We start from the raw sequence: 288358 nt of genomic DNA, 5'->3' as shown, positions 1-288358 counted from the left end.
AATGTACAATGTGATAGAAAGACAGGAAAACACAATAAGATGGATTTGAAAGGCATTATATGATAGATTGATGGATATGTAGATATTAAAAGGGCTATAATTATTGTTTTTCATAAATAATGATGCATTGCAGGGCGGCTGCCTCGCAGTTAGGAGACGCGGGTTCGCTTCCCGGGTCCTCCCTGCGTGGAGTTTGTATGTTCTCCCCGTGTCTGCGTGGGTTTCCTCCCACAGTCCGAAGACATGCAGGTTAGGTGGATTGCCGATTCTAAATTGGCCGTAGTGTGTGCTTGGTGTGTTTGTGTGTGTCCTGCGGTGGGTTGGCACCCTGCCCAGGATTGGTTCCTGCCTTGTGCCCTGTGTTGGCTAGGATTGGGTCCAGCAGACCCCCGTGACCCTGTGTTCGGATTCGGCGGGTTGGAAAATGGATGGATGATGTGTTGCATGTTGGTCACACATGCAAGTAATTATTTCACATTTCACTGTCATCTATACATTTGACAACACAATTAGTACTAGCACTACAACTACTATATAACAGATCATTTCTCCTCAGGGATAAATAAAGCTTATTGAATCAAAATCAAACTGATATGATAAGCAATATATACCAGTGATAAATATACATGTGAGAAAGGCACTACATGAAATAGACAGGTAGATATTGACTTATAATATAGTAGGCAGGATTAGATAGTCAGAAATGAAAGGTGCTAGAATTCTTGTTTATCATGGTGTCTGAGAATAATGACGTGTTGCACATGCGAGTAAGAATTTCATTGTATTCTGTGCACATGACAACACAGTAAGAACTACAACATAATATGTTACAAGATATGAAAAGGAGAGAAAAAATATATTTAGGAAAGGCAGAACATATGGCAGAAATATAGATTTTAGTGTAGTAGGCAGGATTAGATAGACAGATATTAAAGTCACTATATAATACATAGATAGATAGAAAGGGAATTGTCTCTTCAAGTCAGATTTTTACATTTTCTCTCACCCTTGCAAGACATTTTGCTATATTTTGGGACTTTCATTGTATTTGGAACTTTAAAAGCTAGATCCTCGTTTTAGGCCAGCTTAGGCTGAAGCCTGCATCTTTTCTTTAGATAGAGAGATAGATAGATAGGTGCTAGAATTCTTGTTTATCATGGTGTCGGAGAATAATTACATGTTGCATGTGAGAATTTCATTGTATTCTGTGCACGTGACAACCCAAATAGTACTTCAACTACTATATAATAAGTAAGTAGATAGTAATAAAGTTAGGAAAGGCAGAACATAATATGGTAGAAGGACAGATTTTAGTATAATAGACAGCATAAGCAGGAGACAGAGCTGGAAGGTGGCAGAGATGCTAAGATTTGCATTGGGTGTGACAAGGATGGACAGGATTAGAAATGAGGACATTAGAGGGTCCGCTCAGGTTTGGAGACAAAGTCAGAGAGGTGAGATTGCATTGGTTTTGACATGTGCAGAGGGGAGATGCTGGGTATACTGGGAAAAGGTGTTAAGGATAGAGCTGCCAGAGAAGAGGCAAAGAGGAAGGCCTAAGAGAAGGTTTATGGATGTGGTGAGAGAGGACATGCAGGTGATGGGTGTGACAGAGCAAGATGGAGAGGACAGGAAGATATGGAAGAAGATGATCTGCTGTGGAAACCCCTAACGGGAGCAGCCGAAAGAAGAAGACAAGATAAATATGGAATTGTCTCTTCAAGTACAATTTTTACGGTTTCTCTCACCCTTATAAGATATTTTGGTATATTTTGTGACTTTCATTGTATTTGAAACTTTAAAAGCTAGATCCTCATTTTAGGCCAGCTTAGCCTGAAGTCTGCAGGTTGTCATCATTTAGCTTTTCATCTTTTCTTGAGATAGAAAGAAAGAAAATGTGCTAGAATTCTTGTGTTCCATGGTGCCATGTTGGTTGCACATACTTTTTCATTTTTTTTGTTTCCTTTACCTGATTTAATTGCCACTTAAAAGGACCTTTTTAACAGTCTAGTGTAGTCTTGTTGATTCCTTAACGGAAATAAAAGTTTCAGTAGCTGTGTGTAAACTTTCAGTCTCTATATGATATTTGGATTTTCCTTGTTAATAAGGAAATAAGGCTTTCAAGGTTTTGGTATCCAAAAAAAGAGAGAATGGCTACTTGCTTATTTTGATAGAGTGTAATATACGTCCATGTCCATGCTGCAATATTGTGCTCAACAAGAACAAGTAATGGCGCACTGCATGTTATACACTTGACTTGAGCATTCCCAGTTTTCATCCTCTTTCTCTGCACATTTAGCATTTGTTTGCTCGGAGGTTGATGCGCTTGTTGCTTCCTAAACAGCTCTTCTCTTCTTCCGTTGGTATCTTTTCACATTAAAACTGAATAAGTCAGTGTTTGTATTGCAATTGCTTAGTATCCATCCATCCATTTTCTAACCCGCTGAATCCGAATACAGGGTCACGGGGGTCTGCTGGAGCCAATCCCAGCCAACACAGGGTACAAGGCAGGAACCAATCCTGGGCAGGGTGCCAACCCACTGCAGGACACACACAAACACAGCACACACAAACACACACTAGGGCCAATTTAGAATCGCCAATCCACCTAACCTGCATGTCTTTGGATTGTGGGAGGAAACCGGAGCGCCCGGAGGAAACCCACGCAGACACGGGGAGAACATGCAAACTCCATTGCTTAGTATGTTTTCCTTAATTTTTCCTTTAAGATGGCACTTAAGCTGGGCCTTCAATCTGCTTCAAGAATGATTTAAGATATGAAGAGGCAGAGGAAGTGACAGCGAAGGTGGTAGGGAATGAGAACGGTGCCCGTATGCTTGTGCCACACGGCCTCCCTGCTGCTGAGAGTTGATTCTACAATAAAATAAAATAAAAATTAAAAGAGGAATAACCTTAGAGGTCAATCATCACCCCGAAAGCGGACAGTAGATGCCAAGTAGTATATGTGTACCACATGTCAAAAGGTCAAACAGTGTGCCAGCTACAGGTGATTAAAAATCCTGGACAGGCAAGCGAAGAGCCACGGCAGCGTATTACAGTATATATACAGAAAGATTTGTGGTTTCATTATGAGGTCAGAAATGTTATGTGACAGTAACGCAGAGAAGAGAAAGAGGACAGTGAATCACAAAATGCCCAAATGATCAGCTCTCCAGCAGCCACTAAAGGTGTTTGGACAGGCAAGGAGGAATCCCCCTGTGCTTGGCACCAATGGCAGTGCTGTTACGGCTACAGTTACTAAAGGGTAAAGGGCTTCAGACTGAACTGTGAAGTAGAGAAGAGCAGGACATCCTGCACTTTTACAAGGCGGTTTATTTTGCAGCATACAGAAGAAGGACGCCTCACGCCTGGACAAACTGGTGAGGAAGGCAGGCTCTATTGTAGGCACGGAGCTGGACAGTTTGACATCCGTGGCAGAGCGACGAGCGCTGAGCAGACTCCTGTCAGTCATGGAGAATCCACTGAACAGGATCATCTCCAGACAGAGGAGCAGCTTCAGTGACAGACTGCTGTCACCGTCCTGCTCCAATGACAGACTGAGGAGACCCCACACTTTGCGACTCTTCAATTCCACCCAGGAGGGTAAACGTTAATATTACACAAAGTTATTGTCTGTTATACCTGCATTTTTATTACTTTTTAATTTAATATTGTTTTTTTTTTATCAGTATGCTGCTGCTGGAGTATGTGAATTTTCACTTGGGATTAATAAAGTATCTATCGATCGATTGATCGATCGGACTGCAGGATTCTAGACTTAATTCAAGGTTCTCACCAAAACATTTTGGTTCAAAATTCCTATACCTCATTCATTTTACTCTTTCATCAATTTTCTTAAACACATACCGTAGATCCCGGAATATAAGCCAAGAATTTCGTCCTAGATTTTTGGCTTGGAGTTTGGGGGTCGGTTTATACAACGAGTATCATTTCAGATTCAAGATTTCCAGTGCATTGCCGGTTTTGCCGATGAATACAGAAGTAAATAATGAAGAAACCACAGAGCCATCTTTCAGATGAAGAAGTAACTTTGCATGCTGGTACTTTAAAGTAAATAAAGAATTTATTCAAAAAAGTGTTTTAGTTGTTGATTTTATTGATAAAATTTATAATAAATTACCGGGAAGTTTAAAATAAAAATTTTTGTTTTAATTTACAACCAACATCTTGCGTTATGACCCGAATGCGGTCACGTGTATCTGCTTGTGCGATTGTAAACAAACAACCGAGAGCGTTAGTAGCGTCATTTGGAGCCCAGATACATGTGTTTGTGGACATAATTTCAGTCATTGCAGTGATTTACCTATATATATAATTCACTAAGACCATGAAAGCAAGATACATAATTGCTAAGGAAGTAAGAGAAGGTAAAGAAAGTGATCACAATCGAAACAAAGATGGAAATTGTGTGGAAATATGAGAGTGCTGTTCATGTGACTGATCTCGCTAATATGTACAGCATGTCGAAATCCACCATCTCGACAATTTTACAAAGAAAAGATTTGCATAAGGAGGCTCCTTCTAAACAATAACCACCTTCCGTTTCATTCTCCTCCTCCTCCCTTCCTGCAGCCCAAAGATGTCAAATTAAATGGTGAGTACAGTATGAAATTGTTGTTTTTAGAACAGAATAGAATAAATTGCCTTTTATTGTCACTATACACATCTACAATGAGATTAAAAGCAGCTCCTTCAGTGCAGAAAAAAAGTTCTGTATAGGCCTTGAATGGTTGTTTTTTTTAGCCTTAGCATAACGCCGGATCTGTGGCCCCGCTTCTGCTTTCTTTCCCTCCTCCGTCTGCGTCGTCTCCTAGACCCGACAACAATCCACGGAGAGCCCGCTGGTCTCGCTATGTTGTCTGGGATGTTGTGCGTGTGATGAAAAACACTCGAAACAGATGTCTGGCTCTGGACACCGATGTCTATAAGGTTCTGACGGGTGTAGCGGATGTTCGCCGAACCGATCGTGCACAAACAAGGACAAAAAAAAAAAAAGTGCACTGAAAAGGAGAGCTCTGAGCCGCTGCGACCATGCACGCCGCCATGCTCCTAGCTTAATCTAGCCTACTTCTGGTAGGCAAGGCACTTTTTATAACTTTTTGGTTAGTACATTAGATAAATTATTGGTGTTTTGGTAAATTGTGCACATTATACAACCCTTTTTATTATGAAAAGGTTAAGTAAGTGTTGCAGTGGGTGGTTCGGAACGCATTATGGGTTAGCCTTCGCAAACAAATTAAGTTCGGAAGTCAAGGGTCCACTGTATTGCGTATTTAAGTTAGTCAAATTTATAACGAGTCTCCGGAAATCCACCCGCCGATGTACCATATTTGCGTATATAGTTTCAACACAAAGGTTTCATTTTACCAAACTTCTCCGCAATCACTTCCTGGTTTCCATCAGAAATGCCGGCAATTTTAAATTCTCGCCGATAAACATGATCAATATACCTGAAGAGACACTTTTAAGGAAATTTAGAAAATTTTGCTTGGAGAAGGGGGTCGGCTTAAATACCGGTCATCAGCAAATACATGTAATTTAGTAGGTAGAGAAGGGGGTCGGCTAATATACCGAGTCGGCTTCTATTCCGGGATCTACGGTAAATAGCAATGTTTTGCATGGCAAGAAATAGTTAACATATCATCTGGCTGTTGTCATGTCCCAAAATTCAGTAACGTAACCTCAAGTGCCAATCTGTACTCCACCAGCTTCTAAAAACATGTAGCTTGCCAACTCTTTTGGGTCAGTTTTGACCCATCGTTGTGCAGCAGCGCTACTATAAAACCACATCTCCCAGTAGTCCCTGCAGAGGCTGTGACTGGTCTTCTATCTGGGAGGCAGGGGCTGTTGGGGTCAAAGATGGTCAGAGAGGCTCTTTAAAGGAGGGCAGAGAGAAGAAAAAGTGTGTTGTTTTTTTTTTGTAATCTGTGTTCCGTGTATCTGTCCGTCTGCCTTCTGTTGGATTATCCATACTTAGTTGTTATGTCCTGGATTGCTTCGTTGTTGGGGTCTGGATTGTCTTCTGTCTACCTGTGTTTCGAGGACTGTATGTGGATTCATGGCCTTCCAGCAAGAAAAGGAGGGCTCCTGAACTGCCCACCCATCTTCACCTTTTTCAGGGACTACCGGTAGGACTGTTTTTTCATTCCCTTTCAATATACAGATCTCTGGACTTACTATCCTCATCGTTTCATTACATCCGGTGCTGTTTTCAATGGACTTTGCTGTGGGGGGTTGTTTAATGGATTATCACCGTAGGGGTACAGGGGTGGTATTGTTTTAATTTATTTCATTTAATTTCATTGTGTGATAGATAGATACTTTATTAATCCCAAGAGGAAATTCCCATACTCCAGCAGCAGCATAGTGATAAAGAACAATATTAAATTAAAGAGTGATAACAATGCAGGTATAACAGACAATAACTTTGTATAATGTTAACGTGTGCATTATTTTGTCTCTGTTTGAGTGTGTGCGGGTTGGGCCAAGGCTGGTAGTGTCCATGGGATCTCCTCCATAAAAAATAAATAAATCACCATCTTCTTGACGGTGTGAATCTTAGTGGCACCGGACTGCTACAATTGGCTTTAATGGATGCTCTACTGCATTTAGGGCATAGCATTTGTTCACAACCCCTGAAACATCCTGAATGTCAGCTTTTCAGCTCAGAAATGTGAAGGTTTTTTTTAATTAATTTTATTACAATCCATACAAAGCAATCAAGTTTTTACAAAAAGAAAAATTGAGTTAAGAACAGATCGATCCCCACCCCGAGAGAAAGAGCAAGCCAAACGACGTTAAATTTAAGGCTTGTAAACATACCTACATTAATAAATTCTCTGTGCTTTATGAACTTATTTTAAAATATTACTGATTAGATCCTGCCATGTTTTGAAAAAAGTCTGTATGATTCCTCTAACTGAGTATTTGATTTTTTCCAACTTCAAATAATATAACACATCGGTTTCCCACTGACTTAAAAGAGGAGAGTTTGGGTTCTTCCAGTTTATCAGAATAAGTCTGCGTGCCAACAGTGTAGTGAATGCAATCACAATTTGTTTGTCCTTCTCCACTTTAAGCCCCTCTGGAAGACCCCCAAACACAGCTGTTAATGGGTCAGGAGGGATTGTGAGTCCAAGGCTATCTGAAAGGTAAGTAAAAATGTTTGTCCAGAATAATGTTCATTTGGAGCAGGCCCAGAACATGTGACCTAGTGAGGCTGGGGCTTGGTTGCAACGTTCGCAGGTTGGATCATGCCCTGGAAACATTTTGGAGAGTTTTAGTCGAGACAGATGTGCTCGATATATAATTTTAAGTTGTATAATTGTATGCTTTGCGCATATGGAGCTCGAGTGAATTCTCTGCATTGCTACTTTCCACTCCTTTTCTGATATATTAATTGAGAGGTCATTTTCCCAGTGTCCTCTTGGATCTCTGAAAGGAAGGGATTGTAAAATGATTTTATATATTGTAGAGATGGAGTCTAACTCCTTGAGATTGAGCAATATTTTTTCCAGCATGGATGAGGGTGCAAGATGAGGATAATCTGGAAGGTTCTGTTTAACAAAGTTCTTGATTTGAAGATAGTGAAAGAAATGTGTAGCTGGAATGTTAGATTTGGAATGTAATTGTTCATAGGATGCAAAGACGTTGTCTATATAAAGATCTCTAAGCAAGTTAATTCCAAATTTTTTCCAGATATTAAAAACTGCATATGTTTGTGAAGGTTGAAAGAGGTGGTTCTTTTGCAGGGGTGCCACAGAAAGAAGCTTCTCCGTCTTAAAATGCTTTCTACATTGGTTCCAGATTCTAAGTGAGTGGAGCACAATTGGGTTATTAGTGTATTGCCGATAACGTGTGTTTATTGGAGCACAGAGCAAGGAATACAAAGAAGTACTGCAGGATTTTACTTCTATTGCGGTCCAAGCCTGAGTATGTTCTTCTATTTGTGTCCAGGTTCTTATCGACTGTATATTTGCTGCCCAGTAATAAAACTGGAAGTTAGGTAGAGCCATGCCACCTTCTGCCTTTTGTCTTTGTAGGGTCGCTCTTTTGATGCGTGGATGTTTGTGAAGGTTTTTATTAATAATAATAAAAGTTTCCAAAATCACATTTTTGGATAGCTGCTACACATTTTGAGCACTGCCATGTTATTCGGGTCAGTTTTGACCCACAATTCACTTTCATAGATTTTACGCTTCATTTAGAGTAGCTTGTTTGTCCATCCATCCATTATCCAACCCACTATATCCTAACTATCGGGTCACGGGGGTCTGCTGGAGCCAATCCCAGCCAACACAGGGCTCAAAGCAGGAACAAATCCCCGGGCAGGGTGCCAACCCTCCACAGGGCACACATACCCACACACCAAGCACACACTAGGGACAATTTAGGACCACCAATGCACCTAACCTGCATGTCTTTGGACTGTGGGAGGAAACCCACGCAGACACGGGGAGAACATGCAGACTCCACACAGGGAGGACCCGGGAAGCGACCCCGGGTCTCCTTATTGCGAGGCAGCAGCGCTACCCACCCGCTAGTTTGTTTGTTTGTTCACTACCTATATAAAAAAAAAAACATTCTAACTGTAATCTTTTTAGCTCTAAAATATGAAGATGCTTAGTAAGGTGCACTAAATTCACAAAAATCAAAAGTTTTTCTAAATGTCACATTTTTGTATAGCTATTACACATTTTTCACAATGGCTAGGTCTTTGAGGTCAGTTTTGACCCACCATTGACTTCAATTGATTTTCTGCTGGATTTAAGATGATTTGTTTGCTCATAGCCCTTAAAAACATCCTTAATGTAATCGGCTCTAAAAGTTAGGATCCATCAGTATTACGTTGCACAAGGTTAAGGTGGTATATCAATATAAAGCAGGTTTGGTGTGAAAAATGTGTTGTCTAAGGCACCTAAAACAGTGTGTCAGAATCACATCGACAAAAAGACCTGTAAGGCACAGCATTGAGTGAGCATATGAAGACGTCGTAAGGGTTAAGTTCAGAACAATAAGTAAAAAAAAATCATCAGCAAAAATTAAAACTACAGAGGTTTGAAATTTTATAGCCACAGTAACAGGAGCCAGGAGAAAACGAATATCAAAAATGGAAAGGCTCAACAACAACTGGAGCCAGCCTTCAAGACAATATGGCTCCAGAGGGTACCTTTTAGCCACAACTCGAGCAGATGATAACCACAAAGTATTAATTTAGGGGATTCAGAGTGCCCTCCTCGGCAGACAGCCACAGTAAGGATCAACACACAGAATCCAGATTGGAAAAAAAAAAATAAAAAAGACAACAACGCCGTGAATGAAAAAGCCTATAGAGCTTTTACTGCCTTCAAGAATTCGTAGAAAAGAGCAAAATCAATGAAGTTTCCTGCCTCGAGTTCTGTAGCTTTAACAAGATGCTGCAAATGGATTTAAGTAGAGAAAATAACAAAGCATTCTGAAGGCTGCTTAATGCAGTGTTGTGAAGGAAAACACTATTTGGCTTCTCTTGAGGAACGGTATGTATACAAACAGTCGAATTAAGATGTCAGAAAGTTACTGTGCGTTTGCCTTGACATCCTGCACTAACTGATAACTGTAAAAGTGAAATATTAGTGTGTTACAAAGGATTAATTGATTGATTTTTAGAACTGTTTAAAACAGCAATAACATAATTTAAAAAAATCTTTATATACAATATAAATATATTGTAACAGTGGATAGCGCTGCTGCCTTGCAGTAAGAAGACCTCGGATCGCTTCCCGGGTCCTCCCTGCATGGAGTTTGCATGTTCTTCCCGTGTCTGCATAGGTTTCCTCCCACAGTCCAAAGACATGCAGGTCTGGTGCATTGGCGATCCTAAATTGTCCCTAGTGACACCTAGTGCTTGGTGTGGGGCGCCCAGCGGTGGGCTGGCACCCTGCCCAGGGTTTGTTTCCTGCCTTGCGCCCTGTGTTGGCTGGGATTGGCTCCAGCAGACCCCCGTGACCCTGTAGTTAGGATATAGCGGGTTGGATAATGGACGGATGGATATATATTGTAGCGACCCGTGGAGGAGTCTTTAAAGATTTCGAGCCGAACTCTGCCGTGCACCTCTCCGAAGCTGTCGGCTAGCGGATTGCCAGCGTTATGCACGCAACTGCACCCAGCTCTTTAAGAAAGAGAACACTCGTGCCCCATACACCGCACGACTCCGAGTGTCTCGGTAGTTTGCTTAGATTAAATCTTAGCAATAAAACAGCTCTGTCCTGTTGTATCTTTTTATTACAGAAGATAGTCAGAAACAAAAGCTCAACATTATTGCTCGGCCATTGCCAAGGTCACGCACGAAGACACATTTCAATAAATTGGTACTTTTTGCAAATAAATAACCCCCGGACGGCAATGACCCAAACCCACCCAAACAATTAAATACAGACACACCATTATTTACAACACAATTGACAATACGTGAATTTCGACATACAATAAGCTTTTTATAAATTACCCATAAATTCCCCACAAACTATTTACATAAATTACCCATGAGGCGTCACTCCGCCAGCGCTTGCTGCCGGGTTGTTACAATATATTGTAATAAAGGTGCTATATTGGCGCCGACCTGACACAGAGGCACGTATAAAATAAACACAAGACTTTTATTTACTTCAGCTGGAGGGCATCTTCCCGTGAACCCCCCCAGCCACAACACAGTCCCACAATAAACGCAACACAACCAAACCAAAACACGCCCTTCTGACGCCATCTCTCCTTTCGTTGAGTGGTAGTGGCTGACCCCTTTTATAGCCCACCCAGAAGTGTTTCAGGTGCTTGACCACCTGGCTCCAATTGTACTTCCGGGTGGGGCTGAAGACTTGTCCAGCAGGGCTCTGGGACCCATGCAGCTTCCCCTGGTGGCCACCCTCAATCCCAACCAGGTTGTGGAGGACTCCATCTCCCATGGAGCCCTGCAGGAAACTGAGACACCATCGTCAGCCAGGGAGGCTGCCACCAACATGTGTAGAAGGGCCATCCCGGCCCAGCATGAGACCCGGCCTCCCGCCACAAAAAAATATATATATATATATATGTGTGTGTGTGTGTGTGTATAGAAAATCCAACGTCTGTTTGTCTGTATGTCTGTCTGCTTTTTCATGAGAGAACTACTTAATGGATTTAGATCGGGCTTTTTTGTATAATTTGCTAGAACATTTGCGCTAAGTATCATAGTTCATTGCGGTACCGATTTTTTTTGTGTGAATTCAAAAGAGCGGCTTCAGGCCGAGATCACTCCTGCGTCAGCCTCCGTTTGAGTCGCTCTACCTCTTGACAAGTGTTGTAGTGTACCTTGCCTCTGCTTAGCTAGCGATACTTGTTTGTTCAACCGACATTATCATCTAGAGGTTGTTAAGGAGTAACGTTTAACATTTGTGAGAGAGAAATGTGTTTTAGAGGGTAGCTGCTGATTGCCAGAGATATCATGGCCACATGCTTTTTTCCCCCACGTGAGGGACCCTCTCCCATCAGAGGTGAAGATGATCAGATACAGCGCCAACGTTTGATGTGTTAATGTACCTACTTTCTGCTTGGACAGCAACTGTATATATGATAGACATTTAGATAAACCGATAGAGAGAGAGGGGTAGCAAAGCGTTTAGTGCTGCTCCATCATGGATCCAGCATCTTGGGTTCAAGTGCTACACCCTGCCATTATCCATGTTGAGTCTGCTTGATCTCCTTATAGCTTCTCTCTTTTAAGTGGATGTCACTTTTATCAACACAAATGGTTATGGGTGGACTAATGTTGACATTTAGGGGCAGAAGGCGAAAATAAGTTCTAAACGTCGATAAAACTCACGATTACATGTTAAGTAGACCCTCTTTGCTGGGAGAACTGTTAGACTCATTAAGTTGATGTCAAATCCCTGTGTGTGCGCGAGTAACAGAGTAAACAATGTCCGGAATGGCTTTGTCATATCCTTCCATATCCCCAAAGGTATTCATTGCTGATTCCTAATTTGCCTAGCAGGATAGTTTGGCTGTGGATTAGATCTGTTCCTCTGTGAATTGATTTCAGAGGGTTTTATAATAGTAATTGTACAGTGTCTTGAATACATTTGATTGAGGTGACACAGTAGCTTGTTGTTGCCTCACAGCTCCAGGAGACTGGTTTCAATCCCAGATTGAGTACATGACCTGGTGCTTTGTGTTTTTTTTTATTAGTTTTCCTCTCAGATTTCAAATATTTATACTGTTAATTGTCTGCTTTAAATTGGCCCTGTGTAAGTGTAAGTGTGTCCTTTACTGGCCTGATACTCGTTTCAAGAGCTACTTTCACCCTGTCAACTTATGTAGGAAAAATTTATTTCAGATGGTTTTCTCCAACCCTAAAACTGAATAAATGGGTACTATCTTGTTTACTGTGGAGGACATTGTAGTGCCCTTTATGGGCCAGCAGGTTCAGGTCCTCGGAAGAATGATTTGTTTAAGACACATGCAAGTACAGGACGTGGTGCATGCTCATCGTGATGCAGTGTCATCTCTGTCAAGGTCCTTCATGTATGCAGACCAATTTAGACTTCACATTATCTTGCCTTATACACCACAGTATGAAATTTAGCACTCATTACCTGGCAATCTATCATATAATAATCATTTCACAGACAATTTAATTTTTTGTTTCTCATTAAAGTGTATTATTGGCATTAATAAATCATACACTGTTTCTATATGAGAATATTTATGAAACACAGACTGATATGTAGGGCACTGTGTTATTGTGGTATTTCCCAATACTTACCCTTTACCTATTTTCTTCAGGGATAAGTGTACTCATCAGGTTCATTACCAGTTTGATCTACGGTTGCACCTTAAGAATAATGCACACACACACACACACACACACACACACACACACATACAGATATACACTTACACTCAGACCCTAACCACAACTGTGCAATGTGAATGACGCATACACAGCTGGTTAATCTCTAGCACTTTTAACCAAACAAGTGCCTTATGAATAACACATACACAACTTGTCACTCTCTTAGCACCTCAAGAGACTTACTTATTATCGGTATGAGCAGCATACGATGTTTTAAATATATCTCCAACCTACATATATTCTCTAGGAATATATCCAAACGTACAAAGGATCAACATCCTTGGTTATAAGCCATTTATTAACCAAGAATGCCTTACTTTATGTACTGTTCCCTACTATTGGATGGAGCTCTCACCCTCATCCTTAATCAACCTTGCAGAACGGAGCGTATGGCAAACTTCCGACTGCTGCAGGAGTTCTTAATATATTATCTCAATCACTCTAGATTTGAAGACAAAATAGAGAAAGTTAAAAGCAACGTAGTCTTTAATACATGAATAAAATACCAAATAGAACAAGGTGTATCAAAAAATAGTAGTAATAGTAAGGTCTGGTAATAGCCTTTATAATATATATATATTATAATAAAAAAATCCTATGATGAGACAAGACTTTTTGGAAGATTTTTTTCATGTCCCTTGAGTCGAGACTTTGGCCATGAGATGTTTTTAAGTCACGCCCTCCTCTCAACCATAGAAAACCACACACATGGTACTCTCACCTCTCTTTCATGTGAATGCTTTTGATTGACACAGTTCTTGCTCTGACAGTTCTTGACGAGACAAGACAGTTCATCACGTAGCGTTATCAACAGTAAAAATGAGTACATGGGCAATCCTAGCACCAAGAAACAATGAAATCAAACAAATTAATGCCATAAATGACAATTGGTTACACTGCAGATTGGTTAAATGTGTATCAATAGACTATGCTGAAACAGTTGGTGGTGATCGTGCGGAAAATGAAAACATCAACTTACAATATTCCGAAGAATATCTACAACCGCTAACACCGTCTGGTCTTCCTCCGAATGAATTACTGTAGAAAGAAGGATGTATCTAAGAAAGGTAATGTAGTACATCTTCAGGGGATAACATTAGACAACAAAGGAGAACTTAATATGCCATTCGTATTAAAATGTTAAACAAAGACAATCTACAAATCACAGACCCAAACATTTGAAAAAGTCGTTTTAGTTAATAGAGAGAAAGAAATGAAATTCAATCATGGGCATGATGAAAGTCCAAACATGAATCACAATTCAATGCGACATTGACGAAAATATAATTAAAAAAAGTTTTACAGTAAAAGTGTAAGTTTAAAAATTTTTCGCATGTTCTTTTCAAAGCTAAACAGAACAAAATTGTATTACACAACAAATAACTGTAACACAACATGAAATATAATTCACATTCAAACTATTAAGTTTTAATATTTTTTTAATTTGGTTAATTACTCACTGTAATGTAAAATTGTTAGTAAATTGTACATCTGCATCCCCATACATGAGCGGTAGAACTGCAAAGAGGCTAGCACGTAGTGCAAGCACAGGGGTTGGCAAGCGAAGCAAGCAGGGGCAAAGCCCCCTAGTATATATATACACATATATCTCAGGGGTCCCCAACTCCGGTCCTGGAGGGAAGCTACTTAGCAGCAAAATCAGCACACTAATTAAGAAAAGGGTTTAAATGGAAGCCTGCAGCCACTGCGGCCCTCCTGGACTAGAGTTGGGGACTCTTTTTTATATATATATATATATATATATATATAATGTGTGTGTATGTGTATATATATATATATATATATATATATATATATATATATATACATACACACACATTGTCTATATATATCAAAGATGAATGTCCAAGGGTGGAATTGATTTAGAAATGGATATTAATGAAATGTGATCAGATGAAAAGAGTGGCATATTACTGGTGCCCTCTCTTGACATTATTCTGCCTTTTTTTCTTGACGTTGCTGTGACCCTGCTCTGACGTTGCTCTGTCCTCTTCTAATGTTGCTCCCAGACAAGGCATACTTATTATAAAATTCCACAGAAGTTTCGCCACACGTGATTGTTACATACACCTGATTGGCTGGCTATCAATATGATGGATGAATTTGCTCAAACTCTTTAATCTGTTTGAGTACGTCTGTTTCCCGAACAATAAAGTTTTGGTTGTTTTCCTGTCCCAAGCTGTAAACTGGTTTGGCAATTTCTAGTCCCGCTACATCTCCTTCTGTTCACAGGTTGTAAAGTAATCGGATACAGCTTGAAGCATCAGCATTTTACCTTTCCCAAGCTGTAAACCAATTTAGTCCGAGGTGCAACACATGTTACTGTACTTTGATTACCAGTAAAATTCAGGACACCGGGATTCTTTGATGTTAAAACTGCCCCATGCAAGTGTCCTGTATTTAAATTCATCTTGTTTGGATTGAACAAAATACAATGGAAATACAGATGCAAAATAGCAGATTTTGCGCACCAGAACAGGCACTGTATAGCAAATAGGCCGACAGGTCTCACCTGTGACTGTTGATGCAGAAATGCCCCAGATTTTTCCTTTATTCCATTTCCCTTTGTGTACACCCAGACTGCTTTTAGCAACTCTGGTCTCAATTAGACGAAGATTTGCTCCAGGCACCCCAGAATTTACATGGTTATTGTCCAGAAGGGCAGATGAAAACCTGAGGTTAAACAACCCATAATGTATTTTAAAATATAGATACCAATACACAATACCCATTAAAAAAGAATTCACTTTTGCATTTTATTGTCTTACCACATTGACTCACAGTGGATTTAATTTGGCTTTTTCAACAGAAATGTGAAAGTGAAAAAAGATTTGTGGTCTAAATTAATGACAAATTTAAAATGCAAAATAGTTGTTTGCATAAGTATTCACCTTCCTCAAGTCAGCATTTAGTAGATGCACCCTTGGCAGCCATGACAGCCTTAAGTCTGTGTGCTCAGGTCTCTCGCCATCGGTTTTGCACATCTTCTTCTTCTTTGTTAAGCTGCTCCAGCTCTATCGGGTGTCCTGGGAATCACGAGTGAGCGGTCTTTATCAAGTTCATTCACTAATTCTCAATTGGATTGATATCTGGACCATGACTCGGCCCCTCCAGGACATTAACTTTGTCATTTGTAGGCCATTTCAAGTGAAAATAACAATCTTTGCCTCAGGGCTTATTTCATTGGTGCATGCTGTGTCAGTGAAATCAAAAAGCGAAGAAGTAATTAAAGAAATACATAAAGTCATAAGCAACAAATGTATATCTTGTGGCACATTTATTATTTATACTTAGACATTTCAAGTTATTATGTATTTATTGTCACATTATTTGTGCTTGTAATTTATTTAAATTGGGGCAGCATGGTGGCACTGCTGCCACACAATAAGGAGACCAGGGTTCATGCCCCAGGTCCTGCCTGTGTGGAGTTTGCATGTTCTCTCCGTGTCCGTGTGGGTTTCCTTCGGGTGCTCCAGTTTCCTCCCACAATCTAAAGGTGTACAGGTTTAGGCGGATTGGTGATGCTAAATTGGCCCTTTTGTGTGTATGTGTATGTGTATGTGTGTCTGCCCTGTGATGGACTGGCACCCTGTCCAGGGTTTGTTCCTGCCTTGCACCCCATGCCAGCTAAGACACCTTCCAGTCCAACCCTGGTCTGGATTAAGCAAGTTAGAAAATTACATGACATTTATTTAATTTTGTTGTGAGAATTCAAGAAAAATAACACCTTTTATTGGCTAAGTAAAAAGATTACAATATGCAGGCTTTCGAGGCAACTCAGGCCCCTTCCTCAGGCAAGATGTAATACAGAAACTGGAGTTCTCTGTGTTTATATAGACACCAGGACAGGTACAGCATTGGAAAACCTTTAAGTGAGACATCTTAGATGTAATAAAACATTAACAGACCTCTTCAGGCTAAGAGAGGAGAACAATGTCTAGTCAAGATCTTTGGATAATATAGATAACTGCCCAACAAAGTCTTTGGAAGTTGATACAATGTGGGTCTGTAGTTCGGTTGTCTGGGTCAGTCTGAGAGATGCAAACAATCCTCATATCTGGCCGTAGAACTCTTGTCTCTATTTACACCATGTTGTAATCTATGAAGTTTAACTTCCCGTTCGTTTCTCTCATGCTGTGTTCTGAAGTTGCCCATAAGCCCTGTGACTTTAAAGTCCCTCTCACTGTGTCCACGGCTGTTGAAGTGGGCCGCTACAGGAACATCTCTATTGACGTGCTTGATGTGGCACCTGTGTAAATTCATTCTTTGGCGGAGTTGTTGTCCCACATAGAGTGCAGTGTCAGGACATTTCATGCAGGGAATTAGGTATCACATTAGATGATCTGCAGGAAAATGTTGTAGTCGGCAGTGTGGTATAACTACACGGTCTGTATTATAAATGTGATCTTTTCAGTAGGCAGGGAGTTGTGCCATTTTCTGTTGGTTAACTTAGGGAGCAGGGCCGGATTAAGACCCTTGGATGCCCTAAGCACTAAGTAATTTTGGTGCCCCCTTACACTAGTAATTCAAAATCTTAAAACAATAACAAACTAGAAAATAAAAGTTTATTTTATTATTGAAAATTCGAAATTAAACAAAACATTTTGACATGAAATCCGTAGATTTACCATTTTGATTGTTTTATTTATTTATGACTTTTGTGTCAATTTAGCAAATCTATTTACACATGTTCTTAGCACAAGATTTAAACAATATTTTGTGAAAATTTTGTTAATAACTCTTTATTAGTAAAAAAAGTTATAAACAATTTTATCCAATAGTAATCAGCTGAACGATTTTCACTTTTACATAATGTAAATGAATTTAAAAATATCCAAGAATAGAATTAAATCGACTTACCAGAATATTTTTTCCTCAAACTGGGACGATTTTTTGTTTTTGCTTAAAACAGAAAATAACACTTTCTATGCACTAGAAATGTATTTTAAGTTAAATAACAGATAATTCACGAAACACAATTACGTGATAATAATTTTTAATTAACTATTATTTAAATATATAAAAACATATTGTTTTGAATTGAATTATTTTCACAATATTTTGACATAACATGGCGTTTAAGGGAATCACCCTGAAACGGGAATTCCCCATCGTAGATGGCACCAGTATGCAGAACGCACTGTGTAAGGCGCCATCTACGAACAGTGACGGCATAGGGAGGTACAGGGAGGCTTATTCATTTTTCATTCAATTTTGAAAATGGCTATAAATGTAATTAATTTAATAATTTATTGGTGCCCCCTTTACCCTTGATGCCCTAAGCATGTGCTTACTTTGCTTATATAGTTAATCCAGCACTGTTAGGGAGTTGTGTTTAATTTTGTCTAAATTATTCCTCCATGCTCTGATGGCTATCAAGTATAATTTGAATTCATAGCATTGCCTGCTCTGTCGCTATCGCCCATTATATCCAATGCTATTACTATGGTGTTTGCTCCTATTCTTAAGCCTTTTGCATATTCTTTCATTACTTGCTGTTCTTGTGTAGTTCCTATTAAAGTTAAGATGGCTCTTCAGCTTTTACATTACATACTAGTTCCCACGGACCACCTAGGTGGGGCCTGAACAATGATTAAATGACCCCATCGCTCCAAAATCCACCCTAAATACAGGAACCCTAAACTGAAAATAGATTTTTTATATTTTCATAATAAATATTATTTGGCGTTACTTAGTATACTATTTCTTTTTAGAAGCATTCATCCCACTTAGCTAGTTTTTCTAAACTGACTATGAAGTTCCAGGTGATAGGAGATCTCTGCCATGAACAGGGGGTGAAACACTGTCAGCTATTTAATGTTACAGTTTACAGCAGGGGGTTTCAATCTCGGTCCTGGAGGGCCCACTGTGACTTCAAGTTTTAGTTCCAGTCAGATTCATAATCGGTGACAAGTACAACTGATCACACTGATCTCATTTTAGTGGCTGGTATTTTTTCCTGTTCTCTTATTCTACATTGAGAAAAACACAGCAACGTAATTTTTACATTTATAAGACACTAGCTGTACCCTGTGGCTGTGCCCACATAGTAATGAAACAGAACAAACTTTAAAAATCAATAGACGTTGGCACTCTATCTGATAGTGTTGAGCTCTGACAGGAGAGCGTCCCCCGCATGGCGAGAAAGGCACATGGCTGTGATATCTCTGGCAATCAGCAGCTACTCTCTAAGACACATGGAGCTCTGATCTCTCTCTTAAAAATGTCAAGCGTTACTCCTTAACAATGTGTACATGATAACGTCTGTTGAACAAACAGGTACAGTGGTGTGAAAAACTATTTGCTCCCTTCCTGATTTCTTATTCTTTTGCATGTTTGTCACACAAAATGTTTCTGATCATCAAACACATTTAACCATTAGTCAAATATAACACAAGTAAACACAAAATGCAGTTTTTAAATGATGGTTTTTATTATTTAGGGAGAAACAAAAATCCAAACCTACATGGCCCTGTGTGAAAAAGTAATTGCCCCCTGAACCTAATAACTGGTTGGGCCACCCTTAGAATTAAAGGAATGGATGAATGAGAACTACTTGTCTTTAAATACAGATAAAACAGAGATGTTAATTGTTGGAGGGAATGACGCTGATCACAGCAATATTTTGTCGTCATTTAACTCAGTTGGAATCCCAATTAATTTTACTGAATCAGCCCACAATCTAGGAGTTATCTTTGACTCTAGCATGTCATTTAAAGCGCACATTACAAAGTCGTCCAAAACCTGTTTTTTCCATCTTAAAAATATTAGGAAATTAAGGCGCTTTCTAAATAAACAGGATTGTGAGAAATTAATTCATGCATTTATCTCTAGTAGGATTGACTACTGCAATGCGGTGTTCACTGGCTGTTCAAACTGTTCTCTATACAGCCTCCAGTTAATCCAAAATGCCGCTGCAAGAATTATTACAAGAACAAGAAAATATGAACACATAACCCCAGTTCTTAAATCTTTACACTGGCTCCCAGTTAAATTTAGGGCAGATTTCAAAATCCTCCTTTTAACATATAAAGCATTAAACGGCCAAGGTCCAGCTTACTTGTCTGAACTTATCATGACTTACAAACCTTAGCGCACATTAAGATCTCAAGATGCCGGTCTGCTTAGGATTCCAAGGATTAATAAAATAACAGTGGGAGGTCGAGCTTTTTGTTACAGGGCCCCTAAACTGTGGAATGGTCTTCCTGCTTCCATAAGAGATGCCCCCTCGGTCTCAGCCTTTAAATCCCGGCTGAAGACTCACTACTTCAGTTTAGCATATCCTGACTAGAGCTGCTGATTAACTGTACAGACTGCATCTCTGTTGTTAGTCATTAGCACTATAACATAAGTAACATGATAATTATATTTGAATACTAACCCTCACCTATTCTGTTTCTTTTCTCGGTACCCAAATGTGGCCATTGGTGCCACGGCCCACCTGCCAAGTTGTTTGCCTGCCTATGGTAAAGTCATCCCTGATGGAGGATCACAGGAATCATGGGAAAGAGGGGTCCTTTCATCGGAGCAATGTTTCAGCCGTGGCATGGCCAAATGGGGAGGCAGCTAGATGGATGAGGTCTCCAGGACTCTAAAAATATCGAAACCTAATTATGTCATATCATCTACTGTTAAACCGTAATTCTAAAATTTTTATTATGCTGTCTTAAGGAATTGTTCTGTTGTGTATATTGTATTGTATTGACCCCCTACTTTTGACACCTACTGCATGCCCAACCTACCTGGAAAGGGGTCTCTCTTTGAACTGCCTTTCCCGAGGTTTCTTCCATTTTTCCCTACAAGGTTTTATTGGGAGTTTTTCCTTGTCTTCTCAGAGAGTCAAGGCTGGGGGGCTGTCAAAAGGCAGGGCCTGTTAAAGCCCATTGCGGCACTTCCTGTGTGATTTTGGGCTATACAAAAATAAACTGTATTGTATTGTATTGTAATAATTGCAATCAAGCGTTTGTGATAACTTGCAATGAGTCTTTTACGGCGCTCTGGAGGAATTTTGGCCCACTCATCTTTGCAGAATTGTTGTAATTCAGCTTTATTTGAGGGTTTTCTAGCATGAACCGCCTTTTTAAGGTAATGCCATAGCATCTCAACTGGATTCAGGTCAGGACTTTGACTAGGCCACTCCAAAGTCTTCATTTTGTTTTTCTTCAGCCATTCAGAGGTGGATTTGCTGGTGTGTTTTGGGTCATTGTCCTGTTGCAGCACCCAAGATCGCTTCAGCTTGAGTTGACGAACAGATGGTCGGACATTCTCCTTCAGGATTTTTGGTAGACAGTAGAATTCATGGTTCCATCTATCACAGCAAGCCTTCCAGGTCCTGAAGCAGCAAAACAACCCCAGACCATCACACTACCACCACCATATTTTACTGTTGGTATGATGTTCTTTTCTGAAATGCTGTGTTCCTTTTACGCCAGATGTAACGGGACATTTGCCTTCCAAAAAGTTCAACTTTTGTCTCATCAGTCCACAAGGTATTTTCCCAAAAGTCTTGGCAATCATTGAGATGTTTCTTAGCAAAATTGAGACGAGCCCTAATGTTCTTTTGCTTAACAGTGGTTTGCGTCTTGGAAATCTGCCATGCAGGCCGTTTTTGCCCAGTCTCTTTCTTATGGTGGAGTCGTGAACACTGACCTTAATTGAGGCAAGTGAGGCCTGCAGTTCTTTAGACGTTGTCCTGGGGTCTTTTGTGACCTCTCGGATGAGTCGTCTCTGTGCTCTTGGGGTAATTTTGGTCGGCCGGCCACTCCTGAGAAGGTTCACCACTGTTCCATGTTTTTGCCATTTGTGGATAATGGCTCTCACTGTGGTTCGCTGGAGTCCCAAAGCTTTAAAAATGGCTTTATAACCTTTACCAGACTGATAGATCTCAATTACTTCTGTTCTCATTTGTTCCTGAATTTCTTTGGATCTTGGCATGATGTCTAGCTTTTGAGGTGCTTTTGGTCTACTTCTCTGTGTCAGGCAGCTCCTATTTAAGTGATTTCTTGATTGAAACAGCTGTGGCAGTAATCAGGCCTGGGGGTGGCTACGGAAATTGAACTCAGGTGTGATACACCACAGTTAGGTTATTTTTAACAAGGGGCAATTACTTTATCACACAGGGCCATGTAGGTTTGGATTTTTTTTCTCCCTAAATAATAAAAACCATCATTTACAAACTGCATTTTGTGTTTACTTGTGTTATATTTGACTAATGGTTAAATGTGTTTGATAATCAGAAACATTTTGTGTGACAAACATGCAAAAGAATAAGAAATCAGGAAGAGGGCAAATAGTTTTTCACACCACTGTATGTCTAGCTAAGCAGACGCATGTACACTACAACACGTGGCGAGAGGTAAAGCGACTCGAACGGAGGCATGCGCACATGAGTGAGGAGAGCTCCGCCTGACTGCCCGATGAGTCTCTCTCAGATTCCAGCTAATAAATCGGTAACACAAGTGAACTTTTATACTTATTTGCGATGAGAGAAGTTGCAAAATCAACCGGAATGTTCAAACAAGTTATAGAAAACAACCCAATCTAAATCTGTTAAGTAGTTCTCTCGTAAAAAGTGGACAGACATACAAACGGGTCTGAAAATCTGTAAGAAATTTCACGCTTGGACCATGAAATTTTTAAAAGCATTTCTTAGCGTGCATCTCTGGGCCAAGGGTAACCTACATTCCAAATTTCAATTACCAAGTCCTCATGGTTCAGGAGATTTCGTGATGAGTGAGTCAGTGGTATTTGGCTTTTATATATGTATACAGATTTAGAAATATTTCTGTTTTGCTATAGATTGAAATACTTAACTCTCTTTTGTTGATTTCATTATATTTTACCCTTACATTGTGCAGTTTGCTCCCTTCATTTAATAACAATTAAAAAATGAGCAGAACAGGCACCAAGGCAAACAACACTGAAACATGAAAGGCTGCAACTACTTCAGCGTCAGACCACCTTAATAAGTCAGTAATGGATTCATTTAACAATTAGAACACCTGTAAAAGTAGAATAAAAATCAAGATGAAAATATTGTTAAAAGAAAAAAAATGCATTAGTCCCATATAACTGCTTAGTACATTTTAATTTAATTTTTTTTTTTTGACCAAACTTAGTTTTCTAATTTCTGTATTGTTCTTAAAACACAGAACCTGGGAAATAACAGTCCACTTAATAAGCCCAGGAGTCCTGAAGCCACAGTGGGTCCCCAGGATCAAGTTTAAAAACCCCTGGTCTACAGGATACTAACCCTTACATTCACATAATTTATGTATATTATAAATATAAGTAATTATAAATTATATATAAATATAATTATATAATATATATATATATAAATAATAAAATAATTTAAAGATTCATCCAAATATGTCTTCATTGTTTATGGACTGCCAGTGAATTTACAGATCGAGGGCAACCTTGATTGAAGCGTGTGCATCAATCAATGTGGCCCACCTGCCTAACATTTAAAGCCTCAATTATTAATGACGATACAGAAGATGAACACAATGTCAAGGTCATCTGGTGAATGATGATATTCAGTGCAGCAGCTCCCAGTCAAGTGCAATATGGTTCATGTTTGCAGCCTGAAAATTCAACAGCAGATGCCTAACAATTGGTATGATCTCATTTTGACACAGATCTCCAGATTTACGTGATACTTCTACCAAATATTGACCAATGTATAGCATTACTGAGATCAAGAATTGTTATACACATGCATACAGCAACATAATATTATGGATAGTGTGGTTTAGGTGTGGGGAAGGCACAATAGATTGGCGTAAAGAAAGTTAGTGCTGTACCAGCAACCATGAGAATTTGGACAGCACAATAAGCAAAGTCAATAGGAGGATTGGGGTGAAAGCTAGAAGAAGCCAGGTGGCAGCATATTGTCACCACTTTGAACAACGTGTGGCTCAGAAATTAGTGATGGCACTTGAAACTTTAAGAAAATTATAGATCAGAAGTGAAGGGACACTGTGGGGCATGAAAAGAAAAGTCCGTTAAGAATAACCCAATTATGCTTCACTCACTCAAAATATGGAAGAAATGTAGAAAGCATTTTAAGATGGAGAAACTTTTATCTGTGGCACTCTTTGCAAGAGAACCACCTCTTTCAACCGTCGCAAACATATGCAGTTTTTAATATCTGGAAAAGATTTTGGATTAAATTGCTTAGAGATCTTTATATAGACAACACTTTTGCATCCTATGAACAATTACATTCCAAATTTAACATTCCAGCTACACATTTCTTTCACTATCTTCAAATTAGGAACTTTGTTAAGCAGAACCTTCCAGATTTTCCTCATCTTGCACCCTCGTCCATGCTGGAAAAAATATTGCTCAATTTCAAGAACTTAGACACCATCTCTGCAATATATAAAATTATTTTACAGTCCCTCCCTTTCAAAGATCCAAGAGGACACTGGGAAAAAGATCTCTTAATCAATATATCAGAAAAGGAGTGGAAAGTAGCAATGCAGAGAATTCACTCGAGCGCCATATGCGCAAAGCATACAATTATACAACTCAAAATTATATATCGAGCACATCTGTCTCGACTAAAACTCTCCAAAATGTTTCCAGGGCATGATCCAACCTGCGAACGTTGCAACCAAGTCCCAGCCTCACTGGGTCACATGTTCTGGGCCTGCACCAAATTAACATTATTCTGGACCAAAATTTTTAATTACCTTTCAGACAGCCTTGGAGTCAAAATCCCTCCTAACCCATTAACAGCTGTGTTTGGGGTTCCTCCAGATGGGTTTAAAGTGGAGAAAGACAAACAAATTGTGATTGCATTCACTACACTTTTGGCACGCAGACTTATTTTGTTAAACTGGAAGAATCCTAACTCTCCTCTTTTAAATCAGTGGGAAACCGATGTTTTATACTATTTGAAACTGGAAAAAATCAAATACTTGGTTAGAGGATCTGTAAAGAATTTTTTCAAAACCTGGCAGGACCTAATCAGTAATATTTTAGAATAAGCTCTTAAAGCACAGAGGAAGCAATTATCTCCGCATTTCTTCTTCTTCTCCATTCATCTCTATTGGCCTATTTAGGTATGTTTAAAAACCTTAAGTTTTACTCTGTTGGCCATGCTCTCTCTCTCTCTCAGGGGTGGGGCTCGACTAGTTTTCAATCCTATTTTTTTGTAAAAATTGATCGATTTGTATGGAATGATTACAATAAAAAAGACCCCAGAACTTACATATTGTATACTATTAAGAGGGCATCCCCAGTGTGCCACTCTTTAGTCAGGCTGGCAGAGTTTGTTTCTGCTCAATCATCATGAAAAGGTAGTGATTTTGCATGAAAGGTAAACTCTGACACCATTTCTGAATGTGCTTGGTGTAACAAAATTGTCGGGCAGCCTTCAAAGCTGCCATTCGCTGATTTCCAGGAAGAAGACAGAGTTATCATGTACTGATGCTTCTTTACAGAATTTCATTCCGTTCACAAGCTGATAACATTAGCTATAAGTGTGATGTCTGATGTCAGTTACGATGAACTGGTTGCTTTCTGGGCGGCACGGTGGCGCAGTGGTAGCACTGCTGCCTCGCAGTTAGGAGACCCGGGTTCGCTTCCCGGGTCCTCCCTGCGTGGAGTTTGCATGTTCTCCCCGTGTTTGCGTGGGTTTCCTCCAGGCGCTCCGGTTTCCTCCCACAATCCAAAGATATGCAGGTTAGGTGGATTGTCGATTCTAAATTGGCCCTAGTGTGTGCTTGGTGTGTTTGTGTGTGTCCTGCGGTGGGTTGGCACCCTGCCCAGGATTGGCTCCTGCCTTGTGGGATTGGCTCCAGCGGACCCCCGTGACCCTATTCGGATTCAGCGGGTTAGAAAATGGATGGATGGATGGTTGCTTTCTTTGCATCTACTGTATAATTTGTATAATAAGTCTGACGTTGAAATGTACTGGTGAATAAAACCACTATTTGAAACACTTTATGGGCTATCCTGGATATGGTTCATGAGCAGTGTTCATGAGAAATGTTTTAGCTTACTTGGAAGGTGAAGCCATGCTAGCTACAGTGACCCAGAAGTCAGCAATAGCAGAAAAGTATGATAGGTTAGAAGTGAAGGGACACTTTGGACCACTAAAGGAAAGTCTGTTAAGAAGAACTTGGAGCTTATATCTCTATATATCTCTAATCCAATGTCTGTCTGTCTGTCCGCTTTTCATGAGAGAACTACTTCACGGATTTGGATCAGATTTTTTTCTATAATTTGTTTGAACATTCCGGTTGATTTTGCGACTTCTGTCATTTCACTTAGTATCAAAGTTCGCTTGTGGTACCAATTTATTCGCACAAATTCGAGAGAGCGTCTGCAGGCCGAGATCACTCATGCGCCATCCTCCGTTCGAGTCACTCTACCTCTTGCAACATGTTGGAGCGCACCTTGCATCTGCTTAGCTAGTGATACCTGTTTGTTCAACAATGACTTCTCTCATTGCGTTAAAAACATATTTTGCTTGCAGAAGTGATATATTTGCGTGAATTCAAGAGAGAGACTGCGGGCCAAATGGAGGTGAAGCAAGACATCAGGAGTGGGGAGCCGTGCAGGACCCTCCTCGCTGTCCTGTTTCACTACTACGCGGGTGGAGCCGCTGGGGATGGCTAGTTCTTTATATTGCTAAGAGGAAAGACCTAGTGTGTCGACCTTTAGTCAGAATATCTGGAAATGAAGAGGTGACATAAGAACAAACCACTACAGTATAACAAATATAATAATAGATGCTGAAAAATGCCTATGGCCTCCCCGGGCCTTCCTTATATTAGTCCCATGTCACAAACTGGTTGTGGAGAAGGTGGTCCTCTTGCTGATACTCCACAAGCTGTGTGTCAAATACAGAAACCATCTCCTTCATCTTCCTCTCTTCTTTTCCTCTGTCTGTGACTCTGGTCACTCTATCATTTGCCATTTCCTTCTTCTAGCTCTGAACTCCACCAACGGTCTAAACTTCCTCCTGATGTCATTTCTGATCTGTCAGCATCACTTCTGGGTTCAGAGCAGCTCCATATACATGTATGTAGTAAAATCTTCAAGCTAGGGCTTCTTCTAGCACTGTCTTTGTTTTATCATTGCACCCCAAGTGTTCCTACACTGCTTAAAGAGCCAGAGGTTTGGGCAAGAATGGACCCCAAGTCCTCAGATGTTACAAAATAAAAAGGGCCTTGCCCTAAAAACCTCTGCCGTCAGCCAGAACCAGCCTACAGACATGTTAAATAAAAGTGTGTTATTCAACAAAATGTCAAAGTTTATTTGTGTTCATAGGGCATCGTATAGAGTCTAATAACTTTGTTACACTGGCTGAGAAGATAGCACATCGGGATTGGTGTGCTTTACACAAAGAGTTGATAGCTGGGGAAAAATGCAAATGTGGTAGTCGCTGGAGAGAAATCTGGGAATATGCAGATTTGGCGACAAGAAGTTAAGATCTTGGTGTTGGCTTTAAAGGATTACTCGCTCCACGTGGTGTGTGATGGCCAAGAAAAAACTGAAACTCACACTTTCATGGAGAAATGGAGCTAATAAAGTTTCCACTTTAATGAAAGCAGATGGTGACCAACACTTGACCTCCGCAAACTATATCAGAACATCCATGAAAGGCAATCTCACTTTACTCGTGTTGCATAATCCACGTAAAGTCATCCAGGCGCGTACTGAAAATGCTCAGCTCCCCAACATCTGACATAGACAGACGCAGACACAAGTTCTTCAACACACAGAGGCTCTTTATTTCTGGGAAATGCTTTTCTTTTTTTTGTAAGCATAACACATTTTACAATGATTCTTACAATATTTATTTATTTATTTTGTATGAATTTTATTGAAATCACAGAAAATTCCATACAAATAGATCAATTTTATAAGAATAGGATTGAAAACAAATCGACCCCCACGCCTGAGAAAGAGAGCATGGACAGCAGAATAAAACCCAGTAAAAATAAGTAAATAGATAAATTAATAGGTGAATATCGATGAATGGAGAAGAAAAAAAAAATCGGGAAAGAATCTGTTTCTTCAGTGCTTTAAAAGCATGTTCTAAAATGTTATTGATTAGGCCCTGCCAGGTTTTGAAAAATTTCTGCAAAGATCCTCTAAGTGAGAATTTTATTTTTTCCAATTTCAAATAATATATAACATCAGTTACCCACTGACTTAAGAGGGGATAGTTAGGATTCTTCCAGTTGAGTAAGATAAGTCTGCGTGCCAGTAGTGTAATTAAGGCGATCACAGTTTGTTTGTCCTTCTCCACTTTAAGCCCATCTGGAAACCCACCTAACAAAGCTGTTAATGGGTTAGGTGGGATTGTGACATCAAGGCTGTCTGAAAGGCATTTCAAAAATTTTGGTCCAGAATGATGTTAATTTGGTGCAGGCCCAAAACATGTGACCCAGTGAGGCTGGAACTCGATTGCAACATTTGCAGGTTGGATCATGCCCTGGAAACATTTTGGACAGTTTTAAGCGAGACAGATGTGCTCGATTATATAATTTTAAGTTCAATAATTTTATGCTTTGCGTGTATGGAGCTCGAGTGAATTCTCTGCATTGCTACGTTCCACTCCTTTTCTGAGATGTTGAGTGAGCGATCCTTTTCCCAGTGTCCTCTTGGATCTTTGAAAGGGAGGGACTATAAAATGGCTTTATATATTGCAGAGATGCTGTCTAAGTCCTTGAAACTGCATAGAGGTAGGTGGGAGGTGAGGAAAATCGGGCAGCTTCTGTTTAACAAAGTTTCTTATTTGAAGGTAGTGAAAGAAATGTGTTGCTGGAAAGTTAAATTTAGAATTTAATTGTTCATAGGATGCAAAGATGTTGTCTATGTACAGATCTCTAAGTGATTTAATCCCAAATGTTTTCTAGACATTAAAAACTGCATATACTGTATTTGCGAGGGTTGAAAAAGGTGGTTCTCGTGCAGAGGTGCCACCGATAAAAGATTCTCTATTTTAAGATGCTTCCTACATTGGTTCCGTATTCTGAGTGAGTGAAGGACTATTGGGTTATTAGTATACTAGGCTGATCCGCCTTTTAAGGCGACCAGTTCTTAAGGCAATTCAATATGTAGATCAATTTGATATTTTATACAAACTCATTAATTTGGTTATATTGCATTTGAGCGGTATTACTTTAATACTCGTAGTTTCTGTTATTTTTGTGATGAAATTTAAACTTTTTTTCTATATTGAGGTCGCCCTTTTGAACCCCCCTGATATTTACTACGTGGTGAGGCATTTGTACTCCATCAACATTAATTATTTCCAGAGACATAATTTTGTCTATTTTTCCAGCGCATCGCGCACAGAAGCAAGGGAATGATGGGAGCACCAGAACTCTGCTCACATCATGTCGCTTCGTACCGCAAGCTGCAAGTAGTAAGTCTGTGATAAGCGGAATACCGCTACGCTTTCCACTCACGGGACGGAAGGACAATCCCGACCGATTTTATATAGTAAGAAAGAAGATATCGCACAGTCTGGAGTAGAAAATCATCTTTTACCTGGAAAAACGAAACTACAAATCCCATCGTGCATTGCAAAATGGACGGGGCGTGTGTGAAACTCCGCGCCTGCGTTGCACTCACGGGACGGAAGGACAATCCCGACTGCTTTTATATAGAAGGATTGGTGATAATTTGCATTTATTGGGGTGCAAAGCAAGGAATATAAAGAGGACCTGCAGGATGGGAAATGCTTTTCAAACGTTTCCCACAGCATAGTATAAGGCACAACAAGATCACAGCACTTTTTCCACACTTTCTCCTTCTCCTCTTCTTTTTCTTTCAGCCTCTACTCCTCCAAGCAAGCTTCATCTTCTCCTTCCCAACTCTGCCTCCTGCACCTGGGAGCAGTTCTGGTGGTCTGTTAGCATGATCCAGAAGCTCAGTGAGGTAAGGATCTACAGCCCCTGCAGCACCGCCTGGCGGCACCCATGGAATTCAACAGGGATGTACCATCCAAATCCTACTCCAACTCCCATGAAACCCTGTGGGAATCTGTGGTGCCATAGCCCAGGGGGAGGTAATGCTTTATGTGTGTTGTCTCCCCCAGTCTTTCCCAGTATAATGGCATCCTAGCCTGGTATGGGCCATGGCCGTCCACCACACATGTAAAATGCATACCTTTTTTGGTACGTTACTGTTAAATTGTTTCCTCCAGTAAAGCAAAAGTACCCCACAAACCCAGAAACCCTTTCACACAGGATTGTGCTTTTGAACTGAAGACAAGACACTTGGCTGTTGTGTCAAGGGAAGCCTAACCATGTCCATATAGCAGCCTCACCACAAAACTACAAGTGTTCAACAAGACAACTCGCCAAAGTCTCTCAAAAATATTGAGTTTTCCAAGAATGCTTCATGTAAGACAGGACTGGATGATTTCTGATGCAGAGAATTCCTTTTAAGATTGACATCAGCTCTTCATGGGTTTTATGCACTGGTGCGCACTTGATGCAGAATTCAACAACCATTTGACATTTTGAAATCCCTAAGGAGACAAGTTGGTGTTTACAGCATTTAAAAAAAATAAAATGATCATAGTGTTTTTGTCTAATTGGGGATAAATCAATAGAGCACATTTTAAAGGTTGCTATGAATTAGCCACTTTGAGGACAGATACAGACGCGGGACATTTGGGGAGATATTGGCTATAATGACAGGACACCTCTAGGCCAGGAATTATTTTACTGGCTGCATCTTCATGTAAATAAAGTAATATGGACGGTTTAATGCCAGCTTCATTAAAATGAATATATACAGATGGATTAATCACTACTTATTTCTTTAGCGCCTCACACCATAAGCTTTAGCACATAATGCCAATCCCTTCACATGCTTGTATCTTTTGCTGCATGAAAATCAAAACAAATAAATAATTAATAAAGGAAAAAAATCACACAGAATAACAATTTGCTGTTTACAAATTTACAATGCATACACCATGGATCAATATGGCTTAACATTCACATAATTAGATGCAAAAATATTTAAAGTTGAGAAGTGCTATGGATCTGTTGCTGACCTTGAATGAACAGTACTCACAATTCTCTGAGGTAACTGTCTGTCTGTGTGTGTGTGTGTGTGTGTCTGTCTTGTCCTTAGATGCAGTAGAACTGTTCTTCAGACTTTCGCTTTTTTCTCTGCTCTGTTATTTTTTACTGTTAAGAGGATAACATCTAACATTCCTGCCATTCCTTCCCCAAGCTATTATTTTCCATTACATTGATGCCTGATGTTAAACTCAATCCTGGCCACCACCGAGAGCAAATCCAGAGCCAAACTCAACAAAGTGACACGGGAGAGGACTGAATTGGTAGGAGACTTCTGGATGTGGTCCAGAAACCAGTAAAGAAATTTCAGAGACCGGAGCCCATATTTATCATGTGTGTCAGTGTAGGGAATGGTCCTAACTGGTTCAGAAATGTCGGAATGGTGAATATTTGGTTAGTAGGAGTAAAAACCTTTTGATCAGTTTTCCAATTTTAGGCAACTTCTCCTAACTCAGTGTTTCTCAACCAACCTTTAAGTATTTACAACCTGAGTTTTCATAACAGTTTTAATCGCGCCCCCCCTAACATTTTTTGAAAGGAGCCCACTAATGCCAATTTGTTCTTTTTTAATTAATGATATATCATAGATGCATATTTTATAAAACCTACTTAACTTTTGTCGACATTTATCTAACTCTATATTTATTTTTCTAGTATCAGAATGTAGTTTTGGTTTCAATAGATGTATTTTTCATATTTTTGATTCTTGCTTTCTTTTTTTCACATCTTCGTGCCCCCCTTTTTCTCACTTCGTGCCCCCATAGGTGGGCCCACCCCACAGGTTGAGAACCACTGTCCTAACTTCATAGAAGCTGCCAGGGAATGGGATTCAGGCAGAGATCAGCACAACCTGAAAATGGCCTAAAGTTCTGGAAACACTGAACAGAAATGGACTTGTAAAAAGATATCCATTTGACTGAGAGAGAGAGAGAGAGGTTGGGAGCGTGTGCTGATTACAGCGTGTTGGCATACCCACCACATGACGATTGAGATCCGAGTGCAGCCGTGCAATGGGTGATACCTCAGCACCACACTGAAGAGTGCAAAGTTTTTGTTTTGTTTTTTTTTACAGTGGCTGGAGTGCCAATCCTGCCACCAACCCCCAGGTTTTCCCTGCAAGATGGAGGACCCGAGATAGAATAATATTCGTAGAAAGTCTTCTACGTCACATTATTGCTCCATCTACGTGAAGAAGCCAAGGCAAAGATTCAGCTTTGCAATAACAATGATTTGGGGATGTCATAACCAACTAGTCCTTGAATTTTGTACCATTTGAACACCCTTACAATATGTGTGGTAATATGCAGATGTATTCGTTTTCTCACACTGTGTGCTGGAATGCATGAAAATCAATGGTTTTCCTGGAATGGTTAGTATGATCAGCATCTTGCACATAAAGATCATTGGCCCCAAGTGCAAGTGAGTTTGTTTTATGTGGCTTGCAAGGGTTATCACAGTATCAACACACAGGTAATCATCGGCACAAACTGTACTGCAGTAGCCAGCCAATTACCCTGAAAACAGGTGGGGTACGATGGGTGATTGACAGCAAAATGTCACACTGGTATGCTCAACTTTGCATTCCACAAACCCCTGGGACATTTGTTTTACAGTTTACAGAACCGGGATGGTTCAAGAAGGCAGAGACTCCGGGGCGTTGGATAAATAGAGCCTTGCAGAAGATAAAATGGGGGATCATGGAGAGAGGCATGGCATACGACTCTGGAAGATAATCAGAAACACAAGAGGAGTGAACATGACTTCAGAAGCAGTGCCAGGATAACTTCTGGATAGTTTCACTAAGTGTTGCTTTATGAGGCGTTTACTGTGGCCATAAAAGCGGGAAGGTGATTCTTCTAAAAAGTACAGTTGTGAATCATCCATTGTTAAAGAAACGCACATGTTATCATCAGGACCATCTTAACAGCATTATAGGCCCCCCTGACAAAGCAGTGCATGGGGGCCCCTACCTACATAACTACTCAGCAAGTCACAACATACATAGATTTGCATGGGGCCCCCAGGCAACTGACCAGTGTGACCATGCGTTAAGATGGCCCTGGTTATCGTGCTTTTCCTTCACTTGGTGTGAGTGTCTTGGACTTTCCATCTCGGTGCTCAATACAATATAGATAGATGGACAGATAAATAGTGTGACAGGTAGCCACAGCCATTACCTGGCCAGGACACCAATGGAATAGAAGGACCGGAGAAGAGAGGATCGCTGGGGCAATACCTCCCCTGGGACACTAGAGGGCAGCCCTCCTGGGCGGCTGTGGCACCATGGACTCCTGCAGGGCACACTGGGAGTAAGAGTTTGGTGCAGCCCTGTTGGATTCCGTGGGGGCTGCCAGGAGGAGCTGCAAAGCCCTACAATGGACTTCCACCACACCTGGGAGTGATTCCAGGTAATCCTGATGAGCCATCTGGAGCACTCCATGAAATAAGCAGCCTCACTCCATGCTGGAAGCCAGACTCCGGAGGTGGAGGACAAAGTTTGCTGGAAGAGGAGATGGGAATAGAGCCCTGGGTGAGGAGCATGTAGCCGATGCTTGAGTGGGCTGAGCAGGTTTGAAGGTTGTCTGCGCCTGTTAGTTGATGTCTCTCCATGCTGAAAGATGTGAATGGGAAAAGCCGGAGAGACATCAGTTTAAAGGGGGCTGCACCTAAGCATGGGAATTTTTGAGGACTGCTTCCTGCAGTATTTTAACCTCATTTTTATGGACATTTATTTATTGGATTATGTATTTATTGCAGACGTTTGGAGCACTGCACTCTGGAAACTGTTTGAATTTGTTTTGATAGTTTATAATAAAAGCACAGTGTCATTTATGCACCTACCCCTTGCTATGTGAGTGTCCTCATTTACCCGGCTCGTCTCAGTTATGGTATAGTACACTCACCTAAAGGATTATTAGGAACACCATACTAATACAGTGTTTGACCCCCTTTCGCCTTCAGAACTGCCTTAATTCTACGTGGCATTGATTCAACAAGGTGCTGAAAGCATTCTTTAGAAATGTTGGCCCATATTGATAGGATAGCATCTTGCAGTTGATGAAGATTTGTGGGATGCACATCCAGGGCACGAAGCTCCCGTTCCACCACATCCCAAAGATGCTCTGTTGGGTTGAGATCTGGCGACTGTGGGGGCCATTTTAGTACAGTGAACTCATTGTCAAGTTCAAGAAACCAATTTGAAATGATTCGAGCTTTGTGACATGGTGCATTATCCTGCTGGAAGTAGCCATCAGAGGATGGGTACATGGTGGTCATGAAGGGATGGACATGGTCAGAAACAATGCTCAGGTAGCCCGTGGCATCTAAACGATGCCCAATTGGCACTAAGGGGCCTAAAGTGTGCCAAGAAAACATCCCCCACACCACCACCACCAGCCTGCACAGTGGTAACAAGGCATGATGGATCCATGTTCTCATTCTGTTTACGCCAAATTCTGACTCTACCATTTGAATGTCTCAACAGAAATTGAGACTCATCAGACCAGGCAACATTTTTCCAGTCTTCAACTGTCCAATTTTGGTGAGCTCGTGCAAATTGTAGCCTCTTTTTCCTATTTGTAGTGGAGATGAGTGGTACCCGGTGGGGTCTTCTGCTGTTGTAGCCCATCCGCCTCAAGGTTGTGCGTGTTGTGGCTTCACAAATGCTTTGCTGCATACCTTGGTTGTAACGAGTGGTTATTTCAGTCAAAGTTGCTCTTCTATCAGTTTGAATCAGTCGGCCCATTCTCCTCTGACCTCTAGCATCAACAAGGCATTTTCGCCCACAGGACTGCCGCATACTGGATGTTTTTCCCTTTTCACACCATTCTTTGTAAACCCTAGAAATGGTTGTGCGTGAAAATCCCAGTAACTGAGCAGATTGTGAAATACTCAGACCGGCCCGTCTGGCACCAACAACCATGCCACGCTCAAAATTGCTTAAATCACCTTTCTTTCCATTCTGACATTCAGTTTGGAGTTCAGGAGATTGTCTTGACCAGGACCACACCCCTAAATGCATTGAAGCAACTGCCATATGATTGGTTGATTAGATAATTGCATTAATGAGAAATTGAACAGGTGTTCCTAATAATCCTTTAGGTGAGTGTATATGTCATGTTTGTTGGGATGGGTAAAGCGCTTAATTACTGACCATTTCTATTTTGTGGGCTGTTATTGTGTTCAGATATGCGTGCTTTGTGATTTTTCTCCTTCCTGAGCCGCCTTACAGTGGGGCGTTCCCGATGTAGGTAATGTATCTGCCACATACACATACAGCAAAGTTCATCCTGCCTGTTTACCCCTATGGTAGCATAGCCAGTAAGTTTATATTTGTAAAATGTTACCGTTCTGTACTTCTACTTATAGTTTAAATCTGTTATCAAACTGTTTATTATTTGCATGCTAAATATATTTCTTTACTTGTAGTTCCACACCTGCTCTTTATTAATAAACTGGAGATTTGTACACCTCGTGTCAAGCCAGTCTCAAAGTCGTTGTATTGATAAAGAGAGGAGTTTAGCTGCCTGAATATCTATTACAACATAATAGTGAGATCAGAACAGTATATATTATAATATTGATGGTTACATTTTTACGTGGCTCATGAATGCCGCAAGGAGGGTGGGGTCGACCCGCACAGTTACAATAACTCTAGAGTACTTTATGAGAGCATCGTAAACCTTTTATTTGAATGTAATCACGTCCCTCTGAATATTATTATTATTATTACTTTTATCTTTGTGATGAAACCTTAGTGTTACTATCAGAAACCTACAAAACGTCATCATGATTTCCAAGGAAACAACAAAAAGCCTTCATCAGTGCCAGTTTGCAGCTCAGGGTGGTGTTAGATCGTGACGTCATACATTCTCAAATATGAACTACTAATCCCCATTGGTTGTAAGTGTTGGACGTTTCAAAGCAACTTCTCCTGTCCTGCTGTTATTCTAATAAGAAATTTGGTACAATTCCTAAGCGTACCTCTGCGATGCTTGATACATACAGGTACACATTATGAAAATAAGATGGCTTATTACACAAATCATAAACATAAGGAGGGATAAGACAAAGTATCAAATTGAAGCAATAAACCTCAGAAGTGGACAGATCTATAATCCAGATGCTCATTGCTGCTGGGATAGGCTTTGCTCTGATTTATTCATAAACCGGCAAAAGGAAGGATAAACCTTTGGAGTAATCCTAGTGTGAGTAACTTTGTCTCTGTAGAGCATAGATCAGACAGTCATTTTCAAACCCGCTTAAGCCTGAACAGAGTCAAACCCAGCCAGTTATAGACACAAGGCAGGAACAAACCCTGGACAGGATACCAGTCCATCTCAGGGTCACACATCCAACTACGCACTAGGGCCAGTTTACATAATTTTGGCTCTGTATGCCACCATAATGGATTTGAAATGAATAAATAATTGCATGATTTAAAGTGTAGGCTTTCAGCATTAATTCAAAGGGTTTAATAGAAATATCGTAAAATCCATTTAGGAATGCCTGGTCCCCACATTTTCAGGGGCTCAAACATATTTTGACTGACAAGTAGTTCCATCACCAAGTATGAGCAGGTCCCTCATTATTTCATTAACTATTAAGCAGGTAGAAGGTGCGGAGTTGATTTCAAGTGTGGAGTTTGCTTTTGGAAACCATTGCTATAAACTCACACTATGAAATTCAAAGAGCTGTCCATGCAAGTAAAGACAGGCAGAGAACACAAAATAAACCCATCAGAGAGATAGCAGAAACACCAGCAGTGGCCAAATCAACCATCTGGTAGACTCTTAAAGAGAAGGAACACAATGGTGAACTCAGCAATTTCAGAAGCCTGGGTAACCGTGGAAGACAACAGTGCTGGATGATTGCAGATTTTTTTCTTTGGGGAAGAAAAACCAATTCACGACATTTAGCCAAATCAAGAACACTATCTGGGAGGTAGGCGTATCATTGCTAAAGTCTACAATCAAGAGAAGACTTCATGAAAGTAAATACAAAGGGTTTGCCACAAGGCGCAAACCACTAGTAATCCTAAAGCATAGGAAGGACAGATTAGACTAAAGGATTAGACAGTCCAGTTTTCTTTGGACAAATAATAAGATCAGTATGTACTAGAAAAGTGAAATAACGGCTCATGATCTATAGCATACCACATCATCTGTGAAACATGTTAGGGGCAGTGTTATGGCGTGGGCATGCATGACTGCCAATGGAAGTGGGTCACTGGTGGTTTTGATGAAATGACTGCTGACAAAAGTTGCAGGATGAATTCTGAAGTGTACAGGGCTATACTGTCCACTCAGATTCCGACAAATGCTGCAAACCTGATAGGACGACACTTCACAGTACAGAAGGACGCAAAGCAAACCAAATGCTTTTCAAGGCAAAAAGGTGGAATATTCTTCAATTATGAAGTCAATCAACAAACATTAACCCAATTGAACACTCATTCCACTTGCTGAAGACAAAAGTAAAGGCAGAAAGTCCAATGAACGAGCAGCACCTGAAGACAGCTGCAGTAAAGGCCTGGCAAAGTATCAGTACGGAAAGCCCAGCTCTTGGAGAAGGCCATGGGTTCAGACTTCAAGCAGTCATTGATTGGATTTTCAACCAAGTTTTGAAAATGATCCTTATTTTCGTGATTATGTTAGTTTGTCTAAATACTTTAAATTCCCTGAAAATGGCGGGACCATGTATAAAAATGGCTGTCTTTCCTAAATGGCTCATACGATGTTTTTGTTTAACACCTTAAATTAAAACTGCAAGTCTACACTTGCAAATACATCTTGATTCCTTCATTTCAAATCCATTGTGGTGGCGCACAGAGCCAAAATTATGAAAATTGCATCACTGTCCAAATACTTAAGGGCATAACTGTAGTATTGCTAATCCACCTAACTTGCATATCTTTGGACTGTGGGAGGAAACCAGAGCACTCACACGGAGGAAACCTACACAGACATGAGAAGAACATGCAAACTCCATGCAGGGAGGAACTGGGATGCAAACCCAGGCCTCCTTACCATGAGGCAGTAGCACTACCATAAAAGATATGTCTCCATGGTGTAATTGAGTTGAATAAGATTTGACTACTCCGGTTTACAGTTTAAGAAATCCTGAACCACTAACCCAGTCCTGAAGCTTATATATTTTAAACGTTTGTACTTTAATTGCAGAAAGCTTGAAGATTGTAACTGAAACCTTATATTACCTTTCAGCTACTTGACTGCAATCGTTACAGTTGTCTGCACAAGAAAGACGGCAAAGTCAATTCAGCAGAGATAAGAGTGAAGGTCACCAGCCAACATCTGCCTATGTTTCTTACTCTACTGGCATATTAAATATCTGGTACATAAAAAAAAAAAAAAGAAAATGAAAATAAAAAACCTCTGAAGGCCCTCGACAGCTTATCTGTTCATCTGCAGATTTACTACGCATTCATCGGCTGATAAATGCAGAGGCAAGGGAGTTAAGATGGGTGCCTAGAGAAGCTGGATTCTTCAAAAGTAGTATGCTATGAATTCAGATTGGAGAGCACTGCTTTTTTAGAGTGTAGCCAGAATTAAGTAAGACCAGCGTTAGGGTTAGGGATGTGACAGAAAGCCCACCCCTTAAACACGACAGGAAACACAAGGGTAATCTGTAATTGTGAGACTTTCAAGAAATTGCATGGCTTAATTTAACTTACCTCCAATAGTGTAATACTCTGTTATATTATAGTAGACATCCCTTACTTGTACCCACTTGACTATTTATAACTACTAGTTCTCAATTAAGCTTCATGATTTCCACCTGAAGTACCAGAGCTCATTCCAGACACAATTTGAAGGCCCCTGTCTCTTTGACTGAGGCAGGAGAAAGTGCCATTAAGACTGAATTTAGTCATATAGTTCATGGGGTCACTTTTGTCACATGTAAAGAGTACACTGAAACATGACAACACTCTCTGGCACCACGATAAGTGAGAATTACTTACCACCTCGTAACGTCCGTCTTCCTTACCTCAAAATTTACAGTGAATTCATAAAGTATTCAGACCCCTTAACTTTCTGCACACTTTATTATTCATTTTTTTTTTTTTTATCTTTTATTGACTTTATTAAAAACGAGAGGGCTTTGCCCCTTGCTCACTTCGCTCGCCAACCCTCTAGGCCAGTGCTTCTCTTATGTGGTTCTGCAGCTCACATATGGGGATGCGGATGTACAGTTTAAACATATTTTAATTTTCATTTGAAGTGTTACATTTGCATTAACGCGACATATAACTGCCCGTGATTGAATTTCGTTTCTTTCTCTCTATTGAATTAAACGACTTTTTCAAATATTTGGCTCTGAGATTTGTTAATTGTCTTTCCAAAAGCTATTCTAATAGTAAACTGTTAATATTTAGATATGAATGGCATATCAAGATTTCCTTTGGTGTCTAATGTTATCTGCAAAAGATGTACTACATTACCTTTCGTGGATACCTCCTTCTTTCTATAGTAATTCGTGTGGAGGAAGACCAGATATTGTTAATGTTTGTAGATATTCTTTGTGATATTGTAAGTTGATGTTTTCATCTTCCGCACAATCACCACCAACTGTTTCAACACAGTCTATTGATACGCATTTAACTAATTTGCAGTGTTACCGTTCGACATTTTCGCCATACATTTGTTTGACTTCCTCGTTTCTCGGTGCTAGGATTGCCTGTGTACTTATTTTTACTGTTGATAACCCTTCGTGATATAATTCTTTAATAAGATTTGGACATAATACATCTTCTTTAATTGGGAACTGAAAGTGAAGAAAAAGTTAAAATTAATAAGAGCTGAGAGCGCAGGAATTGTGTCTGACAAAAACACTCACAAGACTGAGAGGTGAGAGTACCGCGGTCTTGTTTGAAAATGATTGATAGGAGGGAGTGACTTGAAAGAATCTCATGGCCAAAGTCTCGTCTCGCGGGACTTGGAAAAAATCTTTTCCAAAAAGTCTTGTCTCCTAAAAAGTCTTGTTGCGTAGAAAGATATTTTTTTATATAATAGAGAGACATATAACATTCCATACAATCAAGTCAAAACTTTAACAAAACTAAATTCAAATCACCCCCACACCCATAAGGAAGAGAGCAGCCAGAGCAAAACAAATGAGAGTAGTAAAGAGAGAAAGGAGTCTTTCCCCCAGTTTAAATGCTTATTCTAAAATATTATTAATTAGGTCCTTCCAGGTTTGAAAAAACATTCTCAAAAGAACCTCTAAGTGAGTTTATTGTTCAATTAAAATGGATAAATTTGCCATTCTTGCCCAAGGTGGACCATCATCACAGTTTGAGGTGATTTGCCCTTCAGAGGAGGTTTTCTTCAAGGACATCTCTGTATTTGGCTGCATTCACCCTTACCTCACTTTTGAGCAGTCTCCTTGCCACTGAGAAGCACCCCCAATAGCATGATTCTCCCACCACCATACTTCACCGTAAAGATGATATTAGGCAGGTGATGAGCAGTGCCTGGTCTTCTCCAGACGTAAGAGTTCTGCCCAAAACAGTTCAAGTTTTGTCTCATCAGGCCGCTCCCATTTGTCATTTAAATGTGGGCTGTCATATGCGCCTGATTGATGGAGTGCTGCTGAGATCCTTCTAACAGGTTTCTGCATCACAATTGAGGACTTCTGAAGCTCTGTTGGAGTAATCATTGGGTTCTTGGTCACCTTCCTGACTAATGCCCTTCTTGTCTGGTGTGTTGCCCTGGGTACCCACAGCACTGGGATCTTCCAGTTCCCATGAAATCATGATTCATTAGGACAGTGAGGACACAAACTCAAGTTATGAAGAAAAAGAGCAGATTGTGTTTATTCATAGCAATCTAGATACACTCAGGAATGTCTCAGAAAGTGTGGTGCAGTTCAAATCTTGCTATAAATAGTCCTTAAAACAGTGCAATCACGAAGATGTAACAGATAAGTAAATAATTACAAATGAAACCATCAAAGTCAGAATCGGTTCTCTCTATACCTTGTCTCTTGCCTCCAATCTCCCATCTTCTCTGCTCAACTCCCACGATTCCCCCCTCCAGCTCCCATCCCGGCCACCTCTGCCAGTCACAGCTGTGACGCTCAGAGCCCTGCTGTATCACCCTGTCACCGTCCCTCAGCATCTACAGAATGACCCATGATATACTCAACTACTCCTGCTCCATCTATTGCTCAACAGGAGTGTCTTAATGCATGGGCACGCTGGGCAGTTGCCCGAGCATAGGGGCCCCATGCTAATCTATGTACGTTGTGACTTGCTGAGTGGTTGTGTAGATAGGAGCCTCAGTGCACTGCTTTGCCCAGTGGCCTATAATGCTGTTAAAATGGCCCTAGGCCACAGAGCATCATTCCTTACAGTGCCACCCGGCCACCTCTCCTCTACACTGGCACGATTGCCCGATTCTGCACTTTTCTCTCTTATTCACCTTTCTGTTTTCCATGATCTCTGACCCCGTTTATCCTTGTGAGTGTAGGTGTTTTCTATAACGATCCACAGAATGTCAACGAGGAATGGCATGTTAATGAGTAATCAGCCAATTTCCATCATTAAACACTCCATGGATGCACAGCTTTCCCGCTGGCACGTACTGAAACTAAATGCACAAAGCCGGAGCCTCATTGTTTTTAAAAACCTTGCATCACTACGGACCCCTGACAATACAATACAACTCATTTTGTGCATTGCACTTTTCACTCAGTGCAGCCACAGAGCACTGTGAACAATTCTCAATTAAAATACAAGTACAGATTATACTAAATACTAAATACAGAAATGGAACCCATATAATTGCTGATTTTTTTTTAAAATGCACAAAGAACAAGGTAGAATTGTTTAAATATAAATGGAAACCAACAATATCTGTACCTTAATTGTAGAACTATGGCCAGTTGATGACAGTGGAGATTAAAATTGTAAAAGAGAAAGTCAAAGATAAAGTCATAGTCTTGGAGACCTCGGCCAACTGGCCACCTACCTCCTCCTGGGTTTTCTATTCTGCGCTAGCTGTCCAATCAGGCTGTCCCGCCATCCCAACATGCCACATCCCATCCAGTTACCTAGTATGGCTAGACGCCCAACTTCAAGAAGAGTCTGGCTGGTTCCAAAATTCTTCCATTTCACAATTATTGGGGCTACTGTGCCCCTGGGAACACTCTGAGCTTTAGAGATGGTCTTATCCCCTTCCCCTGATGTAGGTCTCACCACAATTTGATCACAGAGGCCTACAGAGAGAGATCCTTTGGACTTCTTAGCTTTTCCTGACATGCGGTGTGAATTGTGGGACCTTCTATCCACAGGTACATGTGTGCCTTTCTAAACGTTGGCCAGTCATTTTAGTTTGCCAACGCTGGGCTCCAATCCCCTTCTAGAAACATCTCAAGGAGCATTCAAGCAAACACAATTTCAAGTGCCACGGCTAAGGGTCTGAATTTTAAAATAGGAGATTTCAGTGTTTAATAAATTTGCAAACCATTTAGAAAACATGTTTTCACTTTGTCGTGATGGCTTATTGAGTGTGGATTGGTGGGCAAAAATCGCAAATTAATCAATTTATTTATCAATAAGGTATGAAGAAAGTGAAGGGGTTTGAATTCACTGAATCCAATGTATGTCTTCCTTATCTGTAAACACTACTTTACCTCATGGGTAATCTTTTGTTGTTGTTGTTGTGATCAAATTTCTTCAGGAGTAAAATGAATGGAGGGTTTAGTCATATAACAGCTTCACTCTACTTCTTTCTGTGTGGACTTCACAAGTTTTCGCCATGTCTGTCTGGAGGTTTCTCCTTGTGGTTCTCTTCCCACATCCCAAAGACGTGCATGTCAGGTCAGTTGCAGACTGGGAATTAGCTCTGGATATGTGTGGGAAGGGACCCTTTGAAGAAACTGGCAACCTGTGAAGGGCTCGTTCCTGCCTTGTTCCTGCTCCAGACTGGAGATCCTAAACAGTATTTAAATGGTTCAATAATAAAATGATGGATAAATGAAGAAATAATAAGAGAAAATTAAATCAGAAATGAGTTTGCAATAGAAGGAATAAAATCCTAATGGTACAGTGGAGTTGACAATAAATATTTAGAATAATCAACAAACTTAAAATTCAGTAAGAAGATCCATGAAGTTACTTAGACATCCTAAATAAATATTGCACTAAAAGAAAAAAGTCATTTTGGCCGTGTAAAATATCAAAAAAAAAAAAAAGTCACTAAGGAAGCAGTTCTGACTATAGTTGAAGATTTGTTGTTAGAAATAAGAATAGCAGAGTCAAGTTTGGGAGGAGACAATCATACATGTGTACACTAGATGGCAGCATGGCAGCTGTCTACAATATGAACAGCAGGACGGAAGCTTCTAGTGAGTCAGTGACGATGACAGCAGCCAGGCCACCTGTGCTCACAGCCAATAGTTTCGGTGGTGGCACCAGTACTGGACAGGATGCCAGCTGATATTCTGTGCCTTATGTTATTTAATTTTGTTAATAAGTATTAGTATAAAATATGAATATTGGCAAATTACAATTTGAAGGAAGGCTGCTATTTTCAGTATATTGCATTTATAAATGTGCTTTTTGAATTCATTTTTGAAGTTATATTGTACAAGGTAACAATATGGTATTTTTATATGGTAACTGTTTAATTTTGGAGAGCAGGAAACTCAAAAATGTATTATGGGTTTGCAGTTAATACAAAAAACGGTTGGGTCTCACCAACAAAAAGATGTTAATAAAGTTACTTTTCAAACAATTAGTGACATTTCGCATTGCAGTAAAAAAAAAAAAGTCAATGGCTCATTGAGGCTAATTTGTTTTAATAAATATTTGCTCATATTGGTGTGTATTAATATTTAAAAAGAAAACTTTTCATGAATGCTATTTCAAAAATCAAATTCTAACAAGTCAACACAACACGGCCAACAGTCAATTAAACAAGAAATACAATGGCCTTTTAACAATAGGTCTTATTATGCAAAATTGAAAAAAGTCAAAGTAATTGAATAAAATCCATCACATTACCATCAATCATATACACACTGACTTTATTTATAAAATGTAAAGAATGAAGTGATTTTTTTTTTTCTTCACAATAAAAACAACACATTTGCAATCAGAAGAAGAGCTCAGTCATGAGGTGAGAGGTGAAAGGCCTCCATTGCCGGCAGAGACGGCTGCCTTTGTGGGCTGATTGATGAGGCTCGTCAGTTTCCACACACACAGAATCAGGCTGCATCCAAGAAGATGGGGCTGCTGATCCCAAAGATTCCCAAGAAACTTCATCAAGAAACTGTAAAAAGACGAGTAAGGCTTAAACAAGACAAGAAAATAATTTCTGAATGACTCTGCTTTAAATGCGGAAATGCAAAAGATCACATCCAGGGTGGCAAGCAGGCTACACTTTATAGATATTTGATTTGAGAAGAATTTGTAGTGCTAAAAAAATAAATATATGAGAAAAATAAGCTTTATAACCTAATGATTGTGTTTCTTTTATGGACAGCTCTCACTACAAGAATTAACATGTAAAATTACAGCACAGGTGAACTCAAACGCTTGCAGAAGATTTACATAATACAAAAATTACAAAAATATCAATAGGAATTGCCAGGAGCATTTACTAGATATAAAGAAGAATTTATTTACGGGGCAAGATAAAGTCAGTGTTACTCCAAAAGTACCACATAGACAATTCAAGAATTACAAGATAATAGCAAGACAGAGACAATACAAGAACTACAAGACATACGATAGGATGAACTTAACAGCTTTTATAGACTTCTAGAAGGTAGTGTGAACATTAGGGGTGCCACTGACCCCCCCAAACCCCTAACACACAAGACCCAACACAACTCTGGGTTCAAGTATAAGACTTTTGATCCACACAGCTGAATTAATCGCAGAGATTTAATACTCACTCTTTTAGTCCATGTCTGTCTCCCCTTCTCTTGTCCAGTGAATTTTATGCTCTTCCACCCGACTCGGACTCACTGAGGTATGGCTGCAGGTTCCATTGAAGTTGAACCAGGGGGTATTTCTGGTGGCACATCATGGCTTAGTGGAAGCACTTCTTTGTCATAGAGAAACTAAGGAGATTCACCCCCAGGCTTCACCTTCTATCATCACTCAGGGACCCCTACATGGCTGCACTAATGGACTCAAACTCCCATGTAGCCCAGCGGGTGTCCAAACTGGGACTACTTGTGAAGAACTCTTGGACAAGAAGTCAAGAAGAATGTAGTCAGCATATACCATAATCTCAAAGGAATGTTTCCCCAAAGAACTCGGGCTATTTTGAGAGCAAAAGGAGGATGTGACAGACCCTTGCCTGGCTGGGACCTCTCAATGATGGAAGGACCGGCGAAGAGGATGTATCCACAACAATACCTCCCCCGGGATGCAAGAGGGCAACCTCCCTGGATTGCATCAGGGCCATGGGCTTGGAGCTTGGAGGCTCAACCCTGTTGGGGCCCGTGGTCAACGCCAGGGGTTGCCTGGACAGTCCCCGACCCATGGACTGCAGCACTTCCACTACACCCAGAAGTGCTGCTGGAAGAGGATCTGGGAACATGTGGAGTACTTCCAGGGACCCTTATAGCACTTCCGCCACACTCTGGAGTGCAGCTGAAGGAAGATCGGAGTACACCTGGAGCATTTCCGGGTGCACTATAAAAGAGGCCGCCTTACTCCATTCTAGGAGCTGGAGTCGGGAGGTGGTGGACAGAGCTTGTGTGGAGAAGTGTAGGTGGTAAAGAGAAGAAGAAAAGAAAGAAAGAGAGAGGAAGAAACTGAGGTTACTGGTGGTAACTGGTGCACTGTGTGTTAAGAAAAAGAAAATAAAAGGGTATATTTTGCACTTGTGTCTTTGTGCCTGTGTGTCTGGGGCTGATACTCCACAAGGGTTAGGGTTAGGGTAGGGTTAGTATTAGTAGTGGGGACCCAGTGGAGGCTTGGTGGTCTTGCAGCTTTGAAACCCTTGCAGATTTTGTTTTTTTCTCCAGCCCTTTAGAGTTTTTTGTTTTTTTTTCTGTCGTCCTAGCCATCAAACCTTACTTTATTCTTTGCTATTTTGTATTGCCTAATCTTATTTATACATTTTTACTTTTTATAAACTTTTCTTTCATCATCTTGTAAAGCACTTAGAGCTACATTATTTGTATGAAAATGTGCTATGGAAATAAACGTTGTTGTTGTATAGTATAGTGTTCAGAAGAATTTATTCAGTGAACGAGAGTAGTAAAAAAATCAGTTCTAAAAACAAAGTAGAGAAACAACTAAAAAATCTCGATCTAATGTAGGCTTTGAAAGAAGGAGAGCCCACATTTCAATGAGACAGATGGATGCGTGTGAAGACACAAAAGCAATGCTAACCCCTTGGTGTACCAAAGTGAGAATTCCAGCTATAAAAGCACAAGTTACCACCTTGAAGGCCAACGACACTGTCATGTATCCCTCCACCACCATTCCTTTAAATCAGGGGTTCTCAATTACCGTCCTGGAGGGCCACAGTTGCTGCAGGATTTTGTTCCAACCCAATTGTTTAATTAGAAGCTCTTACTGCTCAAGTGACACTTCTGCTTCATTTCAGTTGTCTCGCTTGTTAAGATTTTGAACCCTTATTGCTTACCTTAGTCTTAAACAGCTGTATTCTTGGTTTTTAATTGCTCCTAATTAGCAATAACATGCAAATGACAAAAGAGACCAGCGGTTCTCCATTTAGCTTGTTATCATTTACACTTGTGTGTATTTATCATGCACTATTGGGATTAATTAAATACTTGGAAGAAAGTGAAGAGAAAAAAGTGAAGGACTGAGAACTAGTCATCTGCTTTAAATCATTTGGATGATATCCTTAGAAAAGGGAAGAAAATCGAGGATATGAGAATGACCTGACATAGCAAAGTTAAAGCAATAACAAGCTGTATAATTAAATTATTGGCAAGGACTGCTTTCTAATAAAGCAACCGGGTTAGAACAAAAACCTGCAGCCACTGTGGTCCTCCAGGACTGTGATTGAGGACCCCTGTTTTAAATATTATTCCTTGCCAATGGCTATTACTAGTTCAAAGCAAAGGAAATGCAATGGTCTCTCACTGTTATTCTCTACCAGTCCATCCATTGATTATGTTTTTGTGTTAGTAAGCTGTCAGAGGATGGGGTGGTGCGGATGAAGGAAACAGCGGACCCAGTAACCCTGAGGGTCTGCCAGTGCTACTCAAGGAGTGGTTTCGAACAATGAAGAAATTAATTTCTCCAGACAGTAGACCAAGCCTATCTGATTTATGATTGACAGCTACATTCACTTACAATAAATGATATGAGACACTCTTTTCCAAGTGAAATCTTTTGCTCTTTTTAATAATTAATATTTTAATTAGTTTAAGCTCCCCACACAAAAACGTGTAAGCTAAGTCAAATTTCTTCTTAATGGAAAATCAAAGTCATCAAAATGGGGAAGGTGGACTTCTCCTCCTCCCTGACTTAAGTCTTCATTCTTCTCGGCCTGTTTCAGGTCACCACGTCCGGTAAACAGGGCTTAACGAATGAGATGCATCAAGGTTTATAGTGAGGAATGTTTTACGGGCTTGAACGCCTGCTGTCCTTCATGATTCACGACTTACTGTGACACCACTCCCAGTACAGTAGAGCTCAGAGCACGCCATGTAATTCCAGTAAATTTTAAAAAGCACCATCGATCAGCAAGGGAGCTGGAAACCGATGTGAGTTTTTAAAAGACAGGAAATGTAAAAGTAATTAAAGATTTATGCAGAAGCATCAGGTCCCTAATCAAATCCATTAAGCAGCTCAATGGAAACAGCCCCCCCCCACCTACCCCCAACCCCCTATTTGGCGCACTTCCCCACGATCTTCTGAAAATCCATGCAAATCAATCAAGTAGGGTTTGGGAGAGTGCTGCTCCAGACTAGCAGTGCGGTGCCTTAATGAGCAATGCACATAATCGATAGAATAGCCAGGCGCTTCAGAGAAAAGACAGTCCCCTGGGAGAGCCAGGCTCCCCGACAGCGAGGATGGCATTTTACAAACAGCCTGCACATGAAAGAAAAGAGATTAATTCATTGGAGCCTTAAAAAAATGAGCTCTGTGTATTAGAAAGATGTCTGAGAGGCTGCATATGAGCAGCAAGGCTTGTACTTAATGTAGGGCAGTAAATTATCGTTCCTTAAAGTTTGGGTGGATAACAATTACTGGATGTGTAAATGTTACACTCTAATGTGTACACATTTACTGTATGGTTAAGTAGAAGGCAATGTGGCCTAACGACTCGGTATTAGGCTATACATTCAAAAGCTACAGGAAGGTATCATCATAATAGTCAAACTTCTCAATATGCAATCCCATCTTTTCAAGCTTTAGTTTAAAGGGCTTAGATAAATTATCTGAAAATAATTTATCTCAACCCAAATATTTAAAAATGATGACCAATATAATTGACACTTGTAGAAGAAACTGTGTTTTATTATCTATTAGACACAGAAATAGTAATAGAATAATTAAAAAATATTTGCTGTCTCTTGCCATATGTGTACTTTCAGCGCCTTCCCTCTGTTTTTGCACATTTGAACATCTCTTCACCGGCGTTCCCTCTCTCGAACGCGTTTCCATAGAGCCTGCTTCTCAGACTATGTCATTATTTTTGTGGTGCCTTTCTCACCTCCTGTCCACTTTTGTATTTGCCGTCTTGAAGGTGACTCTCTCAGCATGCCTCATACGCCTTCACTCCTACCTCCTGCGTCTCACACTCGCACTCCCTCTTTTGTTGTGCAACCAAAGATAAGCTGACCAATCAGATTGCTTACAGTGTGACGGTGCGGGTCCTGCTCCATGCCCCCCCTTCCTTTATGGGATCCTCTCCAACCCAACAGCGTCGGTAATGTAACTGGATGAGCTTGACAAATGGGAACAAATCACACTCGGAGCAAGGGGATGGTGGAAAGTGCAACAGTGCTGTTATTAAAGAGTCAAACCAAAACCAAAACAGTGTCCATTGTGCAGATCTCCAAAGTGTTCCAATAATCCCTAATATAAAAATAATCCATGAAAGGTAAAAAAATAAATGTGTTTAAAACAAGGATAAATGGAGACTAAAAACCTGCAGCTGTCATTGGGGCAAATCATCCAAGCACAGCTCCTTCCATGTCCCTCCAGTTTACCCATGGCTCACTCAGCTGGAGAGACTTCATCTGCCACGGTCTTCAAACTACCGCCCCCTGTCTTGGCTGCCTCCTTAGGCGTCTGCCAAACTACTTAGGGTTGGCTATCCTCCCGTCATCCTTCTTGCACATGCAGTTGTCTCTCGGATCCCTAGGAAGGACACCACCATGACCGAACCCAATCAGTGGGCACGATCCTGTCCCTCGAGCACTGATCACTTGTTCTAACATGGGACCCATGACCGCACTGACCTTTCTTTCAACCAGCTGTCTTACCCACTCTCTTCCACTGCGCCAATGCCCCACTCTTGCTCTCCAAACCTCTTTCTTTCTTTTCTTGTTTGTCTCTCATCCCGATCGCCTGTGCCAGCCTGTACTTATACAGCTCTGTGGGTGCAGCATCTCAATCACGCACCACTGGAAGCCGATTAAGCAATTGAAAATGATCGCACCCTCACAAGCATGTGCGACTCCCCCCAGTTACCTCATCAACTCCTCGCGGCTGCACGATGGTGGCCACGGAGACTGGCACGGTCAAATGGATTATTTAAAAAACCGGCCATTCATTCAGAGCCATGGACTTGTTATATCACACACAGGGACTGGTCAGACAGGCCTTAGTGTTTTATTATATAGAGATATATATATAAAATGTAATGTCTGCATGTCTGTCCATATGGTCTGCATGTTCCCTATGCAATCCAAAACCCTTTGACCAATCTGAACCAAATTTTGCTTAGTTACTCTCTAGGAGCAAATGGACAAGAAAGACTACAATGAAACCTGGACAACCTATCGCCTCCCCTTGACGAGGTAGATAGTGGTTCTACATTAGCCAATTACGACCAAAATTGGAATTTTCTCGGTCACAGATTATATGTCTGAAATTGGGTTTTTTTTTTTCAAAATTTAAGATGGAGGATCCAACATGTTGGACCTAAATTGTTCTACATTAAAAATGTAGGTAGTGTATCAGGGTTTATTACTTATCTTATTTTTTAGTTTTATTTTTTTACTTTGACCACTATTGAAAAGATTCTTTCTTCAAGTGTTGTTCCCTTCACTCCACCCCCAAAAAATGTTTTAGTTGTCTGTTAGGGTCTCTTCTCTATATCACCCGCTTCGCATCGTTGTTTACAAGGCATCCACAGATTCACTTCAGCGCTGATTGTTAGCACATGCAAAACTCTATACATGAACATTTGCTCTGATTACTGCTTTGCACACTCTTGGCATTCTCTCGATGAGCTTCAGCAGGTAGTCACCTGAAAGGGTGGCTACTTTGAAGAAACTAGAATATAAAACACGTTTTCAGTTATTTCACCTTTTTTTGTTAAGTACATAACTCCACATGTGTTCATTCATGAGGTTTTGATGCCTTCAGTGAGAATCTACCAATGTAAATGGTCATGAAAATAAAGAAAACACATTGAATGAGGAGGTGTGTCCAAACTTTGGCCTGTACTGTAGATGTGGATGACATTCAGATCATTGATGCTTCTGTCTTTAACATTTCAGGTCACGTCCCCCTAACTTCACATTGTGACTGCAGTATGCAGTGCAACTTGCATTTGCCGTGACTATAAATGAGGCTCAAAGCCAGTCTCTCAGAGTGACAGGCATTAACTTACAAAGTCCTTGCTTTTCTTATGGCCAGAGTGGGCATGCCCAAATATTTATACATGTACACAGCTGAGGGAAACACCAAAAATATTCCACATTGCAAAGCATTAGATTAAATTATTAGCCATATAGCAATAATACATGTATATACTTCGTATAGAACAAAATGATACACTATATGAATTTGTAAATTAAATATCATTGAACTAATTTTAACATGTTATTGTTTCATTTTTACATTCCCACCAATTTCAAAGTTCTAGATATAAAAAGCCTGGGCAATGCTGGATAGTTTAAGCTAGTCTACTAAATATTAAAAGCCATCTAGGTGTGGGTGTGGGTGTGTCCAGTACCTCCAAGCAATTCGAATGGTCAGTTTGGCTTTGCTCTGATTGGTCAATTTCCCTTTGGTTGAAATGTAAACGAAAGAGGAAGCTCCAGGTAAGAGAGTCATGAGGATACCGAGGAAAGGCGTAGGAGGAACACTGAGAGTTGTCCTCAAAGACAGAAATATTTGTAAAAATGCAAATGATGTTTCCACAGCAAGTAATGGGAGCCCATCCACCATTGTTGGTAGGCAAAAAATGGACAAGAGGCGAGAAAAGTACCAGGAAATGACAGAGAAACAGACTTTATGGGAACAAGATTGAGACACACGCGGATACTGAAGAACAGTGCAGGACGAATGCTGAGGAAACATGTAAGGCTAGAAATATGAAATAATTTAATTTATCCTATGATCTGTCTTTGACAGGTAACATGCCAAATTTAGAAAAGTAAGCATGAATACTAAACCAGCCCCATGTGCAAAAGTAAGTGATCCTTTCTTGATCTGGTATTCTTGGGGCAACTGCTTAAGGGGTCTCATTCTCAGGGATTTCTACTTATGCCAAGTCCCCACTGGTATATAGGCCCTGCAGTTGCCACTGGGGCCTCATCTTCCTTCATTGCTCAAAGCCCCATCATAGTAGAGTTAGCACACACAGTGGATTCAGAAAGTATTTAGACCCCTTCCCTTTATGAACACTTCATTGAGTTGTAGATTTAATTATAAAAGGGTACATTTGCTGTTTTTAGCCTAGCAATCTACACTCAATAACCCATTCTAAATTGTGGTCCGATGCTTCCTGTTTGGTTTGATTATCTGTGAGGTGTGCCTAGAACTTGATTAGAATCTGTATAGTGGCAGACCTACATTTTTGAAATGTTTTATGGGGGGGCTTTGCAACCAGCAGTGATGTCTGGGCAACAACTGATATGTTCTACAGTGGGGTTGTTCCACAACTAAGTACCATGAATCATTTAAAAAAGTAACCACTACATCTTAGATTTTGACTAATATTGCTCTACTGGATTATCTCACATATGAAAGTCACTTGTGTGAATAAAAATGTCTTATGCCTTATAGTTTTCAAGTTAAAGTGGGATGATAATTAAAGTGACTCCTGTGGCCTCACCAGGACAAGGGACCCTGAAGCTTAAGCTTCATTAGCTTCATAGTCGATAACTCCCAGAGTTCATCTGTGGCAAATTCAATGCACTGGACATTGTTTACAAAGGTAAACATCCAGATATATAAGGTCAGACAATTCATACAGTATGTCAAGACAAAAACCAGGCCATTAAGTCCAAGGAACTCTCTGTAGACCCCCACAACCACATTGTGGTGAGGCATACATCAGAGCAAAAGTGTAAACCCATTTCTTAAGCTTTGAGTATTGCCAGGAGCACAGTGACCTCAGTGATCATCGCATGTGATGATTCCTGTGTTTAATTTGTGTGATCTAAGTAATGCTCAGTAAATTTTGTTTTGGATTTTCTCCAATTTATTAAAGAGAGATGTGAGACCTGTCACCAATTCCAGGATTCCTCTAATGAAGTACTCAGGATGATGCAGAACGGCCTGGTATTATAAAAGGGGGCTTTAAGATGACATCAGTGAATGATGAGTGAGCTCATCTATTGGCATTGTTGTCTTGTGCAGCAAAGCTTAAGCTCAGGGTCCCAATATAGAAAACATGAAGGTTAAAAAAAAATCTGGATTGTAATATGAAGCCTACAGTGAGACATTCTTAAATAGCGTGTCAGGGGAATGCAGATGTATTGAGAGATTCTGATTTATTGATATCCTCGCTCATGTGGGAATCCGTTAAATTCAGGCTCTCAGCTGCCACCTTTCAATGACAAGATAACATGTATTAATGATGTGCTCCAGTCTCCTACCCCTGGGTCATATCATGTTTGAGTTTCATCCCTATAATGCAAGTTGTTTTTTCATTTGCTGTCTCAATGCTCTTCTCTTATTTGAAATGGAAAATATAGCAATTATTTTTATTTATTGTACAAAACATCCAAATGTCCATAAGTCTGTTTGGAAAATCTGTGTTTTGTTATATTGTATATTCATGACGTTACGCTTTGTGTTTTGAGAAGTCTTTTCTGATAGGCTGGGAATATTCAGTTCATAGATAAAGCCTCGCCTCTACATTATTCATTTGAGCTTCTGACCGTCTGCTCTGTCAGAGGTGTTGTGCAATACAAAGATTCATTGACATTCATTCAGCTGTTTAGTTCTCATGGATTAGTAGAAATATTATAAAATCAAACCAAATCCATTTTTATTTGTCACATACTGTACAATTATTGCCAAAGTTCCCTTTGGGGACAAGTAAAGTTCTGATGTGCTCAGGAATTGTACAGAAGATGCACCAAATGATTTTCCTATTAGGATCTATCTATCTATCTATCTATCTATCTATCTATCTATCTATCTATCTATCATATAGTGCCTTTCACATTTATCTATCTATCTATCTATCTATCATCATGCCTTTGGAGTGTACTAGGGTGTAGTAGTGGTAAAGTAATTCATTTGTGTTAGTTCTTTATCAGACTTTATGTGAGGAGTTTATGTGAGAATTTACTGAGGTGTGGTGATCGTCAAGTAATTTGTTAATATAAGATATGAATCTTAATTTATGTGCAGAATAGAAAGAGAGTGTACTGGGGAGTAGCGGTGCCAAAATAATTTATTTAGAAAATGTTTTAATCCGAATTTATGTGTGGAGTAGGAGAAGGGTACTGAAGTGTAAGAGTGGTGAAGTTATTTATTTAGATCAGATCTTCAAATGAATTTATTGCAGAGTAGATGGAGTGTAGTAAAGTAATTTATTTATATCAGGTATTAATCTATGGAGTAGGTTGTGTGTACTTGGGTATAGTGGTGGTGAAGTAGTTTGTTAATATAAGATATTGTGAAGTAGGAGGAGTGCACTGTGGTAGTACTAGTGATGGTGTATTAAACTTTGTATTTAATAATGTGTGTAGTTTATGGAATTCATGTGAAGAAAAGGAAAATGTTCATGTATAGAGTTTTGTATTTTTCTAGTTGTTTGATTGAATAAAGATGATTGTAAAAATTAAAAATAAAGTGCCTTGATCTATCTATCTATCTATCTATCTACACATTGTAAATTGCAGTGAAATGCTTAGTTACAGAAGCTCAAGAAATATTAACATTATAATAAATCATCCCTGCCCACCTCCAGTACACATAAAAAGTTCAGTTTGGATAATAAGAGATTTGTTGTCGTCTGGTATCAGGCTTGTAGATGGCAGTAAGATGTTGTCAGATTTTCCCAGTTGTGCTGCAGGTTTACATGTAAAAGCATAAACATGAACAGATCCACCTTGTTATGTCCACAAATGGGACAAGCTAATAGAAGATTATTCCTTCCGATCTTCCCCTGGTTGGAGTCTCTAGTGTTCTAAGGTCAAATTGATTTATCATTAGAGTGTTGGTTACAGACTGAATCATTTCTCTGGTTGAGTTAATAAAATCATGGCTGTCCGTTGATCCGATGATGATCCTGTCTATCCATTTGTTCTTCTGTGTGTGTGTGATGGTGGGAAAGCAGCCCAATTTGGGAAAAGCAGACCTGGTGGTAGAATGGGCAGGGGACCTGCTCATGCAGCTGCTAGAGGTTGGTGGAGTAATAGGGGCAAATATCCTTGCACATGTGGTCTGTCTCAGTTGCTTCATTGGCTTTCTGTGGTTCGCGATTGAGATGCTTCGATGAGAGGATAATCAACTCCAAGTGGTCTGGCCAATGCCACTCGACCCAAGACGGGGGTCGAATTGGTGAGGACCACGGCTGTTGGTGTCTCAGCCAGCTGAGTGAGTAAAGGGTGAGCTGGGGAGATAAAGAGGGAGTTGTGCTGGGCTCAGCTAAGAGTGAAAGAAACATTGCCCTGAAAATGGTTTGGTTTTACTCTTGCTTTTATTCTTGATTTTAACTTCATGGACTTTCACTGATTTAAAAGGATTATTTATTTATTTATTGAACTATTTTGATGCACTGCCCTGTTTTGGGCACTGTTTGTATTTGATGGGTTTTAATAAAAGCACTTTTGGACTTTTATGCACCTACCCCTTGCTCTGTGTGAGTGTCCTCATCTGCTGGCTCATCCCTCGGGTACGTTATCGGCGTTAACAGGTTCGGGTGGAATCCCTAGATCAACTGAGAGTCTGGAGCCAACCTACACTGTCAAAGGACCTAATCCAGGTCTTCAAAAATCCTCAAAGGCACTGATAAAGTAGATCCAGCAGAATTCTTTCAATGTAAATGTGAATCACATACACTACTCAAGGACATCAGTGGACATTAAGGAGACGTGCATAAAGGAATGAAGCCAGGAAAAGCACTTCTTTCACAAAAGAGTTTTGGGAATGTGAAACAATCTATTGAGACATGGAGTTGAAGCAGAAATCTTGTCAACCTTTAAGATGTGCCCGGATGAGATATTGGGACAGCCTAGTTATTACTTAAACAAACAGGCTTGATGTACTGAATGGCCTCCTCTCATTTGTCAGATTTCATATGTTCTTATCTAAGCTGATAAGTATGGTACTGTGGTAAAAAAAAATAGGCAACAGACAGAAAAAGGTTTGTGGATGGCCACCTCATATACTGAAAAATCAGCAAAAGAAAAGAAACACGTCTTTACATAAGCAAAGTTCACAAGTAAACTGACTAGCAGGTTGAGTTTGCTCTATAAATATGATGTATAGGAATGACAAGTGGAGTCAGGGCAGCCATATCAGAAACTGATGTGGCAGGAAGGTGGATTCTGGGTACTGGAAAATGATGTCATCTGGATATGCCGGAAGTGATGTCAGTAGTGGGTGGACCGGTGGTGATATCACTTAGAGGCAGGGCCTTTGGCTGAACTGCAGAGTAACAAGAGGAGAGAGGATCAGGTGAGAGTGCCAACCCCTGGGGCATGATGTATAAACTGTGCGCACAAAAATGTTGCATACTCCCGTTACCACACTCAAATCGCGATGTATAAAACCTAAACTTGGCGTAAAGCCACGCACATTTTCACGGTAGCTCCAACCCTGATGTACACAAGTTCTCCGCTCTGTTTTGCAAACTGGTGGCACCCAGCGTCAAAGCAGTGCTACTGTTCCTGTGTGGTTACCCTTTCTTTTTCAGATCCACATCCCTGACGCGGCTTTATAAATACACTAAAATTAACCGCATATTGTTTATTAGTTTAAGGCATCTGATTGTAATTAACCTGTAACAATATAATGGTCCACAGAATGGTCAAACTATTCTAAATACCATAGCTGCTTTAGAGACACTAATGCGTTTAGCGTTACTCTCACTGCATCTTCTTTTTCTTCTTTCAGCTGCTCCCGTTAGGGGTTGCCACAGCGGATCATTTTTTTCCATATTACTCTGACAGCACCACTCGGAGTATTTATATCATTGTATCTGAGTGGGGAATCACAGATCTACAGCAGCTGATCGGAAAGAGAATTATTGGTATACAACATTAAGCACACGCTGCCTCAGCCATGCTGTCTATTAAGCTGCACTCACACGGCAAACGCTTCAGAGCCTTTCCTGTAAGGACCTCGCGGTTCAGAAACTGTTTCTTCCCAAGAACTATAAATTCACTCAATCAGTCCATCAAGTGCTACTTGTAGAACTTATAGTACTTATTAGTACAATCACCTCACTGTAAACTTGCACTACAGTTATAATATTGCACAACCTGAGCCGCTTTATAAAGCACATATTTACATATGATGATGATATGATTTTTAAGATGAAATGCAGCAAAATATGTTTATTTTATTATACAGATAAAACTTTAACTTCATTTAAATAATCTATATTGTTAATAATTAAATATGTAAGAACACAGTGTCGCTGCACTAGCAAGGATCTGGTGCTTCGTTCACGGATTGTTCCTGCCTGGGCGACACTGGATGGATAGATGGATTGAATAATAAAACATCTACTATGAAGATATTTCAATTTCCCTTAAACGTTTTAAAGAATTGGTGTTCTAAGCTTACAGATGGCTTAACGTCTGTTACAGAGCTGATTGTGTGGTGATTGGGTAGTTGGAGAAAGAAAAGTAAGGACAGGAATTGACGGTTAGTACGTTTGAAAGAGACAGTACTGCTGCAATAAAGTATTTCATCGAAGGTCACGCACGGCACAACAAGCATCTTGTGTGAGACATGAACAATCACTGCACCACTGTGTTCCCATGTTTAATAACAGGCTTTAACTCCTATCATCATGAAAATATCATGTATACATCTCAGTATTTTAATTATTCAGAGAGCTGTAATATTACGAATGTAAAGGATTCTGTGTCCTGTCAGCGGAAGAGAAAGCCTGTTTAAGAAGCACGTAGTGATTCACACACATAGAACACATAAAAGATCAAATACAAAACAAAGCATTTATCGTTTTACTTTAGTTACGATGGGATTTGAGAAACTAGTAAATTGAACAATTTTAAGATGAAGTTCATGATGTTCTAATTTAATGACAAAATAAACTACGTGATTAAAGTGGAAGTTTCAAGATTAAAGTTGATATTTCGTGCTTTTTTCCCCACTGTGTGCCTATGTCTTTTTTTTTCTCTGTACCCTAAAATGCTTTCATATGACACTCAGACGGTGGGCTACGACTCACCTTTTCACGGCGACTTTGATATGTGACAACTTCTTTTTTATTTCAGGCACTGTACGACTTTGTAAAGTTCAACTTTCCAGTTTCTCCGACACTCGATGTCACTCGATCAATTTCCTTTTGCTGTTTGTACCACTGTTTAAACCAACAAATAGTCCGTTTTACTTTGCCTCCACTTGGTATTCGCTGAAATTCTTCTATTTTCCCCCCGTGCTTTTGCCATTGCCTTTTCACAAAAGGCTGAGCTTAAGGGCTATTTATATTGATTTGCATATTCAAAGAGGCATAATTCTGAGAGGAGTTGGGGTGAGGCAGCAGGTGCATGTACGTGCGTTACTTTTCACGCTGACCGGGATTTATGTAGTGGAAGAACGTGGAAGTTGGCGTTCACACAGATTTATGCATCTGGATTTTTTTGTGCGTACGAACATTTCCGCTTTTGTCTGTACACCATATTATAGTGTGAATTCTACGCACGCCGTTATGTATGAGGCCCCTGATGATGGCTGATGAATAAAACTATTTGAGTCTGTAAACTGTCCCCCATGGGCACGTGTGTGACAGTATGCATAAGCTTTCTTGGCTTGGCTTTATCAGCCCCATTCAAGTCTGGATGGTTCTGTTTGTATCAGGATGTTTAGTCCAAAATGGTATAAAAAGGTAAAGTATTTGTATTCAATTTTATCAAAGAAAGTGTACATTCTACACTAACTCAGTCCTACTGTGCTGATACATGTTAAAGCTTGTTATGTTTTGATTGTGAAGGCCTGTTTACAATCTTAAGATTACGACAGTGTTCCACCTGGCTGTCTTTAAGAATTCTCAAATTATATGAAATGCCTGAAAACATTCCCAAGATAATAACAAACATATGTGATCTGGCCAAATCAGCAGCCCTAGTTAATGGAGAATTTATTCTGAACAAATGTCATACATAAGCAAGATTGCATATAGTCTTTTTGTTCTACTGCAAACGCATAATGGTAGTGGCATTGAATGGTTTCAAATGAGTTGTCGAAGTGAGCAATGAACTGTTGGATAACCTTTGATTCATTGACGACACTGATCTGATCAATACTGTACTTGGGAAAACTTCAAATAGTCGTCAATCGTGTAAATGATAGTAGCAGAAAATATAAGGTGAATATCAATGCAAAGAAATTTAAAATGATAGTATTCTGCAAGAAGGAGGAACAAACCACAGCAAACATATATTTAAATAGAAACACTCAAGGATGCATCAAATTTCAAATATTTAGGATACAAATCTTCTTTTATATAATACGCTACTGAGGCTGTCCGTTTGTCTGTCCAGGATTTCAAATCACCTGTAGCTTGCAAACCATTTGACCCATTGACCTGATATTTGGTACACATTGTAAGTGAGTGGATGCTCTGGACATGGGTTAAAACAGCAAGAAGTTGTTTTATTTTTCTTCTTCCTTCTTTCCAGTGATCCAAAGTACCTTCACCACAATAAACACAATAATCAAACAATAAACAGAATATTCTTTCTCCTCCACACCTCCCACCAAGCGTTGTCCACCTCCTCCCGACTCAGTCTCGCTTGCTGGGTTTCCATCAGTCTTTTATATAGTTCTGACCCGGACGTGCTTCTGTTCTTCCACTCATGTGATTTGCTAACACTTCCAGGTCAGATGGAGAATTGGATTTTCCTTCAGACCAGAAGTACTTCGGGACTCCTGTCCTCATGACCTGGGAGTACTTCTGAGCTATAAATACAACACAAGTCCTTCTGTTCCTTTACAGCTCCCCCTGAAGGCACCCATGGCACCCTACAGGGCTGCGCAACCGAACTCCAACTTCCAGGATGCCCTGCCGGAATCTGGGGCACTGCCAGATCCCAGGGAAGCTGCCATCTAGCGTTTTGGGGGAGGCAGTGACCAGGAAAATCTGCCTTCCAGCATCTTTCCATCACAGGGGTGTCCCGGCCGAGATGAGCTGGCAACATTACGCCACAACATATACTACATGACGTCTACTATCCGCTTGTGGGGTGATGATTTTTATTCCTCTTTTTATTTTTGTTTTTATTTTTTTGTAGAATCAACTCTCAGTCTGGCGCATGCATACGGACGCCGTTCTCATCCCTACCACCTTCATCGTCACTTCCCTACCTCTTCATATTTTAAATCATTCTTGAGGCAGATTGAAGACTTAAGTGCCCGCTTAAGTGAAAAATTAAGGAAAACATACTTACCAAGTAATTGCAACAGAAAAACTAACTTAATCAGTTTTAACACGTAAAGATGCAGATGAAAGAAGAGAAGAAGCGGGCCACTAGGGTGGAAAAAAGAAGAGCTGCTCAGGAAGCAGCAAGCGCATCAACCTCTGAGCAAACGAATGCTAAATGTACAGAGAAAGACTATGAAGACTATGAAAGCCAAGTATATTTGTGCAGTGCACCCCTACTTGTTTAATTATAATAGTGATGGCACTGTTAAGATTAACAATAGAATCACACTTGCTTGTGCTGCAAATTCAAAGACAGAAGAAGCTATGGAAGAATAACCAAAGAAGCAGTCACAGAAAGAAAAGGACCATGTTTATATGTACTGTATATGTCAATATTGCTTTACTGAGCAGCAATAGGTGCTCTTAAGGAACATGATAAAACAGGCAGAGATATTTGAAATGAAATATGATTAATGGATGTTAGGGATAAGATGGCAAGACTACGTGAGTAACGACAAAGTAGAAAGTGCAGGGGGACTTGAAGAAGGCATAATACAAACCACAGCTAAGGGACAAATAAAATGATGTGGATACATTGTAAGATAAAACAATGAAGAGTGGGCAAGGAGAATACTCACAGTGGATTAAGGTGGTGGAAGATCACAGGGTAGGCCATGAAAGGAATGGACAGACAATATCAAAGAGTATTGTGTTGAAAAGACTGAGGCGGGTACTCTGATAAAGAAAGCACAAGAGAAGAGCGAAAGGACGAAACTTTGAAGTGAAGAGGTGCCTCAAGAGACCAAGCCATGCTGAAGCTGTAATGCTGTGCACAACAGTACCCGTGTGATCTGTTATGTTGTGCTTGTAATATGGAGTCTACAAATGCACACAATATTCCTGGTGAGGCCTTGCCAAGTGTGTTGCTCAGTTTAATTATAACCCCCTCTGAATGCGTCACGCCATGTAACTGAACATCTTTTTAGCCCTCTTAGTTACTTTTGGACTCTGCCTGGATGTGGACAATGACAAGTCTGCTATGATTCCCAACTCTTGCATTTTCAAGTATCAGACACCCACCTCCCCACCTCAATAATGTTTCTACTTCCAGTGTGTATAACGGCGGTTCTCAACCTGTGGGGGGGTGCGGAGATGTGAAATAAAGAAAACAAGAATCGAAACAATGAAAAATACATCTATTGAAACCAAAACAGATTAACTTAAACTACATTCTGATACTAGAAAAATAAATACACAGTTAGATAAATGTCGATAAAAGTTAAGTAGTGTGGTATTTGGCCGGCTTGTCATCACGGCCAATACCCCCAGGCCACCAGATGGAGCCCTGCAGTATGTATGTGCCCGGAAGACCAGCAGGGAGTCATGGACTTTGTAGTTTATATCCTCAGCCCTGCTGGATACCACAGGGGCCGCAAGAGGGAGCTGCAGGGAGGACCGAAGACTTACTTGTGCCCTTTAGCCCGGAAGTTCATCAAAGGAAGAGCGACGGGCTTCTGGGGTGAAGAAAAGAACATTTTACCTGACCCGGAAGTGATACAGGTAAGTGATGGCAGGTAAGGCAAACAAAGAAGTGAGTCTTCTGCCGGCTGAAGTAAATAATGTTATTAATTTGCGGGAACTCGAGAGGCTAATCAAGCCCGTAGTAAGTTTTAGGTCCTGACGACCATAGAAAAGGTCGTCGGAGAATTGGGAGCTGCAGCCAAAGCGCTGTTGGAGAAGGTGAGAGACTACATGCGGCGGTTTGGTGGAGAGTCTCCCGTATTACATGATGAGGCAGTGCAGGTTTGTGAAACCCGTACCGTATATAAAGTAAGAGGGACGCAGTGTAATCCGGGCCCGCTTTTGATAAATAGCGGGTGCCAGTACACGGCGTGCCCTACAAGAGAGGCTGGTTCGTTAACCGAGTGGTTGGGGGAAGGGCTAATCGATCTGGGGCAGCTAGACAGTGCTGACTCCGGGAGCGAGGCGGCCCTAAAGACCCCGGTCAATTATAAAAATAAAGGGGTGCAGACAGTAAAAGGGCTATCTTTGTTTAATAGAGAGACCCAGACTGTAGACAAGCCCCAGATAAAACAGGAGAGTTCTAAGTTAAAGCAGGGATCTCCTGACAAAGTGGAAAAGGGCCATAAAAGCGCAAAGGTGGCTGGGGAATTCTCCCCAGCGGAGAAAGGGGCGGAGCCAGAAGTGCCCAGGTGCTTTAAGTCCCGACGAGAGAGACTACCAAGGGGACCGCGGCTGTGTTACGAATGCCGTAGGCCGGGCCATGAGTGGAGAGGTTGTCCTAGGAGGGCAGAAGATCAAAGTAATCATTCTTACACTGTTCCTCCTAGGTTCGCACGGGAGTGTCAACTGCATCGCAGAGGTCCGGCCTTTGGATCACCTTGTGGGAAGATGTCCCTCGGGGGACAAAACGCTCTAAACCATGGTTTTTCGCTGGGAGAGGAGTATTGTGGTATTTGGCCGGCTTATCATCCCAGCCAATACCCCCAGGCCGCCAGATGGAGCCCTCCCTGCAGTATGTAGGTGCCCCGAAGACCAGCAGGGAGTCATGGACTTTGTAGTTTTTATCCTCAGCCCTGCTGGATACCACAGGGGCTGCAAGAGGGAGCTGCAGGGAGGACAGAAGACTTATTTGTGCCCTTCCGGGGTGAAGAAAAGAACATTTTACCTGACCCGGAAGTGATACAGGATCACATGGACTGGGGATTGGGAACACTTCCGGGTCAGGGTATATAAAAGGACTGTGGGAGCTCCCAGACGGCGAGCTGAGCTGGGTGGAAGGGTGGCAACGCGTCTGGGAGTGGAGGATTGTTTATTATTGTTATTTGTGATTATTTAATGAGTATAGTGGAGGAGAGGGTGCTTTGTGCACTGTGGCATTTAAATAAAGTCAACTTGTGGACTTTTACCTGGTGTCTGGAGTTGTGGACAAGGGTTCAAGGGAGCGATAGCGCCCCCACTCTGTCAGAGTAGGTATAATAAAACTTGTAGCAGTGTATCGGCAGCAAAAAATATAGGAATAAATTGTATTAGGGTTTCAAAAAACATTAGGGGAGGGCGCAATTAAAACTGTTATGAAAACTCGGGTCGCAAATACTTAAAGGTTGAGAAACGCTGGTGTATAACTTTATTTATGTTAAACTTAATTTGACCCAAATGTGAAAAATCTGCTGGCCCGCCTGTTTGGATTCAGTTGACATTTAGGGTATCCGCCATACTACATAATTGAGTCTAATCCAGCTGTTAGTTGCATTTATTTGGTTACTTTTCATTTAAATCATTTGCAGGATGAGAACAGGAACTAGGCTCTTGATTAAAATACATTTTCATTAATCACAGCAATTGGCTTTTAACTGAGAAATCTGAAATGAAAACAGTCACTGGACCTCTGCTTCTGACCCCTGTGCTTTGTATACCAAGGGGTACTGCATCAGCATTAAAGGGCCGCTTTCTTGTTGCCTGTATCTTGAGTTATTTTACTTTGCACATTCACTGTAATACAATACTTTATTTAGATTATACCTTTTGTTGACTTTTAAGAATACTAATCTACTGAAACAGTTTGTGTTTTATTCTTTTTACAGTTGCTGCTGTTCAGTAGACATGCCTTTGTCTAGCACTGGCTCTATCCTTCATCATCTGAGGTTCTCTTTCAGCACTCTTTAATGCAAATTAATAAACTATCATAATATAAGATTGTGAAGGAGGGAGCCATGGATTTACTGTCATTACATAAAAGGAAATTGATAGCGCTCACGTACACTCATTTAGCAAATTCTTCAGACCACTGTATGTGTAGGGCCTCGTTTTGATCCCACAACAGCCTCAGTTCCTCATGGCATGGATTAGACAAGATGTTGGAAACATTCCTTGTCCAGGGTGACATGACTGCATCACACAATTTCTGTAGATTTAATAATAAGTAATAATGCATTTTATTTATATTGATTGTCAGCAGCAGGTTTCCTGTTCTACCACACCCCAAAGGTGTTCTGTTGGACTCAGATCTGGTGACAGGGTAGGCCACTGAAAGAAAATGAACTCATCGACATGTTCATTGGTTCGAGACGACTTTTACTTTGTGAGGTGGTGCATTATCATGCTGGAAGTAGCCATTGAAAGATGGATAAATTGTGGCCATGAAGGGATCCACACAATCAGCAATAATAATCAAATAGTCCTTTAAAATATTTACCCCAGTGGTAACACCTGAAGATGACTGATGGCCAAGTACTACCAGGGCTTTTGTATTTAAATTAAGTAGTGCTGCCACAATATATACAGTTTCTATAAAGTGTTACTTTTCATCAAAGGTATTTAACACCACTCTGGGACAAGAAGGGATGCCATCACTATAAATCCAGAGCATCTCCAGAAGGAGGTGTCACACACGTGCGCATGGGAGACAGCCAAAGGGCTCACAAAGGGATAATTCCATGCCAGATTAGGGGGTGGCAGAGTACACCGATCCTTCCTCTTTTTCACTGGCAGACCAACCATGGGAAATTCTGCCTGGATCTGATGATGTCACTTCCACTTCCGGTCACAAAGACGTCATTTCTGGTCCCTGACCCATTGACGTATCTTCCCCTGCCTGGCTTTAATAAAAGCATCATGTTTGCCTGTCTGTTTGTTCTTGTTTGGACTGAAATCTGTCAACTTTTGAACCACAACCTTCACCTTTGACAGCCTATTTCAAGTATACAAGCGGCTGCCCCCAAACCTTTCCCTGTGTCCTTTTGAGTTCTTTTACAGAGGCTTCTCATTTGGATTTGATTAGACCACAGGATGGAGTTCCTCCTAAGACAACTGAGCTACTTCAGACAAGCCAGGAAGACTGTCCCCTTTTGTTTCTGTCGGTTTTATGCACATTCCCTTAGATAACTTTTTGAATCGCTATTGATAGATAGATAGATAGATGGATGGTGGCCTACGATAAAGTGGCCTGGCTCCACAGAGACAACTTCCATCTTGTATGCCACCGTATATGTGGCTGCGGTCATGTTGCCTGCCTTGTTTCCTTGTTGTCTGCCCTCTGGAAACCACTTTTGTGTTGGCAGTGTACTGAAGTGGTCACTGCATACTAGTGGAGCCGAAATTAACGGCATGCAATATTCGTTGCAAAAAAGAATTGCATTAGTGGAAGTGTATGTGTGGACAGGTTCCTTCAAAGAAACAAGGGATTATTAGCAAGGGTATATGGCCACCATGATCGCCTGACTTAAGAGCATGCGATTATTTCTTGTGGGGTCATTTGAAGGGCTGTGTGTATGAGACAAATCCACAGACTGTAAATGCACTGAAGTTGAACATTGAAAATGCGATACAGAGAATCGATCCCATGACGTTGCAAAGAGAATACATGAACATGCTGAAACAGGCACAGAGATGTATTGACGCACAAGGAGATCACTTTCAGCATCTTCTGTAAATATAAATACCAAATGTGATCATTTTTCTCTTCATCACGTAATGCAGTCATCTTGGTGGAGGCCTGCCACTTTTTCATGGGCCACCCTGTAGATAGATAGATACAGAGAGAGATAGAGAGAGAGATCTTCTGTAAAATGTTCATTTAAGCCCCAGCTGGTGGAGGTTCCTGCCTTGGTCCAGTGGTGCAGGGACAATCTTAAAGCCTCCTCCACCCTGTACTGCACAAATCATTTTCAGTAATAGTAGGAGTCGTAATACAGTAGTATTGTCACATATTCGTACAGCTTCAGTCTTGGAGCACCTCAATGATTTAGATAGATAGATAGATAGATAGATAGATAGATAGATAGATAGATAGATAGATAGATAGATAGATAGATAGATAGATAGATACTTTATTAATCCCAAGGGGAAATTCACAAATTAAATGTAATATCGATTTATCCAGCTCCTCCATGTTCAGTGTATCGAGGTCAGAGTGGGCCTCATTTCTGTTACACTCTGATGTGTCCAACATTTTATAATATTCTTTACATATATTTATTTAATCCATAATTTTGGTTCCATCTGCATTAATATTTTCTGCAATTGCATTCTAAATTCTCATATACATTTGTTGTGCTAAACTCACATTAGCCCTCACTCCATGTTCATAAAAGGAATGGCATGACTTAAAAACTAATTGCATTGCTTTCCTAGTGGTTTAGACATTTAAAATAAATTTAGCATCACTCCAACATACTGCTAATATAGGAATAGGAGTAAGGAGTACATCAGGTAAGCTGATTTGTTAATGAATGGATTAATGGATGTTAACTTAATTCATTAATATTTAATATTGTAACACAATAAAATATTTACAAGTAAATGATTACAAATATATTTTCCAGACACTATAAAGACGGTCCATCTATTTTGTTTAATCTCTGTCTTGAGTAATATAAGTGCATCAAAGTGTTCATGTCCTCAAATACGAGAAACGATCAATTATAATTTACACCAAAATCAAGATTCTTTTGGCATATTGTTCTCTTGCCAGTATGCATGCTAAAAGATTGGCTCTGGCACCTTGTAAGAGGGCTACTATCAATTAAAACTGCATCTCCCAGCAGTCCCTGCAGGGGCCATTGGGGGTCAAAGGTGGTCAGAGGGGAAAAAAAGAGTTTGCTTTGTTTTGGTGCGTTGTGTGTTACGTTTATCTGCCGTGCTGCCTGCTGTTATTTGAACCTTAATTAATCATTGTGTCCTGGACTGTATTCGTTTGTTGGGGTCTGGATCATCTGTCTACCTGTGCACTGACTGTGTTGGAATTCATTGGCTTTCTTGGAAGAGTGGAGCGCTTCTGAACCATCCATCCATCGTCATCCTTTCAGCAGCTCCCGGTAGGACTGTGTTTTCCCTTCCCTTTCTATAGACAGATCGCTGGACTCAATCTTGTCACTTCTCATTTCATCTGGTTTTGTTCTTTCATGGACTTTGCTGTGTGTTTATTGTGGTTATATGTTAAATGTAATATCGAAGGGGTCAGGGTGGTTTTCATTTAGTTCATTTAATTTCATTATATTCTTAATTGTTTAATGTTCCCAGTGTGCTTTATTAGGTCTCTGTAGTAGTGTGTGTGTGTCGTTCCAAGGCTGGGGTTGTCACTGGTAATCCTCCACTAAAATAAATAAATCACCGTCATTTGCGATGGTGTGAAACTTAGTGGCTCCTCACCGCTACAACCTGCAACCCTGCAACAGACAATATGGATGGGTGAAGGCATAGTGATGCAATGGTTGGTGCTGCTGGATCCCAGCTTCAAGAGAATCAGTTCAAATTCCAGTATGGTCGCCATCTGTATGCAGCCGGCATGCTCTCCCTATGTCTGTGTGGGTTTTGCTGCACATACTCTGTGTTTCCTCTATGATGCCCCGGGGCGCGTACAGCCACCCTATCCCCGACACAAACCAGCTGAGCACGATTTTGCCACAAAGCGCTCGGTTTCTTTACAATCCAGCACACGATACTCAGAGTGCAAAGCACAACACAGTCCCTTTGCCGCCAGTCCTTCCGTCTCCACTCCTCCTCCAGAGCTTTGTCCACTTCCCCCCGACTCCCCCTGGCCATTGAGAGATGGTAACTGAAGGAGTCCAGGTGCCCAGCAAGCTTCTTCCAGGTGTGGCAGAAGTGCTGCTAAATAGGGCCCTGCAAAAGTCCAGGCGCCCCCTGGCAGAGGCCACATGCCCCAGCAGGGCTGAGCTTCCATGCTCCAAACCTGTGGCCCCTCTGTAAGCCAAGGGGGCTTCCCTCTGTCGGAGTAACAGTCTTGAAAATAGTCTCTCCTCAGGTCCTTCCATACTCAGGACGTCCCATCTGCCACACCTCCCATACCCTATAAATGTGTGTCTCTGAATGAGCCTCATTGGAATAACATGTGCATATACAGTGGATTCAGAAAGTTTTCAGACCTTTATTGTGTTGTAGATTTAATTTTAAATTGTTGAAAATCTACACTCAATGATCCATGATGACAAAGTGAAAACGTTGCAAATTCGTTAAAATTAAAACCTGAAATCTCCCATTCCTATTATTATTCAGACCCTTGGCTGTGGCGCTCCAAACTGTGTTCAGGTCCATCCTCTTTGCATTTAATTCTCCTTGAGATGTGTCTAGAACTTGACTGGAGTCCACCTGTGGCATGTTGAATTGACTAGACGTCATTTGGAAAGACAAACCTATTACCTGTGTATGGAAGGTCCCACAATTCACACTGCACGCCAGGACAAAAACCAAGTCGTGCAGTCCAAGACCAAGTCCTTCTCTAGACCTCTGTGATGAAATTGTGCCCAATTTGATGCCCTCTCAAGCACACCCACACTCTTACAGGATGAATTTGGAGCTGATAATACACCTCAAAAATAATTCTTTCTAAAATGAGCTAAATAACAATGAGTTCCAGGAAAGATGGCATGATGTGATGTTCAGGGTGATGAATGAGGAAACTTGAGCTCTCTTCACCTGAAGTGGAGCTGCTTTTTGGCTTAACAGCCATACAAAAGGAACTCAGGAGCAGTCTGGCTTTTTGAGCTGGGGAATGGCAGGTATTTGAAGTCTGGTCGCCCCAAGAGTTTTGTAACACATGTTTGTCTGCCGAGTTTCCAACAACAAGATTAGGAGGTCCAGGCAACAATTGGTTTGCTATTTCCACATGTTCCTGGCTACATAGCTCAAAGCAAGAGTTATTCTACCAAGGAGCCATTGGAATTTGTTTCGCTTTGCCAGCTGTAAAAAGTTATGTAGAACATGCTTTGAAACAATCCTTTGCTCATCAGTAAGCGTTAGAAGGCACAGAATGCAAACCAAGTGGGTTTTACTCAGTTGCCAGATTAAGATTTAAGATTTTCAGACCATTACTGGAATCTCAAATGATCCGCGACAACTGGTGACACAGAAAGAACTCAAATCCTGCCTTGCCTAATTTCTGTATAGAACGACACCTAACAGGAATTTATGCCCCATTGAATTTTATTGTTGCTTAAAGTTTCCACACAAAAGATTGCTGCAAAATACTGAAGTAATAACTAACTGGGGCATTAAATGAAAGTCGGCTTCATCTGTATGTATGTGTGTTTACTATTTTATATAATGAAGTGAAAGATAGATGTCTTTAATGAATGACACCAATTGTAACATCCATAACTCTTTAAAAAATAAAGCACCACCAGTTATACAACAGTGGAAACTCTAAAGTTTACTGCAGCTCACAGATATGAATGTTACAGAATAATGTGAGGAACTGCAGAAAAACAAATCCTTCATAGAAGTCATTAGCACTGAACTAAGACCCTGCATTTGCTTAGGCCAGCTTTACATTTTTAACTCCTATCAGGCCATCTACACTATATCCATAAGGTAGTGGGACCAGAGCACAAACTTGCACAAGTCATTTCAAAATGGTGGAGCACCAACAGAGTGTCCTCATTTAAACAAAATAAAATGATTCATAGCTTAGGGAAGCTATGACAACACAATGCAGGCTTCTCCATGTCGGGTTCCCAGTCTGGTATCTTACGACATCCTCTGGGGACCGTCTAGTTTTATAGAGCCCTGACCAGAAGGGGTGGAGCCAGATCTGGGCACTATGTCCAGGTCAGTTAGCATCACCTGATCGCTTTTTGGAGCTGCAGGTGGAAAAGGAGAGACAGACAGTGTGACTCACGGAGTTGTATCTCTTACCTCGGCAAAGCCAGAAAGAGGATCTCCAGTTCCGTGTGCACGACAGTAGATAACAACCAAAAATAGTCTCCTGCAGGCCTTTCTTATAAATAGATGTTGTTTAGAAAGCTATACTAAAGTCCCCATATATTCCCCTAAAGCACAAAGAGATGTGAAAGTTAGAAGAAAAGCAAAAGTGTATCATCAAAATAGCTTCATTTGTCACCTTTACTTAATTTGGTGTTTACTTTTTCTGCCATATCTATCTATCTATCTATCTAATCCTGCCTACTACACTACAAATTAATATCTATCTATCTATCTATCTAATCCTGCCTACTACACTACAAATTAATATGTATCTATCTATCTATCTAATCCTGCCTACTACATTACAAATTAATATGTATCTATCTATCTATCTAATCCTGCCTACTACACTACAAATTAATATCGATCTATCTATCTAGTCCTGCCTACTACACTACAAATTAATATCTATCTATCTATCTAATCCTGCCTACTATACTACAAGTAGATAGTATCTACCTAATCCTGCCTACTATACTAGAAATTAATATCTCTCTATCTATTTATCTGTTTTATAGTGCCTATCACATTTATCTATTTATTTCTCTGTTATATAGCACACTTTATAGCCATTTTTAATATCTTGCCTTATCGATCTGTCTATCAAATTAACTTTACTTTATATAGTATCTTTCATGTAGGATATTGCCAGAAGGCTCTTAAAAAATGTTTTAAGGACAAGTGTATTTTAAACTCAAAAACACATTTTACTTTACTGATTGCCACACACCTGCGCATCAACACAGTTCAAGGGCTCTAGTGATGGTAACTACCCACCACACCAGGGGTTGGCACTGTGTCCTTCTTGTTTGCCTTCTCTCTTCCACTTTCTGCAGAATGGAAGATTGACGGTTGTTCCAACACTGACATCACTTCTGTTACCCGCCCTCATGGCTTTGCCCCTTCTTGCCTGGAGCCCATATGACCGGAAGATCAGCAGTTCTGAGTTCAGTTCAATTCTGAGATCCTGTCTGAAAGAATGTGTTCTGCAACTTGTTGCCTGTTTTTCCTTGCTTTCTTATTTCAGTTATACGGGGTCACTACGGTGGTGCACCTGCACTTTGACATTGTCTTGACTCCGCTTTACACAATTTAATTTCATTGTTCTGTGATGCCGTAGCTCCCTTTTCAAAGTTGGTGCCTAATTTGTGCCCAGTGATAACCAGGATAGGCTCCAGCTAACAAACGGAGACTGCTCTATAAATATGGTGGGTAGGAGGAAGAGGTGAAGTCAGGACAACAGGAACTGAAGCTAATATGGCAGGAAAAGGAATTCTGGGCAGAATGGGTGGGGGTGGATCAAGGTGATGTCACTATGAGTCAGGGTCCTTGACTGGGCTACAGGGGAATAAGAGACGAGGGTGTCAGGTGAATTCCCGATCTGCCTAACAGATACCACTATTTGAGCCTGTAAACAGTGCTCCATGCACACGTGTGTGACAGTACATGAAGTAAAAGTGAATGAAAATTATATTCAAAGTGCCTATCACAGACAAAAGTCACAAAGCACCAAACAATAAAACACAGAATTAAATGAAATATCACAATGACATAACATACAAGGACAATATGAAAGTCACCCACAAATGGCAAAGCTACCCAAACACCTGTCTGAAGAGAGGCGTTTTAAGTTGACATTTAAACAATTTGGTAAATTCTGCTGATCTCAACGTCAGGGGAAGACTGTGCCATAACTTTGGAGCAATGGACTGGAATGAGCGATCCCTCCTCACATATTATTAGCCTGGTACAAGGAACCGAAAGGGAGTCAAAGTGAGCAGATCTCAGAACACGTGCCCGAGGTGCAGTACTGAAGAAGGTTCGAGATATCCTGGCTGGGGGGTCTGACCATGCAGAATCCTGTAAGTGAGTATCAGAATTTTGAACTGGAGCCTAAATTCCACTGGGATCCAATGTAAAGAGAATAAAACTGGGGAGATGCGATTCAATTTATGTGAATGTGTTAAAAGCCTGGCAGCTACATTTTGAACTGTCAGCATGTTTATCTTCATTGATTTAAACTGGGCAAGTTTTTAATAAGTAACCCATCAATCCATCACTGAACACCTTAATCCAGGTTATTTGAGTAGAATTGGACACAAAACAGGCACCAGTTTATTAGAGGGCACGTTCACACACAAACCAATATAGTGTGTCACCTGTTAACCAAAACTTCCTGTCTTTAAATGGTGAAGAAAAAACCAGAGGACTCTGGATTAAAAAAACCCTCAGAAATGTGGACGGAAAATGCCAGTTCCTCTCAGGCGGTAAATAGACAAAGATTTGAACCACACTGAAAATGTGAAGCAGCAGTACTGTGCTTCTGTGTCTTTTATAAGTAATTGAGCTATGACTTAATAAACCAATATGAAAGAAAATTCAGAAAAATGCCAGAAAAGATCACAGGTAGTGGTTAAACTCTAAATTGACTATCAGCTGGGATGACTTGCATATGGAGCCTTCATGTTCTTCTCTTGTTCATGTGAGTTTCTTTCCGAAGTTCAAACACATGCCATTAAGAATGAATGGTGACTCTAAATTCACCCAGAGAATGTCAGTGTGCATTGCTGTTGCTGGCATCACTTCTAGGGCTGATTCTTCTTTTGATACAGGGTTGACCGCTCAGATCCCATCACCAACAAAAGCTAATTTAGAAAATGAATGGAAAATGAATACAAAGAACTGTGTTTTGTACACTTTAACTTCCCCTGTATCTTACTATTCCGGGCTGGCACAGTGGTAGTGCTGCTCTCTTCCTGTAAGATGACAGGGGTTTGTATCCTGGGAGCTCCCTGCACGAATTTTACATGTTCTCTCTGTGTGGGTCTGCTCTGGGATTCTCCTGGGCAACATACAGGTGAGATGATGCTAAACTGGTCCATGCCTGTGTTCAACAACAACATCATTTATCTATATAGCACATTTTTATACTAATAATGCAGCTCAAAGTGCTTTACATGATGGAGAAAGAGAAAAAAAAAGACAAAACAAATAAGAATTAAAATAAGGGAACACTAATTAAGATAGAGTAAAAGAAAGGTTCGATGGCCAGGAAGGACAGAAAAAACAAAAAAACTCCAGACGGTTGGAGAAAAAAATAAAATTTGCAGGGGTTCCAAGGCCACAAGACCACCCAGCTCCCTCTAGGCATTCTACCTAACATCGATGACCTCCCAATCAGTCCTCATGGTATTCAGGGATCACATGGAAGAACTTGATGATGACGGTCATGTTGACTTCTGCCCTTTAATCCATCAATGTAGGGACATGATGGTGCTTTGATTAGGTGGTGGTGGCGCAGATCACCACCACAGAAAACCAGAAAAAGAACAGAAGAGAGAGTAGGGGTTAGTACGGATTTTGGAGCCACCATGAATAATAATGATAATTAATTGAATATACAGAGCATCAGGATTAAATTAAAATGAAGCTCTGAGAAAGCCATGTTAAAGTAATGTGTTTTTAGCAGTTTTTTTAAAGTGCTCCACCATATTAGCCTGGCAAATTCCTATTGGTAAGCTGTTCCAGATCTGAGGTGCATAACAGAAGAAGGCCGCCTCACCACTTCTTTTAAGTTTAGCTCTTGGAATTCTAAGCGGACACTCATTTGAAGATCTAAGGTTACGATTTGGAGTGTAAGGTGTAAGATATTCTGAAATATAAGATGGAGTGAGATTATTTAAGGCTTTGTAAACCACAAGCAGTATTTTAAAGTCGATTCTAAATGACACAGGTAACCAATGAAGTGACATCAAAACTAGAGAGATGTGCTCAGATTTTCTTTTCCTAGATAATAATAAATTATATAGCGCTTTTTTTTTTTATCAGTTACTCAAAGCACTCAGCAATTGCAGGTGAAGGGCCCAACAGAGCAGAATCCCTTTTGGCATTTACGGGATTCGAACCAGCAACCTTCCGATTGCCAGTGCAGATCTCTAGCCTCAGAGCCACCACTGGATTCACCTTGCAATCAGCTGGAGCCCCATACAGAGATTGTTCCTGCCTTGCATTTGTTGCTTACCGGGATAGGCTCAAGGTGCTCTATAACCATGCTTGGGGTTTGGAAGATAGATAAATTGATTTTGCTACTCTGGCATTTGTTGTTCTATATGCTGCATTTGCACAATATCAAAAATGACATTAATTAATAAGTCATTAATCAGTTATAAAATGCTCAATGGATTATTCATTTATTTACATTAAAAGGTTAAAAAATTTCATTAAAATGATAATTCATATATATATATATATATTATTATTATTATACACTGTACTGTATATGCTAAAAGTTTTTGTATTGATATTGTCAACTGTTTTGAGGAGACAAGAATAAATTTCATTTTACTAGTCACTTGCATGGTTTGGATTTATCTTTCATTTGTTCATTTAATTAATAAATAATAATAATGATTATAATAATAAAAAAACCTTTTCTGTCTCTCCGATCGCACATTTTCCTCGTTCAGGTGGGTGTGGAGTGGCCAACAGTAAGTACAATCACGTGATTGGACAGGTGCGCTGAGGATCCAGCGTGGACCATTCACGTGGCATCCCTCCCTCTCTCCCTCTCTCTCTCTTTCTCTCTTTCACTCACCCCTGTACTCACGTCTTGTGACTCCACAGAGAGAGGGAGAGAGACAAAGAGAGAGAGAGCGTGGTGGGGTTTGTCCTGTTAGATCCCAATGGCATATCCATCCCTGAAGGTAATCTGATGTACATCTGTAAGGTAACAATTGTTTTCCTAAGAAGTTATAGAACCAACATAAAAGAAATTATTCCAATGACGTTTTCTTTATCTCCATGTTGGGACCCTACGGGATCCCTAGGCTGCAGCCTACACTCTTGAAAATACGGGTGCCAAAGTGTATATTCATGGTGATGGTATACGGGAATTATTTTTGATTTACAAAAGAACTACAGTATCTATGTGAAAGGTTCCGGAAAGATCCTTTATTTATTTAGACTGGTAACAGGCTCCATAAATAACCATGACAATAGATATGGCAATATCTATCAATGGGGGCCTGAGTATAAAAAGGACACTTGCTGCATACAATAACACAGGTTATGTTCAGGTTTTCTTAATTTGTTGTAGCCTGCTAGATAGTCTACTATAGATTAAGATTTCTGTTTTGGGCACATATTAGGAACCTTTTTAAAACTCATCCAACCAATTGAATACGCAAAGGACACTTCATGGAATGTTTTTTTTATATTAAGCAATGGTACAACAAGGAGCCCCACAAGTGCCATTAGAGAATTGGTGTTTTAAGAGCCTATTCATTAATCAGCCCACATACAACCCACTCAGTGCATGACATGGTGGATTCATAAATGTGAGGACATTTAAAGACATTAACGGAGAAAACCTGCAAACTCCACATCAACAAACAAAAGGTCATAGAACAAGAACCGAGGACTGGTGCTGTTAGGTAGAAGTGCAAATCACTGATTTTCCAGGCTTTTCATAACAATAAAATACTCTGTAAATTAAACTGAATGCAGGTAGAGTTCTCCTTATATTTACTATAGCTTACAAAGGTACAGTTTGGGTGTAGTTTGTGTGCAGTCTACTTCAAAAATGATACTGGTTGTTTTTTATACTTATGATTTAATATAATTCATGCATTTATTTCTAGTAGGATTGACTACTGCAATGCGGTGTTCACTGGATCTTCAAACTGTTCTCTGTACAGCTTCCAGTTAATCCAAAAGGCTGCTGCAAGAATTATTACAAGAACAAGAAAATATGAACACATAACTCCAGTTCTTAAATCCTTACACTGGCTCCTGGTTAAGTTTAGGGCAGATTTCAAAATCCTCCTTTTAACATATAAAGCATTAAAATGGCCGAGGTCCAGCGTACTTGTCTGAACTTATCATGACTTACAAACCAGAACGTACATCAAGATCTCAAGACGCCAGTCTGCTTATGATTCCAAGGATTAATAAAATAACGGTGGGAGGTCGAGCTTTTGGTTACAGGGCCCCTAAACTGTGGAATGGTCTGCCTGCCACTATAAGAGATGCCCCTACGGTCTCAGCTTTCAAACCCTGGCTGACGACTCACTACTTCAGTTTAGCACACCCTGACTAAGAGCTGCTGAGTAACTGTACAGACTGCATCTCTGTTGTAAGTCATTAGTACTAAAACATAAGTAACATGATAGTTATAATTTGTTACTAACCCTCACCTGTTCTGTTTCTCTTCTCTGTACTCAAATGTGGCACTTGGTGCCACGGCACACCTGCCAAGTGGTTTTGATGTCTTATGGTAAAGTCATCCCTGATGGAGGATCACAGGAATCATCTAGTAGAAGGGTCCTTTCATTGGATTGGCTGGCCCAGCAATGACTCAGCTGTGGAATGGCCAGTCTAGGGGAGGCAGCTTGATGGCTGAGTTCTCTAGGACTCTGAACAAATCCAAATCGTATTATGTGATATCATCTACTGTTGATTTCTGCTCTGTACTTGTAATATTTCTATTGTACTGAGGATTACTTGTGTTCTGTTCTGTGTATTCTGTGACACCCACTGCACGCCCAACCTACCTGGAAAGGGGTCTCTCTTTGAACTGCCTTTACCAAAGTTTCTTCCATTTTTTGTTCCCTACAAGGATTTTTTTTTGGGGGAGTTTTTCCTTGTGTTTTTAGAGAGTCAAGGCCAGGGGGCTGTCAAAAGGTAGGGCCTGTTAAAGCCCATTGTGTCACTTCTTGTGTGATTTTGGGCAATATAGACAGTATGAGCTGCAGAATCAATGGAAACGCCATTATCAATATGAAGTCAGCTGCTCAAGGGTCCTCAGTGATAGTCTCAAAAGACCTCAGTAGCTGCCGGTTTTCAATCCAACCAGTTTCTTAGTTCTGAGCAAGTTAGATTGACTTCAAAAGCATTCAAACTCCTTTACTTTTTTATATTTGCTATGTTACAGCACTCAATACACCCTGGAATGACAGAGTGAAAACAGCAATTTTTGAAAATGTATTAAAAATAAAATAAAAAAAAACTAAAATATTATGTTAACACAAGTATTTATGATCATTTGCTGTGGCACTTGAAATGTAGCTGAAGTGCATCACATTGTATTGATCATCACTGAGATGTTTCTACACCTTGCTTGGAGTCTGCCTGTGGTCAGTTTAATATATTGGATATGATTAAGAAAGACATACACCTGACCAAAGAAAGTCTCACGGTTGAACATAAAGCAAGTTTTGAGGTCGAAAGAACTGGATGCATAGCTTAGGCGCAGGAATGTGTCAAGGCACACATTTTGGAAGGCACTGAAGATCCATAAGAGCACAGTGGTCTCCGTTATTCTTAAATGCAGTAAATTTAGGACATACTTGTCCATTAAAGATCCAAAGAATTACAGCAAATGAGGAGGAGGAGGAGGATGGTGGGAGCATGCACTGATTACAGGGTGCTGCTGCACCCACCACATGACAAACCACCCGCATTGGGATCCGAGTGCAGCCAGGAAACGGGTGACACATCAGCACCAAACTGAACAGTCATGAGGTCGAAAGAATTCCCTGCAGAACTTAGAGAGAGGATTGTGTCAAGGCAGAGATCTGGGAACAAAAAATCCTGAAACCCTGAAAGTTCCCAAACTATTGCTTCCTTAATTCTTAAATGGTATAAGGTTAGAACAACCACAACTGTTTCTAGAGCTGGCTGCCTCGCCAATCTGAGCAATTGTGGGAGAAGTGCCAAAGTAAAAAATGTGACCAGGAACTCAATGGTCACTCTGGCCAAGCTCCTTGGAATCTATGTGGAGATGGGAGAAACAGCTAGTAGGACAATGATTACTGCAATACTTCATTAATCTGAGCTTTAATGGCGAAGTGGCCAGATGACATATAAAAGCCTGCTTGGAGTTGGCACAAAAGTATCTAACAGACTCTCAGACTATGAGAAACAAGACTATTTGATCTAATGAAACCAAGATTGAACTGCTTGTCCTCAGTTCTAAGCATCACGTCTGGAGGAAATTAGGCACCCTTCATTAGCTGCACAATACAATTCCAACAGTGAAGCATGATGGGGGTAGGATCATCCTGTAGCGATGGTTGCTCTTCAGCAGTAGAGACTAGGAGAGTAGACAGGGTGGAGGGAAAAGATGAATGGAGCAAAATACAAAGATATCCTTACTGAATACCTGCTTCAGAGAGCTCTGGTTCTCAGACTGGGCCGGAGGTGTACCTACCAACAGAACAATAACCCAAAGCACAATGCAAAGACAACACAGGAGTGGCTTAGGGACAGCTCTGGGAATGTCCTTGTTTAGCCCAGCAAGAACCCATTTGAACATCTCAGGAAAGACCTGAAAATAGCTGTCCATTGGTGGTCTCCATCCAATTTGACAGAGCTTGAGAGGATCTGTGGAGAAGGATCCAGATGTGCAAAGTTTGTCATATCATACCTAAGAAGAACCCCTGCCACAGATGTGTCAATGAAGTACTGACTAAAGGTCCAGGTAATTATGCCAATGTGATGTTTCAGTTTTTAATTTTTAATACATTTACCAAAATTCCTGTTTTCACTTTGTCGTTCTGGGGAATTGAGTTTTGCTTGATTAACGGAGAAAAATGAATTTAAATGACTGTGGCACAAAGCTACAACATAGCAAAATAATGAAGGGGTCTCAATACTTTCTGAATACACTATAATTCCTTAGCTTACTAATAATGTTCTCATTCTGCCACATCATATCTTTTGACTTGATTTTCATTTCCTGAGAGCATATTCCAAACTTTTGTGGACTGAAGCAGACTTGTTCATCTTGACCCTTCCCCAGTTCTCTTATTTATATTTTATTTAAACAGATATTTCATGGTAAGTGGTAAATGGAACCAAGTTAGCTAGAGGTTCTTTAAACCTTAAAGTTAACTGACAGATGGTTAAAAAAAATCAGAAAACAACTGAAAACTAAAAGCAACTAACTAAAATAAGCAATTAAGGGTTTTGAATCTTAACAAGTGAGTTAGCCAGCAGCCATACCACATGCACTTCAGAAGAGGTCATCCAGTATATTCAAGCCCTACCAGGACTTGGATTGGAAACCAACCAGGAAAAGCTTGGGTTGCTGCTGGGAGAGGCGTTGGTATGGCCTATCCTGTGGTCTGAATGTGGTTCCCAACTACCCAGTGCAGAGACGGGGACACTGTGCTGTAAAAATGGTGGCATCCTTCAGAAGAGGCAAGAAATTGAGTTCCTCGATCTCTGTGATTAGGAACTCCTGGTTATCCTTTGTAAAGTGATGTCCAGGTTAAACAGCCCACCACGGCCTAGTCATGTTTTTCCCTTAATCATCCCCTGTTTCTAAACGGTTGTCTCTATCACAACTTCACCACCTAACAGCTAACGTGTGGTGAACATACTGGAGCAAAAAAAGGCTGCCGTCCCATCATCCAAGTGGATTCTACACATTCGTGGTGATTGACGTGGCTCCCTATTCAATGAAGTGCTTTGAGTAGTGAGAAAAGCACTATATAAATGTAAAGAATTATTATTTATTTTTATTATTAACTAACATTGATTTGAAATGGATGTGTCTTTAGCAGCAATAAATTGATTCAAATCAAGAAATTGACTGACATGAAAGCCTGTGGCCCTCTAGGACTAAGATTGAGGACTCCTGCCGTGCTGCATGGTTGTGAAAAGCTGTAGTGAAGAAGGCGAGCTTGACTCCTTCAACCGTTAGGATAAATTAAGTTGTGGGTAATACAGTGTGGTATATGGTCGTTTTGTCATCCCGGCCAATACCCCCAGATGGAGCCCTCCCTGCAGTATAGAGGTGCCCCGAAGACCAGCAGGGTGTCATGGACTATGTAGTTTTTATACAAGACCCTGCTGGATACCACAGGGGCCGCAAGAGGGAGCTGCAGGGAGGACTGAAGAATCATTTGTGCCCTATAACCCGGGAAGTACATCATAGGAAGAGTGACAACAGAAGTGACATGCTTCCGAGGTGAGAAGAAGGACTTGTACCTGACCTGGAAGTGATAGAGAATCACATGGACTGGGGTTTGGGAACACTTCCGGGTCAGGGTGTATAAAAGGACTGTGGGAGCTCCCAGATGGCGAGCTGAGCTGGGTGGAAGGGTGGCAATGCGTCTGGGAGTGGAGGATTATTTATTATTGTGTATTTGTTTGATTTATGAGTATAGTGGAGGAGAGGGTGCTTTGTGCACTGTGGCATATAAATAAAGTCAACCTTTGGACTTTCCTGGTGTCTGGAGTCGTGGACAGGGGTTCAAGAGAGCGATAGCGTCCCCTATCTGTCACAACAGGTAGAATAAGACAAAAATATTACAGTACATGCAGTAGTTCTTGACGTGGTAGCATGACTGTTAAAGCTGTTACCTCATGGATTCAGCACCTTGGGTTTAAATCATCTCTGAGTTGCTGTCTGTGTAAAGCTGAGATTTAGTGGCGAGGACCAGCATTCAGTTAGGAGTTAGGTGTCCTCCCTTTTTCTGCGGATTATTTTCTCCAGATGCCCACATTTCTGTCCCACATTTCAGAGACATACACGCTAATTGGGGATTCTAAATTGGACCCTTGTGTGTTAGGGTGGGTGAGCCCTTAATGGACTGGCTATTTGTCTAGGGATGGTGCCAGAATAAGTTCATCCCCATGAACTGGAGTAAGCAGATTTGAGAACATTATGTTTCGTTATTTCCGCACATAGTGGGAAAAAAAGGATCACCGAAGCATTTCTCCTGATCAAGACTAATGAGTATAAGATAATCAGGACTTCACTGCTAGATCAGTGAAGGTCACTTTTCATCTCAGGCACGGCAGACATGCTTGCCGAAACACTTTACTTATAGTGTTGCAAAAAATTATAAAGCGTAGCACTGCGTCATCCTTTGCCTAATTGTTACTCAATATGATGCAGTCAAGTTGATGAAGCACTAATGGGGCAACAAAATGCTAAGCACTATACAGTGACCTGTCTGCTGGGCTTAACTTATAGTGTGAAAGGCAAAAAATGAAAATGTGACTTTATATATATATACATAGACAAGTGGGAGCAAATGAAATTGCACAAATGCTACGCAATACTTATTCAAACAGAGATCTGTAGACTTATGGAATAAGTTATCTAGAAGAATGGTTACAAATCTTGCATTACTTTTGCATGCAGATATAGGACAAGTTCTTCCTGAAATTTAAAAGTAGTGAGAAATTAAAGAGGACTCCTGTTTTGGATAAGAGTGGAGCAGAAAAACAAAGTTGCAAAGGAAAACCAGCTGTGTAGCAGTGCTACTAGTAGTTAAAAGTGCATCTCCCAGCAGTCCCTGCAAGGGCTGTTGAGGTCAAAGGTGGTCAGAGGGGTTTATAAGGCGGGCAGGTGTCAGAAAGAGAGGGAAGTGTTTTTTGTTGTTGTATTTTGTGTTTCGTTTGCCTGTTGGACTGCCTTCTGTTATGTGGTACCCGGCCAGGATGTCCAGGAGGAGGGCTTGTGCCTCCTCCAGACCGCGAGGGGGCATCCGCCCTGGTTATGTTGGGGGCCTCAGGTAAAGGGCTTGGAAGCCCAGCCCTGTAGGGACCCATGGGCACCGCCAGGTGGCGCCCCAGTGCCTGAATATCCCGGGAGCCCAGCACTTCCGCCACACCAGGAAGTGCTGGGGGGAGGACGACAGGGGACACCCGGACGGCTTCCGGGTGCGCAGCCGGCAGTTCCGCCACACTGGGGCGTGGCTACGGAGGAATGCCGGGAAGCAGCTGGAGCCCATCCGGGTTCCTATTTAAGGGGCCGCCTCCCTCCAGTCATTGGTGGATGTCGGGTGGAAGCGGACAGAGCTGAAGAGAGGACTAGAGGCGGCCAGGAGAGAGGCACAGAGACTGTGAGGCCTGGACATTGGGGGAATCGGTGCTGGAGGCACTGGGGTGTGTCGTGCACGAAAAACTGTAAATAATTGTGTAAATAAACAGTGTGTTGGGCGAACCAACGATGTCCGTCTGTGTGTGTCCGGGCCAGCGTCCACAGTTAATTAAGCCATATTTAGTCGCTGTGTCCTGGATTGTATTCGTTGTTGGGGTCCGGATCATCTTCTGTCTACCTGTGTGCTGAGGACTGATTGTGGATTGTCAGTGTCTACCGGTAGGACTGCTTTTTCATTCCCTTTCAACATACAGATCTCTGGACTTACTCTCGTCATCTCTCATTACATCCGGTGTGGTTTTCCTTGGACTTTGCTGTGTGGAGTTGTGTTTTTGTGTTTAATGTAATATCACCGTAGGGGTACTGGGGTGGTATTTTTGTTTTCATTTATATCATTGAATTTTATTATATTTGTTAACTGTGGTTAGTTCCCAGTGTGCTTTATTTTGTCTCTGTTTGTGAGTGTGTGTGGGTCGGGCCAAGGCTGGGAGCGTCCCTGGGATCCTCTATAAAAATAAATAAACCACCGTCATCTTGACGGTGTGAATCTTAGCAGCACCGGACTGCTACAGTTGTATAAAGTACACAAGACAATGTGACACACGTGCAACTAGGAGTGAGCTGAAACGACCATGTGAAGGGAATTCCATGCCAGGCCAGGGGGTGGCAGGGTACACTAAACCTGTCATCTCTGCAGACCAAACATCCGGTCTGATTCCACATCGATGCTGTCACTTCCGGTTCTGGTGGCAAAACCAACGTCAGTTCCGGTCCGGACCCTTTAAAACCGCCATCTTTCCTGCTTAACGGCAGTTCAGTTCGGGACTCGATTCCACGCACATGAGTGCTATTTTCGAAACTCATTTGCAGCCAGGGACAATATATGGGTGGCCGCCCCAAACCTTTTTTGTGTGTGTCGAAGCTGTTCATTTCACAATAAATAATTCCAGAGCTGCGAGGGCATTAGAGCAATGATTAAAAAAGATTTTAGGAAAGTTAAAAGGCAATTAGAGAGAATTGGTTTGAATCCTACCTGACGGGGAGAAAATTCTTTGTTAGTTGTGGTAATTACAACTCAAAGACACACAATATCCAATATGGTGTTCCACAAGGCTCTATCCTGGGTCCGCTGTTATTCTCAATCTACATGCTTCCGTTAGGTCAGATTATCTCAGGTTACAACGTGAGTTACCACAGCTATGCTGATGACACACAGCTGTACTTATCAATAGCACCTGATGACCCTGATTCTCTTGATTCACTAACACAATGTCTGACTTGTATCTCAGAATGGATGAATAGTAACTTTCTTAAGTTAAATAAAGAGAAAACTGAAATCTTAGTGATTAGCAATAATGGATACAATGAGGCTATTAGAAATAAACTGGATACATTAGGATTAAAAGATCTAACAAATTACCAGGACCAAATAACATTAATCCTACATTTTTTAAGGAGGTTAATAAGTACATCTACAGTGGATTCAGAAAATATTCAGACCCCTTTTCTTAAAGCACACTTTATTATGTCATAGATCTTGTCACACAAGTGTGATTAGAAGATAAGTTGAGAGGGCTCGTCCAGTTGCAATTCCACCCCAAGCTGAGAGATGGCACTCTTACCTAAAGCTTTTCTTCCTTTTGTTTGTACGGATCAGACGACTGCCAGTCCCCGTAACACCATTTTTCCTGGCCCTATCCCTTCTGGTCTGGCTTCCTCTTCAAGGGCAGTGCCACCATCTTTCCCTCAGTCAACAATCTGACTGCAGTCTGAACCCTTTTGCCAATTTTCCCTGATTTAGCCATCAAATATCCAGGGTTTGCCTTCAAGGAGCCCCAATTCTTTTTAACTGTCCTTTGTTTTTTATTACAATCCAACTTACTGAAAGGACAAGTGTCTGTCTGCCTGTGTATCTATGTGTCCATCTACTTGCCATGTCTCTGTAAGATCTCATTTGGTATGGGATTCCTTAAATCAGTGCTAATGTTTATGATACACCAACTGTTGGAATGACCAACACAATGGATTTCATTACTACAGGGGTTGCCACAGCAGATCATCTTCTTCCATATCTCCCTGTCCTCTACATCTTGCTCTGTCACACCCATCACCTGCATGTCCTCTCTCAGCACATCCATAAACCTTCTCTTAGGCCTTCCTTTTTTCCTCATGCCTGGCAGCTCCATCCTTAATATCCTTTTCCCAAAATACCAAGCGTCTCTCCTCTGCAAAAACTTTAATATGGAGGTTTATTTACATTTCAACCCATCTTAGATGGTTACCACAGCTTGTTTAATTTCACATGGATAAAATGTACATTTTGGTCCATCAATTTAAACTCAGTAACTCAATAACAATGAAGAAATGAAACCATGTTTTCAGAAAGGTTTGCAAATTTACAAAAAATCAAAATTGACATCTCTCATTTACAGTATATAAATATTCAGACGCTTTGCTTTCACACTCCAGATTGTAGTCAGATGCACCCTGTTTGCTTTCATCCTCCTTTAGATGTGTCTAGAACTTGATTGGAGTCCACTGGTGGCAAACTGAACTGACTGGATACTGTTTAGTAAGGCACAAATACACCTGAGTATAGAAGGTCCCACAACTCACACTGCATGTCAGGACAAAAACCAAGCCATGAAGTCCAAAGAACTCTTTCTGGACCTCCAGAATCAAGCTGTGGCGTGGCATAGATCAGGACATTGATGGATTAAAGGCTAGAAGTCCACATGACCATCACCATCAAGTTCTTCCATGTGAACCCTGGATTAAATGAGGACTGATTGTGAGGTCATCCATGTCAGGTAGAATACCTAGAAGGGGCTGGGTGGTCTCATGGCCTGGAACCCCTGCTAATTTTATTTTTTTCTCCAGCCGTCTGGAGTTTTTTTTTTTTTTCTGTCCTCCCTGGCCATCGGACCTTACTTTTATTCTGTATTAATGTGTTCCCTAACTCTATTTTCTTATATATTTTGTCTTTTTTCTCTTTCTTCATTATGTAAAGCACTTTGAGGTACATCATTTGTATGAAAATGTGCTATAGAAATAAATGTTGTTGTTGTTGTTGTTGACATGCTAATAAAGAATTGTCTAAATCGTTAAGTGTGGCCAGGAGGACAAGTGGTCTCATTAATTGTAAAGTGGTAGAAGATTGGAAGCTCCAGTACTCTTTCTACAGCGGGTATGGTGAATAATTGGGCACAAAGTGCGTTTGTGGAGAGGGTGACCTCAGGTCCAACAGTGACTTTAACAAAATCTTCTGCTGAGATGGAAGAACCTGACAGAAAGACGACCACCACCTCAGCAGCATACCATCAATCAGGTGCTTACAATTGAAGCCACTTTTGAGTAAAAGGCAAATGACGGACCCTTGGACTCTTAAGAGCATAATGAAAAAAAAAGATTATCTGGTTTGATGAAACAAAAACTAAACTCTTTGGGCAGACCTCCAAGCACTGTGCCTGCCAAAGACCATGGAGTGCTTGTCATCTGCCTAATATCGTCTGTATGGTGGTGACAGCATCACGCTACTGGTGTGCTTCTCAGTTGTAGGGACAGGAAGACTGGTCAGAATTGAGAGAAGGATGAATGCAGCCAGATACAGAGAGGTCTAAGTTTTGCTAAGGCAGGTACCATATAAAATGGCTAACTTGATTTGTGGGAGATGAGGTGAAGTGTACCCAGGGGAAATGAAGAAGAAAAAGAAGAGGAGGAGGAGGATAATGGGCAAACAAAGCCTTCTGAAACAACAATTTAAAAAATATATCAAAACCAAGTCTCAGGTTTAAGTCAATGATACCCAGTATATCTGAGCAGATTCACAGAACACATAAATAATTACAAATATAGATCAATAATTCAACTCCAACACACCACTACAGTATTAATACTGGTGGGAAACTATGTTTAAATTAAAGAACTACACTTGAATGAATTCAAATGAAAATAACCTTTTATTTAGGATCCTTACTTATTAAAGAAATATTCACATTTTCTGATTGGGTATGTTAATAGCAAAACTGCAGCTTTGCCAAAGAGATGTTGCAATAGCCATTAAGGAGTATTTCCTCAAAACAGGTATAATTTGAACTTGCGAATAATTTAAGAAATATTACTAAACAATCTGTAGTATAAAATGTGTATATTCCTTGAAAATGAGTGTTTGAACGGGGACACTTACCACCTTGAGTTGAAAACATCCATAGGGAGATTGGGTATGCACTAAATTCCAAGTAGTTTTATTTTTCCATTTAGCTTAGAATTAATCGTGTTTTATTACACAACGTTTTAATGAACTAATTGTCATGCATGCGTGTCGGAGGACCTCCTCACAGGCTCAGTCGTGGAATGTAATAACCAAAAGGGGGCGCTGCTGCTGACGCTCTCATCTCCTTCTTTCTCCACAGTGCTGAGGGCAACTGACTCCGCCCCTTCTGGTTCAGCCGCCATAACAGCTTGATCATTACTGGCTTAAGTGACCCGCCCAATGGAGCTACACTAGCAGTCTGACTTGGCAATCCAGTCCAACAACCTTGCATTTATTGCCTTATTTACCCCAGATAATGGGAAGTATGCTTTGTTTGGTCTCTGGACAATAAATGGGAAGACCCTGTTACAAGTACCCGGGCACACAATGTATTATTTCATTAAAAAAAAAACTTTTTTTAAATGAAATTTAAAAGTGACAGAAATGAAGGGGCAGCTGGATCGGAAAAATCTAATAAGTATATTTCTCAGAAAACGGGCTGGAAAGCTACCGTAGCAGAAAAGGAGAATTAAATCTTCTGTGAATCCCAATGGCAGATGTTTCTGCATTAGAGCTAAAAATACAGTATATTTTAAATGTCACTCTTCTAACTTAATATAGACATGTTAACTTTTTTTTTTTTAGAGAAAAGCAACATTTTAAAGTAACTGTCAAAAAAGACCCACTGTACATAGACAGTATGGGATGTGCAGAATGATACGGAGCACTTAGTTCAGGAAAAATACATTTTAATAGAGAAAGGAAAAGAAAAGCAAAATAAAGAAAGACACCAGAAAAACTGCAGTTAACTAACAGTGTTATATAAAGGCTAATAGAATTCATTATTGTAAACTTGTAGAAAAGTGTTTTCTGTTATGGATTCATTTAAAAGGATTACCTTACAATAACAAATGAAAAGATTCTTCACAAATTTGAGAAACAGTTTTCCTTCAGCCTGTAATATTTATCGCAGAGGAAGGGATAGTCAAGATTTATTATTGCCATCGTTTTCCCAGCCAAACGTCCCATATGTCCACATTTGCAGACCCAGGACTTTACCCTAGACATAAAACCCAGAAGAACTTGCCCAGTGAATTCCCACAAAAGACAGCCCTTCAGTTCACGGTTTAGCAGGACTGAATGGCTCCTTCAGGCTTGCAACCAGAATCAACAGGTGGTGCTCTGTGGTCAGGTTAATTTTAGAATGAGCTGTAACCTTGGGAGATAATCCAGTTTTCTAGTTGTAAATATGAAATGTGCTCTGAATTAGAAGATGGTGAATCATGAAGTGTCTGGTTTTGCTGTCCAGTGTATCTTGCGCTATTTGTTTAGGGACAAAATGCTGGCCTACTGTTTGTTTCCGATAAGCTCTTCTTGGTGATCCCAGATAATTCCCTTTTGAGACTCCTTTTTAATACTCGGTGGGATTCTACCTTTCTGACTCCTGATGAAGGTCCATTCAGAAAGTATTCAGACCCCTTCATTTTTTGCAGATTTCATAGTGTTATAGATCTAAAATGGATGCATTTTCTAATTTTACCTTTCACACTACACTCAAAAACCCATAATTGTAGTGAAAACATGTTTTGAAAAAGATCTGCAAACTAAAAATACTAAAAGTTCTATTAGTTTGGTTGGAAAGGGTCTGTGACCCTATACGAGGGGCGTTCAAAACGTTTCTGCACTTTTTTAAAAAAAAAAAAACTCTATTTATTAAAAATTTCAAAAACAAATTACATCACTTTCCTTTGCGATGCAGTTTTCCCAGCATCTACCCAAACTTTTTAATGTCCTATTACTACTCCTTCTATCTTCACCATTTCCAATGAAAATACGAAAGTGCGGAAACTTTTTGAACATCACCCGTACGTGAGATTTAATTTTGGGCCTTGGCTTGGCCACTCAAGGACAATCAGACACTTATCCCGAAACTACTCCAGGGTTGTCTTCGGGTCATTGTTATGCTGCAAGGTGAACCATCACCTCAGTCTGAGGTTGAGTGATCTCTGGAGCAGTTTTTCTTGTATGACTTCTAAGTGTTTGGCTGCATTTCTCCTTCCCTAAGTTCTAACCAGTCTCTCTGTCCATGCTGCTTTCAAGCAACCCCATTCCACCACCATGCTTCACCATAGGGATGGTATTAGAGGTAGGTAATGAGTAGTGCCTGGTCATATTGCTTGGAGTCCAAATTTTGTCTAGTCAGATCTTTTTCCTCATGCCCTCAGATTTCTTTAAATGCTGTTTTGCAAACTCCAAGTGGGAGTCAGCCATTCCACCAGAAATTCTTTCTTGATGGAGTGTTTGGTGAGATGGTCTCCTATCTCAGCAGAGTACTTCTAAAACTCTCTCAGAATAACCTCTGGGCTGTAGACCACCACCCTTGACCAAGACCCTCCTCACATGGTTAATCACTATGAACTCTGGAAGGAGTCCTAGTGGAGCCTCACTTCTTTCAATTCACAATTATTGAGCCATCAATGCTAATGTACTCAGAAATGAATTTTATAGCCTTGCTCTTATCACCACAATTTGATTGCAGAGGTTTACAAAGAGGTCCCTAAATTTCATGGTTTGGTTTTTGTCCTGTTATGAATTGTGGGACCTTATATACCTGGCTGTGGGCCTTTCTAAACGATGTCCAATCAACTGAGTTAGCCACAGGTTGACTCCAATCAAGCTCTAGACACGCCTCAAGAATAATTAAATGCAAACCGGACGCACCTGCCCACAGTTTGGAGTCCCACAGCAAAGGGTCAGAGTACTTCTATTCATGACAGTTTTTGATTTTTAATAAATTTGCACACCTTTGTTTGAACTTAGTCATGATGGGTGATTGAGTGTAGATAAATAGACAAAATGACAAGTTTGTCCATTTAAAATGAAATCTATAACACCATTAAGTGTGCAGAAAGTGAAGGACTCTGAATACTTTCTGATTCCACTGCTTATGCACTCTATACAGAGGAGGTCACACCAAAAACTCGGGAGTAATTTAGAATGCTAAAATATAGTTGAAAACATAGAAATGTGCCAGAGTGAGCCTGCTGGTATCATCATACACAGATAATCTCCAATTTCCAATCAATAAATGAACTTCTCTTGTTTCAATACCATTAAAACTGGGGTCCCCAACTCCACTCCTGGAGGGCCCCAGGTGGCTGCAGGTTTTCATTCTAACCCTTTTTCTTAATTAGTGACCTGATTTCGCTTCTAATGAACTTCTTTTGAATTCATTTTAATCAACTTGCTCTCGAAGAATTAGACCCCTTAATTGTTTCTTTTTCCTTAATTAGTTGCCAAACAATAATGAGATACAAAATGAGCCAAAACATGACCAACAAAGTGTGTCCATCATACAATATCTGAAAATAAAGAAAGATGAAGGACTCAAGACTGTTGATCTGCTCAGGTCCCCAAAACATTTTAACAGTGCTCTTAGAAAAAAGAAAATCAACAATTTCAGAAATGTATGCCTTTGCATGATGAGAGCAGCAACAACCCATTGAATTAAAGAACGGGTTTAATTAACGACAAGAATCCGCACCTAATTAAGCAACTGGTTGGCGTGAAATTGGTTGGTGTTTGAGGCCCTGACTTAGTTAGGTCTTAGCTGGTTGACTCACTTCACATTTCATTTCTGTTTAAGGAAAGAAATGAAGCAATTCAGAGGAACAATGAAGAAATTCAGGGGAAAAAATCTTAAAAAAACAAGTCAATTGAAATTGATTCAAAAGAAGTTAATTAGCAGGAAAAACAGTGCACTAATAAAGAAAAGGGTTAGAATGAAAACCTGCAGCCACTGAAGCCTTCCAGGACTGAAGTTGGGGACCCTTGTATCAGAATGTCCCCCAGTTATTTAAAAAAATACATTTCGGAACCCTGTCTTGCATATACAGGGAGACTGACTTTAAAGAAGCCCGAATATTATGTAATAACTCTCGCTAGGATGAAGCAATCTGAACAAAAGAACTTGCAATGTACTCCTCAGTATATGGAGCTTCAAACAAGCCGGGATGCCCTTCCGTTGGAGTGATGAAGTAAGCTGTCACGACGTTTAACCTCCGTTTGTAACTTCTGGGTCCATACTGCCCGTACCCCTTCACTCAGTCACTCGACTTCTCTTCAGGATGGTGGTGTACAGTATTGAGCAGAGCATCTTCATGGTGTGAACCTATAGGGTCACCAATTCGTTTAAGTGATGTCAGAATCAACTGGATGATCGTGAGTTAACGGAAGGTTACTTCCAGCAAGATGGAGTAACGTGTCACACATCGGCAAGGAGCATGGCAGAAACTGAATCCTTCTTTGGCAACAGGGTAACTTCAAAGGGGATTTGGCCACCACGGTCACCGGATCTGACACCACCAGACTTCTACCTTTGGGGTATGCTCAAATGAAAAGTCTATCAGAACAAACCTCACAACTGTGGAAGATTTGAAGGAAAGCATCCAATGTGAAATTGCTGCTATTCCCCCCGAGATGCTTGCCGATACATTCAGGAACATGGAGCCGCGTGTCGAAATGTGTCTGGCAGAAAAGGGAAACCACTTTCAGCATCGCATGCAATGCAATCGATTACACATACGTCAAGGTCTATAGCGTGTTTGCTTGGTTCAGATTGCTTCATCGTAATGGGAGATATAGTGCAACAGAATATTCGAGTGAATCTCCCTGTATTCTAATGTCATTTTATCTTCATATCTCATTTTAAATGTGGACACTGCTGCTTTCAATTCAAACACTGCTATTTATACATATTGATTGATGAGTCTTCTGAGATGCTGTATTATTTATTATTTACTGCATTTACGCAGGTAAAAACCACTTATCTGCAGTAATTCATTATGTTTGTCACCCTTTAGTCTCCTCAGGAAAGATCCACATGAAAGATCTGCTTGTTTTTTTATAGTATTAAAAGCCACCAGACCTGAAGATTCTTAAATGACCCTGCCAACGTAATTATACATGAAACACTTGGCACTTCACTTCTGAAAAAATAAAACATTTCACACACATTAGACATTCCAATAACTTAAACCTTTCAGAAATGAGGAAAAAATAAAGATAATGGAGGCAAAGAAAAGCAAATAGAAATAGCATAAAATATGTACAGGCGCTTAAGCATTTCATGTATATTTATATATATTAAAATATTCATGTAAATACACAGAATTAGCTACATTAATCAAGTATACAGAATATTTGAGTTTTTTTTTTTTTTTTTTACAAGAAAAAAAAAAGCAATAAATAGAACATTCTGAAACTTCTAGAAAAATTCCATTGGTGTTGGTTTCAGGCTCTGATGTTGGCAGATTTGTTCAAACATCCTCCTGTGTGCTTGAAAACAGGGCAGAAAAGTCGCCTTTGAAAACTGCGCATGCCTTCTCCAGATATGTGCTACCAAAAAAATGACAGGTCGCCATTCCTCCATACAGTTCTGGACTCTCTAGGATACAAACACACGGTTGCCTTCCTTCTCTCGATCAGTAGGGGGCGAACTTTTGTCTCTCTGGCTTCTTGATCCCGTTGGTGGAGGAGATTTTGGCCGTGTAGGATGTTAAAGACCCGTGGGTGGCAGCGGTGGGTGCTGAGAGAGCAAGGAAGGGAACGGATTTCACTCCAAGGATACTGGAGAGGGGAAGGGCATAGGGGGTGCCCAACACATGACCATGGGGCACAGCGCCCATTGCCGCAAGCGCTGCAGCTGAAGTGGACGCAGGGGAGGCAGGCTGGGTGAAGGTCATGTTGAGGTCAACGGGGGTCGTAATGGAGGAGGGCTGGGCAGTGGATTTGGCGGTCTCTAAACTGTGAGGGTAGAGGAGAGGGGAAAAGGGGGAGACAAAAGGGAGGGATAAGATGGAAAGGGTTAGAAGGTTAAACAAACACATGTTAACAAAATAAATAAACAGAAATAAAAATCCATAACGAAGGTGTCTGCTGAAGGCAGCAACAGATCACTGGAGGATTTGAATTCTCATGACACTGAGAATGGGGAGGAGCTTGGGTGGCTCAGGACGGGCTTAGGGGAGAAGAAACAAAATGGTTTCCAATTAATGGAGGCTTGCTCAAGGGTGCTTTTCATTTTACTGGCATGCAACCTGCTTTTTCAATTTGGCAAATTGCCAGCTTTCACAATAAAATTCAAACCAAAATTTATAACACATCATTTTCAGTGTTAGCTGAGAAACACAGAAATATAAATTATATGCTAATGAATAACACCCCAAGACTGATTCCTTTTTTTCTTTTTAAAATAAAAATCTTTAAATCAGTTAAAACAGAAGAAAGCTTAGCCTCTGACTTATAAGGCTACTGCAACTTCGTAATAATGAGTTACACTCTTTTGGTGAATCAGTCTGAAACCGCAGAAGATGGCAGGCAAAATGGACAAGCAGAAGATGGAGAAGTGAGAGAGACACACTTGGGGTATGGAGATAAAGCCTTCTGGAAGTAGGAGGTACCAATAGGATTCATACAGTCCTATTCATTTTAAGCAAAATGTAACTTTTCATCTGAAATTTTAACAAGCTCTCTGCTTTTGATATGTTTTTATGCTAAAGGTTCTCTGCAATGTGGCGTTCCAGAACGTTACTTCAATATGAGTAACACTGATGTCATAAATGCTTAAAAGGTTGGCTAACAGCAGTACACTATTCTTTTAAAATAACTTGCAAGAGGACTTTGTCTAAATAGCGTCAGAAACAAAATAGAATTGAGTTCCGCCTCAGTGTGCTATGACCGAGGATTTCCAATGTTGGCATTTAAGCACTAGTATGGGTGCACAATTGTTAGGACAGCCATCCCAGGAGCAGGCCTACTGCTTTGGGCCGTTAAATACAATAGACAAGCTACAGTTTGGTCTAGTGAAAATGAAAACATTTGTGTAAATTATTACAATTACTATTAACAATATCCATCCATTATCCAACCCGCTATATCCTAACTACAGGGTCACTGAGGTCTGCTGGAGTCAAACCCAGCCAACACAGGGCGCAAGGCAGGAAACAAACCCTAGGCAGGGTGCCCACCCACCGCAGGGCACACACCAACCACACACCAACCACACACTGGGGCCAATTTAGAATCGCCAATGCACCTAACCTGCATGTCTTTGGACTGTGGGAGGAAACCGGAGTACCTGGAGGAAACCCACGCAGATACAGGGAGAGAACATGTAGACTTCATGCAGGGAGAACCCGGGAAGTGAACCCAGGACTTCTAACTGTGAGGCCACCGTGCCGACTATTAACACTAGTATTATTAAAATGATCTAATTTTATATATAAATGATTCTATGATGTGCTCAGGAATTGTACAGAACTTGTACCAAGTGAATTTCCTATTGGGATTAATAAAGTAATCTATCTATCTATCTATCTATCTATCTATCTATCTATCTATCTATCTATCTATCTATCTATCTATCTATCTATCTATCTATCTATCTATCTATCTGTCTCAACATTTCTCAACCTTTAGGTATTTGTGACCCGAGTTTTCATAACAGCTTTAATCGCACCCCCCTAACATTTTTTGAAAGGAGCCCACTAATACCAATTTGTTCTTTTTTAATTAATGATATATCATAGATGCATATTTTATTATACCTACTTGACTTTTATCGACATTTATCTAACTCTATATTTATTTTTCTAGTATCAAAATGTAGTTTAAGATAATTTGTTTTGGTTTCAACAGATGTTTTTTTCACATTTTTGATTCTTGTTTTCTTTTTTCACATCTTGCCCCTTTTGTTACTTCATGCCCCCCTAGGGGGGCCCCCACAGGTTGAGAACCACTGATCTATCTGTTATATAGTGACTTTTTATCTGTCTGTTTGTCTGTCTATCTATCTATCTATCTATCATGCCTTACGACTGTACTAGGCTGTAGTGGTGGTAAAATAATTTATTTTTATCAGTTCTTTATTAGAATTTATGTGAGGAGTAGTAAGAATTTACTGAGGTGTAGTGGTGCTGAAGTAGTTTGTTTACATAAGATATTAATCTTAATTTATGTGCAGGGTAGGGAGAGTGTACTGGGGAGTAGCGGTGCCAAAGTAATTCATTTAGAAAATATTTTAATCTAAATTTATGCGTGGAGTAGGAGAAAGGTACTTAGATCAGATCTTCATCTGAATTTGTTGCAGAGTAAGTGGAGTATACTGGAGTGTGATAGCAGTAAAGTAATTTATTTATATCAATTATTTATCAGCATTCATGTGTGGAGTAGAAGGAGGGTACTGGAGTGTTAGTGTGGTGAAGTAATTTATGCCAGATCTTTATGTGAACGTATGTGGTGAGTTGGTGAAGTGTACTGGAGTGTGATGGTTGTGACTCAGTTTATTTAGATAAGATATTAATCTGAATTTATGTGTGGAGTAGGCATTTTTCTATATCAGATTTTTATCTGAATTTTTGTGCAGAGTAAGCAGAGTGTTTTGGGGTGTGATGGTGTTAAAGTAATTAATTTATATGAGATATTAATCTGTGGAGTAAGAGGACTGTACTGGGGTGTGGTGGTGGTGAAGTAATATGTTAATATAAGATATTGTAAAAAATAAAATATAGTGCCTTGATATGTCTATCTAAATTTTGGCAAATTGGCAATTTCAACATGATAGTAAAGTTGAAGAACATTTTGGATGTAACTGTCAGCATTCTGTTGCTGTCATGCCACTAGACAATGGGTGGTTAGTTAAATCATTAACAGGAGTTATAAGTTGGCAATTTTTTTTTATGGCTGATTGCATATGGACCTCTGCATCTATTATATAGTACCTTTCACATCCATCTATCTATCTATCTATCTATCTATCTATCTATCTATCTATCTATCTATCTATCTATCTATCTATCTATCTATCTATCTATCTTATCTGGTTGTCTATCAGTGGGCTTCCTCTGGTTAATCAATAACTCATAGTTGTCCTGTATGGGTGAGTGTAGATGTCTTCATGAATGTGCCCTGTGATTGACTGTCACCCCATCCAATGTTGGCTCCTGCCTTACACCCAGCATTACTAACGATAGGCCTCACCCCCCTGTGAACTTGAACTAGATAAAACCAGTTTGAAGCTGGATGGATGGATATTGCACATTGCATATGTCAGTGATGTGATTAGTCTGAGTAAGTCACTCAAGTTTAATTACTTGTATCGGAGACGACAGTAATAAAATAAATGTAGTAAAGGCCAGGGACAGATTAGCACAAAGACACCTTAAGGGTGTCATATGAACGCTGGTATTACTTGGTTGTAATTACATCGAATATAAACATTTGATAAAGATACAGAAGGTACGTGTGCAGTACATATTGTGGCAGGCACAGCTGAAATGTGCGAAGTGTCTAACACTGATAGCTGTTTTCTGTCCAGAGACACTGTAGTCTCACCAAAAAACCGACAGTAAATGAGAGTAAGAATGGCCTCGTTTCTACTGTAAATGTGGGCTGACACACACAGATTAGTACCAGCGTAAAGAGCCAAGAGCTGACAGGGTTAAAGTCATGAGACAGACAGAACTAGGCAGCGTGGCTTACGATGAGACAGACTGCTGATTGGTATTGGTATCCTGATTCAAACTCTGAATTAATGTGGTACTAGGTCATGAACCAAAAGTTGTTCTTTGGCTCTGGCAGTATCTTTCCATTGTATATAACAACAGTTTTTCAGTTTATTTTTTTGTGTATGAAAAATGTAGTATTAGGTAGTGAGTCTGTATTCCTGAAGTATAATTTAACAGACATCACAATGAATTATGAGACTTGTATCAGAGCTTGAGAGCATATATTGATAATCTGTAATGTTATGTGTCACATATCAGCGATCCATTTGCGTTCTGCCTGACTTATCTTCTTCATTGTGGCAGGTTAAGTGAATGGATGCCTCTCAATTGACACTATATAGCTGAGTATGGATGTGTACTTAACTGTGCCCTGTGATTAAATGGCACCTCATCCAGGGTTGTGCTCTTGCCTTATACTTTTGTCATTCTTTAGTATGTTTACAGTATATTAAAAACTAGACTCACTGTTTTGAATAAATGTATATTTTGTATCTCTTGGCACAAGCATCATATTTTTTGCTTGATTTGTTATCTACCAAATTATTTGCATTCTCATTCTCATATGCCTTTTGGTAGACCTGATGAAGACTATGGTCATCTAAGCAGGTCAGATCAGACATCGATCATCCCAAAGCTTTTCTGAGGGGCCAACTAAGACATACTGTATACCCTTTCCAACATGCCCTGGGTCTTTTCATGTGGTTGGTAGACCTCCAGTGGGAGGTATCCAGCACTAGATACCCACACCATCTCAACTGGGGAGTCTTTATCCATTGAGTCTTAGAGGTCTTTCAACTTTGCTGAGAAGAGAATGAACCCCAAAACATTTTTAGAAGAACCTAATTTAGACTGCTTGGGCCTGTAGTCTCTTTCTTCTCCTCTTATATGACTTGATCGTATGTTCGATTTACTCCCAAACTGAACTTATATAGTGGATTTATGGTGACAATAAGTTGCAGTAAATCTTTCTAAATTCTTTTCTTTTTGGCTCTTGCCTTCATTCCAGACACTAAAGCCACTTCCAGAAAACATCCTCCAACATTCCTTACCAAGATATAATGAGATATTGTGCCAGGTTGATGCTAATGGGAGATCCAGTGATGGTAACGTGACGATCACTTGTGCCATCCAACTGATTACCGATTTTGATTTGTGCTCCTGACACTTGCCGGATTTCATTGATTTTACTACCCTGACGGCCAATAATGGATCCAATCAGCTGTAAAGAAAAAAGAAAGAATAAATAAATACCTTACTACATGAGCCATAAACGTTTAAAGGTCATAATCATAATGATGCAGGTGTTTACAAAAACTCATCCATTCAATCGGAGGACAAGAACATCTGTAGCTCATCGAGGTGACACTGGCCACAATGCTGCATAATTGCATAAGGATAATTGTATGTGTTCCAAAAACTTTTTCAAAAATAATTATTTTATTGTCTTCTAGGTTTCATTGCTATTTTTATTCAATACCTGTTCTCCTACCCATTTAAAAAACAAAGAAATAGAAAGATGTAATTATAAACTAATCACTTAGATGAACTGGAGTGTCCAAATGGTTAGCTTTAGATCCTGTCCACTAAACCCCCCTTTTGTTTTCTTGTAAAATGGGCCCTGGTTTACACGGTTTATCAGATCCTTGTCTGTTGAAACTATTCTGCTTCACAAGAAGAGATTTAACGTCCTGAAATGGTTATAGACCCTTCTCATCTCTGAGCTACACCGATGCTCTTGAGAATCTGTTTTTTATTTTTAGATTGATGGTTCCCATAAGACCACTTTCTCCAAAGTCACCTTGTCATCCATGAGGTTAGCACTACAGAGCATTGTGCTAAGGGAACTAAAACTGTCACAGCAACATGCCTTTCCTACAGAAACAGATGCCTCCCAATGGCAGGCTGGTATGTAGTCCACTGAGTGTGTCCAAAACTATTTCAAGCAATGGACAAATAATAAAACACTCAGCATTTCAAATTTTCCCTGATTAGAGACAACTTATTTCTAGAACTATGTTACAGAGAAAACTTATGTTGTGTTAAAGCTACCATTTCAAAATTTGGATATGTTAATATTTGCATCAACAACACCCCTATTCCTTTAGGCCCTCAAGTCAAGCGCCTTGGCGTTGTTTTTGACTGCACTTTTTATTTTCAATTTAACAATAAAACTACAACCCATGCTGTCTTTTATAACTTTCATAACCTTTCAAGAAGCGCTGCAGGGGACTGTGCTTTCCTGTTCAGCTTATATACATCAGACTTCCAATACAACTCGGAGTCCTGCCACATGCAAAAGTTCGCTGATGACACTGCTATCGTGGGCTGCATCAGGAGTGGTCAGGAGGAGCAGTATAGGAACCTAATCAAAGACTTTGTTAAATGGTGTGACTCAAACAACCTACAACTGAACACCAGCAAAACAAAGGAGCTGGTGGTGGATTTTAGGAGGCCCAGGCCCCTCATGGACCCCGTGATCATCAGGGGTGACTGTGTGCAGAGGGTACAGACCTATAAATACCTGGGAGTGCAGCTGGATGATAAATTAGACTGGACTGCCAATACTGATGCTCTGTGTAAGAAAGGACAGAGCCGACTATACTTCCTTAGAAGGCTGGCGTCCTTCAACATCTGCAATAAGATGCTGCAGATGTTCTATCAGACGGTTGTGGCGAGCGCCCTCTTCTATACGGTGGTGTGCAGGGGAGGCAGCATAAAGAAGAGGGATGCCTCACGCCTGGACAAACTTGTTAAAAAGGCAGGCTCTATTGTAGGCACAGAGCTGGACAGTTTGACATCCGTGGCAGAGCGACGAGCACTGAGCAGGCTCCTGTCAGTCATAGAGAATCCACTGCATCCTCTGAACAGGATCATCTCCAGACTCAGGAGCAGCTTCAGCGACAGACTGCTGTCACCGTCCTGCTCCACTGACAGACTGAGGAGATCGTTCCTCCCTCACACTATACGACTCTTTAATTCCACTCGAGGGGATAAATGTTAACATTATACAAAGTTATTGTCTGTTATACCTGCATTTTTATCACTCTTTAATTTAATATTGTTTTTTATCAGTATGCTGCTCCTGGAGTATGTGAATTTCCCCTTGGGATTAATAAAGTATCTATCTATCTATCTATCTATCTATCTATCTATCTATCTATCTATCTATCTATCTATCTATCTATCTATCTATCTATTTAATCCTGCCTACTATACTAAAGTATCTATCTATGTGCTTCCAGCTCTTAAAACAATGACAAGCTAAACACGCAGCTCACCAGCAGCAGAAAGCCAGCAGATGATCAGACCGCTTCTTCTTAGCGTGCGTTCAGCCAACCTAAAACCCCCCCCCCACCCCTCACAACGCGAGGAACAGAGACACGAAGTGGCAAAAAGACAGCTGCTGTACAGGCCTTGAAATGATCGAGCAGCAAGACAAGCAGAACAGGCAGCTTGCCAGCAGCAGAAAGCCAGCAGATGATCCGATACTGCATCTCCTTAGCATGCGTTCAGTCGCCTCCCCTTCACAACGCAAGCAACATTATACATCCTGCGAGAAAGAGATGTAACCACGCCCAGGGCCAGAAAATAAGGACAAGTAATGTTTTTACAAAAGTTTTAAAGTAAAAGTGAAAATAATGCATATGTAACAATTCCCATGAAAGTAACAATCTCTTTAAATTGTATATCCGGTAAACCAAACCCGGCGGTGGGCAAGTGAAGCAAGCGGGGGCATTGCCCCCTAGTTATATATACTGTATGTGGGAGCTCTTTCAGCTATCATGCAGTTATGGGGCATACTTTTCAGTTTTAAATCAATAAAACAATTAAAGCCTAATGGAATATAAGAGACCAGCTAATCATTTTTATGAGTAACATTGTGAACTTCAAGACGTCAGGGGGGGAAAAAAATCAGTCGTTGAAGGAGCTCTTGTGTCTCTTTGACAAAAGGCTCTGCGACGTGCTCAGTTAACGGTGTGATTTCTCATGGGACCTAATGAGTATTAAAGAAGTCATCATGAGATTTTTGCCTCTCCTAGACTCATATTTATTTCTGACTTTCAGGATGAATGTGATTAAATCTGTACATGCAAAGGTCATCAAAGTCGTTTAAATGCCTTCCTATGGGGGGCAAAAGGGAAAAAGCTCTCTCTGGAAAGACTGAAGTCTGTCTATCAGTGCTGAGGCAGCTTTTACAATCAGGGTCTGTGCGCTGGCAGCTTGACATACAGTTCAAGGACAGGCCTCCATTTGTTCACTGTTCTCTTCCCCCTCTCTTTGCCGAACTGCTGAAACAATGCATGGCAAGCAATCCCGACGAACATTCCCCTCAATCAGAATCCTCTGGACTCACAGTGCTGGATTTGTTACATTAACAGTTGGGACTATTATGGCAGACGCACATGATGTTTTCCGGAAAAGCAACGACTGGAAAGACATTCTAATCTACAGTTAAAGCATTTATGGCATGTTTCAATGGTGGGCATGTGCCAAAACTTTCTTTTCTTTTCTTTTCTTTTTTTGCCTTTAAACCTTTAATCAGTTAAACCAGAAGAATAATGATGTTTACTAACTAAAAATTAAATACTAAAGACAATGAACCAATGAAGCTGGTGATTCCCGGTTACTGAATATTTTTATCCTTTTCATACACTATTATCGGATCACCTCTCTTCACAGCGTATAACTGCATCTGGTAATTCATTGTTTCAGTCTTAATTATCTAATAGATTTGAGTTTATTAACAGAATAATTGCATTTCTCAGAATTCTCTTGTCACCCATGAGGTGCCATAGAGGTTCAGTACACGGCCACCTTGCTGTTTATCATTTACCTCCTCACCCTTGGCTCAGTTATGCGTCACCATAGTATTCAGTTCCATAGTTATGCTGATGATTTGCAGCTTTTTATTCTTCTAAACCATCTCAGGCTTATTCTCTATCCTCTTTGATTAGTTGCCTCCATGATATTACAATTTGGATGGCGTATCATCTGCTCAAGGTTAATAGTGCCAAGTCTGAAATTCTCCTCGAGAGCTCTAAAGCTGCCATTTCAAAATTTGGAAATGTTTCCTCCCAATGGCAGGCTGGTACGTAGTCCACTGAGTGTGTCCAAAACTATTTCAAGCAATGGACAAATAATTAAACCCTCAGCATTTCAAATTTTCCCTGATTTGAGACAACTTATTTCTAGAACTATGTTACAGAGAAAACTTATGTCGTGTTAAAGCTACCATTTCAAAATTTGGATATGTTAATATTTGCATCAAACGACAACCCTATTCCTTTATGCCCTCAAGTCAAGAGCCTTGGTGTTGTTTTTGACAGCACTTTGTCTTTTCAATCTCACATTAACGCTACATCCCATGCTGTCTTTTATAACTTACGTAACCTTTCAAGACTTTGTTTCTCACTGAACTGTCCTGTGGCTGAGACACTAATTCATGCATTCGTCGCATCAAGGCTAGACTATTGAAACGCCCTACTGTCTTGTATCCTTGATAAACTTGTGAGCAATCAAAATTCTGCCACACGCTTATTGAGTCATACTTACATTAATCCTATTCTATATAAACTGCACTGGCTCCCACTTAAGTACCGTATTAACTTTAACATTCTTTCCTTCGTTTACTAAGCACTCCATGATCTTTCCCACTTATTGAAAACATATTCTTAAAGATTTTACAATGGCCTGCTCACTGCACTCTTCTGCTTCTGGCATTTTTGCTGTCCCTTTAGTCCATTTGTCCTCCATGGAAGGTTGGGCTTTTAGTTTTGTTGCTCTTCAGCTCTGCATCTCCCTACCTCATTTATATAAGGACTCCTGATTCTGTTTCTTTTCTTAAAAAAATATCTTATAACTCACCTTTTCAGAACTGACTTCTCATTGTCATAGATTATATATTTCTTAATTGTTCTGATTACTTATTGTTTTATTGTGTTCTACTCTCGCTATATAAAATCCTAAGCCTAAAAGTGCAATGAAAAGATTTTACATGACCTTTATTGTCTCGTTTTTTGTCATACTTTAAATTGGGCTTATTTTAAAACCTACATATATGTGTTTGGTATCATTCTTTTCAGAATTCATCACACTTTATTGTGATGTTGTTAGATTTTCAGATTCTTATTCTATTTATAAATTATAAAAACTAAAATAATATATCCCGCAAGACGAGACTTTGTACCAAGAGACTTAACCACACCCGGAGCTGGAACTAAAAAACAAAGAGTAGGACAGCTGCTGTACAGGCTTTTAAATATTCAAAGCGTTGCGCGAGGTGCAGATCACGCGGCACGGCAGCAACAACAAGCCAGCAGCTGATTGAGCAAAGAGGAGGTAAAAAAAAAAACTGTATTTGTTTCCCATTGTATCACTGTCTAAGAGGGGGTTTCGGAGGAGCGACTGCATTGCCTTGGGCTGCGTTCAGCACCCCTCTTCACAACATGAATGGCAGAGACGGAAAGCGGCTGGTGTGTAGCGCAGGCCTGGGGTTGGCGAGAAAAGTGAGTAGAGGGCAAACCCCCTAATATTTTTTTAAGCGCAAAGAAATAAAATGTATTATTATTATTATTATTATTATTATTATTATAATTATTATCTTATTTGAAGTGTTGAGTTTATGATCAATGTGATTTTAAAAATGTAAGTCTTCAGACGGCTTCGACTTTTTACCTCTTTGCTTTCCTTCTGGATATCTGTCCTAATCAGCCATTGAGCAGTTTTCATTTTGTTTAACTTTCACTTTTTGTCTCGTCTTAGGGCTAACTATAGTTCTACATTTCTTGAGCTCTACTTTGAATTGTATTCTCTCCTAGAAACACTCAGACCTTCAGCCCTCAAAGAAGTGCCTTTCTTGAAACACAGCAGACCAGGACAGCTTGCAGAGGCCACTTTAATGTCCCTCAGCACAGTTGTTTTCCTGTTAACAGCACTGTGTGACCATGCAGCTCTGGTTTTCCTGTCATCAACACGGCTTGCAGTACTTGTTTTCCTGTCAACAATGCAGCCAGTGTTTATGCCCGTGTAGCAGTTGGTTTCCTGTTCACCGTGGCCTGTCGTTATGCCTCTGATTGATGTGAGAAGAACCTGAAGGTGGATTTTGTGGTCGAGGTAGCCTGTATGAACAATTCATGAGTGATGTTATGTTTACAGTTGTGCTTGAAAGTTTGTGAACCCTTTTGAATTTTCTATATTTCTGCATAAATATGACCTAAAACATCATCAGATTTTCACTCAAGTCCTAAAAGTAGATAAAGAGAAACCAGTTAAACAAATGAGACAAAAATATTATACTTGGTCATTTATTTATTGAGGAAAATGATCGAATATTACATATTTGTGAGTGGCAAAAGTATGTGAACCTCCTCACGGATGATCAGTTAGTTTGAAGGTGAAATTCAAGTCCAGTGTTTTCAATCAATAGGATGCCAATCAGGTGTGAGTGGGCACCCTGTGTTATTTAAAGAACAAGGATCTATCAAAGTCTGCTCTTCACAACACGTTTGTGGAAGTGTATCATGGCACGAACAAAGGAGATTTCTGAGGACCTCACAAAAAGAGTTGTTGATGCTCATCAGGCTGGAAAAGGTTACAAAACCATCTCTAAAGAGTTTGGACTCCACCAATCCACAGTCAGACAGATTGTGTACAAATGGAGGAAATTCAAGACCATTGTTACCCTCCCAGGAGTGGTTGACCAACAAAGATCACTCCAAGAGCAAGGCGTGTAATAGTTGGCGAGGTCACAAAGGACCCCAGGGTAACTTCTAAGCAACTGAAGGCCTCTCTCACATTGGCTAATGTTCATGTTCATGAGTCCACCATCAGGAGAACACTGAACAACAATGGTGTGCATGGCAGGGTTGCAAGGAGAAAGCCACTGCTCTCCAAAAAACATTGCTGCTCGTCTGCAGTTTGCTAAAGATCACGTGGACAAACCAGAAGGCTATTGGAAGAATGTTTTGTGGACGGATGAGACCAAAATAGAACTTTTGGTTTAAATGAAAAGCGTTATGTTTGGAGAAAGGAAAACACTGCATTCCAGCATAAGAACCTTATCCCATCTGTGAAACATGGTGGTGGTAGTATCATGGTTTGGGCCTGTTTTGCTGCATCTGGGCCAGGACGGCTTGCCTTCATTGATGGAACAATGAATTCTGAATTATATCAGAGAATTCTAAAGGAAAATGTCAGGACATCTGTCCATGAACTGAATCTCAAGAGAAGGTGGGTCATGCAGCAAGACAACGACCCTAAGCACACAAGTCATTCTACCAAAGAATGGTTAAAGAAGAATAAAGTTAATGTTTTGGAATGGCCAAGTCAAAGTCCTGACCTTAATCCAATCGAAATGTTGTGGAAGGACCTGAAGCGAGCAGTTCATGTGAGGAAACCCACCAACATCCCAGAGTTGAAGCTGTTCTGTATGGAGGAATGGGCTAAAATTCCTCCAAGCCGGTGTGCAGGAATGATCAAAAGTTACTGGAAATGTTTAGTTGCAGTTATTGGGGGGTACACACCAGATACTGAAAGCAAAGGTTTACATACTTTTGCCACTCACAAATATGTAATATTCGATCATTTTCCTTAATAAATAAATGACCAAGTATAATATTTTTGTCTCATTTGTTTAACTGGTTTCTCTTTATCTACTTTTAGGACTTGAGTGAAAATCTGATGATGTTTTAGGTCATATTTATCCAGAAATATAGAAAATTCTAAAGGGTTCACAAACTTTCAAGCACCGCTGTATCATGATTCACGCATGTGCGCATGATAGACAGTTTATAGGCTTGAATAATTGCGTTTCTCCACCAGTCAAGGTGTTGGCACTCTTTTCATCTATAGACTGTCAGAAAAACCCACCTCTTAGAGACATCACTTCTGTTCCCAATCCAGTAGAGCCCCCAATTCCAGCCTACCAGATATATAACAGCTATGTTCTTGCTATGTCACAGTTCTATTATGGACTCAAGTCTGTAAAGACATATTACGTCCATTTTTTGATTACCTTTTGCCAAGTATATGGCGTGGGAAACCCAACTCTTTATGCTTGTTGTTTCTCTATTTTACACATGGAATAAGCTGTCGATTGAAACCAAGTTCAAGCTTATAGGCCAAGCAGTTTGTGAGTTTTTGCACGAGAGACAACCCTTAATATTTTATATATAAAATTTGCACGTGTAACAGAAAAATTACTTCAAATTGCATGCCTGTTTAACTGGGAATCCTGACATTTGTACCAGCAAATATAAATTAGAAAATGAAATCATACATAACACTTAATTTTATGTTATGTTCTCTGATAACAGTTTACATATAAAAAATCTTATTTCTTTTAACCAGGTATCACCCAAAACACTCAGTGATTTAAGTCTATGTTAAGTCTATGCATAATACTTGATGGTAGAGATGGGTTTCGGGAACATACCATTTATTTGTATGCTGATTAGTTTTTTTTGAATGCTTCAGAATATTTAATATATATAAATTAACCTAGCTGATGAAAGGAAGTGCTTTGTTAGATTTCTTCATTTGGGACTCCACTCATATGTGTAAATAAAAGACGGCCATGTTTGGAGTTCATATATAACAACGGCTCAAGACACGTCTTTATTTACGGAGTATTTTCTGCGACCCCCGTGAACTTTGTGCTGTTGTATGTATCATCATTTGGCTTATAATTTACGTTGGATAAAAACACCTTTTAAATAATCAGTAGCAATAAGGTTAATAACATCGAGAAATGTAATCAAAGCACTTGGATATCACAAGTATTGAAATTTAAGTTCCATCTGCTTATTGAAAGTAAATGTGAAAAAATGATAAAAACTCAATCATGATTGAACAGCATTGTAGAAAAAAAACACAAAAATGGTATATTAGTAATTTATAGTGTATACAGTTAAAAAAAAAAATTGGTATAGAATACAGACCAAATTATACAAAAATTAATTTTATCACAAATTTAGATACATATACAAATACACTAAAATGAAATATAGCGCAAAATAAGATACACCTATGAATTTAATTAAAGAACGCATACCTTTTTCACACTGTATTATTTAATTGTATAAATGTTGTTTCTTTGTACATAAATAAAACACTCACTCAGAATATTCTAATGCAAAATTTTACAAAATTAATCTTAACTAGCAGTCATCCATGGTGCAAAATACTTTACAAAAATGTAGTTTATACTTTGCATTGGAAAATGTAAATGTAATAGATGTGACCTTGAAATTCTGAGCTCCAATCTTATGTGATTGCAAGTTGTTGAGTCTGTTTACCTCTATTTTCAGGACTATTCCAATAATCCAGCAAATTACTCCAAACCATTCACTTTCTGCACACTTTATTGTGTTGTAAATTTAATTTTAAATTGGAACATTTGCTATTTTTGCCCCTTCATCAACACTCAATACACCACGATGACAAAGTAAAACCATGTTTTCAGAAAGGTTTACAAATATATTAGGAATCAAAAACTTACATCATTTGGAATTAGAAGTTCCTGAGATGTTGTCTGTGAACTGCTTTCCAAACCTACAATAAAACATAAAGTAATCTATGAACAACACAGTTAAAATTCAACAAGCAAGGCCTTACACGCTCGAGGCTGGAGAAACTCCGCCGTGACTGGCTTTCATGTTTTTTGCATTTTGATCAAAGTTTCTTTGAAAAGCATCCCAACTTGGAAAACCGAATACAGGCTTCCAAGCATCACTAGAAATGAAGGTCTCCAACAATTTCATGTAGTGTTTTTATAATTCACAGAAATGTCACTGATTAAACAAATCCATAGAGATTCATTAAAAGAGGTTTAGCAAGAAACACGAAGGGATTACATAACACTTTAAAACATGTACACTTTTCTGAGAATTTGCGTTTATTACCAATGAATGCAGCTTTTCAATCATTTATTTGTGCATTTTATAGACCTTATTTCTTGTACAGGATCGCAAGGCATTCACTTTATAAAACTTGCATGCACACAAAATTAGGCCGTAAAGTCACAATAAATATAAGAAAAACAAGATGGGAGAACTTGTGTGTGTATATATATATAAGTAACAGGCAAGAAAGCTTACATAACACATTTCAATATACAGCAGCGTAACAAATTGATAATGACACTGGCAATTAAATGACAAAAACTCACCCCACCGCAGATATTATATATATATATATATATATATATATATATATATATATATATATATATATATATATATATATATATATATATATATATATATATATATATATATATATATATATATATATAGTACAGGCCAAAAGTTTGGACACACCTCCTCATTCAATGTGTTTTCTTTATTTTCATGACCATTTACATTGGTAGATTCTCACTGAAGGCATCAAAACTATGAATGAACACATGTGGAGTTATGTACTTAACAAAAAAAGGTGAAATAACTGAAAACATGTTTTATATTCTAGTTTCTTCAAAATAGCCACCCTTTGCTCTGATTCCTGTTTTCACACTCTTGGCATTCTCTCGATGAGCTTCAACAGGTAGTCACCTGAAATGGTTTTCACTTCACAGGTGTGACTTATCAGGGTTTTTTAGTGGAATTTCTTGCTTTATCAATGGGGTTGAGACCAGCAGTTGTGTTGTGCAGAAATCACGTTAGTTGGACGCTCATTTATTTTTCAACAGGACAATGACCCCAAACACACCTCCAGGCTGTGTAAGGGCTAATTGACCAAGAAGGAGAGTGATGGAGTGCTGGAAATGGTCATGAAAATAAAGAAAACACATTGAATGAGGAGGTGTGTCCAAAGTTTTGGCCTGTACTGTATGTATATATATATATATGTATATATATATATATATATATATATATATATCTGCGGTGGGGTGAGTTTTTGTCATTTAATTGCCAGTGTCATTATCAATTTGTTACGCTGCTGTATATTGAAATGTGTTATGTAAGCTTTCTTGCCTGTTACTTATATAATGGTAAACCTCTACATTGCCCCTTCTGATTGTCGTTCTGTTCCCTTATTGCTAGAACTGTCTTAAGTTAATGTAGATTTACCTAAATCTGTTTCTTGAGGTAATGTTTATTGTTGTTCTAGAGAACAAAAAACGGGGATCTGTAATCTATCATTTTTACCATTAGCAAGCATTTTCATTAAAGCCTTTGATCTGCGACCTGCTGTTGGCCAACTCTCAGCTGTGTTGGAACGCACAAAGTTAAAACTGATACAAATAGGCCTAACTAGGCACAGCGGAGAACAGAAAACATCCTGACTCCTTGGTCCTGTTTATCCATAACCTACAAACACATGAGAACTGATCGCTAATGACGTACGTCTGTAATTAGCTGTGTATTTAACAAGGTGTAATCAACAGCTGTTTAACAGCCATTGTCTTCTTTTTACTGCATGACTCCACATGTGTAAAATAAAGGCTTCTCCTCCAGTCTGTGAATGGCATCATGCATTTTCATTCATATGTTGAAGCAAAATAGCAATCAAAACTGACGAAAATGCATAATTATGCAAAAAATAAACCTAAATAACAGTATACACATAAACAATAATATTTACAGGATAGAATATAAACAAAAAGGATGAAAAAGGGGAATTTAAGCATAAATTTGGGGTGAAACCCAACACTGATAGCAGATAGCAGTAATTTAATACACAGAGGAAAAGACTCCAAGCAGTACAGACACCATTCCTATAACAAACTCAATGACCCACTGCTGGGTCTCTCTTTCTGACTGCTTTATAAAGCAGCAGGTACATCACGGTGGCCCCGCATTCTGAGACACCACCCACAAAATGCAAGGAATGGCAACATGTTTAAAATGACAGTGTACAAATATGTCACAGGCGGTGATTTGGTAAAGGAACTAATGGGCTCAAGTGAATGCAGGACCTCTCCCTGTTTTGTATTCAGTACATGCTAGCTACACAGAATACATTTTATAATATTTGATAATTGATGTCTCTTGCCCTATGTGTAGCCTCACCATTCCTCTTACACCTTTCCTCGGTATCCTTGAGTGTCTCAGCCTCTCTTCCCTGTGCTTCACCTCTCCACCATGTTCTCATAATGCCTGCTTCTCAGACTTTGTCATTTTGAGGTGCCTTGCTCATCTCCTGTCCTCTTTTTGACTACCCATGATCCGCTATATAAACATTATTCGTATTCCCGTCTCTGAAGGTGACTCGGGTTGAACCTCATTAGCATTTAGTAACTCAACATTGCACGGTAAGTTATTTTGCTTTGTTGTTGTCGAAATGCTCCTTTTTAACTTCTTTTTTGTAAAAATAAAATAAAAAAATGGTCACAATCAAAAATCGAACCCTACACTCCTAAAGTATTTTGTCATCATCATCCTTACTACTGAGACACCAAAGCCAAACTGACCAATCAGGCCAAAGCCAAATTGACCAATCAGATTATTCAGAGTGGCTAGACACAGACAGTAGTTTTTTATTATATTTCTATATATATATCGAATACATACTTATATATTTATATATTTCACGAGAGAACTACTTAACGGATTTAGATCAAATTTTTTTCTATAATTTGCTTGAACATTCCGGTTGATTTTGCGACCTCTCTCATCACGCTAAGTATCATAGTTCCCTTGCGGTACCAATTTATTTGTATAAATCTGAGAGAGACGCAGTGGCCCGAGTGGAGGGGGCGGGGCCCTCCTCACTCTCGCACTGTCCTTGGGCGTATCTTACATCTGCTTAGCTAGCTAACGAGAGAACTACTTAACGGATTTAGATCGGGTTTTTTCTAGAATTTGCTTGAACAATCTGGTTGATTTTGCAATTTCACTCATCATGCTAAGAATCATAGTTCTCTTACAGGAGTGATATATCCACGCTAATCCGAGACAGAGTCTGCGGGCTGAGGGGAGGGGGAAGAGTAACGTCAGGAGTGGGGAATTGGTCTACCTCTGTGTTTTGGAGCGTAACTTGCTTCCGCTTAACTAAAGATACCTTTTTGTTTATTGATTATTAAAGTTTGCCCTGCTTCACTACTAGGCGGGCTAAGCCGCAGGGAACGACTAGCAGTAGATAAACAAACACAACAGAAATATCACAAAAGCATGAAAACAATAATTCAAAATTAACCAGAACAATACAAAACATACATAAGCCTGAGGATAAAGATCTAGCTGAAGCATAACGCAGAATCCTCTTCCGCAGCAGGGCAGTGCTGCTATAATTGCAGTCCCTAATGGGTTTCCCCTTCTCAAACATTCTGAGAGCAACTGTCACATTTCAGCCTGGATTCTTCCAAGTCTTGTTTCATGTTTTTTTTTTTTTTTATTATTATTATTTTTTGCACCATGTTAATGTTTTTGTTGATTATGTGCCTTGTTTTTTTTTTTTTTCATCTTGTCTTCAGGCTGCCTGTGTTATGTTCCATGTGTTTTGTGGGTGGTCCCCCGAAGGGGTGGGGCAACCTGCAAATCACTCCCAGAAACTGCCCTCTGTTCTATAAATCTGGAGGGTCTTCCACAGTTCCTAGTGGCTCATTTTGAATATTCAAGGTAGTTGTTACATGCACTTGTGCTTATGTTTTCTGATTAATTGGATTTTAAGAGTTTTTCAACTTTTTGACATTTCTCTGATGTTCTGTATCAGGACTTTCTTGCTTTGGATTTCTTTGTGTCTTGGGCAATTTCACTTTTCCTTTGTGCTCCATGGAGCTTCATAGTGATTGGAATATGTATTGTAAAGAATAAATATTTTATTTTATAAAGATTTCAGAGCTTGCCTTTAATTAGTAGCCGGGATATGATAGTTAGATGCCCCTCTAGTGAACATTTTTGGAAGTGCTTTTGGAACTTATTGGAATTTACACTCACCTAAAGGATTATTAGGACCACCATACTAATACGGTGTTTGACCCCCTCTCGCCTTCAGAACTGCCTTAATTCTACGTGGCATTGATTCAACAAGGTGCTGAAAGCATTCTTTAGAAATGTTGGCCCATATTGATTGGATAGCATCTTGCAGTTGATGGAGATTTGTGGGATGCACATCCAGGGCACGAAGCTCCCGTTCCACCACATCCCAAAGATGCTCTATTGGGTTGAGATCTGGTGACTGTGGGGGCCATTTTAGTACAGTGAACTCATTGTCATGTTCAAGAAACCAATTTGAAATGATTCGAGCTTTGTGACATGGTGCATTATACTGCTGGAAGTAGCCATCAGAGGAGGGGTACATGGTGGTCATGAAGGGATGGACATGGTCAGAAACACTGCTCAGGTAGCCCGTGGCATTTAAACGATACCCAATTGGCACTAAGGGGCCTAAAGTGTGCCAAGAAAACATCTCCCACACCATTAGACCACCACCACCAGCCTGCACAGTGGTAACAAGGCATGATGGATCCATGTTCTCATTCTGTTTACGCCAAATTCTGACTCCACCATTTGAATGTCTCAACAGAAATCAAGACTCATCAGACCAGGCAACATTTTTCCAGTCTTCAACTGTCCAATATTGGTGAGCTCGTGCAAATTGTAGCCTCTTTTTCCTATTTGTAGTGGAGATGAGTGGTACCCGGTGGGGTCTTCTGCTGTTGTAGCCCATCCGCCTCAAGGTTGTGCGTGTTGTGGCTTCACAAATGCTTTGCTGCATACCTCGGTTGTAACGAGTGGTTATTTCAGTCAAAGTTGCTCTTCTATCAGCTTGAATCAGTCGGCCCATTCTCCTCTGACCTCTAGCATCAACAAGGCATTTTCGCCCACAGGACTGCCGCATACTGGAAGTTTTTCCCTTTTCAAACCATTCTTTGTAAACCCTAGAAATGGTTGTGCGTGAAAATCCCAGTAACTGAGCAGATTGTGAAATACTCAGACCGGCCCGTCTGGCACCAACAACCATGCCACGCTCAAAATTGCTTAAATCACCTTTCTTTCCCATTCTGACATTCAGTTTGGAGTTCAGGAGATTGTCTTGACCAGGACCACACCCCTAAATGAGTTGAAGCAACTGCCATGTGATTGGTTGATTAGATAATTGCATTAAGGAGAAATTGAACCAGTGTTCCTAATAATCCTTTAGGTGAGTGTATGTGCTTTGGGACTCCTAAATCATGACAGAAACTCTGTGCCAATCCAAGGATGAAAAGTTATTTATAAATGTGTGCTAACCATTAGATACAAATGATGATAATTTAAAAGTGTGAGCTAATGATTTGCACAACACATAATACAAACCTTAAGAGCTGTTTAGTATGATGTAGTGCACACAGTCCAAAACCTCAATATGATGGAGAAGTATAATGTAACATATATTTTATGATGTGCCATACTATAAACTATACATTCTGGGTAAAATTTCTATGACTCTCATGAGATGAAGCAAGTAAATGGTGACCTACAATAAATATGTAGCCACATCTCATTGCTGATGAAGGCACAACTCCAATGCAAAGAATGAATGATTTCGGTGCAGTAAAAACATTCTCTGTTTATAAGATATAACCGTAGTATGCAAGGCCTAGTTATAGTGTACACTTTTTACGAAACTTTAAAAATAGACTTTATTAAACTTCAATAATAGAATCTATCCATTCATTTTTAAACCAGCTTGAATTAATAAAATCTATTTGTGAAATAGTGCGTGCACCACTGCCAATGTCCCACCACTTTGCCCGAGCACAGTCCACGTTGTGGTGCCAAGCATTTATATTGCCTTTTATGTGTGTCTCTGGGGAGTCCCCCAGGAATGTGCTTCTCTTTAGAGCGCCCACCCCTCTTTGCATACCTACCAGAAAGAACAGCGGCAGTCGTCTGGCCCATGGGAGTTAGAGTGCCTTGTTGCAGGGACAGCTGCTGGAGCTTGGCTAGCTACAAAGAGCATAACACAAAGAATAAATCATTCCGCAGCCGCATACCTTACCATAACCTGCATGCACCAGTACCGAGTCAAATAGTACAACGAAAGGAAATACGTTTGGGGATTAGTGCCACCATATGCTATGGATGCAAAGGAAATCATCGTAGCTATTGTAAACATACAATGCTACTTTCCAGATGCACTTTGCTTATTCATTTTGTTATACAAAATTCTGATTAGTATGAATTAAAAAAGTACAGATAGGAGACTGTTGAAATAATTCTGTAATTAATGACTGCCTGAAGAGAAACAAGATAAGACCGCACTGAGAAGGGCTGCTGTTAAAAGCGCGAGGGCTCCATATTTTATTTACAAGTTTATCAGCTTTGTTTGGTTCACTGCCAGAGCTAATGGGAATCGGATCTGGTTGGTCAGAATTGGGCTGCACTCTGCTGACAGCGGTGGGCGCTAGAAAGCAGATATGGACATCTGAGCAGAAATCTGGACTGAAAGTACAGGATGCTTCAGAGGATATAGAGTTACCAGAATTAATAAGTCCTTATTTAATGAGGCTGCTTTTAAGAAACCATTACTTGTGTGCCAAAGGGTTAGCAAACACTGGGCACAAAGTCAGGAGATCTGATGGCCTGCTGCTTCAAGGATTGCTCCATTAACAAAGTTCTTTCTTCTTTTTTTTATTTCTTTTGGCCCAAATGCATCCTGAGTAGCACTTTTTAAAATTGTATTAATATAGCTTGAACCTGTTAGGGGGTAAGGGCACATCTGCCATCTTAATTAGGAATCTGTACACACCCAAACAAAACAGGCAAGGTTATAAAGTCAACTTACCTCTGAATGTGGAATGGTGTAATGGCTCTGTAATGCGTAGGTCTGGAAAAAAAAATAAAAGAGAGACAATTACGAGGGTTGTCCAAGATTTTTATAGCTAATAGGATTGTTATGATACTGAATACTGAAATATCCAATGTTAACATAATTCTTTGGAAAGAATTGATATTTGGGGACAAATCAAGTTTTATCTATCTATCTATCTATCTATCTATCTATCTATCTATCTATCTATCTATCTATCTATCTATCTATCTATCTATCTATCTTATCCTGCCTATTATGCTAGAATCTATCTATCTATTACATGCACAGAAACGTACAGATCAACATTAATAAAGACTAGTGGGCTTAGCCCCCTGCTCACTTACAATACAATACAATACAGTTTATTTTTGTATAGCCCAAAATCACACAGGAAGTGCAGCAATGGGCTTTAACAGGCCCTGCCTCTTGACAGCCCCCCAGCCATGACTCTCTAAGAAGACACGGAAAAACTCCCAAAAAAACCTTGTAGGGAAAAATGGAAGAAACTTTGGGAAAGGCAGTTCAAAGAGAGACCCCTTTCCACTTCTCTTGCCAACTCCAAGTCCTGTGGTATGCACCACCTACTTCTCGTCTCTGCCGCTTGCATATGTGGATTTCACTTTCACCAAACAACAAATCTTTTAATTCTCGCTGATAAGCCTCTTCATTGGGAAGACACAATAAATTTTCCCTGATGCCAACACAAATTAGACGATCTACAAGTCTCTGACTTAAAGTTTTAATCTGAACAATATATTCTCTCTTTTCATTGTTCCGTTATTTCACCAAGTAATAATTTCAATTTGTTTGCGCTAATGTGATCTTTACTATCATTTTTTTTAGACTTTCGAATTTTAGTACTTTTATCATCTTTAACCTTCTCTCCATGTGTACCGCGCCAACGTTTTTGAATTCTTTACGATGTTCTACTTTGTCATCTACTCTTTGTCTTTTATTTTTGGCCCTGGACGTGGTTAAATCTCTTTGCACAAAGTCTCATCTCGTGGGACGTGAAAGTATCTTTCTGAAAAAGTCACGTCTTGTCCCAGAATTTTTTTATATAATAGATAGATAACTAGATAACTCTTGAGGAAGTGCACTTGTTCGGGGATTGATACACATTCAAGCCTTATCAGAGCCTCGGCGACTCCAGCACCACCTATCCAGTTCATCAGGGCGGGTGGACAAGCTATCTTCTGCAAGGAAGACAAAAAGCAGCATTCTCCAGATGGCACAAGGGTGGCAGATGAGCAATGACCTGGTAAAGATGCTGCAGTTCCCCCAATTTTTCAAATATCTCTGAGGCCTGACATTGTCATTTGGTCAGAGCATGTGAGGAAGGTCAGCCTGATCAAACTGATTGTCCCATGGGAGGAGGAGTACAGTAAAGGCAACAAGAGTAAAGCTGGGAGTCCAGGGATAAAGAGTGTGAAGCATGGTATGGCTGCACAGTTGTCATGGTCTGTACACACTGCCCTGTGAGTATCAGGGACAGCTACTCACAGGACTGGGGGTCAGCAGAAGGAGCGTCCTAGTTTTGGGCTACAAATGGGATGTGCTGGGTTGGTGGTCAAGAAGTGAAGGGTAGTGATTTGGCCACCACTGCCAATGCGCCTGCTGGAGGGTGTCATGATTAGGGGTCGAAGCACTAAGCGAAGGTTGGCCACCATCTGATGATATAGTCACTGAAAGAGTGACTGAATTTGAACTATCTTACGATGTATTTAAGAAGAAGTTGGCAAAATATCCTGTAAATGTTACTGTTGTCTAAATGGGGCTTTCTAAACTATTTCCATAGTGACTCCCCCAAGGACTTTCGAAATTCTGCGTGATACCTCAACATAATAGGTAAGGAAACTACCAGAGTTAATGTCTAAGAGTGCAGAAGTACAGACAGTTGAACAGTTTATTCCTTTAAATGGTTTGTCTTTTAAATGCCTTTGTACAGAATCTTCAGTGTCAAGAAACAATTCTTTTCCTTCTTCTTCTTATTACAAAAAAAAAGTTCAGTATATTTTTGGAGATTTAGGTGTGCTGAATCCATTTCTGAAATTTCAGTTTCTCTACCTGAAACCATTTTCCTTGAGATATCAGATTCAGTGAAAAACACACAATGGTTGATCGATGGACTGGAATCACATCTAGAGTGGGATCAAATGTATCTCATACTGTTGGGATCGACTGCTGCCCTGAAACTGTATTTTGTGGATTCAGTAGTGGCATAGATAGGTGGATGGATGAGTGGTGAAGACAGTCCTTGGAAGGAAGTGTGTTGAATTTAAGGTTAATATGATTTTATGGCATACAGTAAAATAAAGTGCAGCAAAAACAAAAACAATGGCAGTGCAGTTACATTGCAGATCTGTAGTGTCTACTATAGTTATAATTTCTAGGTGTGATGGATGGCCGGTGTTTCAGTCTGGCCGAGACGTCCCACAACTAGAAGAAAGAGCCTTTTTAGGGCACTACATCCCGCGGGACGACAGATGGCAGCTCCCCTGGATGGAAATGGTTCCCCGGATTCCCGCAGGGCAGCATGGGACATGGAGTCTGGTTCTTCAGCCCTGTTGGTTGCCGTGGGTGCCGCCAGGTGGAGCTGACCAAGAACCAGGGGGATATTACCATGACGTTAACCCGGAAGTACGAAGGAGTCACGAGGATGGAAACCCGCAGTACTTCTGGGACACCTGAAGAAGGCATTTGACCCGGAAACGGAATACTTTTGGGTCATGGACTGTAAAGGATTATGGGAAACCCCAGCAGAGGGAGCCGGAGTTGGGTGGTAGAGGACGGAGCTGCTGGGAGTGGAGGATTGTTTTTATTATTATTGATTATTGTATTACTTTATTATTGGAGAATTGTGGAGTGTGCGGTGCTTTGTACACTATTATTGAAGAAAATATTAAAAGAATCTGGGATGTCTATCTGGTGGGTTCAACGGGGCAAAAGTGACCCATAGTGTCCACATAGGTAAATAGCAACAACAGATTTCCTGCTTTGCTATATGGTTGCGAGACATGGACACTAAACACTGTGTCCTGAGAAAAAGGGCTCCTTAGGCAATGAGAGCCCTTGGGTACCACTGGATTGACTATATGTTGAATGAGTGATTGTTCATGGTTGTTTGAATAAGGCATATTACCTGCATTGTGAGGGAAACATCAGTTACGGCAATATGGCCATGTGGCTCCTGAGGGTGATTCAGCTCACAGGATCCTCACTGTTGAGGACCCGAGTGGCTGGGCCAGGCCAAGGGGATTGAGTAATTAACACCAGGCTGTGGCATATAGTTGGTCATTTTCCAGGGGTGGGACTGGGCCATGTGTCTGCCTGGGTGGTTGCCAACCGGGATCCCAAGCTGTTTAGTCATGTGGTAGGTACTGCAATGTGCTGTACCAGTGTATGCTCTCCAACCTCACCTGAGTTGACCTGAACATAGACGTGTGCCCCACACATATAATGGGACCATAAGATGCTGATTCAATCCACTCAGCGAGTACATTTTAAGGTTTGCTAATATTACAATCGCCACTCATTGTTAAAGTCTGCTAGGGGGTTTCACAATAGACGAAGACGTAAACGGATGATGCTGTTATTTGGTTGTAGCAGACTGCAAATGCAACTAAGGTAACAGTGGTTTTGAATAAATGTGTCTTCATGTTGGTACAATAGTACAGAAAGTGACTTGAACAATGGTGTTGGCAACTGTAATTCCCCCGACAACTCAAGAAAGCGATTACCTGAGCCATGCTAATGACTCCCCATAACTAATTAGTCATTCTTGACAGCACCGATTTACATACTTGGTCTACCAGCTGCAGCAAAACACTTTCCTCATCAGCATCCACATTAGCAAAGGGAATTTAATCTAAAGTGTTCTCACTGGGCACCCAATTCAAAGCACTCTTTAAAATATAAAAGCAGTAACTGCCTTCTGCACAATAACAATTAACATTGTCGCAGGCCATACCAAACCCCCCTTGCTTTGTCTACAGTTGCCATTTATTGTAAAGCTTCTACTTGTCACCTTCTCTGATTTAGGCATCACTTGCTGCTTTTAAAGATTTGCTCTGGTTGTTGGCTCTCTTCTCTTTCTCTGGGGTGAGGTCTGAATTTTGGTTTGTTGTCTGACTTGAGTGTAGGGAAAGTTTTTTGCTTCAAATTAAAATCAATAAAAATACATAAAAAAAAAGATTTAGGCATCACCGGGACTGCTCTGATTGGAAGTGTCATGACTTAAGAGTCATATCATGACTCTAATTAGGAGGGTCACTGGAAAGGGGTGTGCGGCGCTCCTGATATCTTTGCAAAAAAGACATAAGTCCAGGTCTTTAGAGTCCTGGTGCTTCCTGTCTTGCTATATGGTTGCGAGATATGGATGTTCTCCAGTGACCTGAGACAAAGACTGGACTCCTTTGGTACTGTGTCTCTTTGGAGAATCCTTGGGCACAGTTGGTTTGACTTTGTGTCGAACGAGTGCTTGCTCATGGAGTCCCGAATGAGGCACATTGTGAGGGAGCATCAGTTACAGCACTACGGCCGAGGGTAATCCAGCTCACTGGATCCTCATTGTTGAGGACCTGAGTGGCTCTACCAGGCCAAGTGGACAACCACGTGACACCTGGCTGCAGCAGATAGATGGTCATTTCTGGGGGTTGCCAACTGGGATCCCAAGCTGTTTTATCATGTGGTGGGTGCAGCAACGTGCTGTACCAGTGCATTCTCCCCAACCTGACCTGACCAGTGACTACTCTAAGATGGTTTGTGTTCTACATTTCAAGCAGATCTTACTGTGTGTCCTGGTGAGGACAGATGTCAAAGGTCCATCAGACATGCACCAGGGGTGTCCCAAGCATTGCCGTAAAGGACAGGCCTTATCATCCAGTCTCATGCATTCACATATCAGTACTATGCAGCTGTACCTGTCATTCATTCCAGAGGATCACACAGTCTCAGCTAGAATCTCAGCTGGGCTCACTGAAACCTCAACATGGATGAAGGAACACCATCTCTAGCTTAACCTGGTAAACTTCGAGCTGCTTTTTATCCCAGATAGTCAATCTATTCAACGCCCCAAATATGTTCAACTCAGCTCATTATGATTAACACCTGCCAAGTCAATACACAGCCTTGGGAGTGGTGAGTAGCGAACAACTATCCTTCGCTGACCACACTGAAACAGGCTCTCATTCATGTGGATTCAAGATCAGGTCACATCTGATGGAGTATGTAGCACAACGTCTAGGATAGGCATTGGTCTTGTTATGCTTTGACTGCTTGAACTCTCAATAGGCAGGAGGACCTGAATGTGCTACCAGGCCACTGCACAATGTAGCTGCACATCTTGCATTCAGCCATCTAAGATGGGCACATATCACCTTTCATTTCAGGTCAATCCACTGGCTCCCTGTAGTTTTTATTTTAAATCCTTAATGCTTGCCGACAGGGTAGCGAATGGGCAATCGTGAGGTCCTATGCTCCTTCTAGCCCACACAGGTCTGCTACAGAATGGTGTCTGGTGAAATCACCTTAACGTGACATCAAATCTCAATCCAGACTCTTTTCGTGGTCATGGTTATCTCCTAACTGATGGAATGAACTGCTCACTTCCAAATGCCTTGTTTAAGAAGCATTTGAAGACGGTCTTGTTTTGTGAATACCTAATAATGGCCTTGATAGGTTCTTAATAGCTAAGATAAATTTTGTGCCTTTCTGTTTGGTTCAGAGTTCTTCACTTGTGACAATCAATTTACTACCCCTGTCCTGTTACACTTGTTTCAGAACAGTCCCCAGATAGATGTGTACCATGCAAAGGCAAGACACTTCATGCAGTGCTGTTCAGGCCATCTCCATGTAACAGAGACAAACTACACATTCTGCAGCTGTTAATACAGTCATATACTTTGTGAGGAGTATAGGAGGTGGATAAACAACAAAGAAAGATGGAAAATATGAAGCCCATAAAAAAAACTGCTTACTTTCATTACAGCTTGCCCCTCAGCCTCAGCGAGATTTTAGAGCGCTTAATAAACTCTGCAACATAAACTATCAATTCTACAAAATACTACATGTTTGATGTATGAGGTGCTACGACCTGGACCACTGCCTAATGTGAATGAATGCACTTTTAAAAGTATAGAGGGAGCCTGTTGGCTACACACATCATAGTGTGCCATCTTCTCAGCATTCTCAACACTGCAATCAGTCAGTGTTGACGATGAGGTAGCCCATGAAGAGAACTCAAATATCACTGCCATGATTTTCAAATAAAAATAGATTTTTATCATTAATTATATTCACGTCACCATTATTTCCAGGAAAGCAAGTAAAATTTAAAAAATGCTGAGCAGAATTGACTAGATTTGCCATTCACCTGCATGCATACTTGTGGATTTCTGGACATTCCTGAGTCAACTATAATTCCTTCAAAATAACCATTTTTTCAATGGGAGGTGAACAAGGTATTCCATCATTAGGTGTCAAAACTCCTTTAAAATATCATGAGAGCGCTGAGGTCTTCTCAGTTTGTTCAGTAGCACATCAAATCAGCCATACAGAAAAAGTTCATTTTGGCAACTCATAAACCATAGTTTGGGCTAATTATCTCAATGTGAAGCTAAGGGCAACTTTTCAAACTTTACTGACATAGATAGATAGATAGATAGATAGATAGATAGATAGATAGATAGATAGATAGATAGATAGATAGATAGATAGATAGATAGATAGATAGATAGATAGAATAGCCTATCTATCTATCTATCTATCTATCTATCATATAGTATCTATCTATCTATTCTATCTATCTATCATATAGTGCCTTTCATTCTATCTATCTATCATATATCTTTCATTCTATCTATCTATCTAGATCTATCTAATCTATCTATCTATCTATCTATCCATCTATCCATCTACACACTATATAATAGAGATTGTAATATTTCCGCGTGTACCGCATGTACATTTTTTTCCCGAAAATTAGCATTAGAAAATCAGGTGCGCGTATACAGGAAATGTAATTCTGTAATGTTTATTTCTGCTTGCGCTCACTCACTCGCTCTCTCTCTTTCTCTCGCTTGCTCGCTCTCTCTTTCTCTCTCGCTCACGCTCTCTCTCTCTCTAAACGCTTCCTCTCTCTCCTGCCTACTATACTAAAATCTATCTATCTATCTATCTATCTATCTATCTATCTATCTATCTATCTATCTATCTATCTATCATATAGTGCCTTTCATTCTATCTATCTATCAATCTATCTATCTTATAGTGCCTTTCATTCTATCTATCTATCTTGTGCACGGGGCAAAACAATTTCCTTTGTAAAAATTAGGGTGCACATCTTACACGAGGGCACATGGTACACAGGTAAAAATGGTATTTTATCCTGCCTACTATACTAAAATCTATCTATCTATCTATCTATCTATCTATCTATCTATCTATCTATCTATCTATCTATCTATCTATCTATCTATCTATCTATCTATCTATCTATCTATCTATCGCACCTTTCATATATATCTGTCTACATAGGCAGGGACAGGATCAAGTGACTGGCATTGCTGTTTATCCTTCTGCAGAGTGAAATGTATTTATGGCTTTCATGGATTCAGTACATCTGTCTTTTTAGGAGAAAGATAAAATTGAGAATAATGTTCACTTGACAGAGTACAAACATCATACTTTGTCACAAAGTTTTAACACTGCCATGATAAATAAAACTTTCAACCAGAAGTAAATGTGACAGACAGTAAAAGTCCATGATGTCTGAATGCTGACTCAAAAATGTGAAATGCTGGTACAAGCTTGGAAACAAGGGATAAGCAGCAAAAATGAAAAAACAAAACCAAAGAAGATATGAAAAAATGTTCTGTTGTACCATTAAATAAATTCCATTAAGAATTAATCACAATAAATATCTTATTATTTATTCATTCAACCCCTGTACTTGTCACATGCTAATTTCAAACCAAGTTAATTTCATTAGTGAATTAATTTACATAACTTACAATTTAACGCTGGGAATTTACTAAAAGTAGAATAATAGCTGAGTGGTAAATCAGCCCAGAAATAATAAGCACCTTATTTTCCAGTAGGTCAGGCATTCACAAGCAGAAAGAAAAGGACCATTTAAATGTGAAAAATGTCTGAATCGGAGATCTCGTTAACTGCCTTGTCCTGTAAAATATTCACCCTTTACATCCTGTAAATACACCGCTTTACATCCTGTAAATACACCGTATATACTGTGTATGGTATGAATATAGCTATATAGTACAGGTAGAGTGTGCGTGCTTCAGCCATCTGAGTATCTTCATATGTCTATATCTATAGATAGCTGAGGCTATGAGGGGCACAGTGACACCAAAGTACAGAGTAAGGTGGCTGGCCTTAGAGGACCTCTGTCAATAACGGAGCAGAATTTCTGAGTATTCCATTGATTAGCAATTTCTTTGAGAAAATTTGCTGAATAAAACATTTTCTTGAATGTTATTTTGGTTTGTGGTGTATAAGTTTAAATTGTTTTACATTTTGTCATCCATCTATTTTATCTTATAACATAACATTGTCAAACCCACTTAATCCAATTGAGCGTCATTGGGAACAAGAACCGCCTATCCCAGCAACCTTGGGAACAAGTCAAGGACCAGCCCTGGACATGGACACTCACACACAAACAAATTCACACACAGACACTCTCAACCAGATTAGGATTACATATTAAACTAATCTCCATGTCTCTGGGATAGTGGGAGAAAAAAGAGAATACCTGGTAGAGAACATTCAAACTCCATAAATCTTGAGACCCTTTACATTGCCCACTACAAATTTTCTGAGTATGCTTATTCTATTAAGGAGAATAACTGAATGAAAAGCAGATGCCAACCTTGTATGGCAAACTTGTCTACTGCAGGGCATACTCACTCACAAATGCACACCCACAGAAAGTTGAATCTTTACTCATACAATACCTTTCACAGAACATCACAAGGCACCTTACAAAGTGTACAAAGCCATAAAATAAAGTGCAAGACAAGAAAATGCTAATACATTTAACAGAAATTAACAGACCATATAAATGAATGTTAGGGAAAAACTTGCAACACTTTAGTTTAGATACTGCAAAAATGCATCTATTACTCATTTATTCTTATGTTTCAAGACCTTAACATGCACTTCTTTTGGTCTTCATCACCCTTATAAAACATCAGTAGATGAGTTCTTCATGTCTGTGTAGTGTGGCATATTGACATGATGGTAAAATGACTTGTCAATATAAAAGTACCAACACGTCTTCTACTAAATATGTAATATCAAGAGAAATGTGTCTCAGTGAAGCCACTTCAGACCACTCCAAAGTGACGTTTTGCTAGTAGGTTATATTATGCCGATGAAAAAACACTTTACTGATGTTTTGCGTTATGAAGACCCAAATAAGTTTTTATTAAGTTAAGTAAAGGAGTAACTGGTGCATTTTTGCAGTATCGAATGTAAAGTGTTATTGAAAATCTTTCTGTATGATTCTGTAAAGTTCTTTTAACTGTGAATGACCATTTAACTGTACCATTTATACCAAGCACATTACCAAGATAATGATGAAATATTTAAAATGAATACTTATTATTTTGTTCTTAATAGTAATTTATATATAATATATGCAGAGAATGTAGATATACAGTAGATGCGTGTCAAAGACTTTTAAATTGTTTAACTATTTTGGGACCTTTAGATACATGAAAGATGTAGGGCAGGGGTGGCGAACTCCAGGCCTCGAGTGCCACAGTGGCTGCAGGTTTTCATTCTTACCATCTTCTTAATTAGTGAGCATTTTTTGATGCTGAGTACTTCTTTTACTTAACTTGCCTCAGGCCCCATAGTTATTTCTTTTTCTTTAATTAACAGCCAAACAATAATGAGACACAAAACAAGCCACCACACGACCAGCTCCCTTGTGCCCATTACACAATATCTGCAATTAAAGAGAAGTGATGGTCTTGGTAAGGTTGATTTCTCAGGTCACCAAAACATTTTGACGGAGCTCTTGGAAAGAACAGAAAAACAAAAGTTTTTGAAATGTGTGCTCTGGGGAGAATGAGAGCAGCAACAAGCCATGGAATTAAATAACGGGTTTAATTAACAGCAAGAATTGGCTTCTGATTAAGAAACTGGTCAGAGTGAAATTGGTTGGAGTTTGAAGCCCCAGTTTAACTGGTCATCCGGTAGCTCATTTTACATCTCATTTCTGTTTGGCCGTCATTTAATGAAGAAAGGAATCAAGGGCGGAACTCTTCTAATGGGCTATTAAAGTGATGGGGAAAAAGTGAAATAGCTGTGAAAACTGGTCACTGATTAGGAAAAGGGTTAGGACGAAAACCTGTAGCCACTGCGGCACTCCAGGCCTGGAGTTCGCCACCCCTGATGTAGGGTGTGCTGGCGGTAATTCTATTTATGTCTATGCTGATAAACACAGACTGATATGCATCATAACTCTGTTATATAAATGAACCTAATTTACTTAAGATTGTAGCTTTGTTATATTATTCAATCTTGTCATAGAGAACTGGGCTTTTTTTTACAAGGTAGGCTCCATCAAGCTTGTCAAAATAAAGGACGTCCATCATTAGATGTATATATATTCCTTATTTAAGGTTGCAATTTCCTTGACAGTTATGCAATAATTTTAAATAAAAATATTGTCAATAGTAATATTTAGTCTGAACTGAACCAGTCTGAATTGTGCATAGATGTGAATGATGGTTCTTGCATTACATGTGAGGATGCTGAGGTAGGCTTTTTAGTCCTTGTGTCTCTAAATTGGAGTAAAGTTAGTGTTGATGTATGTAAATAGAATCCAGATAGTGCTGTGTCCTCTTCACTTCTAAAGACGTGCAAGTTGAGTTAACTGGTGACTCTAAGATAGCGAGGTGTGAATGGGAGGGTGAGTGTAGAGGTGTGTGTGCCCGGTGATGGATTAGTGTCCCATCCAGGACGGATTCCTGATTATTACCGAATGCTGACAGGGCAGGCACCAGTCACCCACAGCTCTTAACTGAATACATGGGCAAGAAAATGAATGGCTGAATGTACTGCATATCATATTATATCTTATGGTTATATGTATTATGTACGTACAATGTTGTTGAATATTTACGTATTAAGTCATATGGAGCCACAAGAAAAATAAATGCAGATATACAGCATATATGCGCACACACACACACACACATATATATATATATCTTATATATAAAAGTCTACGCGTAGAAGTGTGTGTGTCTGTCTGTCCAGCCCAAAAGTGAGAGGTGGAGTTGGGGTAAGGGCTCCACCTCCGAGGAAACAAACTCGTTTAGCTGCTAATACAGAAGCGAGGCGGGCACATCAACAAAACAAAACCTTCGAAGAAAGAGTCACTTGCTTAGCTGCTAATTCAGAAATGAGGAGAACATATCCACAAAATGGCATCCCTTTTACTTTTCCACCCGCCGCTAACACACAAGGAAGGCGAGTACATCAGCAAAACAAAACTTCCAAAGAAAGACGAAGTCGCTTAGCCACTAATGCACTAGCGATGTGAGCACGTCGGCAAAATGAAACCTCCTAGGAGAGAGACGCCCAGAATAGTTCCTTTCAGTTACCTGACATCTCTACATTTTATCTTTTTTATCTGACCATTTCAATAGTTTCTAGGACCACAGGCTTTTTACAGCAGGACCTTACACAGCTAGTATAAATATACAGTATAGTCACGCATGCATATCTGAGGTTCAACTTCTGGGCTCATCATAGGCAAGCACTGCCACTCTGGGACACAAGGGGTGCTGTCACTGACAATATTATCTGATTTTTCTCCCATAGCTCTGAGAAACCTCCCATGGAGGAAAACTGACTCTGCCAATCCCTCTGCTATAAAGCCAAGGCACTCCAGGTATGGCTTTTCTTATTCCAAAGAGAGCAGATCGAAGAGCAGAACTCCCACCAGAATTTCAGAACAGTTCACACTGGTTTTGGTTTATCTTTGTGTCATTGAGCGTCTGTTTATTTTTTTGGGTATTGTAAACATTAAAAGGGGCAACCTGGTTGGTGTGACCAGTGTGTTCCCTTATGTAGTCAGTTGTGTACGCATGGCATAAGCCTTACAGAGACCAGGGAAAGATGCAGATGTTAAGGGAACAACAGGAACTTGACCATCTCTCTTCTACCTACCCAGCTTTGACATCCTCATGCACTCGGGTAACTTTGCCTCCGCTGTCCTCCAGCCCAGAAGAATCCCTTAACATGGTACCAGCATTGACTAGTGAGTGACTGCATCACACCAGTTTAACTAAAGCACAAGCTCATTTACACTCCTTATTTTTTATTTTCTTACCATTCCCTCAATGTCTTGAACCCTTAACTATTCTTACAATTTTTGTGTGCTTTATTAATTATAGAATACACAATATACAAATAATAGCCTTTCCCTCCATTCAATAAACCTGCATAATCCAAATTTAGGATTGTGGCAGAAGCAGCAGGTGCCAGGCAGGAACGCTCCCGCATCTGACTGCTAATCAGTCACCATCCACACTCATACCCTCATCTACACTCACTCATTCTGTGCTCATTTATTCCAACCAACCATCCATTTCCGTAGTCCGCGTATTCCACTACAGGGACACAGAAAATAGTGGCATATTCTAAAAACATCTAGTACAAAGCAGGAACAGAGACTTTCATTTACACAAATATATTATTCCAGATACACACAAAATGTACATTTTAGTGATGATGCTGAGTAAGACTAAGCACAGAACTAAGTCAGGCTACCATGTCTTACCTGATTGCCAGAAATTAGAAGTGGTCCTTGTGTGGGAATTGGTCGATATGGAATGGTGGCTCCTTTAGGTGGTGACTGCAATTCAGAAAAAAATGTCATCAGGTTTAGGAGATGAAAAGTTTTTATTACTGTGCATTTGTCAGACACCATTAGCCAAATCTACTTACAATGTCAGGACACATTACAGCGGTCCACTGTTAGCACAGATAGGGCACAAGCAGATTATCCAATTTCCACAGGGGTACACAGTGTCACGAACTGAGCATGCAAACCAGTGGCTTAAAGTCCAGGGCCTTAGCCACCACAGCACATCATTTTTTCAGACCCTTTACTAAAATTCTCTCTAACGTCTAGCTTCATCAGCAAAATGAAATGACCTGCTTTTCTGAGATGTGGAAAGTACTAAAAGAACTGGGTCAGAAAAAGAGATTTCTTAGGGGTTATGGAGAACAGAATCAACCCAAAGTCTCTCTAAGTTCTTTAATATTGCATCAGTAGCAGAACCAGGTGACAAAATTTTCTGAGATGCAGAAAGTTCCAAAAGAAAAATACCAGAAAATGAGGGTTTGCAGGGGTTATGGTGAAGAGAATGAAGGTTCTTCCATCAGATAGAAGATACAGATCATACTTTCTCTAATGTCAACTTTGCAGCCATACTGCCTAATAAGTGAAGTGTGTGTTGAAAAGGAGTAAGAGACTGAGCAGAAGGACATGCGGTAGGAGAGGGATATTGGAGGGGACTATTAGAGGGTAAGTGACCAGTAAGAGGCAACTGAAGGGTAAACTCAAAACACTGACAAAAGTATCAAGACATACATCCATCCATCCATCCATTTTCCAACCCGCTTAATCTGAACACAGGGTCACGGGGGTCTGCTGGAGCCAATGCCAGCCAACACAGTGCACAAGGCAGGAACCAATCCCGGGCAGGGTGCCAACCCACCACAGGACAAACACACACACCAAGCACACACTAGGCCCAATTTAGAATCGCCAATCCACCTAACCTGCATGTCTTTAGACTGTGGGAGGAAACCCACACAGACACGGGGAGAACATGCAAACTCCTCAAGACATACAGCTGAGAGAAAATCCCATGGCAAAAAGTCTTTCTGATATAAGATATATAGTCAGTGAACAAATAGCTCTCCTGGTTTGGTAATGACTCCTAATTTAATATTTCCTAAGCCATAGTGGGACTCTGGCCATGTGAGATTATTCTTTGATAAGGGACTGGACCAATTCCAAAATCCTTAGGAGCAAAAACAAAGCAGCACATCATCTGCCAAAGGAGAGGACATAAAGCTTTAAATGAACGACTAAGACGTGAGCTCTTAACTGGAGGTACAATTTTATATCTGAGAAACCTCCTCTTTTTTGTTAGATGTGGTGATGTGGAAGAACTTAACAGGAATGGATGCTCAAGATTTACGTGACTTGTATCCTGCTAGTAGTCCTCTTTCTCCAGACATTAGCTGATAGACACCTAAAATTTTGTTTATTTATCTATTTCTCCTTACCCAGTTAAGTTGGATGTCTTTGTGTTCAGTTGGTTTTGTGAACGCATCTAAGCTCTGACATTCTGAGATTTGGGGTAATCAGTTCATTGATGATTATTGCATGAAAGTCTGCATTTTTGTCAAAGGTAAATGATGAGTCTGGTTTTAAAATTGTTAAGGTTCAGTTCTTATATCAATCTATGGCCGGTCTATTCAAATGGCGGCCCGCAGGCCACAAGAGGCCCAGAAGCAACCTCCAAATGGCCAAGCCCTTGATCCTGCCAGAAACTCTGAGAAAAACTGACAAAAACACATTTCGCAAACCTTCTGAAATTCCTACAGTAGTACAGCCCATTAATGCAATACTCCGTGTAGTCTAGCAACATTCAACCCACAATGCAGTGCACTGTTGTGTGTCTACAACAAGTGGTAGCAGTCAATGATACTGTGATGACCTGCTGAAGGAGCCACTTCTCTGGGGGAATCACTTGCTGCTATTTTTCCATTCGCTCCCCTCTCACCCTGAAACTGTCACTCAGCTCTCTCTAGTGAGGTGCCCCGAGTCCAAATCAGTGTTTCCTCAGTGTGCCGTGGATGTATTCATGTGTGTTAGTCATTATTATCACTTGTTATGGGTTTGTGCACTGATAACTTTGATAGTTTTTTTTATTCTATTAAATGCACTTGGTGATGTGTCTGGGTCATATTTATGTAGTGGCGCAATCATAAGGCATTAAAAAGATATTGGGTTTGCGTCCGGCGTGGGGCGCAAAGTGGTTTGAGTAGCGAGAAAAACGCCATGTAAATATAAATAATTGTTATTATTATATAACCAAAGTATTTATTTCAGGGAAACAAATGTTATTTCTGATACTGTGCACTTTTTGATTTTAAGATGTACCTGGGTCAGATATGAGCAAAATGTTTATTTTATGTCAAATTTATTTCTAACCCTAATTTCAAAAGGGAAACAAAGTATTGCTATTACCTCAGATTCTGTTCAATTATAGCTTTCTATTGTTTTTTTATGCACTTGAGTAATAGTAATATCAGATAGAAACTGTCAAATGTATGATTGATGAGCTTAAACCCCACCCAAAAATGGTGATTTATGAAACATGATGTGTGAAAATATGATTTATGAAAATATGAGTTATGAAATGTGATGTGTAAAATTAAGTTGTCTGCGGTGTGTTGGCACCCTGCCCAGGATTGGTTCGTGCCTTGTGCCCTGTGTCGGCTGGGATTGGCTCCAGCAGACCGCCGTGATCCTGTGTTCGGATTCAACAGGTTGGAAAATGGATGGATGGATGGAAATTAAGTCGTAATAACCTGTGTACCTTTGAGCACTCATTAAAATAATAACTACAGTCGGTCATATTAAAATTTAAAAACGTCTTAAGGAATGTAAAGGTACACAATTGCTTGGCTTTGTATTACAAGCAAGAGGAGTGCATTTTTTAAATGAGGCTCCTATTATTAGTTTTGAATCTGTTGTTATTACAATGACGTTAGGTGTCAGGGTGGGGAGCATAAGTATCATAATTCATAATTCGGGGGTGAGGACATAAATTTCATAATCTATAATTCGGTGTTGGGGTAAATAACAATTTATAATTTTGGGATGGGACTCAATTTCATACATCATATTTCATAATTCATATTTTCACAAATGATATTTTCTCGCATTTTGTTTCATAAGTCATAATTTGGGGCAGGGTTTAAGGTCACCAATTATACATTTGACAGTTTCTGCCTGATATTACTACTATTGTTGACATGCCTGTGTCAGATGTGACCAAATTTAAAATGGAAACAATGGCTAAACAGGGGGGCACAGTGGCACCTTGCAGTTAGGAGACCCTGGTTCGCTTCCAGGGTCCTCCCTGTGTGGAGTTTGCATGTTCTCCCCGTGTCTGCGTGGGTTTCCTCCGGGTGCTCCGGTTTTCTCCAACAGTCCAAAAACATGCAGGTTAGGTGCATTGGCATTGTTTCTAGGGTATGCTTGGTGTGTGTGCGTGCCCTGTGGTGGGCTGGCGCCCTGCCTGGGATTTGTTTCCTGCCTTGTGCTCTGTGCTGGCTGGGATTGGCTCCAGCAGACCCCCGTGACCCTGTGTTAGGATATAGCGGGTTAGATAATGACTGACTGACTGACAATGGCTAAAAATTACTTGTTTTTTTAAATATTCATTTGTGTTGGTTTAAACCATCTGGCCCAGCTAAATTTCTTGGTTTGAAAATCCGGGCCAAATGAATTTGTAATTGAATAGCCGTAGTCTATGTGTTTATGCATTGGTGATATCAGTTATTTATTGGTTTTCCTATCCCTAATAATGTATTTTTCCAGCTCTTCTAATGCAGAACATTCACATTCAAAATACAGATAGCAGTTTTAGAGAGATACATTACAGTGCTGGAACACAGTGTTACTCTTCTGTTTTAAAGTAACATGACATAATATTCTGAAATACGCTTTGCAAAGATTACCTGGTTGATATCTGTCAGGTTTCTTTGTGCTGTGCACCACACTGAATATACTATATCATAATATAACATTCTTAGGCCTGCCCCATGAAACCCAGATCATGGTCTCAGAAGCACAGGAGGAGGCCAGCCCATCTTATGGCAATACTTTGAAGCAGGGCCATCTTAACGCATGGGCATGCTCGGCAGTTGCCCGGAGGCCCGACGAGCATAGGGACCCCATGTTAATTTATGTATATTCTGATTTGCTGTCAATAAATAAATACTATACTAAATTATGGTATAAAAATTTGTTATTGTGTTACAAGTGGCCATTGATTTAGTATCACGGTCACCTCTGTAACCTCATGTGCATATATGTATACAGATCTTGTGCTCTACATAACATAAAAGCATATATGATAACATAACTTCAACTCAATTCTCTGCAAAGAAATTTCGCAAATGTTTATCTTGAACACTTGATTAATAATAAATAATTCATAATAATAATTCATAGTTTACTTCCTTAGAAGGCTGGCGTCCTTCAACATCTGCAATAAGATACTGCAGATGTTCTATCAGAAGGTTGTGGTGAGCGCCCTCTTCTACGCGGTGGTGTGCTGGGGAGGCAGCATAAAGAAGAGGGACGCCTCACGCCTGGACAAACTGGTGAGAAAGGCAGGCTCTATTGTAGACACGGAGCTGGACAGTCTGATATCCGTGGCAGAGTGACGGGCACTGAGCAGGCTCCTGTCAATCATGGAGAATCCACTGAACAGGATCATCTCCAGACAGAGGAGCAGCATCAGTAACAGACTGCTGTCACCGTCCTGCTCCACTGACAGACTGAGGAGACCCCACACTATGCAACTCTTCAATTCCACCAGGGGGGCAAACGTTAACATTATACAAAGTTATTGTCTGTTATACCTGCATTGTTATCACTCTTTAATTTAATATTGTTTTTTATCAGTATGCTGCTGCTGGAGTATGTGAATTTCCCCTTGGGATTAATAAAGTATCTATCTATCTATCTATCTATCTATCTATCTGTCTACAGTGGTGTGAAAAACTATTTGCCCCCTTCCTGATTTCTTATTCTTTTGCATGTTTGTCACACAAAATGTTTCTGATCATCAAACACATTTAACCATTAGTCAAATATAACACAAGTAAACACAAAATGCAGTTTTTAAATGATGGTTTTTATTATTTGGGGAGAAAAAAAATCAAAACCTACATGGCCCTGTGTGAAAAAGTAATTGCCCCCTTGTTAAAAAATAACCTAACTGTGGTGTACCACACCTGAGTTCAATTTCCGTAGCCACCCCCAGGCCTGATTACTGCCACACCTGTTTCAATCAAGAAATCACTTAAATAGGAGCTGCATGACACAGAGAAGTAGACCAAAAGCACCTCAAAAGCTAGACATCATGCCAAGATCCAAAGAAATTCAGGAACAAATGAGAACAGAAGTAATTGAGATCTATCAGTCTGGTAAAGGTTATAAAGCCATTTCTAAAGCTTTGGGACTCCAGCGAACCACAGTGAGAGCCATTATCCACAAATGGCAAAAACATGGAACAGTGGTGAACCTTCCCAGGAGTGGCGGACCAAAATTACCCCAAGAGCGCAGAGACGACTCATCCGAGAGATCACAAAAGACCCCAGGACAACGTCTAAAGAACTGCAGGCCTCACTTGCCTCAATTAAGGTCAGTGTTCATGACTCCACCATAAGAAAGAGACTGGGCAAAAACGGCCTGCATGGCAGATTTCCAAGACGCAAACCACTGTTAAGCAAAAGGAACATTAGGGCTCGTCTCAATTTTGCTAAGAAACATCTCAATGATTGCCAAGACTTTTGGGAAAATACCTTGTGGACTGATGAGACAAAAGTTGAACTTTTTGGAAGGCAAATGTCCCGTTACATCTGGCGTAAAAGGAACACAGCATTTCAGAAAAAGAACATCATACCAACAGTAAAATATGGTGGTGGTAGTGTGATGGTCAGCTCAACCAGTTATTAGGTTCAGGGGGCAATTACTTTTTCACACAGGGCCATGTAGGTTTGGATTTTTTCTCCCTAAATAATAAAAACATCATTTAAAAACTGCATTTTGTGTTTACTTGTGTTATATTTGACTAATGGTTAAATGTGTTTGATGATCAGAAACATTTTGTGTGACAAACATGCAAAAGAATAAGAAATCAGGAAGGGGGCAAATAGTTTTTCACACCACTGTATCTATCTAATTTCATACTGTGCTATTTCCATCTGTATGGAAGTATCATTTATCTAGTGAAATTTTTATGTTTTTCAAGGCTCATGTTATATTGCTCAAATGTTTGTGTTGATTCATCTTTGCTGTACAGCATGCTTATTTTTTTCATTTTGTTGGAGGTACCAATACAATAAATATATATTTAATTTTATTGACCATTTACATTTTTATTCCTGTAAGTGTTTGTGTAGTGTAGGAGTCCTAGTGCACTGCTTTGCCCGGGGTGGGGGCCTATAATGCTGTTAAGATGGCCAGCCAGTTATCCTAATTTACACATGTTTGGTGATGTGGAAGGAAAACAGGCACACCCAAAAGAACCCCCATGTAGACCTGGGGAGAACATACACATTCTACGGGCAGCAACCAGGCAGAACCCATGAGGCAGCAGCACCAACCTCAGCACCACTTCATAATTAAAGTCACCTTTCAATATTAATCATTCAGTTCATGACAGAGGTTGACGCCGAGCCCTTAGTGATATTGAACTAATTGGACACATGCTTTTACTTAGTTTCCGGGGTATAGAAAATAAAAAAGGCATTTTGATTTGTGAAGCTTGAAAAAAACAAGTAAGCAAAAGTGAGCGCCAGTACCTGCAGACCTGAACAAATAATAAAATGTAGACGGCATCACACTAATGGGGCTGATCATTACCTGGGGAATGTTTTGTCATAACGCATCTCGGAACTAAGAGGAGTGGAGAAATGTGAAATCAGATAATGACTTAGAGCGAATCTGACAGTGAGCCTTTGAGTTTTGCTTTTCACATTCCGGTGTTTGGTGGGGGTAGGCTGACAAGCCCGAGTTGTTGTCTGCTATGTGTGTTGGTGTAAAACCGATAATAAAACCGTGTGGATGTCAGAGGGCTCTTTTCAGAAAGCCAGAGATTCTGTGTTGTAATGAGTTGGTTTTATTAAGCTGTTTTCAGAAACAATTATCTCCTTATGTTAAAGTGCTTAGAGGAAAGGTTTTCTATGAATAAGCAGTTCCTTGTAACCAACGCTTTAATTATGTGCTGGTAATCCTTGACAGCATGAGCGCCGTGACTGCGCTTTAATGCCCGAGAAGATCTATGCATTTGATTAAAATACTCGTTTGATGAAATTATAACGGGTAATGAAGAAGGCAGAGTTTCTTTTTAAGAATGTTATGAATGTCTCTTATTTTTCAGGCTGCACGTTATAAGAATCTGACCGGTGTTAGAGCAGACCTGGCATCTATCGTAAAGGCAGATACAGAGAATTTCGAAAGTATGTAGATCCCTGCAATTTTTTTATATTTTGAGAATTTGATTTTTCACAATTTCAAATAGTATATAACATCAGTTACCCACTGACGTAACAGAGGTGGGCTAGGATTCTTCCATTTGGGCAAGATAAGTCTACGTGCTAATAGTGACTTAAAGGCCATTACAGTTTGTTTGTCCTTCTCCACTTTAAACCCATCTGGGAGTCCACCAAATACAATATTAGTGGATTCGGAGAGATTATGACACCAAAGTTTTGCAAATTTAGTAAAAATGAAAAGCTGAGATATCACATTGATACAATCATTTTGCCCATTTGCTATGACACTGGAAATCTGTCTCAGATGCGTCCCATTCTACTGATCATCGTTCAGATGTTTCTACACCCTGGTTGGGGTCCACCTGTGGTCAATTCAATTGAATGGACCTAATTAGAAAAGGCAACGCACCTGTCTATAGAGGGTCCCACATCAGAAACCAAGCCAGGAGGTTGAAGGAATTGCCTGCAGAGCTTAGAGGCAGGAACGTGTTGAGATGCAGATCTCCATATAAATTCCTACCGCATCCTTGATCCTTAAATGGAAGAAGTTGAAAACAACCACGACTCTTCCTAGAGCTTGCCACTAGGCCAAACTGAGCAACTGTGGGAGAAGGGCCATGGGAAGAGGGGTGACCAAGAACCAAGTGGTCACTGTGGCTGAATTCCAGATAGAGAGAGGAGAGGTTGAGAGCATGTACTGATACCCAGTCACACCCAGCAGCTGTGAGACGGGTGACACCTCAACACCACGCTAGTTCAAATGGAATGGAACAGTGTGAGTTTTTTTACAATGGCTTGAGTGCCAATCCTGCCACCAACCTTCATGTTTTCCCTGCCAGTTGAAGAACCAGAATAGAAATGGGAGAAACTTCCAAGTGGGAAGGACAACCATCATTACAATACTCCACTAATCTAGAATTTATGACAGAGTGACTTTGTAAAAGACACATGGAAGTCTGATTGACATTTGCAAAAAAGGCCCCTAAAAGACTCAAAAAAAAAGCCACAGAAACAAAATTCTATGGGTTGATGACACCAAGATTAGCATAATGGCAACCACTCATCTCCCGTGCAATATCATTCTAATAGAGATGCATGGTGGAGACAGCATCATGCTAGGCGGAAGCTTTCAAAAGTATACACCTCTGAAGAGCAGTTTCAGAAGTTTCCAGGGTAGTGTGGATGAAAGATGAAAATTGAGACTAATGTCAATGTTTTTTTAAATGTAAATGTAGCAGTATGGATGGGGCATAACAGTTCATTTCTATCTAACTGACCATATAACAAGCTGAGATAATTCTATTGTTGCACCAGAAATACAGCAGACTATTAAAAATTTTCCATTAACAAGTTGATGTTTGTAAAAAAGGTGCCTAAAAGGCTCAACAAAAAGCCACAGAAACAAAATTCTATGGCTTGATGAAACCAAGATTAGCGTAATGTCAGGAGGAAATCATGGAAACCACTTATCACCCATGGAAACCACTCATCACTCATTCTAAAAGAGATGTGTGGTGGAGACAGCATCATGCTGTGGGGTTGTGTTTCAGCAGCAGGGACTGGGAGACTAGACAAGGTGCAGAAAAAGTTTAACAGAGCAAAGTACAAAGATATCCTTAACAAAAGCTTTCTCCAGAGCACTCTGGACATCACATGGGGGCGAAGGTTTACATTCAGCACCATCCAACCTCTGCTCCTTAGGCACAAGCTGACAGAGATGGGAGTAGATTCACACCTGGTGGCATGGATTGTGGACTATCTTACAGACAGACCTCAGTATGTGCATCTCAGGAACTGCAGGTCTGACATTGTGGTCAGCAACACAGGGGTGCTGCAGGGGACTGTGCTTCCTCCGGTCCTGTTCAGCCAACATACATCAGACTTCCAATATGACTCGGAGTCCTGCCATGTGCAAAAGTTCACTGACGTCACTGCGATCGTGGGCTGCATCTGGAGTGGGCAGGAGGAGGAGTATAGGAACCTAATCAAGGACTTTGTTAAATGGTGTGACTCAAACCACTTACACCTGAACACCAGCAAAACCATGGAGCTGGTGGTGGATTTTAGGAGGACCAGGCCCCTCATGGACCCCGTAATCATCAGGGGTGACTGTGCAGAGGGTACAGACCTATAAATACCTGGGAGTGCAGCTGGATGATAAATTGGACTGGACTGCCAATACTGATGCTCTGTGCAAGAGAGGACAGAGCTGACTATACTTCCTTAGAAAGCTGGCGTCCTTCAAGATCTGCAATAAGATGCTGCAGATGTTCTACCAGACGGTTGTGGCGAGCGCCCTCTTCTACGTGGTGGTGTGCTGGGGAGGCAGCATAAAGAAGAAGGACGCCTCACACCTGGACAAACTTGTGAGGATGGCAGGCTCTATTGTAGGAATGAAGCTGGACAGTTTAACAACCGTGGCAGATAGACGGGCGCTGAGCAGGTTCCTGTCAATCATGGAGAATCCACTGCATCCACTGAACAGGATCATCTCCAGACAAAGGAGCAGCTTCAGTGACAGACTGCTGTCACCGTCCTGCTCCACTGACAGACTGAGGAGATCATTCCTCCCCGACACTATGCGACTCTTCAATTCCACCTGGGGGTGTTAACGTTAACATTATACAAAATTATTATCTGTCTTTTATACCTTCATTGTTATCACTCTTTAATTTAATATTGTTCTTTATCAGTATGTTGCTGCTGGAGTATGTGAATTTCCCCTTGGGATTAATAAAGTATCTATCTATCTATCTATCTATCTATCTATCTATCTATCTATCTATCTATCTATCTATCTATCTATCTATCTATCTATTCCATTAGGACGATGACACTAAGTACAAAGCAAAGGCAACAAAGACTCGAGTGTCTTAGGAACAACTCTGTCGATGTTCTTGAGTGGCTCAGCCCGAGCTCTGACTTGAATCCAATCAAAAATCTCTGGCGAGAACTGAAAATAGCTGTCCACTGATGGCCTCCACTCAACCTGACAGAACTCAGGGGTTCTGCAGAGAAAAATGACACTTGACACATCATACCCCAGAAGAATCCAGGCTGGAATCACTGCCAAAGGGGCTTCAACTGTGCTGAGCAAAGGGTCCGAATACTTGTGTCAATGGGACAGTTTAGCCTTTTAATTTCAAATATGTTTGCAAAATCCTGTTTTTGATTTGTTATTTTGAGGTATTAGGTATTATTTGATGAGGGAAAATAAGAATTTAATAGTTTTTTTAGCAAGGGTGCAACATACAAGAGGGGGCCCAAAAATAATGAGAATTAAAACAAAAAATCATATATTTCTCAGAACATTTCCAAAATGTAATCACCCTCATAAAACTCTCCCTGAGACACAATACACTTGTGCCACCACTTTTTCCATTGTTCAAAACTGTACTGAAACTTTTTAAAATGATCTCCTCTACATCCTGAAAACCCTTTCCTTTAAGGTCTCACTTCATTCATGGAAATAAGAAAAAATCACAGAGTACAAGGTCCGGATACTGGGGAGCGGGGACCATTGTCACTTCCGCACACTCAATGCTGTGTGACATGATGCAGAAGCCACTCGCCTGATTGCCAGAATTTGGGTCGTTTTCTCCAAACTGTGCCATGTAATCGCTTGAACAATTCAAGGATGCCGCTTGGCCAAATGATACAGAGGGCAGTCTAGTACACGCACCTAGCGGCAAATGTCAGAACTAACCCCCAGAAAAAAATTCTTGTTATTTTTAGGTCTCCCCTAATAGCAACTGAATAGATCGAGGTTAAGTAATACACATTGATAAGAGGCTGTCAACTGAGTTATTTACAATCTAATTTTCAAAGGGCTCTGAATTTTTCACTGTAACGGTAACACGGCCAACCACAAGATTTATCGCAAAAATTTAGCAACTGAAAAATTATTTGCTTTTTGCACAAGTATACAGTATTCAAACTGTAAAAAATGCAATTTAGATGCACACAGGAAATTAGCACAACACGTGCCATGGAAAGAAACTCCTCTACGCCCACTATGTTGGAATATGATTTTCATCTGAGGAGGGTGACCGACCGGGGAATGAGACATTGTAATAATCAGGATCCAATTAGTGAAGGGCCACAAAATAAGCAAGAACAAATCAAAGGATGATTAGAGTCTCCGCTTTTGAAAAATCTGCATTTACAGTATGCCCGTCCACAATGAAATCCCTGGCAAGGATTTTCAAAAGTATACACCTGTAGAGAGCATTTTCAGAAGTGTCCAGGGTAGTGTGGACGAAAGGTGAAAATGAAACTGACGTCAATGTTTTTTAAATTTAAATGTTGCAGTGTGGACACAGTTCATTTCTATCTAACTGACCATCTAACAAGCCGAGATAATTCTATTGTTGCACCAGAAATAGAGCAGAATATTAAGAATATTCCATTAACAAGTTAGCTTATAAAAGCAAAACTGGATCTTCCGTTATCTAGGTAGATTTATAAAACCTACATTCTTTTCAGATTAAGCAAACACTTGTGTGAATTAACCGTTAACATTAACTTCCTAGGTTTGGCTCTTACACTAACTATGCTTGTAATCGAATGAAATCCGTCCAATATGTGAACCTTTACCTCCAGAATGACAGCGCAGATCTGCTTAACACATTGTATGATGGCATCTGGTGTTCCCGATATCGTCACTCCTCGCTCTGTAGAGTTAGGCAGCAAGTCTCCGGCCACTTGGACTTGAGCGCCTGTGCTCTGAAAGAGGAAGTACAGTATCAGCAAAAAATATAATTTCACTGTGGTGCAGTGGCACTATGAAGATGGCAAGAACACAATGGAATGAAGGGCCCAGCAATACTTGCATGTTAATGGCCTAGCATCCACTCTGGTCAAGTTTTCTTTCCTTTCTGCCCCATTAGGTCTAAACAGTTGATTACACTTCAACCTTTACATTTACATTTGCATTTGTTTGCTTAGCAGAAGCTCTTATCCAAAGCGGCTTACAAAAGAGGTCAACATAATCTGAATTATGCAAATGCCAGTCACTATGCCCTTACCATGTCAGCTGGCCTGCTGAACAGAGTGACAAGTTTTGGTAATCTTACACTGCTGAAGCTTTAGAGATTACTTGGCCTTACACTTCTTCCTGATTTCCAGTCTGCTTGGCGACTAAGGGAACAATCAATTGATTTTTTGAACTTCAAGTCTTGCTGAGTTCTTCAGATGATCGATAGATCAGTTGTTTTATGGTATGCAACATGGGGTTTGTTATGGTAAGCAACATGCTAAACCGCTTCAAAAAATGATCAAACCAAGTTTATTGTGCAGCTTTTATGATACAACCAAGGTCTCAACCCAGGCTCGATTCTCTATCTTTTTTTTATATTATATTATATTTATATAAATATTATCTTGTAAATATTAATGATTAAGATCTTTAATGAATAGTTTGAATTATTATAATACAGGTATTTCTTAATGTAAACCACACTTAAAATAGATCCTCAGGGACTGCAGCCCCAAACTTTGCAGCAAAGATACTGTCCTATAGTAAAATGGGCTTTGTGGAGTCAGTCCCTCATTGAAGTATTAAGTCATAGTAATCAGTTTTACGTTGCGCCGGTGTACAATTTTTTATCATTAAGAAGGTTCTTTTTTTTTCTGAAGCATTTCTACTATTTTGGCTTTGTTTATTTTTTAATTGGATGTTTCATTTTAAATCGCAAACAGGATTTACGTCGTGTGATTTCATTCTTCACGTGTTCTACGTCAGTGGCCCTGAAATATAAATCTAGCTACACGTTAATCCCTCGGTTGTATTCAAAAATCAAAACAAACACTGTTAGTGGAGTAAGTCACTTTAATTAGGTCGGCCTAGTGCTAGACTTCATCTCGGTTTGTAACTTTTTGCCTTTGACTTCGTCTCTCGATTTGTCCCTAGTGGTTTGGCTGCCTGTTTCGATTGCTCCTCCCAGATCAAAAAAGATGAGGCAGTAAATTCCTAGATAAATTGTTATCCTGTCTTGCTATTACTTAAAAGTCACAAACTCCAAGGATACACCCCTAGCAACGCATGAAGCAGTCCTAATGATGGGATACCAAACAGAGCAGCAATCATGAGAGAAGAAATAGCAGAAGAAATAGTCCAAAAGATTATTTAACTCTTTACGTGAATGGAATTTCCACAAATAAATCTCATAATCATTACGGGGAGCCTTAAAAACTCCTAAAATGAATATTTGATCTCTAAAAACAGAAAAATCTTAAAAGTGATATTTTTTTCAGTCTGGCCTTTTTTTGTCCAAAAAATAAATAAACCCTGTGTCTTGAGTTTGTGGCCAGTTCTGTGCTGCATTTTGGAAAACAAACGGGTCTTTTTTCTTTTTATTTCTTTCTTTTATTGTACTTTGTGTTTTGCTTTGTAAATTATGCTTTTAAAATGTTTTTGTCTTTCTTCTTGTTGTAGGTTATTACTCCTTAAGAGGTATTTTGTGTATAGATGTTGATGTATTTATGTTTTTCATTCAGTTAATACTTTTCCCGTGTTCTAAGATTTTTGTCTTTTATATTCGAACCTAAAGAGGCAGGCCCTCCAGACACAGGCCTTCATAATGCTGCATTCACATGCTATCGCACGGACAGTTTGGAGTTGGAAATTCCATGTGAATGCCCTGTATACTCTGGGCTACAAGTTGGACATTTCAGAAACAACAAAGCTACCTGAATTCTCCGAGCTGTGATGTGATGATGACTTTTCACTATAGTTAATTGTATAAACTGCTGAAAATGTTATACATTTAATATGTTTAGTTTACTCTTTATTTTCATGGAAAGGTTATAAAGTTTCTCATTAATAGTTTTATAAAATGAACATGTAGCAAAATTAATAAAATAAAAATAAAATACATTATGCCCCAGACAACTGTGATTTGTACTTGACTCATCTCTTAAACGGATTAGCTCTTCTCATCTTTTTCAGGATCCAATGTTCTACTGTGTCATTAAGATGACAAAAACAACATAAACAATTTGTGTAAAACATGCCACGAAAAACAGCTGAACTCTATCCAAAAATGTAACACATGCAGAGAAAACTTCAATGTTTGGATGACTTTTGTCTGTCTGCCCTGACTCTCAGCAGCACAGCTGTGCTGTCATGGGCCCCAAAACATGAAACCTTCTACGCATACTAAGGCGTGCACCTGTGTGTTATTTGATGGTCAGCATGTCCCTCTAAGGGTATTTTTTCAGGGCTGCAAAGTCCAAACAATGCACTTTAAGACATGTGGAGTTCACCAAACATTGTTATGGTGCATTCTTATTCAGGAGGGTTAAGGGTGGTCTCTTGGAATTTTTCAAGAATGAATTCCACAGGGGGACATTATAGCTTCAGAAGGAGGGATAATGCTGGGGAGGGGCTGGTATGCATCGACATCTCTGCCTAGGTCTGTTCATTAAGCTCCATCAAGGACTTGATTCCTCTCTAATAACTGCACTCATTCTGTTCAGACACTATTGCCATCTTACTCTGACCAACTTCTCCAGTTTACTGTCCACTCTTACTTATGTCTTACCCCGTCTTCAGACTTGTTGCATTTAAAGTTTTGACTTTGAAATGTTTTCTTGTTTTCTTTGTAGAGCACCTTGTGGTGGTGTATTGTATGATGAGCATTGTGGAAAATACAGAATGATTTATTGATCAAGTGATCTATTTATTGATTGATAACAGTGAGGTAAAAAATACTTCATATAAATAAAATCAATACATTCTCAACTACTTTTCTATAAAATGATAAGAACATTTCAGGAAAGTGATCAATACAAGTACACTATTAAAAAGGTAAATAAGTAAACAGAGATGTACTGACCTCTCTGATTTCTTTGATCTTGGAGCCGCCTTTTCCGATTAATGAGCCACACTGACTGGCAGGGATGACTAGTCGCAGAGTCACTGGTGGTGTACTGGTAACTGTGCCATTAGATACCAGTGTACTGAGATCCTGTATGATCAAATTGGGAATACAAAATGGAAAGATCAGTAAAGGCAGTGACCATTAATGTAACAGAGGCTTAATTAATTTCTCTAAGTTAACTATCCACCCAAAGGATGCATTACTAACCTGCTTACTGAGCTCTGGGTCACAAAGGGGTAACTTGCATTTCCACACAGAGTACACTCACTTTAAGTAATACCATGCCAATTTACAGTTGTTGTTGCATTAATCAAGTGTACACCCTTCACAAACAATGCTTGTCCAAGGATGTCCATCCATCCATTATCCAACCCGCTGTATCCTAATTACAGGGTCACGGCGGTCTGCTGGAGCCAATCCCAGCCAACACGGTGTGCAAGGCAGGAAACGAACCCCGGGCAGGGCGCCAGCCCACCTCAGTGGTCCAAGGATGTGCCTCACTAAAATAAAAATTATTTTATAAATATAACAATAGTCAGTGATGAGTTTCAGGCAGGATTTTGTCCCCAGTTAGTATTTCAATTTTTGTTTCATCTGTTTATGTTATTTATGTCTCCTTAAATATGCAGACATTTCTTATGCTTTGTGGGTGGTACCTCAAGAGGCGGGGCCACCCTGACATCACTGCTGTAAAGGCCTTAGCAGTGTTTTCATTGAAGTCAGGGGTTGCCAAGTCTGGTCCTGGTGGACCACCGTGACTGCAGGTTTTCATTCTAATGAGTGCCCTGTTTGTGCTGCTAATTAACGTCTTGTGATTTCATTTTAATTGTTTGCTTTTTTAAGATTTGCTCCACAGATTTTCTCCATCGTTCCTCTGAATTGTTTCATTTCTTTCCTTAAATGGCACCCAAAAGAGAAATGAAATGTGAAGTGAGGGAGCCAACAGAAGACCAACTAAGTGAGGGCATCAAACTCCAAACAATTTCACTCTAACCAGTTACTTAATGAGGTGCCAATTCTTGTTGTTAATTAAACCAAACACACTGACTGTGTGCAGAGGGTACAGACCTATAAATACCTGGGAGTGCAGCTGGATGATAAATTGGACTGGACTGCCAATACTGATGCTCTGTGTAAGAGAGGACAGAGCCGACTATACTTCCTTAGAAGTAATAAGATGCTGCAGATGTTCTATCAGATGGTTGTGGTGAGCGCCCTCTTCTACATGGTGGTGTGCTGGGGGGGCAGCATAAAGAAGAGAGGCGCCTCACGCCTGAACAAACTGGTGAGAAAGGCAGGCTCTATTGTAGACATGGAGCTGGACAGTTTGATATCTGTGGCAGAGCGACGGGCGCTGAGCAGGCTCCTGTCAATCATGGAGAATCCACTGCATCCACTGAACAGGATCATCTCCAGACAGAGGGGCAGCTTCAGCAAAAGACTGCTGTCACCGTCCTGCTCCACTGACAGACTGAGGAGACTCCACACTATGTGACTCTTCAATTCCACCCAGGGGGGTAGACGTTAACATTATACAAAGTTATTGTCTGTTTACCTGCATTATTATCACTCTTTAATTTAATATTGTTTTTTGTATCAGTATGCTGCTTCTGAATGATGTGAATTTCCCCTTGGGATTAATAAAATATCTATCTATCTATCTATCTATCTATCTATCTATCTATCTATCTATCTATCTATCTATCTATCTATTCCATTAGGACGATGACACTAAGTACAAAGCAAAGGCAACAAAGACTCAAGTGGCTTAGGAACAACTCTGTCGATGTTCTTGAGTGGCTCAGCCCGAGCTCTGACTTGAATCCAATCAAAAATCTCTGGCGAGAACTGAAAATAGCTGTCCACTGATGGCCTCCACTCAACCTGACAGAACTCAGGGGTTCTGCAGAAAAAAATGAAGCTTGACACATCATACCCCAGAAGAATCCAGGCTGCACAAGTTAATTTGTACTTGGGGACCACCATGGCTGCAGGTTTTCATTCTAATGAGTGCCCTGTTTGTGCTGCTAATTAACGTCTTGTGAATTCATTTTAATTGTTTGCTTTTTTAAGATTTGCTCCACTGAATTTCTCCATCGTTCCTCTGAATTGTTTCATTTCTTTCCTTAAATGGCACCCAAAAGAGAAATGAAATGTGAAGTGAGGGAGCCAATAGAAGACCAACTAAGTGAGGGCATCAAACTCCAAACAATTTCACTCTAACCAGTTACTTAATGAGGTCCCAATTCTTGTTGTTAATTAAACCAATTCTTTAATTTTGTGGCTTGTTGCTGTTCTTGTGGTGCATTAGCAGACATTTCCAAAATAGTTGATTTTCTCTTTCTAAGAGTGCTGGTAAAATGTTTTGGGGACCTCAGAAGATCGCCATTCCTGAGACCTTCATCTTTCTTTATATTCAGATATTGTATGATGGTCACCAGCAGTTGTTTTGGCTCATTTTAAATCTCATTATTGTTTGGCTGCTAATTAAGGAATAAATTACAAATTAAGGGGTCTGAGTCTTCAAGAGCAAATCAATTAAAATGAATTCAAAAGAAGCTAATTAGCAGCAAAAACAGGTCACTCATTAAGAAAAGGGGTTAGAATGAAAACCTGCAGCCACGGTGGTCCTCCAGGACCTGAGTTGGCGACCCCTGATTTGGGGTGTTCCTGAGTACTTCCATTTCTTTGCCTGTTGCCAGTTCCTTGATTATTTTGCTACATTTTATAGATTATGATTTCTGGATAAGTGTATTGAGATTTGCTTCCCTTAGGATTTCCTTTTAACAACTCTTTTGGGGACCCTTTTGTTATTCCTTTTCTGTTAAAAGAATACTTTTAATTTATAAAGGTGTTGTGTTGCCTTTAAGTCACAACCCAGAGTTTTTATTTTATCATTTATTTCTCTTATGAGGCATTTTGGAACATTTAACTTTATTTTTAAACTCTAATTCAATATCTCCATTGTTTGGGTCTAGTAAGGTCAAAGCCTATTGTTGATAGCTGGGAGTTTGCACTGGAAGAGCCTCATCCAGACCGGTCAGTGAAGGTCCTGTCCTCCCTTTATGGTGTACCTTCTAAACCTGACACGGAAAACCTCAGTATCAAAATGAAAAATAAATATACCAACAATAAGGCAGATAAAAATATCTGGATTAGGAACAGATTTCATAAATGGGCTTATTAATAGAGTCTGTGTCTAAGTGCTCTCCATGATGGACTAGTACCCCTTCCAGGATTGTCTTTTGACTTATAATGTCAGCTTGTGCACTGCCACAGAAGTATTAGGAAATACATTTTACAGCATGAGGTGTGTGAAATTTGACATTTTCTTATAATGGAGGCTCATGACATTTAGTTGTTAAGCTAAAACTGAAAAAGAGCTTTTCTATTTTCCTCAAATGCCCCATTCAAGCAGTTACGGCAGTAGAAGAATCAGTCCATCCATCCACTTATCCACTGTCTGACCTTGCCTGTTCATTTAAAGGTTCACAGATTAGCTAGGTAGCACAACCAAAAATATATTCACAAAGCAGATACTAGCAGTGTATGAAATGTGAGGTGAAAAGAAAGTCCATTAATCATTCCATTCATTTTCTAGTCAAATCTTTTCCACTGTAAGCTCGAGCCTGTCCAAGCATCATCAGGAGATGTAAAAGCCCTGAGCAGGATATGAATCCATCACACTTACACCCACTGTTACTCACACTGGGCCCAATTAGAAACACCAATTAGCTTAACATGCATGTCTTTGAGAAATGCCAAAAAAACTAAAATACCCCGAGAAAACTCGCACAGATCTGTGTAAAAAGTGCAGACTCCACAAAGGTGGTGGCTGGGCCAAGATCCAAACTCGGGTCTCAGGAGAAGTCAGACAGCAGTGCTAAACACTACATTGCCTTACCACCCCATGAGGACATTCTTAAATGAATATCATTGATATGCTTATTCTATTGTGATATTAATGATATTATTAATATAATAATAATAATAATAATAATAATAATAATAATATCATTACCACAGTAGCTGATATTGATAATATTAATAACATTATTAGTATCATAACATTGCCATTACTATGCTATACAGTTCAGACAAAATATAATCAGAAATATTAATAGCATGCCTGTTATGTTACCGAGGAAATGAACGGACTGGGAGATGAACAGGAGTTGAATAGCAAAGCAATTGTCGAAACCAAAAGATCAAAACACTAAGCATTAAAGCCCAAAGCATAACCCAGACTCATAGTCAAAAACCAGAAGTGAAGGAAGACCTAAGCACGTGAAACACACAAACAAACTTTGTTATTTTCTTTTGGACAATTACTAAACTTGGACAATGAGGTGACCTCATGTATCAACGTTTATACCCCATGACTCCTCATATCACTTTGTTTGTGACCTCTGATGTCATCGCTGGCGATGACATGGCAACTAACAAACAAAACTACACAAAAGCATGCTTCCCATGGCATTATGGGAAAGAAAAACACCAGAGAAAATAAAGCAAACATCAAAATAACTAGACTAACCTCAAAAACAGATAAAGAGATGTAATTTCTGACAAAACATGACAAGTTAACAACAAAAAATAACCAATCATGATAATGATTATAAAAAGGCGGAACTGTGACTCTGTGCTGCTACTGTATCTAGAAGGTTGCTGGTTCTGTTGGGCCCTTGAGTAAGGCTCTTAACCTAAAAATTGCTTCAGGGGTGCTGAATAATGACTGACCCTGTACTCTTACCCCCAGAAAAGATCATTTCCTCTTGGGGTTAACAAAGTATATAAAATATATATTTTATTATTATTATTATTATTAAAAATTATTACCATGGCATTTAATGCACACAATTACTGTATACTATTAACAGAATCATTAATGTCATACTTATGTCATAATTACAGTATTCAATACACAGACAATTACATTATCAGTAATATTATTAATATCGTGATAATATCATTATCATGGTATTTAATACACAAACAATTACACCATTAACCATGTTACCATTACCAACATCATTAATAGCATAATAATATAATTACTAAAATAGTATTATTAAAAAACATCATTAATATCATGAGAATACCATTACAAAAGTACACTCACCTAAAGGATTATTAGGAACACCATACTAATACGGTGTTTGACCCCCTTTCGCCTTCAGAACTGCCTTAATTCTACGTGGCATTGATTCAACAAGGTGCTGAAAGCATTCTTTAGAAATGTTGGCCCATTTTGATAGGATAGCATCTTGCAGTTGATGGAGATTTGTGGGATGCACATCCAGGGCACGAAGCTCCTGTTCCACCACATCCCAAATATGCTCTATTGGGTTGAGATCTGGTGACTGTGGGGTGGAGTGGAGATGAGTGGTACCCGGTGGGGTCTTCTGCGGTAATAGCCCATCCGCCTCAAGGTTTGTGCGTGTTGTGGCTTCACAAATGCTTTGCTGCATACCTCGGTTGTAACGAGTGGTTATTTCAGTCAAAGTTGCTCTTCTATCAGCTTGAATCAGTCGGCCCATTCTCCTCTGACCTCTAGCATCAACAAGGCATTTTCACTTACAGGACTGCCGCATACTGGATGTTTTTCCCTTTTCACACCATTCTTTGTAAACCCTAGAAATGGTTGTGCGTGAAAATCCCAGTAACTGAGCAGATTGTGAAATACTCAGACCGGCCCGTCTGGCACCAACAACCATGCCACCCTCAAAATTGCTTAAATCACCTTTCTTTGCCATTCTGACATTCAGTTTGGAGTTCAGGAGATTGTCTTGACCAGGACCACACCCCTAAATGCATTGAAGCAACTGCCATGTGATTGGTTGATTAGATGTTTGCATTAATGAGAAATTGAACAGGTGTTCCTAATAATCCTTTAGGTGAGTGTATATAGTTAACAATAAATTACACTGATACCACTAATATCATGACAAATCGTTACCAAAGTATTCGGGTAGCACAAAATTTCCCTAATATCATTAATATTATATCATTATAGTATTCAGTTAACACAAAATAAAAATATCATTAATATGATAATATAATTACCAAAGTATTCAGTTAACAAGAATGATTGATATCATTAATACTGATATTGAAGTATATTGATATCATTAATATTATTTTATATTAATATCATTATCAAAGTATCCATTTAACACAAAATGACACAAATATCATTAATATCATGATAACATCATTATCACAGTATTTAAGGTATACATATAATATTTAATACCAGGACCAGCGGACATGTAGATGTATTCTTATATTCTACCATTCAAAAAACAGGGTGACAGTAGACCACTGGACTATTTGGCCCATATAATCTCATTTCATGAACCCACAACACAGCAGGAGGGGGTATAAAAAGAAAACTGTTGGTTTAAAATAGTAGGTGGGGACAGCAAACAGTCACACAAATCTGTGGTGGCCCCAAGTGCCTGCTAAGCACCTCACACACTTACTTCTTGCAGTTTGAGTGTGATCATGGTGAAAGCTCTGAAAACAGCATCTGTTGATCCAGTGATTGTGATGATTCGCTCCGGACAAGACCCCTCGGAGATGTTGATGCGTGCACTGCTCTGCAAAACAAACCTTTGCCAATTAGGTGTAGTTGCTCACAGCTAATTATCATCTTGGCCCTCCCCACTTAAAAAGGCCAAATTCAACTGTATATTTTATAGAAACAATGCAGAATTTGACAGAGACAATCTGGGTATTGGACATTAGAGACAACTTTGCAGTAGACATGTGTCTTTCAGTAATACACGTGACCAAAAAAAAAAAAAAAATTGGAGTGCCAGAGCAAAACAACAGAATACATATAGGAAGGAGAAATTTCAGTTTTTGATTTTTAATAATTTTGCAAAGCCTTTCTGAAAACATGTCTTCACTTTGTCATTTTGGGCCACTGAGTGTGGATATAATGGCCAAATTTGTAAATTTATCAATTTAAAAGTAAATCCACAAGACAATAAAGTGTGCAAAAAGGAAAGGGTCTGAAAATGAAATGAAATCCACTGCAGGTAAAGGCTTAATTGGATATTTTAGTAAACATTTTTATCAGATTGTTAAGACACAATACATAATATAGAGCAATTCCAGCAGCCATACCACATGCACTTCAGAAGAGGTCATCCACCTGAAACTAAGCACGTTCAGGCCCAGCCAGTACTTGGATGGGAGACCAACCAGAAAAAGCTTGGGTTGCTGCTGGAAGAGGTGTTGGTGAGGCCAGCAGTGGGCGCTTACCCTGTTGTCTGAACGTGGATACCAATGCTCCAGTGCAGTGACAGGGATACTGCCGTAAAAATGGCACCAAGGTCCTAATTCTCTGCGGTCATAATATATTCCTGTGAATCCTTTGTAAACAGCAGGGTGTATCCCGGTGTCAAAGGCTAAATTATCCCCACATGGCCTGATCATTATGGCCCCCTATTCACCCCCTGTCTCTATCTGGCTATCTCTCTGCACCTCACCACCTAGCAGCTAATGTGTGGTAAGTGTACTGGCACAAAACGGTTGCCATCTCATCATTCAGGTGGATGTACATTAGTGGTGATTGAAGTGGCACCCCACTCACTGAAGCTCTTTTAGAAGTGAATAAAGCACTAAATAAATGTATAGAATTACTTTTATTATTAATATTATTACTAGTAGTAATAGTAGTAGTAATAATAATATTAATAAAAAAGTTGTGTGTGTTAGGTGAATTGGTGGCTTTAAATTTTCTTCATAGGTGTGTGCACGTTTGAGCCTTCTGATGAACTGGTGCCTCCAGTCTTACCTGAAAGAATCTAATTTGCTTGTGTTATGATTGCAATTACTATTTTGCCTGTTTAAAACAATGTCTAATGAAATATATTATAATAATGGAGCGTTTTTCTTAAACTTTTTGTACAATGCTCAATTGGAAAGGCAGATTAAAAATGTATTGATTTAATGGACCCCATTTACTGTATTTCTTGTAAAATGCTTTCTGATAGGTGCTATATAAAAAATGAACATTTTATACATTTAGAAAACATACTTACCTCTTCTCTAATTCTTTTCACCGTTTCTCCTTTCTGTGGAAAAAAAAAAAACATCAAAAACATTATTGGAGACTTGTAAGCTTGTCTCAACTTTCTTTTAAGAATGTAAGAATTCCTTGTGCTAGATTCTAGTGACAAGGATACAATGCTGACTCTGGTTTCTGGGGTCCCACTTCCTGAAGCCTTGTGGAAAGACCCTGAGGAAAACTCCATAGCATAGCCGGCTGTACAACTGATTTGAGGTAAGTGATTTATGTTTGCTATTAAATAAAATGAAGTTTTGCATTTGAATATATTTTTGCTTGTTATGGTTCTGGAGAGTGTTGAGGTGTTGCATGGTTTTTTGGACCCACAAATGATAATTTCCCTGTCTTCTATACACGTGACATTATGACTACTACTTCTAGTGGCACCCAGGTGCCCACAGCCTTGATGTTAACCGTTTCCCAGACATCAATAGTCATGTATTGAGGATGAACTAATACAATATTTAGTGGGGTTTATTCCAAACAGTCAAATTATTATTTTTTTGTTTGTTATTGCATCATTGTGCGCTGGTATTAGTGGACAGTAGAAGTAAATGGGGATGACCGAGTTGGCACCCCTACATTTATCTTGTATCTCAATCCCTCAATTCCCTTGGACAACCACTATATGTATTATATGTGTGTGTGTGTGTGTGTGTGTGTGTGTATTATGAAGGAGTTGATGCCAGTCTAAGGTACTGAATATTCACTTGATGATGCAGACTGAGGGGCTACGCTCATCATAAACGGAAACTCCCTATTCAAGGATCTGCATTTTATTAGAAAGGCAGGGATTAAAGGAAGTCATAACCCGTTCCACTAAGTCAGGGGTTACACTAAAAGACCTGTGGGTTACCCAGTTAAAACCTGCTGGAGTGGTGCATCTTAAGAGAAACAAGGCTGGAGAAGGACTTGTTGAGCACTGGATATGGAGTCTATAATTAGAGAGCGGTGCATACTAGGGACAATTTAGGATCACCAATGAACCAAACCTACATGTCTTTAGACTGTGGGAGGAAACTGGAACACTCGGAGAAAACCCATGCAGATTCGAGGAGAGCATGCAAACTCCATGCAGGGAGGACCCGGGAAGCAAATCCAGGTCTCCTTACTGCGAGACAGCAGCACCACCACTGCGCCACTGTGCCACCCCATTGGGCCTGCCAAGTCCGAAAAATTCTTTTCTTTTTAAATTTTCTTCCTTTTTGTCATTCTGGTGTATGTTCAGACCATAGTGTGTGAGTATGTAAATAAATAAATATTATACTATGATAATTATTTATTTTTTACTTATTTGTTTGTTTATTTAAATAGCTTAGGTTTCTATCTATCTGTTAGATAGAAAGATATGAATGACACTATCTATCTATCTATCTATCTATCTATCTATCTATCTATCTATCTATCTATCTATCTATCCTATGCTACCTACTATGCTAAAATCTATCTATCTATCTATCTATCTATCTATCTATCTATCTATCTATCTATCTATCTATCCTGCCTACTATACTATCTATCTATCTATCTATCTATCTATCTATCTATCTATCTATCTATCTATCTATCTATCTATCTATCTATCAATCTATCTATCTATCTATCTATCTATCTATTTTATAGTGCCTTTCATCTATCTATCTATCTATCTATCTATCTATCTATCTATCTATCTATCCATCTGTTTTATAGTGCCTTTCACATCTATCTATCTATCTATCTATCTATCTATCTATCTCCTTCCTGTTCTTGCTGTCGCTGTGCATGCTGGGTGGTTGTCTCGAGTGTGAGCGAGTGGAACTGGTGGTGGACGCTGAGGTGAGTGTGGTGATTCTTTTTCTTCTAATTTTCTAGTTTCTTATTTCTATCTTTTCTTTGGTGAAAACAGCTACACTTGTTTTTGTACTGAGTGGCTTAGGCCACGGCAGCCGCAATGGCTGCTAATCTTGAGCGTTTGAGCCGCCGCCATGGGATTAAACTTATTTCAGAGGAGTTTGTTCCTTTAGAGGCGGGGGTTTTGGCGGTAGGCGAAGTGGTCGGATGTGACAATATTAAGTCAGCTTCACGAATGAGCGGGAATATCGTGGTTTTTTTGAGCTCTGTGGATTTAGTCCACAGTAGTTGAGAAGGGGGTCATTATTAATGGCTCCTTTGTACAGGTTTCCCCTTTAGCCGTCCCGTCCCGTAGAGTAACAATTTCAAATGCGCCGCCTTTCTCAAAAATGAAACTATAGCAAAGGAGTTGGAGCGGCATGGGCGTCTGGTATCGAAAATTCGGCACATTCCTTTAGGGTGTAAATCGCCAGATTTAAAACATGTCTTGTCATTTAGACGACAAGTTTTATGGTTTTAAATAGAATGGATGACGAATTAAATGTGGCAATGAAGTTTAGAGTGGACGGTTTCGATTATGTGATTTTCGTCACTTCTAACGAAATGAAATGTTTTGGGTGCGGGAGTGAAGCTCATTTAATTAAACAGTGTCCTGAGAGACAGCAAGGGAGCAAGAAAACTGGCCGTACAAACACAGAAATAGAGGGGCAGAAAGTGGAAGATCACGAAATTGTGGCTGATGGCGCAGAGGCGCAAGGTGATAAGAATAAAAATGCTACTAGAGCTGAAGGGCAGGAGAATCAAGTGCCTCCCAGAGATGAGCCGAATGAAGGCGGTAGTGAAACGGTAGATCAAACAGCGCTGCAGCAGAAAGTGTGTGGGGAGACATTGATATGGACGAGGGAGGCAGCAACGAGACAGAGGAAAAAAGTGAATTTAAACGTCCTGCTCAGAAAAGGCAAGGAGAAAGAGAAGATCGGGCACGAAAGAAAATTGTTTTAAGTCAGGGCTCGGGGTCGTTGGAGAGGATCCGCCTATGGTCCTTGTCAGGAGGATTTTCCGTCTTCGCGGAGACGGCCGATAACGTCTCAAATGCGGGAAGTGTCGGGGAAGAGCATGACGACGGTAATATCTCCGATGGGTCTGCTGCCTCGGAGCCCCCAGAGTTAAAAGCCAGGGGGGGTTACAGCGCTCAAAGTGTTAAAGAGTTTTTGGTGAATACCGCCGGAAAAAAGGGGGTGGATGTGGCCGAATTTTTCCCTGACATTGACCTCTTTCTATCGTCTGTCCGCGGGTTGCGACGAGACAAAGCAGCCTCCGCAATGTTTGATGTTAAAGAACTAGTGAGGCTAAAGAATTTAACAAGTAAACTGAGAAAACAGTCCAATCTAAACACCACCTAATGGCTAAGTCCCCTGTTAAATCCACTCCACAGTCTTTGTGGTGGTCCCTGTGTTTTATTGTGTGTTTATCTATATATTCTGTTACCATGGCAAGTGTGCACATAGGAACCCTAAATATTAACGGTGGGAGAAGTCCAGATAAGAGGGTCGCATTGTTTGATTTTATCAGACAAAAGACTTGAATGTCACCTTTCTACAAGAAACCCACATTGATGAGCACAATCAGTGGGAGTGGAGCAGGATTGGAAGGGGACATTTTTTTAGTAATGGGACAAATGTTAGTGCTGGAGTGGCTGTTTTATTTCTTGGGGGCTTCAAGTAGAAGTCTGTAGTACTGAGGAGCTGGTGAAAGGGCGACTCCTGAAAGTGACGGTGAAATTTCATGGCAGTGTCGTCACTTTCATTAATGTGTACGCCCCGAATGAGGGTGAGGAGAGGCTCCACTTCTTTAATAAGTTAGGAGATCTTTTATCTAAGTGTGACCCTGAAGAAGTGGTGGTGTTAGGAGGGGATTTTAATTGTACACTTGATACCAGAATGGACAGAAATAACGGACTGGAACCGCACCCTTGCTCAGCACGAGCTTTAGGTAAAATAATTAAGGACTTTGGGCTGGAAGATGTGTGGAGGGCAAAATGGGGCCTGTCGGCAATACACCTGGGGGCGGACGAGTGGAAATACGATCTCAATGGCAAGACTCGATCATTTTTATAGTTTTAAGCACCTGTTAGGCTTATTTAAGGTGTGCTCTATTGTGCCTACTGGATTCTCTGATCACAGTTTGGTGTGTTGTACACTTATTTGTAACACTTACAGACCCCGTAGTCCATACTGGCATTTTAACACACTCCTCCTTAAAGATCAGAACTTTAAAGAGTTATTTGTTCATTTCTGGGGAGGCTGGAAGGCTATGAAGAAGGAGTTCACCAGCTTACAACAGTGGTGGGAGGTTGGGAAGAGTCACATCCGGGCCTTGTGTCAGGAGTATACCAGAAATGTCACCCGAGTATTGCGGTCAGAAATGGCAGCTTTAGAAATTAAAATAGCTGAATTTCAACAGCTTCTAGAGAAGGGTCCAAATGAGCAGCTTCAGGCGAGCCTGACTTCTGCTAAACTGGGGTTGGCCCACCTGCTTGAGACCAGAGCTCAGGGGGCTTTAGTGAGGGCCCGCTTTCAACGACTGACTGAGATGGATGCACCAACTCAATACTTTTTTGGTTTAGAGAAAAAAAACTCGCAGAGTAAAATCTTACATTGCATAAGAACACCCGATGGCAGAGAGACACAAGAGCCCAGTGAAATAAGGCAGGTGGTCCGCGAATTTTATGAACTTCTGTTTGCTGCAGATGGTGATGGTGGCAGTGAACACCAACAGGCCTTTTTGCAGGACTTACCGCAGCTGCCCAATGCAGATGTGGCAGAGCTAAATAGAGAGGTGACCTTTGCAGAACTCACCACAGCCCTGGGACAGCTGAAAACAGGGAAGGTCCCTGGAATCGATGGAATACCAGTGGAGTTTTATAAAGAGTTCTGGGATGTCATCGGCCTGGACTTATTGGAGTGTTCCGTGGAGTTTTAAGACTGGCTTGTTACCACAGAGCTGCCGAGAGCCGTGATCACGCTGCTGCGAAGAAGGGAGACTTGTGTCTCATTAAGAACTGGCGGCCTGTATCTCTCTTATGCGCTGATTATAAAGTTCTCTCTAAAGCCTTAGCCAACAGGATGGTCCAAGTTTTAGGGAGAGTGGTGCATCCTGATCAGAATTACTGCGTGGCTGGCAGGTCCATCTTTAATAACATTTTTTTAATTCGGGACATTTTGGCTGCTGCAGAACTGTTTGGTTTTCAGACTGGTCTTATTTTTCTTGACCAGGAAAAAGCTTTTGACAGGGTCAGTCACTCATTTTATGGAATGCCATGAAGGCGTTTGGGTTTGGGGGGTCTTTTATTAAATATATTCGCTTACTTTATAGTGACATTTCTGGTATCATAAAGATCAATGGTGGCTTGTGCGCGCCTTTCAGTGTCAGAAGAGGAGTCAGACAGGGCTGCTCTTTGTCCGGCATGTTATATGCTCTGGCGCTGGAGCCTTTCCTGGTGCACCTGAGGAAGGTGCTGACTGGTCTCTCCATCCCCAACTGCAACATGGACCCTGTGAAAGTCACTGCTTATGCAGATGATCTTGCTGTAGTCATCACAAGCCAGAAGGATTTAGGCGAATTAACACAAGGTCTACGGAATTACAGTAAAGCATCGTCGGCTAAAGTGAATTGGAACAAAAGTAGTGCAGTGCTGGTGGGGAACTGGACAGGATGTAGTCCTCCTCGACTGGAAGGAGGTCTGCAGTGGACAACTGGAGGCTTCCTGTACCTGGGAGTCCATCTTGGAGATGACCACTACATCCAAAAGAACTGGGAGGGTCTGTTGGACAAGGTTACAGCTCGGCTTGCCAAGTGGAAGTGGATACTCCCTCAGTTATCCTATAGAGGACGGATGCTGGTCATTAATAACCTGGTGACCTCCAGCCTGTGGCATAAATGTATTTGTCTACAACCTCCACCTTTGCTTGTTCAGCAGATACAGAAGGCGATCATAGATTTCTTTTGGACTGGTACCCATTGGATAGAGAAGGGCGTTCTATTTTACCATTGGATGAAGGCGGACAAGGACTTATTGACATTACCAGCAGGATTGCTGCTTTCCGCCTTCAGACCATTCAAAAACTGTTGTATCCTGTTGAGCAGAGCCAGTGGATGAACTTAGCCGTACTCTTCTTTAAACAGGCCAGGCATATGGGACTTGGGAAAAGTTTACTGCTGTGCCACTTGGATAAGATCAAGACTTTACAGGTGCCAGAGTTTTATAAAAGCCTTTTAGCAGCATGGCAACTACTGGCGATAAAAAAGGACTGTGATGACCTCTCCACATTTTGGGTCCTTCATGAACCACTGTTCTACAATCCTGCTGTTGGCACTGCTACAGGAATTTCTGAAAACTTTATTAATCATTTCATAATACATGGAATAACCACGATAAAGGACATAATTGACTGGGAAAATTACACTTGGAAAAGTGCACAAGTGGTAGCAGTGGAGACAGGAGTGCACTCAGTCCGCTTAATGGAGAAGTTTCTGTGGCAGGTACAATCATCAATGGACAGGGAATCCATGACACTCCTGCACGGAATTTTCTTATCACAACTGAAGCCAATTGACGAAACGCCTTTTCCAACACTTACTGTGTCTCCGGCTGTTGAACTGAGGGATGGTGAGACTAATGTTTTAGCCTTAAGTTCTCTAGAGGCGTTATCTCTACCTACAGTGCCGGGAAACAGCTGTACAGGATTTGTGTGAAGGTGAACAACCTGGAGCAGCTGAGGACACAAGACACGACACACCTTGGAGAGACAAGCTTGGAGCCCCTCAGGACTGAACCCTGCATGGAGGTCGTTGTACAAGCCGCCATTGGCCAGTAGGGTGGGAGACCTGCAGTGGAGGTTGGTACATGGGATACTAGCGGTGAACTCCTTCTTATCGATTATATGTCCGGGGGTCTCGGATTGCTGCCCTTTTTGTGGTCTGAGGGAAAGTGTCTTTCATGCTTTTATGTATTGTGAGAGGCTCCAGACCTTTTTTAGTAAAATTGAAAGAATAGTAGAAGGGCTGGGGGTCCCGTATAATGGCACGGTGTTTGTGTTTGGGGTTAGAATTACAAAACACACCAGAGAAACTATGAACTTAATTAATTTTATTATCGGGCAAGCAAAACTGTCAATATGGAAGACCCGTAAAAACAAGATTACTGGGAGAGGAAATGAAAATGTTGTTGTCTTTTTAGAAAAGTATGTGAAAGTAGGATATTAGTGGATTTTAATTTTTATAAGTCCACAAATAATTTAGCAAAGTTTAAGGAAATGTGGTGTGTGAATAATGTGCTTTGTGTATGTGATGAAGATAATTTGCAATTTGTGCTCTGAGTTTGGTGTTTTACTCCTTTATAAATTGGGTTGATAAATTAAGAATAAGTGGGATTGGAGGGTGGAAACAATGGGAGGGATTAAATAAATATATATTCCAAGAACAATATGAATATGTAATGGTTTAAAAGTGAATAATCATCATTAGGAATGTGTGTACGTGGTTTTTTGTAAGACTTAAGTTTTTGAGTTTACTGTGTTTTTTTGTGTATTTATTCCTGTGTTTATTCAATAAAGTTTGGTTTTAAAAATAAAAATAAATATCTATCTATCTATCTATCTATCTATCTATCTATCCATCTGTTTTATAGTGCCTTTCACATCTATCTATCTATCTATCTATCTATCTATCTATCTATCTATCTATCTATCTATCTATCTATCTATCTATCTATTATATAGTGCCTTTCACATCTATCTATCTATCTATCTATCTATCTATCTATCTGATGAAGAACTTGGAGCTTTATGAATTAAAGAAACTGTCTTCTGCATTAATTCTGGTCAAAGGTTTCTTGCACTTATACCCATCACTGCTTTGTGCATGCCAACCAAAGTCCATATGTCGATTGTGTGGAGGAGACACCAATCAAAACCACTACTCAGAAGAGTCCACCCTCTCAATTTTGACAAGTAAAAAGGGCAGTTTTCATTTCAAGGCATAGTTCATGTTGCATGTGGTGAGAGTGAAATAAATAAATGAACGAATGAATGAATGAATAAATAAATTCAAGAACAAATAAGCCACAATAAACATTTTGTGACACATTTAATTATTAATACTCACATATCTTGTCGTTATTTATTTATTTATCACCACATTTCATGGTAATTTTATATTTTTGCATATTTTTTATTTATTTAATTTGGTCCAAAATATACCTCCATAGCACACAAACAAGTGACAGTAAGATCGAAATCAAATCACAGTGTAGCCTAGTGGTGGAGATAATGAACTGTGAGCCATAAGGATGCTAGTTCAATCCCAAACCCTGGCTCGGTATGTCACAATAAGCAGCTGTTTAACTACAGTAGCAGCTGTCCTGTACCTATGAGATTTGGAAGTCACTTTGGGAGATGTAACTGTTCATAAATAAATGTATACGTTTTTTATAACTCCAGTATGTCGGAGCTTGTACCATGAATCAAACGACGCCACACTTCACTTGCTGTAAGGGATTACCCATATATTATGAGTTATGCTTTTGAAACATTTGTTGGGTTAAGGCGATATAGTCATGGTGCCAGCGGCAGGAGCAAAGGAGGAGTGTGGTGGTCAATGAATAACAATTTAATCCCTATATAAAAGCCTCAGTTTATTTTTATCAGGAGGCATCAGTTCCTACAGGCCCCAGTGAAATTTGAGCCGTCTGACAATCCTGTAATGCAGCACAATTCCTTTGTCTAGAATCCGGACCCAACACTACAATATTCAGCGCCTGGATGTCTTCCAGACGTTTGCAATAGAGAGCTCCAGTGAGCTGAAGTGCCATCTCTGATAACGGTCACCTGTCCCGAGAAACACAAAGCCTGATAAATATTTGCTTATCTAATTCCATTTTTTAATGTGTTTAATCAGCAGCATTTGCTTTTGGTGCTGGCCCTCCCATGAAATCTCCCATTATGAAACTGTGATAGATGCCCACTAGAGACTGCTGAATCCTAAGTCTTCCGATGGTAATTTTATAAAAGAAATTGATCCTGTGATTCACTTCCCCGTATTGAGATGTCTGCCTGCTGAGTTCTGAAAACAGAAATCCTCACCAACACTGCATTATCCTTAATAAAAAACTTCAGGTGCCAGAAAGTTGGCACAACAAACTTAATTGTCAACTTTAAAAAGTCCAGAAAAAAGTTTGTTGTGCCTAATTTTCAAAGTTTGGCACTACTTCAAGTTCAAGCCGTTAAGGTCGACACACATACAGTAACACACAAAAGGGTCACACAAGACGAGAACATTTAGAGAAAACTCAGCATCTTTTCTTTATGTGCCCATCTATGTTGCATTGTTTGGTTCTTCACCAGATTTGGTTGTTTAAAAATTAACTTGAAAACTGAACATCAAACTAGAATTAATCGCACAGTTTCTTTTACAGTAAATAAGCTCAGGCTGTTTCACGTAGTAATTTAGTGGTGGGAACCAAACTCTCGGTTTATACTCTAAGGTTATGCCCACATTATTGCATTTTCACTCAAAAACAGCTTATTTAAACAAAAATGATCTCCTTCCACAGCAGCAGTTGGTAGACAGTAGGACTTCAGGAACTTTCAAAGTGCAACGTCAGGCAATTTTAGAAGAATAAAGTAGGTAGGACTGGTGGGCTTCATTGAGCTGAATGGCCTGTTCTCGTCTAGATTGTCCTAATGTTCTAACGTATTAAAATGACCAAAAACGCATCTGGCATGGACCTTTGTCTACAATGGGCATGCGCGCATTGGCGATAAAATCCTTGAAGGGATGGTGGGATGGTGAGAGTTTTCTTTCTGGAAGTTTTTCAGATCATTTGTGGTTGTACAGCACTGCTCTCCCTTGGGTTCTGTTATATCATAAGCTTTTTTTCTTTAGTTCTGTATGAAAACAGGAGAATAAACGTTTTTCATGGCCATTACTACAAACTACACAGGATAAGTAACGTATGAAAAGATATCACCTTTGGGTGAAGTGTTCATTTAACCACTGGTGAACCCCACTGCATACCCCTACATTCAGGTTTGGACTCTAGGAGTGACCTTAACATTTCACCTGTCACTTTTCCCTTAATATAAATCTCAAAGTACAGTATATTTTACATTGTGAGCATAAGCAGGTTAAGTGATACTCTGAGGGTCATCCGGTGGGTCACTGGTGGGTACTGAACCTTCAGCCTCTTGTTTTATAGCTAAGCACATTAATCACCCTGCAAATCACCACTGTCAGATACAAATAATGAGTTTCTCAGGGTCAAATGGTTTTAGATAGAAGAGATGACCTTGGGATTTATATACTGCCGTTTGATTGTAATCAATATCCCAAAGCATTTAGAGCAGTGGATCTTAAACCTTTTTTCACAACCCAATTTTGCCATTTTTGAAACCCAGAATTGCCAGCCCCTTAGAGAATTGCTGCTGACTTGGAGAATCACCGCAAATAGTTATCCCTATTCTCCAAGTACAATCACCGGCAATGATCATCATTCCCCCTTGGATCATCACCGATGCCAATCGTAGCGGAACGATGGCATTTGCTTAAATTGCACACAGCGACACATCACAAGACACTCCACAAACTGAGCGCCACCCTTTCCCATTATGTACTATTATTAATCACAAGTCTACCTGACCCAAATCCAGACAACATGCAACCCATAATTTAAGAAAGTATTGTACACATGTATCAAATGTCCACTTCCATATTTCCATAACTTTAACACATTGAACTAATGATAGAATCTGAACTGCCATCCAAGTACTATACAGTCCCATGTCCTGACCTCTAGTTCTAAACAGTGATGTCATTGTTCTGTACATCTCATTAATTTCTACTCTTTTTGGTCTGAGGGTTTCCACTTTCCCATTAGGGCCCTCTTAATCTTGACGTAGCATGCCAGTGTTGTGGTTTTGTTTTTAATTTGCTCTTCACAGAGTCACATTCTCAGTCACAAGTCAAGTCAGGTGTCAATTTCAAGCACATAAGGCTGCCAGAAGTCACAGGCATCACAAATCCCTTACCCAGTTCAACATCCAGGGCCATTTTTTGTGACATCTGCAGCGTAGTAAGCTGGCATTGGTTGCACTGTTAAATGAAGGTGTGGAGTGAAATCCTGGTTTGAACTGACTGTTAAGACGGTCGAGCGAGAGCCAAGTGTTACCAGGGAGCACAGAGGGGGCTGAGCAAGATTAAGGAGTCTCGGGAAAGGGTGGCCGGCAAATTCTGAATTACTGGACTTTCAGCAGGTCATTCTCTCTACAAGAATCCAGTGATCTATGCAATATTGATGCTATAACCTTTATAAAACCTGCTGAAGAAAAAGTATTATACAGTATATAAAGTAAGCCCTTCTATGATATGTAGCTCCTTGAGCAATTCTTATAACAACTCCTTACACAACAGATAGCGGCCACCTTTGTGGGTAGGTGAGGTACACAATTATCACACATCCTTGAATGTGTATCAGTGCCCCCTACTTTGGGTTTACGTTAAGAAGAACACTTGGTGGGAACTGCATTGGCTGTAATCAAAGGAGTAAAAGACTATGAAGATCATCTTTAGGTCCAAACCTGAAAGGGTAACAAGACGTACATTTTGTGGGGTATCAACATTACGCCCTTTAGCTATGGCATTAATCAGAAGAAGTGTGTCAAGACATGCTCTATTGGAGCTCCTTCAATGCCGGGGCGTCGCTGGCTTCAGCAGGGCATAGGCCTCTCCGCTGACAATGATGAAACTTTCAGAAACATTGGAGGTGTCTCCAGCGGAAGGGCTGAGCTCTCCAAGATCAGTGGCTGGTGGTCTAAGTCCAGCAGACGAGTTGTGGAGACGACTCTTAGAAGTCATGAGCTAGACAGGGCAGGCAGTGTGGTGTAGTGGTTAAGGCTTTGGAGTTTAAAACCTCAGGCTGTTGATCTAAATCTCACTACTGACACTGTGTGGCAATGAACATGTCACATCACCTGTCTGTGCATCAACTGGAAAAATAAGCAAAACAGAAAAAAGAAATATAACCAATTGTGTCTCAAGTGAAGGGAAGTGAGGAATGAACGTCTTCCTATTTGCTCCTTTTCTAGATTCACAATGTTACAGGCCTTCTTTAATTTCTTATATTAAAACTGGACTGTATACAAAGTTAATTACATAAATCATGGATATTAAAGTGCTGTTGTTTTAATTAAACTAAAGTTGAACTACATTCCAAATGTAACCATTTAAAAAAGTCATTAATGGTACTAAACATTTTAAACAATTACTAGTGGAAGAATCAAATTTTTTAAATTTCCCCTTGGGATTAATAAAGTATCTATCTATCTGTCTATCTATCTATCTATCTATCTATCTATCTATCTATCTATCTATCTATCTATCTATCAATTAAACAATAAAGAATCCACACCTCCATTTCCTAGCGAGAGCTTATCTTGGGAGTACCAGATAAAGAAAGGGCAGGAAACAACCCTGGACTGGCCATCGGCCCATCACAGTTGGCCAATTTTGAGTCCTCTTTGGGATTTACACAGAGAAAACCTACAAGATGATGGGGAGGACAAGTAAACGCCAACTAAATGGAGATCAGATCAGGACTTGACTCAGCATCTGTGGATCTCGAAGGCAGCTCCTTTAACCATCATATTACACCACGCTGTTGTATTTTCCAAGCCTACTGAATCCGGAGCAGGGTTGCAAGGTAGGAACTATCCATGGACAGGGGGCAAATCCATCATATGGTGAACACACACACACACGTACACTGCATACACATACGTCACATACGGCAACCACACAAAGAACAAACTCATGTATAAATCGGGTCTTGAAACCCAAAAAATCGATCATAAAATCACACGCTGACTTATAAGCCCGTTCAAAAATATAACACTTCATTTTTAAAATTTTTTTTTACATCTTGCTTCCTCCAATCTTTCACCAGTTTCTCAGACACAATAAATTTTGTTGCAGCACCGCAGTAACCAGTTTCTTTTGTTTATTCAACGACTTTTAATTTAAAACCAGCTTCATATTTTCTTCTGATCGAACGCTCCATCGTAGATAAGGGATGCTCTTACGATAAAGTTGTATAAGGGTGTGAGATAAAAAAAACACAAAACAGTGCAAACATCACTTCGGAATACTTCAGGTATTACCAGTGTGCTCCATGGTTACTCTATCAGGTGTGTGTTAGCATATCATAATCTCTTGGACCAATAGCGTGAGTTTTCCGTATTCGACCGACATAATAAAATACTGGAAATTATATGATAAAATCAAGCCCTGAATTATCAGCGGGAGAACTGAAACGCAAATATATACGGTAATGCCTTTTCTCTTTTTATGACCAGAAAATCAGAGAATCAATAATGAAGAAATAACTCAACTCCACGACATCTTTGATAATTCATAAACAAAACAAAAAAAAAAAGAAATACAACCAATTGTGCCTCAAATGGATAACGGTGTCAGACTAATAATGATACATGTTCTAGTCATATTGAGGGTCTTCTTTTTGGTAAAGGCAGTGGCCCTACTCAGTGTACCGACACAAGTTTGAGTCCTGCTGGCCCTGTAACTGGGATTTGCAAATGTCTAAGCAAAAATCAAATTATTTTTAGACGGTTTGTTATAGTGATTAAGGTTTTGGACTTCAAACCCTGAGGTTGTGGATTCAAATCCTGCAAATGAGCATTTCACGTCATCTGCTTTTGCTGCAATTGGAAAATCAAAAGCAATGGAACCAATTGCATTCCAAATGTTGTTATTTGCTTTGAATAAAGGTGTCAACCTAATAATGAAGCCCCCTTAATGATGCCACTCTTTCAAAGATATAGCAGTACTAGGGGGCTCCACCCATGCTCGCTTTGCTCGCCCACCACCAGGGTTTGGTTTACCAGATATACAATTTAAAGAGATTGTTATTTTCATGAAAATTGTTACATATGCATTATTTTCACTTTTACTTTAAAAACTTTTGTAAAAACGATACTTGTCCTTTATTTCCAGCCCCGGGTGTGGTTACATCTCTTTCTCGCAGGATGTATAATGCTGCTTGTGTTGTGACGGGGATGTGGCTGAACGCACGCTAAGGAGATGCCGTCAGATCATCTGCTGCCTTTCTGCTGCTGGCGAGCTGCCTGTTCTGCTTGTCACATGATGTTGTTTTAAGAGCTGGGAGCACATGATGTGTGTCTGCCAAAAGCAATCCAAGAACTGCTAGGTTAGATTTGCGTGGACTTGTTTTAAATGATGGCTCACTGCCTTGTCTCGTGTGACATTTTAAAAACAATTCTTGTCCTTTATTTCCAGCCCCGGGCGTGGTTAAATCTCTTTCTCGCAGGACGTATAACGCTGCTCGTGTTGTGAAGGGGGGGCAGCTTCGATCATTTTAAAGCCTGTACAGCCGCTGTCCTTTTCCCACTTTGTGTCTCTGCTGCTCGCGTTGTGAAGAGGGGGGGTTAGGGTGGCTGAACGCACGCAAGGAGAAGTGGTCGGATCATCTGCTGCGAGCTGCGTGTTTTGTTTGGCGCTTGTTGTTGTTTTAAGAGCTGGAAGCAAGTTGAAGTGTCTCTCGTGGGACTTCAAATTGTCTTCTAAGAAAATCATGTCTCGTCTCCTTTGTCTGCCTCCCCAAGATTTTTTTTTATAATAGAGAGATATTTTTACAATGCCCTTCTGCGTCTGCTATCTTGTCATCAGCCAAGTCAAAACATTTTTTTTTCTTCTTTTTTTTGGTAATTTCTATATTTCTTGAGCTTCTATGTAGAGAAAAGCCAAGCAAAATGACACCTTTTATTGGCTAACTAAAAAGATTACAGTATGCAAGCTTTCGAGGCAACTCAGGCCCCTTCTTCAGGCAAGAAGAAGGGGCCTGAGTTGCCTCGAAAGCTTGCATACTGTAATCTTTTTAGTTAGCCAATAAAAGGTGTCATTTTGCTTGGCTTTTCTCTACATTCATAATGGCTAACACGGTACAACAACCTTGAGCTTCTATAAAAGCTAAATTTCCCCTTAGAACAAATAAAGTACAATCTGTCTGTCAAAACTAATGATAAATGTTCACAACACAGGTAACTCATCTAGCAATCTTTACCGAGAACCTCTGACAAATTTTGGAGAAAAAAAAAAAGTTAAATGTCTTACCTTTCCTATAATGCTGCCAACCTCCTAAAAACAAAAAAAAAAAGAGAGAAAGTGAATATTGTTTAACAAATTGTTTATTTAAAGTTGAAAGAGTTTATCCAGTTTAGGGTTAGGGTTGACCCTACATTGGGTGCAAAATGGTAACCAGCTGTGGATGTAGTGCCAGGCCATTGCAGCATATGCTGACACACAAACCCCTCCTGTGTATCCATTAAATGTTCACCCCAAAGAGGATTGGAATCCACTGACAAACGGAGGGAACACGAGTTAGAGCTATTAGTACCACAGGGTCTTAAGATCACGAGTTACTATATGAAAAGAAGACCAGAGAACAAAAGGGTTGTCTATTTGGGGGATCACAGGATTTGTTCACTATACACCCCGTCAAAAAAAATTCAAGCTCCTTCACTTTTTACCCACTTTGTTATTGTAGCTGTGTTTTTTTTCCAAAATGACCAAAGTTCAGCAGCTCTAGCATAAAAATGGGATTCAACAAAAGCCTGACACGCTGAAATGATTCTACAGATAAAATATCTTTGTTTTTAAAAGTTTTACTTAAAATTCAAGGTAAAACAGTTCACACAGAAAAAAAGAAAATTGAAATAGCAAAAAACAAGAAAAGGTTCTTGTTAAGAAAAGTTCTGTTAAAAACATAAATCTAGTTAGAATTCAAATAGTTACTAATCACTTCAAAACGTTTCTGAACCATTTCTAAATGTTCAGAAACCTGTATGCCTATCCCATCTCTAAGTTGAAAATGGGTCTTTTACGTCCCTGTGCACTGGGACCTGTTCTAAACAACAACTGACACAATTAACACATCGTATCTCAGTTATAGCAAGAAAGTTCTATCTGTTACTAACTTATAGGGGGCAAAGGCTATACCAAGAGTTCCAAAAGTAGTCGATATTGACCCCCTGAGTTCGATTTGAACTTTCTAGGGGTTGATAATTTCAATTAAAAAATTTGGGGGTCGACGACAGCAAAAATAGAACCCCTTACTACTGCTATTTGTTTGTTACTTCAAAATATCTACGATTCCAATAGGTACCTAATTAAGAAGTAAAATAATTGAAAAAAACACTTTTTTGATAAAAACACATTACATACCAAACTTGCAAACAAAAAGGTAAAATGTGTCATTAAAAGAGTCACACGTAAGAACGCATGAAAATACATGTAGCACAAACATGTCTGTGCATTGTCTTATCGAACGTATCAAAGCAAGTGTGGACATGAAAAACCGTTGTACGTTCGCACTTGCTCATGGAGGGATGAGACGACGGATATTCGATATTAGCAGAATCTATCAGTCTTGTATCTATCATGCTTTCATGAAACAGTATAAATTGGTTCATTTGATGTGACATGTACTTATTTGTGATTTGAACTTTGAATATAATTATTTATTGAGGAGCAGTACTACGAAAAATAAAATCAGAGGACACGGTTTATTTATTCGAGTTTGAACAAAAATCTTCTGTTTCAAGTAAGTACATACTTTATTGTTTTGTTTTTATCACAGGGACTGTCGAAATTGTTTGTTAATAAAAGTTTTTATTTCTTCAGATAATAATATGACTGAATCAAAAAAGATATGCAGACAGTACAGCTTGGACTATTTGTACTTATTTTGAATTGACATATTTATTTTATAAATGTCAAAAATGTAAAAAAAACTCGTATTTTTTTGCTTTAATTTTCATTAGTGCAGGTTTCGACATTAAATGTTGCACAAGATAATGCCATACTCCGTAGTCCTTTTATCTTTTTCAATCATTAATTACAAGTGATTAAAATGAAAAGTTTGATATCTAGTGAAATATTAAATATCGAGTACTGTACAAATGTATTAATTTGAGTAAGTAAAGTAAATGACTAGGGGGTCGACGGTTTTAAAGATTTTTGGTAAAGGGGTCTGCAGCCGAAAAAAGTTTTGGAACTCTTGGGCTATACCATTGTCTATTGTTATGACAGAAATTTAAATCCATCCACATTCTATTCAAAGTAAGCAAACACTAATATGAGTTTAATTCAAAGCTTTAACTTTCTAAGATTGCCACCATTCCCCAGAATGACAAACCAAAAATAAGAAAACTTTTTTTAAAAAACGAAAAGCTGAAATATCCCACTGACACAGGTAATCAGACCCTTTTCTTGGTATTTCGTCGAATCCCATTTTGTCGGTGATTCCAGCCTGGATTCTTCTTGGGTATGAATGGCAGGCCCCAAGATGTTAGTCCACCATAAGACACCTTTACTGACTCTAATAGTATAATCCTCTTACCTTTCCATGCATGAGGAGCCTGAGGGTAAGGGTGACATTAAGCCCCCCTTCTAGAAGGTCCTGCTCACAGTTCATTTTGGTGTGAGAGTCTGAAGCAGGGAGACGCATGAAAAAAAAGCTGAGGAGCCCGATTCCTCACTCGCTAGACTGGTTCAGGGGTGATTACCTGTGGAAAGAGAAGAGGCAAAAATCAGATTATTATATCACAGATATCACTTAATTGGGGTTGGCAGTGTGGCCCAGCTTTTAAGCTGCTGAGCTGTCAACCATACTGTGGTAGGTTCAATCCTGCATCAAACTCCATATTGGATCCTTAATCCACTTGGGCTGAAATTGTTGAAAACTTATCTCAGGAACTCTATTATCACTCTATCCCTTTAGAGCACCTTGGGATGATATTCACTCAAGAAGGATACTTGATAGGATGAAAGACAGTGAAGAATTCACATACCATAAAATACAATTGTGGGTCACATGATGCTATCCCCGTAGCCCTGGACAGGCGGGGAAGTGAGGAATGAAAGTCTTCCTATTTGCTCCTTTTCTAGACTCACAATGTTACAGGCCTTCTTATATTAAAACTGGATTGTCTGCAAAGTTAATTACATAATTTGTGGATATTAAAGTGCTGTTGTTTTAATTAAACTAAAGTTGAACTACATTCCAAATGTAGCCATTTAAGAAAGTGATTAATGGTGCTAAGCATTTTAAACAATTACTAGTGGTAGAATTAATTAAACAATAAAGAATTCACACCTCCATTTCCTAAACTGCTTTTTTTTTTTTCCAGGATTATGAGAAGCAAGAGCTTATCTTGGGAGTACCAGATAACGAAAGGGCAGAAAACAACCCTGGTCTGGCCACCATCACAGTGGGCCGATTCTGAGTCCTCTTTGGGATTTACATAGAGAAAACCTATAAGGTGATGGGGAGGACAAGTAAACGCCAACTAAATGGAGATCAGATCGGGACTTGACTCAACATCTCTGGATCTCGAAGGCAGCTCCTTTAACCATCGCATTATACCACGCTGTTGTATTTTCCAAGCCTACTGAATCCTGGTCAGGGTTGCAAGGTCAGAACTATCCATGGCAAGTCCATCGTATGGTGAACACACACACACACAAGTACACCACACCACACAACATGCGCTTAGGGAGCAGCCAAAGGGCTCAAACGAGTGTGAAAGAACGAAAGATAGAGGATTGGAACAGATTATTAATGCCTTTTTGGATTTTTCTCCAGAAAATCAGAGGATCAATAATGAAGAAATACCTCAAGTCCACGACATCTTAACTCATTCACCTGAGTGGATTTACACTTGCTGGTTTGAATTAATATAACCTGTGTTCTATCTTTAATCGACACAGACCTTTTTTGTTTTCTGTATTAAGATAAAGGTAAGTACTGTAGTTTAGAAAACTTTAACAAGACACTGTCTCTGAAGTCCAGGTAGACTTCAAAAGATATAAAAGGCAGGCCAAGAGCAATGGAACACGAATCCCACCACCCAAACATAAGCAATCTGGGGAATAATTACAGAGTACAAAGGCCTGTCAGCAGCCAGGTCTATCGCACTTCTGTGTAATTTAGGTGCTTTGTTCCTCTGCTTTTAATTATATCCCTGAGCTTCACTTCACTCCTTCTTGTTGTTCAGTTGCAAACTGAAAATAACAACTGCCATTGTCTCCCCCTCATGGAGATGACTAGCTAAATTTCTGCACTATTACTTATAATCAAGACATTGAGAAACATGCAAAATTAAAGGGCTAACAAGATAACAAAACACTTTAATTTTAAGTCATGTCATCATAATACAATCAAAAGTATGATAATAATTATTTTATACAAAGCAGAGTAAAATATGTACCTATTTACCTCAGAGTAATTTCTGGTGTCCTATTACACTCATTGACAATTACATAAAATGTATGCTTAGCAAATTTGTAGTGTGCATCCTGCAGTAAATCAACTTTTCAGAATATTACTTTCAATAAATTGTGGGGTGTCCACACTAACTGAAAAAACATCTCTGACACAAAGTTTATGGGATTCAGTTTCTACCACATGAAGGACTGTGGCAGGAGGAGTTGCTGTCATTTTTAGAATTAGGTGTACAGTTAATCAGTGAGCCCCCTAGAGAAAGCTGTTTCACGGTGTGCTAAAAACATATGGACTGTGGATCTGCACTGTATCTGTTCTGGAATCTGATGCCTTGTGTGTAATCAACTATCACCTGCCTGTTTAACAATCTTATACTGTAGTCACGTTCAGTCTGTTAACACCTTCATGATCTAACAACTCTGTAGAACACCATAATCTCACTTTAGATAGATAGATAGATAGATAGATAGATAGATAGATAGATAGATAGATAGATAGATAGATGTTAAAAAGGCACTATATGATAGATAGATAGATAGATAGATAGATAGATGTGAAAGGCACTATAAAATAGATAGATATATAGATAGATGTGAAAGGCACTATAAAATAGATAGATAGATGTAAAAGGCACTATATGATAGATAGATAGATAGATAGATAGATAGATAGATGGACATAAAAGGTACTATATCATAGATAGATAGATAGATAGATAGATAGATAGATGTGAAAGGCACTATAAAATAGATAGATAGATGTGAAAGGCACTATATGATAGATAGATAGATAGATAGATAGATAGATGTGAAAGGCACTATATAATAGATAGATAGATAGATAGATAGATAGATGTGAAAGGCACTATATAATAGATAGATAGATAGATAGATAGATAGATAGATAGATAGCATTTATTAATGAACTTCTTCATAAATGTCAGACAAAGAATATCAAAATGAATACTTTGCAAGTGTTGACACCGCACATTTTTATTACATCATCACACCATGTTTCATTTGATTCATTGGAATAAAAGCAGTACTAAAACTTTACAGAAATGTCAGTCTTTGTGACAAAGTTTAGCATTTAAACTGAGGTTTAGGTGTCATGATTTTTTATTAAAATGTTCACCTGTGGCTTTAACTGAGTCATGCACAACTCTGGTTACTTTCCTTCACGCTGCCTCAGTTGTTAAAGAGTGAATGAAACTCAAAGCAAGCAGGGAGTGCTAGTATGAAACAAGGCCCAAGTCAAACTAACTTCCTTTCAACTTAAGTGGGCACTTTTTCACTAAATTCAGCTACAACTTTGGTTAGAATAATTTGTGATTAAAAACTGACATGGCGTGTATGTGAAAGGGGCTTTTGGAAGTCTGATAAGACATTCAGGCTTCAGTAACTAACTGAGATACTGTTATACGTGTGCCACATACCATAAAGGAAAGGACAGGATGTGATTATAAAGCAGGTGGTGGTATGCAGCTGATGCATAAAACTAAGGGAAGAAAATTGTTGGATATGCCAGATGTTCATATAACCCAATCAAAAGGCTGTTTGTCTTTTTTAAAAAAGACAGACCTGAACGTGAGTGGTCTGTCACCTCACTTGATCTGTAACCTAATGAACTGTAAGAGCAGTTCAAACCTCAACTTTAATATTACATATCCTGGCAGTGCCAGGTGTAGGCAGAACCAACCCCATTCGGGATGCCAGCCTGTCACAGGGCACACACACTCACAATCTCACACATATTGTGACTGTTTTGAGTTTTCAGTCAAGTAGTCCTATTGTTTTTTTTTTTTTGGTATGTGGTAGGAAAACCAGAACAGTCACAGAAAAAGGGAGACAAGCGTAAGGAGAATGAGCAGACTACATACAAGCACTGACAATCCTAGGATTTGAACCTAATCTGGTGAAGCTGTGAAGCAAAAGCACTAACTGCTGTACATTACTGACTAAAATACATCAAAATAAAACCTATCGATAAAAATAGATTTTGTGGTGGCACCTTTAAAAAAATAAATAAATTAAAAAGCTAAAGACTGAGTCACCCATTTTACGGGCAGTACCCGTGCTCCTACGCTGCAGGCTATGTAGCCACTAATTGACAGTTGCAAACTACATTCTCCATAATTTGTGCCAATGCATTTTCTCTGAACTGCACTAAAGGATCACTCCCGGGGAGAATAAATGGCACAAGTTTGATCTTTTTGGATGGAAAGCTTAATGGGGTGAGGGGAAACGATTCAGAAATCTCAAACTAAGTTAAAATATTGATTTTGAAGGAGTCTCTGCTTAAACTTTCTCCATTTCCGTTATCATTTCCTCCTCATCTGTTGTTATTCTGTTATATATTATACAATTATGGGCAGAGAATGTGGTGGCTAAGCTCAGATGGGAAATGTTGGGGTTTGGTGGGTTAAGTTGTGTTTAATTACATAGTGGGGGCAAACTGGGGGATGTTTTTGTATTGTTATATAATTTAAGTTAATTACATTTAAGGTTTAGAACAAAAAATAAATAAATAAATACATAAGTACAAAAATTATTACTCCAACCACAAAGGAGGGCTCCTTTGCCTGTGGATGGCTTTAAACCAACAATCCTGTACATGGCAGCTCAACATCAGAAGGTCCAGCTGGCAATGGGAAGAACAGCCTTGTGAAAGTCAATTTAACAACAGTCACCAAAAGACCACTCTGGCAGTGGTCCCAGCTATATCATCAACCTAATGTATTGCACTTCAGCCACTTGTGGATTCCTACGCCTGTGGCTGGAGTTTAACCAAAAACTGACTGCAATGCAGTCTGACACATTCGCCTGCATAAGGCCCTGCTGACTATGGTCAGAAAGGAGCTGGAAGTCCTGACATTATATTTCAAAGCTTTAGTTATCAAAAGACTCCACGGGCTGTGCTCAGAACAGAACCATCAATAAGAATAATTGCAGTTCAATGCATTAAACACCAGAGGTTCCCTTTAACAAGACTGGCACCCTGTCCAAGTGTTGTTCCTTCCTCGTGCTCTATGCTTGCTGGGATTGTCTCCAGTTGTCCCCTAGGCTGGAATAGGATTAAGTGGGTTTGAAAGATGGATGGATCAATGGATGGTTTGATGGATGAATGGAGGGATGGATGAACCAACCACCTTATTGAGTTTAGTTCTATATTTTTCCACCAAGGTCTCAGCCACCTGCATACTGAATTTCTTACCTATGATTTGTGATTGAGGGGTGAGTGTATAATAATGTATTAGTCAGATATTCCTTAAACATCTACAGCAGTGCCTCCCAACCTTTTTTCTGCAGTGGCACACTTTTTGTAACCAAGAATGTCCCAAGGCCCACTGTTTTACTAACCACTAACACATTTCATCTCATACTGTACATGTCCATGTGCTCAACAGTATGAAAGGATGGGACTGCCAAGGACGATGGCAAAAAATGAGCTCCAGCATCAGTGTTTGCTGTCATCTCCTAGCTGCTTCATCCTTTTGCCCACCCCTTCTGTCTGAGAAGTAACTCGTATGCCCACTATCCACCAGCCCTGTGAGGGTCACTGGCAACCACACACCCAGGGCAGATGGACTCTAGCAGCCAGGAGACATGTCCAAAGTGCTCTAACATGGCAATCGTGGAGCTGCTTTTATGCCAGCTTCTCCAGGTAGTCCTGTCCTCTTCAGACACATCTCTGCCCCCTGTGGAGCTTGTCCCTCTTAGGTTCAGACCCAAGCGTGGTACACTATTATTTCCACGATACACCTAGGTAGCTCTCATGGTACACCACTGAGCCTTGACACACTGGTTTAAAAACACAGATCTGTAATATAATACAAACAGACAAAATACATAGTATAAAAAAACATGATTTTTCTCCATGCATAGTTGGCAGCTCAGTGAAAAGAAATTATGAGAAGTGCCTCACTGGGAGAGTTAGATAGTGTTGCCAGACGTCCCTTATATACGGGACATGTCCCATATTTGATAATTTTGTCCCCTGTCCCGTACCTTGTTACGGTACTTAGTTGTAACTTTATAAGTAATTATACTTTCTTTTCTCAGATTCTCTTGATGAAAATAACCCAAATGTAACGAGGAAACGAGTGTTTGCTGCCTGTTTGCAGCTTGTTCAGTTGCTATGGTTGGCTGAGGACAGCGACACTCTTACTGTTTTGCTCTCCAGCTGTGCTGCTGTGCAGTTCTGGATCAGCATTGCAACACAGAGTGTCAGATTTTAAGAGTGTCCCGTATTTCTAATTTTCTAATCTGGCAACCCTAGACACATAGAAAAAAGTAAACTCTACTTAAAGCCCCACAACCAAACTAATGAGCATCTTATTTAAGCAGAGCTAGTAATAAAAACATATGTATACATGCAAGTTAAATTACATGGTGTCCATAAAGTCCGTGTGCAATTTAAAATAGTTGTAACTTTGTCAGTATATGTGATAGAAAGAATTCGTAAAAAGGAAACTTGACGCATCTAGTTTTTTTTTTTTGTCTTCAGAAGTTTTATTTTTTGAAATGTAACTTAAAAATGACTTATTTTTCAGAATCATTGTTGACCCATGGCTTCACGAGAAGAGAAAGTAAATTGTGTTCTTTGGATGGCTGAACTAAAATCTACCGCTGCTGTCCAAAGAACGTTTAGAACCCAGTATAAGAAAAAAGCCCCACATAGGAATTCCATATCCAAGTGGATAAAAAAATTTAAAGGAACAGGTTTTGTCAATGATAAGCCACGGTGAAGAAACTGTAGCATCCATAGAAGAAACCTTTGAGGCAAGTCCAAGAAAGTCATTTAGAGAGACAGAATCGTATTATCCTTTGTATTAGTAATGATGGTGGACATGTTGAAAATTAACAAGAACAATAAAAAATGTAATTGTTTCTTCTTTCAGATTCTTTCTATTAAATGTACTTACAAAGTTACAGCAACTTTAAATTGCACATGGACTTTATGGACTCATATGTATTCTTGATAAGACAATGAAGGGCTTCTTTCTTGTAGATTATTAGAATACTAGATAGCCGACACCGCCGTAGCATACGGCGGTGTAAGAATAGGTACGGAAAACGGTGCATTGCCTTCATCAACCGTTTGTGTCAAGAAATAACCCACTGATAGGAACAGGCAGGTGCTGGATCCCAGAGTAGAGATGACGTTGTACAAAAACTCCGTCGACAGAGAAGATACTGTCGTTCATTTTATAACAAAGGCTTAGGAAACAATCGTTGCAGTATAACGAAAATAGCAAGGTGTATGGGAGGCCGCAGGCAGCGTGGGGAAGGGTTTAGAAGAGGAAGAATAGGAATCGAGAAATGCCGTGTCGGCTGCGTGTGGGCGGGACCGGTTTTGAAGAGGAGCCACAGGTAGCATGGGGAAGGGTTTGGAAGAGGACGAATAGGAATCGAGAAATGCCGTGTCGGCTGCGTGTGGGCAGGACCAGTTTTGAAGTGGAAGCAGGACGAACCAGAAGAGAAATATATATGAGATAAATACCGTACAAAAACTTAAAGATATAGTGTTGGAGAAGAAATCATGGAGGGAGCACCCAAACTCTGGTCTACCACAGAGCACACCCCAGAGCTTCTCCTTCAGGGCCATTTACAGTCTCTACGACTTTAGGATGCGGGTGCAGTCAGAAGTTTTACACAATGCGGGCAAAATACATCGCCTGAGCTATTTAATACTGACCCCCAAACAGACAAAGAATAGATGAAGTAAACAAAACCTCATTAAAAAATAAGTTCTTAGTGTTGCTTTCAGGTTCCACACGTAAGTCACTTGCTATGCCGTCAAACTTACCATAACTTGCGTTGATAGGTGTAATTCGCCAAGACGTTTTTCGTTGTGAATATATTGCATTTGCCAGTAATCTTGTTTGTCAAATATTTTCCAGGAACAGTGCAGTGCATCACCCCTCATAGTGCAAAGTTGTTATTCAGTATTATTAGACTTCAATGACTTGTGGGGAGAGGGGTGTCTGGAGCGTGTACATCCCTTGTTATACAGTGTGCGTGCACTTTTACTTTCATAAATGGCACCCAGAGGTTAACAGCATCCACTGAGCATCATCAGAGTTCAATGACCGAGTAGGGAGCGGAGGATTGGGGACTTTGGGGGAGAATCCCCCTCAGTGTTCAGAGTGTGCATGCATTTAGAAACATAAACGGTGCCCCTTTGTGTACATACCATGGACATTGTTATCATACTTTTATGCCCCGGGGGGTGGTCCCCCTTGAAGTCGTTAATTTTCATAAATGCCAACCTAATGGTCTGACTAGCTCTGTCTTGGAAATTCACCATGCAGTTGGTTTGGACATTTTTTTTTTTTTTTCCCAGTGCCCCATGATTCTTTGCAAGGCCAGAGTGACATCCCAGAGCCACAGCAGCCATGTTGGATTACCTTTTATAGGTTCATTTAGACCACTTTTCAGAAATCTGTTTTTACTTTGACATGAGGGAGTCATTTTTGTTGATCAGTTTAATAAAAAAGCCAGATTAAGTTTATTATGATTAAATGTTGAATGACAATAAAATGGGAAAACTTCCAAGGAGGTGAAGACTTTTTATAGACACTGTAAGCTCATTTCTGTATACATTCTGTCTGATATTTTTCAATTTGTGTTTCAACATTATATTTTACGTTTATGTTGCATGTCTTTGTTCGTGATATACTTGTAATTACGGTATAATATGCTGTGATGATACTTGGAAGTGTTCTTAACAAGAATATGTTTAATTACATTTTCCAAAGCACCTTTCAGAGAAACAGGGCAGTCAGCTACATGCATTTTTTATAATTGGATCATAAGGCAGGTTAAATAACACAGTGTGTCAGGGTGAAGAAGGATCCAGCATCACTAGGGTTAAAAGTAGCTTGTACATGACGCTTAAATTAAAGCAAATAGAGCACAGGCCCATCGTACTCCAATCAATATTCTCAGGTGACAGAGACAGAATGTCACCTGCCTCACATCATAGCGTTTCTGCAATTTTCATCTTAACCTTCTCTTTCCTCCCAAAAACTGCCCATTGAATTTTGTAGTATTTCTCTCTTGTGCCCTCAGTACCACTACAGACTCTGCTCTGTTCTCAAGTCAGCCATTCCTACGAACCTTCAGTTAATTTTCCTTTAAGTTTGGATTTGAAGACAGGACATTTTCCGACTTTCCCTAGCCTTCATATCTCTCTGTCATTTCATCTTTTTTTATAGTACCCAGTTGCCTAGTTTTGCTTTGAGTTGCATTTTATCTTGATTTACTAAGTACTTGGTGATGACACAATATGCAGTAACACCTGGTTTGGTTGGATGAGGGGAGACGGGGAGTCTTGGATGCAAATCCCCACCTGACCACCATCTGTGTGGTGTGTGTATGTTCTCCTTGTGTCTGAATGTGCTTTTTCCAGGTACTCTGGACTTCCTTCCCAGTTCCAAAGACGTGTGTGTGTTAGGTCAATAGGTAAGTCTAAATTAGCCCAGTTTTGGTACATTTGTGAGTGTTTCTTTGATGGACTGGCACCCCTAACGCTACTAGACTAAGCTCTGAGAATCTGAATGGGACTGAGAAGGTGTGAAAATAGATGGACGGTGTCACACACCTGCGCATGGGAAGCCATGAAAGGGCTCAAAAGATGATAATTCCATTCTGGACCAGGGGGTGGCAGTGTGCACTAACCCTTTCTCTCTTTTTCCTGCAGACCACACGAGGGATATCCTGTCTGGGCCCATCAACATCATGTCTTGTTCTGGGCCCAACTGCATCACTTCTGGTTCTGTGCCCCATTGACATCACTTCTGGTTCTGGTCCCAGTGACATCACTTCCTCTAACTTCCGACTATAACAACGCCAACATTCTACCATTAAGACAGTTATGCTTTGGTCTCACGTCTGTAAACACACTAGCTGTGTAAGCCCATGCTGTTAAAAGCCCGGTGTCCTAGAAATTATTGAAATCGTCAGAAAAACAATTGAAATGTAGAGATGTTAGGTAATTGAAAGGAATGTTTCTGGGCATCTCTCTTCCTAGGACGGTTTGTTTTGCCGACGTGCTCACATCCGTTGTGTATTAGCGGCTAAGCGACTTTGTCTTTTTTCTGAGGTTTCGTTTTACCGATGTGCTCGCCTCACTTGTGTATTACTGGCTAAGCGAATGACTTTCTTTGGAGGTTTCGTTATGCCAACGTGCTCACCTCGCTTGTGTATTAGCCACGGGAGGAAAAGTAAAATGGATACCGTGACTTTCTTTTGAGGTTTCGTTTTGCTATTGTGCTGGCCCCGCTTGCGTATCCTCAAAGGTGAAGCCCTTACCCCTAATCCACCTCTCACTTCTGGGCCAGACAGACACACTTCCACACATAGAACATAGATGTTTTTATACAAGATATTTCTTTTTTGCCTTTAATTCACCAGAATCCTCAAGTATATGAGGTGGCTACCCCAAACCTCTTTCTGTATTTGGCTACACACAAACCCTTTTCTGTGTTCTTCTGTTTTATTTAGAACGGTTTACTAAGCAATTGTTTGGGTGACCGAGTAATAAAACAGAATGTACATTTTTCAAAATGAAACTTAAACCTGTGACCTCCCAAACCATCTTTAGGGTGATACACCACCATTACCAGAGCAAGATACAGTAGAGTGCAGTCAGATGAAGGGGCACTTCATGTCTTCAGTCTGTTTCAATTTGTATTTTTTTTTTTTTTGGTTTTCTTTTTGACAAATTACAGCTATTCCCTCCTGCACAACTCCCACTTACTGGCAGAAGGTTTATATTTAAAGTAATGGTAATTAGTGCAGCAGTTCAGGGATCAGCATTAGGCCTGCTGTTCTCATCAATTTAATCCAATGATCTGAACTCTGTAATGGCTTGTAATCTTATTATGCTGGCTAAGGAAAGAAAGAAAAAAAAAATAAAGCAGCAGAAGCAAGGGAAATTCATATTCATTTACATGACAGGGAAATAAATAAACCCAAATGCAAAATGATAAACAGAGGAGTAACGTGGAAGTATTGAGTAGACCTCAGGCATACAATCCTGCAGTAAATATGAGCTGTCTAATGGCTGAGGTTTGACAGCTCTGCTCAGTGTAGGAGAAAGGTGCTATACAGGGGCCGGAAACGTAATTTCTCATTGTAATCTCTTATATATATTTTTCTTCTGCTTCCACTTCAAAGCCAGTCCTGCCCATACACAGCTGACATGGCATTTCTCGATTCCTATTCGTGCTCTTCCAAACCCTTCCTCGTGCTGCCTGCGGCTCCTCTTCAAAACTGGTCCCACCCACAAGTAGCCAACACAGCATTTCTCGATTCCTATTGGTGCTCTTCCAAACCCTTCCTCGCGCTGCCTGCGGCTCCTCTTCAAAACTGGTCCCGCCCACAAGTAGCCAACACAGCATTTGTCGATTCCTATTCGTCCTTTTCCAAACCCTTCCCCACGCTGCCTGCGGCCTCCCATACACCTTGCTATTTTCATTATACTGCGACGGTTGTTTCCTAAGCCTTTGTTATAAAATGAACGACAGTATCTTCTCTGTCAACGGGTTTTTGTACAATGTCATCTCTATTCCGAGATCTGGCAACTGCCTGTTTCTATCAGTGGGTTATTTCTTGACACAAACGGTTCACGAAAGCAATACACTGTTTTCCGTTCCTATTATTACACCGCCGTATGCTATGGCGGGTGTCGGCTATCTAGTATCTTAATCTTAATGCTAAAATGACATAGGCATTTGCTTAACTAGAACAGAAGGTTAGCTTAACATAGCTACAGTCCCTATTAACATTAATTTTTGTTATACAGCATTAATAATAAAAAAACGTTTATTTATGGTATATAGCGCCTTTCCCATGCTCATTGAACCACAGTCGATTTAATTTGGTGTTTTGACATAAAAATGACCTTTTAATGTCAAAGCAAGAACAGATATTTGTAAAGTGGTCTTAATGAATTAAAAACATAAAGCACATAATGATTGCTTCTCTAGCCTAAGATCAGCTGCGCTTATCAGCTTAGACGAAAACACCTGTGTAACCAACCATAATTCTTTGTATACAAATCTGTCCTATTTTAAGGAGCAGAGGTGCATGAGTTTCCACCAGACATGACACTAATTTTGGTTTCACCATAACTAGCGAATCTTGTTTCTCACAGTCTGATAGTCCATTAGGTGCCTTTATACAAACTCCTAGCAGCTTCTATGTTGTTACAAATCCCACATCAATAAGAGTTTGGCAGTGGAAGTTTCTACTGTCTTGACATGGGTTCTCTGGAGCTCAGGCACTGTGACCATCAGGTTCTTGGTGAACTTTTTTATCATTGCCCTTCTCCCGCGAATGCTCAGCTTGGACTTGTAGGCAGTTCTAGAAGGAGTTGTGGTTGTTCCAAAGTTCCTCAGTGTAAGAATGATAAAGGCCACTGTGCTTATGGGAACATTCGATGCAGCAAGAATTTTTTGTAGCCATCCCCAGATCTGTACCTTCAACACAATCCTATCTCTAAGCTCGGCAGGCAATTCATTCGACCTCATGGGTTGGTTTTTGCTCTGACTCACATTGTCAACTGTGGAATAGACAGGTGTGTTCTAAACTTACTCCATTTAAGAATGATGGAGGCCTCTGTGGTCTTCAGTGCTGTATAATTTTTTTTGTAGCCTTTCTATATTTTAGTCTTGACATAATCCTGTCTTTAAGCTTTGTTGGCTGTTCCTCGGACCTCATGACTTGGTTTTGGCACAACTGTGAGACCCTCTATGGACATGTAGATGCCTATCCTTGGCCAGCAGCCTTACCACATTCACTTCAGAATAGGCAATCCACTTGAAGCTAAGCATGTTTGGGCCTAGTCATTACTTGGATGAGAGACCAACAAGGAAAAGCTTGGGTTCCTGCAGGATGGGGTGTTGATGAGGCCAGCAGGGTACACTTTACCTTGTGCAGTGACAAGGATGCTGTACTGTAAAAATGGTGACATCCTTTGGATTAGACATGAAATCGAGTTCCTGACTCTCTGTGGTCATATAAAATCCCTGGGCATCCTTTGTAAACAGTAGGGTGTATACTAATGTCCTGGCTAAACTGGCCACATGGCCTGGTCATTCTGGCCCCCCTAATCATCCCCTGTCTCTAATTGGCTATCTTTGTCACCCCTTAACCACCTAACAGCCCATGTGTGGTGAGTGTACTGATGCAAACATGGCTGCCGTCGCATCATGCCGGTGGGATGCTGCACATTAGTAGTAGTTGAAGTGGTGCCACCACTCATATGTAAAAAGCTTTAAGTAGTGAGAAAAGTGCTATATAAATGTAAAGAATTATTATTATTATTTCCTAATCAAGTCAAATCAATTGAATTGATCACAGGTAGACTCTAAACAAGTTAGGAAAACATCTCAATGATGACCAATATCATATGATGCACCTGAACCAAATTTCAAGTGTCATATCAAAAGGTATGAATACTTCTGTCAATATTGCGTATCCGTCTTTATACACTCGCAAAAAAATTCTATAATCCCATTTTTGCTTTGTAATTCTGGAGTACTGAGTTTTACTTGATGAGGGAAAAAATTAATTTAAATGATTTTAGTATAAGGCTGCAACATAGCAAAATGTAAAAAACAGTAAAGGGGTCAGAATACTTTCTGAATCCATGGTAGATGGCTACACAGCCGGATTTTCTTTCCCACAAAAATACTTTGTCTCTGGGATGCAAAATATAAAAAAAATATCTGGGATTTGAAAAATATAAGCTTTATCCTTTGACCTAACATGAATAAATTTGGCTATTGGGATTAAAACAGACACTGACCCCATACAAACAATTACCATAAAATAATGAAAGCACAATTTAATTCCTATATAAGTGAAAAAAGTACAAATTAAACATCATCCCTACACTTTGCATTGAATTTACAACCCTGAATTTTGGTCAATGAACTACAGGCACATAATTGCCAGGTATGTGACCATTGGTCATTAACGGTGGGAGACAAAGACTGTTTGTTACATGAACTAATGAAGCCCCTGACATTACAAAAAGAGATGAGTGTGCTGGGACTTTTGATTCTAATAAAATCCTGCAACTGAAATGGAAAAGAATACTTGCCGCATTAAAGAAGTCTGGGTAGCACAGGCGCATGCTTTTAAACAGATTTGAAGTGAGGGTCTGGGGTGGAGGATTTCAGGCTTTTGTGATTTCTTTTCTTCTTTGTGGCTGACCCCTTGGGATTCTTTAAGAAATGGCACAATACATCATCTCAGATCAATAAAACAGAAACCAGAGTGTCTCTTCTACATTGTTTATTGCACTGCTTGTGTTCTGTTGAATGGTCATATCTGTAGTTTATCTATTTTTTATTTTTTTCATTTCATCCTTTCCAATTTTAAGGCAACACAACAAATAAACGTAAAAACGCCCCTAGTAGTTCCTACAGGCAATCTTATTTTATGCATGAACATAGACGAGCCTACTCTGATCCAGTCTGTCTAAGACATTCAAATCAAACAGGAAATTTTGGAATTAGGTGTTGGCAACCCTGGGGCATCTGCAGTTGTTTGGGACCAATGCGACCTTGTTTAGGACCTCTTGCCATTAGTTATAATGGAACAGTGGAGTGGTGAGCAACGAGCGTTCACTGTGAAAGCCTTTTATAAGAATGGTGATAGTGTGTCTGCTGCGCAAAGGGAACTTCGTCGCCATTGCTAGTTAGGACGTCATGATCATGTCCCGTCTGCTCATGCGATTACACAACATGGGTGCGTAATTTCAGAGAAATAGGTTCAGCCTTAAAATGGAAGTCCCCAGGTGGAGCCACTTCGCATACTGCCAGACAATTGATGGCAGCTGTTCGACAATTGTTTGGAAGGTGCGTCATTTCATGTGACGGTGACGTTCCATGTCCTCTGAGATTCCCAGATCTCACTATTTTTTCCGTGGGGCATCTTAAAAGCCAAGGGTACCACGCATGTCCTGCAACTATTGCTAAACTAAAAAGAAGGATTGAAGAGGAAATTGCAGGCATTCCTCTTGACGTTACGTTGAGCGATGCAGAATTACAACTGGGTGTCAACTTCATGATGTTTTCTTCAAAACATAAAATGAATATTGAATGAATATGGATTGGCATCATTAATTGCATATCCTGTACAATACATTTGTATTTGAGTGGGCAGGAGGAGGAGTACAGAAAGTTAATCAAAGACTTTGTTAAATGGTGCGACTCAAACCACCTACAACTGAATACCAGCAAGACCAAGGAGCTGGTGGTGGATTTTAGGAGGCCCAGGCCCCTCATGGACCCTGTGATCATCAGAGGTGACTGTGTGCAGAGAGTACAGACCTATAAATACCTGGGAGTGCAGCTGGATGACAAATTGGACTGGACTGCCAATACTGATGCTCTATGTAAGAAAGGTCAGAGCCGACTATACTTTCTGAGAAGGTTGGCATCCTTCAACATCTGCAGTAAGATGCTGCAGATGTTCTACCAGACGGATGTGGCGAGTGCCCTCTTCTACGCGGTGGTGTGCTGGGGTGGCAGCATAAAAATGAAAGACGCCTCACGCCTGGACAAACTTGTTAAGAAGGCAGGCTCCATTGTAGGATTAAAGTTGGACAGTTTAACATCCGTGGCAGAGCGACGGGCACTAAGCAAACTCCTGTCAATCATGAATAATCCACTGCATCCACTTAACAGTGTCATCTCCAGGCAGAGGAGTAGCTTCAGTGACAGACTTTTGTCACCGTCCTGCTCCACTGACAGACTGAGGAGATCGTTCCTCCCCCACACTATGCGACTCTTCAATTCCACCCGGGGGAGTAAATGCTAACATTAATGTTATTTTAATTTTTTTCATTTTTATTACTATTTAATTTAATATTGTTTCTTTGTATCAGTATACTGCTGCTGGATTATGTGAATTTCTCCTTGGGATTAATAAAGTATCTATCTATCTATCTATCTATCTATCTATCTATCTATCTATCTATCTATCTATCTATCTATCTATCTATCTACCATTTCATCATTAAATGTATTTTTTAATGTGTTTATTTGTGCACTGAACGTCAATTGAAAATTTCCCGTTTCCCTGCGCCACACTGTATAACGGTTTTCACCAAGAACAATACCGCCATAGGGATCCAAATTTAAAAGGAGAAAGTAAAGTGATACAATAATAACAGTTAAACAGGACTTGCATAAGACACACTCGGCCATTGTGTCTGCTTTGTCCTACCTTATAGAAGTGAAAGTGCCTGGTGGCCTGTGCTTGCCCTTCAGAGGAGCCCTCATAAGGCATGAAAGTGTTCAGAGGTCAGCCTTTTTCCTCCTTGTAAACATAGAAGTGTCTATTGGCTTTCTTTGGCCTTCACGTTGTGTCATCCATGTCTCTCTCCTAACCGCACATCAGTTTTTTGCTTTTCTCAGGTTGTATACTCAATCCTTGTGTCATTTTCAGTTTGTCCTGAAGGAATAAAAGTACCCTGACATCTTTTGTTACTCTTAACAGGATATGCACTTGATCATTATGCTGGCCATGTTACTACATGACAGGATGAAAGTGCTCATTAATCAATCGGCCATTGCTCGTCAAAGGCTATACACTCTGCCATTGTGTCAACATTGTTGTTTCTTGATGGAATCAAATCTACTTTTCTCTTCACATGTCACGCAATTGAATGCTGTGTCAGTCCTGTCCTTTCTTATAGGCATCAAAGGGTCCACTGGTCTCTTTTGGCTTTCACAGGTTTCATACTTGGCTGTCATGTCAGTTCTGTCCTTTCATCAGGGCATGCAAGCACCCAATGACATTCCTTTGCCGTCCCCATCTTATACACACTCACGTGTCCATTGCATGTGTCAGCCCGAGGGTTTCGATGCACTGGGTGGCGAGACACATTAACTCCCATAATCATCATTAAAATTATGTTTGATTTGTCCCACAGTAGCCTTTTTGTTGGTTCGTATCTGATAATGTTCATTGAACTCTCGCATCGATGAGTCTTGGCTACCCAACACCACGTTGGTGGTTCATGGTTTACCCCTTGTTAGACCACTCTCTGTAGGTACTTACCACAGCTGATCATGAGCTCCTCACAAGCCCTGCCAGTCATCTGGTCATAATGCATTTGGCCCTTATCAAAGTCCATCAGGTCTTTACACCTGCCCATATCATCTACATTCAACACATGAGTGGCCAAGCTTATGTTTTAATATGTACCGGACCTTGTCATGTGCCGTCATTCTGAAATAGTCAACGATATTCACTTCATACGAGAGTGGTTGTAATGTTTAGGTAGCCTCAGCCAGTGAGTGAGTCCTCTCCTTTCTTGAGGGCATCCAAATGCCCAGTGGCCATCCCTTGAACTTCACCAGTTACAGACTGCTATAGTTAGATGTTTTATTAATATTTTTTGTGCATTTATTTGAATGATCTTACACTCATTTTTGAAGTCACAGAATCCATTCTTAATGATAACTTTTCATTTCAATATTTTCACTTCCAGTTGTGTCGTTTTTTTGGATCGTTTTTGAGACCAATTTTAACATTCGCTGCCATGTTTGTTTACCGTCACAAGGACCACCTTCTGTGCTGCCAGGAGAGTGTCCTCTGTTGGTTGTCACCCACGACTAATCAACACAGTAGGTTAAAAGGTCACTGACAAGAACTCTTTGTTATCGAAAGTGTGGACTTCAATACCCTTATTTATCTTCTTTCCTTAAAAATTCTTCTCACAATATTTCTGGTTGTGAATTTTTAGCAAACGTACTTTTGACTTCGATTTTTGTCTCACGTCTTTACACTTTCGGTTGTGTTCTTAATTTTTTGGTTTTCACCCTTTTTGTTGTTTATCCTCCATCTCCTGGTTCTTCAACAAAATGTGTTGTCAGTCTTGCTGGGAGAATAAACACTTAGCCATCACGCTAACCTTACAGATTTGTTCTTGAAGAACATGATAGTGCTCTGTGGCATTTAATGTGTCCTTCATAGCTTATACACTACGACGTTGTGTCAACACTGTACCATATCATAGGCATCAGAAGTGTCCTCTGGGCTTCTTTGTTCTTTATTCGTGCAATAAATGGCCATTAAGTCCTGTGGTGATCTTTTGCACTTAGCCAAAGTGTCAGCCTTGTTCCTAATTGTAGACATGACAGTGTCCAGTGGCTTTCTTTTGCCCTTCACAGCTTACACACTCGGCCACTGAGTCTGCGCTTGAATGCACCAAAAGCATCCATTGGGCTTCTTCGTTTGTGTCCATTAGTCATGCTTTGTACTTCACCAATTACACACTTAGCTAAAGTGTCAAACTTGCATCTTCTTGTAAGCATAATAGTGTCCATTGGCTTTCCTTTGACTTCACAGATACACATTCAGCCATTGTGTCAGCACTGTTCCATATCAAAGGTACCGAAGTGTCCACTGGGCTTCTTTGGTCTTCACAGGTTACACTATTCAATACCTCCATACATACTCTGCCAGCTCCTTGGAGGCACGGGCCCCCAGCTGCATCATCCTGTCCTCATTCATCCTACACTATAGATCGTCAATTTATCCATTTTGTGAGCAAATTTAATATCTGCACTCTACTCTGCTCCTTCTCTTTCCACTGGATTGAATCCAAATAGTTTGAATTTCCTGCTGCTAAAGTTCCATTACTAATCTCTCCACATTGAATTTGCCGGCACTAATACCTCAACGCTGAGCTCTTCACATTGAATTTTCTGCCACTAACATCCAGGTCTGGAGTTGCCCTCATTGTGTCATACTACTGCATAATGCAAGAGCTGAATTCCCAAAATTGAATTTATGTGCAATAGATCTGAAGGACCGGAGGCCTGTGTATTAACCATACGCATTCAAATAAAGCAGGGCTGAACTCGATATCTAATTAAATGCTGCAGGACACCAGCAGAGCTCTCATGGCAATGGCTGCAGAAATGACAGAAGAAAATTCATGTACAGTACTATACTGTATTTGCAATTTGGGAAATGAGCTGTCTCTGGTATTTTACTTTCGATTCCTATTTGCATGTTTAATTTGTGGCAAAATTATTTGCACTGTTCATTTCGGTTCTCTGTAGGGGTCTTTTTAAGTATTGAGGGAGGAAAACAGCATTCATAATAATAATATTAATAATATTGCCGGGTGGCACAATGGTATACTGCTTAGCACTGCTGCCTTGCTGCCCTAGAGCTCTCAGCCTGGTCACTGTCTGTGTGGAGCTCAGAGAGCTTCTTCTCCAGGCACTCTGCTGTTCCTCCACATCTCATGAACACACCTGTTCAGCCCACTTTGAGTGTGTGAGAGTTTATACTTTGGGCCTCATCATGATTTGATTCCTGCCTGAAGTGGAACTGCCTGCTCTGTGACTTTACCAGATGCCAAACACTATTGATACCACCATTTTGAAACCAAGTGGGCTGAATTCGGGGTTTCAGAAAAGCCTATCCAAGCAGCAGTGGCCACAAAGCTGGAATTTCCCTCTAATGTGATCAGATGGGCTACATTCAAACACAATATGAGACTATTCAGAGATAACTACAAACGGGACAGCAAATATTTAGAAAATAGGAGGCAACCAGAATCTCCAGAAAAAAACTGGGTGGAAACCCATACAGACTCGGGGAGAACATGCAAACTCCACGCAGGGAGAACCTGGGAAGCGAACCCAGATCTCCTTACTGTGAGGGAGCAGTGCTGCTGTTTACTCAAGCTATTGTGTATAAGGAGGTAATTTCTGCTTAACTATGTTATTTAGCACAATAAGGAGTTAGGTAAGCACACAAGTATATATACAACAGCATTGAAGCATACAACTTATTTTGTGTTTACAGCTGCATTCTCAGTGCACCTATCCAATATTACATTTTTTTTTCCACGGAGATGCTGTCACGGCTGCTTTAAAGCTATGTGAAAATTTGCCTACGATTATAAATTGGGGTTGTGAATTTGATCTATTGCTCCAAGATGCCTAACAATCATTTTAAAATATGTGGGCGCCCTCACATCTACTTAACCTTACATTGTCTATACAGGAGATGACACTTGGCTCTTTTCACTTGCTTAATTTCCAACTCTGCATTGGCTTGATTTACTGCTCTTCTGCTGCTATCGAGGACCACTCAGTCAGTGCCGTGAGGCATACACTACATGTACCCTTGACCGTCGGACATGTTACAAGCTTGTCTACGGTTCCGTTCAATAGACTCATGTTACTGCTACTGAGATGCTGCCTGGGATTGCGATGCATTTGCACTTTGTAGTTTCAGCCACCACTCTGGAGTGCTGAAATGACACATCTAACTAAATTATGAACAGAACAAAGCTTCCTCACTTTCATGGACTTAATACACTCTGAGCCAAAGTTATTACTGTCTCAACGAATGCTTTATATTCGATATTACTTTAACTTCACAGTAGGTTGTGGGCAGCGTTGCTTACTTACTCAAGGCTCCATGTCATTCCCTTTTTGTTATTCGTGTTATTCTCTTGCTAAGGCTCGCCATGACTCTGAATTGGATTTAGCGGGTTCGAGAATGGCGTGTTATACCATACATGCAGCTTAGGACTCAAATGTAATTTAGGACATTATTCAGGATTGTTTACTGGTTTAGGTATTATCATGAACTGTATGATGCTTTACAAATTATCTGGCATTTCATACTACATTAGATATTCTTGAGATCTGGATGTTGTTGCAGACATTATCTTACACAGGCTGCAGCTTTAGAAATTACCGAGGACCAGATGCAGCCTTAGGTGTTATTAGGGATCGCTACAAAAGGCTACATTCAGTTTTTGACATTGTCTAACTAGGACTGAATGCAGATTTAGACATCATTAAGTACTGGAAGAAGCTGTGTCCACTCCGAGGTAAAAAGGCTATTGAGGACCCCTGTCTCAGTATTTATATCCAGCCTGAAAATCCATTACTATTGTGACGCATACCCTAATTAGAACTGCATACTAGCAATTTAAATCCCATTCTCTGTTTGTTAGTCATTTGTGAAAAAAACAAGCGTGACAAACTTTATGAACTTTGTCTGACCCTCATCTTTTATATTACCTTTCTTGGTATCCTGCTGTATTGCCAAGCTGCTACTCCTGCCCCTGGGATGTAACACAAAGACAGTAAAAGATTTGGAATCCAACAATGAAAGGATTTAATCCTCATGCTAGACTGTCAATAACATGTAGAATACTCAGGAGGGACAGGCGGACAACTGGCCTGCGTCTCCAGGACTGTGACGTTGTAAGCTAAAACTGACTGTGGACCTGCAGAGGTTTATTTTCTGCAGGAATATTGTTGACTGAAGTTTTTGTTCTCCTACCTTGCATATTCAAGTAACTATACGTCAATTAAAGCATTAACATTGTCAGGGATGCCAGGGGCAACGACCCGGCCGGGACGCCTTGAGGGACCGGAAGAGGGTCTATGCCCACCCTGGATCACGTGGGGGCTGCCATCCTGGTTGCTTTGGGGGCCACGGGTAAGGGGCTTGGAAGCCCAACCCTGTAGGGACCCGTGGTCACCGGCAGGGGGCACCCCAATGTCTTGGGGACCCTGGACCTCAGCACTTCTGCCACACCAAGAAGTGCTGGGGAAGAGGAGCAGGGACACCCGGAGAGCTTCCGGGAGAACAGCCGGCACTTCAGCCACACTGGGGCGTTTTCAGGGAGGAGTGCCGGGATACACCTGGAGCCCATCCGGGATGAAATAAAAGGGGCCGTCTCCCTTCATTCGAGGCTGGAGTCGGGTGGAAGCAGGACAAAGCAAGAGAGGAGAGTGGAGGCGGCCCGAAGAGAAGGCATTGTGTGGCCAGGACTGTGTGGGGTTTGTGTGTGTGCACTGACTTTATTATTGTAAATAGTGTCAAATAAACGTGTGTCCGCCTGTCTGTGTCCGGGCCGCGTCCACAACATGTATAAATGATTTGGATAGGAATATAAATAACAAGCTCGTCAGATTTGGAGATGATACCAAACCAAGATGGATGGATTGACAGATAACCTTGAATCTGTTGAATCTGTACAAGAGGGACTTGGACAACATGCAGGCTTGGGAAGGTTAGGGGCAGATGAAATTTAATGTCAGTAAATGTAAAGTATTACAGATAGGAAGTAAAAATGTTAGGTTTGAATACCCAATGGGAGGTCTGAAAATCAAAAGTACACCTTATGAGAAGATTATCTTGATGTGTGGAGTCCAAGTCACACTGGTGAGGCCTCATCTGGAGTCCTGTGTGTAGTTTTGGCCTCTAGGCTACAAAAAGGACATAGCAGCACTAGAAAAGGTCCAGAGAAGAGTGACAAGGCTGATCCCAGGGCTGCAGGGGATGAGTTATGAGGAAAGATTAAAAGAGCTGAGCCTTTACAGTTTAAGGAGAAGAAGAATAAGAGGTGACATGATTGAAGTATTTAAAATCATGAGGGGAATTAATCCAGTTGATCGAGACTTTTACTTTAAAATGAGTTCATTAAGAACACAGAAACACAGTTGGAAACTAGTTAAGGGTAAATTTCGCACAAACATTAGAAAGCTTTTCTTTACACAAAGAACCAAAGACACTTTAAATAAGCTACCAAGTAGCATGGTAGACAGTAGGACTCTAGGGACCTTCGCAACTCGACGATGTTATTTTGGAAGGATTAAGTGGATAGGACTGGCGACCTTTGTTGGGCTGAATGGCCTGTTCTTGTCTCGATTATTCTAATACTCTAATGGACTTAATTTTATGGTCATCAGATAGAAATTTTCTTTGTGTTCAGCTTCATTCGTCTGTACTGTACATGATACATGGTTTGATTATTTTTGTTGTTGCTTTATAGATAGAAATCTACACATGCACGCTTGATGCCATACTCAGTGAAGAGTGCTATACAAAAATACTTTATATTGAATTGACAGAGCAAAGCTTTAGACTTTATCTAGGATATGATTCACTTTAAGATATTATCATAGGTTGCATCCCAGACAATATATCGAATGTTATACATTGCCAAGGACTAGTTACTCTTTGAGATGTTATCAAGAACAAGATTAATATTTAAATAGTATTTAGTATATAATGTTGCTTTATCCACAAGTTTGCATATAGCTGCTGCACCATTGCACATGAGTGACCAAAAATAGAAAACGCATGCGTTGTTTCTACCTCAAACTCTGCCACACAACTAGCTAGTAGACAGCAAAACAGAACATCTTTATTTTGCATGCCTACTAAAATTCATTGGACAAAATGTCAAAAACAGCAAAGTAATCACTTTGGCATTCCACCACTTGCGAATAAACAGCAGACTGAGGCCAAGGTTGAACATACTGTAAGTAACAAATTCTCTAACAAGTTGTTCCTTGAGGTACCATGGCTTGAAGATAACAATAAGCCGTTGGAGATGTGATGTAATGGCGCTTTTCCACTGCATAGTACGGCACAGCACGGTTCAGTACAGCTCACCTTGGTTCGGCTCAGTTCGGCTCGGTTTGCGTTTCGACTGCAGTTTAGTACCGCTTTAGAGTGGGCGGGATTATTCACGTGTCGTTATAGTTGCGCCGCCTCTACTGCCGTGACACCGTGGAACTTTTACAACAACACGCAGACAACGACAACACTTTAGCTCGACGACGCGCAAGGGTAAGCATCTAAAAAAAGCACATCACTAGCTAACTTTGATCACTGTTGCAAAGCATAAAATGAACTTAACTGTCAGTGTAACATTAAAATGCTGATTCTGTATATTACAGATCTTCCACATTTTGCAAAAAGTCGCCGCAACAGACCATCTGTTTGAACATTTAACCGTGCTTCAGAGTGGTGGGATGTGATTGTTCCCGGTTTTACAAACACTCAGTGGCTGGAGAACTTTCGAATGTCTGAAGAAAAATTCATCCACTTATGCAACAAACTGCGTCCAGCGATGGAGAGACGGGACACAAACTTCCGCGTGTGTGTACCTTTAAAGAAAAGAATAGCCAGTGACGCAGTAATGACGATTTTCTCCGGCCAATCAGTGACCAGCAGAGTTTACCGCCACGTTTTGGTAACGGTTCGGCGCGCTTGGAAGCTCGGCTGAGGTGGTACTAAAAAAAAGGACCAGGTACCAGGTACTGTTCCCAGTGGAAAACCCCCCAAAAGTGAGCTGAACTGAACCGTGTCGTGCCGTACTATACAGTGGAAAAGCGCCACAAGATTAGTCCTGAACACCCAAATCTAGCAGATAAAAGCAGTTCTCTTTTTAGGGGGGCAAAGAATTTCAATCACTCTTTGTTTACGATGGCCTCCACAGTCTTGGTGATACAAAATATAGTAGCATTCTTCACAAATATGAGGCCATCTTGTCTCTCAATAAAGACACCACTACAACAGAATGGATGCACTTTAAACAAACGAGAAAGTGTTTGGCAGCCTTCTCTATGTATGACATGGTCATCAAAGTGAAGACAGGCAATCCAGATTGTTCTTCCGACAGCTACAGAATGCTTAAATTGTCCCTTATATTGTCTTTGAGCAGTGCATTTTCTGAGAAGGGACTTTTAAATCCTAATATAAAAAAATAAGCTTAGGTCCCACATGCCACCTCCTCACTTGTCATACCTGATGACTATGAATGCAAACAGCTCATCACAGGTTCAATCTGGGATCAGTGAGTACATCTTTGCTACCACAGAGGAGGGCAAGTAAGGAAGGTTTGAGCTGATTGAAATGCTGTGGAAACTCAGATAACCAACAATTGTGGTGAGCATGAAAAGAATCTTAGAAGGCACACCATGCTGAACCTATAGGTTGGTGGGTTACAACAGCAGACGACCACCATGGGTTCCACTTCTACCAGCCAAGAACAGAAATCTGAGGCTGCAGCAGAAACAGGCTTACTAATATTGGACAGCTCAAGACTGGAAAAATGTAAGCTGGTCTGATGAATTTCGATTTCTGTTTAGGCACACACATGGCAGGGTCAGAGTTTGGCAAAAACAACACAAATTCAGACATCCAACCTGCCTTAGGTCAACAGACCAGGCTAGTGGTGGTGGTGTAATGGTGTTGGGAATGTTTTCTTGGCACACTGTGGGTCCATTAATACCGATCAATAATCATTTGAATGCCATGGCCTATTTGAGTATTGTTGCTGACCACGTGCATCCTTTCATGGCCACAATTTTCCAGCATGATAATATATCATGTCACACAGCAAAAGTTGCCTTAAAATAGTTTCATGAACATGACAATGAGTTCAATGTTCTTCAATGGCCTTCCCAGTCACCAGACCTGAATCCAATAGAATATCTTTGAGAAGTGACAGAATGGCAGATCCATAGAATGAATGTGCCACTGACAGACCTATTAATACCTGGGAGTGCAACTGGATGATAAATTGGACTGGACTGCCAATACTGATGCTTTGGGTAAGAAAGGACAGACCCGACTATACTTCCTTAGAAGGCTGACGTCCTTCAACATCTGCAATAAGATGCTGTAGATGTTCTTTCAGACGGTTGTGGCGAGTGCCCTCTTCTACGCAGTGGTGTGTTGTGGTGGCAGCATAAAGAAGAGGGACGCCTCATGCCTGGACAAACTGGTGAGGAATGCAGGCTCTATTGTAGGCATGGAGGTGGACAGTTTGACATCCGTGGCAGAGTGACGGGCGCTGAGCAAGCTATTGTCAATCATGGAGAATCCACTGCAGCCACTGAACAGGACCATCTCCAGACAGAGGAGCAGCTTCAGCGACAGACTGCTGTCACCGTCCTGCTCCACTGACAGACTGAGGAGACCCCACACTATGTGACTCTTCAATTCCCGTTAACATTATACAAAGTTACTGTCTGTTAACATTATACAAAGTTACTGTCTGTTATACCTGCATTTTTATTACTCTTTAATTTAATATTTTTTTTATCAGTATGCTGCTATCTATCTATCGGAGTATGTGAATTTCTATCTTTGGGATTAATAAAGTATCTATCTATCTATCTATCTATCTATCTATCTATCTATCTATCTATCTATCTATCTATCTATCTATCTATCTATCTATCTATCTGTCAGATCTGCAGGAACTGCACGATGCAATCTTGTCAACTTGGACTAGAATCTCAAAGGAATGTTTCAAATGTCTTGTGGAATCCATGTCCTGAAGAGCTTATGCTGTTTTGAGGGCAAAAGGAGGCCCTACCTAGTATTAGTATAGTGTTCAGAACAATTTACTCAATGAGTATACAGTAGTGTCCATCATACCAAGAGACCTTCCACTGAATCTGGTTGTGGACTTTGTTCAGGAGTGGATCCAATTTGGTCTAATTCCACCACAGAATGCAAGCCAGTCTTTGTCAAAGACAGATGAAAATTCTAATTCTAATTTTGCTTTAATTTAATTTTGGCACAATCCAAAGCTTTGCATTTTCTTTATAAATCCATTTATTAAAAGAATTAAGTCCATATTATAATAATAATGCAATTAAATTCTGTGATATACTGATGGTAGCAAGTGTTGCTTTATCTAAATACATTTTCAATACTGACCAGGTAATCCTCAATCCCATATGTTAGCAGTGACCAGCATCCAAAGTTTTCTAGATACCCAGGAGCACAACACTAATAAACAGGAGACACGTTCGTAATAAATGAATGCTCCTCACATAAGTGCTGCCCTTAGTCAGACACTTATGATGTCAAAATAACAGAAGCTTATGGTGAACATTCCTCTTGTTGCACCCAAGAAAAACATGGAAAGGTCTTGTTAAATTTTTGATCACATAGAAAAGTGTCAGCTGCACAAATGGAAGGGGGGTTGTGGTTTTGGTGACGGTGGGGCATCAAGCCAGGCGTGTGGCTCTGATCCTCTGGGAACTCTCAGCTGTCCTAGAGAACAGCTGCGCCTACGGCTCTTGGCTTATTCGGTGGCGTTGAGATGACAGCAGGAGCGGCGGGGCCTTTCTGCTCTTTCACTCACAAGTGCAATCCCAATCCGGTGGGGTGTCATTTCACAACTATGGAGATAAAGTTGCCGTCAATTGGGGTTAAAGCATGTCCCCGACTCACTCTGCCATTTTCCACGAACTGCCATTTTTAATTAAATACTGTCCATTGCTTTTATTGGATGCTGTGACTACTCGGCTTTCCTCCAGACTAGTCAGTGTAGCAATTTTTGTTTCAAAAACCTGTATTTGACCAGAGCCTAATGAGATCTTTTGGGACATTTTGTGACAAATGTGTCAGCAAAGTGCCAGCACTTTGTCATTTCTTTTCAGGCTATATCCTGAGAGCTCCGAATAAAAGAAATATCTTTCTTCAGTAAACAAGAATTAAATATTCTCTTTCATGGCTCCATGCAGCATAATACTGTGGACAAGCATCAAGCGTACAATTGTTTGTAGCTGTGGAAGGTTAAACAGAATATAATAGTTTATAAAGGTTACATTTGAACGGCTGATAATGGCACAGTCTACACAGCACTGACAAGCAGTAACAACTTGCTGCAAAGGAAATTGTGCTGAAGAGTACTGGAGCAAACAGAAGCTCAGACTGGCATAGGTGAAGGGAGTAACAAGAACGACAGCAGCTTCTCATGTAGGATCTCACAATTAGTTGAATCAACAGCACTCAGCCCTACGTGACCAACAGAAATCACAACATTTAAACTGTCAGGTACAATAACTGTTGCATTCTTCTTAGGCACTTATCGAATTTTAACCGGGTCTTCTTTGGATAAAAAACTCCCTAACGTTGCTCTATTATGTGGCAGATATGGCCAAGTGCATCAACCACATAAGTAACTGCTCATTTACTCCTTTAAAGGAGGAACCTGGGAAAATGGTAAGATGCTCAACTCATCATTTTTTTGATGTTAAACTTTTAACAGTGCATTTTGCACATTATTGTTCCTTCTTATTTGCCTTTTATATTTGGTTTATGTCTGTTTTGCCTTTTTTTTAGTGGTAATGAAGTTTTGATCTTTAGGAGCTAGTTAAGTTAGGCACATATGTTAAAATTAGCCACATTCTTCAATGTAACATTAAGGTTTACTAGGGATTTTATACTACATGCTGTATGTCTAAATTTTTGTCAAGTCAGTGGTCTTCCACACCCATTTTATTGTTTATTTTGCTTTACGCCCTCCTCCACCATAACCTATCATCTATGGCAGAGGAGCAAAAGCTTTAGATTCATCATAAATTTTAATTTCCGATTTTCAACAGATCTCGATGTTTTATAGTCCCCTGACATCGAAAACATTGATATCTCGATGATGGGTGTGTGTCTGTGTGTCACGGTTTCTTGAGGACTGTCTAGAGCTAAAATGGCTAAAACTTAAGCTTGTTATGAGATGACGATGTGCTGATTAGTTTTTTGAGCCAAATCATGTAAGAGAAAGAGGCACTCTAAAGGAAAGAATCTTTGTAATTAAATTAATTATTAAATCTTCAAGGCAATTGCTATTGTAATGGTATATTTGGGATGGGATGACGCCTCACACCTGGACAAACTGGTGAGGAAGGCAGGCTCCATTGTAGGCACGGAGCTGGACAATTTGACATCCGTGGCAGAGTGACGGGCGCTGAGCAGACTCCTGTCAGTCATGGAGAATCCACTGCATCCACTGAACAGGATCATCTCCAGAAAGAGGAGCAGCTTCAGCGACAGACTGCTGTCACCGTCCTGCTCCACTGACAGACTGAGGAGACCCCACACTATGCGACTCTTCAATTCCACCTGGGGTTGGATAAACGTTAACATTATACAAAGTTATTGTCTGTTATACCTTCATTGTTATCACTCTTTAATTTAATATTGTTCTTTATCAGTATGCTGCTGCTGGAGTATGTGAATTTCCCCTTGGGATTAATAAAGTATCTATCTATCTATCTATCTATCTATCTATCTATCTATCTATCTATCTATCTATCTATCTATCTATCTATCTATCTATCTATCTATCTATCTATCTTATAATCAGATCAGCCTCACAGTGGTAAATAACTACTGAAATGTTATAGAATAGTTCAGGTAACTTGGTTCCTAGAGTGCAAATCCTACTGACACCCACGTCTGATTTTTTTTCATTTTTTTGTGACAAAAAATAATGAAATACTTGATGATTTGTGGATTTGTGACTAAATCACCAGACTGTAAACCCTTGTCATGTCAGGCTGTTAATTAACTTATTGTCATTTCATTTGTTTCAAGATGTTATTATTTTTTCATTTTCATTTGTTATTATTTTATAGCGAGTATAGTAACAATATTAGTTTTTTGGATTTCTCTATTGTGTGTATTTGTTTCTGCATAGACTGCTATTTTAGAGCTCTTGATTTCTATGAAGCTACATAGTTGCTTTTCATGTGATACACATAAAATGTCATCATTGTAGCCACCATATAAAATATGGTACTAGATATTTCACAAAGTCCAAACTTTATTTACTAAAGTAAACACCTGGAAAGAGACCAGTACTCTGCAATTAACCAAAACACATTTAGAGAGAGGCTCTGGATTTGACTATAACCTTGGATTTATCCTCAGTGAATGTCAGTGAATGATTTAACAGATCGCTGTGCAATGATCTTATGAGCTTAGCTCACAGCAATGACGTTTCTTTTCTCTTATAAACTAGAAATCATCTCCACTGATTGCAGACACCCATTGGATGCAAAACCTAACTTCAGTAAATCAGGGCGGAAAGACACTTTAAACTCCAACACAAATCACTCTATAAAATCCATTCTTTCCAGTGCCATATGTCTTTTTAATAATGAAAATTGGAGATAATTAAACATTCGAGAAGTGTAGAGGTTTCATATGTACAATCTTTAAGTGAATACACAGTACTGAACTGATAAAAGTAGCTAACAGCTAATATTTTTATTTAATTATGTAAGTATTTGAGAATTTCTGTGTAAATTTTAACCTGTCTTATCTCTATTTGCTTGTTTTATTTAATTTCTGTCTGTTACTGAATGCAACTGAGAATGCAAATTTCCTTTTTTAGGCCATGTTAAAATGACTAAGTTAAAACCTCAAACCTTGAACCTTGCTCTACCTTTTGATCCCTACCAGATCTTTGAAACTATTGAGCATGACAACAATGGACTCAATGTACTGTACAACAAACAAGAGCAGAGTTCTAAAGCCAGGAAGTGGATGATCACCAATAGAAGCACAAACCCAGATGAGAACATGGCCGTCAGTCCTGACCTTTACACCCATCGCATGAACAACTTTAGGGTGCTTTCACACCTATAGTTCGATTGCTTTAGTCCGCACCAGTCAGAAAAATGTTACAATGTAGTAAACAGACGTGGGTACGGTTTGCTTTCACGTATGCCGAGTTCTAAACGAACCAAAATAGACCGCGAAGCCCATCGGCACCGGGGAAACTTGTCTTTCTCTTTTCCAGAACTTCCCGTCTTGCTAAGTGCATCACGTACTTCTATATACTTCGCCTGAAGTTTTTTTGTCTTAATACGGCATTGTTCAACTGTCTGAGGATAGCCTTTCTCCCTTAGCTGCTTACTGAACAGCGCGTAAATGCAGCTGTTTTTATGTGTCGTGGACAGTTGCTTTTGCATATGCGCATCCGAACATATATCTATGAGGCACTTAATTTCCCTCCACGTTTCTCTGCGGTTTGATTTCATCGCGAGTCGATAGCTTGAAAAATTTAATGGAGTCAACAGGAAGTGAAAAGAATTTTACCCACAACCCCGTATCTCTTATACCCAAAGTGCATTAAACTATACCATTTCGTCAGATTTGGTTTGGTTGCTTTCACACCAGACGAACCGTACCAAAGTAGAGCGGATAAAGTGGTCCGAGACCACCCCTTCAGGCATGTCTCGGATCGATTGATTTGGTGCGCACCAAAGTACCGAGATTGCATTCACATCAACACATACAAACCGAACCAAGGGACCAAACACGTTTGGTGCGCACCAAATGCTGTAGGTGTGAAAGCACCCTAAGATGTTGCAAACTTCTCAATCACGTCATCTGCCAACCAGGAGCCAAATCTCAGCAATGGGACTCACAATATGGCGACACTTACATACAAAGCAACATGGAGTCACAACATAATACTATATGATTTTTTTATTTTCTCAAAATGTATTGGAGGAAGAAGTTATTTTCACAATCCTTGGTTTCCAAAACCCCTAAAAAATACTTTACTTTACTTAAAACAGTACAGATCAAACCACAAAAAAATGAATAAAAACTGTTGATTATAATATTGAGGTGCATCAACCAGCTGACTCCATACCTTTATTGCTTTTTAATGTTGTTTTAGGGTGAGATGGTAAGATGGTGGGAGGTGTTATATATCTGAAATAATCTACTGTCACTTTCATATCTGATATACTTCTTTTTCCATTTATAAATAATAATTTGATCTCAAAGTAAGACTCATTCATTTTGTCCCAGTCCCCATTTCAGATCTGCTTTCTTAAACGCTGTAGCTTACACAATGAAAACTTATCATCGAAAAGGAGAGAGGTTAGGGGCATACACTGACACAGCGCATTGCCGCACCCACCACACACAACAAACCAACTCAGGATCCAGATTCGACCCGAGTGCAGCCATGCAACGGTGATACCTCAGCACCACACTAGTTCAGATGGAATGGAACAGTGTGAGATTTTTATGGTGACTGGAGTGACAATTCTGCCACCAACACACTAGGTTTTTCCCTGCAGGTTGGAGGGCCTACATGCAGGGCTGGATGCAAATTAATGTCATAACCAGGGCAGAGCAATTGCACTTAAGGACCTTGCTCAAGGGCCCAAAAGAGCAGAGACATATTTGGCATTTACAGGATTTGAACTGGTAACCTTCCGATGGCCAGTGCAGATCCCTAGCCTCAAAGCCCCACTCCACATTGAAGGACATCCTAAAATAATTCAAATGAAACGGAACAAAATCACGCAATAAATGTGGATTGATTATCTTAGGAACTGAGCCTCCTAATCCAAAAGTTTATATCAGAACTTCATTACACTTGATTTCTTCTATTCCAGATGTATTGATGAGATGAAAAGAAGAGGCTGCACACATGGTCGTGACTTAAGCGTCATCTGAATGTTTAATCCTCTTAACTCGGGATCTATGCAGTCTTTACAGTACACAATACTGTTCAATAGCTTATTTCCCAAAGCTTTAAAAAAAAGTAAACAAAGGAAAGATGTTAAGAGTTAGAAGCACTCATGGAAATTGCCAAAAGCAAATTAAACAAAACGTGAGCAGAAAAGGACATTTTGGGATGGCCATTACCATATTTCATTTTTATTTTCATTTTTGGAATGCTCAGCATTCTCTAACATTAGTGTGTCTTCAGTGACTTTAGGTGTAGGAGACCTGCTTTTGTTAATTGACTCCCAGCGCATAGTTATAAGACAGCAAGGCAATTTTCAAACCAAGGAAACAAATCTTGAGCGATAAACACCTGAGGTCATAATCAATTTGACCTTTTGTAAATACAAAACAGAAGGTTATTTAATTTAATATATTTATATATTTAAAATATTTATAGGGTGCACTGTGTGAGAGTTTCTGGCCAATGTAATGATTAGAAGTCAGAAACAGATAGATAGATAGATAGATAGATAGATAGATAGATAGATAGATAGATAGATAGATATGTGAAAGGCACTATATACATAGATAGATAGATAGATAGATAGATAGATAGATAGATAGATAGATAGATAGATAGATAGATAGATAGATAGATAGATAGAAATCAGAAATCTAACTGCAGTCTTCAACCTGCATAGGCCCAAAGTAGGGAAAACTAGCTTAATAGTTCAAAATATCAAGAAATGTTTCAAAATATAGAAAAAAAAATGATAAGGAGGAGAATGGTTGTAAAACCTTGGCTTGTGCACAAACAGGCAAGCAAAGAATCTTTGTAATTAAAGTATTTATTTAAATAGATAGATAGATAGATAGATAGATAGATAGATAGATAGATAGATAGATAGATAGATAGATAGATAGATAGATAGATAGATAGATAGATCTGAAAGGCACTATATCATAGATAGATAGATAGATAGATAGATAGATAGATAGATAGATATGTGAAAGGCACTATATAATAGATAGATAGATAGATAGATAGATAGATAGATAGATAGATAGATAGATAGATAGAAATCAGAAATCTACCTGCAGGCTTCAACCTGCATAGGCCCAAAGTAAGGAAAACTAGCTTAATAGTTCAAAATATCAAGAAATGTTTCAAAATATATAAAAAAAAATGATAAGGAGGAGGATGGTTGTAAAACCCTGGCTTGTGCACAAACAGGCAAGCAAAGAATCTTTGTAATTAAAGTATTTATTTAGCAACATATAAAAATACAGCATAAAATGCAAAAGAGGAAAAATGAAGTTGCCTGAAAGGTGAACATGTCCTAAACAAGAACACAGGGCACAGTTGGAAAGTTGTTTAGAGTAAATTTCGTACAACATTTTTTTTTTTTTCACATAGAAAAATGTAGACTAGGGTGACCAGAAGATCCTAGTTTGACCAGGACAGTTCTGATTTCAGGTCGTGAATTACAATTGGGCTGACCAGACGTCCCGTTTTTAAGCATTGCATCCAGTTTTATGCCTAGCATCCCCCATTTGCCCCATGGAGTTACTTCTTGAGAACTTTGCAGTTCCACTCTTAAAAATAAAGGTGTCGGAATGGTTCTGCAGACCAATGTCATAGGGGTACCATTTTTGTTTCCTAAAAGGCCCATTCACATGAAATTTCCAGAGAGAACCTTTATTTATTTAGATCTGTAACAGGATCTATAGAGTGAATAACCATGAATAGATGGTTGTAGATTTGTGAAATACCTATGGCTCATGATTTTTAAAGGACTCTCAATGCATAAATCCAGTAACACAGGCTATGCCCAGGCCTGTTGTGTCCTTTAGCCCATCAATATATTAAAGATTTCAGATTTATTTTCTGCTTATTAGGAAGTTTTTCAAAGTACAAAGGAACCAGCTTCATATGCAAAGAACCCATCCCAGAATTAAATGGTGTTTGGTCAAGCAATAGAGCTATGAGGAATCATACACCCCATTAAACAACCAACTTCTTTAGAAGCTTTTCTGTTGGCGTGCCCTCATTTTTGATTCTTTTAAACCAAACATTTTGCTAGAATTAAACGGGGACGGGGCGGCACGGTGGTGCAGTGGGTAGCGCTGCTGCCTCACAGTTAGGAGACCTGGGTTCGCTTCCCGGGTCCTCCCTGCGTGGAGTTTGCATGTTCTCCCCATGTCTGCGTGGGTTTCCTCCCACAGTCCAAAGACATGCAGGTTAGGTTGGCGATTCTAAATTGTCCCTGGTGTGTGTGTGTGTGTGCCCTATGGTGAGCTGGTGCCCTGTTCAGGGTTTGTTTCCTGCCTTATGCCTTGTGTTGGCTGGGATTGGCTCCAGCAGACCCCCCGTGACCCTGTAGTTAGGATATAGCAGGTTGGATAGTGGATGGATGGATAAATGGGGACAACCAGTTTGGCATCCCAACAGTTTCCAGTGGCAGCATGCAGTTCCTCCACTTTACCACACATTACACCTGTTGCTACTCCATGTGCGTCACTACGTGGTGTAACTGTTTCATTGTATAATGCAAGATGGTCACTATGGAGCCTGTGCATTTCAGTATAGAGTGTATGCCTAGTTAACATTTACTGTATGTCCCTAACATAAAATAAAAATGTAGAGCACCACAAATGGCCGCGCCCTTGAGAACACCTGACTGTACATGGGTGTCGACGGATCATTGTGCTTAAGGAGAATTGCACTCTGATGTCAAATTGCTGGGGCGGCACGGTGGCGCAGTGGTAGCGCTGATGCCTCGCAGTTGGGAGACCCGGGTTCGCTTCCCGGGTCCTCCCTGCGTGGAGTTTGCATGTTCTCCCCGTGTCTGCGTGGGTTTCCTCCTCCCATAGTCCAAAGACATGCAGATTAGGTGGATTGGTGATTCTAAATTGGCCCTAGTGCGCTTGGTGTTTGTGTGTGTCCTGTGGTGGGTTGGCACCCTGCCCAGGATTGGTTCCTGCCTTGTGCCCTGGGATTGGCTCCAGCAGACCCCTGTGACCCTGTATTTGGATTCAGTGGGTTAGACAATGGATGGATGGATGTCAAATTGCTTGCATACCTGGATTTCTTCCTTTTTGCTAATTGTAATTAAAAGATGAGGAAGGAGGCATTCAAGTGCAAGCATGATACATGTGTTGAACTACTCTTAGGCTTCTGGAGTTTTAAGTCTTGCTGAATTGATTCCTGTAATCATTTTAGATTTTTTATCTTCATTAAAAGTTTAATTCAAAGAATCATTATGTATGTGAGAATTGCCATCAATCTGGTTGCACGCTAAGTGATCCTCATTTATATTTCATATACACCATGTATTTATAAGTGTCGCTTGTAAGATAAGCTTAGACTGACAGACACACCGAGTCTTGTAGCGGTCCCTAATACTTGAGAGTTTCACTTTTAGTGACTTATCGCTGTCTCTATTGTCCCAAGCTCAGACAGGAACGTATAATGATTAACTCTGCCTCTGACTTGCCTAACTTAGTAGGACTCCTGTCACTGTCTCTAACAGCCTAAGCTTAGCAAGCTGTTTCTGATAAGCTAAGCTTAGACAAGGGGATGAACAGACACCTTTGACTGGCTGTAATTACTGTAGTTAGGCTCAGGCAGACAGCAGACAGATTTCTGTGTCTCTTTCCAATGGCCTAGGCCTAGACAAGCAAACCCAAGCCTGACTTCTTCTCTGATAAGAAGAGTTAAAGCAGGCTGACATCAATCCAAACACCCATCCATTTTCTGAACTTCTTATCCTATTCAATATCATGAGGACCCGGCGTCTCCCTCCAATCTTCAGTAAGATTACTTCAGGCAACAAAGAAAGATTCTTGTAACTGTCTATAATAGATTAGGCTCAGACAGATAGATTTCTATAGCAGTCTCACAGGTATAGTAACCCATAATAAAGTTAATGTTAAGAGATTCCTTTGGCTCTCTAATCGGGTAAGTTTAGACAAAGTTGCATTTCTGTCTGGTAAGCTAAGCTTAGAAGGCAGTTAGACAGACTCCTGTATATCTATAAAATAAACTACACTAAAGTGGACCAATTCCTCTATCTTTCTCTAGCCTTTATCCAAGGCCACTTGCAACATTTATGGTACAATTGGTTACATTTTGTTTGGTTTTCCAAATGGAGTACAAGTGACTTGCTCATCATCACAGAGTACCATTAGCAGGATTTGAACCCACAACCTCTGGGTTTGAAGTCCAAAGCCTTAAGCACTACACCACACTGCCTGCATGATATGAGCTGAGACAGGCAGACAGAAAGATTCCTGCATTTGACTCGAACAAAGTGACCTTGGGCATACAGAGAAATGGAGTCTTGTAACTGGTATTACCACAAGGGGCCGCCACTGAGCCCCAAACCCCCAGACACAATAATACACAACACAGTCACAGGTTCAAATAATGGTTTCTCTTAATGCATTAAACACTTTTATAACAAAGCACAGCCAATAACCATACGGACAATGAAATTCTTCCCCCTCTTACTGCTTCCAGCTGTGTGTTGCCTGCTGTCTTCCGCTTCTGACTCCCCGAGGTAAGATAACAACTGGGGGCCGAAATAGAGGGGAGAATTTCATTGTTTGTATGGTTATTGGCTGTGCTTCATTGTAAATGTGCTTGGTGGATTTAAAAAATCCATTATTTGAAAACTTGACTTTGTTGGCTCCCTTTATATTGGATCTGGTATCATTTATGGGGAGTCCTTCCAGGTTGTTTTATGAAGCAGGGCAGTTCTCCATCAAAAGCGTGCCCTCTTGCAGCACCCAGGATTGCATTTCTGGACTCCAGTTCCTATGTTCCGATCTGGGACGTGTCCGGGGAACCACTGTGACCTAGTGTATGGGAGATAGACCTGCTCGTGGCCTTTGGCTAATCCATTCCCTGGCACCTTCCATTTTGCCTGGAGATCATGCCATCATCCAGCAAGGATGCCCGTCTGTTCTCCAAGGCACTCACATTAGATCTTCTTATATAATACACTACCGTGGCTGTCCGTTTGTCTGTCCAGGATTTTAAATCACCTGTAGCTCGCAAACCGTTTGAATTGATTGACCTGAAATTTGGTACACACGTGACGTCTGCTGTCCGCTTTCAGGGTGATGATTGACCTCCAAGGTCAAAGGTCAACCCAGGAAGGTCAAAAGTCAAATAACCTGTAGCCTGAAATTTGGTACACATACTACGCTGAAACTCTGCACTACAGCTTTATATTAAAAGCAAAGAGTTTTGGAATTATTACTGTTTTTATTTTTATTTTATTACATTGTAGAATCAACTCTTGGCTGCGGGCAACACCGCACGGCCGGCGTTCTCATCCTTACCACCTTCACTGTCACTTCCCCTACCTCTTCATATCTCAAATCATTGTACACATATATGGTCAACGAAGGTCAAGGGTCAACGGAGTATGGTCAAGTCAAGTGTGTTCACTGTCTAGTATAAAATATTAAGCTTAGACAGGCAGACAACTTCTTAAAGCTCAAAGACATTGACATTATGTTTCTACGGCTGTCTCTAATAAGTTTAACTTATACAGATTATCATTTCTGTCTCTAATGAAGTGAGACCTCAAGCAAAATGACACCTTTGATTGGCTAACTAAAAAGATTACAATATGCAAGCTTTTGAGGCAACTCAGGCCCCTTCTTCAGGCAAAATGTAATCTTGTCTCTGATAAGCAAAACTTAGGCAGACAAAGAGCCAGACGTAGAGTGCATTTAAAAACTGTTCAGTCTTTTCACTTTCTGCACACTTTGTTGTGTTGTAGATTTCATTTTCAATGGATACATTTGCCATTGAAGCTCATCAATCCACACTCTAAACCTCAGTCAGATTGGATGGAAAACATCTGTAAACGTCCATCTCCAGGTCTCTCTCCACAGAAGTTCTGTGGGGTTTAAGTCTGGACGTTGCCTGGGCCACTCAAGGACAGTCAGAGACTTGTCCCTAAGCTTCTCCAGCACTCTCTCTTGGCTGTATGCTTTGGGTCATTGCCATGCCGAAAGGTGAACCATCCACCCAGCTAGTGGTCATGTGTATTCTAGATCAGGTTTTCTTCAAGGACTTCTCTGTATTTGCCTGAATTCATCCTTCCTTCTGTTCTGCATGGTGTGTTGCTGCTACCGCCAAGCCTCACCAACTTGACATCATTTGACTTGAAGTCGTGCAATGTGATATCTGCCAAAGGTGCTCATTTATGTAAGTGTGTACATTAAAAACCCTCAGAAATTGTTGCAGACTTTGAAGACCTGCTGTGATGGGGTTGACAATGGATGGATGGATGCTTTGGGTTTTCAGCATGATAGTTTGTCTTTGTAGTGCAGTGGTTAGCAATTCTACCTGTCACCTAGATTGGCCAAGGTTTGAATCATGGCTTGACCATCCATCCATCCATTATCCAACCCGCTATATCCTAACTACAAGGCCACAGGGGTCTGCTGGAGCCAATCCCAGCCAACACAAGGCAGGAAACAAACCCTGGGCAGGGCACCAGCCCACCACATGGCTTGACCAGTGTCTGTATTATGTACAGTTTGCCAGTTTTGTTTCTGTGCTTGCAGATTTTCTGTGGGTGTTTCTGTTAGTCTGACTGGTGACTCTACATTGGGCAGGTGCATGAGTGTGCCATGAGATGAACTGGCACCCCAACCAGCACTGGGTCTTGTCTTATGCCCAGTTGCCTAGTGCTGCTGAGATTGGCCCTGACTTTCCATTAACTCACAACAGAAACCACAGGGTTAAAAAAACGAAAGGATGGAAGTAAGCTACAGAGAAACTGTAATGGGAGACAAACAATGGAACTGGGAAGATGCCAGTCTAAGGAGACCTCAAAAGAGGCAGAGAATAAAGACCACTGAAACAAAAAAAGCAAATGGCGCACTTACAAGCATCAGAGGTGAACCAGCCAATCAGAAGTGGCTATGGCACTGGGCCTCCCTGCAGTCTTATCATTGTTACATTACAGTTCTATTCTTATCCCTCCAAAGACAGTAAAACTACTGCCGTCTAACCAAACTTCATCTATGGCACAACTGTGCCCCTCCATGCAGCTCCCTTCTTTCTGTTGGGCTGAACGGTTGCCTGAAATTGTCGAACTTCACATTCAGCCTTAATAATTGTTTCTGACAGGATAAATAGGGGGTGGCGGATTACCGCGATGCGAAACGTTGAATGAATGGGCCGCTGAGAAGATGCGGGGAAAAAAGAAAATGGGATATTCTACTAAAAAAAAAAGTGAGTCACGGTGAATCAGAAGGCTATTTCTCACACTTTTTCTCATATGTAGATTGGGGCTTTACAAACTGCAAACATGACTTCCATTTTTTTTACTTTCTGTTAGATGCCAAGGCTGAAGTAGGAGAAAGCGTAGATGAAGGCTGAGTGCAGACTCTCTGTCATGGACACGGGTGCATAGAAAAGTACAGTAAATGGAGTGACAGGTGCATTGAGTGTCACTCCTCACGCTTAAGAAATGCAGTCGCTTCACATGCAAAAAAAGGCATTTCAATCTAATAAGTACTTTACAGAGGTTAAAAATTAACTGATGGCAGAAGAAAAGCCAGAGCAGGTGGCAACGGTCATGCTTTGACAATCTCTTTAGTGTGATACTTTGACTGTCAGCTATCGGGGGCCACGGTGTATAAATTAGGTTGGGGCTGACAGATGAGAGCTGCCATACAAAAAAACGTATTAACATTTCATAAGAATGATTACAATCATGTAATTTATTAATACAGCAATGTATGATTTAATATTTTCATAGAATACGCCTTTTCTTTGCAGATTGGGTGTTCCCTTAATATTTAAAGATTTCTTTGAGGATATTGAAATTTTTTTAGAGCTGAAATTTTGTAGACTGCTTTATATTTCACTTGAGTGCAACTGTCCTTAGGAAAGGGTGCTAAAGTATATAAAGTGACAAATATTCTCATGGTGCTAAAGCTGTAGTGGCACAGCAGATGGCACAGTCATCCATTACTGGGAAAACATGCCAGTCAGAAAAAAGGTCACCCCTTCAGTATGCATGAGTTTTATTTAATCACTCGTCCATGTTGCTACCGTCTCTTGGTCTTGCAGCACAACACCATACCGTATCTGACTGAGTGTGCAGCACAACTCCTGGTCCAGGGTTTATTCTTGTCATGGCTGGACTACTGCGACTCTCTGCTTGTAGGACTACGAACATGTGTCACCAAGCCACTGCAGGTTAATCAAAATACAGCAGTACATTTGATATAAAACCAGCTAAGGCGTGTACATGTCACTCCTCTGTACAGATCACTATATTGGCTAACTGTAGCAACACACATTAAGTTAAAATATTTGATGCTTGCCTACAAAGGAGTCAATGGATCAGAACCTATACCTATGGAGACACTTGTGAGGTCCTTCTGGCCCATTCAGGTCTGATGTTGAACAGCCTCTGGTGATGCAACCATTGCATGTTATCAAATCTCTGCTCAAACTCTTTTACTGTGTATTTCCTAGCTTGTCGAACAGACTACCCACCTCCAATTGAACTTCTGACTCCCTCATTGTGTTTAACACTAGAATTACCAGAGCCTACGAAAAAACTCATAGATCCGCCTCACCTTAAATTGCTTCTCACCTCTCCGTCAGCGTCTTTTGTCCTTTAAATGTGTTGATAAGCAGCAAGCAGCCTGCTATCACATCTCCCCACCCCACACAGTTTTCTCAGCTCAAGTCTCTTTACCTGCGTGTCAGTTGCTTAGAGTTGTATAGAGTGAGAAGTCAAGCAATATCACACCTTTTATAAATACTATATGGTTATTTGGAATACTTGCATTTCATGTGTGTTCCGTGTCTACAATGATCTATGTAAACACATCGTTAAAACAGAAATGTTTTTATGTTTTAGTAATAATTAACAAAATTTACACCTGAAGTGCATAATTTGTGAAGCCTGAAGTCCAAATATCAAAGAAACACTTTCACAAGAGGTACAAATATAACAGAACAAGTGCGCTTTTATTCAAAAATATAACTGCGGAAAAAGAACACACGTTAAGGTGCAACATTGACACACATTTACTACGACTGCTTCGGTGACATAACAGTATCATCTGTTGAATTGTAATCAAAATTTCACAGGTTCGATCCCCGACAAGTCCATTTTGAGAAGTGAACTGCTCATATTCTTACTATTTTAGAATAAAAACATACATTTGATTCCAGTCTGTAACAGCCGGTGTAATTTATGATACTTGTAAAGGTTAGCTTTATTTATTTTTTTTTTATTTAGTTTTATTCTCTCAGTTGCATTCACGATCCCACCCCCCTACCCTCGTATTGACACTGCTGTTTTCACATAAAGACGCACTATAGCAGAGGTGAACTCAGATCATGACAACTGTTCTACATCGGAGCAAGAATGCACTTTTGCCATCGCTGTACTTTGTAAATGTACATGGGAAGCTCTGCAGTCTATTTGTGACTTTACGCTGTAGGAAGTAAGTAAACAACTCAAGGTAAATAACATTCAATCTGGCTCTTATAAGTAACATATACACTCACCTAAAGGATTATTAGGAACACCATACTAATACGGTGTTTGACCCCCTTTCGCCTTCAGAACTGCCTTAATTCTACGTGGCATTGATTCATCAAGGTGCTGAAAGCATTCTTTACAAATGTTGGCTCATATTGATAGGATAGCATCTTGCAGTTGATGGAGATTTGTGGGATGCACATCCAGGGCACAAAGCTCCAGTTCCACCACATCCCAAACATGCTCTATTGGGTTGAGATCTGGTGACTGTGGGGGCCATTTTAGTACAGTGAACTCATTGTCATGTTCAAGAAACCAATTTGAAATGATTCGAGCTTTGTGACATGGTGCATTATCCTGCTGGAAGTAGCCATCAGAGGATGGGTACATGGTGGTCATGAAGGGATGGACATGGTCAGAAACAATGTTCAGGTAGCCCGTGGCATTTAAATGATGTCCAATTGGCACTAAGGGGCCTAAAGTGTGCCAAGAAAACATCCCCCACACCATTACACCACCACCACCAGCCTGCACAGTGGTAACAAGGCATGATGGATCCATGTTCTCATTCTGTTTACGCCAAATTCTGACTCTACCATTCGAATGTCTCAACAGAAATCGAGACTCATCAGACCAGGCAACATTTTTCCAGTCTTCAACTGTCCAATTTTGGTGAGCTTGTGCAAACTGTAGCCTCATTTTCCTATTTGTAGTGGAGATGAGTGGCACCCGGTGGGGTGTTTTGCTGTTGTAGCCCATCCGCCTCAAGGTTGTGCGTGTTATGGCTTCACAAATGCTTTGCTGCATACCTCGGTTGTAACGAGTGGTTATTTCAGTCAAAGTTGCTCTTCTATCAGCTTGAATCAGTTGGTCAATTCTCCTCTGACCTCTAGCATCAACAAGGCATTTTCGCCCACAGGACTGCCACTTACTGGATGTTTTTCCCTTTTCACACCATTCTTTGTAAACCCTAGAAATGGTTGTGCGTGAAAATCCCAGTAATTGAGCAGATTGTGAAATACGCAGACCGGCCCGTCTGGCACCAACAACCATGCCACGCTCAAAATTGCTTAAATCACCTTTCTTTCCCATTCTGCCATTCAGTTTGGAGTTCAGGAGATTGTCTTGACCAGGACCACACCCCTAAATGCATTGAAGCAACTGCCATGTGATTGGTTGATTAGATAATTGCATTAATGAGAAATTGAACAGGTGTTCCTAATAATACTTTAGGTGAGTGTAAATAGATAGATAGATAGATAGATAGATAGATAGATAGATAGATAGATAGATAGATAGATAGATAGATAGATAGATAGATATTTACTTACTTCCTACAGTGTAAAGTCACAAGTAGAGTGCAGAGGGCATGCTCAAAAAATACGTGTAATGCCATGAAAAGTGCCTGCTGACACTTTAGTATGCAAGCAATGGTATGAGAATGCAGTTAGACTTTTTTTGGGGTCACATACACCTTCCAGATCTAAACACTAGCGTGTAGAGTCGCTTGAGCACTGAAGAATCTACAACTGCAGGTGGAAGCTGCTGTTGCTGTACTTTCTATGTAAGAGCCAGATCGAATGTTATTTACCTATTTACCTTTATTTATTTACTTACTTTCTACAGCGTAAAGTCACAAGTAGAGTGCAGAGCTTCCTATGTACATATAAAAAGTACAGTGATGGCAAAAGTGCATTCTTGCTCCGATGTAGAACAGTCATCATGATCTGAGTTAACCTCTGTTATAGCACGTCTTTATGTGAAAACAGCAGTGTCAAATGCGAGGGGGTGTTGGGGTCGTGAACACGACTGAGAGAATAAAACTGAATAAAAAAAAAAAAGCTAACCTTTACAAGTATCATAAATTACACCGGCTGTTACAGACTGAAATCAAATGTATGTTTTTATTCTAAAATAGTAAGAATACGAGCAGCTCACTTCTCAAAACGGACTTGTCTGGAATTGAACCCATGAAATTTTGATTACCAGTCAACATTTAATACCATTGCGCCACCGAAGTGGCAAATACATGTCAATGTCGCACCCTAGCGCGGGTTTTTTTTCTGCAGTTATTTTCTTGAATAGAAGCGCACTTGTTCTGTTATATTTGTACCTTTTGTGAAAGTGTTTATTTGATATTTGGACTTCAGGCTTCACACATTATACACTTCATGTCTACATTTTGGCAATTATTACTAAAACATGAAAAATGTTTCTGTTTAAATGATCTGTTTACATAGATCGTTGTAGACACAGAACACACATGAAATGCAAGTGTTCCAAATAACAATATAGTATTTATAAAAGGTGTCGTTTGCTTGATTTCTCACTCTATACCACTCCAAGCAACTGACACGCAGGTAAACAGACTTGAGCTGAGAAAAATGTGTGGGGGATGTGATAGCCGGCTGCTTGCTGTTTTCTTCTTATCCACAAATTTAAAGGACAAAAGACGTTAATGGAGAGGTTTGAAGCGATTTAAGGTGGGACGGATGTACGAATTTTTTTCGTAGGCTCTAGTAATTCTAGTGTTAAGGAGCTTTGGAAGACTCTCATGTTTGGTGAATATCTAAGCTGTTTTTTAAGTAAATCACAGAAAGTTTAACTAAAATGATACCACCTGATCATGGTAAGGACATGAAAACTGGTTAGAACTGAGGGAAGGATGAATAAAACCAAATACAGAGGGGTCCTTGAAGAAAACCTGCTCTAGAGTGCATGTGAGCTCAGACTGGGGTGACAGTTTCCTTTTCAGCACAACAATGACCCAAAGCATACAGCCAAAACAACGTTGGGGTAGCTTTGCAAGAGACAAGTCTCTGACAGTTCTGGAATGACCCATATAAAGCACAGACTTATTCCTGATAGAATCTGTGTGAAAGGAGCTTAAGATTACTAGAAAATTAACTGTTAATAGATAGATAGATAGATAGATAGATAGATAGATAGATAGATAGATAGATAGATAGATAGATAGATAGATAGATAGATAGATAGATAGATAGATAGATAGATAGATAGATAGATAGATAGATACTTTAGTATAGTAGGCAGGATTAGATAATTGTTATATTTTGTGACAAATACCTGTGATAGTAATGAATTTCTGACTTTACTAATATCTACACCGACACAGTAAAAAAGCCATTTACTACAATCTTCAGAATTCTGGAACTACTGAAATGTCTTAAGTTGGTTTTCAGGATCCGATACTTGAGCTTTAGGGTAATATAATGTATGAGTTGTTAAGTGTACACTGATGAGTAGCAATGGCAAATGTGTGCATTTAAAATTAAATCTGCAATATAATAAGGGTTCTTAATACTTCCTCAGTCTACTGTATTTAGGTATACATTTTGATTTCAATAAATTGCACCTTTTGCTGTTTATACCTTTATGGGGATTATATGCAGAGTGGGTATTGAATTCACCTTTATTTAGAGTGTTTCTTTTAACACATACATTCTTATGCATATATCTATTAATATTAATTTCTCCGTTTCTTTTAGATGACATTTCCATAAATGTCAAGTGTGCATTACAGTATTACTACCAAATTCTACACTTGTCTTCTTGTAGAATATTATTAACGCTGCTTATTTTGCAGCCAGTCTAGGCAAACTTATATTAATTATTTTACTTTTCATGTTAATTAGTTTAAATCGTTTATTGTCAATAAACTCAAAGTCGATTGCACAAATAGCAGTATAAAAAGAAAATGGGATTGCCAGATTCACAGCAGGTGACACAGAACGATCAAAACCCCGAGAGGTTTACTGCATCTGAAAATGGGAGCTCTCCTTGTAAACAGTGTTATCACATCATGTGAAACTATGGGCATACATGAAAAATTACATCAAGCAGCTCTTTGTTACTTTTGAAATTGATTATATTGGATGGCAAGGCCGATCCCTACAATACACTGTATTCTGCTGCTATGAAATCAATAGTCCTGGCTTATTTTTGAGTTATCACCTTGCGTGCAGGTTAGAGGTTAACTGTGAAGACTTGACGGTAAAAGACTCTTGGGAATAAGCAGGTATTTGAAAGTAGAAACAAAACCAGAGCAGCGTCTGAGGGCACACATGATGCTTGGTTAAGAGTAAACGTCTCACAAGTAGAAAGTATTTTTTCAAAGAAACACCGAAGGACACAAGAAATAAGTTACCAGACTTCATATTAGATGACCATACCTTGAAATCTTCATATACAATATTTTGCAAAAATTACGTATATAGGAATTGGTTGAGCTGGCCCTTTATCTTTAATACTTCTCTTGTGTTCTTATGACATGAAGCTCAACTATATCATTTTGTTCGGCAAAAATTGGCAAATTTCTCAATTTTCAAATAGATCTAAAACACAATAACGTATACAGAATGTGATCCATCTGAATATTTTCCAAATCCACTGTTTGTATATTGTGTTGCCTGTAAAGAAAAACATAGGGACTACAAACAGGAAAAACTGACGAGACAGGGGTGGGCTCACCAGGGCCCTAGAAAAGACAGAGAAGCTATGGGCTCCAAACATTTTGAGGGGGTATTACAAATTACTCATTAAACCCATGCATACTTTATGTCTTCAGCAGTAAAATCCAATTCATCGATAACTTCTGAAGTTACTTCCAAGAAAGAGCAAGATAAAATTTATAAGGCTATAAGGGGCTGACACAGGGCAGTTTATGGTCCCCAACTATACCTGCTTGATTCTTTAAGAGGTCAGGTGGCAGGTGGGTTGATTGGAGACAGAAGTGTGCAGAATAACCAAAAATTAAAAATGCTGATGCCTTCTGGTATACTTGTGTGTTCTTATTCAGATTGCATCAAAGGAGAGTAGCGAGCAGTGATCCACTTTTTATGGGCTGAAATCCTTATTCGTTCATCAGAATCATGGTACTGACTTGCTCAATTTTATTGTCGTTAGTGGTCGTTGACGGGCATTCAACGCCTTCTTCACGCTTAGCACTTCTGCAGCCAGTTCTAAACTTCTCAATCCATTCATAAACACTTCACCATGGAAAAATACTGTCTCCATGTGGTGTATAAAGTCTTCTATGGATTTCGGCCCATGGCACACTTTCAGCCATAAAAAGTGGATCACTAGTCGCTGCTCGTCTTTGGTGCAAACTCCTAGAAAACAACAAGACTGATCAACTTTACCACTGTGACCACAGACATGCCATGGTTCTACATGTGTTAGGGGAAAGTAATACAGCTAAACACAATAAAATTGCCACAAAATGTTGATAATTATTGGCTTAAACAAAATATATATAAAATTTTGTTTTTGTCTTCATCGTTTACCCTTTCCATTGCCCTCCAGGAACTTGCGATCAACCCATTTGTTAAGAATGAAAGTGCTAGACGTTTAATTGACTCTTGAAAACTCTAGTCACCATTATTAAACTGATAATACAACATACAGTTCAAAATTTCAGTAGCAAAATCCCATTCATTTTGCTATTCTGAACTCACATTTTTCAATTCAAGGTCAGAGAAAGCCAGAAGCCACCCTCAGGGGTAAGGAAGAAACCAACTCAAGATGCCAGAATGTACAGAGACAGACGCACATACCCAGGGTGGACCCATTTAGAATCATCAATTAATTTGTCGGGACATACAAGGAGTTTAGATTTTTGAAACTAAAAAGAGCATTTGGGAAAAAGCAACGTAAATACTGGGTGACCATAAAAACAGAGACCCAAGATCCGCAAACAGTGTGAAGCAGTGCAACGAACAGATGCCCTCTATCATGAAAATATGAAGGAACCTATCATCATTGTCTTTTAAAAAGCTATACAGCAGTTCACTTTGGATTTTTTCTTTAACTACAGAAGATCATTATTCCATCCTGAAACCTGATCACTGTCAAATCGAATACTGCTGCAGTTTAAAAGGTCATTAAAGGCTCCTGTACGCTGCCACACTGCGGCAAAGCAAATCTGAAAGCCCATTAGGCTTCACCAAGAAACACAGTTGAGCTAAGCACAAAACATGCTTTCAGACTCCATATTTAACTTCAATTATTAAATATGATGTGAGAATACAGATACTTCAAGAAGAGCTGCTGCTAATCAAAAATGGCCACAAAAGCGTGAGCACTCTGTAAAGACAGGTATAGATTGTGTCTAGAATGATTTCCTTTTTGAACATGGATGTCAAGAAATTTGCTGCTATTAACCTGGCTGGGAACACCAAATCATTACTGTTTATAAAATGTCTGTCTTATATACACAGAAATAGCCAACAAATATTAAAGTGGGCACTCTAGTTGCTAATTACTAAATCATGAACATGTGAAGTAGAATTCCACCAGCTGAGGGCGTGTAGTAGGATCTTAGGGCCTTAGCTCAGGACCTCCTGTGGTGGAGTAGCCTGACCCTTTCATCAGGTTGATTAATGTTTTCACCAATCGCTGGAATAAGAAGCAGTGTATAATTGTAACATAGCAGGAAGGTGGGCAGCAGGATTTGTTTTGTTTAGGGTCTTTCTGAGTGCCGAGTTCTCCTACCCGCATATCCAACTCCTAGCGTTTTTATAAATAGCATTTATCTGGTGTCGTTTTACTTTTGTTTTGAATGGCATCAAAGGGTGCACCTGTCTCAATATATGCCCACTACATATCTGAATATATGTACAAATTAATATTATTATTTGTTTTTAGCTTAGCTTTATTTAAAAAAAAATTTGGACCAAAGTTTAGAAGGTTATTTTATTTTTCAAGTGTTAATGGAAATAGCCTGCAACACTAAACCAGATGAGCAGGAAAATTAAAGAATGGATAGATTCTAACAGAAATAATAAGTGGAAAGCTTTATCAGCTGTACAAAAATGAATAATTCCCATTTATCATATGTTAAAGAAGGACAGTGGACTGCAGAAGAAAGCTACAGTGTAACATAGCCTCTTCAGACCTGATTGATGTACTTGAAACATGTCTCAATCGATTTGTTGTTCACCCTCATGGGGTTTCATATTCTCATTATAATGCAGTAATGGAACAAAGAAAAAAAATAAAGGAAATGGGGGGAAATCTGAGTAACAGAGACTCAGCCAGTCTCAGCAGAAGGAGTGCTGATATAAGTATCCGAAACCTCAAAAAATATTTTACATGGCCATCCACATTGTTTAAATATAAAACAGTGCATAAATAGATAGATAGATAGATAGATAGATAGATAGATAGATAGATAGATAGATAGATAGATAGATAGATAGATAGAACTTTAGGGGGAACAAGTAATAATTTTAATAATTGGGACCAATACCCAAGTTAATAATGAATTTCTGATTTTACTAAGATCCACACTGACACAGTGAAATAGCTATTTACTACAATCTATAGAATTCTGGAACTTTTGAAATGTCTGATAGTTAATTTACAAGACCAATACTTGAGCTTTAGGAAAATATAATGTATTGATTACACAACGACGTTTAATTGTTTATTGTATTTTTTTTAACATTTTTGCAAATTTTACCCTTTACCATTTTAAATACAGTGCATGTACAGCCAGGGCTTGAAGTGAGCTGGTGTACCGGCAGTTTTGCATTTTCGCTGGCAGTGAATGGTTGTATTCCAGCTTTGTAGGTTCCCATATTTAGTGTTTTCCCATGTAAATATTTCTTTTTTTGGGTGCTGTTGTTTATTATTAAAAAAGCTGTCATGTACACAAGGCTTTTGAGGTTATATTCACACTGAAGCTAAACTAGACTTTGTTCTGATGCCTCATATCTGATTTTTTAAAAAATAAAAAAAAAAATTTTGTTATTAGGCTGTTCACAATTTTTGAGAGTTCTAACTGATATAAGTGTATACCGATATTTACCATGAATGTGACCCACATATGCAAAATTAATAAAAACAAATTTGTCAGACAGATGCAACCAAATAGATTGCTGTGCTACTTTTCACATCATTTCAGTGCATTTATCAGCTTGTGAAGGGAAGGAGGAGAACTAGAACACAAAAAGAAATGTAGCTGTTGTTTAGAGAGCAGTTATCATTCGAGCTCAAACTGGAAGGAGCAAGATACTGTGGTTTTAGTTGCAACACAATGGTTACAAAAGTAGTGTAAATCCTTTCTGAAAGGTTTTCATTCCATTTCATTTTTTGCTAATCACAAAGATCAAACTTCAGGAGGCAGATTTGTAAAGTTTGCACACGTCTAAAATGTGCATACGCAACTTTCCGCACATAAGTTAAGATTTAGAAGAAAACATGACAGGAGAACTTCCATAGATTTACAGCAATTCTAGAAGAGTACACAACATTTTATAGAAACTGGGAAATGATGACATGTAGGGAAATGCAGCCAAACCAGCTAAGTGAAGACTCAAGTGCACAAAAATTCATATCACCGAGACGTTGTTATAATGTTCATTAATGTGACAAACATATAATACCTCAAAAGTAATGAATATGATATATAAGACTCTGTTTTAGGTCCCTTTTAAGAGGGCCAATACTGTGTATTTGCATTGAAGAACTTTTTCGGTTATTCTTCAGTTTATATCGGTTACCTGTTTTCACTTCTCAGGGAACTGACCCGACATGCCAGTAATATTTCAGCCGAGGTTCAACGCCATCTTGTCCTCTGTGTAGGAAGCCATTAACTGACTAATGTGGCACTCTATTTAGCTTCCATATGATGTGGTTGACCATACATACTGTAAATCATAATATGTTTTTGCTACCCTGAAAAGACAATATACAGCTGTGTTCAGTTTTCCTAACTTTACTGCGCTCATATTGCATTAAGGGCACCTAGCGAGAATGAAGCTGTTTTTATTAATCGTTAGCAGTGACGTTCTAATAATTCACAAGTCATCTGTGATGCCAACATGTGATTGACAAACGTTGTGGCACACATTCTGTTCCTGATACAATATGGCAGACTTGATGGTAAGGTAAATTGGTTGAACCCACAGGTTTTCATATAACTAATACTATTCATTGTAAGAGTGGTCATATCGTTACATGTGCCCGCTCAGACTGTGGTGCATTTTGCCTTTCCCCGACCCCCAGAATACAGAGGAGAAGCGCTATAATACTATGCATGCTCTTCCATGCTAAGTTGTGGTTGCAGCATAGTACCAGGTAAGGGACTTCTCTACCAGCTAATGAATGCCTGCAGCATAATGATGGCATATGTACATGGCTGATTAGCATAGTCCATTTATGGTTGTTTCAGGGTGTCGACCAAGCGGTGTCTGTGGTGCATTCACATCCACACATTTACAAGTGTACGTACACCAGGTTTTATAAATATGATTTTGTTCTGGTGTGCCCAACATTTTGCATCCTTGCCATCCACGCAGAGTTTTATAAATGAGACCCCAGATCCGTGTCATATACGCTACTTACTTTAAACTACTGTCCCCTAGTTCTGTCAGTACAGACATAGCAGAAATGGAAACTGTGCAGAGTAGAGAAACCCAGGGTATCCCGGGTCTAAAGAGCATGTTCTCCACTGCCAAGCTCATGGAGTTCAACCTGTTTAGTCTGACACAGAGGGGGCCAGGTGGGCACCTAATTCAGGCCTCAACAGCATATTGTAAATCCAGTAGAAGTCTTTCCACCATCATGCATGCAAGGACACTAGTGGAAATCACTGTATATATTTGCGTATAAGTCGGGTCCTGAAACCCAAAAAATCAATCATAAAATCAGACCCCGACTTACACGCCTGTTCAAAAATACAACACTTAATTTTTTTTCTTTTTTTTACATCTTCTTCCTTCCTCCAATCCAGATTTCTCAGATACATCGAATTTTCTTGCAGCAGTGCAGTTACCAATTTCTTTCACCACTTCAACGACTTTTAATTTAAAACCAGCTTCATATTTTCTTCTGATCGAATGCCCCATCATAGATAAGGGATGCTCTTACAATAAAGGTGTATGAGGGTGTGAGATAGAAAAAACACAAAAAAGAGCAGACGTCTCTTCGGAATAGCTTGGGTAATACCGTGTGGTCACGTAGGCGCAACACATAGAAAAAAATAAAGGCAGTGTGCTCCGTGGTTACTCTCTCAGGTGGGCATTAGAATATCATAATCTCTTGGGCCAATGGCGTGAGTTTTCCGCATTCGACTTTATAAAAAACTGGGAATTATATGGTAAAATCAAGCTGAGGAAGAACTTAAACGCGAGTGTATACGGTAAGATGAAATGTATTTAAAACAGAAATATGGAAACACTTGTTCACTCAAAGAGTTGTTTGATTTGGAGACAAACAGTCAAGTCATGTACTGCATAATTAAAGATAGATAGATAGATAGATAGATAGATAGATAGATAGATAGATAGATAGATAGATAGATAGATAGATAGATAGATAGATAGATAGATAGATAGATACTTTATTAATCCCAAGGGGAAATTCACATAATCCAGCAGCAGTATACTGATACAAAGAAACAATATTAAATTAAATAGTAATAAAATGAAAAAAATTAAAATAAAATTAATGTTCGTGATTTACTCCCCCGGTGGAATTGAAGAGTCGTATAGTGTGGGGGAGGAACAATCTCCTCAGTCTGTCAGTGGAGCAGGACGGTGACAAAAGTCTGTCACTGAAGCTACTCCTCTGTCTGGAGATGATCCTGTTCAGTGGATGCAGTGGATTCTTCATGATTGACAGGAGTTTGCTTAATGCCCGTCGCTCTGCCACAGATGTTAAACTGTCCAACTTTAATCCTACAATGGAGCCTGCCTTCTTAACAAGTTTGTCCAGGTGTGAGGCGTCTTTCATCTTTATGCTGCCACCCCAGCACACTTGAAAAACTTAAAAAGTATCTGCATAAGATACTGAGTCCTTTATTTATTAGCTAACCAAACAAGTTTGACAGACCGAATGGTCTTACTTCATCTGGCAAACTTCATATGTTCTTAAGTTCTTGGTTGTGAGACCTATAAAAAGGCAATGGTCAGCAGAGGACTACTATTGGTTGTATTAAATTCAAGCTTCAGTAAAAAAAAAAAAAAAACTAATTGCCAATCTCTCTTTAGTGAACTTGTACTGTCTCATTTATTAAAAAAATGTGAGAAAATGCTCCCTAATGGTCTGCAGTTTCCGACACAGCAGCATGTTGAATAATCAGATCCTCACACTGTGCTGTGGTCTGAATTGCACTAATTAGTGCATAAAGGAACTCAGAAGGCAGTCCATTACACAGACATTTTTTCTGAGAAAAATAAAATAAAATAAATGAGCAACGTTAGTAATAGTTCCGGATTACTACACGTTTAAATAAGATACGATACAAACTATTATAGCTACCCATTTTTATGTTTGTAAGAGTTTGATAATGTGTGTGTAGCAACTGTGAAGCTCAAAATGGACTCATTTCAGGAAGAGTCGGGATTAAAGACTGCATCTTCACAGTATTCAGTTCAACTGGGATTTAATTAGCATACGATGATATGAGTACACAGTTCAGTTATGCACTGGGAAAATAACGATCTTCTTCTCATTTTTTTTTTTACAAAGTCTAATCCTGCTTAGGATTCCAAACAAGTAATTCATTTTCAGGTTTTTTTTTTTCTTTTTCTTCTTTTTGACATCAGCTGCTGTTGTCTATGTTTAAATATGGATTTGTGATGCTAGCAGTTCTTGCAGGTGGTAAAATGGCTGATTATTATGTCGCATCAAAGAGGCCAGTAGCCAGTTGTCCATCATGGTGACAGACAGCTTAAGAAGGAAAGGAAAAGAGAAAAACCTTTGAATTGATAAAAAGCCACGATGCAAGGAAACTGATTAACATGCATTCATTTAACAAGTGCTTGTCTTACTTCTTGATTTACAAAGCCCAGTGATTTGTATTCAGAACTCCTTCCCCCTAACTATATAGATTGAAAACAGCAATTAACTCTGGCAGGAGTGATTCAATGCACCAAGAAGTCAGCCTCTGACTATACTAGTGAAGCCACAAAGTTTAAAAATTAGAAAACAACAGCCAGCCAGCTCAAATAAAGCATGAAATCTTAAACACACAAGAGTAAAAGTCTTCTTTTAGAGTGTTCAAAGAAAAGCACTCTGGAACCGGCTGAGACGACTGCTGATGCTCTTTGACGTTGGTTTTAATTGAGTTTTGGTTGTGCTCTTCACTGTCACTCACTGACATGCAAAGCTTGTCAACCTGTACTCAAGAGTACAAATAAAAGGAGAATGATCCACTTGGAGTGAGGACATCACTCGAGTCCCTCCTAGGTCCCCTCGTTCATGAACCATTACATTTTCTGATTTACATTAAAGACATTGATTCTGCTATAGTTAGGCAACCTGCAAAATTCACAGATATAGGTATTGGTAGACCCTGAGGAGGCAGCAAAAACACTACAAAAAGACCTTGACATGCTTCAGAACTGGGCAAACACCTGGAAAATGCAGCTTAATGTACATAAGTGCAAAGTGCAGCACATCGGCAACAAGAATGTCAATTATAAATACAAGATGGGAGACAGGAAAGGAGATAGTGAATCAGGAAGTGCAAAGGATTTTTAAGGAGGAAATAAGGACAGCTATGAAGAGGATGAAGAATGGAAAGACCGTTGGTCCAGATGACATACCTGTGAAAGCATGGAGGTGTTTAGGAGAGATGGCAGTGGAGTTTTTAATCAGATTATTTAATGGAATCTTGGAAAGTGAGAGGATGCCTGAGGAGTGGAGAAGAAGTGTACTGGTGCCGATATTTAAGAATAAGGGGATGTGCAGGACTGTAGTAACTACAGGGTTGATAAAATTGATGAGCCACAGCATGAAGTTATGGGAAAGAGTAATGGATGCTAGATTAAGAAGGGAGGTGATGATTAGTGAGCAGCAGTATGGTTTCATGCCAAGAAAGAGCACAAGAGACACAATGTTTGCTCTGAGGATGTTGATGGAGAAGTACAGAGAAGGCCTGAAGGAGTTGCATTGTGTCTTTGTTGACCTGGAGAAAGCATATGACAGAGTGCCTCGAGAGGAGCTGTGGTATTGTATGAGGAAGTCAGGAGTGGCAGAGAAGTACGTAAGAGTTGCACAGGATATGTACTGGTGAGATCTGCGCTAGGAGTGATGGATGCATTCAAGATGGAGGTGGGATTACTTCAGGGATCGGCTCTGAGCCCTTTCTTATTTGCAATGGTGATGGACAGGTTTACAGATGAGATTAGACAGGAGTCCCCGTTGATTATGATGTTTGCTGATGACATTTTGATCTGTAGCGATAGTAGGGAGCAAGTTCAGAAGACCCTGGAGATGTGGAGATATGCTCTAGAGAGGAGAGGAATGAAGGTTATTAGGAACAAGACAGAATACATGTGTGTGAATGAGAGGGAGGTCAGTGGAATGGTGAGGATGCAAGGAGTAGAGTTGGCGAAGGTGGATGAGTTTAAATACTTGGGATCAACAGTACAGAGTAACAGGGATTGTGGAAGAGAGGTGAAGAAGAGAGTGCAGGCATGATGGAGTGCGTGGAGAAGAGTGTCAGGAGTGATTTGTGACAGACGGTATTAGCAAGAGTCAAAGGGAAGGTCTACAGGACGGTAGTGAGACCAGCTATGTTATATGGGTTGGAGATGGTGGCACAGGAGACAGAGCTGGAGGTGACAGAGGTAAAGATGCTAAGATTTATATTGGGTGTGACAAGGATGGACAGGATTAGAAATGAGGATATTAGAGGGTCAGCTCAAGTTGGACAGTTGGGAGACAAAGTCAGAGAGGCGAGATTGTGTTGGTTTGGACATGTGCAGAGGAGAGATGCTGAGTATATTGGGAGAAGGCTAAGGATAGATCTGCCAGGCAAGAGGAAAAGAGGAAGGCCTAAGAGAAGGGTTATGGATGTGGTGAGAGAAGTCATGCAGGTGATGGGTGTGACAGAGCATGATGTAGAGGACAGGAAGAAATGGAACAAGATGGTCCAATGTGGCAACCCCTAACAGGAGCAGCCAAAAGAAGAAGAAGAAGAAGAAGGAGACAGGAAAGGCAGCCTCTGAAAAGGATTTAGGGGTTTATGTTGACACAATGTTTTAATTTTCTAAGCAATATGTGGAAGCAAATTAAAATGGGCAAATAAAATGTTAGGTTATGTTGTAAAAACGGTTGAATATGTTTTGACTATATAAAGCACTAGTAAGACCACATTTGGAGTGCTGTGTACAAGTTCTGGTCACTACACTACAAGAAAGATATAGCAGCACTTGAAGCCGTGCAGTGAAGAACAACCAGGACTTCAGGATATGTCCTACTAGGACAAACTCAGAGGATTAAACCTGTTTAGTCTTGAGCAGAGAAGACTGTGTGGGGACCTAATCCAGGGCTTCAAAATCCTCAAAGTAATAGAAACGACAGATCCAGCAGAATTCCTTCAGCTTCAGGGGGAATCACTTAAGGACACCACTAGAAATTAAGTGAAAGTGCATTTAGAACCGAAGAAAGGAACAACTTATTTACACTGGAATCTGGAATAAACAACTGAGACATGCAGTTGAAGCAGAAACCTTGACAACCTTTAACAAGTACCTGGAGGAGATACTGGGACAGCTTAGCTCTTTAATAATCAAACTAACTTGATGGATAAAGTGGACTTTTCTTGTCTGTCAAATTTCTTATGTTCTTTTGCTCTTTAGGTTAGAACAAATGTATAATTTAATAAACAGTTTCTTCTACAAAAGCCCACCTCTTTTTTTAACCTAGTAAATCTGGAGTGGGTTGGTACTAATGCAAAAAATGGAGGATAAAAAGGATGTGAACTATGATTCTTGCATGGATATAAATGAGGGTCTGAAAAAGAACATTTCTAGGTTCTTTGCAATGATGTCACAAATTATTAAACCCTGGGTGATAGGACTGCACCTTATATGGTCATATCTGACATAACTAGGACTTGCAATTACCCAGCGCTTGGCAAAGTGACACCCTGAGTAATGCAACTGTATTATATCTTGTCCTACCTAACATGACTGTATTATATGTAGCCCTTACTAATGTATCTCCACTGCATCATCAGCAATGTGACTGTAGAGATCCTAACTTCCTGCAAACAAAGAAGTAGCAGTAATTAAGTACAAGACCAGAAGATGAAACAAAAGTCAAAAATGGTCAAAATTCAAAGCCATTATATTATAGCAATCAATGTGTCAAAAACAACACAAAACCCTAATAATCAGTCAAGTTGATCCTGAATAAAAGTTTAAAGAAAGGAAGTCAAAAAACTAAGACAGCACGAAAGAAACGTTTTAGGTATTTACAATCTTGAACAAAGATGACGTGCATGTCACTGACCTTTATATCTTTGATGTCATGCGGTGAACGCTTTTGTGGATACTGGAAGGATAAGTCCTTCTAAGGGAACCCTAAATACAAAGAGGACTGTTTCATTTATGTGAGGTAGAATGCCCAGAGGGCACTGGGTGGTCTCATGGTCTGGAGCCCCAGCAGATTTTATTTTTTCTCTCCAGCTGTCTGGAGATTTTTTTTGTTTTTTCTGTCCACCCTGGCCATCGGACCTTATTTTATGTAATCAGTGTTGTCTTATTCTAACTTCTTACTTTGTCTTTTATTTCTCTTTTCTTCACCATGTAAAGCACTTTGAGCTACATTATTTGTGTGAAAATGTGCTATAGAAATTCATGTTGTTGTTGCTGTATACTAGTGATGTCACAAGGACTGTCATTCATTAGCAGATTAATACCAAAAATTCAGAAACATAGCGGTTGTAGCTTTTTTACAGTATTGGTAGTAATGAGTGAAGGTTGGTGCTGAAATCATGTGTGATGGCAAGTAGAAGGCAGAAGGCATACATATCACGTGAGTAAAAGCTACATATAAATTTCTCCTACAGATGATGATACAGCACCACATCAACACACATTAAAGATAAAAACCATAGAAGTCTGGAGGGGCTTTGTGTTCAAAGGCAGAGAATTTCAGCATGCGATTGAAGGAACTGTGCTTATAGTTATACAAAAGAGGCCAAAACAAACATACACACACACAAGCTTTCATTACTGCCACTTTTATCTCATTACAGAGTTAGCTCAGATGTAGATTATTATGCGCTTCGAGAGCAAAATAATGTGACTGATCAGATGAGAGTTATAATCATTTAACTTCCAGTGTCACAAACTTGTATGAGGAGATGTAATGAAGGCGAGATTAATCTATTTTTAATATAATGTCCAACACAGTACCGATTAAGGAGCAGAAGCTCTGTATTCACTCTCTGATCGTTATTAGCACATCTGCACATTGCCAGTGCTAACAACAGATGTAGTATGTAAAAATTAAGAAAGGATTCAAACAATTCAAACATGTACTGTGAAAAGAAGGATGGCCGAGTGGTCTAAGGCACCTGACTTAAGGATTTCAGGTCTTTCCCCATTCTCTGGGTCTTCTGGTCTCCTTATGGAGACGTGGGTTCAAATCCCACTCCTGACACCATTTTGGGGCGGCACGGTGGTGCAGTGGTAGCGCTGCTGCCTCGCAGTTAGGAGATCCGGGTTCGCTTCCCGGGTCCTCCCTGCGTGGAGTTTGCATGTTCTCCCCGTGTCTGCGTGGGTTTCCTCCCTCAATCCAAAGACATGCAGGTTAGGTGGATTGGCGATTCTAAATTGGCCCTAGTGTGTGCTTGGTGTGTGGGTGTGTTTGTGTGTGTCCTGCGGTGGGTTGGCACCCTGCCCAGGATTGGTTCCTGCCTTGTGCCCTGTGTTGGCTGGGATTGGCTCCGGCAGACCCCCGTGACCCTGTATTCGGATTCAGCGGGTTAGAAAATGGATGGATGGACTGTGAAAAGAATGGCATGATTGCTGAGAAGTGCAAAATGACATACAAGTACTTCACTGCTAAATATGAATATGCAGACACTAAATTTATGTTTGGTTTTTGAAGGCAAACTACTGTTCATGAGTATAGCCTAAAATGTGACGAATGTAGTTAAAAACACATATGCCATATATTTGAATGGTTTATATTAATTAACAGACAGTCCAGTTAATCTTTTAATTCTGAATTTGTGCATCAGGCTAAGCACTCGTGTACTGTATGATATTTTGACAGTAAAATAATAAAATTGTTTTACAAGGGATCTGAAATAACGAAGGGGCAGATTTGGACAATTAAAGCACCAGGAGTCAGTAAGATTTCAAAATTCAATTAATTTGACTCATCTGTTAAACATTAACCTTTAGTAAGTTTTGGTTTTTTTGTTAGTCAGCTAATGATGCAAATATGAATTTAAGAATAGCAAATGGTACAAATATAACAGAAGATAAACCAGATTTAAATGTTAGAAAAACACATTTAAGGAGTTTGGCCAATAAAGTTAGTTTGGAATTTACAAATTCAACAGTACAGATATACAAATATTGAGGTTTTGTGTTTTAGTATTGATTATATACAGTATTTTTGGTTACTGTGGAAAAAAACACATCAGAGAATAAATTTAGAATGTGCAAATGGTGAGATAAATCAGGTAGTCCATGATACTATCAATCTTTATAAACTTGAAATTTCCTGAAGATTATAACCTAACCTATTTGTTGTTACACTGGGGGGATCCCAGCGTCAATCACACAATGTATTTTGATACTGAGTAACCACTTGATAGATTTACCAGGGTCTTACTAGCAGTATTTACACACGTCATCTCTATCTAAAAAGCTACAATATTCTTAACTTGAATAATGGAGGCAGTTTTAATAAAAAGAGGTTGAATGGGATTTCTACTTTTACTGTGGCATTGAAAAGGTATTGAGTATCATAACATTTCACTGGTATGGATACATCAAGTACAAAAACTTTAGGATTGTGATATTCCTAATACCTAGCAATAGCATAGCATTTATTAATGCTTTATTTTTGCAATTAATGTAGACCAGTTGGCAGAGACCTGTTTTCACTTTGACAATAAACAGTCCTTTTCTGTTGATGAGTATCAGCAAAGCCAGATGAAATCCACTGTGTTTTCATTGTTGTATAATAAAATAATGTGAAAATTTCCAAGGGGGTGAATACTTTCTAATCCTGAATAAAATGTGCACATAGTGTCCATTCTTCATCAGTGCAGTTTTATAGTGCCTAGGCCTGAGTTAATATAACAGCACAGTATCCACTCCTGCACCTGCAATGAGATGGCATCGTATTAAATTTTAGGTGACACGACTGCGCAATATAAAGCCCAGGGTAAAGCCTTGGGCAATTAGGCTGCGTCACATCCAGTCCTGAGTAATTTGGATGCTTCATAGCCCTGTGTGATGCAACTGCACAGTATCACGCCATGGGCAATGCCTGTGTCTTTAATTAGGCCTGGCCTGAACAACTGAAGCTGCTGAGAAACGAATTGCACTAGTAGGCTGATTTTTAATCCTGATTTTTGACACTAAAAAAAATTCCAGAACCTGCCATTAATTAGAAAAAAAAGAAAGTAGGCAGACAAGTAGGCAAGTCACCTTATTAAATGTAAAGTACCAAGCACACCACAAAGCTAAGTCCTGGGTACCTTATTAAATGTAAATGATTTGGCAGATCCTGTCATAACTTGTCTTGTAGTGTAAACTGGTTTTGAAACATTTCTGAAATGAAGAGTGGTTGCCAAGTGTTATGTGGGGCACAGTTGACCTGTTCCAATTATGAATGAAAGAATAATATACTGCAATATACTGTACCATACTGTAATGCAGAGTAATTTTGTTTTATTAATGTCTACCAATACCATATTTTAAAATGCAGGGAATCTGTCTAAGCAAGTCCTTCCTTGAGGACATTTATGACTTACCAGATCAAGATAAGACTTTTGCATGCAGGTATCTCCAGATGAAAGTCCAAAGCAGGAACTGAGTGGCCAGGCCAGCTAGCCTGGGAGAATACAGGTGGCTGGAGTGGAAGGGATAGGCAGGCACCCCTTCACCCTTTCAGGAGGAAAGCATTCAATGAAATGGGTCTAAATCAGCTTGAGCTGAGTTATTGGGAACTACACACTCCCATTCATGCAAGAGATGTTTTAAAGACGATTAACATTGAATGAGGCAAGCAAAGGCATTCTCCGTCTCCCTCTTTAGCACTGTCCATCCTAAGAGGAGGAGGATAGGCAATGATGCCTGTTTCTGCCACTCCATTCAAATGCCATGTGGGATAAAAGACCAAGCTGGACTAGAGGCTAATCAACATAATAAGACAGAGAGCCACATGGCAGCCTATTATCCAGGTTGTTTTAATATTATTTAACCTTTGTACTTTGCTTACATTTTGAGCATACTATCTATCTATAACACATGAATATGCATGTAACTTTTTCTCCTGCATGTTCTGGTACCCATTGTAGTTGACTGGTGTTAGAGATGTAAAATGAAGACTGAAAACTAAACTACAATAGCAGTCAACCCTAACTGTGTGGAACGATTATGGGATTTGGTGCATTTTATTAAGATTTATGTAATAAAGGGTAAACAGGGGAAAATATCGTCACTATAGGACCCTACCACAGCAAAACACATACCAAATGAGGCTGGCTCCAGCACAACACCCAATATGGTGTCCTGTAAGTCCATATTACGCAGCTCCAGAGTACTTTCTAAACGTTTAACTGTCAAAATGACTCTGTTTGTTAGATCACCTGCTCTATAAGCCAGTGCTATATTAGAATGACCTCACCACTAAGATACACCCCATGCAAACATCTTTCTTGTCTATGCCACAGGCAGGCCTTGGGCTTCCAAAGTGGAAACATCTAATTGGGCACAATTTCGGCAAACTGTTGTAGTTTTTAAAAACTGGAAAGTGGCAAACATTTAATCCAAAGGTCCTCAATCTTTATTTTTTCACTGAAAGCTGCACTAAGACAGATAGATAGATAGATAGATAGATAGATAGATAGATAGATAGATAGATAGATAGATAGATAGATAGATAGATAGATAGATAGATAGATACTTTATTAATCTCAAAGGGAAATTCAAATACTCCAGCAGCAGCATACTGATAAAGAACAATATTAAATTGAAGAGTGATAACAATGCAAGTATAACAGACAATAACTTTGTATAATGTTAACGTTTACCCCCCTGGGTGGAACTGAAGAGTCGCATAGTGTGGGGTCTCCTCAGTCTGTCAGTGGAGCAGAACGGTAACAGCAGTTTGTTGCTGAAGCTGCTTCTCTGTCTGGAGATGATCCTGTTCAGTGGATGCATTGGATTCTCCATGATTGACAGGAGTCTGCTCAGCGCCCGTCGCTCTTGCCATAGATGTCAAACTGTCCAGCTCCGTGCCTGCAATAGAGCCTGCCTTCCTCACCAGTTTGTACAGGCGTCAGGCGTCCATCTTCTTTATGTTGCCTCCCCAGCATACCACCGTGTAGAAGAGGGCGCTCACCACAACCGTCTGATAGAACATCTGCAGCATCTTATTGCAGATGTTGAAGGACGCCAGCCTTCTAAGGAAGTATAGTCGGATACTACTTGATAATAAACTAAGTGGGCCGCACAGTAAAAAATTACATACTAACAAAGAGCAGTGGGGAACATTGTTAGCACGCAACCACAAACAGAGTAAGAGAAAGCGTAGGAGGACTGGAAAGCAACTTGCAGATAGCTGACTAATGGTTTGAAATGGTTTGTACCCAAGGCATTTGACATATTTGTCTGATGCAAAGTCAACAACTGGACAATTAGGGTTGGACAAAAAGGATGGGTATCAAAAGCTTGAAGTCATTAGAGGAAATCATACACTAATTCTCCAGACAATAAGGGTTACCTGCACCAATGGTGGAAAATTTAATTACTATCTTCATACCATTAATGCTTAGTTTGTACACAACTCTCTTCATCTCTCGGATTTTGGATGCACCACCTCTTGAATGGCATCACCTGTTCTCCTTTTTATGCAGCACATGCACATTTTCAGCTGTTTGCCTTTCCTGGTTCTGGCATGTAACAGATGACCACACACCTAGAAGCATTCATGACATATAGGGAAATGTCCTAATAAAACGTTTTGACAAAAGTCTTCATAAAATATTCTAATAAACTGATTTGACAAACACACAGGTTATGAGAGGATTATGAACTGTTACATACGACATAATGCAGGTTTAAACAGCCATTAATTTAAACATGAGGCGGAATGATCAATGCAAATGATTTGCTTCTCGTTAACATTCAGAAAATTGTCCAAGCTGTATGTTCAAATGAAGCAAGTTGCATGAGGCCCTTTTAGGAATCCCTAATTTAATCTAAAGCAGTAGGCTTGTTGATCCTTAAACACAAAACACAGAAAAAAAAAAAACTAGACGATTTCGGCCCTAAAATTAAAAAAAATGTTTTACTGCCCTAGGCATACAATCAATTATAAACTTGTGCCCAATACTGTCACAACTGGCACCCTAACCCTAACCCTAACCCTAATTGATATAAGTGACCAAGTACGTGGTGGGCGGTAGGACTTTAGGGACCTTCAGTCTTGACTTCAAGTTATTTTGAACAATTGAGGTGAATAGGATGGGTGAGCTTGTTGAGCTGAATGGCCTGTTCTTGTCATAATTTTTCTAATATTCTAAAGTTCATAATGACCCTAAAATTGGCTTAAAATTGGCGTAAAAAAAAATCACCATCTTTGTAAAATAAAATAAAAAACTCCCAATAGATGGCTTGTCTACAACGTGGAGGCAACTATCTGAGAATTGCTTCTTGACTTCATAGAGGGTAAAACCCCATAAAAAACATTGCATATGACTGGTCTTCCCGAAGAAGAGTGAATATACCAAAAACATGAACATCCCATGACAAGCGTGAGTGGATCTGTGTGACATATGGCCTCTTCTCTGGCCCTTGTATCCAGCACTACTCATCCTAAATCACTGATAATGTGGAGGTCCTTCAGTTAAGCTTAGAATGCATGGTTCCTCAAGTGTCTCATAGTCGCTGGATCTGTTTGCAAGTGTATCTTATATCAATCACTATTTCAAAATACAGCCTGCAAAGTGTGGTGACTAATGGCTTAGGTAAGTTCTTTTAGGTCACTTAACTGGACTATAACCCCTCAGCCCAGGGCAAAAGGGTCTTTCTGCTTAGCTGACAGAAAAGCCTCAAATCCTCCGTGAGATTAAGCCGAGGATAAACCACATGCGATGGAAGGCTGTGGAGAATTCTGCTGAGTAAATGAGAGGTTTCACTGGTGGAGCTGTAAGAATCAGGAGATGTGGGGGCGTGAGTGGCACTGCACTGTCTATAATTTAGTTATTATTCTGTTTCTCATTGCTGTAGGCCACAGCAAGAATTTTTCAACATTGAAAGCGAGTGTCGCAAGCATATTTGGTATGAAATGCATTTGTTTGCGTGTCCACCCTTCTTTTTCGTAATTTTATTTACACACACATTTTGTTTAACAATGGACTGATTGTTAGGTAGACCAGGAAAAAAAGGCCTCAAATCAGTAGCATTTCAGTAGCACTGAAACATTATGGGACTTCACTGACATCAATCACAAATGGTAAAGCCTTCAGGGCACAAATCCACAATACAGTCCTCTCCTGTCTTTAACACAAAGCGTATGGGTGTGGGCCTGCTTTGTCAAGCAGAAAGTGCATTACTAGAGTTTCAGCCTTTCGTACTGCCTTCATAATTTCTTCACTTATTACACTTCTGTAGTCAGCAAGGTATGTAGAAGTTTATTGATCCTGAAGGAAAATTCACCGCAGCAACAGTGAACATAAACTGCTCCTCGGAAAAACAGCACACAGCAATATACAAGTCCCAAAACTATGCCCAGAAACCACAGTGTACATATAATGTGCAGATGCATTAGTACATTAAATGATCGATTTGCAGTGTTACTACAGAAATAGTGTCCCCGTGCCAATATGTCTGCTATAACTAATTAGGATGAAGATGAGCATGAGAGAGGAGGCATTAGACAGTCTGATGGTAATAATCAAAAACAGAGCCCAGTAGCTGCTCTTGGAATAACGCAGTCTAAATAAGCCTGCGCCTAAAGGCGTTCAAAGACAACACACCACTGAGAGCATGGGCAGCATTAGTCATTCCTGTAATTTTTAAATTGGACACTCCAATTGAGCTGGATGATAATTAGGGAAAGGCAGAGATGAGCAAACATTTCCTTTTGGAGTCCAGAAGACGAGCCATCTTAAGTAGAAGCAAGGGTCTGTTACACAGATTATTGAAGATGGTTATCAGAGTCAAAGGGCTGTTCGAAGTTATTAGTCAAAACAAGACAAGAATCTAAACCATAATGATAAAAAATTTGAAAACTAAAATGATTATCAATAATGTTCAGGAAACAAAATAAAACAAAGCAAAAATGCTTCTGATGACTTCCTAACAAGCCAGACTTCCAGTTTTCCATTTTCTGCCATTGGCTAGAATATGGATAGTCCTTTTGGTCCCTAGTGATGAGCAAATCCTGCGGAGTTCACGTCGCTCTGAGTTTGTCAAAATCGTAGAAATGTTCGTGATCTTCGCCAAACTTGTTGAAAGGCACTGAAGTCAATGGGGAAATAGTTTTGAATGGATTACAATGGTCTTTAAATTGCTCCAAAGGGAAAGGAAAGCATCTATCAGCTATGCCAGACTTATTATCGCGGGCAAAAATGTGATCTGAGCTGGGTGACAGCAATGCTAACCAGTGTGCCACCACACATCAAACAAGAAAAGACACAGATGGAAAGATAACTACAAACAAAATGCAACAACAAATAAGTTAAACATCATTTCGCTTACTGAGTTTCAGTCTTCCAGGCAGTGATCGGCTGTCCCAAAAAGCAGAAAGTGGACACTAATCGGCTGTCCATTGGGTTATTATGAGAGAAGGGGAGCAACGTGATGCAGATTTAAAACAAGCCTTAAATCCAGTGAATTAAAAAGAATAACAATGAAAGATTTACTACTCTATACAGTCAGATGAAGCTGGAACGTCTTTTTTGTTTCTGTCTATGCCGACACTTCATACTTTTTCTTTCATCAAAAAGATACCAAGGCCTTTATATTATAATATATCTTTTATTATAATTTCAGAGGGTATCGTGTGTTTTCTGACTCTGGGAGGGAGAGGGGAGGTCTCCTTTAAGGTTTGTTTTGACTGGGTGCCAGGCTTCATGACCAACTGCATATGCACGTCCCTGTTCCAGCTATGGAGTATCATCAGGTAATGTGCATAGTGGCACACAGAGAGATGCCTGTGGTGCGAGGGATCAGTGTTATGTACTCGAAGGTGGTGCTTGTCCACTACTTGATCTGCGCCACATAGCAAGGAGTATAGCAATCTTAATGCAGCAGTTTTGAAGATTCAACAAACAATAAATCTATGCAGAATATACTTTCTGAGAAGGTTGGCATCCTTCAACATCTGCAGTAAGATGCTGCAGATGTTCTACCAGACGGTTGTGGCGAGTGCCCTCTTTTATGCGGTGGTGTGCTGGGGTGGCAGCATAAAGATGAAAGACGCCTCACGCCTGGACAAACTTGTTAAGAAGGCAGGCTCCATTGTAGGATTAAAGTTGGACAGTTTAACATCTGTGGCAGAGAGACGGGCATTAAGCAAACTTCTGTCAATCATGAAGAATCCACTGCATCCACTTAACAGTGTCATCTCCAGGCAGAGGAGCAGCTTCAGTGACAGACTTTTGTCACCGTCCTGTTCCACTGACAGACTGAGGAGATCGTTCCTCCCCCACACTATGCGACTCTTCAATTCCACCCAGGGGAGTAAATGCGAACATTAATTTTATTTTAATTCTTTTCATTTTTATTACTATTTAATTTAATATTGTTTCTTTGTATCAGTATACTGCTGCTGGATTATGTGAATTTCCCCTTGGGATTAATAAAGTACCTATCTATCTATCTATCTATCTATCTATCTATCTATCTATCTATCTATCTAGAACAATATTCACATTAAGTTCTAAGATCTAACGTGACCTACAAAATCAAAATTGTGTTTTTTTTAACACATGCGGGCTAGAATTAAGACATCATGCATGTGAAAAGCAGATTGGGCAGCGACGTAAAACCTGAGATGGAAGTACGCATGCGTAAAATGCTGTGTGTGGCTTCCACAGCTCTGTGATGTCACACTGGCCTTGCAAAGCATCATGGGGCATTGGCAATATGCTATGAACAAAGTCACCAGCAAACACAGCGTATTTGCTGTAAAAAAAAGCGTTGGTGAGTTTCGCCAATTAACATTTAACAAATGAAAGGCACATTTTTTGCCTTGAAAGCACTGTGGGAGTTTTTTACTTTGTTCATTTAAACATGAGAAATTTTTAAATAATAGGCGCAATACACCCAGTCCCACACCGAAAATGAAGCCCTGCACACAGTTATGGAGTCTCTCACTTACAGTAGATGTAAACTCATAACATAGTTTTGCACACCGGAAAACAAGAGCTTGGGGACACTAGCCAATGTCAATAAGGAGCAGAAGGGATGAGTTTGCATTTGTAATAAATCAATAATAAAAGCACTGAGCCCACCGAACATTGAATAGCTGGCTATACATTTTTGTCTTTTGCTTTGCTCTAACATGTCCCTTTTCCCCAAAGAAAGGAGACCCCTTCTCCACTGCTAATTTCCAATTGCTTGGTGTGTCCTTTGAAATCGATTGATTTTTTGCTCTCCACAATTCAGTGAGTGTGTCGTGAAGGGCACCAGCTATGTGCTGGCAGTAAGCCTTTTTGTTTAACAACGTTGGTGGCAGATTCCTGTTAACTCAATTAGCAACACATAAATTTACAGGAAGAAAATACATTTCGCTTATCAATTTACATCTTATGGACATTATCAACTAATGCGTTCTGATGGCATATGGAGAAAGGGGACTTTACACACAGTCAGCCTGAGTCTAGATGTCTTAAATGTGAGGTAACACAAGAGTGTGGAACCTCCATATGCTACGTAAGAGAAGCGCTGATGGTGGACACGTACCTCTTATACAGCCTGGAAAGTGACAGCAAACCATGCAATATCATTATATTCGTTCTATTTATTTCCATGAAATGAGCTACCAGCACAGTGTCATGTAGATGATATAACAAATCCATGGGCAGAAGACTGAGAGCTCTGTGGATAGGCTGCACTGCAACAGCAAATGTTTTTCCCTGATACTTGGCTCTACTTTGAATTGGCTTATCAGCCTTTTCTCATATAATCACATCCTCCTGTCCTTCAACTATCACTCACATATCTTTGAATCCATCCTTCAGCAGGGTTAGCTGCGTGCGTCTCACCAAGCTGGCCACATCCTCCATTATTAATGAATTCCAATCACTCAACAAAGGATGAAAATGGTAAACACAAAAAGGAGCTGAAAATCGAGGGCAAGTTAAAGTTATCTAACATCCTATGAAGTTGAAGACTTGCATAGCCTATATCTGCAGTTTTATTATCCTATTGCCAATCTGAATTGTACATAAAAATTGTTTTTCCAGTTATTAGTCAGAATTAATGAAAGGCATGGCAAATGATGTATAATGGGCACAAAGATGCATTTTACATCTAAACCTCATAAAGAACTGAGGAGTCCAGGTGAGCTCATTACAGTCTACCGACTACTGCAATTCGGTGTCCACTGGATGTTTCAAACTGTTCCTTTATACAGCTTCCAGTTAATCCAACATGCTGCTGCAACAATTATTACAAGAACAAGAAAATACGAACACATAACTCCAGTTCTTAAATCCTTACACTGGCTCCCGGTTAAGTTTAGGGCAGATGTTAAAATCCTCCTTTTAACATATAAAGCATTAAATGGCCAAGGTCCGGCTTACTTGTCTGACCTTTTGACTTACAAACCAGAGCGCACATTAAGATCTCAAGATGCTGGGCTGCTTATGATTCCAAGGATTAATAAAATAACAGAAACAGGGCCCCTAAACTGTGGAATGGTCTGCCTGCTACTATAAGAGATGCCCCTTCGGTCTTAGCTTTCAAATCCTGGCTGAAGACTCACTACTTCAGTTTAGCTTACCCTGACTAGAGCTGCTGATTGACTATGCATACTGCATCACTGTTGTTAGTCATTAGCACTAAAACATAAGTAACATGATAGTTATAATTGTTACTAACCCTCACCTATTCTGTTTCTCTTCTCAGTACTCAAATGTGTCACCTGGTGACACTGCCCTTCTGCCAAATTGTCTGCCTGCCTAAGGTAAAGGTGATGGAGGATCACAGGAATCGGCGGGTAGAGGGGTCCTTTCATCGGATTGGCTGGCCCAGTGCTGACTCAGCTGTGGAAAGGTCAATAGAGGGAAGCAGCTTGATGGCTGAGGTCTCCAGGACTCTGAACAAATCCAAATCGTATTATGGGATAGCATCTACTGTTGAATTCTGCTCAGTACTTGTAATATTTCTGTTTTTACTATTATAATGTATTGAGGATTACTTTTGTTCTGTACTGTGTATTTTATTGTATTGACCTCCTTTTCTTTACACCCATTGCACACCCAACCTACCTGATAAGGGGTCTCTCTTTGAACTGACTTCCTTTTTTTCCCTACAAAGGTTTTTTTTGGGGAGTTTTTCCTTCTCTAATTAGAGAGTGAAGGCTGGGCGGCTGTCAAGAGGCAGAATCTGTTAAAGTTCATTGTGGCACTTCTTGTGTGATTTTGGGCTACATGAAGATAAATTGTATTGTACTGTATTGTTCAACAGGGCTGTGGAGTCGGTAGATAAATGCTCCGACTCTGACTCCTCAGTTTCTAAATCTTCCGACTCCGACTCCCCGACTCCGACTCCTCTGTATGTATATACTATGCTAATGTATTTTCTACATCCATTGAAGGAAAGGAAGGCAACATACATGTCATTTCACCACAGAACTACTGGCTAGGAAGCCAACACTCTACTATAATGCCAGATTAAAGACAAACACAATTGATTGGCGGCCGCATATTGCGGGTGTCCACATGGACGGGCAGATCCAGCTTGCTGAAAATCTCGACCACCGCCCCCATCCAAAGTAATGTGATGCCTCTGTCTGCTGCAGTGGCTGTCTCCTCTGTCAGCCAGCCGGAAGTTTAGTGCATTGTGTCAATCACCGGCCAGCTGATCAGCAGAACGAGCCTCTGCTGGAGACAGGTATGGAGATTCAGGTTCTCGGCTCCTTCGGCCCCCTTCACTAGCGCATAGCGAAGGGGAGCTGACGGAGCTGAGAACATACCAGATGATTTTTCAGCCGTTTGACGCGTGATGACTCGTTGAACGGCCGAAAAATCGGCAGTGCATCTGTAAATGTATGGGGGTTTAGGCTAGGTTCACAGTTCCCTGTAACAGTGGAACACGACACAATGGAAAGCGGTGCCGCACCTTACCTGTGCATTACATCCCATATAGTGACGCATACAGTCAATGAAAAGCATGCTTCATGGTTACTTGACATGTTCGTTTTGCAGTAACATTATTCACTGCATGCATTGGGCTTTATTCTTACAGCAGAGAAGTAGTTCATTATGACTGTTTGTGAATTGGGACATTTCAACTTACTTTTTTAATTCCCATTTAAATTTAGTAGGAGTCGAAGTCGGTTAATTTTTTGCCGACTCCGACTCCGACTCCAGGTACCCAAAAATGTCTCCAACTCCGACTCCTCGACTCCGACTCCGACTCCACAGCCCTGCTCTTCAACTAGTTCTTAGTATCCATAACACTCTGTCATATGACTGGATGGAAGCAACTCCTCTCCTCACCACTCCATTCCACTCCACTCCATCTTCCAAAGTGCACTAGCTGCTTGCACCCAGCACCATCTGACTTGACCAACAGGTCTACAATAAACAGGGTTTTCCTGTCTATTTCTCTGCATCTACTGTATTTAGAGCAGCTGTAGACCCAACTTGATCTTAGTGTGATTGCTGAGCACTGCTCACTCACACTCTGATTAGACTGCTTTTGGAAGTTGGATTTGTGATGAAATCAGCTGCAGCATGTTACTGCTACTGTGTGTTTCATAGCCCCAGCAACCTAGGCTTAATTCCTCATTTTTGTGTCTCCCTCCTGTGCCTACTGGGTTTTCTCCTGGCACTTTGGGTTCCTCTTATATAACAAATTACTTTAAGTTTAACTGGCAACTCTAAGCTGGCTCAAGTGTGCATGTGCAGTCTTAAGCAAGTGTGCCTGCCCTACAATGGCCTGAGATTCGATGTAGAGGTAGATCCATTCTATATCTGGTTTCAGTTCAATATACTGTTGATCCTCAGAACCCGACAACAGAAATTGTGGTTCAGAAAATATACAGAAGGTATTAGCTGTTCATTTCTGCACAATAACAAATGTACAGTATTAAGAATGTAGCCCAAATAGTTCCAATTACATTTTATTCCACAAAAGATATGTGCCATGCTTTATGATGCTGGGATTTGGTTCTTCCTGACCTGACCCTAAACCTAAGATCCCTTTTAGTATCGTCAACCTGGATTGTCACAATGCAATTAAGAGTTAATTCAGTATGCAGCTGCTAATGATTTGGGCTGCTAGTTTTTACAAGGTTATTTAAAAATATTAAAGGCCCGGCGTTTGTAGTTTACATCTTTTTACGTTTATTGAGTCCCTCATTATCCGTGTATCATGTAATCTCACAAATACTACACCCTGAGTCACTTCCTTGACCAGTACTTGATTTCATTATTTATATGCCTCCAATTTTTGGTATTTTTTTTACCTTGCAGGGTTAAATCTTTGCTTTAGAGAATGCATTAGGAAATTAAATCAGCGACGTGACTCACTGCTGCAGCCTCCTCCTTCAAACTTATTGATCTGGGTCCATATGGTGTGCAGACAGGCATTTTTGCTGCGTCTGTCAGTTTCTTTGACTATTTCTTTATTACGCTAAGTAAATGGTAGGGGGATGGTCCTCCGGGGTGAGTAGGGGGATGTCATGAATTACTTACGGTACATCAGCAGATGTCAGCATTACAAAAGCACTTACACAAATTAATGCACAACCCAGCCCATACCTTTCCAGGGCAATTAGAAAGCTTTTTCTAATCGATGGTTGCAGTTTCATGTGGGACTGACTTCTTTGTTGATGTCTTTGTTAAAATCCGCAATGGCATAACTCTCACTCGCATCAGACTGAATTCAGACTTCATCGATGAACGCTGCTCTGTTACATCTATTTCTCAATAATGCACGGTTAAATCGTCCTACAGTTAATTATAGGTGATTGGACTGATGGTACACAGGATAGCACATGAGATTAATAATAAGGAGGAGAAAAATATCAGTAAACAACCAGCACCAGAATATGATATGGACGGCCAACGTGTTCTTACCAGATATATAACTGTTGTTTAGGGAGTTGCAGTAATATTTTCATACCTCTGTCATCAAAGTTCTCCTTTAGTCAACAATTTAAAGATATATGCAAAAAGAAAAACAATAAACATGCTTAAAGGCATGTGAAGAAATATATATTATTTTCCAAAATTTTAGCGATATATAATTAATAACTTTTATTTTATACCACACATTTCAACAGTGAACACCAGCCATGGGAACTCGACAAGTATACATTCATTGCACAGTTGTTTGTGAATAAATTTTTTACATTTGGAAACAATTCAAGTGACTTACATGGGGTCACATAGTGGGCATGAGATGGGAAGTATAGGGTGAGTCAAAATTATGGTAACATTTGAACGGCGGAAACAATTTATTCACAAAACATACTTCATATGTGCAAGATGATTTGCAGGAATGTCTCGACCTGTTTGCTATCATGTTCAACACACAAAAACCAACGAGCAACAGTACCATTTAAAGCCCGGGCCAACATGTTCACGGGGAATAGATGATACCACAGTCCGTATTCTGTCCTTCTCGTCATTGATATTACAAACTTTCCTTCAATACAGACGTGCTCCTTTACCATACCCCATAACCAGAAATCACTGGGTGTCAAATCAGGGGAGTGTGGAGGCCATGGCAATGGTCCACCATGACCTATCCATCGATCGGAAAAGGTGTGGTCGAGATAAAAATAATCCATTAGTGTTACCATAATTTTGAATTTAGGCAACTATGTATTTTACAGTCAAGTGGCTTATCATAAGTGTACATTTTACACTGAACGTTTACTCCTGGTCTTTTCTGACATCAGAGCAATCCTAAGATGTGACTCTGATGTGACGCCTGTTCAAATCTGACACATCTCTACAAATGGAGTACAGGTAAGAACACATTCATTTATTTCTAATCTTTAATAAGTTGTGGTGGACACCCCGATAATGTAAGGACCAGGGGAGAGACATTTTTCAGTTCACTTTCTCCCCCAGACCGATAAAAGGCAGCCTTGATTACTGAATTAACAATTCAATTAAAAGGGCAGCCTAAAGTTATGGGACACACTCTGGAACCACGGGAGGTAGTAGTGTTAAAACGAAACTGAGTGCCACTATGAACAATGCTGCACATTCTTTTTCCAACACACTAACAGTGAGGACTTTCACAAAGTGAATTATTCAGCATAACAGTGTCAAGAAACTCTACAGGGGGTCCTTCACACCAACAGCAACACACCTGCCTGATGCCTCACTGGGACTGCCATTCATCCATTATCCAACCCGCTATATCCTAACTACAGGGTCGCGGGGGTCTGCTGGAGCCAATACAGAGGCAGGAAACAAACCCTGGACAGGATGCCCGCACACCGCAGGGCACACACCCACACACCAAGCACACACTAGGGACAATTTAGGATCACCAATGCACCTAACCTGCATGTCTTTAGACTGTGGGAGATAACCGGAGCACCCGGAGAAAACCCACACAGACTCGAGGAGAACATGCAAACTCCACACAGGGAGGACCCGGGAAGCGAACCCAGGTCTCCTTACTGTGAGGCAGCAGCACTACCACTGTACCACAGTGCCACCTAACTGGGACTGCCAAATCAGAAAAATTCTTTCCTTTTTAAATTTTCTTACTTTTTGTCATTCTGGTGTATGTTAAGGCCATAGTGTGTGAGTATGCAAATAAATAAATATTATACTGTAATAATTATTTATTTATTTGTTTGTTTATTTAAATAGCTCAGGTTTCTATCTATCTATCTATCTATCTATCTATCTATCTATCTATCTATCTAGTCCCACAATTGTCTCTTGCATATATATTCATAGTATGGCATTTATGAAAGGTCACTGAATGTTGTTTTGCTCGGTGTAATTTTGTGCCTTAGGCCAATATGCACATCTTCACACAAGCTGTTGTGGGAGTCTGGATCTAAGTACCAAGTCATTTACTTGAAGCGGAAAGCCTTAAAACTTTTTCAAAAATGTCTGGATTAGATATTTTGGGATCTTGTTTACTATTAGCTAACCTGCAGTGGCGTCTCTCCTTCAGAAACAACTGGAGCATTGCCTCCTAACCATTCCCAGCAAAAATTAGTGTTTTGCAAAAAATGTAATTAATAGTAAACTAGTCTGAATTATTTAACATACTTTCTAGATGGCATGTCATTTTCTACCCCGCTTAAACCAGACCAGAGTGTCAGAGGGTGCTGGAGTCTATTCTAACTAAAATAGGGTACAAAGCTGGAACAAACCCTGAAATGGGCATTGGTCCATCACAGTACTATTAAAATGTTTATTAGCAAATCCAACTAAGTTGTCATGATATTACAATTTTCATTATATACTCAATGCAGTTTCTTATCTAGAAAAACATGTCTTTTTGGAGATGGAGAATTTTCCTTTGTGTCTGGCACTGCTAACCTGCATCTGGGTTACTTGGGCAGGACCTTTTGATCCCACATGTTTTCAACATAACGTTACACATTTGCTCATGTGCAGCAATCAAAACTTTATGGTTCCTTCTCACAAATTATATAGTTTATGCCAACATTTTGTCATTTATTGCTAAAATATGAAAAACGTTTCTGTTTTAACAATGTGTTTACACAGATTATTGTAGAAACAGAACACACATGAAATGCATGTGTTCCAAATAACGATCTATTGTTTCCACTCTAAAACTCCAGCACTTCACTCCCAGATAATCAAGGCATGAGCTAGGAGAATTCTGTGTACATTCTGCAGCGTTGGGGGGAGGCTGCTTACTGCTTGTCTTTATCGGAACATTTACAGGACAAAAGACGCTGACAGAGAGGTGTGATGGGATTTAAGGTGGGCCGGAAGTACAGAGTTTTTTCGTAGGCTCCGGTAATTCTAGTGTTAAACAGTGAATGTTTAACTTCTATTTATTAGCCATAAAGTGCATCTTTAACTGAATGAACATTCATTTGCATTTCTGCTTTCAGTGGTGAGTATTTGATTTGAGATGAAATATATTTTAATATTATGGCTTTGGTGTTTGTACTGTATGAGAAAATAATATGCACACATATTTTCATTTTTGTTGATTTGTAATGCATTTTTTGATTGACATTTTAAATTCACTTATGCTGGTAATCTAATTCATTGTGAAGTACAGACACCCTCCTCCCTCAGACACTCTCCAAATTCTCCTTGTCATTATTCCACAGCTCCTTCTATGTGACTCTAGTTATCCCTTTTCTGCCACATCCCCTGCCTGCACATTCACACCACTGAACTCTGCCTAACACTACTCACTTTGGTTCAGAGTCAATACCATCTGCAGTTACTTGCTCCAACTCTATGAGCTGATCCAAGCCAGAATGCTTCCCCAGACTCACCCTCAGTTACGTACCCAGAACAATGGATTTAATCAGGAGTTGCAGAATCATAAGGCTTGCTCTTATACATATCTCTCTCTATTGTGTGCGCTCAGTCCCTCTCATCTGATGTTGTACTCACTCTCTAACAGTAGGACTCCTTCTTCTCACGATGTCTTCTCCCCTTCTTGCAATCTGCTGACACTAAGCCCAACCAGAATTTTTATTCCAAAATCAGCATTGTTAACCTGACAGGTTTGATGAAGGGAATAGTCTCCGCACTTGTGTCAAAATCTTTTCAATACAAACCCCTACTGTTGTTTTTCATCCAATGTGAACATATATAAATCCCAGTAACGACACACTGCATGGAATACACTTGACTTGAGCATTCCTAGTTTTCATCCTCTTCTCTCTACGTTTACCATTTGTTTGCTCAGAGGTTGATGCACTTGCGGCTTCCTGAACAGCTCTTCTTTTCTCTGCCCTAGCAGCCCGCTTCTTCTCTTCTTTCGTCTGCATCTTTTCGCATTAAAACTGATTAAGTCAGTGTTTGTGTTGCAATTACTTAGTACTTTTTCTTAAATTTTTCACTTAAGCTGGCAAGTCTTCAATCTACCTCAAGAATGATTTAAGATATGAAGAGGTAGAGGAAGTGTCGGCGAAGGTGGTAGGGATGAGAACGGCGCCCGTACGCATGTGCTGCACGGCCGCCCTGCTGGCCACTGTCGAAAGTTGATTCTACAATAAAATAAAATAAAAATAAAAAGAGCAATAACCTTGAAGGTCAATCATTACCCTGGAAGAGGATAATAGACGTCAGGTAGTATATGTGTACCAAATTTCAGGTCAATAGATCAAACGGTTTTATGAGCTACATGTGATTTAAAATCCTGGATAAACAAACGAAGAGCCACGGTAGCATATTATATATAAAGATCTTCATCCAATCCAAATTTATATCACAGTCTCATACCGCCTCTTTTAATAGTAGTATCGGATTTCTACATCTTGAGCATTAACAATGTAAACAAGTCACTCAGGCTCACAAAGTGAGTCAGCAATGGGGACCGAACAGACGGCCTTGTGGATTACAGTCCAAAGCCTTAGCCGCTAGGTCACAGTAGCCTGCGGGCTTTCATAATGGTGAAGGAGCACATTCTAGTTTGTCCACGTTTTCCTTTAAAAGGTGGGGGCTTAGATCAGCCTTTTTAATGCTTATCTCCATGCACTTTAAGTTGTTAAAAATGTTCAACTAGTAGTTGAAATGGAAATTATTAAAAATATGAGTGGAACGAAAAATCTTTAAAAGCTGGGGGGGGAATCATAAAATGTACAAAAATGTATAGTTAACTGCTTTGAATGGTTGAAGAGGCAACCACAGGATATCCCTGCTGTGCAATGGATTGAGAAGTAAGCTTAGCTTGTCATTATGCGATTTAGAAGCATTACTTAAACACAAACAAAGCCACCTCTCTTAACGTTGCAACAAGGCTGTGTCAATAATGCATAAAGTAGCAGCCTACTTGGAATGAGAACTAAAGGCAGGCAGTGCTGACGAGCAGCCATCGAGGACTGCAGGGTCTTCTGGTAGGCGGCACGGTGCCACTTTACTTCTCGCCTTTCTTTGTGCCAAGGATTGTAAAAGAAACTTTTGAGAAAATTATAGCTCCATCTGCTGAAATAAATATAACCAAGCATGCAATGCAGCCCTAGAATGAATATCAGCATTACACACGCCTAATTCAAAAAAAAAAAAAGAAAATTGTGAAATTAAAAATAGTAACTTCTAAATATGGAAATGACAGGGTAGGGAAACAGGAAGTCCAAAGGTACAGTTTTGTTCTGTGTAATTTGCCGCTAATAACCATCCATGCTGAATATAATAATGAGGGCGTACGCACATTTTCTCTGAACAATAAGCAAGATCTCCCGGGTGCAAACGATTTGGAAACCACAGCAAAGATCTGTTGCAATTAGTTTTTGACTTTGTTCTTGAGAGTCTTTTGAATGTCACTAAGACAGCCCTGGAGGCTCACGAATCCAAATCAACTGCTATAAATCTTAACTGAGCTCTTCTCTCTCTAATAAAGCCCCGGTTACTAAAACTCTTTGCCACCTGATATTGTGCCTTTAATTAGAAAATGAATCAATAATGATTGCATTCTTTGTTTTCTGTAGGCAATAGCCGAACATAACAGCCAACTCTGCTTGAGTGTCAGCCCCAGAGACAAATCATTGATCTCTGTCGGGTGCACAAATAATAAAATAATGGAAATTAATTGGCAGCATTGTGCAAGGTAGGGAGGCGACCTAAATTTGCTATGTAAACAGACAACACAAAAATGAAAGCTGATTGGCACGCATATCTTACATTTTTTTCTTTTTCATTATGCCTCAGCTATTTTGACTAATAAAGTCAAAGTGTTCCACACAACGTGCTTTGATTCAAGTCGAATGCAGACTTTACTTTTTCACCGATTTTCATTGTGAGACGACCTTGCTGTAGGAGCACAAAGCTGTTTGCCAAGAAACTGCATTTGCCATTAGCTGTCCAACTTCGTTCCAGTGTTATTGCACCTTGTGCACGGTGATAATTGTTTGCTGTGTTCTTTAGGATTCAGAGGGTAACAGTGGTGCTTGAAAGTTTGTGAACCCTTTAGAATTTTCTATATTTCTGCATAAATTTGACCTAAAACATCATCAGATTTTCACTCAAGTCCTAAAAGTAGATAAAGAGAAACCAGTTAAACAAATGAGACAAAAATATTATACTTGGTCATTTATTTATTGAGGAAAATGATCGAATATTACATATTTGTGAGTGGCAAAAATATGTGAACCTCTAGAATTAGCAGTTAGTTTGAAGGTGAAATTCGAGTCCGGTGTTTTCAATCAATGGGATGACAATCAGGTGTGAGTGGGCACCCTGTGTTATTTAAAGAACAGGATCTATCAAAGTCTGCTCTTCACAACACATGTTTGTGGAAGTGTATCATGGCACGAACAAAGGAGATTTCTGAGGACCTCACAAAAAGAGTTGTTGATGCTCATCAGGCTGTTAAAGGTTACAAAACCATCTCTAAAGAGTTTGGACTCCACCAATCCACAGTCAGACAGATTGTGTACCCATGGAGGAAATTCAAGACCATTGTTACCCTCCCCGGGAGTGGTCAACCAACAAAGATCACTCCAAGAACAAGGCGTGTAGTAGTCTGCGAGGTCACAAAGGACCCCAGGGTAACTTCTAAGCAACTGAAGGCCTCTCTCACATTGGCTAATGTTCATGTTCATGAGTCCACCATCAGGAGAACACTGAACAACAATGGTGTGCATGGCAGGGTTGCAAGGAGAAAGCCACTGCTCTCCAAAAAACATTGCTGCTCGTCTGCAGTTTGCTAAAGATCACGTGGACAAACCAGAAGGCTATTGGAAGAATGTTTTGTGGACGGATGAGACCAAAATAGAACTTTTGGTTTAAATGAAAAGCGTTATGTTTGGAGAAAGGAAAACACTGCATTCCAGCATAAGAACCTTATCCCATCTGTGAAACATGGTGGTGGTAGTATCATGGTTTGGGCCTGTGTTGATGTATCTGGGCCAGGACGGCTTGCCTTCATTGATGGAACAATGAATTCTGAATTATATCAGAGAATTCTAAAGGAAAATGTCAGGACATCTGTCCATGAACTGAATCTTAAGAGAAGGTGGGTCATGCAGCAAGACAACGACCCTAAGCACACAAGTCATTTTACCAAAGAATGGTTAAAGAAGAATAAAGTTAATGTTTTGGAATGGCCAAGTCAAAGTCCTGACTTGACCAATCAAAATGTTGTGGAACGACCTGAAGCGAGCAGTTCATGTGAGGAAACCCACCAACATCCCAGAGTTGAAGCTGTTCTGTATGGAGGAATGGGCTCAAATCCCTCCAAGCCGGTGTGCAGGAATGAGCAAAAGTTACCGTAAACGTTTAGTTGCAGTTATTGATGAAAAGGGGGGACACACCAGATACTGAAAGCAAAGGTTCACATACTTTTGACACTCACAAATATGTAATATTCAATCATTTTCCTTAATAAATAAATGACCAAGTATAATATTTTTGTCTCATTTGTTTAACTGGTTTCTCTTTATCTACTTTTAGGACTTGAGTGAAAATCTGATGATGTTTTAGGTCATATTTATGCAGAAATATAGAAAATTCTAAAGGGTTCACAAACTTTCAAGCACAACTGTAAATAACATTTGATGGATGAACTCAGTTTTTCTATCAACCCTACTTACTTCAGCAATCAAAATAATACACTTTGTTGCTAAAATGACTGCAAACATTATTTAAAGGTCAATATATTACCAAATACGCACGTCATCCCTGTGCCATTTTTGAACGCTTACGTGATTCGCAATCATCTCTCTTGCAATTTTTTCACAAATCCACCGATAATAAATTTTGGGTTCTAAATCTATTGACTGCGGTGGGCTGGCGCCCTGCCTGGGGTTTGTTTCCTGTCTTGCGCCCTGTGTTGGGTGGGATTGGCTCCAGCAGACCCCCGTGACCCTGTAGTTAGGATATAGCGGGTTGGATAATGGATGGATAGATAAATCTATTGATAATTCCAGCTAAGCCAGTCATCTTCACACCAAATTATTATGAAAGCTTCACTGATTTAATAGAGACCTCCCATTAAATAATTTCTTGGCTATCTTAAGAGAAGAGTTTAAGTATTACTTCCTTTTGCCATGGTTTACTTGTGCAAGATTGCAGGAGACTGTGTTTGTCATTAGCTGCCCATCTTCTTTCCAGTATTGTTGCTCAAATATAATTGTTTACTGTGTTCTTGAGGATTAAAAAGGTTAAACAACATTTGACATGTGAACTCCACTGGCTTTTTGTTATTATGCAGCAACCAAAACAAAGTATAGAAATAGATTTGATGCTACACCAGATATCTGGTACATCTGATATCAAAAGAATTTGTGATTCTATGGCCTAGAAATGTAGATCATGTGTAGGTCCTGCCCCAAGTGGAGGAGTTTAAGTATCTCGGGGTCTTGTTCACGAGTGAGGGAAGAATGGATCGTGAGATTGACAGGCGGATCGGTGCGGCATCCGCAGTGATGCGGGCTCTGCATCGGTCTGTCGTGGTAAAAAAAGAGCTGAGCCATAAGGCAAAGCTCTCAATTTACCAGTCGATCTACGCTCCTACCCTCACCTATGGTCATGAGCTATGGGTAGTGACCGAAAGAACGAGATCGCGAATACAAGCGGCTGAAATGAGTTTCCTCCGCAGGGTGTCTGGGCTTTCCCTTAAAGATAGGGTGAGAAGCTCAGTCATCCGGGAGGGGCTCAGAGTAGAGCCGCTGCTCCTCCGCATCGAGAGGAGTCAGATGAGGTGGCTCGGGCATCTGATCAGGATGCCTCCTGGACGCCTCCCTGGTGAGGTGTTCCGGGCAGGTCCAACCGGGAGGAGGCCCGGGGAAGACCCAGGACACGCTGGAGGGACTATGTCTCCCGGCTGGCCTGGGAACGCCTTGGGATTCTCCCGGAAGAGCTGGAAGAAGTGGCCGGGGAGGGGGAAGTCTGGGCTTCTCTACTTAAGCTGCTAACCCCGCGACCCGACCTTGGATAAGCGGAAGAGGATGGACATGGACATGGACATGGACATGGCCTAGAAACACAAATCTCATTATAAATTGGCTTTTGATTCTTTTCGAAAATATAATCTGTTGTTTGTTACATTAAGTATTACAATGTAAGTGCAACTGTAGTTTTCTTATAATTTCTATATGAATATTATTGTGCTGATTTTGCTTAAATTAAGACCTGTGTATTGCTCATTTATATTTTGTACCACTAATATAAGTGTCCCAAAAGTATATTACGCTTCGTGAAGTGTTCTATAGCAAAAATGTTTGGGAAATGCTGCTCTATGTTCTTGAAATAAATCCCTTTAATCTCAGGAATTTTCCCAAGTGACCCATCTACATGGAGGGACAACACATTTTACAATAACCTTTCACCATCCAAACACTCATCATATGTAGACTAAATCACACTCCAAAAAAATCCCTGATGGCGACGAACTGGCAACTAAGCTGGTGAATTGCCTCTGTTGCCTATAATGTCATCTGAAGACTTCATGCAAACGTTTTGTGGCTAATATTTCCACTCCTCAATTTTTACATCTTCCTCAAGTTCAACCCAAGTATTCAAATTTCTCTTCCTACCAGTCTTCAAGTTGGACTTACCTTTCATCTTGCCTGTGGCTGCCTATACGTCTTAAAGGAATGCTCTGCCCATAAAGATATATTTTTAATATGTTACTCACCCCATTTGGTTTGTACTGTTGGTACAGAGGATTTTGTAATCTGGTGTTTTTGTGGAAAACAGAGATAACACACGTTTTGGTACAATAGGAATCTGTGAAGAGCAATGCTGAACCACAGCAAACACTATCAAAAGTCCATGATACTCATCTCACATAATCCACACTTCAAATCATTTAGTTGTATGCTCACAATGGGCAAAATGCAGGCATTTGTTTTTCAGAAATATTGTTTCACATAGGACTGTCTGATTGAAGACCCGCCTCTTCCCCCCATTTATTGGTCAAGAGTCCTGTTGTCAGTTCACCTCAACCACTAGTCTTTACTGTTGTTGTATATTTTGATCAATTTGGTATCACAGTGATACACTCACTACCCAGCTCACACCAGCTCTTCATCTCCACGTAAATCAGTGCCCCACACCCCTAGAACCTCTTGATTTGTGTTTCCACCCCTTACAAAACTAATATCACATTTCAAGATGAAAAAGTCAAATTTCTTATTTTTGAACCACAAATTGAACCACATACAGTACTGTGGTTGAACAAATTTGAGCTAAAAAATAAGTTTTTAACTCAGTGTATAAATTTTAAGTACAAATTGAGTAATTTACCTTTATAAATCTTAATAATCTTGCAAATGTGTCTCCCTGAAAGCATAGAGATTCGAATGACATTCCAGGTTTTGAGCTATCCTGTGAATCAGCAAGCACTGTGAGGAAATGACACATGGTCTCCGATCAAGGTGTATGGAAGAACTGGGGACCCTGTTGATGCAACAGGTGCCGGCGTCCCGCCATCAATGAAACAAAGTCAATGAGCTTGTACTGCTTGTACAATGGCAATGCACTGTGAATATGTCCTGGACATCCTGCACTATAATACTGTGTGCATATATTGTGAGCTTTTGTCTCTCATAGACCTGTGTGATACTTCTTGTTGAGTAATTTTAAAAAGCAGCAAGACAAATTCAAGTATGTGAGGGAGGATAAAGAGAGTAACTGTGGCGTGTGCCTGGGGCTGCTAACTAGTCGGGACGCCCAGGAGGATCAGAGGAGGGCTTGCGCCTCCTCCAGACCACGAGGGGGCGACCACCCTGGTTGTTTTGGGGACCTCAGGTAGAGAGCTTGGAAGCTCAACCCTGTAGGGGCCCGTGGTCACCGCCAGGGGGCGCCCCCAATGCCTAGAGAGCTTTGGACCTCAGCCCTTCAGCCACACCTGGAAGTGCTGGGGGGGAAGCGGATTGGGGACACCAGGAGTGCTTCCGAGTACACAGCAGGTGCTTCCGCCACACAGGGGAGTGTCGGCGGAAGGTAACTGAAAGACACCTGGAGCACATCTGGGTGGTTATAAAAGGGGCCACCTCCCTTCATTCAAGGCATGGAGTCGGGAGAGAAGGAGACAAGGTCTTGGAGGAGAGGACAAGGAGGTGGCCTGAAGCAAAGAGGCAGTGTGAGGCCTGGACTTTGGGGAGTCTTGGGGGTTGTGTGGCACTTTATTAATTGTACATAATAGTTGTAAATAAATGTGTGGTGGTGCATTTAACATGTCTGCCTGTCTGTGTCCGGGGCTTAGTCCACAACCCAGAGGAAAACCCCCACAGACAACAAATTGATATATGGAAGCTGGATTCATATTATTTTGATTATGATATGTATCCATAATTATAGATAGATAGATAGATAGATAGATAGATAGATAGATAGATAGATAGATAGATAGATAGATAGATAGATAGTATAGTAGGCAGGATTAGATAGATAGATAGATAGATAGATAGATAGATAGATAGATAGATAGATAGATAGATAGATAGATAGATAGATAGATAGATAGATAGATAGATAGTACAAAGCTGAACAAATAGTTTGATAACCAGGCTAAAGACAAAGCCTTAAAAATCCACAGTGACAAGGTTCAACCAAGTCCCGTGTAATTGAGATAACAAGGGCCAACACGTCTATTTTTTGTGCTATAATAATAATGACAGATATTGATTCATGGCTGACTAGTATTTTTCTTATTCATTTTTATGTGTGTCTCCCAAGTCAAATTGCTCAGATGAGCCAAAGATGCTGGATCACTGGAACCATGGGACTGCGCAACATATGTGCAAAATTGCAAAATTGAAATGTTGCTTCATTAGATCAAGTCTGTATATCCACTTTAAATTTAAGCACAGTATGTAATTTGTCAGACACCAGTACTTCTGGAGCATCTTGAAGGGCATTAGAGATACATGTGATACTATTCCCCAGAGAGTGGGAGCACTTTCACTGACCTTCTCTTCCCTTTTTGCCCGCAGAACAGATAATTCCTGACAGGAAGAGCACTGATGTCACTTCCACATTCAGTCAATAAGTCCCTCCCTTTCCACCATGGGACACATATAAGCATCAGTGAACCCAGAAGTTGGAATTCATTCAGGAACCTGCATCGGGTCTGGAGACATTGTGGCTCCAGGAACAACTTTAATACAGAGATCACTTGACTGTCAACTTCAATGAAACTGTGTTACTTACCTTTTTTTTGTTTTTGTGCAATAAATAGTTTTTTCAGACTGGTATCCCAACACTTCAACATGTGTCTGTCTTATATCATATAAGGTAAACCTTTTATCCAAATCACCTTTCAAATTATTGTACAGTTATAGCACGAGGAGACTATGTGACTTTTTCAATGAGACTACAGAGTTGGGGGACAAAGTGACAAGCTTATATTTCATTATCCAAGCTTAAACATTCAGCCATACTTCCCATTACACAACATTAACTGACTAAATGATGAAGAAACTGATAAAAATCAAATCACTGAAAAAAAATGTAATGCATTACTTTTGAGTTTCACAGAAATAAAACATGAAGTTACATACAGTATAACACATTGTGTTCTGTTATATGCAAAACCCAGCTGAGCCTGTAGGGTCTCACAGGGCAAAAATGTACTGCAAGGAAAATAAAAGGATGAAAAAAGAAATTAGTATAAATGCAAATGTAAATGACCAGCAGAAGTTCAAGAGGACAAAGGAGCTGTTGACTCTGCTGAAACAGCAGATGTGGAAGTGAAGGGAATATGCAAGCGGGGTTGGGCAGATGGGAATTCTTCCTGTGTAGTTTGGTTGCTCAGCATCTGTTGGCTAAGGTTAGACAGATGGGAGGACACTATAAATTAATTTATTAATTACAAAAAGACAAATTAAATTGCATTCTAGCATTGAGAAAGAAGGGCTCCATTGTAAAAATTTTCTAAATCAATATCTGCTTTTATTTCTTGTAGACCCAATGAAGATGCCCTTCAGTCCATAATAGGTGTTATTTATTTTGCAAAAATGTTAAAAATATTACTCGAGTTCAAGAGTTTTGACACGTAGAACCATTTTCTGCTTCACAATATATAATGATGAAAGTTTAGAAAGAAAATCCACTAAACAAATAAGGAACACTTTAGGTGACTGGAAACCACCCAACAAAGGTTCCTGAGGTACACCATTTTTTTAGGGGATATGTGTTGTGAGCCTTGCTGGGAAAAAGGGGGCATGGAAAACTGATGGATGGATGGATGGATGGATGGATGGACGTTTATCAGAAAACCAGTAGGAGCATAAACATGTTTGTATGGGTTAACAGTAGTAGTGAGCAAAACAGGGAAGTTTTAACTTGCGTAAAGTATTGTCAGTAAAATATGTTTTACTGACAATATCATGAAACTCTCTAAAATGAGTTCCTGGTGATTTTAAAGGTTATTTTGGGGTAGAAAACAAGAAATACTTCTTCCGAAAAACTCATGCGCACTTCCATGTTTACCTGCATTTTTTCCTGTTGTCACACAAAGGTAATTACCTGCATACTTATCAAAATCAATTCTATGTCCATGTCCATTTAAACACTTAGCAGATATATTTGTCCAAAGTGAATTACAAAAGAGATCCATGTAATCGAGTAACATCAGTCTGGGGGACTATTTGGGAACAAGAGTTACAGGACGAGGTTACCAAGTTGGTCATCACAAGCGAAGAGTTCAGAACAAAATGCAAGCTCATTACAATTCCTAGGTTACAAAACCTAATCAGTTAGACAGAAATTTGCCAAACAGGAGAGGCTTCAAATGCTGCTTCTTAAACACATTGAGGGATTCAGAATTTCCAATGGAGGTAGCCTATCCAAAATGCTATGCCTATCGTTCTATCACTGTGGAGGTGCAGTGCGTTTTCTAAAAAATGTGACATGCTGCATATTTTCCACACAAAGACACACCAACATGCAAATTACTGTATTTTCTCTACTGGAAAAATCTAATAACATGGAAAGTCACTGGCATCCTCACCCTCCCAACCATTACCTAACAACTGCTGGAATCACATGCAGTGTCATTTCTGTCTCTGATGCATCTTTAGGATTGTGAATGCCAAGACTTTCATTATCATTAGAAAAATGGACACCTTCTTACCAGTACAAACACATCTCATTCCTGATGACTCAACAAAACATCTACACAAGACAGGAAATGAGTCTCCTGTTTTTTTCCTGATTAGAGGTCTATACTTAAATACTAAATGACAGGTAGATGTTGTCCCATGTGCACAAATCGGGAGCACCCAGGTGTATATTTTTTGGTAAGGACTCACAAACCAGGTGAGTGGTCGCCTAACAGGTTCTTGTTTTTCTCACAGCCTGAACGACAAAGCCCACTGATGTTACTATCCAGTTCAGCCACATAGTTCTTACTTCTTCTACCAAAGAACAGAACTAACATTCACAAACCAGATTCCAGAGGGCACGGATGACCGAGAAATCCCCAAAAAACAAAACCTAACAAGAAAGGCTTCAATGAGCAACATCCCCAATCATTGCCTGCTATTTGGACTTTTTATTTTTGTACAGTTTGATCGCATTAAACGGGGTACTGGCTGGTCTTCACCTTTTACCATCTGTCTCTTATTCTTTCTTGAATTACAATTTATTCAGAATCAATGCATGAAAATTCTCCCAGACTAGAAGTAAGAGCTTTCTTCTTGTGTCAGTGGCACGTTTTGCAGAAAGTGAGATGTCATTTATTTTTTTACAAAATTTTTTTTTGTGACTTTCACTGTGAATTCAATTTTAAGCAAATTGTTTTGCTCATCACTAGTCAAGAGTCTTGAGTAAAATATAATCTGTTTGATATTTTCTTTTGGTTTAGCAGACACCGTTGTCTAAAGAGACTCATAAATTACTCCTTCCTCCATTTTACAGTTACAGATTCATGGAAGCTGGAGTTTGAGCACAGAAGAAGTAACCAGCCTGGCATGGGATGACAGTCAATTAATCCTTCCAGTCCTCCATCACCCATTTTATAAACGTACTCATTTGTTTGTAGCGATTCACTGAGCTAAAACGTAAGCCATCATCATTGGGGCCAAAGTGAGAACTGACCCTCAATGAAATGCTTTGACCCCAATACATTACAGTACATGACACTGAGCCAGTTCAACCAACATGCATGTCTTTGAGAGGTGAGAGCAGCGGTCAAATAGCGATGATGAAGATGGTGCAGTGCATAGGAGCTCACATTGGTGTCAGGTCAGGTCAGGTTGGGGAGCATGCATTGGTACAGCACGTTGCTGCACCCACCGCACAATGAAACAGCTTGGGATCCCGGTCGCCAACCCCCCAGGAAGACACGCAGCCCTGTCCCACCATCTGGAAATGACCCTCTATCTGCCACAGCCAGGTGTTACGTCAGTGTCCCATTGGCCTGGTCCAGCCACTTGAGTCCTCAGCAAAGAGTTAGATCACCCTTGGGGAATCACGCCACATGGCCCTAGTGCCGTAACTGACGCTTCCTCACAATGCAGGTAATGTGCCTCGTTTAGGACTCCATGAGCAACACAAAGTCAAACCAACGGTACTCAAGGATTCTCTGAAGAGACACAGTACTGAAGGAGCCCAGTCTTCATCTCAGGTCACTGGATAGCATCCATGTCTCAAAGCAATATAGCAAGATAGGAAGCACCAGTACTCTAAACAATTGGACCTTCATCCCTTTTGCAAAGGTATCGGGAGCCCAACACAACTTTCCAGCAACCTCATGACCCCCCATGCTCTCCCAATCCGTCTACTGACTTCATAGGAAGAGTCACCAGAGACATGAATGTCATTGCCAAGGTTGACACTCTCTCTGCAGGCAGACACACTGCTGATGGCTGTGCCTAAGAGGTCATTAAAGTCCTGGATAGTGTTGTGGAGTCCCATAAACAGCCTCACTTATTTATGTAATAATCTCGGCTGTTCACAGTGGGTGAAAGTACACAACTCTGTTTTCAAGAAGACTCCAGCCCCACCATCATGACAGATTCAGGTACAGCACTCTGCACTGAAAAGAGACTCCCAACCATCTTCCCCTTAACGATCACGGCAGATTAAAATATAGTGCTCTGTCTACAAGGGAGGTGAAAGCTGTTAAGCGCCATGCTGACTGAGGCATATAGCTACAGGGACAAAAAAAACCTCCTGCATACTCACTTCAAAACAGCTTGTTGTGCCCCCGTGTGGGAGGCAACCAGGGTACTTAGGAAAACCCGCACAAACAAATGGATGTTATGAAAAATCTGCACCAATTAAAAGCAGGCCAGGAGTTCATGCGACATTCCTGGAATTATAAGAAAAAAAAAGAAAGAAAGAAAGAAAGAACTAATCAGTGTGTTCACAAATAACGTCGACATAATTTTAATAACATAAACTCTTTCTGTAAAAGCCACTGACGACACGTGAACCTGCACCAATGTTATTTTAAGCTTCACCTTTGCATAATGTGTTGAACAACCGAAAAAAAGCCCAAGATTTATCTCCACAGACTGACGCAAGAACAAGTCCAGCAGGCAGCAGCTGTGCTCATATTTTTTAACTAAAGCACTTAGCTCCGCTAAATTCATTGTACAGCTCTTATATCATCAGTGCCAGTTGTAATTTCACAGAGTGGATGATACCCGGGGTGAGAATGCATGTGAAGGGCAATTACTGTAAGTGGTAAGAAGCCGAGATGGAGCAGATCCACAGGGCTCACTGTCTGGGAGCCAACAGAGTTTGGCCAAAAATATTAAAGTCCTGGCACAAAAATAAAAATAATAGTTAAAAATGACTGAGTGAGTTCTTAAATCTCCACATACAGCTAAAGCCGTATAAAGAATATTAAAAAAAATGTAAAAATAAAGAATATTAATATTAAATATATAAAAATTAAAGAATGTAAAAAAAAATAAGCAACAACAACAGGAAGAAAAACAAGTCACTAAGTGCTTAGTGTAAGTAGGCACGTCCTGGTGAATGTCGCTATTATAAATGGTGGCATGGGCAAAGGGGCGGTGACGGCTATTAGACAGTATTTATAGTAATGGAGCTCGGTGCCAGCATCGAGCCCAGTTCAAGAGACTATTTAAAGCACAACAATTTGAATGCTATCCTTGTCAACGTCCAAAACTCGTCATTAAAGATGATAACATCATTTTGTAATATTTCTCAAATCTAAAGAATATTCAATATGTGTCACGCCAACCTCTTTATCTATTTCCGTCATACATGCTTTTGTGTGGCTAATGTGTTAACCTGTGCGGTAGTGTTTTTTACATTTCTTTATATTTGAAAACATTATAACAGAACACCTCGATCAAGAATAAGATGAGCACGTAGTAAGTACGACAGCATGCTCTGAAAAACAATCAATTCAACCACCACCAGAAGAAGAAAGCTTTACAGCTAGACGGCCCCATCTAAAATGGTTCTTCATATCGGATAAAACAGCAAGTAAAATATAAAAAGGTTAACGACAGGCTTTAGGAATACCTGAATGACTTCAGATTTTCCAAACAGAGACAATACTGAATCATTATATAGCGCCTTTCACAGTCAGCACAGTCACTGAGACTTAACACAGCATTCTCATCCAATTCAGAGTCTAGCAGCACCAGGCACGAGGCCATTCCAGGGCCCATTCATGCACATGAACACACCATGCAAGGTACAGTCCAACTTTGTGCTGACAAATATTTCTGGTTATTCTTTAATTATTCATGAAATTACAATTTGTGTGTTCTCTTCACTAATTTGGAATCATTCTTTGACCTAATCTGCCTGTCTTTGGTGATTGGAGGTTGGGGGCAAAACCAGGTTACCCTGGGAAAAACGCACTCAGAGAGACTCCAACTGGGCACCAAATTTTAACCCAGGATGCTCGTAATTTAGGCGGCAGCTCTACCTACTGTGCCAGTGCAGGCCAAACTTGTTTAATCCATCCATCCATTTTCCAACCCGCTGAATCCGAACACAGGGTCACGGGGGTCTGCTGGAGCCAATCCCAGCCAACACAGGGCACAAGGCAGGAACCAATCCTGGGCAGGGTGCCAACTCACCGCAGGAACTTGTATAATTCAAAGGATAATTAAAGCAAAACCAAAAATATTTTTCAAGCCAAGACTGGGCTGTAGTTAGGATATAGCGGGTTGGATAATGGATGGATGGATGGTTGGGCTGTATCTTGCATGGGGTGTAAGCAGAGGCGTTATGCCTTCCTATGGAAATTTGTCTGTGCGCTGCCTTTGTAAATTTCATGTTCCTAAACAAAGGCAAGGAACACATTCACTCAAATCCGAATTCAAAATGCTCTGCCTTTCCACACATCAGAAACGGTGAGAGGTTCAAATCCCATCACTGGCTCAATGCATCATTACACTTGTCTAAAGTCTAAATGTGCAGTTCTGTATTTCTAGGCAAATTACACTCTGCAGTACGTGAAGTGCACTCTGTGGTCATGATTCCCGCCTAAACACACTGTTTAAAATAAAAACTGTGCATTTATTTAATTATAATATTCAACAAGAACTCAATAAACAAGACAAAGACATATACTGTATATCTGTAATTACTGCATGATGGAACATGAAATAAGAGTAGCTCGGTGGCATAGTAATTAGCACAGCTGACTGACAGCTCCAGAGGACTGGATTAAAATTCCAGTTTGGTGTTTGCCTGTGGAGTGTCTGCACACTCTCATCCTGTCATTGGTATGGACTTTGATTGACAAAGCTAAATAAACAGAACTGACATGTTCAGGTCTGATTCCTGCTCTTTCTGTGATACTGCCAGCATAGGCCTAGGCCCCCCAAATCCTTAAAACTGGTTGGCAAATACAATTGATAGATAGATAGATAGATAGATAGATAGATAGATAGATAGATAGATAGATAGATAGATAGATAGATAGGGGGCGCTCTCGCTCCCTTGAACCCCTGTCCACGACTCCAGACACCAGGTAAAAGTCCAATTGTTGACTTTATTTTGTTGCCACAGTGTACAAAGCACACTCTCCACCACAATACTCATATAATAACAAATACTACAATAATAAACACAATAAACCAATCCTCCAGCTCCCGGACGCGTTGCCACCCTTCCACCCAGCTCAGCTCGTCGTCTGGGAGCTCCCACAGTCCCTTTATATTCCCTGACACAGAAGTGTTCTCAATCCCCAGTCCATGTGATCCTCAGTCACTTCCGGGTCAGGTAAAAGTTCTTTTCTTCACCCCGGAAGCCCGTCGCTCTTCCTATGATAAACTTCCGGGTCATAGGGCACAAATGAGTCCTCGGTCCTCCCTGCAGCACCCTCTTGCGGCCCCTGAGGTATCCAGCAGGGCTGAGGATAAAAACTACAGCATCCATGACTCCCTGCTGGTCTTCAGGGCACTTCCATACTGCAGGGAGGGCTCTATCTGGCGGCCTGGGGGTATTGGCCGAGATGACAAGCCGGCCAAATATCACAATAGATAGATAGATAGATAGATAGATAGATAGATAGATAGATAGATAGATAGATAGATAGATAGATAGATAGATTTTAGTATATATATATATATATAAAAACAACTTCTGTCTGTATGTCTGTCTGCTTTTCACGAGAGAACTACTTAACGGATTTAGATTGGGTTTTTTTCTATAATTTGCTTGAACATTCCAGTTGATTTTGCGACTTCTCTCATTCTGTCAAGTATCATAGCTCGCTTGTAGCAGAGGCTGTGAGCTGAGGGGAGGGGGAAGCGGGAAATCAGGAGCAGGGAGCCACGTGGTGCCCTCCTCACTCATGCGCCAGCCTCCGTTCAAGTCGCTGTACCTGTCACCACGTGTTGAAGCGTACAACCCAAACACTAGGTAGTGATGTCTGTTTTTTCATTGCTTTTTAAAGTTTGTTGTTTTTCACTGCTTCGTGGGCTATATATATACTAGGGGGTTCCTCCCTGCTCGCTTCACTCACCAAGACCAGCCAGCGCTGTTGTAAAGAGGGGGGCTGAACGCACCCCAAGGAGATGCGGTCGCTCTTTCGAAACCCCCTCTTAAACAGTGATACAATGGGAAACAAATACAGTTTTTTTACCTCCTCTTTGCTTAATCAGCTGTTGGCTTGCTGCTGCCGTGCCGTGCGTGTGATCTGCATCTCGCGCGGCACTTCAAACATTTAAAAACCTGTACAGCAGCTGTCCTACTCTTTGTCTTTTATTACTGGCCCTGGGCATGGTTAAATCTCTAGACACAAAGTCCCGTCCCGCGGGACGTGAGTTCTTGATAATAAGAATCTTAAAATATGACATCACATTAAATTTTGATAAAGTCTGAAAGGAATGATACCAAACATAAATATGTAGATTTTAAAATAAGCCCAATTTAAAGCAACATAAAAATGTGACATAAAATTGTTGCACAAAATCGTTGCACTTTTAGGCTTAGGATTTTATATATATATATATATATATATATATATATATATATATATATATATATATATATATATATATATATATATATATATACTGTATATATATATATATATATATATATATATATATATACTAGCCACTTCACGTCTCTGACGCTTGCATTGTGAAGGGAGGGGGCTGAACGCACACTAGGGAGATGCGGACGGATCAGCTGCTGGCTTGCTGCTAGCTGCTACCGAGCTGTGTGATCTGCATGTTGCGCTGCACGTCGATCATTTAAAGGGCTGTACAGCAGCTATTCTTTTGTCTCACTTCCTCGTCTCGCGGGACGTTAAAGTGTCTCTAAGAAATTGTTTGTAAGTAGGGCATGACGTGCAAGAAGTCTCGTGGGACTTCAAAGTGTCTCTCCGAGATGATGACGTCTCGACCCAAGATTTTTTTATTATAATAGATAGATATACATATATAGGGACCTTTGGGGGCACCACCAAACCCTGAGACACAATTACACCAAGACAGTCCTGGGTTCAAATAATTTTTTTTTTCACACTACCTCTTCAAAGTCCACACCACAATTACCAATGAACACAATGATAAAGGAAAGAACGTGGATGGACATGCATCCCGACATAAGTTGGCTCGTGGTACTTTTCCCATTTGGGATGCCATTATATGGGAATAAGAGTGGGTGACTACCTCCCAAGGTTTTGAGTTCCCCCAGTACACCAGGTGGCAGTGTCCCTCTGGTATGGTTCCTGTATGGACACCTGCAGGGCTGCATGGGAGTTGTAGTTTTGCTGAGCAGGCCCTGTTTGGGTTCTTGGGTGCCACAAGAAGCAGGCTCCCCTGTTACAGAAAGTTTCCTCCAAACCCAGAAATGCTTCCAGGTGGCGATCCTATTGCACCGAAAGTACTCCAGGGTTTCTGTTGTAAAGCAGCCATGCTCGGGCTCATCCACCAGTCAGTGTTGGGAGTAGGTGGACAATGATTGCTCTGAGGAGAGTGGAGGTTGAGAAGGAAAGGAAAGGAAAGGAACTGTAACTGATTTATCTGGTAATAAAAACCTGTAGAAAGTATTTTTTGCTTTGAATAAAGACATCGTTCCTTGAACCCTTGACTATGGTTTTGTTGTTTCTGGGTGTTTGGGGTGCAGGTGAGCCCCCTATAGGTCACAGTACACTTACTGGACTAAACAGTCACATATTAGCCTAACATGCACACCTTTTTCAGGAAAACCTCACAGTACACAAAGGTACAGACAGAATTTTCAATTTGAATAATGACAGTACACAGGTCAGCATCTGAACCCGGGGTTCTGCAGTCAGCGAGGCACTAACATTGCACCTTCAGGCTGTCTTTGTTAAGTCGTTCACTTTTAAAATGATGTATGCAGCTTCCACCCGGACTTTTCACATAAGCAAGAATGGAGAGGTGCCATGAGGGCAAGGACACAATTCGTGTTCATATAATGAGGCAGTAAAGCCCCGGCAGGAGGTCAGTCACACTTATCCATTTTAATGTTATTATTACACGGTATACCAGGTGGGACCTACAGTACAAGCACAAGAAATTGGAATTTGTCGCACCATTTCTTTTATGAGTGTGTGTCACCAGGTGATGGACATGTTATTAATATTTTAAGCTTTGCATTTAATGTTCAAAACAGGGCAAAAATCACAAGCTATATTTCACATCACGAAAAACACAATCACGGTTTTAGCCCAATGCCATATGCTTTGCATTGCCTTTTAGGACTGGCTTCATGCAGGTGCTTACTAACAATGCCAGTATGGCAATTGATATCCCTCTCTCTTTGCCGGTCCTTAAATTAAGAGAAGAAATCAGAAACACAAATTTAAGTAAGCCATTTGCTGTGTAAAAGAGGGGCATAAGCTAAACTTTTAGCTGTTGCTTGTTTTAATATCTCCTTTGTCTTGAATCGTGTGGTAAAGGAGTCACAGGTGCATGTGTCTCAGCACCATTCGATATACTTGGCTTTGATTAACTAGTCTTAAATGTGGCTGTGCAGAAATTAGATGGGGATAAATGGTGGCTGCCCACCAATGGGTATTCCAGCGCAGTGTCTCTTTAGTATATACGGTACTGTGATTACTGTCCACTGCTTCCCAGAGTCAAATGGAGTGTCAGAGCTTTCTAATCCAACATGCATATTCTATCTGGATCCTTCCCACTTGCAGGAGAATGGCTACTGTGGGACAGCAAAAACAGTTATACCAGGATTAATGGGGAGAAGCTAAAAAAGGACCAGGTTAGACCATTATGTCACTCAACATGTTTTTTACTCAAAGGTCAAAAAAACTGTTGGAAAAACATGGTGGAATAAGGCACAATAAAGTGGAAATAAATCTCATAGTTTATGTCCTAAATGGAAAATGAACTGTGGGTTCTTCCTCTCTTCTGTTAACACCAAACTACACAAAATGAAACATGACAGGACAGAAGATTACAAATAAAGCATGTCACAGGCTGCAATGAGTTTTGTTATTAGTGACTATAGTACAAAATATGAATAAAATGCTAAGGTTGGAGCCATAAAAAAAAGAAAGTGACACTATTACGTCTTGGTAAGACAAGTGTACTCCTGTAAAGTCCCCAGTGATTAGGGTGACTAAACTTCACATATTTCTAGGATCCCTTACATCAGCTCCTATTTAGCAAGATGTCTATATTAGCCAAAGTAGTGTGCATTAGCCTTTGTCTGCTAGAAAGGGTGAGGAATGCTACCATTGTGGTGATACCTGTAGTATCAAAACCTCTGGGACTTTACATTATGGGTAGTTATGAATGAATAACTGAATCAAGTTTACGTACTGTAAAATTATCAGGTGGGGCTGTGTAGTCTTTTGGCATTAGACACCAATCATATTAAATATATATACATTATAACAAATATATTAGGGCAGCAGTAGCTCAGTCGGTAGAGCGGGTTGTCCAGCAATCGGAGGGTCGCAGGTTCGATCCTGGCTTCCGGCATGAGAATGCAGCTGTTGTGTCCTTGGGCAAGACACTTAACCTACCTTGCCTGCTGGTGGAGGTCGGAAGGATTGGTGGCACCAGTGTTTGGCAGCCTCACTTCTGTCAGTGTGCCCCAGGGCAGCTGTGGCTACATAGTAGCTGATCATCACCAGCGTATGAATGTATGGGTGAATGACTGTTGTGTTGTAAAGCGCCTAGGGGGGTTCTTGAACTCTAGTTAGGCGCTATATCAAATACAGGCCATTTACCATTTTAAATACACTAGCAAGGACAAATCAGGTATCCTGTGATTTTGATGATTGCAGGCTTGAACATATGTAGTCCTATGGCAGAGCACTCTCTTACCTACACCGCATGCTATAGCCATACATGCACCCTGCTAAAGATTGTTTTAAGTAAATCATACAGGCGCCAGACAAAAAGGCCCAGCACCCCTGGTTTAGAAGAAACTGTTGAAAATTCCACTTTAGTGCATCATAGCATGACTGGAAGTGACAGAGTCAGTAACGTTAGTTATCCGTTTGGGTACAAAACTGCAGCATTTGCGATTGCCAGTTTGCATTCTCTGGTGCATCAGGAACAAAGGCAAGGTGCTTATATGAGGTTTAGGTTGTGACTCTCCAGCTGTGTCCATCTAGCTTGGTTTGGAGAAAAGGTCAGAAGGCAGCATGGCTTGGTGATATCCAACACAACTGCACTCAGATATTAAGCCACTAAAGTCACAGCATTTGCAACAAGTAGTACTGCCACTTTTTATCAGATTATTTAACTATCATTTACAAAATCTGCTCAATAAGCAATCCAATTCAATTCAGTTTTTTAAGACCTGCAACTGTAATCTGCAGCTGGCATGTCATCTCATATTTCCAGTACTGGCTAAAATACCTTATATGTGTACTTTGAGCTACATTATTTGTATGAAAATGTGCTAAATAAATAAATGTTGTTGTTGTTGCTGTGTATGGATGCAAGCCAAATCTAGGTATACAGTATAAACGTATATAAAATATATGGTCATATGGTATATATATACAGTGTATGTGTGCTAAGTTTTATTTCAGCCAAGGTTCCTTCCCCTGCTGGAGTTCAAATTCACGTTTAATGTCTTTTTTTCTTCATTTTTGAGTTTTCACGTTAATATTGCCTCCTGTTTAGTTTGTACTTGTTTATCTATTTTGCATTTTGTGTTTTGTGGGCGGTTCCCTAAAAGGTTGGGGTCAACTGCCCATGACCGCAAGGGACTGTCCTCAGCCCTGTAAAGGCAGAGCAATCCACTGTCCCTCAAGGTTCTTTGGAATTTGCTTGGCCGTTGGTAAGTGTAAGCAGAGATTATTTCTGCGCTTTGTACTTCTGTAACTTTCTTGGATCTTTGATCATTTCCTCTGTTTTGACCAGACTTTGGACTTTGCTTGCCTTGGATTGTCTTTGTTGGCAACTCTGTTTTGCTTTTTGTTTTTGTCCACAGAGCTTCATGTTATTACAGAGCATTTTTGTTAAGAATAAATCCTGTGCTTTCCCTTATTACTAGCCAGGGTTTATTGGTAATATCCTTCACCAGTGGGCATTTTTTAACATTTTTTATATATTCTAAGAACATGCAACCAGGGAGTGTTTTGCAGGCTCAAATCAGGTCGGAACAAGGGAGATTTAGAGTGGTGTGACACCGATGTTAGCAACATTTCCCTCTTTGCTTTTAGACCAGATGAAGAAAATTGGGAGGACCAGTAATGTCACTTCCTCTTCATTGTCACAGGTTCAGCCCCTTCTACTCCACCCATCATTTAAGAACGAAATAGACTGACAGTTGATATTCAGCTGAATCTGAAGAAGATGGAGCTACATTTTCGGAAACGCTTATTTTGGGATGAGGAGGCTGTAATTCAGGAAATACTAATTCCTTGTATTCATTTATTGAGCTCACCAGTTAAACAGGGTTCCACCATGGACCCCAACACTTTATCTATGTTACACTGTTCTGTTTTACTATGAGGTAATATATATATTAGTACATTATAGCATGACATATACCTATATACACCTCCCGACTCTGGCTCCTCGAGTTGTGGCAGCTGATTCCTTTTATTGAGCACACGGAAGCGCTCCAGTTGTTCTATGATCTCCTTCTAGCTGCACTTCCAGGTGTGGCCGCAAACCTCCAGAGAAAGGCATAGCCGTTTTCCACGCACCCCCTGGTGATGGCCACGGGCCCCAGTGGGGTTGAGCTTCTGTGCTCCAAACCCTTGGCACTGTTTGCGCATCTACAAGGCTCTGGTAGGGTGATACACCTGCCTCAATCACCTACCTAAAAACTTGTGGCCACTAACACCTCCTTCTATTCCATTTGCATAGAAGAGGATGAGTCTGGAGGCAACTTCTGACATCACTTGCAGGTTTCATCGGGAGGTCCTGCCTCTTCCACCCCAGGAACTATATAAAGAGTGGCGACACCAGAAGTCGGCATTCACTGATGAAAACGGCTTTATGAGGGACACATCTCCGATGGGAGAAATTGCTAATGCAGGAACTTTAAACTTGAAAGAGGCCGTTAGTAAAGCCTAGAAATTGGCAAAAGATGCCCAGTAATTTTATTGGAATTTGCTTTTCCTTTTTTTCTCTTTATTTCCACCTTCATTAAATGAAGTGCCTAGATGAACCCCAACCCTTTATGATCTCCCTATCTTTTTATTTTTCTATATATATATATGTAGTATACATATATTTAAATAATTAAAAACAGCATAAATCAGTGATGTACTATCTATTGATCACATTTGTTACACGTTATGCTAATTATGGTCTAGGAGGTGCCAAGGAAGAAAGAAAGTGAAGCTCTCAACATGGATGTGCCAAACACAATAATGGCTTTGTATAAGATGGTGTGTCCCAACATTTATGCCTTCACAACATCCTAGTGTAACCATTAACTCAATTACTTTGAAAATATTTGATTCTTTTCAACCACTTCAAAATAAACAAGTCACTAAAAATGAAATACGTTGACCTGTGTATTTATGAATGCAACTGTTGCATGTTTTATGTTTTTGTATTTAACTGATATCATGTAAGCAATCTGAGCCTGTACTGAGTGAAGAGCACTATGTAATGGAACTAAATGAGTAAATAGATACATAGACAACTAACAGTCCAAATGGATAAATATTAAGGAACATGCAGAAGCATTAATATGTATTTATGGCCAGGTCCTTGTGTTTTTGATACTGTTTGAAGTTGTCTATCTTATTATGTGCTTTCGGCTTTGCCTTTTTTTCTCCACCCATCCCCAGCCCCCTGCCATCTGCTTCATGAGCCATCCATCCATCGCCATATCTGCACCACTTAGTAGAAGGGGATACAAAAGGTCTAAACTCTTCTTAGTTAGGGAGAGGAACGTAACAGATGGAAGAAAACAGCCAACCTTCCTTAATTAGGTCTTAGACCTTTGCACGAGGCAAACAGATTTAGCAAGTTAAATTCTTTTGGTCAAATCTGCTTTTGAGTTCACGCCAATTTCCGTCACTCAGCACACATTCATTACTCAAGTGAGTGCACAAATAGCTCAATAATGACTTTACGCTGGCACACAGCTACAGTAAGTGCATTTACACGGCTCTGTTTCTACATACTACTTTGACATCTGACCTCTTAGGAAAGATTCATTATCAAGAAAAAGTGATGTGAAATCTACCATAATATATCATTTTTTATTTTTTTTTTACTTTTTTGTAGGATGGACACCTGTTCAGATGTTATATTGTTTTCTGAATGAACCCCAGCACACTATGCAATGGTCTTAAAGAACCTTCACCTTAACTAACTGAACATCTTCCAAATGAAGGCCATCCCTGATTCAGACTTCAGATCAACACACAGCTTGTCACGAGCTAAGAGTGATAAATGGCTGTTTTCATTTAAGCTTTAACAATAAGACAGCAAACAAGTACCTGCCAGATATTCAGGCAGAGTGGCTGCTAAGCATAGCAATCCAAGCCGAGACACTTAACAAATGACTTCAGGGTCTATTTTAATCACTGACTCTATATCCTTATCAGCTCAAGCCACGGTCACAACACAAGCCATTTTTCTTCTGTGATTTGTCTGCTTTCACCTTTTATTGTTCAGGAAGTGTACTATTTGACATGATCTCTCATAAACTCATTATGTACTATAATAACGGATATTGAGCTAAATGGGTGCCATTGTACAACACTTACAAATGAACACGAAGAGAGGGGACTGAAAGGAATTTGTTATTTTAGCATTCTGTTTTTAAATCTTTATAAAAATGTCAGTTTACTGCTGCTACCATTAAATAATCCTGAAGTTTAGGATATATAGATAAAATGTTGAAAAATGACTATTCACACAAAACTATTATTTTTATAAAAACACAACACAAACACACACAACAGGAAACATCCTGGGACATCAGAGAAGACAAACACCCACACGGACAATCACACAGGGACAACTGGGATGGGAATTGCCTAGTAACCCAAACTTTGGGATGTGGGAGGATAAACAGAGAACTCAGAGGAAAACCCACACAGACACAGAGAGCACGTGTATAGTATACACAGACAGCAAATGGGCACGTGGGCACTGGACCCGTGGAATGGCAGTGACACCCACTACATCACCCATGTAATTCACTAAATATGGGTGATTTGTTAATTTAAGGAAAGTATAACAAAGAAGGGTCACTGTTAACTAAATTGTATTTCAGCCGTGAACTGAAATTCAGCAGGACGTTTCTTCTAATGTAAATGAAAATTTAACTTTAAGCATTTCAGGTCAAAAGCTTTAGTATAACCTGATTATTTAGACAACTTATTTATGTGTGAATTTATGAGCATATACTGTACAGAATAACCTACTCATTTACACAGCTGCACTTTACCTCTCAGACTGTTCTCTATATACTATAATGCACAATGAATACAACTAATACGCCTGCATAATACTTTAAAATACTGTGAATGCACGTATGATTTCTATACTGCCAGGTTAATGTGCAACATACTACTGGGCATACCTACTAGGGGCTTTATGCCACAATGTGTGGCACATTGTGTTGAGCAGTTTTAAAAAGTAGCAAGGCAAATCCATATACCTGACCGAGGAATAAATGTGATTGTGATATGTACCCACAAATGGTGATAGATAGATAAGATAGATAGATAGATAGATAGATAGATAGATAGATAGATAGATAGATAGATAGATAGATAGATAGATAGATAGATAGATAGATAGATAGATAGATAGATAGATTTTAGTATAGTAGGCAGGATAAGGTAGCTAGATAGATAGATAGATAGATAGATAGATAGATAGATAGATAGATAGATAGATAGATAGATAGATAGATAGATTCAGCTTTTTGAACATATATTTGGATTCCATATGGAGATATGACCTGATATAGTCCACGGCACAAACTTGGGCACATGAGTGGAAGGATGCTTAACAAGAATACATTAGAAATGTTATCTATCTATCTATCTATCTATCTATCTATCTATCTATCTATCTATCTATCTATCTATCTATCTATCTATCTATCTATCTATCTATCTATCTATCTATTATATATTTCATTTGTATCTCCCTGTTTATCTGTCTATACTGTATGTTGTATGTAGATATGCATAGACAGAAAAAGGTCGAAAAAGAGAAAAATAAAGTTTAAGAGAATCTGGATATATGTTTATGAATGAAAAAAGCCAATTTAAACCTGCAACTAAAAAAGCATATTAATCATGAGTAACACATATTGACTGATGGCGCATGAAATGAAAGACATTATTTGCTGAACTGATTATATCAATTACTAGATATATGCAAGAGTTAGCATTACTTTAACATTCAATATCATTATGCTAAATAAGCACCATAATAAACATTTACATAAAAATATAAAAAGGTATCACATCTGCTTGTGCATGTACATTGTACTTTTCATGTAAATGTTTAACATAAATAATGCATAGTTATGTATAAACAGGGTTCCAGAGGATTAAACACTTAGTGTGAAATCTGTGTACATGTATGTGTGTGTGTGCATATATAACTATATCTATGTTTCTTTGGAATATATACTTTTTATTTACTATATATATATATATATATATATATATATATATATATATATATATATATATATATATATATATATATATATATATATATATATATATATATATATATATATATATATATATATATATATATATATATGTTGCACAGTTTAACTGCCAAACAATGTAAAGAGTACGCGACACGTGTTTTGCCCTAATTCTGGGCTCATCAGGCGTACACACTCGCTGAACCCCCTCTCGGGGATCGAACCTCAGCGTCAGAATTAGGGTGAAACACGTGTCACATACTCTTTGCATTATTTGGCAGTTAACTATGTAACATTCTATGATCTGCTTCTCGCAACTGAAGAGGGCACCGTGGCAGATGTTTGCCAACTTGCAGACCAACCACAAGCGTTACCTGGTAGGTAACCACCCATACAATCAGATTGTGATTCAGACTACGAATATATATATATAATATCCAGTATATGTACAGAGAGAGAGAGAAAGGGAGCAAGAGTATAATTACTTTTCAGAATAAACCTAATCACAAATGTTTGCCTTAAGCTGCAATATTTCCAGCTTTTTGAGATTAATTACTGAATGAGATGAGTTCAATTACTTTTCAATACACATTTATTATAAAGAGCTGGAGTCATTGCAGTGAGGATTTCTTTCCCTCACTCCATCCATTGCCTGATCTCCCTTCATTTTGTTAATATTTTGCCCTGCTTGGAGTCATTTTGGGGAATGGTAATCTCAAGTACCACTCCATATTTTGCAGTGTTTTAATCATTAAGTACTTAAAGTATTTTTTTTCACAAAGCAAACTCAAATTGATAGTATAGATAGCAATGGCACATTGTGAATTAATATATGAACTCCCCACACACATACTGTACTGTATATAGTAAGAGAGATGTGGGGCACAGCAGACCTTTGATCAATAAGTTAACAGCACAGCCCTTCTCAGACCACTTGAACATCACACATATTGTTTTTCTGAAGGACACAGGGACTCAGTAACTGATCGAGGTTTGAAGCAGAAAGCAGTCACTTGTACTATGATGGCAATTGGTGGTTAACTTTAGCTGACACATGGATGCATATTCTGAAGATGTCTGTCCATATGAGAGCTTTGTATGTTCAAACACACACACACACACATATCATACACTCTTCCATTTCTGGGTTGTGAATGGGGCCAGACCCTGATAGATGCTGAGCCACTGCAGAGGACACAGATTATCTACAGTCATTCAGGGTCAGACAGGCTAGAGTCACCATTTATCTCAACCTGATTACAGGGAGAAGACACACAGGGATAAACCGACAGCATAATCAACGCACAGATAGTGGCCAAGCTGATAAGTCAACCAGATCTTAATTACAAATAAGATGAGTAAGATGATCACAAATTACTAAAACGATTCTTTTTTTCATATAAAAACAAGACACAAATCCCAAATGTCTGTCCAGCTTTTAAAACAAAAGAGTTTACTGTGATTTGCATCTCAGGGGTAGTATTGTAAGGCAGTTCTTAGGAACTGTCTGGTAACATCAAATCATTTAGCAGAATATGCAAAAGTCAACTACTTTGTGCAACCTACTAAACAGAAACAGAATTTTAAATGCTGGGAATGGCCAACAAGTCTGCTTGACGATAGCTGGGAAACTGGCATGAAACTCTTTGTGAAATGTGTTCCAGCGCATTTTTTAGAATCACTTTTGTTGTAGCAAATCATTGCAAACATAACAGAGCAGTGGGAGATCAGTGGCATTTACTGATTTTTTTTTTTTTTTTTATGGGGTCCGCACTATTAGAATAGTCCCCTTGTTTACGGCATTCTTTGCTTCTCTAGTTATTTATTTCTTTTCCTCCTCCACAGGAAAACATTACTGATTGACAAGTAGAATGTTCTCCAACTGTATGCCCTATTCTTATCTGTCCTATTCAACTGTTGATATGCCAGGAGCTGATTAAGATAATGTTTTGATGTCATTTGGCCACATGTAGATTTAAAAACATTTCACGTTTAAAGAGGCACAAGAACAACTTTGAAAAACTCCTGGCAATAGAAGGTAAACACGGCTAGGCTGCACTCCACTGCAAACGTCTGTTGTATTGGTATTTTGCAAGGAATAGAAAATGAAATGTAAAACTTCATTTCAGTGAATCCGTTCTTCTATACATTTTCTGAACCAGTTAATCCCATCCTGCGCAAGTCTGCAAATGAAGCCGGACAGGCGCCAGTCTTTCGTTAGGCAAACGTAACACTAAGCCAGTTTAGAACTGCTAATCGACTTGACGCACAAATCTACGCGGGCACGTGCAAACCTCTCGGATTGCCATTGGTGCGTTGTGGAGGAGAAGAGAAAGGGGGAGGGGGATGGCGCGGTCGGGCAGTTGCGTTAAGCACTGCGCCTCCGTGCCACCCTACCTGTAGTAACGTGTTTTTGTTTTTCAGTTTACCAAAACGTACTTTTTACATTTAAAAAAAAACGATGCCAAACTTTCGCGATTGAATCTCAGTCATTTAAACGTCCACCTTCTTGTTGGTTAAATTCAACATCAATACTTAAAAAACCGACTGAGTGAATTATGAAAAGCCCACCAAGTTATATACTGGAGACAGTTGGTAACGGAGCACGCATCTCGCTGAATTCCATTTCCATATCATTCTAACATTTTGCTCTAGGTTAACACTTTTGTGATTTGCATTTACCACACGGCAAGACATAAAAATGCCCTCCAATACCAGATTATGAAGGAAACCAAAGAAAGCAGATCTAGCAGAAGGGATAAAAACCGACCTAACAAAACAGTACATCGCAACAAATAAACATTCCTGATTTAATAATAATAATAATAATAATAATAATAATAATAATAATAATAATAATTGCGGTGGGCTGGTGCCCTGCCCGGGGTTTGTTTCCTGTCTTGCGCCCTTTGTTGGCTGGGATTGGACCCTGTAGTTATGATATAGCGGGTTGGATAATAGATGGATGGATAATAATAATAAATAACCGAAATGCCGTCCAGTCTTGACTCCACGGGTGTACTGAAAAACTAACAATGATAAGACCGAATTGCGAGCACCAGATAGGAGATTCGAACGGATCAGCTGTGTTTATTTCGACGTTTTTAAACTTTCGGTCCATAACGTCTGTCCTCTCCGTGGTGGTGGTGGGCTGACTTTTCTTAACGATAAATGCATATTTGTTTCGAAAAGAAAGAAAGAAAGAAAGAAAGAAAGAAAGAAAGAAAGAAAGAAAGAAAGAAAGAAAGAAAGATGCAGATTCAGGTATGACTAACTTGGTCCGATCATACACCGATAAAACTGGCCCGAGTAATTTACCGTTATTTCTTTATGTACGCATTTCTAACTTTTCATCTTAATGAAAAAGTGGAAACAATAAAGTCGACTCAAGCGCAGTGCTAAATCCATCACCGTAACTCGTATTATCCATCCCCGAGGAGCGAGCGCATGGCTGGATTTTCTTGGAAGTAACACTGAATAAATAATAATGATAAGCAGGTGAGGATGGTGCTAGTTCAGCATACTATAATGATAGTCTGTTGGTGTATTTGTCAGATGAAAATGATAACTTAAGAGTTTCGGTCTTGTAATTAGTTGGAGGCCAGGGAATAAGCTAAACTCTGTGATGAATGTGACGTCACGGGGGACGTTTATGTTCCAAAAAAAGGAAAAATACGTTATAATTTCCTAGCAATGGAGCGTTTCGGACGGTGCTCACTCAATCATTCTGTATTTCTTTTACAGTGGTATCTGGTAAACATTTCTTTACGACATGGGCAGCTAAGCTCCCAAGGCATGGACCTGCCAATCTACTTCGCTTTCCTCATGCCTTCACATATTATAGGTAGTGTTTAGGGATCGTTTAACCCCATCCGCTCTATTACACCTGCAATTCCCCCAGAGAACCTCCGTAACATTGCAATCCCACTACCAAAACCAACAACAACAACCCCCACCCGTCAAGCCGCCCGCCCCAAACGCACACACCACAATCCGCCGCCCTATCTGCTAACGGACCTGCCAGCCCGATGTCTGGCTGACTACACCGAGCGTATTATTCTATTCTGGTATATTAAATGTCGGCAAACATTAACCAGTTTTGAAAATATCCCGAACAGTTCTGCAGCTGTCCTCCTGAAATCAAAACGATTCCACTTGCGATGTGAAATCAGCACTTGGACCTTCAAAGAAAATATCAGAAAAAAATATATAACTGTAAATAAATACATATATACCGAGGGAGAAACGCACCTCCTTTAGGTTTGCTAATAAGTTTTCATCTTGTAGATTTCGGCTGTTCTAAATTTAGCATCGCTTCCAGACCAAGCGTTGGAGGTGCGCTAAAATGAAGTTAGTACTCTCGCCGAATTAAACAGAACAAACATACGAACGCCAAGTTCACTTTTAACTTTGAGCTGCTATGAATACGAGGCTGGCAAGCCGGTCTCCTTACCTGTTCGAGTACGCAGAGCGAAGACAGCTCCAGTTCAGTAGATATATCTATAAGTCCCGGGCTGATGCGCTCCACATTGTCAGTTAAACGCTTTACAGTAACAAATAATCCTGATGTCACACCGTAACAATATACAGAGAGAGGGAGGGGGTGGTGGTTGGCAGGCAGGCGGGCAGAAGAGCTGGGGCTCCCCCACTGGGATCCAATTACAACAGACAAATGAGAGGCTAAATGAAAACAATGCACTCTGGGTAAAGACCATCTGCCAAGGTCCCGAGCGAAGAGAGGCAGAGCAAAAGAAGCGAAGAAGCCAGCCGCCTCCTCCTGCCGGCAGGACAAAGCCACCACGTGTGCGCACCGATAGATAGATAGATAGATAGATAGATAGATAGATAGATAGATAGATAGATAGATAGATAGATAGATAGATAGATAGGAAAAAACATTACACATGTTACATTAAACATTACATTACAGGATAATTCATACAAATTGCATCAATTGCCTCTGACAGTTGTACGCATAATAAAATAGGGCAATAAAACACACTACTTCAAAAAAGTCAGACAGCGGATGAAAATTAATTGAAGTAAAAGAAAAACACAGTTATAATAAGTGTGCTCTTTGACTTAGTTATTACATTCTAGAATTTTTACCAATTTAAAAACTCTAACTGGGTGTTGAAAGACTAGCAGTCTGCTGATTTAGAAATCAGTACCCACTGCTGACAGGAATACGTCTCTTATGTTTTGTGTTTAGCTTTGCACCCCATTTAACCCCTGGAGTTCTGAACATGACCCTGAACTTGCAAAAATCCCTTCCTGGGATAGAGAAATCGCTCAGACTAAAATACTGCTTCTTTAGTGGCACTTTATGGTTCTTTACTGGATTGTGTAGTCCCTTGTTGGACTATTGCTTGACAAAACACCATTTTAATGTTGGGATGGATTTCTGCACATCAAGTTGATTCTTTGTGCTTTGAAAAGTTTCTAAAATGTAGAAAAGAAGATCAATCTTTATTGTTTGGTAGGCTACCTACACTTTTTAAAAAGGTACCATAGTGGTTCTTCAGAGAGATACCTAATGGTTCCCAAAAGACCTGTCCACAATAGGATCTTTATTTATGTAGCTCCATGTAGGAAATGACCAGTTCTGTTTCATAGGACTTGGTGTTTACATCCTTAATTCGCATACATGAGACCTTCAGCTTAGATTCAGTGGAATGATCAAATAAGTGATGGAGCCTTTTTGGGTTATCAAGTGGGCGTCCCCCTTTCGCTGATAGGCCCACAACATCTCCAGAGCGTTCAGCAGTGAATCCCGGCATCCCAGGCTCACCCTCAAGATGCCATCTACCAAGTTGAAGCCCAGATGGAATTCTTCCTCTTGAGCTAGTGCCACTTACTGCCCTTTTCAGCAGCTCTGGAGAGGTCCTTCAATTTCTGCCGGTGAGCCTGTCCCCACACTCCCAAATCCCGGAGTAGCCTTGATGTTGAGGAGGCAATAAACTCTCAGCAGCCTACCTCAACTGGTCGGACCTTAGCTTTCCAGATGCGTTTTTGAACATCAGTTGCGAGATCAGCATATCACAGCTTCTTGTGCTCGTAGACCTCCCATGGTACAGTAAGCTCAATGATATAGACAAGCTGGAGTGATTCCGACCATAGCACAAGGTCAGGTCTGAGGTTGGTAGATGCAGTCTCAGCTAGGAAGCAGAGTTTTTGACCTAGGTCCACCAACAACTTCCAATCTCGCACACCACCCACCTGTCCCCGGAGTCTGGTAATGGAGTGGCATGTCCTTCTCAAACTTCTCCTTCCCAGACTAATGTTATTGCTGGCCAATGGAATAAAGGGGAAGTGAAGGGCGTTAACACTCGTCCGTTCCTTCTCCAGCACGCCTGCCAAGCACTGTAGCACCTGGTTGTGCCGCCAGATGTAGCCGCCTTGAGAGAGGCTGGTCTGCCACCCCACCAAGATGTGTTTTAATGTTGCTGGTGATGGGCAGGGCGAGCATGTGGGATCTTCTCCATAGCACTGGCTTAGATTTTTTGGAGTCAGTGACGGAGATGGTGAAGCACGCTCTAAATGCCTCCTTAAATAAATGGTATCTGATTTGTGAAATAACAATGGGTTATGATTTCAAAAGGTCTCTGACTCCATTTGTTTAGTAACACCAGCTTAGTCCAGGTTTTCTTAATTTGTTATTGTCCTGCTATGCAGCCCCCTACACATTAAAGGTTTCACTTTTTTTTCTACATATTATGAAGTTTTTAAAAGACCAAAGAACCATCTCTGTATACAAAGAACCCTTCCCCAAATGAAATTGTGCTTTGTCAAGCAATAGATCTATGAGGAACTGCAAAACCCAGTAAAGAATGTTATTAAAGAACCAGGATTTTTAGGAGTGCAGCAGGACAGTAACAGATTAAGAAAACCTGCAACTACAGTCCTTTTAAAATCATGACCAACTGGTATTACACAAATTTATTACCAGTCATGGTTATTTACTATACGGAGCCTGTTACAGATTTAATTAAATAAAGCGTTCTTTCTGGAGTCTTCATGTGGATGGCTCTTATGGGAACCAAAAATTATATCCCTATGGCATCGCTGAAGATGCACTCGGGCACCTTTATTTGTAAGAGTGAACAATATTAGAGCAGGAAAACATTTGAATGTCAAAAATGAACAAGTTAGAAAATGTACACATGGCGCAACATTTGGGTGTTCTACAACACAGTTAAATGATATGAAAGTTGAGCATTTCACCTTTTTAGTTCATTCGTCCAATCAGAAATCACCATTTTGTCTATGACTGTAAATATATTTGTAATAACGAGTCATATTCAAAAATAACAGTGATAATATAATTGAATTATGTGTGTTAGTGACACTGCTTTAGTAACAGTATTTTACAATGGAGTTCAAAATGAAGCCCACATAGGTTTGTGGTTGCTCAGTGGTATTCGTGGACAGCGGAGTGCAATTAAAGTGATGTGAAAATGGCATCCATTGACGTGTGTTAGAGGTGGAGGCTCTGTGGCTGACTGCTGTTCAATTTCATTGAGTAGTACTCAATAATTAGCAATTGAAAAATATCTATTAATAGAAAATGACCAATTCTAGCAAAATATCACTATCGATATTAGCCTATGAAAGGAGAAAAACAATTGAAATACAGTAAGGTCCTCAAACTAGCTTCTAATATTAGTTAAAGCCCAGTAATTAGTTAACATTATGTATATAGCTAAAAACATGGAAAAGAACCAAGTCTTCCTTTTCTCAAACACCAAAGGTGACAATTTTCTTAAAGATTTTAATTCCAGGATAACCCATGACGCCAGCCCATTCTTTGTCTTGCGTTATACCATTAAGTAACCCCTTTACCATGGTGCAAACTGTAATTCTGCGCTGTTCTTTCTGTTTGCGGCACAATCAACCCCTTCATGTATTGTGGAAGCTGCACACCACAGTGTAGATCTTGTCTCAGGCCCAGCAGCTACGATTTTCTGCCTGGATCTTAACTGCAACTCTCTTTCTAATCCCATCTTATGTTTCTGTCACTTAAGGGAGTGGCACCTTACCACATAACCTTCTTGTTCTTCTTTCGGCTGCTCCCATTAGGGGTCGCCACAGCGGATCATCTTCTTCCATATCTTCCTGTCCTCTCCATCTTGCTCTGTCACACTCATCACCTGCATGTCCTCTTTAAATCCATAAACCATAAACCTTCTCTTAGGCCTTCCTCTTCTCCTCTTGCCTGGCAGCTCTATCCTTAACATCCTTCTCCCAATATACGTAGCATCTCTCCTCTGCACATGTCAAACCAACGCAATCTTGCCGCTCTGACTTTGTCTCCCTTCATATTGTGTTTAGCTACTAAGCTGTTGACATCTGTTCTTTATAATAACAGACTGCAGATCATATTAGTTCAGTCAATTCAGTCTTATATCCATCCATCCATTATCCAACCTGCTATATCCTAACTACAGGGTCACTGGGGTATGCTGGAGCCAATCCCAGCCAACACAGAGCGCAAGGCAGGAAACAAACCCCGGGCAGGGTGCCAGCCCACCGCAGTCAGTCTTATATATGTTTACAATTTTTTTTTCCTTCTATTCATTTTCAGAGAATGACATTTTTTGTAGTTTTATGGTTAGCTTACCCAAATCAGCAGGAGAAGATGCTGCTGTATGAGCTGCTTGCATATTTGCACCCATCCCTGGAGCAGGGCCATCTTAACATATGGGCACAATGGGCACTGCCCATGGGCTCCAGGAACATAGGGGTCCATAATGTTTCTGATGCCTATGTAGGTTTCAAAACAGGGTTCCCAGTGCACTACTTTGCTCAGTTGACTATGATCCTGTTACGACAGCCCTGGGGATTTGACTAAAAAAGGAAAATCTTCAAAAACATTCAAGTTGCAATAACAGCTCTCAAGGTTGAAAATGAAACAGTTAACTAATTCCTAGTTGAAGTCACACAGAACATTTTTTCTTTTATAAGAGAGACGTGTCCACAGGTTCGCCAATTCTTTTGAATCTGAGATTTTGAACTTTCAGAACTTTGTATGGTGTGATCTGTTTATGATGTCGCAATGAAAGCTGAACTGTCCTGACAAATTTCTTGAAGGAATAAGCGTGCCAAACTTCAACAAAATCGATCCATGAAGGGGCAGAGTTGTTTCACGAAAAACAGAGAGACAAACATGGCTACCACAGTAGGTGCTTCTCATTAGAACATTAGAATAATCTGGACAAGAACAGGTCATTCGGCCCACCAAAAGCTCACCAGTCCCATCTACTTAATTCTTCTAAAATAACATCAAGTCAAGTTTTGAAAGTCGGTTAAGTCCTACTGTCTACCACACTATTTGGCCACTTATTCCATGTTTCTACGGTTCTCTTTGTAAGGTTTGTGTGAAATTTACCGTTATTTGTTTTCCCCGTATTATATGCAAATGCCTAATAAAGGCCAAGCAGTTAACAAAAAAAAAAATCAAATAAACAGGAAATGTTCAACAGTTAAATGAATAAAAAGTCAATAAATAGTAACATGAAATGGAATGAGAACCACAAGTGAAAGTGTAATACTTTGGTGATTAATGTCCTCTTATATAAGAAAGGTATATCAGTTCTGAATGCTAATTGGCACCATTGCCCCTTATACCTCACAGACAGACACGCAGGACACTAGGTAAAAGCACTAAAAAGTTGTTTTAATTCTTTTCCTTCCTTTAACAGTGCCTCCTAGCACCACAGCCACAATAAACCGGCAAGTAATAATCACCAAGCACAATCTCCTCTTTCCATTTCTCCTCCACACCTCCCAGCATGCTTTGTCCACCTCGTCCCGACTCACAACAGTCCTTCATATAATCCTTGACCCGGAAGTGCTTCTTTTCTTCCTCCCACGTGACTTGCCAGCACTTCCGGGTCAGATGGAGAATTCCGGATCTTTAATCCGCTCGGAAGTACTTTGGGGCTTCCATCCTCGTGACGTCCGAGTACTTCTGGGCTATAAGGGAAGCATGACTCCCCAGATCCTTTCACAGCACCCCCTGGTGGCACCCAGAGCACCCAACAGGGCTGAGAAACCGAACTTCAAGTTCCAGGATGTCCTGTGGGAATCCAGGGCACCACTACACTCCAATGGGGGGGCTGCCATGCAGTGTTTTGGGAGAGACAGTGTCCAAAAGAAGATGCCTTCCCCCATCCTTCCATTCCAGGGGCGTCCCAGCCGGGCTGAGCTGCCAGAAGTCTCTAATAAAGTATAAAAGAGCAGAATTGACTGAGAAGATCAACAGAAATGGAAGCCTGTGAAGGACATTTCCATCCATTCATTTTTAAAACTGCTTATCCAGCCCTGGAATCGGAGCCTATCACAACAGCACTGGTGGAAAAGCAAAAACAGCACAAAGTGCTGGATATCTGCTGAAATATATGTAGTAGTAGGGTGTTGTACTATGTTAGCCATTATGGATGTAATGAGAAGTTAAGCAAAATTACACCTTTTATTAGCTAACTAAAAAGATTACAATATGCAAGCTTTCGAGACAACTCAGGTCCCTTCTTCAGGCAAGATCAAACATTTTTGTTTCTACTAAACCGACACCCTTGGATGTCTGCTGAATATCTGTAATTAGCTCTTCTTCTGGTCGATGGTTGCACTGAGTCAATAGGATGTAGTTGAGCTGATATTAATTTTTGCCACATCGTTGAATTATTTCTGCCATGCTAGGGGATACACAAACCAGTGTGTGTTCTTCGTGCCAGTCCCAAGCCTGGATAAATGGGGAGGGTTACGTCAGGAAGGGCATCCAGTGTAAAATTTTGCCAAATCAATATGCAGACAACAATACATATTTCCATACCGGATCGGTCGAGCCCCGGGTTAACAACGACCACTACCAGTAGTGTTAGCCAACAGGGTGCTGGTGGAAATTGGGCTACTGTTGGCTGAAGAAGAATAATAAGAAGGAGAAGAAGAGGGGAGGCAGGAGGAGAGGAGGAAGGTTAAGAGAGTGGAACTGAGGGTAGGAACTTTGAATGTTGGCAGCATGACTGGTAAGGCACACTGTACATGCATTTATTTTCCAAACCTACTTTCCATTTCCCATAAGGGGTCTTGGAAGGTTTTAAGTAAGAGCCAGTCTTGGATATAGCATCAGTCTAAGGTAGGACACCCTCATTTAGATAGACGGCCGACTTTATTTCACGCTGGCTCTTGAAGCTGAGCTAAATTTGGAACAGAAGAAATGTAGAAAATGTAAACTTATCAGTAAACCTAGAGGAGTTGTGTTTTTCTAACGTAACTATTGTGGCATCCGGCTGAGGGTGGAGCCCAGCCAGGACGTCCAGGACGATCGGAGGAGGGCTTGTACCTCCTCCAGACCGCGAGGGGGCGACCGCCCTGGTTGTGTTGGGGGCCAGGGGTAGAGGGCTTGGAAGCCCAACCCTGTAGGGACCCGTGGTCACCGCCAGGTGGCGCCCCAGTGCCTGTAGAAACCTGGAGCCCAGCACTTCCGCCACACCAGGAAGTGCTGGGGGGAAGAAGACAGGGGACACCCGGAGGGCTTCCGGGGGCGCAGCGGCATTTCCGCCACACTGGGGCGTGTCTGCGGAAGAATGCCGGGAAGCAGCTAGAGCCCATCTGGGTTCCTATATAAGGGTCCGCCTCCCTTCATTCAGTAGCGGAAGTCGGGTGGAAGAAGGACGGAGCTGGAGAGAGGACTGGAGGCGGCCAGGAGAAAGGCAATCGGACTGTGAGGCCTGGACTTTGGGGGATCGATGCTGGAGGCACTGGGGGTGCACGTAAATATTGTAAATAGTTGTATATAATAAAAGTGTGTTGGGTGAAGAAACAATGTCCATTTGTCTGTGACACGTTCCACACTATATATAAGTGTTTACAGTTACATATTTTTTTCTGATATTTTCTTTGAAGGTCCTCTTCACACAGTGGAATCATCTTATATTGATCATTATCCTCCTCATTTCAAAACAGTGCCAGTCCATCGTAAGACACTTGTATAGTACATGAGCCACATGGGTTCAATTAAGAACTGACATCTTTGGAACGAGGAGAAAAATAGCAGAAAAAAATTCCACACAATCGTGGAAGTCTGAACTGGCTGTGTCCAGGTCTAGATTTGAACCTATTGTCTTGAGGTTTTAAGGCAGCAAAACCTGTGGCTCTACTACTCACACTGGACTTTTGTGATTTTAAAAATAGATGTGGGCTGGAAAAGAGGGGCAGGGTGAATACCACAGTGGGTCCAGAATGTGTTCACGCTGTAGTTTGGTTATTTATAATATTCAAATTACGCAACATGAACTAGAGAGTCAACATCTGTTTTATGTTCCAAATAAAAATAACTTACCTGGTATTACAAAAGGAAAAATGTACTATAAATCATTCATTATAAAAAGGTAAGCTCCTTAATGTTCAGAATGACTTATTCATAAAAGTCAGAGATTAAACTGATAAGATATGATAGGCCCCCTTCAGAATGATTTTAATAACCATCTGAGATTAAATTGATAAAATATGATATGGACTCATGCCCTTAAATGCATGGTTGCAGTTTATCCTGACCTCTAAACCTTGGAAACAAACGTACTCAATCAATCAAAAAATCTCTAAACAGCACTATGTATTCCATTTCTCCTCTATGAATCCTCTTGTCAGGATAGCCTGACAATCATTGTACTTTTTCAATCAATAAAAATGGCCTGGTAATGCTAGTATCTAGCATGGTAAATGATATTTTCAGCTTAATGCCACCAATTAGGCTCTATTTTACTTAGGTTTGCAGGTTTATTAGGTTGTTATTGTCATATGGACACAGTACAGCAAAATTCTTACTTGCACGTGCTAATCAACTGCAACACGTCGCCATCCTTCAGTGCCCTGATTACTGAGTATAACAACCTTACCTTGAAACACCAGTCCTCCTTGCCTAATACAGTGCGTCTGACATGGAGCATCGGCACAAAGAGCTAAAAAGCAAATGATTAGAATATAAAACAAAACCTAATACCAAATTATGAAAAATTTCTGTTTCCACCAAATCTACAGTGTTGGATAGCTGCTGAATATTTGTAATAAGAGAGAGAGCTGAAGATCACGGCCTGATGAAGCAAACAGGACAAATTCATCTGCAAAAAGCAGTGACCCAATCCTGAGCCCACCAAACCGGACCCCCTCAACACCCTGGCTGCATCTAGAAATTCTGTCCATAAAAGTTATGAACAGAATCGGTGACAAAGGGCAGCCCTGGCGGAGTCCAACTCTCACTGGAAACGGGCTCGACTTACTGCCGGCAATGCGGACCAAGCTCTGACACCGGTTGTACAGGGACTGAACAGCTCTTATCAGGGGGTCCGGTACCCCATACTCCTGGAGCACCCCCCACAGGATTCCCCGAGGGACATGGTGGAACACCTTTTCCAAATCCACAAAACACATGTAGACTGGTTGGGCAAACTCCCATGCACCCTCCAGGATTCTGCTAAGGGTGTAGAGCTGGTCCACTGTTCCGCGACCAGGACGAAAACCACACTGTTCCTCCTGACTCTGAGGTTCGACTATCCGACGGACCCTCCTCTCCAGAATCCCCGAATAGACTTTTCCAAGGAGGCTGAGGAGTGTGATCCCTCTGTAGTTGGAACACACCCTCCGGTCCCCCTTCTTAAAGAGGGGGACCACCACCCCGGTCTGCCAATCCAGATGCACTGTCCCCGATGTCCATGCGATGTTGCAGAGACGTGTCAACCAAGACAGTCCTACAACATCCAGAGCCTTGAGGAACTCATTCACTTCATTTTCCAAACCTTCTTATTCTTGTATAGGGTCATGGAATGATTTATGGAAGAACCAGCCTTGGATGTGTTTTCGTTTTACGGTAGGACACCCATATTTTCATACCCTGCTTCATATATTTCAGATTTAGACTTGTCAGTTAACCAGTCATCCATGGGACGTGGGAGGGAAAACAGGGAACCTGAAGAAATCACACAAACACACGTTTGCCGAAGTTTAAATGTCTTACACATCATTTCTGAGATAGGTTGTGAAGTGCAACTCAAGAGCTATAACAGCTACCTCCATTTTGCATTGCTATTCATTCTGCAAACTACTGTAAAAGATGACAAGGATGAAAGAAAAACAGTTGGAGTGACACTGCATCCCTATATATTATAAATGCAAAGTAAATGAGGCTTTTCAGCCAAATAATGTCCCTTAGGACACAAGTTTCAGACCAGACTGGCAAAGATGATGACACAACCAGGTACAAGTATTGTACAGGCCAAGCAGGAAGAGGCGGGTCCAGGGGGACATGCACCAGAAGTGACATCTGTCTGTAGAGGGAGGAAGAGAAGAGGCGTTAGTATACGCTGCCACCTAATGGACTGGCATTGAATTACCACTACCGGAGCCTTTAAGCTGTCCCCAAGGCGCACGTGTGTGACAACCAATTATGAACTGCAGAGTGTATATGAAAGTGTTGTACTTCACGGATACCTTATAAACTTGTTTGAAAAATTTGATTTCAGCAAATTGGTGGTTGGAGGGATGGATGAATAGATGGGTTCAACAAATTAGGAGTATATGTAGTAAGTAACAAATAGGATTACTGGTTATCATTACTAAATTAATATGGGTGGCTTGATACAGGAAACATTTCTGTTTCTACCAAACCTACACCCTTGGATGTCTGCTGAATATTTGTAATTAGCTACCTTTGCGTATGTTAAAATAACAAATACAATTTGTTAAATTATCCATTTATCTCTTCATCTGTTTGAGCCCATCCATCCATCCTGTTATATCCTAATGACAGGGTCACGGCGATCAGATGGAGCCAATCCCAGCCAATACAGGGCACAAGGCAGGAAACAAACCCCGGGCAGGGTGCCAGCCCACCACAGGGCACACACACCCACACACCAAGCACAAGTTAGGATCGCCAATGCACCTAACCTGCATGTCTTTGGACTGTGGGAGAATATGTAGACACGGGGAGAACGTTCAAACTCCATGCAGGGAGGACCCGGGAGGCAAACCCGGGTCTCCTAACTGCGAGGCAGCAGCACTACCAACTGTGCCACCGTGACGCCCCCTCCATCCGTCCAATTTTACTTTTTTATTTTAATATATGCAGAGGTAGCTAATTACAAATATTCAGCAGAAATCCAAGGAGCCTTTCCCAGCAGTCACTGAGCACAAGGCAGGAACAACACCCACCTCTTTGCCATTAAATATCTAGTCATAGATATATGTTAAATACAAATATTTGCATGCACAGATCAGATATTATATTTATGTATTTTATTTGAAGTCATTTAGTCATTTTTAGTCTGAATTACTGTTGAAGATTCCAATCTCCAATGATATTTTTAGGTTCTTACTTCTTACCTTTAAAGGGTCCACCAGTAAATATTTGTAATAGTTGAAATTCCCTTCCTGTGAATATCTAAAACAACCTCCAGACCCTAATACACAGCAAATGGCAACAAAACAAATGATCGGATGGGTGTTTCATATTTAGAATGTGAGGCAGGTCTCTGTGGTGACAGGGTGGCTTTGTATTTTTACAGAGGCACTCTCAAAGAAAACATGCCACGCGAAGGACCTACGGCATGTTCCAGAGGAGCCACCTGTTGCATTTTATATAAGGTCTGAAACCAATATAGCACAAAGGGCAAAAACGGGGATGCTGAACTTTTTATAGGGAAGCAGGTCTGCAATCACACTTTAGTTTAGCAAAGCTTGTAGTAACGTTTCGGGTAATGACTGTTTAATCGGCACAGGACGCTGCCATTTTTATAACAAATGTGTAAAATGTTACTGTTAGCTCTTTGGACCTTGTCAGAGACCAGGCTTCAGTTTCTGGAATAGTCGTCTTATAAACTTGTTGTAAATTGAGGCCAAAAATTAGTCCATTGGCACGAATTCTTTCAGTTTTATGACATGGGATATCCTTCAGAATTATAAAGTAAGAAGTGTTCATTAGTCAATAACCCTGAATGATTTGTTACAATTTTTAACATTACTGTTTATTGGGTTTACGGGTTATTGTATCTACTGTTTTTTTTAGTCAGTCAGTCAGTGAGTCATTCTCCAACCCACTACAGGGTCATGGGGGTCTGCTGGAGCCAATCCCAGGCAGGAAACAAACCCCGGGCATGGCGCCAGGCCACCACAGACTGAAAAACAACAAAAATGTTTAAATATGTAACCAGTTGTATCTGAAACATTGTAAGTCACCCTGGATGAAGACATTAGGCAATTATGTAAATCTGTCAAAATCTACATTGTGATTGTCTAACTCACTAAGCATTATTATCATGGCATTACTGTGTGACACACTTGATGTTATTAAGCCAGGTTTAAACTTCACGCGACGCAACGGGTGCTCCAGCGGGCGCTACTGCTATGCAAGCGTTGTACCGTTTATACTTAAATCTGGAAGATTCCACCAGGTGGCAGTGCGCAATATCATCACTGTGTGAGAACAGGTCCGGCTTCGCTGTGTTGTGAATTTCCTGAAACATTCAATTCCGAGGACACCTTGCCACAATATTTCTGAAAATAATGTTTAATGATTAAATCCATCAGTCCAGGGATTGTGCCCATTCCTGCAAGCAAACAATCCCTGAACGGGGCATCAGCTCATCGCAAGGTGAACACAAGCACATGAATACACTAGCATCATTTAATGCATCACCAAATCCCCAGACCTTCATGTCTTTGGAAGGAAACCAGAGCCCACTGTATGAAACTCACCAGTCATGTGCTGCCCTATATGTGTATTTATTAACAGTATTCATTATTTAAATGAAGTTAACGACTTTTCTGTAAAATGTAAAATACACACTTTAATGCATTTCATCATGAAAGTGATAACAGGTAATAAATCTAAGGATTCTAAATGTGCAGAGAGCTGGAATATCATACATTTAATGTGTTCTGAGTGGCAACCGCTGCCTGCTGCTGCTGTCAGTTCAGGAGGAAGCCCAGAAGCTCGTAACGGTTAACATCTGGGTCGGTTTTAAGATGACGTTTACGACGGTCTACTTTAATGATAAAGTAAACTGCGAGGTTAAAGTGGACATTTCAAGATTAAAGGCGAAATATCCACTTTAATCACAAAACAGACCTTTTCGCCATGTCCTTAATTTTTTTCTCTGTGGCTCAAATATGCTGCTGTACATTCTGCCTTGTGCCCTGTGCTGGCTGGGATTGGCACTAGCAGATCTCTGTGACCCTGTGTTAGGATATAGCGGTTTGGAAAATGTACTGACTGACTGACTGACATTCTGATGCTGTTGTGAAGGTGCAAAAAAAAAAACAATACAGAAGATGGTATGTGAGATTTTTAAAATGTATCGTGTCATTACGTTGGGGAATATACAACGTTTGAATATAAAAGCATTTTGCTTCACCACATCGAACCACTCGTCAAACATCGAAGCGTGCACATCGATCCCGTAGGATCTGCATAGAGGTTTTCTGTCACATGTAGATAGTAAACAGAGACTCTGACGTCACATTACGACTTTTATCACACTGCACCCCGCCCGACTTTTTGCTGGTACTGCAACTCGCGCACGCGCCGCGTTAATTTCTGAGGATGTGCTCAGAGGACGTGTCAAATGAATGCTGGGAATGCGTGGCAGCTGTGATTCGTGCACATACGCGTTCTGAGCGTGAAGTATAAACGAGCCCTAAGCGTACACACACTCAATTCAGGGTCCCAATGAGATCAGTGGTGAGTGCTGCTGCTGTGGCACAGCTGTAAGAAAAGGTCCTCGAGTTTGGGCTTTTAAAGTGGAGTTGTATACTAGATCTTTCTTCTGGACACTCCTGTTGTTCTTCTTCAAAAGGTGCATTAGTTGAATTGGTGACTGTAAACCAGTGTTTTCATCATATTCTGGATTGATTCTTCTCTTGAGGCTTTGGGTGCCAGGATAGATTTTCCAATTTGCTACTCTAAAACAGTATTTAGCAGGCTCAATAAATGGATGGACTGATAGGTCAAGTGGAGATTGAAGCACAAATCCACCAGTTGTTTATTTCCAAAACTTACTGCTCTGAACTATTAACAACCTGCAATAATCTAGTGAGAGCAAAATTTTGATATGAACGCAAAAGGAAAGATGGAAAGACATTATACCACCCTGCTGGGTTTTTGGGCTGCACTGATACATTACCTCATTGTAATGAATCCCTGTCATCTGCTGCTTATTATCTGTGGAACAATAGAGCTTGCATAATGTAGACAACATTTCCATTTGGATGTGGATAGCAACTAGTTTCCCACTAAACAAAGCCATGGCACCTGTCCTTTCAGTTCAAACATCCCCTTACAATAACCCTGAAGGACATACAGTACATGGAGGAGAAGAGATATTACACATACTAAGCTGGCTATTTGTGCCACTTTTAAGGGAACCCTGCCACTTTGAATAGTCCCAGTCGTTTGGCCTTCCTTGGCCTCCTGATGTTCACATGTGTGTTACATTTTGACACTTGACAATACTGACAGTGTAATGCAAAGAAAACTGTGAGAATATTAAATCAAGTGTGCTTGCTATTAAACAAGCACATCACACTCTGAAGTCTGTCAAATAATGCAAAAGATTCACATGGTTTAAACTGTGTCAAGCAGCATGGCTTTTTCTCTGGGTACTCTGGTTTTTCTTCCCATATTCTCCAAACACAGGCATGTTAAACTAATTGGCAATTCTGCAGCAGCTCTGCCTGAGTGTGGGTGTGTATGCGACTGTGCCCTAAGGTGAACTGATGTTCTTTCCATGTTTGGCTCCTTTATTGCATATAATGCTAGTGTGATAGGACCAGCATATTGAAAAGCATGTTTAGAAAATCGATGGATAGATGTTTTTCTTCTTTAGCATGAAACCAAAATTGCAGAGACTGAGAATGCACTGAACTGTACAAACTATTAGCATCGGAAGAGTAGCTGATGCCTAAACATCATATTTCATGCACTAACAGCCAGCATCCTTGAATTATTTAAATTCTTATATAAAGACCTTTTGGTTGAATTGGACATTAATATGTGAAATGGGGCTCAGGAGGCCATTTTGGCAACCACTTGATTTCTCCTAGCTATGAGGTACAAAGTAGATAGGAAGCATCAATGGGAGTTAAGTGTTCATTTATTATAATTATCCTTATTATTACTTTAATTAATACTATAGGGACAGAACAGAGGCTGTGTTGCCTCATAATTTGCATCCCGGGTCTTCTCTGTGTGGAGCTTATCCGTGTGTTTCCTCCAGGTGCTCTGGTTTTCTCCCACAGTCCAAAGACATGCGGTTCGATGGACTGGTGATGCAAAGCTAGCCTATCTGTGTGTTTGTGTTCACTCTGCGATAGACTGCCACTGTGTCCAGGGATTGTTCCTGCCCTGTGACCTATGCTTCCTAGGTTTATTATTTATAGGTATATTTATAGTCAAGTCAAGTCAAGTTGTGGAGCATGCACTGGTACAGTGCATTGCTGCACCCACTACATGGCGAAACAACTCCGGCAACCCCCCAGGCAGACACGCGGTCCAGTCCCACCCTCTGGAAATGACCCTCTATCTGCTGCAGCCAGGTGCTACATGGGTGACCCCTTGGCCTGGTCCAGCCACTCGGATCACCAACAATGAGGATCTTCCGAGCCAGATCACCATCGGGGAAATGCGCCACATGGCCATAGTGCCGTAACTGATGCTCCCTCACAATGCAGGTAATGTGCCTCATTCGGGACTCCACAAGCAACCGCTTACTCGACATAAAGTCAAACCAATGGTACCCAAAGATTTTCCGGAGAGACACAGTACCAAAGGAGTCCAGTCTTCGTCTCAGGTCACTGGATAGCGTCCATGTCTCACAACCATATTCCTGTTTTTATTTATAGGGTCATTAAGAATTAGAAACTGTTCATTATTATTATTATTATTATTATTATTATTATAATAATTATTATTATTATTATTATATGCTTTAGAGAGGAGAGGAATGAAGGTCAGTAAGAACAAGACAGAATACATGTGTGAATGAGAGGGAGGTCAGTGGAATGGTGAGGATGCAGGGAGTAGAGTTGGCAAAGGTGGATGAGTTTAAATACTTGGGATCAACAGTACAGAGTAATGGGGATTGTGGGAGAGACGTGAAGAAGAGAGTGCTGGCAGGATGAAATGGGTGAAGAGTGTCAGGAGTAATTTGTAACAGACGGGTATCAGCAAGAGTGAAAGGGAAGGTCT

The 288358-nt window shown here is 40.2% G+C and overlaps 1 protein-coding gene and 1 non-coding gene across 4 annotated transcripts; one reads left to right on the top strand and one right to left on the bottom strand.

Annotated features, from left to right (window-relative positions):
- Window positions 1-90978: 90978 nt before the first annotated feature.
- Window positions 90979-272750, bottom strand: pcbp4 (poly(rC) binding protein 4). Of its 3 annotated transcripts, none has more exons than XM_039770813.1 (14): window positions 272573-272732; window positions 254761-254887; window positions 166805-166970; window positions 164518-164541; window positions 149456-149488; window positions 147887-148003; window positions 141357-141488; window positions 138115-138243; window positions 125984-126058; window positions 113137-113178; window positions 112220-112298; window positions 105926-105978; window positions 96477-96646; window positions 90979-91666 (listed from the first exon to the last, which is right to left on the bottom strand). In XM_039770813.1, the coding sequence occupies exons 3-14, from the start codon at window positions 166910-166912 to the stop codon at window positions 91345-91347; spliced, it is 1284 nt and encodes a 427-aa protein (XP_039626747.1). In that variant the 5' UTR covers window positions 166913-166970; window positions 254761-254887; window positions 272573-272732; the 3' UTR covers window positions 90979-91344. The 3 variants fall into 3 exon arrangements, with proteins under 3 accessions (XP_039626747.1, XP_039626748.1, XP_039626749.1); XM_039770815.1 differs by lacking the exon at window positions 90979-91666 and adding an exon at window positions 91766-91880 and having other exon boundaries at window positions 272573-272750; XM_039770814.1 differs by lacking the exon at window positions 254761-254887.
- Window positions 224617-224729, top strand: trnal-uaa. The gene is made up of 2 exons: window positions 224617-224653; window positions 224684-224729. It is a non-coding gene; the product is annotated as a tRNA-Leu (tRNA).
- Window positions 272751-288358: the final 15608 nt, after the last annotated feature.

Source organism: Polypterus senegalus, chromosome 12, assembly GCF_016835505.1.
Source record: "Polypterus senegalus isolate Bchr_013 chromosome 12, ASM1683550v1, whole genome shotgun sequence".
NCBI classification, from domain to species: domain Eukaryota; kingdom Metazoa; phylum Chordata; class Cladistia; order Polypteriformes; family Polypteridae; genus Polypterus; species Polypterus senegalus.
Note: the sequence above shows the minus strand (reverse complement) of the source record. Positions and strands in the feature narration are given on the sequence as shown.

Excerpts from the sequence above, each read along its gene's own strand:
- pcbp4 (XM_039770813.1), bottom strand. The coding sequence starts at position 166,912 with ATGCGTCTCCCTGCTTCAGACTCTCACACCAAAATGAACTGTGAGCAG. Across the intron at positions 141,489-147,886 it reads TCACACTCAAACTGCAAGAA|GATCTCAGTACACTGGTATC; the intron begins GTAAGTGTGTGA and ends TTGATCATACAG. Across the intron at positions 96,647-105,925 it reads AACTTCTAATTCCAAATGAT|CTGATTGGATCCATTATTGG; the intron begins GTAAGTTTTTGA and ends TTTTCTTTACAG.